General features: G+C 41.8%; 4 protein-coding genes, 1 long non-coding RNA gene and 1 pseudogene across 7 annotated transcripts; 4 read left to right on the top strand and 2 right to left on the bottom strand.

The window, feature by feature from the left end:
* Window positions 1–28,731: 28,731 nt before the first annotated feature.
* On the top strand, window positions 28,732–31,126 carry LOC122222122 (golgin-45-like). The gene has a single exon (XM_042942222.1). It carries the CDS (start codon window positions 28,787–28,789, stop codon window positions 29,990–29,992), a length of 1,206 nt encoding a protein of 401 aa, XP_042798156.1. The 5' UTR covers window positions 28,732–28,786; the 3' UTR covers window positions 29,993–31,126.
* A 112-nt stretch (window positions 31,127–31,238) lies between these two features.
* Window positions 31,239–32,953, bottom strand: SPZ1 (spermatogenic leucine zipper 1). The gene has a single exon (XM_042942236.1). It carries the CDS (start codon window positions 32,671–32,673, stop codon window positions 31,558–31,560), a length of 1,116 nt encoding a protein of 371 aa, XP_042798170.1. The 5' UTR covers window positions 32,674–32,953; the 3' UTR covers window positions 31,239–31,557.
* Window positions 32,954–79,282: 46,329 nt separating this feature from the next.
* Window positions 79,283–182,029, top strand: SERINC5 (serine incorporator 5). Its single transcript, XM_042942211.1, has 12 exons — window positions 79,283–79,474; window positions 121,478–121,645; window positions 148,845–149,023; window positions 149,941–150,023; window positions 151,698–151,791; window positions 157,635–157,846; window positions 160,077–160,172; window positions 163,706–163,832; window positions 171,011–171,077; window positions 173,987–174,026; window positions 174,646–174,790; window positions 177,450–182,029. Exons 1-12 carry the CDS (start codon window positions 79,448–79,450, stop codon window positions 177,595–177,597), a joined length of 1,386 nt encoding a protein of 461 aa, XP_042798145.1. The 5' UTR covers window positions 79,283–79,447; the 3' UTR covers window positions 177,598–182,029.
* Window positions 182,030–228,196: 46,167 nt separating this feature from the next.
* On the top strand, window positions 228,197–230,326 carry LOC122230202 (annotated as a pseudogene).
* A 12,044-nt stretch (window positions 230,327–242,370) lies between these two features.
* Window positions 242,371–287,567, bottom strand: THBS4 (thrombospondin 4). Its single transcript, XM_042942122.1, has 22 exons — window positions 287,358–287,567; window positions 281,251–281,454; window positions 269,888–270,135; window positions 265,046–265,154; window positions 264,581–264,663; window positions 264,201–264,252; window positions 263,775–263,986; window positions 262,151–262,288; window positions 259,655–259,723; window positions 257,563–257,715; window positions 254,542–254,646; window positions 253,875–253,982; window positions 253,462–253,621; window positions 251,995–252,113; window positions 251,060–251,112; window positions 248,360–248,553; window positions 247,269–247,447; window positions 246,588–246,636; window positions 246,294–246,490; window positions 245,520–245,692; window positions 243,126–243,265; window positions 242,371–242,593 (listed from the first exon to the last, which is right to left on the bottom strand). The coding sequence occupies exons 1-22, from the start codon at window positions 287,443–287,445 to the stop codon at window positions 242,532–242,534; spliced, it is 2,895 nt and encodes a 964-aa protein (XP_042798056.1). The 5' UTR covers window positions 287,446–287,567; the 3' UTR covers window positions 242,371–242,531.
* On the top strand, window positions 244,227–258,488 carry LOC122222106. 3 transcript variants are annotated; one of them, XR_006203604.1, is made up of 5 exons: window positions 244,227–244,332; window positions 244,829–244,909; window positions 244,995–246,047; window positions 254,615–254,795; window positions 257,789–258,488. It is a non-coding gene; the product is annotated as an uncharacterized LOC122222106 (long non-coding RNA). The 3 variants fall into 3 exon arrangements; XR_006203602.1 differs by lacking the exons at window positions 254,615–254,795; window positions 257,789–258,488 and having other exon boundaries at window positions 245,972–246,883; XR_006203603.1 differs by lacking the exons at window positions 254,615–254,795; window positions 257,789–258,488 and having other exon boundaries at window positions 245,969–246,883.
* Window positions 287,568–288,358: the final 791 nt, after the last annotated feature.

Genomic DNA, 288,358 nt, shown 5'->3' with positions numbered 1-288,358 from the left:
TTTTGGCTGGGGGATGGGCGAGGGAGATGGCGCTGGCGAGCGCCTTTGTTCCCCGCCAAGCTGAGCTCTGCCTTCCGGGGGCTCAGCAGCTCTCCCTCTCTTTGTCCTCCAGCCTTCCCGCTTTCTGAGCAGAGCTGTTAACTTATGACCTCCCAGACGCTAAGTCGCGCTTGCTGTCGGAACACAGTCCGTCCGGCCCCTCCGCTTTTGCCAGCCAGACTCGGGAGCTCTGCTTGGCTGGCAAGCCGCCCCTCCGCCCTGGCTCCCTCCCACCAGTCCGTGGAGCGCGCACCGCCTCGCCGCCCTTCCTACCCTCTTCCGTGGGCCTCTTGTCTGCACTTGGCCCCGGAGACTCCGTTCTGCTACTCCTCTGGCGGTTTTCTGGGTTCTTTAGGCAGGTGTAGGTGGAATCTAAGTGATCAGCAGGACGCGCGGTGAGCCCAGCGTCCTCCTACGCCGCCATCTTCCCTCCCGGTCTCCCTACTTCTTTTTCTTGATGAATTGTTGATCAAAGGCAATTTGGGGAATATCTGCCATTATATTAATTCCTCTTTCCTCTTCTGCAGAGTATTTTACTTTTCCCAATATTTTTTCTACCATCATAAGCATAACTAAGTGTTCAGTTCAATGGTACTAAGTACATTCACATTGTTGTGCAACCCACCGCTACCATCCATCACCAGAATTCTTTTCATCTTGTAAAACTGAAACTCCATATCTCAGAGGATCAGAAGGAGCCAGGGTTTAAGGGATATCCCAGCCCCTGGCAACCACCATTATGCTTTCTGTCTTTGCAAGTTTAACTATTCTGAGCACTTCATTTAGATAGAATCATACAGTATCTGTCTTCTTATGACTGGTTCATTTCACTTGGCATATTGTCCTCAAGTTTCATCTATATTGTAGTATATGTCAGCATTTCCTTCCTTTTTATGGTTGAATAATATTCCATTGTATATATGTACCACATTTTGCTTATCCATTCACCCATCAGTGGACACGGGGTTGCTTCCATGTTTTGGCTATTGTGAATACTGCTGCTGTGAACATGTTCATACTGCTTGCATGTGAACATCAAGTGTTTTTGAAGGAATGCTTATCAAGTGCCAGGGGCAATCCCAGAATAATTCTTGCCTAAATTCTAAGACTGAAGAGCAGATATGGTCTCCTGACCCCCAGTCCCTCTCAGGGCCTCACACTGTGCCTAGGGAAGTCTGTGATCTTTGTTCACACATATGTAATGTGTGAAATTAACAATATGATGGAAATGTACATCAGAGTTTTGGATTTATGAGTAATTACTTTGGAATAATTATGGACTCAGATATTTCTGTGGGAAATCTCTAATTATTTGTATCTGCCAAGATTTTCTTTTCATCTAGTCAAAGAGTAACATACACAAAGTAACTATCACAAAGAGTAACATACTAATTTAGGGGGGTTGGGGAGAAGGTTGGGGGAAAGGAAGTGGGTAAATCTCAGTTAAGAGCTTTCTCAGAATCAAAGAAGGGAAGAAAGATGGGGTTTCACTATTCGATGTGCAGACTTTCAGTTAGTAATTTTTCTGGTTTTCAGTCCTGAGCCTCCTGAATTATGTAAAAAGTTACAAAAAGAGTGGTTTTTTAAAAGGACCTTTGAAAACAAAAAGTTCTAAAATTCAGCACATTAAAAACCAAATTCTGGCTATCCTTCCCGAATCTTCTCTTCTCACAGTTTTCCCATTTTGATAAATGGTGACTTTATACTCTTGGTTGCTCAAAGTAAACTTGGGCATCATCGTTCACTTGTCTCTTTCTTTCCCTTTTCCCTCACATTTACATCTGTCAATCACTAAGTCCTGTTGGCTCCGCCCTCACAATATATCCACTTCTCACCATCTGCTGCAAACCACCACCATCTCTAGTCTATGGCAGATTGCTCTACTAACATTTATTCCTGCTCTGTCGCCAACAAAGAATCTATATGTTATTTACTTGGACTAATATGCTAATATGCTCCACTTGCCTGTGTTTTTTTTCATGCCATAGCTTTCTGCTCTGGACCTGACCACTGATGCTCTGATTTGTGGTACCTGTGAGACTCCTTCCAGTCAAATCGCAGTTTTGGAACCCACTACTTTAGGCCTCCCGTACACCAAATCTAGGGAGGGAGGGCTCTGCTGGTGAGGAAGAGAGAAGAGCAAAAGCAATAAACTATCTGCCCTGTAATTCTGTCCCAGGCCATGCCAACAGTTCCTCAGAAAATAACCATGACTGTCACTGTGCTGGTCATTTGTCTATTTGTCTTCAGATTTATTCCCTGTCCTTCCTCCATTCCACTGTGTATTGCAGCACCCTGACACCTGCCAAGTGCATTCCCCAGGCTCTTTGACAACTGGTTCCTAGTTAAGATGGACCACTGAGAAGACAGTGACTGGAGCTTGGAGGATGAGAAGTGGGAAAACCAAGGCATTTCTCCTTTCTCTCTTTGCTTTGTGTAACATCTCAGGCAGGGCTCCATCCCCACCATGGTTCCATCTCTCTCCAGGATTCCTAAGCCCTGGTTCCACCTCCTTCTCCCTCTGTCCCTCTGGCTGTTGGAGCAAGAGCAGTTTCCTGCTATTGGTAAACTCCAATGTGTTGCCTCGCTGACCTCTGATTGCTTTCTCAGCTCTCCCATCACTTTCATGACTTGTTCCCCACATTAAATTTTCTCTATTAAAATACCTTGGTTCTGGGGGCACCTGGGTGGCTGAGTCAATTCAGTGCCTGACTCCGGATTTCTGCTCAAGTCATGATCTCACGGTTCATAAGATTAAACCCCACGTTGGACTCTGTGCTGACAGAAGGGAGCCTGCTTGGGATTCTCTCTCTCCCTCTGCCAATCCCCCATTTGCACTCAATCTCTCTCTCTTAAAATAAGTAAAATTAAAAAAAGTAAAATACCCTGGTTCTATTTTCTGCCTCGACCTTAATACTGCCACCTTTCAAATTCTTGCCTTATTCTGCTAATACTGGCTCTAGTTTTATGCTTATAACCAGACTTTCCCCCAATACTAATATTTGTTTGCATTCATAGCTACCCTGAAGGTTTAAAACAAAATTGTCTACCTTCTATAAAAGTGGAGTTTGAGGGTGCCTTGGGGGTTTAATCAGTTAAGTGTCTGACTGTTAGTTTTGGCTCAGGTCATGATCTCACGTTCGTGGGATCGACCCCTCCATTGGGCTCTGTGCGGACAGTACAGAGCCTGCTTGGGATTCCCTCTCTTCTCTCTCTGCCCCTCCCTCCACTTGTGTGCATGCATTCTCGCACTCTCTCGCTCTCTCAAAGAAACATTAAAAATTAATAGTAATAAATGAAAGTGAAGTATGTTTAGAAGCATAGTCTATGTGTTCATTCTCAAGATTAGGGATAGCAGCTTCCATTTGGGCGAATCCCTATCACGGGTTGGATACTGAGCTAGACACTTTGCAAATGTTTTCTCAAATCTTCAAGATCACCTGTAAGGTAGTTACTACTCCCTGTTCATCAAAGGGGAAAACCGAGGCCCGGAGAAATGAAAGAACTTGACCAAGATTATGTAGCTTATACGTGGTGAGGCTTGGCTTCACACACATCTGCTTGATACAAGCAATTTCCTCTATCCCATTCCACTTTTCTAACATACGGCATGCCCACCTTCACATTAATCAGTGTTTGCTCATCCTTATGATTTTAACAAGCACAAATAGGTTTTATTATATATTATATATTTACATAGTAATTATAGGACCATGTGAAAGATATATGAATTTCGGACATATTAAGTCTAAGCATAGAAAACTGTTTGATTAGGTCAACAATTGTACATGACTTCAAACGTCATCTCAACTACTATTTGTCACTTGAACCATGGAAACAATATTGAATCAATGAGTTAATTCTATCATGTAAAACTAATCATATGTTTCAGTATCCATTGAGCTCCATTATGAAGTTAAACCGGAATAGTCACTTACATTTATTTCACAAAAAAATGCAGAAGCAAAACCGAAGCAGTTGCTTTATCTAATTACTGAACCCCTGTTTTGAACGGAGGAAGCTACTTCCTAAGAGAAACTGTCACATGCCTCTGAGAAACAGAAGATACATGGAGCCAGTTCTTAAGCACTGCAAAATTTAAACCCAAAAAGCATCCTACAATTATTTTATTTGCTCACAAAGTTGAGGGCATACACTCACAAGTTTGTACAATATTTTTTAAGAACCATGTCCAAAGAAACTAGAAAGGGGCACCTGGGTGGCTCAGTCGGTTGAGTGTCTGACTTTGGCTCAGGTCATGATCTGGGTTCATGGGTTTGAGCCCTGTGTCGAGCTCAGTGCTAACAGCTCAGAGCCTGGAGCCTACTTTGAATTCTGTCTCCCTTTCTCTCTGCCCCTCCCCCAGATGTGTGCTCTCTCTCTCTCTCTCTCTCTCTCTCCCTCTCTCTCTCAAAAATGAATAAACATTAAAAATATTTTTTTTAATTTGAAGAAACCAGAAAGGAAAGTGTGACCCAAAGAAGTGCTAAGGCCAGGATTTCAAGTGGGAATTAACAACAGATGAGGAAAGAGTAAATTTTACTTGAAATAGAAAGCAAAACACAGCCCTACCTTTCCTCTTTTTGCTGTCAAATCCTTGAGCCCTGACATTCACCTTCAATAGTTACAAATCCTCAGAAGGAATTTGACCTAATTTCACAAATAACACTTGGGTATAATCTGCATGTAGATTTGTACTTTGCAGGATCTTCTGTAAGAAATTAACATTCCATACTCTTTTTTTGCTGCTGCCTGGCACCCAACTGCTGCCAATCCCTTCCAGCACTGGCTGCTATAAGTTAAGAAATGACAAATGATTTACAATATATAATTGGGTAAAACACAAGCTTCCTATGATTTCATTCCCCTTGGTGGGGGGGGGAGTAAAACACCTCACAGTCTGCAGTCTTACCATATATAGTTTTTAATTTTTTATGTTTATTTATTTTTGAAAAAGAGAGAGAGAGAGAGAGAGAGAGAGAGAGAGAGAGAGAGAGAGCACAAGCGGAGGAGGGGCAAAGAGAGAGGGAGACACAGAACCTGAAGCAGGCTCTAGGCTCTGAGCTGTCATCATGGAGCCCGACGTAGGGCTAGAACTCACAAACTCTAAGATCATGACCTGAGTTGAAGTCAGACGCTTAACCAACTGAGCCACCCAGGTGCCTCTCATCATATATTTTTAAGGCAAAAAAAAAAAAAAAAGATTTCTTGGATGATGATGTTTTTAAAATACTTGTGCCCCTTATCCCTTATATTAGCACAAGTGATCAGAAGTTAATTCTATACCATTGTTTATCCCAATGCAAAGTAAAGGTACATGGAGTTTAGTTCTGATTAACTCACCAAAAATGTGATAAAAATAAAAAGGATCCTTCATTTGATACTCACTTAACAGCTGATAATACATTTTTACTTTCAAAAAAAAAATCTGATTTCTACCATTTATTGGGGACATTCTGTTCACCATTTTAGTCTATGCTTATAAGGTATAAGCATATAAGCATCAAATTCTTTCATGTGGGACTTATTATAGAATTATTTTCTAGACTTCTAGTGACTGTAAAGTATATTCATTACAAAATAGATTTATTTTATATCTTATTTTTAGAGACTTCTATGGAAGACTTTACCATAACTTCTTATGATTCAGTGTTGCCTCTAAGAATATAGCTACTAATCCTGTTTTACTTACTCTAAGACCTTTTTTGCTGAGATTTACTTTCTTTTCAGAAGGGCATGGTTTCAAGGCATTTAGCATTCCAGTCAGGAGTTAACAATGCATCCTTTAAACATCTAGCATTAGGTCAGGAGTCAGCAGACCTGGGTTTAAGATCTGGCTCTACCACTAACTAAGGTATATCATCTTGGGAAAGTGTTTTAACTTCTCCGGCCCTAAATTTCTACATCTCTACAGTGGAGTAATAATTACAGCCCCATGTCATTCAAAGGCTTCATGTGAAATAATGAAATGTATATAGAGTACTTAGGGAATCTACACATTCTCTCTCTAATGGTTGAAAACTTTATGCATGGCTGACATTGTGTTAGCAAAGCAGGAAGTACTCACCTATCTATGCCCTCAATCCCAAATTTCTAAGGTTTTCTACACTTCAATAATTTGGCAAGAGAGTCAAAAGAGGAAGGACAAGAAAATAATTTTTTTCTTGTATTTAACATTCAGATACTTCAAGATCTGTTACCTCTCCAAAGACAACCTTACAAAAATTGTATATTTCCTGAGCAATAAGCTTCTCTTTAACTGAATATTGCAAGGGAGTCCAATGCTCTTGATTCAAAACCAAGAAGTAAAAGGTCAGAAAGAATCAGTTAAGTAGTTTCTAAGTGGTGTTATTTAGTTGGTGTTAGTTGCTCTAACAAAGAATAATTTCTGTTAGACAATGCACATAACATTCATTATGAACAGGATCTGGCAGCCCAAAATTACATCTTAAAAGTTTTATGGTGACACCTGGGTGGCTCAGGTGGTTAAGTGTCTGACTCTTGATTTCAGCTCGGGTCATGACCTCATGGTTTGTGAGTTCAAGCCCCTTATCGGGCTCTGTGCTGACAGCACGGAGCCTGCTCTGGGTTCCCTCTCTCCCTCTCTCTCTCTCTCTCTGCCCCTCCCCAACTCGTGTGTGTGTGCGCACTCTCTCTCAAAATAAATAAACTTAAAAAAAGAAATATAAAAGTATCAAATGAGTGTACTAAGTAGGGTATAGAATTGTTGAATCACTGTATTGTTCACTTGAAACTAACATAACAGTGTGTATTCACTATGCTGGAATTAAAATTTTTTAAAGTTGTATTAAATGAAATAATGTGAAATCCTGGATTTTAAAACTAAAAGTGAAAATATTAAAAGGCAAGTTATCTAGAGAATTTCAGGATGATGGAAAACTAATAACAGAAATTTTACAGGGATTCCTCAATCCAAGTATTTAATTCTTAAGGCACATTTCTATCTTTTGGATTGCAAAAATCAGTCTCCTCCCCCTCCCCCCCTTTTATGGAGAGTAAAAAAGTAAAGAAAAGGAGAGAGGATTAATGTCCAAAGCTTCTGAAATGCAGTCCCAGGGACTGGATTTATTCTCTCATCTAAAACAACCGAAAAGTCAAGTAAAAATAGTTGTCAATGACAAGACAGTTTTCAAGACATTGGACATCAGGTGATAAAAGCCAGTGATCCCTGAGAGATGGCAAATAACAAAGTGAACCCTAGGTTTTTGAAGCTTTCTGACTTGAGAATTTCTAGGCCACAGTGTAGACAGGGAGCACCCAGGAAGAGCCTGGTGGACTCCCCAAATTACAGAGACAGGCAGCCAGAGTGTGTAGGTCAGAGTACCAGAGAGTACAGGGTTGCACAGAAAAGGAACCCCAGAAATTAGCACATGGGCCCCCTCAAAGATTCCGCTGAGGATTGATAAGGGTAGGTATTTGATGATACTACCTGCAGCTGGCAGGTAGTTAGGATTCAGCACAACAGAAGCCAGGGCTGACACAGGGCCAGGAGTGGTGCCTATTCCTACCAGCCAGACTGGAAAACCTCATAATTTACTGAGAATTAGAAAGAGTACTTAAAAGTGACTTGCCTCAGTGGAGAATAATTAGCCCTAGAAAAACGCTGCTTTCATCCATATTATTCTCAAACACCACTTCTTCTGCTGTTTAACTTTACATTTTATACAAAACAAAATGATGCATTTTAGTCTTCCATCATTTCTACGTTACTACAAAATTCTAGCACTGTCTCTATTTGTAAGTGTCCCTAACATCTAACAGATGTATTTACTTCATTGTGACAGCGCATATAAAACCAATTTTTAAAAATAACATTATTTTACAGGCTCCTGGGTAACTCAGTCATTTGAGCATCTGACTCTTGGTTTTGGCTCAGGTCATGATCCCAGGATCGTGGGAATGAGCCCCATGTTGGGTTCCATGCTGAGCATGGAGCCTGGTTAAGATTCTCTCTCTCTCTCTCTCTCTCTCTCTCTCTCCCTCTGCCCCTCTCCCCCACTCACACACTCTCTCTCTCTAAAATAAAAAATAAGATAAGATAAAACAAAATAAAATAAAACAGTCTCCTTGTTCTTGCGGATTGATTTGCTGAAAATATATGCTATAATTTGACATTATAAATTAAATTCACACTGTAAAACAGGTCATCATAAAATTTTGTTTGGAAAAAAGCAAACAGTTTCATGGCTTAAGTGTATGGAAAGTGCTTCTCCTAGATGACTTATAGAAATGTGTTTAGTATAACAAAAAAGGGAAGCCTATTACATTGGTGGAGATTTTTCACTGAGAAAATATGAGTTGATAAGATAGACAAAAATAAGAATGTAATAAATCTTATAGTTACATCATGGAAGACAAATGTCTACAGGTATATATTATATATATTTCATAGATCTACAAATAAAAAATGTGGAGGGACAGGTGGGTGGCTCAGTGGGTTGAGCGACTGGCTCTTGGTTCTGCTTGTGTCGTGATCACAGGGTCATGGAATTGGGCCTCTGTGTTCAATGTAGAGCCTGCTTGGGATTCTCTCTAGTCTCCCACTTGAGCTCTCTCTCCCACTTGTGCTCTCTTTCCCTCTAAAATAAATTTAAAAAAAATTTTTTTAATGTTTTAAAAATGAAAAAAACAATTTTTTTTTTAAACGTGGGATGCTAGGGGCGCCTGGATGGCACAGTTGGTTAAGTGTCCAGCTTTGGCTCAGCTCAGATCTTGTGGTTCAAGGCCTGAGTCAGGCTCCACACTGAACAGTTCAGAACCTGCTTGGGATTCTCTCTCTCTGTCTCTCTCTGCCCCTCCCTAACTAATGCACGCACTCTCTCTCAAAAAAATAAATAAATAAATAAATGAATAAAAGAAAGAGTGCATGTAAGAGTGAGTGGTATTCTCTCTCTGCTTCTCTCTCTGCCCCCCACCCCCCGCTCTTGCTCTCTCTCTTGCTCTCTCTCCCAAAACAAACATTAAAAAAAAATTAAGTCTTGACTAGGCAAATGATTTCCCCAGTGACATGAAATATTTTAAGTTTAAGATTATTCTTTACATATTTGTGGTCATGATGAGTTATTAAGTGAGTCAGAGGTACAGATTGTTCTTAAGACTAGCAAGCAGAGGAGGCAGGGAAATGAACCAGAATTCCTGGGCCATGAAACAAAACAGCTTTACCATGTGGTTTTAGCACACTAAGACCTGCCTGTTAAACGTATCCTAAGAATAGAAATGAACACTAAAAGAGGAAGTATGTAGCTTTAAATATGAATTATAGCTTCTTTTGCTTAACTACAGATAGGGACCTTGAGAATGATTTGGGCACCTAGCCTTATGATTTGAAATAAAACATCAAATATACAGTCATCAGAGTCAGCACACTATAACTTTCCATCCATAAATATAAAATTATCATGTTCTTTGAGGAGAATTCTACAGTGGATTAGAAACAAGTCATACATAGGGGCGCCTGGGTGGCTCAGTCAGTTGAGCGTCTGACTCTTGATTTCGGCTCAGGTCATGATCTCACAGTTTGTGAGTTCGAGCCCCATGTCAGGGTCTGTGCTGACAGCACGGGTCCTGCTTGGGATTCTCTCCCTCCATCTCTCTCTCTCTCTCTCTCTCTCTCTCTCTCTGTTCCTCGGCTTGCTTTCTCTCTCTCTTCCAATCTCAAAATAAATAAACTTAAAAAAAAAAAAAAGAAACAAGTCATACACTACCAACCTGTGCATATCCTTTCAGTCATAAGTCATTAGATATATGCAGTAAGCCCAGATGCCAAGGATCATATTGAAAATTGCTCAGAAGAAAGGCATGCACAATGGGACATTAATTAACACTAAAAAGAAGATTTTATAAGAAATAATATTTAAAGCTTATTTGCCTTAAACAAGATTACATACAAAACTCTGCTTTCAAATCTTTTCTCAGAGTTACGTATACTACTATAGAAAGAAATCTAAGATATATTGTCCATGATAAGGGCAAGATACAAAATGGACTGTTCATTTTTATAAAATATACAAACAAAATAATTAGTCCTCAATTAATGACTCCATTTAATTTCTGAAGATTCTGCCATTAAATGAAAAGATATTTCTATTCATTCTAATGGAGAAAAATGATGATATGGTCTATCCCATCTCAAGACACCCACCAGTTTTCACAAACAGGAAAATATACCAATAGATGATATAAGTAATAATAAAAAGTGTTTGAAAGTAAATAAATGCAATTTGCACATAATATCTAGGAAATGAAAGTGTATTTTAATCATTAAAGGAGGAAGATTCCTATTTTGATGGAAGAGGGATTTGAGGAAGTTTTTCTTTGTAGGTGGTGGAAGATAGATGACTGATTTTCAGGCAGACGATTCTTTGATGGCTAATGGTTATCTTGCACTGAAACTGCTCACAACCAACTGAAGAGTTGTCACATTTATTGCTATAAGTAATTTAAAACCTAGAGAAATATATATAATATACACAAAACGTAACAGTGGTTATCTCCAGAGATAGGAGCATAAGTTACATTTGCTTTCTATACTAAATATTCTATAATATTTAAAATTTACAAGAAGCATGAATTTTTATTCACAGAAAATAAAAGCTGAAGAGAAATTTGTTTAGTTTTCCTTAAAACAAATTGTTAACACATACCAAAGGTTGATCCCTTCTTGTATATAAAGCTAATACAAATTGACAGGACTGACTCTAATTTGCAGAGCCCAGTGCAAAATGAAAATGTGGAGCCTTTTGCCCAAAATTATTAAGAATTTCAGGGGTGTCTGGGTGGCTCCATCATTTGAGCATCTGACTCTTGATTTTGGCTTAGGTCATGATCCCAGAATTGTGAGATGGAGACCCACGCCCAGTGTGGAACCTGGTTAAGATTTTCTCTCTCTCTTTCTCTCTCTCTCTTTCTCTCTCCCCCCACCACCAAATAAATAAATAAACTTTAAAAAAGAGAATTACAGATTATATTTTATTTTTTAGGTCATTGAATTCGTTGTTTAAAAATGTTTATTATAGGGGTGCCTGACTGGCTCAGTCAGTAGAGCATACAACTGTTGATCTTGAGGTGGTGAGTTCAAGCCCCACACTGGGTATAGAGCTTACTTTAAAAACAAAAAGGTTTATTATGCTAAGGGGTGCCTGACTGGCTTGATGGGTAGACCATATGACTCTTGATCTTGGGGTAATGAGTTTGAGCCCAACATTGGATGTGGAAATTACATAAAATAAAATCTTAAAAAAAAAAAAAAGAATAAATGAGAGGAAAACTACAAATAATTCAATGTTACATGTTTCTGGTATTTTCTCCATGCAGTTTACATATGAATGAGAATCAGTTTGTTCACAAATAATATGGCATTCAGGGTAAAATCTTTGGAAATTTGGAAAAAACATACCACTATGTAATTCAAGCTTCTTAAAGTTTTACACCAATAAGACTTGATTACCATTCAAAATAATGAAGCTGTTGATGATTGAAGCAAAGACTAGTTTTGAGAAGCAATAGTTTTGAGAAGCAAATACTTTAGAGCTAGCAGAAATTCCTCAAGTGCTTCACATGCTCAGTTAGAAACATATGAGATCCTGCCTGGAATGATTTTTTTTAACGTTATTTCTCAAATCACACCAAGGAATTCCTTTTCATTAATATTTGATTTAGTACTGTATCTGATGTACAAATTTCATTTCAATCACCACATGAAATAATAGAAATTTTAATTTCTTCCAAAGAAGACTCTTCTAAATCTCTTCCAAAGAACCTAAAGTCATTTCTCAACCTTGTGTTGGTGAGAAAAGTAATCATTAATTCCAAACAATTGCCACAACATGGTAATTCACTGAATCCATCACTCCTCCAAGGCAAAAATACCTATTGTTTATTTTTTTGATTCTCACTGACTCAACCACAGTGCCTTTTACATAGCAAGTATTCATGAAGTAGTGAAATAATAAATGAATAATTTTAAGAGTAATTTCACGTTTTTATTGCTAAGTACATTTTAATTTCTGGTAGCCTAGTTACTTTCCTTATATTAAAACTATTTCTATTTCTTGGCAAATACTAATTAATGCTACAGGCTAAGATCATGGCTTGTTATAAAAGAAAAGCTATGTATGCACACTAAAAAAAAAAAAAAAGAAAGAAAAGCTAAACTGTGTTAAATTTTTTTTCTGTAGATAATCCATAAATTATACAAATCATACACAAGTACCCAAAAGTTGAATATATAGTATGATTATACTATGTAATCATAAAAATCATAAAAAGACTGAAAAAATATACTGTATTATTAACTATAACTGCCTTGAACCATGGATATATTGCTGTGCTTTTGTTCATAGAATCTGGAATGAGGGATAGCTATATTTCTAGGAGCTTTTCAGTACCTACTATTTCTACATCAGTATGCAAGTTCTGTGAGGCACCCATAAGGTATTTCAAGCGGCATGATGAACTAACATTTTTCCTCATTATCTTTCTCTAAAGGATGTTTTTCCTTCTTAAGTAAATTAAATTATTCCTATTACAGTTTTTCAGGTAAGTATACTTTACATAAATTTCCACCCACTTGTACAATTTTTCAGGGTCACTCTGAATTCTAATTCGGTTCTCCAGGGTATTAGATGTCTTACCTAATTTTGCATCTTTAAAATATCTATGCATTTTCACAAGTTTTTGCCCAAATGCCTGATGCATATAATAATTAAAAAGCATACCCATTGCCATAATCCCAATTCAAAGTTGTAATTACCATAAATAAATGAAGTCAATAAAATTCAAATCTGAATTGAGTCTAGTTATAAGTTTGTCAGGTTTTAATTTTTTTCCATTCACTAACACAAAGTGCTCAATACAAAAACTTTTTCAAAAATATAATTTTTTTTCTCATGTAAGGTTGGATGCAATACAGATGTATCTTCAAATATATTTGCACATATAAATACACATATTTAATAAATATACTATACTTTTTTGTTTTATTTGGGGAGGGGGAAGGGCACAGAGAGAAGGGGGGATATAGGATTCAAAGCAGGCAGCACCAAGCCTGACGCGGGACTCAAACTCATGAACCAAACTGTGAGATCATGACCTGAGCTGAAGTCAGACACTCAACCGACTGAGCCACACAGGCACCCATATATACTGTACTTAATACATATATAAATACATACACTATTAAGCAAATATGTACTGTTTTATGGAGTATCTAAACTGAATGCTTGAAAGCTGAGTCCCAAGAAACTCACACTAGGGCTCAAAAGGACACAGTTTCTACCAGTCTTAGAACAAATCTGCAGAAAGAACAGCCAAATGTTGGTGAACTAATTCTCTTGCCAGTCATCACTTAACTAGAACCAGGAAGACAAGTGAAAATCATATTTTTTCTCTTTTTCTTTTTTTTTGTAATCTCTACACCCAACGTGGGGTTCTAATTCACAACCCCGATATCAAGAGTTGCATGCTTTTCCCAGGCACTGCTCAGTTATTTTTATCTTCAAAAGATATTTTGTGAGAGAAAAGAATGAAACAAATGACTGATTTTTGAGTTACACAAATTATCCTGGACAGATTATTTTTTTTTCCAAATGTTTATTTATTTATGTATTTTGAGGGTGCGAGTTTGAAAGGGGCAGAGAGAGAGAGAGAGAATGAGAAGCAGACTCTGTGCTCTCAGCACAGAGCCCAATGCAGGAACCATGAGATCATGACCTGAGCTGAAATCAAGAGTCAGATGCTTAACAACTGAGCCACCGAGGTGCCCCTGGATGAGTTATCTTAAAAAATCCAGTGGATGGCACGCCTGCCTCTCTGGCTCAGTCAGTGGAGCGTGCAACTCTTAATCTTGAGGTTGTCAGTTCAAGCCCCACAATGGGTGTAGAGCTCACTAAAAAATAAAAAAATAAAAATAAAATCAACAGGAGTTAGCATATTGTTTGCTCACCTTCACAATTGCAAAGATCCATCATGTTTCTCAAAACTTTGAGAGAGTTTTTAAGCTTCTTTCAGGCCTGGAAGGCAACAAAATACTACAGAGTCCATCTGATGGCAAAGAACCAGAGAACACGGGCATGTTCTGAAGTCAGTACAGGAGGAATCAGACAAAACTCATGCCTGAAGCTGCCTTGGAACCTCTGTGACCAAAAGACAGCAACTGGAGCCAGGATCTGCAGGAGCAGTGTGAAGTCTTCAAAGCAATGGCAAAGATGCAACTGCCAGAGGCAAAGTGTCAGCCCCAACCTCTGTTTTCTGAGAGGTAGGAACCCAGAATTCTTGTGAAATTCCATGGAGGGAAAGAAGGAGCCCTCAAATAACTGAGGTTGGCTCCCCTCCATCAATGCAAAGCAGATTAAATTTAATCTAGGGAAATGAGGGTCTGTGACTTTTTGTACTACTATTAAGTACCCATTAAGTATGGTTTTTAACCTCTCGATAAAGAAGATTGGAATCAACTAGGAATACTACCCTCTTTAAGAGCATTACTGGGGTGCCTGGGTGGCTCAGTCCGTTAAGCATCTGACTCGTGATTTGGGCTCAGGTCATGATATTGTGGTTCATGGGATCAAGCCCCATGTTGGGCTCTAAACTGTCAGGGCAGAGAATTCTGCTTGGGATTCTCTCTCCCTCTCTCTCTGTCCCTCCCCCCATTCTCTCTCTCTCTCTCTCTGTCAAAAATACATAAACTTTAAAAAGAGAGAAAACTTCCAATAAACTCTAGTAGTATTTTTCGTTCCTGGGATGTGGTAGTCAGTAAAACTTTAATTTATTCTTTCAAGGATAGATTGTAAAGGATACAAGATGCATTTTTTCCTCCATATTGTATAATTTATCTTAATATTGATTTTACCATACCTTCATTGAATGAAAAAATATGAACAGAAACATATGGCTTTTCAGATCCTTACAATATAAACTGAACAAAAATATATAATAAACAAGTTAAAGAAAAGTATATACTAAATGGAAAAAAGGGAAACTTTCTGTCGCTACTTCTCCGTAAAATCTCTTTATAGGGTGATTGCAGCGGGGTTGCTCAGTTCACAAAGGGATTTGGCTCATTTGGGACTTCATTTCCTCCACAACATTTTCTCCTTTATGATCATCTCTTTATAGGTGTCCTATATTAAGGTTAAGAGTGCCTAAGCTCCTAAGCTCCTAAACTGGCCCTCTGGGCTTTAGTTATTTGGATGACAATAAATTTTATCATACATTTTTTTTCCCAAAATGGGACTTTCATTATTAGCTTTTTATTTGTTTTTATGGTTTTCTTGATGGCCTATGTCTCCTTTAAGCCTGTTTCTGAGTTTTTCTTATTGTTTCCACCTTTGACACTAAAAGCATCAGAAGATCTCTTGGCATAGGAGATTTTGATTTGGTACACATGGGCTCAACACTCTGTGCAGCTATTCATCCACAAACCAAAGGACTTTCTTTACACCAACAAGTTTCTGAAAGCAGAGAAAATATTTTCAGTCATCCCTGAAGAGCATTGACAGTGTTGTTTGCATAATCTCTGCCCATAAGGCTGAAAGCAAAGGCTTTTCCTTTACCCCTATTTCTCTTTCTTCCTCTTCTGTAGAAGAGAGCAGCTGGCTCTCCCTCATTGCCACCATTTCTTCACCACAACCCTCTCCAGTTAGGATTCTACCCAATTACTCCACTAAACTGCCCTTACTGCTCTTGCTAAGTCACAGTGACTTCCAAATTGCTAAAGTCAATAGACATGTTCAGTTGTCAGCTTGTATGGTGTCAGCATGGACACATTTGTCCATTCCCTACTCCTTGAAGCACTCTCTCCCTTTGGTTCTGTGACACCACACTGACCTGAAGGCTTCTTCAAGTCTCCCTTGAACTCCCGCTCTTTTAGAAGATTTTCAAATGTTGGAGTTCCTCAAAGCTCTGAATGAAGTCCTCCTTTCCAGATAACATGAGCCTAGATGATCGCATCCATTACCATGGTTTAATAACCACTTATGTGCCGATGACACCCAAAGCAATCTTTAGCCCAAACTCTCCTGCTGAACTCAAGATCATGTATCCAACTGTCTGCTGGCCATTATCAAGAACTATAAATGTTCTGAGGTTTTACCCTACTTCTAAGATAACTAGTTAACCTGCCAATTTTACAGGTGCTGACAGAAGATATGGGACTCCTAGGTCAGGAAAAAAAGGGCTTAATACTCATAGCATAGGCAACATGAGCTCCAGGTTTGCATCTGTTTTCTTGCCCCCCAAGATCCCATGGGAGTGACAAAGAGAAGGGCCCCAATAGATGCTATGCATGCAGTGGGTTTGTGTCCCTGTTGAGGAGCTCTGAATTTAGGAAATCCCAATCTTTAAGAGTTGCTGATAGCAAATCTACCCTATTCTTTATTATCCTAGACAGCAAATACATCTGCTCTCTGCCCTTAGTCTTCTAAGGCTGTTTGTCACAAATATCCTTGAAAAGGTGACTCACAAAAAGTTGCCATAAGACAAAAGTCCATATGGAATTGTCTCCCAAAAGATACCTTTCTCTGTTGTTTTAACATATACCTTACCTAAGGCCTGGTATAAAATAGACACTTAATAAACATTTGTTGAGTAATATGCCTACATATTTCTCTTATAAGGGTAGACACACAGAAGAAGCAATAGGTTTCTTTTTCTTTAGGAAATTTTTTTTAAGTAGGCCCCATGCCCAACATGGGGCTTGAACTCACAACCCTGAGATGAAGAGCCACATGCTCTACCTGCTGAGCCAGCCATTTATTCCACATTTATGAAATTATTTTGTTTTCAAATATATGTCTTCAGTAGTTTATGCATTGTGGGAAGCAATAAAGAAATAAAAATTCCATATCCAAAAGTTGACTTACTGTATTTCTTTCTAAACCATGTAACCTGTTTCATTTCCTGTCACAGTGAATGGAACTGAGTGCTGAAGTTGGAGCCTTAGGTCTTATCTTCAACTCCTCCTTTTTCCTTCTACTCACTCTTCCAGCTGCACACATTAACTCTCTCACCAAGTCACATTGAATAGACAGCCCATGAGATATGGGATTTCATATCCAACCCTATTTGTCAGTCCTATCTGTCTATTCTTTAGTCAGTTTTTAGGGGGGGAAGTACACTGAGGGTGTGTGGGTTACTGCAGACATGTACCAATGAGATCACCTAAGAAGAGCTGAGAATTAAGAACAGCCAGTGCTTAAGGAGCAGGGTCAAAAGTGTCAAACCACCACATAGAGATGAAATAAGAAAATGATTGCAAAATGCCAATGGATTCAAGTATAAGAAGGTCACACCCACAAGAATTCCAGTGTAAGGAAGAGAGATGACACTGGAAAATAGTAGATGAGGATTCCATGTAAGGTGGGGTGAACTGATGTTCTCATCTCACAAAGAACTATTGTTTACAACTAATGGAACAAAAGAGAGATGTGTGATGCTTACAGCTATAGGGGTTTATCAGAAAAAGAACTGAGAACAGCAATATAACTTCTTTTTTTCTTATGTTTTATTTATTTTTGAGAGAGTATGTGTGTGTGGGGCGGTGTGCATGCCTGTGCAGGAAGAACAGAGAGATGGGGAGGAGCAGAGAGAAGAAGGAAGGGCAGAGAGAGGCGGAGGGCAGGGAATGGGAGGAGGGGTAGAAAGAGAAATGAGAAGGGGCAGAGAGAGAAACACAGGATCCCAAGCAGGCTCCTTGCCGACATCAGCAAGCCCGATGCAGGGCCTGAACTTATGAACAATAAGATCATGACCTCAACTTAAGTTGGACTCTCAACAGACTGAGCCACCCAGGTGCCCTAGCAATGTAAGTTTCTTCAAGGGGAATATAATGAAGTTAAATCTTCATTTTTCACATGGGGAAGTCAATTTAAAAAAAAAACAAAACAAAACGGGGTGTGAGGAAGAACTATTAATTTTCCTCATAAACTCATTTCTACATTGGTTTCTTTATCTATAAAATGGAGACAATAATGTCTGCCTTACAGATTGTTGTCAGGATAAACTGAGATAATACATGTAAAGGGCTAAGAATAGCACTAGGCACAGAGTAAGCATTCAAAGTTACGCAATCATTTTTTAAAGCCTTTGTATATATTAGTTTATAAAGAAATTAAAAAGCTGAGGAATTCAAATTATGAATATTAATTGCTTTCTCTAGACTCCAGCAAAAATGGGAGATGGGACAGAGGAGCTGTAGTTCTGTTTTGCTTTAAGATTAGAGGCTATGGAATTTGCTTACGGATGGAAGGATAGGAACTAACAGCAAAAAAAAAAAAAAAAAGAGGATGAAGATACAAGAGCTAATTGACAAGGTCCCTGAGATTTTTGTCTGGAAGGGTAAGCCTGAGGGCTGAGGATAGAACTTGTAGGGCTATGAGATTATGAAATTAGGGACTATGGTTTATTCATCGCTCTAACTTCAGGGTTTAGCGTAATGGTGGAGTAGGAAGAGTATTATGCCATACATTCTTCTTGAATCTTCTTGAATTTTGCATAGATATAGAAACATTACCTATAAAATAAAAAGTAGGCCTTAAATTATCTAGCAAAGTACCATATACAAATGGGTTTTGTTTAAAATCCTCTAATTTACAATTCTCATTCCCTTCTTTTTTATCATGTGAATTTTGACTCTATCTCTATTTTTCCCAAAATACCTATTTTGTGTGGTTTTCCAGATTATGAAACCTTAAAAAGTTTCCCCAGCTTTATCCTCAGTGCAGTACAAGACTTGTAGCTTTCATATAAGGTTTATTTTTGTTATATTCTTGTACTCACAAGATCCTTCCATACAGATATTTGTATTGAACCATGCTGATGAAATTAGATCACAGGATAATAATCTCAAGTGGAATATGGAATATAATACAATTATAATTTAATTTTTCCTAAAATCCCTCAAATATTAGAAAATAATTTTGAAAAATAATATCCTTCAAAACTTAACAAAGAGAAAAGTTTACCAACTGCTGTATGACAATCATACATTTCAGTTATGATTTTGGTACTATGAGGAATTTTCAAAAGACTCAAATCAATAAACTCCCATTTCAAAAACTAGAAAAATAAGAACAAGAATAAAGCCGAAGCCAGCACAAGGAAGGAAATAATGGAAAGCTGAAGCCAATAAAATTGAAGAGAAAAACAATCAATGAAACAAAAAACTGGTTCTTTGACAACTCTACACATATAAATTTGACAATTTAGATGAAATGGATCACTTCTTCAAAAAAAATATGAACTACGACAACTCACCCAATATGAAATAGATCATTTGAATACCTTTATAACTATTAAGGAAATTGATTCATAGTTGAAAATCTGCCTCTGAAAAATTCCAGGCCCAAATAATTTCACTGAAGAATTCTGCCAAATGTTTAAAGTAGAATTAACATCAATTATACATAATCTTCTCAAACATTAAAAGAGAAAGGAACACTTCACAAATCATTTTACAAAGCCAGTAATTAAACAAAGATATTTCAGTAATACTGAAATGGAACAAAGACAGTGCAGAAAAGGAGCATCTGGCTGGGTCATTCCGTGGAGCATGGGACTCTTGATCTAAGGGTCATGAGTTCAAGCCCCACACTGGGCAAAGAGCTTACTTAAAAAAAAAAAGTGCAAAAAGGAAAACTATAGACCAATATCCTTTGTGAATATAGACACAAAAATTCTTATCAAAATATTAGCAAACATAGGTGCACATGGGTGGTTCAATCGGTTAAACGTCTGAGTTAGGCTCAGGTCATGATCTCACTGCTTGTGGGTTCAAGCCCCTCATCTGGCTCTGTGCTGATGGCTCAGAGCCTGGAGCCTGCTTTGTATTCTGCATTTCCCTTTCTCTTTGCCCCTCCCCTGCTCCTACTCTGTCTCTCTCTCAAAAACAAATAAACATTAAAAAAAATTTTTTTTAAATATTAGCAAATATAATTCAGCAATATAAAAATAATAATAATACCATGACCAAGTGAGTTTATTTCAGGGATGCAATATATGTTTAATATTAAAAAATTAATACATAGTCTTCCATATTAGTGGACTTATTTTGTTTATTTATTTTAGAGAGAGAGGGCAGAGTGGGAAAGAGGGGCAGAGGGAGAGAGAATCTTAAGCAGCCACCACGCTCAGCATGAAGCCCTACACATGGCTCAATCCCATGACACTGGGATGATGACCTGAGCAGAAACCAAGAGTTGGATGTTCAACCAAGGCACCCAGTCACCTCCCCTCCTTTTTTAAGAGAGAGAAAGAGCAATTAGGCTAATTTTTAAAAGATCACATGATCATATCAATTGATACATAAAGCATTTGACAAAATTTAACACTTATTACTGATAAGAAGTCTCAGAAACCTGGGAATAGAGGGAAATTTCCTTACTTGACAAAGAATATCTACAAAAATCTACAGCTAAGCTCTTTGTCGATGGAGGAAAACTGAATGTTTTTCCACTAAGTTTCTATCTTCCAAGACACAGCTTCTCAGTGGAAACCTCTAAGGAAGAGCCAAACCCAGCTTAACAAAATAAAGGCATATTTTAAAAAGCCTTATAATAAGGTAAAACTTCTATGTTGGTAATAAATACATGAACTCAGAAGACTTCAAGGCCCAAAATAAAACTAATCACTGAAGGTCAGCTAAGAAAATTATATTGTCTATTCGTTGCTTTTAATAAATAACAATTATACTAGGTAAACAGAAAATGCACCCTAATTAAAGAAGATTATGGGCACATTTGAGTGTATGCCTGTCAGAAGTGCTAATAATAGGTGCTAATATACACTTTTTAAAAATAAGTTTTGGGGCATCTGGGTGGTTCAGTCAATTGAGCATCTCACTCTAGATTTCAGCTCAGGTTGTGGGATTGAGCCCTGATTCTCTCTCAAACTTCCTCTGCCCCTCGCCCCTGCTTACTCTCTCTCTCTCTCTCTTTCTTTAAAATAAAAAAAAATTTTTTTAATTAAAAAAATAAAATAATTTTCATCAATAAAGCTGATGTTCAGAAAATACTACTGGAAAGTCTATAAATATTACTGTAAGTGATATCAACACATTGGGAATACAGTGACTACTGAAAGGTGCCATTCTCTTTTCTTCCTTGGAGGATTATCCCTGTAAAAAAACTGACTTAGCAGTCGGAGGAAGACAAATATCATACAATTTCACTCATATGAGGACTTTAAGACACAGAACAGATGAACACAAGGGAAAGGAAGCAAAATAATATAAAAACAGGCCAGGGAACAAAACATAAGAGACTCTTAAATATGGAGAACAGGTTACTGGAGGGATTGTGGGAAGGGGATGGGCTAAATGGATAAGGAATCTACCCCTGAAGTCTTTGTTGCACTATACACTAACTAACTTAGATGCAAATTTAAAAAATAATAATAATAAATAATAATAATAAAAATACTGACTTAGGGGTGCCTGGGTGGCTCAGTCGGTTAAGCCCGACTTTAGCTCAGGTCATGATCTCCCAGTTTGTGAGTTCAAGCCCTCTGTTGAGCTCTGTGCTGACAGAGCAGAGCCTGAAGCCTGCTTCAGATTCTGTGTCTTCCTCTCTCTCTTCCCCTCCCCCTGCTTAACTGACTGAGACACCCAGGCACCCCTAAAATAATAATGTTTAAATGGCACCTGGCTGGCTCAGTTGGTAGAGCATGTGGCTCTTGATCTTGAGGTTGTGAGTTCAAGCCCCATGTTGAATGTAGAGCTTACTTAAAAAAGAAAAAAAAATCTTACAATCAAAACAGAACACAAACCACAGCATTAAGTTCCTCATAAAATGAAGCTTTATAACACACCAGTGCCAACTAAAATGATGTATACCTCCCTGTGAGAGAAGATTTAATTAAATATGGATTAGTAGTTGGCAGTTTCCTCTGGAAAACGATGTAATTGTTAGAAAAAATAAAATAAAACCAAAGTCTCAACTGACTGTGACACTCTGATGATGAATCTTTGCCTGAGGCCTTTATTTATGGTAAGAAATATTTTAAAAATAATTTTGTAGGGGTGCCTGTCTGGCTCAGCATATAGAGCATGCTTGATCTCAGGGTGGTAGGTTCAAGCTCAATGTTGGGCGTGGAGCCTACTTATAATAATTGATAACAATAATAGCAATAATAATTTTCTACCTCAATCAGGTTTGTGGAAAAATATGAAAATAATAATAAAAATGCCAATGTGATGATGATGACGATAAATCCACTTTTTTTACTTCACTTTGATCTGGTTACTTTCTCCTTTGTGTAATATCTTTCTTTTACCTTGGAAAATATCAGTTACCTCTTTGAATCACTATATTGTATGTCTGAAACTAATATAACACTGTATGTTAACTAACTGGACTTAAAATACAATAAAAAAAATTGTCGATGACCTCAAATTCTGGACATCTTGTGTGCCTATTGTTTCTTTCCTTTTTGGCCATGCTTGCTTCTAATTAGTTTCTAATTCTTTCATCATATCTGTTTTTATACCCCAGAGAACAATAAGACCTTAGCTGAGAGAGAGACAGGGCATCATTGACCATTAGTCATTGGTCCAAAAGAAAGTTACTATCTTCATCTTGCAAAAGAAATAATTAGGATCCAGACAAGTTAGGACACAGAATCACCTCCTTCTTTGTGTAATTCTTCTCCCATTATACCATCCTTATTTTTTTTTTTAATATAAAGCTTCTCATATTTTTTCTTATTAGAAAGGTTAAGGGGCACCTGAGTGGCTCAGTCGGTTAAGGGTCCGACTCAGCTCAGGTCATGATTTCATGGTTGGTGGAATTTTAGCCCCACGTCAGGCTCTGTGCTGACAGCTCAGAGCCTGGAGCCTGCTTCAGATTCTGTGTTTCCCTCTGCCCCTCCTCTGCTTGTGCTCTGTCGCTCTCTCTCTCTCTCTCTCTCTCTCAAAAATAAATAAATAAATATTTTTTTAAAAAGTGAGCTGGGATGGATTAAGTAGAAGCCACTCTAGGGCACTTAAAAAAAAAAATAAAAAAAGAAAAGAAAGGTTAAAAAGTGCTCAGAAAGCACAGACATGCTAAAAGGACATGAAGGGGCGCCTGGGTGGCTCAGTTGGTTAAGCGTCCAACTTTGGCTCAGGTCATGATCTCGTGGTTTGTGAGTTTGAGCCCTGTGTTGGGCTTTGTGCTGGCAGCTCAGAGCCTGGAGCCTGCTTCAGATTCTGTGCCTCTCCATCTCTTGGCCCCTCTCCTGCTCTGTGTCTCTCTGTCTCTCAATAATAAATAAACTTTTAAAAAAATAGTAAAAAAAGGGACGCCTGGGTGGCTCAGTCGGTTAAGCGTCCGACTTCAGCTCAGGTCACGATCTCGCAGTCCGTGAGTTCGAGCCCCGTGTCGGGCTCTGGGCTGATGGCTCAGAGCCTGGAGCCTGCTTCCGATTCTGTGTTTCCCTCTCTCTCTGCTCCTCCCCCATTCATGCTGTCTCTCTCTGTCTCAAAAATAAATAAACATTAAAAAAAAATTTTTTTTTAAATAGTAAAAAAAAAAAAATAAAAGGACATGAAAACATCCATAATTGCAGAACCCTTGGAAAACCAACATAAATATCTTGATAAATCTCTCTGGATCCATTCCAGAAAGATTAAAAAAATAAGTATGAAAGACAAAAAATGAAAAGGACTTTTGAAGACTTTTATTCATGATCTAGGTAAGGGTTTCTTAAACAAACTATAATTAAAAGGGAAAAGTTTAATAAATTAGCCTACACTGAAACTAAACTTCTGTATACTAAAGGATACTATAGAGAACAACAACAACAAAAAAAAGACAAACCATAGAATGGGAGACAATGTTAGCAACTCATAACATCACAGGACTGGTGTTCAAAATATATAAAGAACTCCTATAATTGATAATTGGGAGGCACCTGCATGGCCCAGTCGGTTAAGGATGCAGCTCTGGATTTCAGCTCAGGCCAGGGTCTCATAGTTTGTGAGGTCAAGGCCCGAGTCAGGTTCTGTGTGACAGTGAGAAGCCTGCTTGGGATTCTCTCTCTCCTTCTCTCTCTCTGCCACTCCCGCATTTGTGCGTGTGTGTGTGCATACACATGCTCTTTCTCTCTCAAAATAAACTTAAAATGGCCCAAAAATATAAAAATTTGACTAAACTCCATAGTCAAGGAAATACAATTTAAAGCTACCATGAGGTACTATTACACAACCACCAAATTAAAAAGTCTGACCCCCACCTTGGGCATCTGGGTGATTCAGTCAGTTGAGCATCCAACTTTGGCTCAGGGCATGATCTCAAGGTTCTTGAGTTCAAGCCCCACATCAGGCTCACTGCTGTCAGGCTGTTAGCACAGGGCCCACTTCAATCCTCTGTCCCTATCTCTCTGCCCCTCCCCCACTTGCATTCTCCCAAAAATAAATAAATATTTTTTTAAAAGTCTGACCCCTCCCAAAAAGTGTGACCCCCTAGTACTATTAATAAAAAGTAAAATGACTTTTTTTTAACTAGGCTCTACATGCAACATGGGGCTTGAACCTCAAGATCAAGAAGAGTTGCCTGTTCTATGAACTGAGCCAGCCAGGAGCAATAAAAAAGATTCTGGGGGCACCTAGATGGCTCAGTCAGTTAAGCATCTGACTCGGGCTCAGATCATGATCTCAAAGTTTGAGAGTTCAAGCCCCGTATCAGGTTCTGTGCTGACAGCTCAGAGCCTGGATCCTGCTTGGTATTTGTGTCTCCCTTTCTCTCTGCCCCTCCCCTGGTCATGCTATGTCTCTCTCTCTCTCTCTCTCTCTCTCTCAAAAATGAATAAACATTAAAAAAAATTTTAAGATTTTTTTTAAAAGACAAAAAAAAGTCTGACAATACCAAATTTCAGAGAGAATTTAGGGCAATAGAAACACTTTTACAGGGACCGGGGTGGCTCAGTTGGTTGACTGTCGAACTCTTGATTTCAGCTCAGGTCATGATCCCGGGGTAGTGGGATGGAGCCCAACATCTGGCTCTGCAGTGAGCATGGAGCCTGCTTAAGATTTTCTCTCTCCCTCTGCCCCTCCTCCCCCACTCATGCTTTCTGACTCCAAAAAAAAAAAAAAAAAAAAAAAAAGAAAGAAAGAAAGAAAGAAAGAAAGAAAAAGAAAAAGAAAGAAAATTTTAAAGTTCCGTAGCTTGATATTTATTGCCATTTGATTCTCAGGTATGAGAAAATACAGTGTGAAACAACTCTGGACTAGATCAGTACCGATTCTTGTCCAAGATTTTAACTGATTTCACACGTTGGCTTTTCCCTGCCAACAAGTGATGCCCTAAAGTTCTTTCCACATATAAAATGCCATGAGATGTCTCCAAATAAATCTGACATTGATTGAAGGAATAGAATAGATCATTACCACTGGAACCCACATGAAACACCTATAAAAATGTCTTGCTTTTAGAAATTCTCACTTGCATGTTTTGGATTTGGACCAAAAAAATAAATACAACATTGTGATAAGAAAATAATTGCATTTACACATATAAAATGTTAAAGTTAATGCCAAATCTAGAAGGTCTGAAATAGCAGAAATTACTTGCTGTATTAGAAGCTTAATTAAAAAGCTATAATTTATTTTGGCAATAATTTCTTTCTTGGCAATATGAACCATATATCTGGTAAAGTATGGAAATGAACTGCATATTTTATTAATCAAGATGGTTGGAAAATAGAATAGTATAGATGGTAGTTTCCATTTGAAGGAAAGTCAAATGTAAGGAAATATGATTGTTTTAGTAACTACTGGTTTGATTGTAAATTTGTGAGTAGGAAGCAATATTTCAAATTGTATATTCGGTACTTCCAACATATGAACAATTCTTATTCCTTATGTTTCATTCATAATAGAATTTATGGTGGAGATTGTGATTGTCTTTGTGGACTTTTCACATTCATTTTTATAAAATCCTGAATATACACATGACATTTTTGGATGAGAGACAGATTATTATTACTTACATAATAATAATTGTGCTGGTTCCCTGCTTTAATTCTTATCCCTAGAGAGACACAATGAAAACCAGATGTCACCCCACAGGCAATAGGGTCTGTACTGTAAGGGAGAAAATGAATCTAGGCATTTATGTAGGAAAGAAGGCAACTGTCTTCCTACCCTTCTAGAAGAAGGGGGAAAAACACTTTGCTCCTTGAAGACAAGATGTAAAGAATCCTTGTACTCTCTCTAACCCTTTCATAATGTAAATAAATCTCTCCAGGGGCCAGAGAAGCCCAGTGTCTCCAGCTTTATAACTCAAGAGATATCTCTGGAGTCCCACGCTTCATCCCAACTTAAAAAGAAAACACACATTTCCCGAACTTACATCTTTTTAGTTCTAATTATCCATGTTTTCTGAATTATCTTCTAGAGCTGGCTTTTAGTCCAAGATCTCAAGGTTCCACAAAACTTTCCCAGAAATCCCTGTGTAGAAATACAAAAATATTTTCTCAATACTTCACATGGTTCCAAAATTAATTCTTCCTTCTGCCTGGGCAACATGGTTGCCCAGTTAAAAATCTCATTTTCAAATTGTTTTCAGACAGATGTGACCTTGTGACAAATTCTTTCAGTTACCCTCTGAGAATGTATTGATTCCATCCTCATTTCTGAAGGATATTTTCACTGGGTAAATAATTCTTGGGTCACATTTCTTTCAGTTCTTGAAACATGTTCATTTCCTTCTGGCCTCCATGGTTTCTGATGAGAAATTCACTGTCATTTGGGTCATTGTCCCCTAAGTTTAATGAATCTTTTCTAATTGCATTTAAGATTTTTACTTTGTCTTGGGGTGCTTGGGTGGCTCAGTTGGTTGAGTGGCCAACTTCAGCTCGGGTTATGATCACATGGATTCATGAGTTCGAGCCCCGAGTGGGCTCTGCACTGTCAGCAGATTCTCTGTCTCCTTCTCTCTCTGCCCCTTTCCCTACTCAGCTCTCTCTCTTTCTCTCAAAAATAAACATTTAAAAATTACAAAAAAAAAAAAAAAAGATTTTTACTTTGTCTTTAGGTTTCAGAAATTTGAGTGCCTCAAACTTCTTTGAGTTTATACTATTTGGAGTTCACTCAGTTTCTTGAATCTGTGGCTTGATGCCTTTTACTAAGTTTGGAGGATTTTTAGCCATATATTCACTGAATACTTTTTCATGTCACATTCTGCCCCTTTTGGGAGGTGTCTCTGATGACACCAATGTCAGATCTTTTGTTACTGTTCCACAGGTTCTTGAAACTCTTTTCTTTTCAGCCTGTTTTCTCCATTGTTCACAATGGGTAATTCCTACTGTTTTATCCTCAGTTTCATGGAATTTTTCCTCTGACATCAACTTCTACTATTAAGCCCATCCAGTGAGTTTATTTTACAACTATTCCCATTTGTTTCTTCTTTATTTTTTCTATTTGTTGAGACTTTCTATTTTTTCATTTGTTTCAAATGTGTTCATAATTGCTCAGTGATACATTTTTATAATGACTGCTTTAAGATCCTTATCTGATAATTCCAACATCTATGTCATCCCAATGTTGGCATCTGTTGTCTTTTTTCATTCAAATTGAGATTTTACTGGTTCTTGGTATAATTAATGATTTTTCTACGTATTCAGGACATTCTAGCATTTTATTATGACACCCTGGATCTTATTAAACCTTCTGTTTTAGCAGGCCTCTTCTGATGCTGTGCCAGCAGGGAAATTGCGTAAAAAAGCAGCATAAGGCCTCCATGACATTCTAATCCACTGGAGGAGGGGGTTGGGGAGGACCACGTTGTTACCATGAAGTGGAGATAGGACTTCAGAGTCCCCACTCTGCTTCTTCTGTACCATCCCAGAAGAAAAGGGGAGGAGTGCCTCATTACCACCAGGCAAAGGTGAAAGTCTAGGCTTGCCACCCAGTATTTACTGGTGGGGTGAGGGTGGAGACATGGCATTTTCCATGCAATTTGGCTAGAGTCCCCTTCCTCTCCTTTTCCTGTCCAAGACTGTCTCTCTCCTCATCCTTTGCCAAGGGAGAGCAGGCAAAGGGAACATTTTTTTGTGTGTAAGTACATTGGCATTTCTGGGTTGTGGCTCCTCCAACATTCTTTCCAGGATATACGAGATAGAAAGAAAACCCAGGAAATTCAATATCATGCTGTTCCTTAAGTCTCAGGGTCTCCGGATAGTCCATCTCATTCTTTCCATTTCAGAATCTTCATATGTTCATTTTATACATAACGTCCAGGGTTTTTAGCACACTTAATAGAAGAGGAAGAAATGCATGTGCTCTATTTTTCCGGGAATCAGAAGTCCAGCTCCCTTAATAAAAGATACAGCTTTTTCCCCTGGGTAACTCTACTGCCCCCACCTGGAGGAGTGGAAAGCATTTTGCCAGCACAGAACAAAATCCAGATATGTATCTATTCTTCTAAACCAACTGAAGTATCCTTCACCTAAGGCCTCTGCTGCTTGGTATGCCCACTGTTCACCGGTGGAGGATCAAGGGAGGAATATTAGAAAAAATAGTGCTAGGGAATGTGGAGATTTACGAGAAGAGAAAAACTGTTCTGCGGTGGTTTATCAGCATTTTTTTTTTTTTTTTTTTTTTTTTTTTGCTTCTTTACTTCACTACTTCCCACACTTCAATAGATAATAAGAAAAGGAAACATGCCTTTAAAAAGTGAGCTTTAAAGGTTCGCAATTAGGAAGGACCCTTGGCGGTTTTTCCATAGAAGGTTTGAGGTGCCTTTTCATTGGTTAAAAAATGACTACTCTTGAAAGTTTAGAAGCCAAAGTCACCCTCACTGCAGCCCCAGTCCGAGGAGCAGGAGATGGAATGGAAACCGAGGAGCCACCTAGAGCTGTTGAAATTACCTCTGGAATCCAGCCCGTGAAGCATCACATCCTTCAGAACCCACGGAAGAAAGCCGTTCCAGGAGACAGCCCAGGAGTTCTTCAGCTAGGGAAGATCCTCGCCGAAAAGGCAGTGGAAGTCGAAGCCGTAAGAATATTAGTTCCCAAAGCTGCTATAACCCATGATATCCCCAACAAAAATGCAAAGGTTAAGTCTCTGGGACATCACAGAGGAGAATTCCTTGGTCAGTCGGAGGGCGTTGGAGAACCCAGAAAGGAACTGTCAGAGGTAAAGAATGTACTGGCGAAGCTCAAGAACTCTGAAAGAAGGTTATTACAGGACAAAGAAGGTCTTTCAAGCCAGCTCAGAGTACAGACAGAGGTCAATCGTGAGTTAAAAAAGCTGCTAGTGGCTTCTGTCGGGGATGATCTTCAGTATCACTTTGAACGTCTAGCCCGTGAGAAAAATCAGCTTATTTTAGAAAACGAAGCCCTAGGTCAAAACACAGCTCAACTTTCTGAACAATTAGAACGTATGTCAATACAGTGTGATGTATGGCGAAGTAAATTCCTTGCGAGCAGGGTTATGGCAGATGAATTAACCAACTCCAGGGCAGGCTTACAGCGTCAAAACCGTGATGCACAGAGTGCCATTCAAGATCTCCTGAGTGAACGGGAACAGTTTCGTCAGGAAATGATAGCTACCCAGAAACTCTTGGAGGAGTTCTTAGTCTCTTTGCAGTGGGGAAGAGAGCAAACCTACTACCCAAGTACGCAACCTCACACCACGGCAGAACTAGCGTTAACAAATCACAAGTTGGCAAAAGCGGTCAATGCTCATCTTCTGGGAAATGTCGGTGCTAACGGCCAAAAAAAGGTTCCATCGCCAGTTGAATTCTGCAGCACCCCAGCAGAAAAAATGGCTGAAACGGTTCTACGCATTTTAGATCCAGTTACCTGTACAGAAGGCTCACCTGATAACCCATTTTCTGAGTCTTCACCAACCACCTTGCTTGCTACAAAGAAAAATATTGGACGATTTCATCCCTATACTAGATATGAAAACATAACTTTCAATTGCTGCAACCACTGCCAGGGAGAACTTATCGTCCTTTAACATTCAGTGTGTCGGAGGCACACCACAGGCACTTGCTTCTCTGGGAGCTGGAGTTCTTACAATGGTAGAAGTAATATCACTTTCTATTTAAGTAATCTATATCCCCAAAGATGTTTTATGTACTGGACCACAGATTACCCTTTCTTAATAAGTATCTCAGGGTAAGAAAAGAAGGAAACTGTGTAGCTATATTTAAAGGAGATGATAACTTTGCAGGCACTGTATGATGCTTTTCCTAAAGGACTCTGAAAGAAAAAGATTCCACCTTTATTTTAAGCCCTAAGTTATATCTTGCTGTGTATTTAATATGAGCAGACTTAACTTTTGGTACTCTTAATGCAAGGTGGGTCATATGCGGCCACACCACTCATTTACTGTTGTCTCCGGTTAGTTTCTGGTTTTTTGTTTTGTTTTTTTACACCACAGCAGTACAATCGAATAGATGCAACAGGGCTTGTATGGCCTGCAGAGCTTAAAATATTTCCTATCAGGTCCTTTACAGAAAGTTTTCTGGCCCCTACTCTCAAGGAATAATAGCCAGGGGGATGGGTGGAGGGAGTGTCCATTCCTTTTTTGGTGATTTTGTTGGGGCTACAAAGGAGGCTCATGGAAATACTATGGGTGAAGGGACTAATATTTTAAAACCAAATGCTACATGTTAGAAAAATTAAAAGTATTTTACCAGCATATTAGCAAGTGTTTCAGCAAAACATATTATGTTGGTTTTGTGTGGGGAATGCCATAGTTTGAATGGGTGCAACTTGACATATATAAAGAAAACAGATTCCACTGAGCTCATTTTGACAAATGCAACACAGTAGGAATATCCAATTTGATATAAAATGTGGCAGAGAAAGTGGAATCTTTTTGGAACATTGTACAAAATGAAAAATGAAATCCATCAATTAATTAATAATTGTTTATGATGCACCATCATAAAACACCCTTTTTATAGGTCTTTAAAAATATCCACAATATGTTTCCACCAGATTACACCATAGTAGGTGCAGAACTGTCTATCAAAAGAGAAATCTCCTGAAGACAAATCTGGTCAAATAACATATTTTAATGTCAACTTAATGGGGTTTTTTGTCTGACTCATCAGAGTTATACTTTGAAATGGCAATAAATTTCTCTACATTCTTTAAAAAAAAAAAAAATAAATAAAGGTTCGCAATTAAAGTGTTATATACTTCCTCCCAAGAAAACTCCCCTTACCCAGTAAATGATTAAAGAAAATAAAAACTTTTCATTGCTCATTCTTGTTTTTATTTAGATTAGATTGATAACTTCTCCTTCTTGGTTAACGGGTCATAGAATCTCTAATAACTACAACAAAACAAGCAAATTGTATGACAGGTTATGAACTTGTTGTTGACAATAAAGGTCACGAAAGACCAAACTTATGTAAGTACTAAGGTAATGAATAACGTGTTAATCCTCTTGTTCTACAGCTTGCTCTTGGTTGAACCAACAGATCTATCCTAGGTGTGCTGATTGGTTATGCCTGGAGTTGATGTATTACAGTTTTTGAAGAACTGTCTTTTCTTCTAATTTTGTATTTTCTAAGTTAGGCTGCTGGATGGCCTCTTTTTTCCCACAAGATCTCTTCTTGCAATATGGGTATTGAAGCGGTTATTAAGCGCTTTCTTACTACAAGCATCCAGGCTTTTGTAGACTTTGTGTTTTTTCTGAGATGTACCATCTCTTCCTTGCATTTTTTCCTTATACTCTGTTTCTGATAGTTTCTGTTTTTTCTTGTCTTGTTCACAATTTATCTGAATTGGACTTTCTCGCCAAGTTCCCTCTTTCTGATGATGGAGTTCCTTGAGAAGCTCTATTCTCTGCTGTAAGATTTGACATTCATTTTCCAGCAAAGCTGCAATCAAATGCAATGAATATGTGTCATGTTTCAGTTTCTTCACTTGTTCCTCCAGTTCATGCTTAGCTGACACCTCATTATTTGGTTGAATTTGGAAATGCACTCCATTATTTTCAAGAGTTTCTTGTATGTCTTTCTGAGATTTCTGATATGATCTTATTAGTTCACTAAGCTCAGTATGTTGCACATTCCAGTGTTCAGCTTCCTGTAGTAACTGCTCCATGTTGCTCCTAAGTTTGATGTTTTCTTCTTGAACATGATGGTGTCTGTAATTTGCTTTTTCCTTGCTTAATTGAGTTTCATTAAGGGGTCTGTTTTCTTCTGAATGACTTACCAAATCCTTTCCAAAAGTTTGTACCATGTCCTTGGAATTCTGGTTTTCCAATATCATCTCCTGTTTCTTTACATTCTGTTCTTTCTCTAGGTCTGAACTACCAAGCAAGTTTTTCAATAACACTTTATTTATCTTGTCAAGTTCTCTGATTTTTTCTTTAAGTTCTGACACATCCTCAGAAATACTGGTTTCCTCAAAAGAATCTTTTGTTTCTGTGATCTTCTCTCCACAACTTGTGACACTTTTAATGATGTCTTTAATTTCTTTTAAGAGATTTTCAAACTTTTGTGCAGTCTGTTGTTCAGTTACTTGATGAACACTACTATTTAGGGAAGGGAGAGAACCCCAGGAGACAGGGGGAAGGGATCCAATTTCGAATAAGGCAATGATAATCCAAGGATCCAAGGACTCTTGATTGAGATCAGGAGTAGGTTTAAGAGTTTTGGAGAGGGCGGACACTTCCATCTCAGCTGAGTTAGTAGGGCTGGTGATTACAGCATGTGGCAAACAGAAAACCTTAGAAATTCCAGGAAGGGAAGGGGGTGGTCCTCTGTGCAAATGGGTAGGGAATACAAAACCAACCAGAAGTCCAGAGACCAGAGCTAAGGTCTCAAACCAGGGAGATGATGTTTAAGCGGAAGGTGACATCTCAGATGACCTAGGGGAGAGGGAGGGTGAGTAAGGGGACCAGGAGCTAGGGTCCATCTCCCCTTCTCCAGGCTTCTAGTGTTCATTCCCTGACCCTAGCAACCAGGTCTTTATTCTGTCACTGCACTATTGTGGCCTATCTCCAGCTTCTGTTTCTTTTTGTCACAATAGAAACTTCTTAACCCCCATACCCAATGACTCACGAATCAAAATCTATCTTGAGTTACACCTACTCCTCATCCCAGAAAGACCTTTATGCCAGTCCTTTCCAAAATTCCCTACTTTTCTAGGTTTTTATTCAACTCATTCTAACTGTATTCTATGACCTCCCAACCTCATCTCTACTACCTATAACCCAAACTCAACTGCAACATGGTTTTTTGTTTGTTTGTTTTTTGTTTTTTGTTTTTTGTTTTTTTACCACCTAAGTGCATGGTGTGAAAACTTCTCCATGGACTTTCATAGCACCTTGGAACCTTATTGCTCCTAGGAGAGATACTACCATAAAACAAAGCTGTCCGTACAAAATAGAACCCAAAAAGTGCTGCATGTCTTCGTGAGTTTAGAGAAATCGAGAAATGGAATTGCTGCATTCAAAAATATTCCAGGGGTGCCCGGGTGGCTCAGTTGTTAAGCATCTGACATCGGCTCAGGCCATGATCTCATGTTTTTGTGAGTTCTGGTCTCACGATGAGTGAGCTTGAGCCCCCCCTTCAGGTGAGCTTGAGCCCTGCTTGCGGTGAGCACAAGCCCTGCATCAGGTGAGCAAGAGCCCTGCTTCAGGTAAACACAAGCCCTGCATCAAGTGAGCCCTGCTACCCGTCCCCCCACCTCCCCTGTCTCTCTCTTCCTCTGCCCCTTGCTCACTGGCATGCTCCCTCTCTCTAAAAAAAAAAAAAAAAGAAAAGAAAAGAAAAAAATCCACTGCAGTAAAAAGAGAATATCTGAGTGGTTCCTTAACATAATTACAAACTGGGACTTTTCTTAGCTTTAAAAATAGGCATCCTTTAAGACAGACTTATACACTTGTTCCTGATTCATTTACAGGTGATATAAAACTTTGATCATTACTTTTCACAAGAACTTGCTAAAAAATAGCATAATTTATCTAAAGCATTTGAAACAACTAGATCCTGTAGTGGGCTATAGAAAAGTAACTGAAATGGATTAAACCTAGTGCATTCTTGTCTTTTTGGTCCTAGGAATCAGAACCTTGAGAATATTAAATTCAAAAGAAACATTCCTTATGTGAGACTTTCTCTTTGCCTTCAAAATCTTTCTAGTAAGCACTTCACTAACTAGAAGTTTGCATCCAGTCTTAAGGGAAAATTCATGCTCTTGTAGATGGTTTTTATTTTATTAGAGAAAAGAAATTTATGTTTTTTTCTTTCATAGCTACCAGCTCACTCTATTTCCCCGAGCCTCATGCACATCTCTAGTCAGTTGGGCTCTGAGACACTGCCTCATGACCATCCACAGATGCAGCAGTGTTGGTCTTTCTTTTCTACTTGAAGAAGGAGCACCTTTTCTAATTCATACAATGATATCATACAGGGGGCACCTGGGTGGCTCAGTAGGTTAAGTGTCCAATTCCTGGTTTCGGCTGAGGTCATGATCTCATGGTTCGTGAGTTTGAGCCCTGCATCAGGCTCTGCGCTGACAGTGCAGAACCTGCTTGGGATTCTCTCTCTCTTTCCCTCTCTCTCTGCCTCTCTGCTGCTCCTGCTCTCTCTTTCAAAGTAAATAAACTGGAAACAAAATGATATTACAGAGGCTAGCAATTGCCCTTATGCCTTCATTCTCCCTCTTAAGATCCAACTTCTGTTGGTATTTCCCCTTTGACTCAAACTATCATTTAAGATAGTCTTTAAATCAGGGTGCCTGGGTGGCTTAGTCAATTAAGCATCTGACTCTGGCTCAGGTCATGATCTCATGGTTTGTGGGTTTGAGCCCTGTGTCAGGCTGTCTGCTAACAGCTCAAAGCCTGGAGCCTGCTTCGGATTCTGTGTTTTCCTCTCTCTCTTCCCCTCCACCCACTCATGTGCTCTGTCTCTCAAAATTTAATAAACATTTAAAAAAAATTTTTTTAAGACAATTTTTAAATCTTCAAAATAAAGGAATTTTTTTCTGATTTGGTCATTAATTTCTAGCTTTATTGCATTGTAATCAGAAAATAAAATATTTCTACCTTTTGAAATTGATATTTTTTCTTTGGCCTAATTATCAATGTTCATTTATGTTTTATGGATAATTGAAAAATATGTATTCTTTATTTTTGTTTTTGTGGCTTTTTGATGCTTTTGGACATAAACCTGATATTACTTTTGCCTTTAATTTTTATGGAAACTAGTTTGAAGGTGGCCTGTTCAAGATACTAAAGATCATTCTTTTTTCATCAAAATAGGATGTAGGGGCACCTGGGTGGCTCAGTTGGTTGAGCGTCTGACTTCGGCTCGGGTCATGATCTTACAGTTCGTGGGTTCGAGCCCCACATCAGGCTCTGTGCTGACAGCTGGGAGCCCGGAGCCTGCTTCCGATTCTATGTCTCCCTCTCTCTGCCCCTCCCCCACTCACACTCTGTCTCTCTCTCCTTCAAAAATAAATAAACATTAAAAAAATTTTTTTTTAAAAAGAGGATGTAAATATTTTGTTCCTTCTTACAAGTGTAATGAATTTCAAATAACATTTCTGTTAATTTTACTGAAATTTGAATTCACTGGAGATGGTGAAAGATTTCTAGAGTGGTTTCTTTTTTTTTTTTTATTGACCCATTTTCTCAGTGGGTGACTATGAAAATTAAACAGATTTAGACTATCTTACAATTGCTGTCCACTAAGTTCCCAATAACCTAAAGACTTTTAAAAAACAAATGCCAAAATAAGTCAGTCAGAGAAAGATAAATACCATATGGTTTCACTCATACGTGGAATTTAAGAAACAAAACAAACAAAGGGAAAAAAAAGACAAACCAAGAAACAGATTCTTAACTATACAGAACAAACTAATGTTTACTGGAGGGGATGTGGGTAGGGGAATAGGTGAAATAGGTGAAAGGTATTAAGAGTACCCTTATCCCGATGAGCACTGAGTAATGTACGAAATTGTTGAATCACTATATTGTACACCCGAAACTAATGCAACACCATGTTAACTCTACTGGAATTAAAATTTTAAAAAAATTTAAAAAGAAGAGCAGGAGCTATTTCTAAAATATTAGAAGAAAACTTGTATAAAATTTTCTCTCTCTTTAAAACCAGTTTGCCTTGGGGTGCCTGGGTGTCTCAGTTGGTTAAGTGTCCTTCGGCTCAGGTCATGATCTTGTGGTTCTTGGGTTTGAGACCTGTGTCAGGCTCTGTGCTGATGGCTCAGAGCCTGGAGCCTGCTTTGGATTCTATGTCTCCCTCTCTCTCTGTCCCTCCCCCGCTTGTGCTTTGTCTCAATCTCTCTTTCTCTCTCTTTCAAAAATAAATAAACATTAAAAAATATATATTTAAAACCAGTGTGCCTTAACAAAACATAAATCATATCAAAGTACACATGATGTCAATATGTCTTGCTGCTGGTGATGTTAACCCTAGTCACTTCATTAAGTGATATCTGCTGGATTTATTATAAAGTTACTCTTTCCCATTGTAATTAACAAACATCTTGGGAGAGATATTTTGACACGCTGAAAGTATTCTGTTTGTTTTCAAACTTTTACCTATTGGTATAATTTTAGAGCACAGAGTTTGGTTTTTCATGCAACAATTATTACTGTGGTGATTGATATACAGGTGATTTTCTATTTCTGTCATTCCTTTTATATTTGTTGATTGTAAAGAAGAGCTGTCTCTTTCCTGTATTTACTTTTCATTCATTCATTCACTCATTCATTCATTCATTCATATATGTATTTTTAGGGGCACCTAGGTGGCTCAGTCAGTTGAGCAACCAGCTCTTGGTTTCAGCTGGGGTCATAGTCTCACCATTTCTGCGTTTCAGTCCCATGTGGAGCTCTGCACTGACTGCTCGGATCCAGCTTGGAATTCTCTCTCTCTCCCGCTCTCTCTTCCCCTCCCCTTCTTGTTCTCTCTCTAAAAATGAATAGGGGCACCTGTGTGGCTCAGTCGGTTAAGCATCCAAGGTTAAGCATCCAACTTAGGCTCAGGTCATGATCTCATGGTCAGCTCAGACCCTGGAGTCGGCTTCATATTCTGTGTCTCTCTCTCTGATCCTTCCCCGCTTGAGCTTTGTCTCTTTCTCTCAAAAATAAAGGTTAAAACAATTTTTTTTAAAAAAAAGAATAAATAAACTTAAAATCCTCTACATGGAAAACAATCATTTAAAAAAAAAACAAAAAACAAGTATGTTTATAGAAGTATGGACTTACAGATATTTATTTTTGGGGGTTATAATTGAATACTATAATTTATTTTCTTGCTCAAATATGTAAGAATAATTTTAATTTGATGATTTTTTTGGTATATGGAAGTATATTTTTATTTTGGGTAATTGTTCTAATTGCTCAGTAGTTTTGTTGTTGTTGTTTCATTATTTACATCCAAATTAGTTAGCATATAGTGCAACAATGATTTCAGGAGTAGATTCTTTGATGCCCCTTACCCATTTAGCCCATTCCCCCCCCAAAACCCCTCCAGCAACCTTCTGTTTGCTCTCTACATTTAAGAGTTTCTTATGTTTTGTCCCCTTCCCTATTTTTATATTATTTTTGCTTCCCTTCCCTTAGGTTCATTTGTTTTGTCTCTTAAAGTTCTCATATGAGTGAACTCATATATTTGTCTTCCTCTGACTGACTAATTTCACTTAGCATAACACCCTCTAGTTCCATCCACGTAATTGCACATGGCAAGATTTCATTCTTTCTGATTGCCGAGTAATACTCCATTATATATATATATATATGTATATGTATATACATATATACGTATATATGTGTGTATGTGTGTGTGTATATATATATATATATATACACACACACACATACCACATCTTCTTTATCCATTCATCCATCGATGGACATTTGGGCTCTTTCCGTACTTTGGCTATTATTGATAGTGCTGCTCTAAACATTGGGGTGCATGTGCCCCTTCAAAACAGCACACCTGTACCTCTTGGATAGATACCTAGTAGTGCAATTGCTGGGTCGTAGGGTAGTTCTATTTTTAATTTTTTGAGGGACCTCCATACTGTTTTCCAGAGTGGCTGCACCAGCTTGCATTCCCACCAACAATGCAAAAGGGTTCCTCTTTCTCCGCATCCCTGTCAACATCTGTTGTTGCCTGAGTTGTTAATGTTAGCCATTCTGACAGGTGTGAGGTGGTATCTCAGTGTGGTTTTGATTTGTATTTCCCTGATGTTGAGTGATGTTGAGCATTTTTTCATGTGTTGGTTGGCCACTTTGGAAAAGTGTCTATTTATGTCTTTTGCCCATTTCTTCAGAGGATTATTTGTTTTGGGGGTGTCAAGAAACTCTTAAATATAGAGAACAAACAGAAGGTTCCTGGAGGGGTTGTGGGCTAAATGGGTAAGAGGCATCAAAGAATCTACTCCTGAAATCATTGTTGCACTATATGCTAACTAACTTGGATGTAAATAATAAAAAACAACAACAACAAAACTACTGAACAATTAGAACAATTACACAAAATAAGAGAATTAGTATTTTGGGGATGTTGTTTAATAAGTTCTTTATAGATTTTGGATACTAACTCTTTATCTGATATGTCATTTGCAAATATATTCTCTTATTCCGTCGGCTGCCTTTTGGTTTTGCTGATTGTTTCCTTTGCTGTGCAGAAGCTTTTTATTTTGATGAGGTCCCAATAATTCATTTTTGCTTTTGTTTCCCGTGCTTCTGGAGAGTGTTGAGTAAGAAGTTGCTGTGGCTGAGGTAAAGAGGTTTTTGCCTGCTTTCTCATTGAGGATTTTGATGCCTTCCTGTCTTACGTTTAGGTCTTTCATCCATTTTGAGTTTATTTTTGTGTAAGGTGTAAGAAAGTGGTCCAGGTTCATTTTTCTGCATGTCGCTGTCTAGTTTTCCCAGGACCATTTGTCTTTATTCCATTCGATATTCTTTCCTGCTTTGTCAAAGATTACTTGCTCATAAGTTGGTGGATCCATTTCTGGGTTCTCTATTCTGTTCCATTGATCTGAGTGCCTGTTTTTGTGCCAGTACCATACTGTCTTGATGATTACAGCTTTGTAATACAGCGTGAAGTCTGGGATTGTAATGATTCCAACTTTGGTTTAATAGTTGTTTTTTTTTTTTTAAACCAAAGCCATAGTTGATTATTGATGACTATTTAAGAGTCTTCTTTATATTCACAAGGGATTCTGTGCAGAGTCTGATTTTAAATATAAGGACTTTTATGGTTGCTTTAATATGTAGTAGTGTACTTGTATGTACCCATTTAGGGGAAAAATGATCTGAAAATTAAATTTTTGTTCAAACAAGCAAAATACAGATGTAACTGGACAGACCTGTTAGCTGTGATCCTCTGTGTGTTCTCTTAGACCACCAGGTGGTGCTGTTGGCTTTCAACATTACAGAAGTTGCCACTTTTTTTTTTTTTAATATTTAACTACAGAGTTAGTGATATTGCAAAGATAGTGTCGTCCAGAATCTTTTTTTTTTCTTTTTCCCACAGTTTGAGAGTGAAGGTGACTTGCCCAAGGGTACAGATAGTTACGATGAGAGCTGGGATTAGAGTTAAACTTGAAGGGATGCAGGTTCTGCACATCAGAAAGCTGTGAAGAATTTTTAAATATTTAAGTGTTATATGAGATAGGGGTTATGTGGAAAAGCAGGTTTTCAAAGCTGATGAGACTGGCTTGTTTTACAAGATGTTGGCAAACAAACCTATGTAAGACAAATGGCATTTCAACAGGCAAAGATGTGATTGGAGACTCAGAAGAATCTAACCTTTATTTCCCTCAGAGCAATACTTCTGTATTTGCTAATTCAATCTTGGCAGCAACTTTATAGAACATCACTGCAAAGAACAAGATTCAGCTGTATGTAGAAATAAAGACCCCCAAAAAATTACAAAACTTACATTCTGAAAACTACAAAGTATTGTTGAAAGAAATTAAAGAAGACCTAAATAAGTGGAAAAACACCTCACTATCATGGATTTGAAGACTTGATATTGTTAAGACAGCAATACCTCCCAAACTGATCTACAGAATCCATACAATCTCTATCAGTATATCAGCTGTCTGTTTGGCAGAAATTGACAAGCTGATCCTAAAATTCATTTGGAAATTCAAGGGATCCAGAATAGCCAAAACAATCATAAAAAAGAAAAACAAAGTGGGAAGTCTTACATGCCCTGATTTTAAGACTTACTCTACAGATGTAGTATCAAGGCAATGCGGTATTAGTGAAAGGGTACACATAGATCAATAGAACACAATAGAGAGCACTGATGTAGACCCACACGAATACAGCCAACTAATTTTTATCAAAGATACAAAGGCAGGGAGTGTGGGTGGCTCAGTCAGTTGAGCTTCCCCCTTTTGATTTCAGCTCAGGTCATGATCTCAGAGTTCATGAGTTCGAGCCCTACATTGGGCTCCACACTGACAGCGTGGAGCCTGTTCGCGATTCTCTTTCTCCCTCTCTCTCTCCCCGTCTCCTGCTTTGTACACACACCCTCTCTCTCTGTCTCAAAATAAACTTAAAAATAAATAAATACGTACATACATACATACATAAAAAGACACAAAGGCAATTCACCAAATAGTGCTGGACAGATTGGATATCTGTATGCAAAATAACAATAAACTTTGACACATACCAGACACCTTATAAAAAAGATTGAACTCTTTGGGGATTAAGGGGCACACTTGCTATGATGAGCACCGGGTATTGAATAGAAGTGTTGAGTCACTATATTGTACACCTGAAACTAATATTACTTGTATGTTAACTAACCGGAATTTAAATTAAAACTTTGGGGTGCCTGGTGGCTCAGTTGGTTAAGTGTCAGACTCTTGATTTCAGCTTAGGTCATGATCTCAGGGTCATGATCCCTGGGTCCTGAGATTGAGCCCTGCATTGAGCTATGCCCATGCTAGGTATGGAAGCTGCTTGAAGTTCTCTCTTTCTCCTCCCTTCTACTGCTCACTCTGTCTCTCTCTCTCTAAAAAAATTAATAATAATAATAAAATAATTAATGAAAACTTTAAAAATATTTAACTCTAAATGGATCATATTTAAATGTAATTTAATGTATTTTTTTACATTTTACTTAAACGTAAAATACAAAACTAGGGGTGCTTGGGTGGCTCAGTTGGTTAAGCTCCAGACCTCGTTCGATTCCTGCATTGGGCTCTGTGCTGACAGCTTGGAGCCTGGAGCCTGCTTCAGATTCTGTGTGTGTGTGTCTTTCTCTCTGCTCCTCCCCTGCTCTCACTCTGTCTCTCTCGCTCTCTCAAATAAATAATAAACATTAAAAAAAACTAAAAAAAATTTTTTTTAATACAAAACTAAAATTTCTAAGAGAAAACAGAGAATATGTATGATCCTGGATCTGGCGATGGCTTTTTAGATACAATACCAAAAGCATAATGCATGAAATAAAAGTTTGATGAATTGGAATTTCTGAAAATTAAACCTTCTCATTCAGTGAAAGACACTGTGAGGTGAATGAAATGACAAACCACAGACTGGGAGAAAATATTTGTAAATCATGTATGCAATGAGACGTATATCCAGAAAAATATTTTTTATATATACATATATATATATATATATATATATATATACACGATATATATACACGTGTATATATATATATATATATATATATATATATATATATATTTAACTCAGCAATAAGAAGACTTAAAAACTGGACAAATATCTGAACAGAACACTTTAGTGAAGCAGATAATGTGAACAGCAAATTAGACATGGATATAAAAAGATGCTCAATATCATTTACCACTAGGGAAGACAAATTGCAAAACAATGAGATACCATGACTTACCATTAGAATATTAAAACACACACACACACACACACACACACACACGTACAGCTTGACGGTACCGAACACTGTCAAGGCTTTTGAAAAAGGGTGCTATCTTTCAATCCTGGTGAGAATGCGAAAATCATACGGGCACTTCGGAAGACAATTTGGAAGACAATACAGACACGTTGGAAGATAACACTATAAAAACTGGGTGTTATATAGTGTTAGTGTAAACTTACCAAAATGACAGAGCATCATGCTCCTAGGTGTTTATCCAACTGATTTGAAAATGTATGTTTATAGAAAAACCCGCATATGAATATTTATAGCATCTTCATTCATAATCACCCCAAATTGGAGGCAACTAAAATGTCCTTCAGTAGATGAATGAATAAACAAACTGTGGTATACATGATGGAATATTATTCAGAAAAAAAAAGAAGCACAAAATCTGGAGAGACTATATATTGAATGATTCTGTTCATAACATATTATGGAAAAGGCAAAACTGTAGGAATGGAAAACAGATCAGTGGATTCCAGGCATTAGAAGAAGAAGGGGTTAACTAGGACCTGCATGGGAAGAAATTTATAACTCCATGCATTTGTCAAAACCTATAGAAACTACAGCAGAAAGAGTAAACTGTAATGTATGAAAAAGTGTTAAAAATCAACCAGGACTTTAAATGACAGAAGGGATGAAATGCAGATTGTGACAATGCTTAATGACTTGCCTCCCAAGAGTGGAGTATGGGAAAGGGGAATAAAGGTAACTTTACATTGGAGAAACCTGGCAAACACTACCTGGGCTGTTAAATCAGTGTTGAATCATGGTAATAGCATATATCCTTGATGTGATGAGAATGGACCTTCATCTCTATAGTCTTCCTCTCCCATCCCCATTATCCCTAGTCTAACCATGAGGAAAACATTAGACAAAAACAAATTAAGACACATTCACAAAATAGCTGACTTGTGTTTTTCAAAACTATCACAGTCATAAAGAGCAAGAGAAGTCTGAGAAGCTGTCATAGACCAGATTAGACTAAGGAAACATGATAACTAAATGTAATGTAGTATCCTGGATGCGATTCTGGAACAGAAGAAGGACATGGAGCGAAAAACGGTGAGATCCAAATGAAGTGGTAAGTTTAGTTAAGAGGAATGTACGATTGTTGGTTTCTCAGTCATGGCAAATGTGCCATAGTAGTGTAAGATGTTCACAATAAGGGAACCTGGAGGGATGTACAGGAACTCTCTGAACTATCTTTGCAACTCTTCTCTAAATCTGAAAGTTCATTCTAAAATAAAAACATTATTTTTTATGTTAGTCAAATTCCTTACTTGGCAACACAGAAACGACCAACAGAATAAAATAAGAACCCATGAGTGCATATGATTATAAACAGGTGGTAGATGAGTGGTAAAATAAATAGATAAGAATGAAGAGAAAACTCTTCCCTTTTTTTCTTATTAAAAAATTTTTTTTATTGTTTATTCATTTTGAAAGACAGAGACAGAGCACAAGCAGGGGTGAGGCAGAGAGAGAGGGTGACACAGAATCTGAAGCAGGCTCCAGGCTCTGAGCTGTCAGCACACAGCCCGACTCGGGGCTCAAACTCACACACCGCAAGATCATGACCTGAGCCGAAGTCGGACATTTAACTGACTGAACCACCACCACCCTGGTATTCCAAGAGAAAACTCTTCCTTATGACAGAATGCCAACTGTAAATGCAAAGGTAGTGCTGAGCTTAGAAAATCACCATTTAGTAGCCACCATAGTAGTCTGTTTCAAACATAGTCTGTTTCAACCAAAGATCATCAATGTATGATTAAAACTAATGGGTAAAAATTTGATAGGAACTCAATATTCACATCATCTCAAAGCATCTTTCCAAAAATAGTTATTAATAAAAGGAAGAAGAGTAACTTTACAGGGGAGAAGCCAAGCAGGCACCACCCTAACCAAGTAATTAAAGTTAGCATCACCAGTAAGGGGACAAATAAAATTTCTATGCCTCCAGGATGGACTGAGAAAGACCAGCATCACTTCTGTAGTATTTGTGCCCCCAAATCCATCATCTGAATCTAAACATGAGAAAACATCAGTAAAACAAAAATTGTGGGACATTTTATAAAATCACTGGGTTTACTCTTCAAAAATTTAAGAAGATAAAAGCAAAGAGAGGGGCACTTGGGTGGCTCCATTGGTTAACCATACAACTCTTGATTTTGGCTCAGATCATGATCCCAGGGTCATGGGATTAGCCTTTTATCAGACTCTGTGCTGATCAAGGATCCTATTTAAGATTCTCTCTCTCTCTCTCTCTCTCTCTCTCTCTCTCTCTCTCTCCCTCCCTCCCTCCCTCTGCCCCTCTCTCCCACTCACATGCTCTCTCTCTAAAAAAAAAAAAAAAGACCAAGGACCTGTTCAAAGGGCATCAAAACAGTATGACAACTAAATGCAATGTGTGATCTGGGCACCTGAGTGGCTCAGTTAGTTAAACATCTGACCCTTGATTTCAACTCAGATCATGATCTCATGGTTCATGAATTTGAGCCCTACATTGGGCTCTGAGCTGGCAGTGCAGAGCCTGCTTGGGGTTCTCTCTCTCTCCCTCTCTTTCTGCCCCTCCTGTGCTTTCTCTCTCTCTCTCTCTCTCTCTAGTGCTTGGGTGGCTTAGTCAGTTAGGCATCCCACTCTTGGTTTCTGCTCAGGTCACGATCTCAGTTTTGTGCTGCTGGCACAGAGCCTGCTTGAGATTCTCTTTCTCCCTCTCTCTCTGCCCCTCCCCCACTCACTCTGGCTCTGCTCTCTGCAAAATAAATAAACTTTAAAAAAAAGTAAAATAAACATAAATAAATAAGTAGATAAATAAATAAATAAAATTGTTGGGTTGATACTACCCAAAGCAATCTATACATTCAATACACTCCCTATCAAAATAACACCAGCATTCTTCACAGAGCTAGAACAAACAATTCTAAAACTTGTATGGAACCAGAAAAGACCCTGAATAGCCAAAGCAATCTTAAAAAAAGAAAACCAAAGCTGGAGGCATCACAATTCTGGACTTCAAGCTATATTATAGAGCTGTAATCATCAAGACAGTATGGTACTGGCACTAAGACACATAGATCAATGGAACAAAATAAAAACCCAGAAAGACACCTGCAAATGTATGGCTAACTAATCTTCAAGAAATCAGGAAACAATTAAATTTGGGACAATTAAATTTGAATATGGTCTGTAGATTAGAACCCAGACATCAGTACTTTTTAAAGCTCCCCAGTAGATTTCCCTGGACAGACAAATTTGAGAACCAGAAGAGTCCCTTCCCTGATTTTTTATTTTTTCTTAAAAAATAGATTTGTTTATTTTTCATTTGTTTATATATCTTTAAATAAAAATTGTATAAATTTAAGGTGTACAACATAATGATTATATATATATATATATATATATATATATATATATAAAATGAAATTATTACTAGTCAAGTTGGTTAATACTTATTTTCTCACATGGCATTTTGTGTGCCTGATTAGTATACCTGAAATCCATTCTCCCAACATGGTTTCAAGGTTCAATACAGTATTATTAAGTATAGTTATCAAACTGTTCACCGTTTGCTCAGTAAGACCAAGCAGTTTCCAAGTCCTGCATAGTGTCTGAGGATCGCTAGGATGCTCTGAAGACAGATTGTCATGATGACATCCTATAAACCTAACACTGGCATGCTTTTAAGGTAATTAATAAGACTAATGATTATGGAACTACATTAAAAGAATTGCAGAGCACTTGAATGATGTAAATAATTAATCTTCCTTCACTATGATGTTTTTAAGTTGTCAATTCTGCCTTGTTTCTTAATTTCTGAAGACAAGCTTCCATCTCTAAAGTAAAAAGGGCAAGCAATAAAACTGATTGGAGAATAAGGTTAAGAAGAATCCAAATAGCTTGTCTTTAGGTGTCGGGTTTCAGTTCTCTTGCCTATCAGGCCTAGCATTCCCACTCTCTTTTCTTCCTTATCTCCTCTGGGCCCAGGATGCCAAGACTTTTACCTTCTGAAAGATCAGGATTTTTACTGACTACATTGTACTACTTCCATATGCTGGAATCTCTAAGAAATATAAAAAGAACATTACATCCTCACCAATCTTCCACCTAAGGCCCTACCTCTCTTCTCTTTCCAAGCAAACAGCTAAATGCCATGTCCATTTCCTTACTTTTGCTCACTCTTCAAACCACTAGAATCGATCTGCCTTCTTGCCCCAGAACTTCAAGAAGTTCCTTGAAGACCTCCTTGCTGAGAAATCTGAAAGACAAGTTTACATCTTTACTGACTTGTCCCCTCAGCAACATTTTACACTCTTACCCATTCCAGACATCCAGACCCAGACTTTGAAATCAGACTTTGAAATCAGAGAGCCTGAGTTCAAAGCCTGGCTTAGCCACTTACTAGCCCTGCAACCTTGGCTATTTACCTAATCTCATAAAGCCCGAGTTTCTTCAACTGCTACATGGGAAATGTGATTATATGTGTCCATGAGACAGGATATTGTAAGCACTGAGCACAGCATCTAGCCAGCACTGAATAAGCATTCAATGAATTGTGACTTTATTTTCCCTTTTGTTTTTCCATGGCCCCAACTTTTCTGATTTTCTGTCTCATTCTTGTTCTTACTCAGCCCTTTCTTTGTGCATGGCTTTCTAGATTCCCAGGAATATGCCTTATCTTTTCAAAGCCCCCTTTAAATATCTCATTATCCAGTTTTTCCATTAAAATTTCTTTTTCTTTTGTTTAAGTAGGCTTCTTACACAGCATGGAGCCCAACACAGGGCCTGAACTCATGACCCTAAGATCAAGACCTGACCTGAGGCCAAGAGTTGGATGCTTATCCAACTGAACCACCTCCATTTAAGTTTTTTGGTCAGCTTCTCATTAGATTCAGTTGGTATAGCCACCTCAGGCAGTCACAATATTAAACAATTGCTGCTAATAGTTTTATGATAAATGCCTTGGGAGTAGAGCTGTTCTTGCAGTGTGAGCTCTTAGGTTAAGCAGAGACAGGTATTAAAAATGGAGCTTTTCAAGGAACTTCTAGATAATTCAAATAGTGACAATTCTATTGGGGCTGGGGCTGTTTTGGGAACTCCAAACCTATTCTGCCTACTATGGTGCCTGCTAGGTTGCTGGCTTTCATAGCTACTCAAGCTGTAAGGCTACTCCAGAGCTAGGGAGATGAGGATGGGAGTAGGGCAACTTAAAACACCACAAATCTCGTTTTTCTTACTAAGATTCAATTGTTTTTCTTGGAAACCCAGAAAATAAACCAACAGCTGTATGGTTAATTAATATTTGACAAAGAAGGAAAGAATATCCAATGGGGAAAAGAATGTTTCCTTAACAAAAGGTATCAGGAAAACTGGACAGCAACATGCAAAAGAAAGAAACTGGACCACTTCCTTTTTTTTTTTTTTTTTAAGTAATCTCTATGCCCAACATGGGGCTCAAATTCACAACCCTAAGATCGAGAATCCCTGTTCCACCAACTGAGCCAGTCAGGCACCCCCGGACCCCATTCTTACACAATACACAAAAATAAATTCCAAATGGTTTAAAACCTAAATGTGATACCTATAACCATAAAAATCCTAGAAGATGGGAATGCAAGCTGGTGCAGTGACTCTGGAAAACAGTATGGAGGTTCCTCAAAAAATTAAAAATAGAACTACCCTATGACCCAGCAATTGCACTACTAGGTATCTATCTAAGGGATACAGGTGTGCTGTTTCAAAGGGACATATGCACCCCAATGTTTATAGCAGCACTATCAACAATAGCCAAAGCATGGAAAGAGCCCAAATGTCCATCGATGGATGAATGGATAAAGAAGACGCGGTGTGTATATATATACAATGGAGTATTACTTGGCAATCAAAAAGAATGAAATCTTGCCATTTACAACTAATGGAATTAGAGGGTATTATGCTAAATGAAATTAGTCAGAGAAAGACAAGAATCATATGATTTCACTCATATGAGGACTTTAAGAGACAAAACAGATGAACATAAGGGAAGGGAAACAAAAATAATATAAAAACAGGGAGGGGGACAAAACAGAAGAGACTCTTAAATATGGAGAACAAACAGAGGGTTATGGGAGGGGTTGTAGGAGGGGGGATGGGCTAAATGGGTAAGGGGCACTAAGGAATCTACTCCTGAAATCATTGTTGCACTATATGCTAACTAATTTGAATGTAAATTAAAAAAAATTAAATTAAAAAAAATATACAGCAAGTTTGCAATATAAGAATTCTAAAATGAGGGCATAATTAAGAACACAATGTCACAATTATATTGTTTGAAACCAACTTTTGGGTAAAAAATTGTATTCCATTAAAAAATAATATTCCATTAAAAGTAATATTCCTCACATTAAAAAAAAAAATCCTAGAAGAGAACACAGGCAGTAACTTTTTTGACATAAGCCATAGCAACTTCTTTCTAGATATGTCTCCCAAGGCAAGGAAAACAAAAGCAAAAAGAAACTATAGGGACTACATCAAAATAATAATCTTGTGCAGTGAAGGAAACAATTAACAAAAGTTAAAAGGCAACCTACAGAATGGGAGAAGATATTTGCAACTGACATATTAGATAAAATCTATAAAGAACTAATCACACTCAACACCCAAAAAACAAATAATCCAATTTAAAAATGGACAGAAGAGGGGCACCTATGTGGCTCAGTCGGTTAAGCGTCCGACTTCAGCTCAAGTCATGATCTCATGGCTTGAGGGTTTGAGCCCCGCATCGGGGTCTGTGCTGACACCTCAGAGCCTGGAGCCTGCTTCAGATTATGTCTCGTCTCTCTCTGCCCCTCCCCCACTCTCACTCTGTGTCTCTGTCAAAAATAAAATAAAAACGTTAAAATAAATAAATAAATAATAAAAATGGATAGAAGACATGAGCAGACATTTATCCAAAGAAGACATACAGATAGCCAACAGACACATGAAAAGATGTTCATCATCACTTAACATCAGGGGAATGTAAATCAAAACCATAATGAGATATCACTGCACACCTGTTAGAATGGCTAAAATCAACAACACGAGAAACAACAGGGGTTAGTGAGGATGTGGAGAAAGGGGAGACCTCATGCATTATTGGTGGGAATGCAAAATGGTGCAGCCACTCTGGAAAATAGCATGGAGTTTCCTCAAAAAGTTAAAAATAAAGCTATCCTACAATTCAGTAACTGCACTTTTCAGCATTTACCAAAAGAATAAAAAAAACACTAATTCAAAGGGATACCTGCACCCCTAAGTTTATAGCAGCATTATTTACAATAGCCAAGATATGGAAGCAGCCGAAGTGTCCACTGATTAATGAATGGATAAAGAAGGTATGGTGTATATATACATAAAAATCAAATCCTGCCATTTACAACAATATAGGCAGAGCTAGAGATTATAATGATAAGCAAAATGAGTCAGAGAAAGATAAATACCATATGATTTTACTCACATGTGGAATTTAAGAAACAAACGAGCAAAGGGTGAAAAAGAAAGAGAGAAAGAGAGACAAAGAAACAGACTCTTAATTATAGAGAAACTGATGGTGAGGAAGGTGGAGGGATGAATTAAATAGATGATGGGGACTGAGGAGTGCACTTGTCATAATGAGCACTAGATAATATATGGAATTATTGAATCACTATATCATACACCTGAAACTAATATAACACTGTATGTTAACTAACTGGAATTAAAATAAAAACTTAAAAAAAAACTAATTCTGGTTAGTTTCCAGAGTTTGGCAATTTTTTTCAAGAAATATTTTTGCTTACATAAAGGAGTGGATTTTCAGAAGTCCTTATTCTGCCATTCTTAATCCATGAGCGCTCACTGTCTTCTCCTTAAGCCCCAAGCTGCTCTTCCTGTTTGGTTTCTTCTTAAATTGTACCCACAGAGCTTCATGAAGCAGAAATCTGGAAATAATCTTTGACTCCTCCCTCCCTCTTTGGATTCAATAAAATACCAAATCCCAACCATTCCACTTACTAAATCTCTCTCAAACTTCCAACTCTTTCTTCTCAATTCAACTCTGATTTACCAAGGCCCCATTACTATCATCTCTCCCTTTAACCTCTGCCTCTAATGGGATTTTTTCCCCCTCTATATCCTCCATTATACTCAGTCATAGAGATCATTAAAATATGCAGAATAGTGGAGGATAAGAGTTCAGCCTTGAGACTCAAGTTGAGGGGTGCCTGGGTGGCTCGGTCGGTTAAGCATCTGACTTCAAGTCAGGTCATGATCTCAAGGTGCGTGAGTTCTGTGCTGACCGCTCAGAGCCTGGAGCCTGTTTCAGACTCTGTGTCTCCCTCTCTCTCTGCCCCTCCCCTGTTCATGCTCTGTCTCTCTCTGTCTCAAAAATAAATAAACGTTAAAATTTAAAAAAAAAAAAGAGAGACTCAAGTTGACATGGGATCTTTACTATTTATTAGCTCTGGGTCCTTGGTCAAATTACTTATTCACTTTGTGACTCACTTTTCTCATCTATAAAATTGAAATAACATTGGTTCTTAGCTCATAGGATATTCAGGAGGATGAAGTGAGAAAATCCTAGTAAAGATTTTATTACGTTGTCTGACATGTAGTGAGGACTCAACATATGATAATAATATAAGACTAAAGTTCCAATTCTTTAACATGACTTAGAACACACAATAGCATCAACCAGGGGTTTAGCCTTCCAATAGCTTCTCCTGATCTTGGAGCCATTAGAAATTTCATTCCCTCGGGGCGTCTGGATGGCTCCATTGGTTGGGCATACAACTTCGGCTCAGGTCATGATCTCATGGTTTGTGGGTTTGAGCTCTGGGTCCGGCTCTGTGCTGATGGTCAGAGCCCGGAGCCTGCTTCAGATTCTCTGTCTCCTTCTGCCTCTGCCCCTCCCCTGCTTGTGCTCTCTCTCTCTCTCTCTAAAAAATAAATAAACTTTAAAAAATTTAAAAAAAAAAAGAAATTTTATTCCCTCATACATAGGAGAACGCAGTATGTTCATTCTCAGTTCTCACCTCTCAGCTCTCAGCCTTCAAACATACCATTCTCTGCCTGAAACATCTGCTGTTTCTCCAATATATCAAACATGATTCTGGCTCAAGGCCTTTGCACTGGCTATTCCCTCTGCCTGTAATGCCCGAGGTTGCGAAACCCCCCACAGGAGACCACCAGAGTCGTAAGTCAAAGCCAAGCGGCAAGGGTCGTTTATTGCAGGTTTGAACCTGGACCTCCGCGCACTCGTTGCCAGTGACGCTAAGAGGCCCCGATCAGGGTTGGTACAGCGTTTTTATAGACAGAGACAATTAGCATAGGGGAGGTTTCAGGTTATGAGGGGCCTGATTGGTTGATTTTAAAGTAAAGACATTTGTTGTTCTCTGATTGGGCGTCCTTTGTCTGTCCTTTGGCGGGAAGGCTTTGTCCGTTACTTGTGGCGGGAGAAAAAGGGGGAAGGGGGAAGGGGAAGAATGTGTTAAGCAAGCAAGATTACAGAAGCGAGAAAATGCTGGTTAGTAAGTATTTCCGTGATCTTAGGGTATAGTAAACTAAGTCTAGAAAAATTTAACGGTGCTCACATCGAACAATAGGCAAGACATACAAAATTTTAAATTCATTCTTTACAGCCTGGGAGGATCTTTCTAGGACCTTCACTCTCTTTCTCTACTCATGTCTCTCTGCCCAAATTTTATCTCCTTAGTGCAGCCTTCTCTGATCACCATATATAAAGTGGTGCTCCCAGGATTACCCCTTTACACTGTGTCGTTGTCTTTTGCAGCCCTTATCCCTGCCTGGCATTATATTATCATTTTATTACTTACCTGTTTTCTTTGTTAGAAGGTAAGGTCTACAAAGGCAAGAATTTTGTCTTGTTCCTTGTCTGTCTCTGACACTTGTAAATCCCTGACTCATGAAAGACACAATTGTTTGTGGAATATATGAGTAAATGTGAGATCTTGGTGAGTTTCCATGATAAGATATTTTGTTGACACTATACAGAGATGCAGATAAGAAACAGATCTTATTTGAGATACTCAAAATGACCTCCAAGGACCAGATATAGGACCACTGACAGACCCAGATTCACTTTAACACACCTATTCCATTGAGACAGGAGTAAGAGATTCCAGGTGGATATGGTATCAGTCACAATAGAGGCTTTCACTAGTTTCAAGGATGGACCAAAAGACCTATCTAGGAACACTAAATCTCTCTTTGAAGATTTCTATTATTATGGTCTTCCTGTTGTTGGTTGGACATTCCCTGGCTGTTGAAAAATTATAATCTTTTGATACACACATATTATTATGTGTTTTGGACTAGGTGCTTGTATCTTCTCCCTAGAGCTGATTCTGCAGTACAGGCAATCAGTCAACTGTCATGACCATTGTTATCATGAAGAGAAATCTGGGTTTCATAAGATCTTTGTTTTCTGTGCTTTACTCTCCATCTCTTGAATTTTCTGCTTGTAGAATTTTACTTACTTTCTAGCTGATATTTCTGTTTTGTCTCTTCCCATTCTTAATCCTCTTGAAAAACCTTCTTTGGAAGAATGCTGCCTTTCTGCTCAAGAGTTTATTAAGTATATCAGCTTTCTGATGCAAAGTTTTGTATTCATTTTCCAGCAGAGTTTTGGCTTAAAGCAGTGAATAAGATTTGTGTTCCAACTTCTCTGTTTTCCAGCCCTTGCCGAGCTAGCAATTCAGTGCTCAGTTTGGACTGGAAATGGCCTTTATCTTTTTCAACCAACGTTAACAAAAGTTCCTTTTGTGAGCCATCTATCATCTGTTTTTTAACTTCTCAGTCTGGTTACCTGCCAGCTATTTCAGCTGTGCAATGCCATTACTCAAAACTTGAAATTCATTTTCTTTGTGAGCAAGGGCACTTGCTATGTCTTTTGGAAGTTTCTGACAATGTTTCATGAGATCACGGAGCTCATTTCAGTTTTCTGTTTCCAGTTGCAAGTGTCTAAGTCTCTGAAGTCCAGTGTATTCTTTTTAACCCTCAGAATCCAGGTTTTGTCCCTTTACTTAGACTAACTTGGCATTGTTATATTTTATCCTGGCTATTTACATTCCTGTTTGGGGAGGCCTAAAATAACAAGTGGATTTACCACTGGCATCTGATTTGTTCCATCAATCCCTTTGATTGCATCTTGTTTTAAAATTTTTAAAAATGTTTTTATTTATTTTTGAGACAGAGAGAGACAGAGCATGAGCAGGGGAGGGGCAGAGAGAGAGGGAGACACAGAATCCGATGCAGGCTCCAGGCTCTGAGCTGTACACACAGAACTCGATGTGGGGCTCAAACTCACAGACTGTGAGACCATGACCTGAGCTGAAGTCAGACACTCAACAGACTGAGCCACCCAGGCGCCCCACTTTGATTGCATCTTTAAACCCACTTCTTCAAAGTGATTCTTATTTGTATCTTGGGTTCCTTCTTTGTAGCTCTGATGATCTATTGATAATCTGACAATTATTTGAGAATTTCTTTTTTCCCCCAAGAGGTTTTTAAATTTCTGCACAGTGTGCTGCTAGTCACTTCATATCTTTTTCTCATTATGTACAGAAACATTCCTCCTAAAGAAAATGCCAAGTAATTACTTCCTAGCAAGGCAGTTCTAGATTCCCAAGACACTTATTAAAAACCAGGGTATGGGGGGGGGGGGGCGCCTGGGTGGCTCAGTCGGTTGAGCGTCCGACTTCAGCTCAGGTCACGATCTCGCGATCTCGCGGTCCGTGAGTTCGAGCCTCGCATCAGGCTCTGGGCTGATGGCTCAGAGCCTGGAGCCTGCTTCCGATTCTGTGTCTCCCTCTCTCTCTGCTCCTCCCCCGTTCATGCTCTGTCTCTCTCTCTATCTCAAAAATAAACGTTTAAAAAAAATTAAAAAAAAAAAACAAAACCAGGGTATGGGGGTGCCTGAGTGGCTCAGTTGGTTAAGCATCTGACTTCAACTTAGGTCATGATCTCACAGTTTGTGAGTTTGAGCCCCGCATCAGGTTCTGTGCTGATAGCTCAGAGCCTGGAGCCTGGAGCCTGGAGCCTGTTGCAGAATCTGTGTGTCTCCCCCTCTCTCTGCCCTTCCCCACTCACACTATCTCTCTCAAAAATAAATAAACATTAACATAAAATTAAAACAAAAACAAAAACCAGGCTATGGAAAAGAAAGAAAGAAAGAAAGAAAGAAAGAAAGAAAGAAAGAAAAAGAGGGGCACCTGGGTGGCTCAGTCGGTTAAGGGTCCGACTTCGGCTCAGGTCATCATCTCGCGGTCTGTGAGTTCAAGCTCCGTGTCGGGCTCTGTGCTGACAGCTCGGAGCCTGGAGCCTGTTTCAGATTCTGTGTCTCTCTCTTTCTCTGACCCTCCCCTGTTCACGCTCTCTCTCTCTGTCTCAAAAATAAACGTTAAAAAAAAATTAAAACAAAAGAAAGAAAGAAAGAAAGAAAGAAAGAAAGAAAGAAAGAAAGAAAGACGAGAAAGAAAAACAGGGTAGAGAAGCGCTCCTGGCTGGCTCAGTTGGTTGAGTATGCAACTCTTGATCTCAGGGTCATGAGTTCAAGCCCCATGCTGGAGGTAGAGTTTACTTTAAAAAAATTGAGGGGCACCTGGGTGGCTCAGTTGGTTGAGCGACCAACTTTGGCTCAGGTCATGATCTCACGGTTTGTGAGTTTGAGCCCCGTGTTGGGCTCTGTGCTGACAGCTCAGAGCCTGGAGCCTGCTTCTGATTCTGTCTCCCTCTCTCTCTGCCCCTCCCCCACTCATGATCTGTGTCTCTCTGTCTCAGAAATAAATAAACATTAAAAACAATTTGAAAAGAAATTCAGGCTATGGAGACTATAGTGTGGGACAGCGATGTGTCAGAGAGAACAGAAGGCTGAAGCTAGCAGGCTCCAGGGACCAGGCAGGGGATATACTTGTTGAAGTTAATTCCTACCAGAGCCAGGTGAGAAGAAAAGTCCAGGAGAAGAAAGAGCTAGAACTCAGGATCTGTTGGTGTCCCAGAACTTCCTGTCGTATTGCATCTGGGACTGGCACCCAGATCTTTATTCCAGAATCAGGCATGGCTAGTCCTTCCCCAGATCTTATTCTAGCCCTGTTACAGTCAGACCCTCTCCTCAGCAGTACAGGTTACTCAGTAGCACCTGTGTGGGAATTAGAAACAAGCGCTCCTGGGGTGCATGGCTGGCTCAGCCATTAGAGCGTATGACTCTTGATCCTGGGGTGTGAGTTCAAGCCCATGTTGGGTGTAGAGCTTACTTAAAAATAAATTAAAAACATTTAAAAAGATGCAGTCGTCTCCTTCCATGATGCTTTCCTGCCCTCCGACCCAAGTTGGTTATAACACGTGATCAAATCTATGGTAAATATGATGTCACTGGTGTTTCCTAAAGATACACCATTTACAACGTGTACAATCAAACATAGTGGCCTATACCTCCTGCCCCCTGCAGTGTGAACTCCCCTTCCTAGAATGACCCAAAAAATAGAAATTGCCTTCCTCCTAGGAAACTTTTTAGTTTAATCCCAATCCCATTGGCCTTCCCCTTCCTCCAGCCTGTCCCATATTACTGTTCAAGATAAAAGGTAAACCCCCAACACCATGAGTATCCAGAGAATCCCAAAATAGATATACTTTTATTTTAAGCAGGCTCCAAGCCCAACATGGGGCTTGAACTCAAGACCCTGAGATCAAGAGTCACATGCTCTATGACTAAGCCAACCAGGTGCCCCTAGAGGCCCAAAATATTTAAAAGAGATGATGGATAAGGTACATAAGAAATTGAGAAGAGTTTATTTTTGCTCATGAGAGGGAAGTGTGAAGAGAATGGGATGAGGTGTCAGGCCTGGTCCCACCTCTTCGCATGCCAATAGCTGAGCAAGCTGATCTCTGGCATTTTACTTTGGGCATTCTACCCTGAGCTTCAGAGAGGTCACTGTAGGATAAGTAGACTGAGCTAGATGATCATAAGGGCTGCCTCCACATTTGGCATTTTGGGGCCATTCAGTGATCAGGGGTTAGTGTCCAGACTGAAGGAACAGGGAGAAACCTGAAAATAGTTTCACTGCTTTTCTGGGATGACATGACTTGGGAGAAATTGTTCACTTGGGAGGAATGAATCATGCCATGCTACCTAGATCTGGACAGGCAGCCTGACACTTTCCTGGTGCTTCTTTCATGCCAAAGTCAGAGCCACTTCTAGGGTGTCTAATTATGCTGATTTAAAAAAAAAAAAGAGAGAGAGAGTTTGTGCATACTCAAGCAGGGAAGGGACAGAGAGAGAGAGGTAGAGAGAATCCAAAGCAGGCTTCACATCATCAGTGCAGAGAAAGATGTGGGGCTCAAACTCAGTAACCATGAGATTGTGGCCTAAGCTGAAATCAAGAGTTGGAGACTTAGCCAACTGAGCCACCCAGGCGCCCCTGATTATGCAGATTTTAACACATTACAAATGAGCCCCAGGTAGTGTGCTTTTGTTGGTTAAGGAAGTTTTCTTCTATTTCTAATCTGTCATGAGTGTTGACTTTCATCAAATGTGTTTTCTGCATCAAGGGAAGGATCATGTAGTTTTCTCCTTAAAGTTGTTAATCTGGTAAATTATATAGATAGATTTTCTAATATTAAACCATGCTTGAATTATTTTGAAATCATGGTTTTTTTTAATACACCATTGAATTGGATTTGCTTGTATTTTATTCAGGACTTTTCCATCTATGTTTATAAACACTGTTTTATTTATTTTTATTTTTTTATATTTTAAATATTTTATTTTTAAGTAATCTCTACAGCCAGCATGGGGCTTGAACCCACATTGTGAGCTCAAGTGCACCCTCCACCAACTATGCCAGCCAGGCACCCTATAAACAATGTTTTAAGCACAAAAGAGAATTTATTGGCTCATTTGACTGAAAATTCCAGAGGCAATTCCATCACTGTTTACGAGTGACAGTGATTTTTAATTTTCTTTTTTCTGTGCTGACCTTGCCTGGTTTGGGTATCAGGGTTACACAAGTTTTGAAAATGAGTTGTGTAACTTTCCTTCTTTCCTATTGTTTGAAGTAATTTGTATAAAATGAAGATTAGCTGTCCTTTGAAGTTATATTTAATAAACTTCTAAAAATAACTTCCACTTGATTAGGATGCTGTCCAGACACCCCGGACAAACTTCCCAGTAAAACAATTATGCATGCTGGAGTAAACATTTAAAAAATTATGTAACTGTATTGCTGAACTGGTAAAACTAAAATTAATTCAAAAGAGAAAGGAAAGGGGTGCCTGGCTGACTCATTTGATGGAGCATGAAACTCTTAATCTCAGGGTTGTAAATTTGAGCCCCAAGTTGGGTGTAGAGATTACTTAAAAATAAAATCTTTTTTTATCATTAAAATTTTTTTTAAAACTTTGTTAATGTTTATTTTTGAGAGAGAAAGACAGAGTGTGAGTGGGGGAGGGGCAGAGAGAGAGGGAGACACAGAATCTGAAGCAGGCTCCAGGCTCTGTGCTGTCAGCACAGAGCCTGACACAAGGCTTGAACTCATGGACCACTAGATCATGACTTGAGCCAAAGTCAGATGCTTAACTGACTGAGCCACTCAGGTGCCTCTACTTAATTTTTTTTAATCTTTATTTATTCATTGAGAAAGAGAGAGTAGGAGAGGGACAGAGAGAGAGGGAAAGAGAGAATCCCAAGCAGGCTCGGCACCATCACTGCAGGGCCTGACAAAGGGCTGGATCTCATGAACTGTGAGATTATGACCTGAGCCAAAATTAAGAGTTGGACACTTAGCCGATTGAGCCACCCAAGGCCCCCAAAAATAAAATCTTAAAAAAGAGAAAAGAGACAGAAAGGAAAGTGAACACTCAAAGGAAGCAGGAAACCAGATTTTTCTCTCAGGGCATCTCCAAATCCAGGTAAATTTGAACTTCAGCTTTGGCTGTTGGGTATAATACAGGAGGATAAGTGACAAAACCCTCTCAGAGTCTAATAGAAGACTTCTCTATAAAGCCAGGTCTGCAAAATGGTAAGCTCTTTATATAAGGGTAAACCAGAAGTAAATTCACATCACAGATGGGCACAGTGAGGAACTTGCTTACCTTGATCTTGTTGCTGTCTGGAAGGAAAGGAGATGATTTTTTATTTGGGCACAAGACTTCCTGGAGTAAAGATTGTATTTCCCAGTGATCTCTGCTTCTAGATGTGGTCATGTGACTATATGTTCTGGCCAATGGAATTTAAGTGGAAGTGATGCTTGTATTTCATTATGGAATTCTCCATGTATGTTCATAAAGGAGATAGAATGTTAAAGTTCTTTTCTTGTGTTGATTTTGTCTGATTTGAGAGTTCTTAGAGAGGATGAAAGGTATTGGGATAGACAACTGGCAGTCTCTGCTGTCCTAGTGCAAGAAATGAAACAGGTGTTGCAGAAACAGAAGGTTCACATGAACAAGAGGGCTTCTTATTCTTTTTTTGTTGTTGTTTAATAATTTTTTTAATGTTTATTTATTTTGAGAGAGATAGAGGGAGACAGAGCATGAGCAGGGGAGGGGCAGAGAGAGGGACACACAGAATCTGAAGCAGGCTCCAGGCTCTGAGCTGTCAGCAAAGAGCCTGATGCGGGGCTCAAACCCACGAGCTGTGACATCATGACCTGAGCTGAAGTCGGACGCCTAACTGACTGAGCCACCCAGGCTCCCCTTATTCTTTCTTTTTTTTAAGATATTTTTTAAGGGGGACCTGGGTGACTCAGTCAGTTGGGCATCCAACTTAAGCTCAGGTCATGATCTCACGGTTGGTGGGTTCTATCCCCACATTGGGCTCTGTGCTGACAGCTTGGAGCCTGGAGCCTGCTTTGGATTCTGTCTCCCTCTCTCTCTGCCTCTTCCCTGCTCACACACACACACACACACACACACACACACACACAGACACACACACTCTCTCTCAAATAATTAATAAACATTAAAAACAGGATATTATTTTTAAGTAATCCTGCATCCAATATGGGACTCAAACTCACAACCCTGAGATCAAGAGCTGAATGCTCCACTGACTGAGCCAGCCAGGAACCCCAAGAGGGATTATTACTCTTAAAAGAAGATCCCAGCCCTAGGATCTTCTAAGCTTCAGCCAAGATTAAATGCCTTGAAAAGGAAGCCATAATTAATGACGGAAGTAGTGGAAGGACATGAAGTAAATTACTTTTGTCTTCATTCCAAAGTAATCCAGATGGGATGCCTGGGTGGCTTAGTCAGTTGAGCGTATGTCCGACTCTTGACTTTGGCTCAGGTCATGATCCCAGGGTCGTGCATGCATGTGCGTGCGCGCTCTCTCTCTCTCTGTCTCTCTCAAAATAAATAAATAAAAAAGAAAGAAGAAAAAAATTGTGTGTTTGTGTATGTGTTTATGAGAGAAGCCTGATACAATTTAAATATTTCTAGAATTATCTCTTTTCCTGGGTATGCTAGTCAGAGCTCTTATTTCAAATAGGCCTCAATTCAACCTCAATCCAGCCTTCAGCATTCCTCAATTCCTCTTCTCATTTATCCTAAAAGCAGTCTCATATTACTTGCTATTATCTGTGACTCAGGGCCTTGCCCTTGAGCAAGCTGGCCTTTCTGCCTTCCAGATTCGCAATCACCCTGGGCTCAAGGGCACAGGGCTGGTCTGAGTTGGAGTGGTTTAAAGAGTTACTTTATCAGGGATGTAACTGCTGATTTACGGACTCTATTCTAGTCCCAGTAAAAATTAAAAAATAAAATGTTCTTGGAGCCCTTCCAAACCTGCTGAATTCCACAGTTTCAGATGTATGCCCTTCTTTCCTATCACTGGGTTGAATCCTATGAACATTCCCATGTTTGTCCGTGTTTTGGATTAGCAATCTTCAAAACTTTTTGCTAGTATACTCCTCATAAAAGTTTTTTAAAAGTATGGGGGCACCTGGGTGGCTCAGTCGGACTTTGGCTCAAGTTATGATCTCACGGTTCATGAGTCCAAGCCCCGCTTGGGGCTCTGTGTTGACAGTTCGGAGCCTGGAGCCTGCTTCAGATTCTGTGTGTGTGTCTTTCTCTCTGTTCCTCCCCCACTCGTGCTCTGTCTCTCTCCATCTCTCAAAAATAAATTAAAATGTTAAAAAAAAATTTTTTTTAAGTTTTTTAAAAGTATGCACTACTTTACACATTTCTACTTTGACAAGCTTTCTCAGCAAATTTCATTTAGGTACATAGATTATAATTCCTGCATGTTGGCATGTTGACATAAATCTGTTACATCATTTTTAAAAAATGTATCCAATGGTATTTAAATACTGTAGTGATTTTGATATGCATCAACCTCCATTTAAAAAATACACAAACAAGCTCCTTTTTAACAATGGGAAATTTGTATTACTCCTTCTTTTCCTTGAACTGATGTTTTCAATACATTTCCCCCCACACCCAGAGTTTTATCCTAATGAAATACGTATTTATTCTTGAAAGTTTTTTATATCACTTGTCATAATTCTTTGCAACAAAAATGTGTATAACTTGAAATCTTCATTTTATTTAATTTCCTCTGAACCTAAGGCTTTAAGTCTTATAAATTACAATTATGAGTAATACAAAATTGAAATGTTTAATTATTAAAGGAGGTTTAAAAAACTTATTGGCACAGGTTTTTTTTTAGCCTTCTAAAATAAATAGGTTAGTATTTTTTAAACCGTCTTCATGTCAGGGTGGCTCATATGAATCACTGTTTCACTCAGAGTCAATATCTTTTGTTTGTTTGTTTGTTTTCTATACATTGTCTCAGGGGCATCATGAACATTGGTGAAGCATCATTTCCTAAAAACCTGCTTCATTCTGTTCTCAGGAGGGTTTTCCTGTAAGTTGCTGACATCTATTTAAGTTTTGATGCTGACACTTTCTTGTTTTGAACAGAAGGTACCAGGCAAAGACCACTATGGCAAGACTGCCATACAGATGGTAACATGCAACAATTCCAGAAATAGTATTAAGTTGTGGAGGGGGCAGAAAGAGTATCTTAGAACCAGTGAGGTATAGTATTGTGAATGGGAAGGCAGGAAAGGAGAACTATAGGAAGCTAGAACATAGGAAATAGACTCCTTTAAATCTATCTGTACCTTTTTCTCCCTGGACAGTGCACACAGTTTGAAGATCATGCCCAAAAGCATCAATTCTCAAACTTTTTGGTCTCAGGACCCTTTTGCACTCTTACAAATAATCGAGGGCACCACATAGCATTTGTTTTTGTGGGTTAAATCTATTTTCAGTGAGGGGTTCCACCCCGACCACCACCACCACGGAATGTGCCACTTTAGCACATGCATTATTTTGAGCTGAAGGCACTTGAAACCTTGTGGGCTCAAGAGAAAATTTTGTCCTCCCTTAACCACACAGAAGAATCTAAACTGGGGGGTCTTTCCCAGAATAAGGATTATTAACAGATAAATTTTTTCTGAGTGGCCCATCTGTATGGCAGAGCAAACATCTAATTACCAAGTTTTTGCTCTTCTTACTGTCCTGTGAAGTGCATTCCTTTCTTCTGAAGTCCCAGACCCATACACCCTTTTCTTTAGGTCAGAATGACATTTATGCCTCATTTTGCCTGTCTTTGGAGTTTCCGTGTCTATGTGGATTCCCCCATATTTTCTCCTGTTAATCTGTCTCATGTCAACTTGATTCTTAGTCCAGCTAGAAGGACCTTTGAGGGGAGAGGAATTCTTGGTCCCCCAAATAGTATTAGTAATTAAAACAGAAAAAAATTAGGGGTGCCTGGCTGGCTCAGTCGATGGAGCATGTGACTTAATCTGGAGGTCATGAGTTCAAGCCTCATGTGGGTGCACTGTTTACTTAAAAGTAACAAAATTGAAAAAAAAAAGAAAAAGAAAAAATTTAAATATCCAGGTAATCCAATTTTTAAAACAATAAACCTGAGGCTCCTGGTTGGCTCAGTCAGTTGAGCATCCCACTCTTGATTATGACTCAGGTCATGATCCTAGGGTCATGGGATTGAGCCCTGCCTGTGTCAGGCTCTGCACTGAGCATGGAACCTGATTAAGATGCTCTCTCTCCCTCTGCCCCTCTCCCCCACTCATGTGCTCTCTCTCTCTAACATAAATAAATAAATAAATAAATAAATAAATAAATAACAACAAACCTATTGCGTATTACCAAAAATGATGCATTAATTTTTTTTTACTTGAGTATCGTTGATACACAGTGTTACATTAGCTTCAGGAATACACATAGTGACTCAACTTCTTCATATGTTATGCTATGCTCACCATAAGTGTAGCTGTTAGTCACAGCTACAATGCTATAATACAGTACTATTATAGTACCATTGACTATTTTCTTTATGCTGTAACTTTTGTTCCTGTGACTTCTTCATTCCATGATTTGAATCCTGTATCTCCCACTTGCCTTCACCCATTTTGCCCATATCCCCACCCCTCTCTCCTCGGGCAACCATTAGTTTGTTCTCTGTACTTATGATATCTAATTCTGTTTTTTTGTTTGTTTATTCATTTGTTTTCTTAGCATTAACATATGAATGAAATTATATGGTATTTGTCTTTCTCAGACTGACTTGTTGCACTTAGTGTAATATCCTCTAGGCCCATCTGTGTTGTAATGGCATAATCTCATCCATTTCTAGGGTTGTGTAATATTCTACCATACTTATATACCACATCTTCCTTATCCATTCATCTATCAATAGACAGGTTACTGCCATATCTTGGCTATTGTTTAAAAAGACATATTTTTATTGGGGCACCTGGGTGGCTCAATCGGTTAAATGTCTGACTCTTGATTTTAGCTCAGGCCATCATCTCATGGTTTGTGAGATCAAGCCCCGTGTTGGGCTCTGTGCTGATGGTACTGAGCTTGCTTGGGATTCTCTCCTTCTCTCTCTACCCCTCCCATGGGTGCTCTCTCTCTCTCTCAAAATAAATAAATCAACATTAAAAAAAAATAGAAGACAGCTAGATCCTCATAACTCCTGCTTCCAATATGTTGTGATACACTCTTTTGGTTGAAGGATATGAAGGAAATTTGGACTCACACAGATGTGTGTTTGGAAAAGGGATGATCTCCCAAGAGGACTCCCAGGAGCCCTCAGACCACATTTTAAAACTGTTGACCTAGAAAAATATTTGTACACGTGTACCAGAAAATGTATACATATCTTATGAGCATGCATTTTTATAGCAACATTGTTTTAAATAACCAAAAACTAGAAGCAAGATACATACTGAAATACTGAAACCATGCCCCAGGGTTAATGAGGTCAAAACTATCACCAGGAAAACCTCCGCTGATCGCCCCCCCCCCCCCCCCCCCCCCCGCTTCCAGCCCCCTTTTCTTCACAGGAATGTTAACCTTATCTTTTAGAAGCAGACAACAGGAAAAGCTCCTGCTGGCCTGAACCAGTTTGAGCTGAACCAGTGACACACACCTGCACAGATGGAACCTTGGAATGTTCAATAATTACCGCTACCTCATTATAATGTTAAAATCTCTGCCCCAGGAGCAGCACAAACTTCATTAATATAACATAGGATACATGGATAGGCATGTTATCCAAGTAAGCCTGCACAACCCTACGCTTGCCTTTATATGTGATGATAAAACTCCCCTTCCTTTTTTTTTCGTTTTTTGTTTTTATATGTATATATTTATTTTTTATTTGAGGATAGTTGACACACAATGTTCCATTAGTTTCAAAAGTACAACTTAGTGATTGACAAGTTTACATATTATACTATGTTCACAAGTATAGCTGCCATCTGTCCCATTACCAACCCTTCAGCCATTTTTAAGTCAGGCTATCTTTTTATCTTTGAGTTGTTAAAAGTCCCCTTTCTGAAGATTCACTCCAACCCTAAATGAAAGAAACCCACTTACCCCATCTGGGGAGTCATGGCTTTGGAAATTGTTCCCTATGGTCTCCTTGTTTGCTGCAAATTAAGTTTTCTTTGTGTGACAACTCTGCCTGTAATCTCTCTATCTCTAACTTACCAAAGAGTGAACTTACATTAGTTCAGTTACAAGATAAGTGGAATATAGATAAGCAAATTGTAGTATATTCAAATAATGTAATACACATTGATGAAAAGGAATGAAAACAGCCAGCTGCAATAAAGTGGATGAATCTGGGGCTCCTGGGTTGCTCAGTTGGTTGAGCATCAAACTTCAGCTCAGGTCATGATCTCACAGTTCATGAGTTTGAGCCCTGCATCAGGCTCTGTGCTGACAGCTCAGAACCTGGAGCCTACTTCAGATTCTGTGTCTCCCTCTGTCTCTGCCCCTCCCCTACTTGTGCTCTTTCTTTCCCAAAAATAAACATTAAAAAAAAAAATGGATGAATCTTATAAAATGGCAATGACTAAGATAAGTCTATAACACAATCAATATGATACCGTTTGCACAAGCTTCAAAAATAGGCAAAACTAAACTAGTTGGATGTATGTACATTGGTAGTAAAACTATACAAAGACAGAGAATATAATTATCTTCAGGGTGGAGAAAGAAGGATGTGATAGAGAGGGGACACAACGGAGGCTTTTATACTACAAGCAGGGTTGTATTTATTCATCCAGATTGAATTTACATGAGTGATGGCTTTTAATTATTCCTTTTTAAAATAATTTTTTTAATGTTTATTTATTTTGAGAGAGAGAAAGAGAAAGCAGAGGAGGGGCAGAGGGAAAGAAAGAGAATCCCAAGTAGGCTCCATGCTGTCAGTGAAGAGCCAAGGTGGGTTTGATCGATGGTGAGATCACAACCTCATCCTCAATCAAGAGTCGGATGTTTAACTGACTGAGCCACCCAGGTGTCCTATTCTTTACAGTATACATATATGTTCATTTATTCGTTGTAGCTATTTTGTATCTCATAATTAAAAATAAAAATATAGAGGTGTCTGGGTGGCTCGGTTGAGCATCCTACTCTTCATTTCCACTCAGGTCATGTTTTCATGGTTCATGAGTTTGAGTCCCACATTGGACTCTGCCCTGAAAGTGCAGAGCCTGCTTGGGATTCTCTCTCTCCCTGTCTCTGCCCGCCCCCTGCTTGTGTGTTCTCTCTCCCTCTCAAAATAAGTAAATAAACTTTAAAATATATATGTATAAAAAACATAAAAATACATTGCTTGCAATAACACTAACAAATAAATGTTTAATATGTTTATATTAATGTTTAACAAAAATGTAAAATATGTTTAACAAAAACTGTGCAAGAATATTTTAAAAAAACTGCAAAACCTATGTAAAAATGATATAATTTTTAAGAATATGTTTACAAAAACTGTGTAAAACCTATGTAAAAATGATATCTTTTAGTTTTTTAATTAATTAATTTTTTGAAATTTTATTTAGTTTTTAAAATTTATATTCAAGTAGGTTAGCATATAGGGCAATAATGATTTCAGGGGTAGAATCTAGTGATTAATCCCCTACATATATCATCCAGTGCTCATCTCAACAAATGTCTTCCTCAATGCCCTTTGTCTGTTTAGCCCTTCCCCCCACTCTTAACCCCTCCAGCCACCTGGGTGGCTCAGTCACTTAAGCGTCCCACTTTGGCTCAGGTCATGACCTTGCAGTTCTTGAGTTCAAGACCCGCGTCAGGCTCTGTGCTAACAGCTCAGAGCCTGGAGCCTGCTTTGGATTCTATATCTCTCTCTCTCTTTCTGCCCCTTCCCCGCTTGCTCTCTGTCTCTGTCTCTCTCAAAAATAAACATTAAAAAAATTTTTTAAAAGAGTCTCTTATGTTTGGCCCCCTCCCTGTTTTTATATTATTTTTGCTTCCTTTACCTTATGTTCATCTGTTTTGTATCTTAAATTTCACATATGAGTGAAGTCATATGATATTTGTCTTTTTCTGATTGACTAGTTTCACTTAGGATGATACACTCTAGTTCCATCCATATTATTGCAAATGGCAAGATTTCATCTTCTTTTTTTTTTTTTTTTTTTTTTTGATTGCCGAGTAATACTGCATTGTATGTAGATACCACATCTTTATCCATTTGTCTGTCGATGGACAATTGGGCTTTTTCCATACTTTGGCTATTGTTGATAGTGTTGCTGTAAACATTGGGGTGCATGTGCCCCTTTGAAACAGCACACCTGTATCCTGTGGATAAATACCTAGTAGTGTAATTCCTGGGTCATAAGGTAGTTCTATTTTTAATTTGTTGAAGAACCTTCATACTGCATTCCTACCAGCAGTGCAAAAGGGTTCCTCTTTCTCCGCATCCTCGCCAACATCTGTTGTTGCTTGAGTTGTTCCTTTTAGCTATTCTGACAGGTGTGAGGTGGTATCTCATTGTGATTTTGGTTTGTATTTCCCTGATGATGAGTGATGTTGAGCAAAAAATGATATAATTTTAATGAAAGTTAATAAAAGAGACTCAAATAAATAGAGAAATATATATGGTGTCCTTGGATAGAAAAGTCACTCATGTAAAGATGTCAATTCTTCATAAGCATCTATAGATTCAATGAAATTCCAGTAAAAATTCCAACAGGCAGTTTGTGAAACTTTACAAAATGATTCTCAAATTTACATGGAAGAGCAAAAGGGCACAGATAGTTAAGATACTCCTTAACTTATGGTGGTAGGACTTAATTTTTCAGATATCAAGACTCATTCAGATTTATGCTATAAAATTTAAAAGAGTAAATATAGTGCAGGGATAGATAATTAGATAAATGGAATGTAACAAAGAGCCCAGGAAACAGATCCAGGCATATATAGAAACTTGATTCATGACTTGGTATTGAAGATGAGTGAGGAAAGAAAATTCACTAACAACAAAATATCTGAAAAAGAAATAAAGAAAACAACTCCATTTATAATAGCATCAGAAACAACAAAATACTTAGGAGTAAATTTAACAAAGGAGGTAAAAAAAATTTGTACACTGAAAGTTATAAAGCTTTGATGAAGAAAGTTGAAGACACAAATAAATGAAAAGATAATCCATGTTCAAGGACTGGAAGCATTAATGTTGTTAAAATGTCCATATTACCCAAAGCCATCTATAGAGTCAGTGCAAACTCTATCAAATTTCTAATGGTATTTTTCACAGTAATAGAAAAAACAATCCTAAATTTCATATGGAATTCTGAAAGACCTCAAATAGTCAAAGCAATCCTGAGAAAGAAAAATAAGACTGAAGAGACCACATTTCTTTTCAAACTATATTGCAAGCCTATAGTATTCAAAATAGTATGGTATTGGCATAAAAAACAAACAAACAAACAAAAACGTAGACCAATGGAACAGACTCAAGAGCCTTGAAATAAACCCTCACATATGTGATTGACTAATATTTGACAAGGGAGCCAAGGATTCTTGATGGGGAATGGATAGTCTCTTCAATCAATGGTGCTGGGAAAACTGGATAATCACATTCAGAAATATGAAATAAGATCTCTCCCTTATATCCCCCACAAATATTAAATCAGATTATAGGCTTAAACATAATAATACCAAAAGCCGTAAAACTTCTAGAAGAAAACAGGGAAAAATTCTCCTTGTCATTGGTTTTGTTGTTGATTTTTAGGATATGACACCAAAACCATAAGCAACACAAGCAAAAATAAACAAGTGGAATGACACTTGGGTGAAGGACGTGAGTAGACATTTTTCCAGAGAAGATCCTAAAATGGATAAAAGGTACATGAAAAGGTATTCAGCATCATTAATCATGAGGGAAATGCAAACCAAAACCATAATGAGTTAGTATGTCTATTGTGAAAAAGACAAGAGATAACAAGTGTTGGCAAGGATGCAGAGAAAAGACTGCCCTTGTGCACTTTTGGTAGAAATATAAATTGGTGCAGTCAAAATGGAAAACAATATGGAAGTTCCTCAGGATGGAAAAACCACTACCTGGAAGAGATATTTTCACCCCCATATTCATTGCACCCTTATTTACAATAGCCAAGACATGGAAACAAACTAAGTGTCTATTGATGGGAGAATACAGAAGACATGGTATACATAAAAAATGAAATATTATTCAGCCATAAAAAGAAGGAGATCCTACCATTTGTGACAATGCCACTGGACCTTGAAGTCATTATGCTAAGTGAAATAAGTCAGACAGAGAAAGACAAATATTGTATGATCTCACTTATATATGAAATCAAGTAAAACTAAAGTCATAGAAGGGCACCTGAGTAGCGCAGTTGGTTAAGCATCCAACTCTTCATATTGGCTCAGGTGGTGATCTTCAGATCTTGAGATCCAGACCTGAGTCAGGATCTGTGTTGAGTGTGGAGCCTGCTTGGGATTCTCTCACCCTCTCCTCTGCCCCTCCCTTGCTCATTCTCTCTCATTCGCTTTCAAAATAAATGAATAAACTTAAAAAAAAAAAAAACAAACAAAAAGCTAAACTCAGAGAAAAAATGTAGATATTGAGAAAGAGAGGAGATAAATGTAGTCACTCAGTCTGCCATTTTGAACCCCTAATCTCCTCCCCTTGTTTTAAAATTATTTCATCAGGGGGTACCTGGGTTGCTCAGTTAAGTGTCTGACTTTGGCTCAGGTCATGATCTTGAGGTTTGTGAACTTGATCCCCACATCGGGCAATGTGGTGTCAGCAGAGAGCCCATTTGGGATCTTCTGTCTGCCTCTCTCTCTCTGCCCCTCCTGCTCTCTCAAAAATAAATAAACATTAAAAAAAATTTTTTTTTTTTTTAAGTTTTTCATCAGAACAAAAATATAAGGCAACCTTCACTGTGTGAGCTGTCTCCATTTTGAAGTACTCTTATGAACCCTTGTCCTGCTTTGGGATTCAGCTGAAATAAGGCAATATATATATAAATTTGGAAATCAGTGGGACACAAAGTGGTTGGTTCCTTTCTTCCACCCTCCTGTTCTACAAAAGGTGGTAGTTTTTGACTCAGTCTTTTCCCTGAAATCCAGGGTCCTCAATATTGACTGTGGTTAAATAGAAGCCACAGGGGTTCACATCCTAAAATTTTCATCTTATCTGAACTAATAAATGTTCAAAGAACTGTTTGACTCCAAGCACTCCCTATGTGAAAGATTCCCAGAGTTAGAGAACTCCAATTAGATTAAGGTATTGTTTCCTCTCGGGATTCCCCTGGAGCAAGGCTTGAGGGAAGTCACAGGCCGACTTTGTACAGAAGATGAGGGCCCAAACTTCTCTGCCTGCATCTGGCTGCAGTGGGCATATAGTTAGAGGCACCGTTTGACATTCTTAAAACATAAAAGCAAAGAAGCCTTTTTTTTTTTTTTTTTTTAAATGTTTATTTATTTTGAAAGAAAGAGAGAGCACGGGAGGGGGAGAGAGAGAGAAAGAAGTAGAATCTCAAACAAGAATCCCAAGAATCTCTCCTATTAGCAGAATGAGGGGCAGGATCCCATGAACCCTGAGATCATGACCTGACTGAAATGAAGATGAACACTTAACCGACTGAGCCACCCAGGGGCCCCCAAAACTAAGAATGCTTTACACCTGTTGGTATTTCTTCCATCTAAGCACTAAGCCTCACTTACTTTTAAGGTAGAAGCTAAGACATTTTACTCTGTCTCCTACTTTTCCAAAGCCTCTGTGTTTAAAGGGAATTAAAAAGTAAGGGCACCAGGAAAACCTATATTTCTAAAAGAGAAACCTCCCAAAGTTATCTCCTTGATGAGGGTACGAAGTCATCACCATTAGCCTTTTAGGAACTAGATGGTAAATCTGGAGGTTGACAACAGCATGAGCCTTTCATAAATTGGTATCTAAGGTTTTCCTGGGGAGAGATTTCAGTTAAGCATTTTCCCCACTAAATGGCCAATCTTTTGCTTCCCTGCTACTTGCCTTGTCACTCTCCCTCCACCCTCAAGTCTATGACATTGCTTTAACTCTGAGTTTTCTATTAATTGAAACCATTTCTCAGAAAAAAAAAAAATTGTTGTCTGTTTCCTACCTCAGTTTACCGCAGCTCAAATCAAACATCCCCATTTCAGATATCCTACTTTGACTGGTGGGTGAGAAATGAATATTCCTAAGACTCAATTTGCTTCTTCAGAAAATGCAGTCGGGTTATGGAATAGAAGCCACTCCTTTTTATTTTTTTTTATTTTTTAATTTATTTTATTTTTTATTTTTTTTAAATTTTTTTAACGTTTATTTATTTATTTATTTTTTAATTTTTTTTTCAACGTTTTTTATTTATTTTTGGGACAGAGAGAGACAGAGCATGAACGGGGGAGGGGCAGAGAGAGAGGGAGACACAGAATCGGAAACAGGCTCCAGGCTCCAAGCCATCAGCCCAGAGCCTGACGCGGGGCTTGAACTGACGGACCGCGAGATCGTGACCTGGCTGAAGTCGGACGCTTAACCGACTGCGCCACCCAGGCGCCCCACGTTTATTTATTTTTGAGACAGAGAGAGACAGAGCATGAACGGGGGAGGGGCAGAGAGAGAGGGAGACACAGAATCGGAAGCAGGCTCCAGGCTCCGAGCCATCAGCCCAGAGCCCGATGCGGGGCTCGAACTCACGGACCTCGAGATCGTGACCTGAGCCGAAGTCGGACGCTTAACTGACTGAGCCACCCAGGCGCCCCGAAGCCACTCCTTTTTAAAAATAAAACAAAACAAAAAAAAGAATGTTTAATATTGCCTCCGATTTGTAGAAATGGCATGGGAAAAAACACAAAAAAAATCAAAATGATTGATGTCAGTTCAATAAAAGTGTACTTTTAAAAATGCATTCTTAAAAAAACCTTAAAGCAATCGTTCCTAAACTTGTCATGAGTTTCAGAGTCACTGATTTTCTTCATTGGGTGTTTTCCTCTTTTGCTTTAAAGAGGGAAACAAAAATGAAGTCGTTCTGAATATTTTCTTACCATCTTTTCTTAGCCATTTAAAATTCTATTGTCGAATCAAAAACATGTTTCTGTAACCGAAATACAATTACAAATAAAATAAACTGGATTGTCTTTCTGTGAAACTTCAGGAATCACCTTCCACTTTTCCATCCTTCACAGAACAATGTAAACATCTTTCAACTGAAACCCTCAATGAAAGCCTTTTATTGATTTTCAAGAAACGAGGTGGTTTCACAGGCATTTAACTCTCTGTGGGTCTTTTAAAACCAGTTACCTCCTAAGAGGCTACCTTCAAAGGAAGTATCCCATAAAGGGGATGTAAACGAAACCAACAGAAAAAAAAGAAATCAGCAGTAGTGTCTTTAGATACACATTAAAAAGATAATACTGCATAAAGTGTTTTTTTTTTAATTTAATTTTTAAGTAATCTCTACACCCAACTTGGGGCTCGAATTTACAACCCCAAGATCAAGAGTCCCAGGCTCGATTGAAAGAGCCAGCCAGGAGCTGCCCAAGTGTTCTTATTTGAAGAAGTGGGCTGACCTCTTGTTCTTCCCCTCAGGAAATTAATTACAACGGATTAACGTGGAAAACTGAAAAGGTTGCCTGATTTCTCTTTTGTCTTCCCCTCCCCCCTCAACCTCAAGCCTCTCTGAAAGTGTTTACTTGAAATCAGAATATGGAAAGTTTTTTGGGTTGAGTTTAAAAACCAAAGTCAGAATAATTTTCCTCGGTATGCAGAAGAACAGAAATGAGCTGTTTTCAGAAATGGTTTTTAAAGTTCATAATAAAGTTGAATATTGACTGTAATGTTGATTTGCCTGCTTTACACAAATATGTTTTTAAGAGAGGAAAATGGAGACTTAAAAAAATTTCTTCTGCCCTTCAAGTTCCTTCGAGCTGGACTAAAAATCAAAATGATGTGAGACAGATTAACAGAAGAAAATCAAATTTAGTTTCCTATGTACTATGTAGTTTCCTATGGGGAATCCACAGACGTGACATTCCCTTAACATGCAACTTGAGGCTTATTTGACTTCCAGAGCTAAGGAGAGGGGGAAGGGTCTGAAGATAGGAAGGGGGGGTGGGGGCGATTTCTAACCAGAAGGTGAGAGGAGATGTTTGGGAAACAAAGGTTGCCCTGTTATGGAGACAATTCCTTAGATAAAGAGATCTCTGTTAATAGCTCTCTCCCTGGCGGAGGCTCTCCTTTCCAATGTAAATTTAGGCAGTTGAGTGGGAGGTAAAGCGCTTTTCCTGAATCTCCTGGGTTTTAATTGCTTTTAACTCAAAATAATCTTCATGTCAAACAGTCCATCTTGGGGCAGTCTGTCCTTGGCCCCTTCTCACGATACAACTCAGAGATGGGTGGGGGAATATATATTCACATTATACATATATATGTTTCCTGTGGACTGATATTAAGTCTAGGCTATTAACCTGAGGATTTAGAAAAAAATGATTTGTTCCCAGAATGGTTGAGCAATACTGAAAAACCCATTGAAAAACACTCTCCCCTCTTCATTAATTTGGAATTTGGGCCCTGGGGTATTACAAGAAATATTTTCCTTTGCCTTATCTATACTCAAAGGACTTGTCAAGCAAATTAATAATAAGATAGGATAAAAGGAGAATCTTTAAAATACTGAGGCAAAACACTTTAATGATCTAAGTGCTGAAGAATCCTTAGCTTTCCATACTGACAAAATAACTGACCATTACAAAAGATTTCTCCAGTTCTCTAAAGCATCTATCCTTAGAAATTGCTACCTTATTACATTCATTACTTTAATTTGTAAAAAATAAAAGTATAAAAAAAAATCCTCCCAGAGGGGAAGTGTGTGGGGCATGTGTGAGTAGGTGATGGGGATTAAGGAGTGCACCAGTGAAGGGCACTGGGTGTTCTATGAGGGTTGAATCACTGCATTGAACACTTTAACAGAACACTTACGTTGACCATATTTGAATTAACATAAAAAACTAAACTAAAGAGAAAACCCTCCTCTCAATAGGAATTAATGGACTTACATTCGACCTTCTTTCTGCCTTTGGATTGTTTAATGAAATTCAACAGAGAGGTGCACTGAATGTACAAAATGGAAGGTTTTTCTAGAAGGAGGGTGGGGCAAGAGAGTTATTAGCAAAAGAAAAGGATTGTTTCAGATGAGCGTGCTTTTTGTGAGAGAAAAGTAAGGTTCCTTACCTTGCAGATTACTGCATCTTTCTTTGGCAGGTGAAGGAGACCCAGGTGGCTGACTCTTTAGTACCTATTGAAAAATTCCTGACTGACGGGTTAAGACCGTATTTCTTGGAGAGGTTGAAACCGCAATATGATTATGTATTAAGTACCAGTTTGGGAACTTGGTGTAAATGATACCTTTTGGGGCCTGTGTGTTTTTGTTTGTTTTTGTTTAACAGGGTAAAGAGATAAAAAGAAAAATATCTTAAGCAGGTATTATTTTTCCTGCCCAAAACAAGCAGGAGGCTGAAGAGCAGGAACAGTGGGCACCAGGGACCTCAGAAGGAGCAGCATGGGTGGCCTGGAGGGACAGAAGCCAGGCCTGAGAGGGTTCAGAAAGATGAAGCACCAATCTTTGTTTCCTAGAAATCTTAAGGCAAAAAGAGGAAAGGGTAGTAGCTGCATCAAAAAAGGTTTTCATTTGGGGCACCTGGGTAGCTCAGGTCATGGTCTCATGGTTCGTGAATTTCAGCCCCCCCATTGGGCTGTCTGCTGTCCGTGCAGTGCCCGTTTCAGATCCTCTGTCCCCTTCTCCCTCTGCCCCTGCCCAGCTCTTGCTCTCTCAAGGAAAAACAAAAACAAAAATGAAGACAAAACAAAACATTGAAAAAAAAGGTTTTCATTTGTTGTTTAATTTGGGAGAAATTTGACCATGTGTATAGCTTGAGAATGATTCAATAGAAAGGAAGGACTGAAAATGCTTGGAAGAGGGGCATCTGGGTGACTTAGCCGGTTAAGTGTCCAACTGTTGATTTCAGAGATTGAGCCTCACTTCAGACTTTATGCAGACAGTGAGGAGCCTGCTTAGGATTCTCTCCGCTCCCCCCTCCCCCCCACTTGCATGAGTGTGTGCTCTTTCGCTCTCTAAATAAATAAACTTAAAAACGGACACTAAGGTAGGATGTGATTTAACACATAAGAATTAGTGTTAATTTTCTTTTAATGTTTATTTTTATTTTTGAGACAGAGACAGAGCATGAACGGGGGAGGGTCAGAGAGGGAGGGAGACAGAGAATCTGAAGCAGGCTCCAGGCTCTGAGCTGTCAGCACAGAGCCTGACGCGGGGCTCGAACTCACGCACCGGGATCATGACCTGAGCCGGAGTCGGACGCCCAACCGACTGAGCCACCCAGGCGCCCCGAATTAGTGTTAAAAAGGAAGGTGAGTGATTTTTATTTTAAGTTGGGAAACTCAAGGAAGGTCCATATAGGGTTAAAAGCAGGAGTTTGGTGTCCCAAAGCTGCCGTGCTCACCAAAATGAGAGTTAACTAAGAAAGAACACTCCAGAAAGCCAGATATCCAACAGAAGAGAGTGGCAGGGGGTGGGGGGTGCCAGAAGGACAGTGGTACAGCAGCAGCCTGGAGGGATCCAGATTGGGGTCCTCTGGAAAGCTGTAGGAGAAAGAAAATTCTTGTGGAAAATGGAATCAATAGGTTATCTGATATGGTTGATATCTGGTAAAAAGAATTATGATAGTTCAGATGGACAAATGGAGAAAGATCAAGATTAGGTACACACAAATTCATGCAAGTAAAACATGACACTGAATACTTAATCCATGCAAGGTGCTGTTGTAAGTGGTTTAATGTGTATAGATTTTAATATTTTTTTGTTTAGATTTTATTTTTAAGTAATTTCTACACCCAACGTGGGGCTTGAACTTACAACCCCAAGAACAAGTCACATGTTCTATAACTGATGCAGCCGGGTGCCCCTCCAGAGTCTCTACTCTTTAAAAAAAAAAATTTTTTTTTTAAATCTTATTTATTTTTGAGAGAGAGAGACAGAGCGTGAGCAGGGGAGGAACAGAGAGAGGAGACACAGAATCCAAAGCAGGCTCCAGGCTGTCAGCACAGAGCCCGACTCAGGGCTTGAATCCACAAACTGTGAGATCATGACCTGAGCCGAAGTTGGACGCTTAACCGACTGAGCCACCCAGGAGACCCTAGTGTCTCTACTCTCAACCATGAGAATATACTGTCTCTCCAGGTAAGGTGGATGGGATTGAAAAAAAAATTGACGAGAAAAAATGTTATCATTATACAATTTTGTGGTTATGCAAAGAATATCTTTACCATTTATAATTACATAAACGTTGACTTTAATTTTATGAACACTGTGATATGATTAGGTCGGCAAGATGTCAGATGGAATGTTCAGTGGGTTAAGATTTCAGACTACATGGGGGTGCCTGGGTGGCTCAGTCGGTTAAGCGTCCGACTTCGGCTCAGGTCATGATCTCGCGGTTCGTGAGTTCAAGCCCCGCGTCGGGCTCTGTGCTGATGGCTCAGAGCCTGGAGCCTGTTTCGGATTCTGTGTCTCCCTCTCTCTCTGACCCTTCCCTGTTCATGCTCTGTCTCTCTCTGTCTCAAAAATAAATAAAGGTTAAGATTTCAGACTACATGAAACAAAAGATAATGTACAATAAATACAGTCAACAGATCGGTAAATAACAGCATAAGAATATTATTTGAAAATATGGAGGTAATAAGGGAAAACTGCTAAAATAATTGAAAGTGTTTGGCTCTGGAGAGGGGTGTGGAGAAGGGAGATGCTATTTTTCATTTTATGTTTTGTCATGTTTTTGACATTAAAAAAAAAAACAAAAAACAAAACCATTGTGCATATGTGAATTTAGCAGAAATAAAGGAGAATGCAATTACCAGGAAGAGTGGGGTAAGGGCAATACAGAGCTCTGATTATTTTTTGCTTGGGGTCCCAAATGTATAGCTCTTTGTTTCTAAATGAAGACTTTGTTATTTATTGTAATTGAAATCAATACAATTTCCGCTAGTAGTTTGAGGTCCCTAGAGAGTTTATAATGAAGATTAGAGAAATTTCTTCTTTTTTATTTAAAAACTAACAGAAGGGTTCCTGGGTGGCTCAGAGTGTCCCACTCTTGGTTTTGGCTCAGGTCATGATCTCACAGTTCCTGGGTTTGAACCCTACATTGTGCTCCTTGCTGACAGCTTGGGGGTCTGCTTGGGATTCTTTCTCCATCTCTCTTTGCCCCTCCCCTGCTCATGTTCTTTCTCTCTCTCTCTCTCTCTGTCTCTCTCTCACAATAAATAAATAAACTTAAAAAAATAAAATAAAAACTAACCAAATGCATCACTAGGTTGTTGTTTTTTTTTAAAGGTGAGAAAATTTTAGGGAGTTAGAGTAATTAATTTTATTTGCTTTTAAGCCATTATTGAACTGGACACTAAATTATAATGAAGGTTCATGGGTGTTTATGACTAGCTATTTTCTTTAATAATATGAGTATATACCACTGTTGTTTTTAGTTCAGTGAGTGTTTTTTTTTTTTTTAATGTCTATTTATTTTTGCGAAACAGAGAGAGAGAGAGCAGGGGAGGGGCAGGGAGAGAGAGAGAGATACAGAATCCGAAGCAGGCTCCAGGCTCTGAGCTGTCAGCACAGAGCCTCAGAACCTTGATATCATGACCAGAGCCAAAGTCAAGACACTTAACTGACTGAGCCACCCAGGCACCCTTAGTGAGTGGTGTTTCAAACTCAACATTGACTTCTACTTCCTAAAAAGGAAAAACCAAAAAGAGCACTTCAAATTAGGGAGGAGAAAAAAGCAAATTATAAGCTGGTTATTTATAATATTTCATATATACATATATAATTATATTGCATAAAAGGAGCTAATTCAGTTAATTTAAGAAAATTTTTGTGGGGGAAATATTTCACATGGTGTGCCAAGAGCTAGTCTTATTAAAGAAGGTCTATTACTGCATATTCCTGAAAAACCCAAATCAAAAGAGATGGACTGTAAAAGTATCTACATGTGAAGAACACCATGTACAACTGTCTTCCTTGAAAAAAGTCTTCAGAGTACTTAAAATAAAATTAAGGTGCCACTGTTTTATGTTATGTCTGCTGACATTACTTCTCTTCTTGTTAACTAACCACAGATGCAAAGGATGCTACCAACCAGCCCTTAAATAGTAACAGTACAGCCCTCAGAGCAAGGAAGGTGGTAAACCTCTACACAAGGCCACATGCCTTTGAAATCTTCCAGCAGGGATGGGGGAATCAGCTTGCACAGATTAGTTCTCAATATCCTTTAAACTTCTTTATTAATATCAGTCAGGGCTGCTATTCAGTCTGCTTAAGAAGGCCAGGCCCTGTTTGGCATGGTCTATAGGGGTGAGTTTATCTAATCCTTGGAGAGTGTATGTCATTCCTTCCTTCCTTCCTTCCTCCCTCCCTCCCTTCCTTCTTCCCTCCCTCCCTTCCTTCATGAGAGCAAGAGAGAGTGAGAGAGCAGAGTGATCTCGAGGGTGAGCGTGAGTTGGGGAAAGGCAGAGAGAGAGGAGAGAGAGAATCTTAAGCAGGCTCCATGCTCAACTCAGAACCTGCCACGGGGTTCAGGGCTCCATCCCATGACCCTGGGATACCTGAGCAAAAATCAAGAGACAGACACTCAATAAATTGAGCAACCCAGGCGCCCCTTGGAGGGGGCATTATTAGCCTTGTTTTGAAGATGATAAAACTGAGACTCACAGGTGGTCCAGCCAGTTCTGGGTAGAGTTAAAATTTGCAACTTCCTGACTCTGGAAGCTTGGGCTTCCACTATGCTTTTCTGTACCTTGTGGCAGGATTGACAAATCCCTGAGTTATTCTTTCATTAACTCCCCAGCAGGCTGGCAATGATAACAGTCACAGAACCCTCCCACATTAGAATTGATTTGGCAGAAAGGGCACAGGATTCAGGGTCAGGAGGCCTCATCCTGCTACCAGCTCCGCCTCTATCTATCCCAGCGGTCCCTGGTGAGGATCCTCTGCCTTCTTGAGCCTCAGCTACCCTAACTGGATAGGAGGCTTGTATCCCAGACAGCTCAAACGTACATAGATGTCACACCTCCCCTTTCCCAGAAGCTGTTTGGCTCTTCCCAGATGGACAAAAACTCTAGATGTCCAACTAATCTCCCCAGGTGAGAAATGGGGCCAAAGTGACCTCTGTTTGGGATGAGTTACAGGCCACCATGGAGCAGGTTGCTGCACTAGTCTGCTTCTATTTATGCTGTTTTAATTTTTTTTTCTGCTTTATTATTTCCAAATTTTAGTTAGAGCCACTTGTTGTTACTTTCCATGGCTCTGAGTAGGGCCTGCTCCATTATTTTTCTTCCTCTAAACTCAGGTATTTGAGATTCTAGGAGATCCTGTGCAGCTCATTAAAAACTCAGTTCCCATTAGACTTTGTATTCTCCAGCTTCTATTCTTCGAGAGAAGACACTCACTCCTTGGCCAAAGGCTCTGTCTTGAAAGCGAGCCCATTTAAGGGCAGGCTTTGCATCAAGTGCTAGGGGATCAGACAAGTGGATTCCAGTCCCAATTTTGCTTCTTCAGCTTTGCTGTGAAACTTTGGGCAAGTTGTTTAACGTGTCTGGGCTTTAGTTGCCTCATTTGTAAAATGGGTACAGTAATGTTTATTTTAAAGTAAAAGGGCATGGGGCAAAGTTCATAGTAACAAACTCCTCTTCTTGAAGTGGCTGCGAGGAGAGCAGATTTCGGTACGGAGAAAAACTAGGAGTGCTCTGTCTTCTGCATGTAAAAAGCGATTATTGGGGACCCGTTTTTAAAGTAGGTCGGGTGAAAGGAGGCAGGGATGCAAACCAAGTCCCTGGGCGGGGATGGAGGCTGGAAAATAGATCAATATCCAGGGAAGGGAGGAAAGGGCTCTCACTATATCGCCCCCAGAGTGCCTGGCAGAACAGCCAGGTGCCCATAGATTCAAGGAAACTTGGGCAGAGGGGCTTTTCCCAAAAGTAGTTCAGTTTTCTTGACAAAGGAGGGAGGTAAGGGATTTCAGAAACAGGAATCCAGGGGGTGTCTTCGTTGGCGCGAGGCAGTCAACCCGCACTCGGTGGTCCCTACTGCGTCGGTTCGGTTCGGTTCGGTGCAGGTCACTCAGCAACCGTTCAGTTAAGGATTTAAGCTTTACTGGAGCTAGCAACCAGCTCCTTGACTGGAGCTGGGGGTCAAAGGGGCGCTGCGCTCTCCTCAGGACCGAGCGCAGTCAGGCCGGCGCGGGAGCACGGGAGCGCCGGGCCCGCCCGACGGTGGGCGGACTTCGGAGCTCTCACTGCACCGGGAAGTGATGGCAGCCGCCCCGCCGCCTGACGCCAGCGGAAGTGCGAGCCCCGGGCGAGCCTGCTCCGCGGCGGACCGCCTGGGAGGGGGCGGGCACGGGGCGGAGCAAGGGCTGTCGTGGCTCGAGGGGGCGGGCGGGGTCTGCAGCGGCGGGGCGGGGTTTGGCGGCGGTTGTTTTCACCCTGGCGGCGGTGCCTGGCGCTTGGCTGGGGCAGATCGGCGTGGAGGCGTGAGCTGGTCCAGAAAGGGGTGATCGCGGCTGGAGGGAGCCAGGAGGGCCGGAGGGACGCGGGGAGCGGGCGAGCAAGCCCGTGGTCGTCAGCCGCCAGGATGTCAGCGCAGTGCTGTGCGGGCCAGGTGAGCTGGGGGAGCGTGCGGCGGGGTGGGGGGTGGGGGGAGGTGGATCGGGCTACGGGGTGGGGAGCCCAGGCACCTACGGCTTCCCTGGGTGCAAGTCCCAGATCCACATCTTCGGCTGAAAGTGAGGCGGGTGGTGGGTCGCCCGGGACTGACACTGCGCAGTCTAAGTGAGTGAGTGCCTCGGGCCCGAGCGCGGCGCTCAGCCGTCGGGGAAGCCCTGTGCCGTGCGCGAGCTGGAAGGCACTCGGGGAAGCCCAAGAGGAGACCCTGAGGTCTTCCCGTCCGGTCTTAGGGACTTCGCTTAGGGCGGGGCAGGCAGGGCTCGGGTGAAGGATCCCGACTGGTCCTGGAGAGTGTCGCCGACCCCTCAAGGCAAGGGTGTGTGGGGTTGAGCCCCGTAGCCCACCAGGTTCTGCTTACCTGATGAGTCCAGAAAAATACGTACGTTTGGGCAACGTCTCCTTTCTCATGCGGTGAACAAAACTCGGGTCATATGGCGCAGGCAGTTTGCCCTTGGCATCTTGCAAGCCTAGAGCATTGGCTCTGTGCCTTCCAGAACGTCTCGAAACCTTGTTTCCAAAGTATGGTTCTCAGGGCCGCGCGCAGGGAAGACTAACCCAGCCCTGCTTCCTGAGTTTCCCGACGCAACCCTCGCTGCACGCTACCTGCTGCCTGGGCAGAGCTCGAGCCTTCCCGTCCCTTCTTTCAACTGAACTTGCCAGTTACCCTCATATAATATCTTAAAATATATTTGTCTACTTTGGATAGGCGACTCCTACTGGTTAGTAGCGCATCTGGGCAGAATTAGTAGGTTTTAACTCTTTAATGCTAATTTCACGCCTTCCTGCCTAGTAAGAAAAAACGAAGTAAGCAAAGCCTTCCGGATGTCGAACTCCCTCTTGCCTATCCTCCCTATTCTGTACAGCATTTCTGCACATAATTTTAATGGGGTGTTTTTGTTTGTTTGTTTTCAAATGAATGTAACTCCGGGGGCATTCAGGTACGGGGATATTCTTGCTTCCGAATCCAGTCAACCTCATGGCAGTCAAAGCCTGCCGGTAAGTGATGCAGGGGTTAAACTGTGAGTTTTCGTTACTGGCCGATTATTCCGGCAGATAATACGCCCTCTTTCGAGTGGCCGTGTGACGCTGAGAGGTCTAATACTGTACCTGACATGCATTCGCGTTGTTCTTCTTGGAGATGAGGAAACTATTTTTAACTCGAGGTGTAATGCCTTGCCTTGAGTCCGGCAAGGAGAGAGAGGATGGTTACCCCCTTACCAGGGCTTCTGAGACCAATGTGGACTGGAAAAGCTATTTTCTGAATGTTCACAATCTCAAAACTTTGCACATCTTTCATTGTTTCCAGTTGCTTTCCAATTTGATGCCACACTTTCCATTATTTAGTAATTATAGATATTTAGGAGCATCTGTCCTCCCCTATTCCCTTGAAAGGCCCTTGAGGCCTTCTGTGACTCCAAACAGCTAATTTAGGGCTTTGAAAATGATTACCAGTACTGAAGTGGGTCTTGTAAAAGAATTATTGGTATGGTTGATATTTTGGCAGGATTGAAGGACTCGTTTCTAAAATCCCCCTCTCAGGACTTTGGAAAGAACCAAATCCTGGCCATTCATCACAGGAAAGTTAACTTCTGCTTTCTCTGGACTGCTTGAGGCAACACTGTGGTGGGTCTCAACACAGTGAGGGGGTGATGACACTGATTTCCTACGAATGAGGCTGTTAGGTGTCCATTAAAAGGACTCAGCATATCGTAATTAAGTCTACCTACCTATTTATTTAAATTAATTAATTAACTGTGTTATTTAGTTTATCTTTTATTCTACCAAGCTTTTGTTTAATTTGAGCACCTACAAACTTTTTACTCACAGCATTTCTGATACCAAATGTGTGGGGTTTTTCCCCCCTCATACCAACCAGTTTCCCAACTCCCTGGACACCAAGTGGACATAAAACAATTCAATTCAATTATGACACCACCTGGATTTAGTGTCCCACAAGTTAAGGGCTTAGTTGGGTAAGACTGCCCCTAGCCCTGAATTTCAGAAGCCAGTCACAGGTCTCCTTGGCCTCCCATACCAGGGAGAAAGAAATAATCATATTTCTGGCTATCTCACGATATCATAACATCTGTTTTGTTCCAGGAGCTAGAGATAGGGCAGTGAGCCAGACAAAATCATCTCTGCCCTCAGGGGTCCATTTATTTGTGGGTGGGGGTATTCCGCAAACCATGTAAACAATGAAACAGTAAGTGCTAGTGCTGGAACAAGACCTGGTGGCAGAGTGCCTTTGGGTGGGACCGAAGGGAGTCCAGGGGGGCTGGAGTATCATCAGTGAGGCCGGTGAGGTAGAGAGGCAGGCAGGTCCTGATGCGGCCAGGGACTGTCAGCTGCCTTTGGAGTTTGGGTTTTGTTCTTGTTTCAGTGAGAACTGTGGTTTGATTTACACTTTGATCACTTCGGGAGCTGTGAAGACTCAGCCATATTAGGGACTGGAGTGGAGGTAGGGAGAGCAGTCAGAGCTGTTCCTTCAGTGAGTATTTTTTAACTGCCCGTTCTGTGTGCAAGCAGGCTGCAGCAGTGAACAAACATGCCTCCTGATGGAGCTTAAATCTTGGCGATCTGCTGTTGCTATAGCCCGAGGAGGAGAGAGTGCGGTACCTTAATGTAGGCTGTTGTGCTTACAGTGGGATGTTGCTGGCTTCTGGGCAAATTTTAGAGGTAGAGCTGCACTTTTGTGTGGATTAGAAATAGGGTGTGGGAATAAGAACGATTCTGTATTTGGCTCCAGCAACTGGATTGATGATGGTGCCATTTATGAGGTGAGATAGGAGGCTTAAAGGGAGGAGGAGGACATTAGGGAAGGAAGAGCCATAGTTGTCTTTTGGCTTTGTTACATTTGAGATGCCTATTATAAATATTTGTTTGTTTATTTATTATTTATTTATTTATGTATTTATTTATTTATTTTGAGAGAGAGAGAGAGGGCAAGCATGTGCACATGTGCAGGGGAAGGGCAGAGAGAGACACACAGACAGACAGAATCCGAAGCAGTGTTTGCACTGTCAGCACAGAGCCTGATGTGGGGCTCGATCTCGTGAACCATGAGATCATGACGCCAGCCGAGGTTGGACACTTATATGACTGAGCCACCCAGGTGCCCTGAGAAGCCTATTATTATAAATTAAATGGAAAGGGTAAGTCACCAGTTGGATGTTTAAGTTGGGAGAAGTGTGAGGCTGGAGATAGAAATTTTGTGGGCTTTAACTGAGGACCATCAGGAACAATGTGTAACTCAGAAAAGAGCCTGGGCTATGGACTCACGTCTGGGTTTGAATTGGGAAATCTGAACAACAAGGGCGGTGTGAATGTGCACGTGTTACCTACCCTCTATTAACCTCAGTTTTCCTCAGCTGTAGAATGGGTGTAATAATACTTCCTGGGGTTATGAGGATTATATGTGATCTAGACATAAAGTCTCAAAGTACATGATTTAGCACACAGTAAGGAATCCCAAAACTCTTAGTTTGTTAGTGGCCCGTACCCACCTGCACCTCACCTCTAGTTCATCTTATTTTTGCCCTAACTCTGCTATACACTTAGATTTTGCTCATGCTGTTGCTAATGGATGCTAATGTAGGGAGAGATTACAAGAGAGAGTGGTCACTCAACACTTTCAGCCACTCAGCACTGTCGTGGTAGGTCCCTGAGGACTGGATGATGAACAAAGAAATTCCTTGCTCTCCTGGAACTTAAGGGCTAGTTAGGGGTGGAGGTGTGGGGGAAACTTGCTACAGAAAATGACACTATACACCGTCAGGTGAAATGAGATGTGTAAGTGAAAAATCCAGGGGTGTGTGGATGCCTCAGTTAAGCATCCGACTTTGGCTCAGGTCATGATCTCACGGTTCGTGAGTCTGAGCCCCACATCGGGCTCTCTGCTGTCAGTGCAGAGCCTGCTTCACATCCTATGTCTCCCCTTCCCCCACACGCGCGACACTCTCAAAGATAAAAATAAAACATTAACAAATTTTTTTTAATTTTTAAAAAATTTTAAAAAAGAAAAAAAAGTCCAGACAATGCTTTCGAGGCAATTTGAGAATAAAGCTTGGCAGGGTTTATGCCAGGCAAGTATAAACATTAATGATAGTAAAAGCAATAGCTGAAGTTTTAATTTCATGTCTACAATGTGCTACCTGTTTTTACCTACATTATGTCATATATTTTTCACAGCAACCTTCAGGGGCAATTAATGTTCTAATTGGACTTCTTTTGCAGGGGAGGGAGCTGAAATACAGAGAAATAAATAATTAACTTGACTGATGTTACCTGGTAGTGGAGCCAGGCCTTGAACACTGGCCCACCTGACTCAAGTTGGGGCTCTTAACTGCAAGACTGACATTCCTCATTATTCTTGCTCTGTATAAATAATGAGTAACTGTTACTTATTATGGTTGCCTATAAAGGACCAAAGGCAGTTGAATACACAGCTATTGGGCTGTTTTGATAGATATTGCTAGCTGCCAGTCGTGGGTGGATAAGGTCTAGCTTCTTCCAGACCAGATTTTGCTGTTCTAGCCAGCACCTGAAACAGGCCCCAACCTCCTTTTCTTAGAGCATTTACCAAAGAGGGCTTACAGTTGTGCATTCTTTCTGTCCCTTTGAGATGTGTAAGTATTCCCTACAGCTCAGAGCTTTTCCAGACTAGAACTGAAAGGCAAAAGACAGCTGGGTCATCCCAGGGATGCAGCCTTAGGCTGCCAGAGGCCATGTTAGAGTTTGGTCAAGTTCCTTCATGCAAGGGTTTGTGAAGAGTGGCTTTGTGTTGAGATTTCTTGTAATTTCCACCGTTTCTCACTATTAACAGTGGTTAACAAAACCTGGGTTCCTCAGAGTTAGAGGTAACCAAAGCCCACACAGGAGACTCTTAGACTGTGGCCTCTGAGGAAGTGTGAACTGGAATGGGTCTTCCTCATCAGGGCATCTGATCACCTCCAGATTGTAGCTGAAAACACACACAAACACGCACACACACACACACACACACACACAGAGTCCATGAAGACTTCCACAAAAAATAAATAAGCTCAAGAAGCATTTCCTTAGTAATGATCTTCCCTGAGCTTTGAGAGTTCTCTCTGAATGTGCACTTAGATTTGTCCACACCACCTAGTACTTGGTCATCTGATGCACAGGACTTGTTTCCTGGTTACTGCATGTATGAGTTTCCTCTCTCCCTCTAGACAGAGTACCTGTCATGAACTAGGTGATCCCCCTGTTGAGTGCTTTTGGATGGAAAACTCTCCCTATAGCTCTTTGTTAATAGTGATTGGAAATATTAGGTCCTCATTACATCACATGATGCTTCCTCCCTTTGGAAGACATCCAGGCACACATTCTGTTCATGACTGACGTGCTTTTGAATGAATTGGGGGTATTTGTGAGACTCAAAGGGAAAAACATCACACTTACCAACCAGAGAACCATATTCTGATATTTTATAGTCCAGTCACCCATATTTAGTATATGTGATTTTACTTAGCAAAATTAAGGTTATACTGTAGGTGCTGTGCTGTATTTGGTCCTACTCTTTGTGAAATATTGGGTGATTGAGTAAGTTTTGTTTCTGTTTGTTTATTTATTTGTTTATATTTGAAAAATACTTATTTATTTTGAGAGAGAGCATGCCTGAGCTGGGAAGGGGCCGATAGAGAGAATCCCAAAGCAGGCTCCTTGTTGTTGGTGCAGAGCCCTACACAGGGCTCATGAACTGTGAGATCATGAACTGAGCTGAAATCAAGTCAGATGCTTACCCAACTGAGCCACCCAGGCATCCCTTGTTTATTTTTTTAGAGTAATCTCTACTCCCAACGTGGGGCTCAAACTCAAAACCCTGATATCAAAAACCGCATGCTCTGCAGACTGAGCTAGCGAGATGCCCTCTGGTCGGGGAAGTTTTCAACAGGCACTGAGTACTGCTTTGCAGCCATCCATGTTTTCTGGGCTAACAGTCAGGTGTAGGTAGTCTTTTGTCTTCAAACATGATGAATTCTCCAGAGGTGTTAAATAAAGTTGGATGAGTGGAAGTTAATTCATAAGCATATGTGTTAATAGGTTTGTGTGTTTTTCTATTCCTAAAATACCAAAAACAATGAAGGAAATTTGAATTACCCTCTTTCAGTATCATCATTGAAGATTTATTTCAGTCATTTTTAACAATTTCTTTAAATTTGATCTTTATATGTATAGATTTATATAGATACTATCTACCTAGATGGTGTTTGAGTCATTTTTTTTCCTGCTGTACGAAGGTGCCCATCTCTGTTTCAGTTACATTAAGTTTGAGTCTTGTCATATCACTAGTATCAGCACTTTTATTTTTCTGTTCATTTTTGAAAAACACAGGCAGAATGCAATAAAGTGCCCACATAGTTGCTCTCCCACACTGACAAAGGGTGGGACAAGGGGACTGGCTGATGTTGAACTCTTGACTAATATAGCTCACTGGTGAGCTGAGACAGAAAGAACGTTCAGAGATGTGTAGTTAGCCAAGTTCAGGTTGTTATGAACACCAGTCTGTCACTTACTTTAAGCAGTAGAGAGTGAAGGTGGCCATGTTGGTTGGAGAGTTAGCTTGGGGGTGGATCACTCAGATTTGTTTTCTTGGGCTGCTTTATAGCTGACCTGGGCAAGCTGACAAATAGCTTTCGGCTGTGTGGGATGCTTGGCTGGGAGTCTGAGTGGGATGCCTTGGCTGGGAGGCCTGAAGAGGGCCGACCTGTAGGGAGTGGAAGGCAGCCTCTGACTGTAATGAGATAATCTCTTCTCCATTGTTTGCTTCTGCCTGGTTTTCTGTATAAATGTCACCTGTAGATTTGCCACAGCTATTCAAGATCTGGGAGTGAGTCAGCTATGACCCTTGGAATCTTACCTTTCCATGTCCCGGGTGTTTTAATGTGAACTGCAAGGGTAGAACAAGAAGCATGGCATCGTCTACTTACAATTCAGAGTACATTGTGGCCAGTTCATCCATGATAGATAATTTGACATTAAAAAGGAAGTCCTCATATAAGATGGGATGTCTGCAGAGGTAGCCATTGGATACAATTACATTTTATCTTTTGAGTTGTTTTCAGTACCTGTAATTATAACTATCGTTAAATTAAAAAATTTTGGGGCATCTTGGCGGCTCAGTTGGTTAAGCGTCCAACTTAGGCTTGGGTCATGATCTCAACGGTTCGAGAGTTGTTTGGACCCCCACATCAGGCTCTGTGCTGATAGTGTGGATCCTGATTTGGATCCTCTGTCCCCTCCACCCTTGTCCCTCCTCCCTCTCTCAAAAAATAAATAAGAAAAATCATTTAAAAAATTCAGTTGAGTAAATTCTAAAGATCTAATTGGCTTTATTAGTTGTTTCATGAATCAAGCTTATCCCATCTAGCAAGTAGAGGGGAGCATCACAGAAATACAAGAAAGGAAGGTTTTTTTAAAGAAGAGAGGGGTGGAAAAAAGGAATCTATTAGCAAAGAATCCATTGTGTTAGGCAAGGTCGCCCTCTTAAGGGGAGGGGAATGGATGTATCAGTAAATTTCCTAGTGCTGACCAGGAAATTCTCATGCCAGTGGTTAAGATTACATATTTGGAGGGTTGAAACTGCACTTAGATTAGATACGAGGTCTTGGTTTACTGACTTGGGGGTCTTTCTTTTTAACACTCTAAAGATCCTGTGTTCTGTGTGTCTAGTGAAATTTCCTTACATGTTGAGGTTGTCAGTTGAATTTGGGTTGAGATTGGATCTTCAGAGCAATATTAATCCAGTTACTAATCTAAACCACTGTGATTGTCTTAAATGATCAGGTTTTCCAAGTAGTCTAAAGTGAGCCTTTGCAAGATTTTAGAACATAATGTGGGAATCAGTGTAGTGTGTGTGTAAGGAAATTCAAATAGTGGATTGGTTTGGTTACATAAAACATCTGTTTGAATTTTAAAGGAAACAGGATTTTACTTTGGCTTTTCTGCTGTAGTTTGCCTTGTAAGATTAAAGTTGAGCTGATTGTTTAAGGAAAGCAGCTGCTATGGAAAAAGTTAGAGGAGGTTTTTATCACAGAATAGATTTTGAAACCACTTGCGGGTTTGGAGTAAGGTTGCAGTAGACAGTGATTAAACAACATTTTTTCCCCCTCATGAACCCTGTCCAGTTGAAGCAAAAGTGGGAAAAACACGTACACACAACCCCTTAAATCTTATTTATGCAAAGATAACTAGGAGAGCTGGAAAATCAGACTTCGGTTTGTTTATCATTTTTATAAACTGGTCAGCTACACTTTGAAATAAAGCCCACAAGGTCTTCATAGGATTTATTTTCCAGTTTTTTGTTCTTGCCTTGTATCTCCGTGATTTCACTGTGTCTCCTAACGCTGGGATCCTTGGTGTGTGTAGTTCACCAAAAGTAGGAAAGAATTCAGTCTTTTGGGGTTCACTCCATGCTCATTGAACTCCTCCAGTGGTGTTCTCAGAAACAATGGCAGTATTTTGTAACCATAGTAATGAAAATGTTCTCTGTAATAGGATTCTTTATCAGCACGAATTTTCTTCAGCTTTGGTAGCATTATTCCCGTTAAATAACAAAAGATTCAACTGACTAAATTTTAAAGACCTAATTGGCTTTACTAATCGATTCACAAATTGGGCAGCATTCCATCTAGTAAGTAGAGGGGAGCTCCAGAAGTCTACAGAAAAGGAAGCCTTTTTCAAAGGTTGGAGGGAGAGGGAAAAAGGAAATTATTGGTATAGAATCCATTGTTTTAGGCAAGGTTGCCTTCCTAAGGGGAGCAGAAGGGGGAGGGTTCTATCAGTAAACTTCTAGTGCTGACCAGGAAATTCCATGTTGACTGGTTAACAGTTACATTTTCAAGGATTGAAACTGCATTTAGGTTAACCTAAGTGACACCATTTTGGGCCTGTGGTTTTCTTTTTAACATTCCTAAGGACACTGTCAACTTTTTTACTGTTAAAAAAAAAAAACACAAAAACTTACAACTCTTAAAGCAATATGTCAGTTGATAAATATTCATTGGGTACCTAGCATAATATTCGTCCAAGGCTACTAAGCCTACTTTCATGCTTGAGAACAACTAGTGAATTGATGCTGGCTTTTCTTAGTATAAGATCTCTCCTGGGGCAGAACATCTTCAAAGACTTATTTGAGGTTTGTGTATCTCAGTTTTGGACCTTTTTTGCCTGTGAAAGGGTCCACTGGGGGAGACGCTTCCCTAGGAGTAAATGAACCAACCCATGGGGACATGTGGGGGAACTGGGGTCCTCAAGAATGTGTTCTAGTGGTTTCCTGCAGTTACACAGTTTTTCTGAATACTTTTCCTAGAAGAGAGTTCTTAGTATCTCTTAGCTTCTCAAAGGAATCTTACAACCTTGGAAAAACCTAATGTAGAATGAGAAGGGAAAGACCAGCAGTGGAGACCTCTCCATTTAAAAGGCAGGCAGGGGGCGCCTGGGTGGCTCAGTCAGTTAAGCATCCAACTTCTGCTCAGGTCATGATCTCGCAGTCCGTGGGTTCGAGCCCCCCGTCGGGCTCTGTGCTGACAGCTCAGAGCCTGGAGCCTGTTTCAGATTCTGTGTCTCCCTCTCTCTCTGCCCCTCCCCATTCATGCTCTGTCTCTCTCTGTCTCAAAAATAAATAAACGTTAAAAAATTAAAAAATAAATAAATAAATAAAAGGCAGGCAGGCTTTCTGAGGCACCTGGCTGGCTCGGTCAGTGCATCAAGTGACTCTTGATCTCCAGGGTGTGAGTTCTAGCTCCATGTTGGGTGTAGAGATTACTTAAAAAAAAATAAAATCTTAAAAAAAAAAAAAAAAAGAAACCCAAAACTTAAAAGGCAGACATTCCTGTAGCAAACATAGAAAGAAAATAAAGTAATAGAGGTTACAACCCGCTTGAAGAGGAAAGAATCTGGGGGTTTGGGGTGGGAGAAGCTTGGGTTTTGTCAGACAGCACCCTATACTCTAGAAGTTAGTAAGGGGGAGACCAGGATTCCTGGGGTTTTTGGCATCTTTGGTTTCCAGAGAGTAGAAGCTATGGCACTGGGGGTTGGAGAGTACTGGGGAACTAAGGAATTGAAGCCAGGGAGGGGAGGTTATGATCTTTTAAGACCTTTGGCAATGGAGGGGAGACGAGTAACTAGTGGGGGATGTGGCATTTCAGTGCAATGTGGTTTGGGGTGTTAAAAAACGTGTATCACCTGAGTAAATATGAAGATGTAATTGGCCTTACTAAACACTTCATGAATTGGGAACGCCTGGCTGGCTCAGTCAGTGGAGCATGTAACGCTTGATCTCCGGGTTGTGGGTTCGAGCCCCACATTGGGCGTAGAGATTACTTAAAAATAAAATAATTTGAAAAAAAAACCCAACAATTCATGAATCAGGCAACATCCCATCTAGCAAATAGAAAGGAACTTCAAGTTTTATAAAATGGAAGATTTTTATAGAAAGGAGAGTGGAGCAAGGAAGTTACTAGCAAAAGAAAAGAAAGAATTGTTTCAGGCACTGTCACTTTCCTTAGGAGGAATAACATGGGGTCTTAACTTGTAGATTTCCTCATATCCTTTGGGTGGTGGATAGAGAGGGCCATGCAGCAGATGACCTCATTGGTGCTGACTGCAAAATTCCTGACTAACTGGCTAAGACTATATTTCTTGAGGGGGGTGGGGGGGAGGGAAGACTACATTTTACAGAGGGGTTGAAACTGCAATTAGGTTAGGTATTAAGCCCTAGTTTGGTTACTTGCCTTGGTGTCAGTGACTCTGTCATGGGCCTGTGGTTGATTTTAGAGAGGGATGTGAACAGATTGCCATTGTGAAAGAGGAGCAGGTTACAACCTGAGTAGAGTTGGGGCTGGCCCTTGGTATGAGTAGTGAAGGGGTTTGGATACTTCCTGTCTCCAGATTGCAGGATGCTGAAGTTCATGTACTCTTAAGTTCTGTAACCTGTCAAAATTTAGTCTGGAGGTAGCCTCCATCCCCTCGATTTTTCTCTCCCCCTCTAACTTCCTTCCCCTTATTTTTCTGTTTAAATTTCTTTGATCCATTTGGATTTTATTCTTTAAAAAAATTTTTTTAATGCTTTATTTATCTTAGAGACAGAGCACAAGCAGGGGAGGGGTAGAGAGAGAGGGAGACACAGAATCCAAAGCAGGCTCCAGGCTCCGAGCTGTCGGCACAGAACCTGACACAGGGCTCGAACCCATGAACCAGGAGGTCATGACCTGAGCCAAAGTCGGCTGCTCAACCGACTGAACCACCCAGGCGCCCCTTTTTGGATTTTATTCTTAGGAAAATCCTGTTCAGTGTGGAGCCCAACGCAGAGCTCAAACCCACAGACTGAGATCATGCCCCGAGCTGAACTCAAGAGTTGGATGCTCAACTGAACTACCCAGTCTCCCTTGGAAGACATTAAAAGGCATCCCTTTTAATTCCCCATCTGAAGCTTAGATGTCTTTTTATTTTATTTATTTATTTTTTTAAGTTTATTGTTATTTATCTTGAGAGAGATGTTGAGAGAAAGTCACGGGAGGTTAGAGAGAGAGGGAAACTGTCAGTGCAGAGCCCAATGTGGGGCCCAAACTCACAAACCATGAGATCATGACCTGAGCCAAAATTAAGAGTCAGGTGCTTAACTGACTGAGCCACCCAGGCGCCCCCTAGATGTCTTTTTAAAATGCCCCTTCTAATTTTTTTAATTTTTAAAAGATTTTTTTATCTTTTTAAAGTTTGTTTATTTAGTTATTTAGAAGAGGGGTAGGTGTGGAGAGAAAGAATCCCAAGCAGGCTCTGTTGTGAGTGCAGAGCCCGCTGCAGGGCTTGATCTCATGAACTGTGAGATCATGAATTGAGGTGAAGTCAGTTGCTCAACAGACTTGAATCACCCAGACACCCCTCTAATTTACTTTTGTGGTAATCAAAGAACATATTCTGTACATATTAATTCCTTTTAAAGCCATTGTTTTATGTGAATGTTCCATGTGCTCTTAAAAAAAAATATGCTCAAAGAACATATTCTGTACATATTAATTCCTTTTAAAGCTATTGTTTTATGTGAATGTTCCATGTGCTCTTAAAAAGAACATATATTCTACAGTTATTGGGTACAGGGTTCAAGTTGATTGCTGGTATTGCTCAAATCTTCTCCATTACTGATTTTTTGGTGGTGGTGGTGGAAATCATCTAATTCTCTCAGTTACTGGGAGAAGGGTGTTTTCCAAACATGATTGTGTTTTTTGTCTCTCCCATTCTGTCATCTTTTATTTAATGTATTTTGAAATTCTATTAAGTGTACACACATTTATGATTGTTGTTTCCTTAATGAATTGATCCTCTTATAAAATGATCCATTTTATCTCTGGTAATATTCTTTATCTTCAAATGTTTGTCTGATGGTTATGCCATCCGTTTAACTTTCACCCTATTTTAGCCTTTTTTTAAAAAGTAAGCTCTATGCCCAATGTAGCCCTTGAACTCAGAGATCAAGAGTTGCATGCTCTACTGATCGAGCCAGCCAGGAGCCCCATCAACCGATTTGGGTCTTATACCGTAAAACCTTGGTTTGTGAGCATAATTCATTCTGGAAGTATGCTTATAATCCAAAGCACTTGTATATCAAAGCTCATTTCAAGAACCATTGGCTCAGTTGTGATCATGTGATATTTGGCGTCACATACTAATCGTATTGCAAGACATGGCTTGTCTCTCAAGTTAAAATTTATTAGAAATGTTTGGTAGTCTTGCGGAACACTCGCAGAACAAGTTACTCGCAATCCAAGGTTTTACTATATTCAAAAGTGTGTCTCTTATAAGCAACATGTAGTTAGGACTTGCTTTTTGATCCAGTCTGACAATCTTTGCCTTTTAACTGGATGTTTAGATCATTTACATTTAATGTAATTATTCATGTTTGAACTTGAGACTATGTATTATTGGCCATTTTCATTTTCCCTTCGGTTCTTAATTTTTTATCTTTTTTTTGAGGAGGGGAGCATTCATTGAATGTTTTTAAGTAGTCTGTCCTCCTCTATTGCCTTTTTATTTCTTAAAATGTTGTAAGCATTATGGTATTGTAGCATCTTGAAGAAGGGATATAAGTCAGAAATTCACCATTAGTAATGGAATCCATTATAGGTGCGTCAGTACTAGATACTGACCAAATCTTTATAGCAAATGATGAATTAACATTCATGATATTTTAAAACTGTATTTCTGCCTTATAAAAAATAATACATAGTTATCAGAGGAAATCTGGGAAATAACAGAAAAGTATAAAGAAGAAAGTAAATATCATTTGTAATCCCAGAGAGAACAAACCCTGTTAGTATTTTGTTTTATTTCATTCTAGTATTGAAGTACAGTAAATTAGGGGTGCTTGGGTGGCTCCGTCAGTTAAGTGTCCAACTCTTGATCTTGGCTCAGGTCATGAACTCACAGTTCATGAGATTGAGCTGTGTCAGGCTCCGTGCTGACAGTGTGGAGTCTGTTTGGGATTCTCTCTCTCCCTCTCTCTCTCTGCCCCTCCCCAGCATGTGCTCTCTCTTTAAATAAATAAATAAATAAGTAAACTTAAAATGCAATAAATTAGACCATACTGTATGCACTTTATGTATGTATGTATGTATGTCTGTATTGTGCATGAGTGGGGAGTGGGGGCAAAGGGAAGGAGAGAGAGAAAATCTCAAGCAGCCTCCAGGCCCAGCTCAGAGCTTGATGTGGGGCTTGATCTCATGACCCTGGGATCACTACCTGAGCTGAAATCAGGAGTCAGATGCTCAACCAATGGAGCCACCCATGTGCCATGGTGTGTACTATTTTATATCCTAACTTGTTATCACATGACATTGTGAGCATTTTTACATAAGACTTCTGTTTACATATATATTTGAGAGAGAGAGAGAGAGACAGACAGACAGAGGATCACAAGCCAGCTCTGCACTGACAGCAGAGAGCCCGATGTGGGGCTCGACCCCACAAACCACTAGACCATAACCTTAGCCGAAGACCAACAGTTAACTGAAAATTCTTAAAAGTAAACATTGTAATTGGTGTATCGCATTTAATCTATCATATCAAAATTTATTTCATATTTTCCTTTTATTAGATAGTGTATTTTTATTTTTAGTTTTGTTTATTCATTTTTTAAGACTTTAAAAGTAATCTCTGCCCCCAACATGGGGCATAAACTTACAACCTGAGATCAAGAGTCACATGTTCCACCAACTGAGCCTGCCAGGCACCCCTATTGTATTTCTTACAAACAAAAACAAAAACAACACCACACACACACACACACACACACACACACACACACACACACAATTATTATAAATAAGTCTTATGTACTCTTTCTCTATGTCCTGCCTCTTTAGGTTAGAGCTCTGGAAACATTCCTGTTGTCACACAATGTGAACATGCATTCCTAAAAAGTCACACTATGCAAAATTGCATAATAAAAACCACAGGCCTTAAGGGAAAATGGGGACGCTTAGTCGGTTGACCCTCTTTGACTCTTGATTTTGGCTCAGGTCATGATTTCAGAGTTACGGGATCAAGTCCTTTGTGGAGCTCTGCACTGAGTGTGGAGCCTGCTTGGGATTCTCTCTTCCACTCTCTCTCTCCCCTCTATCCTCATCTCACCCTACCTTGTACTCTTTCTAAAAACAAAACAAAACAAAACAAAAGGCAAACTATTTAAAATGGTATTACGGTTTTACAAATGTTAAGTGGTTAAGAAGAAATACGTAAATACTATGAAAAGTTTGGTACTTGATCTCAAAAAGATGGAAATTTGATTGTGAAAGTAGGTGTTGAAAGAGTTGTAGCTTATGAGTTACTGTGAAGTTGTGGAAGGAGGGTTATCTGAAATTGGATGTGTGTAACACCACATGTGCTTTGGAAGTTCCTAAGTGCTGTTTGAACTGAGGCATGCATTTCAAGTATTCCTGTGTAGCTCCATTCAGCTGAGTGCAGTTTTCTGCCTTCAGTGAGTGTCTCCCACAGACATAATTACACATCCTGCTGTGTTCAAATTGTTCTCTAACATGGCAGGGGAGGAAGAGGTTTTCTTTGACTTTCCTAGTATGTCTGGCTGACACAGACAGATTAACAGGAGAAAGCCATACACGTTTATTTAATATAAGTTTTATGTGATTTGGGAGCCCTCCGAATGAAATAAAGACCTAAAAAAATGGCATAACCTGCTTGCTTTTATATTAGGTTGAACAAAGAGAGGCAGGTGTGGAAAAGTGACTTAACTGTGTGGGGAGATCTAGAAAGAAAAGAATTATTTTAAAGCTTGTATATTTATTTTGAAAGAGAGAGAATCCCAAGCAGGCCCTGCACTGGTGCAGTGGGGCTCGGAACCCACAAACTGTGAGATCATGACCTGAGCCGAAATCAAGAGCTGGATGCTTAACCAACTGAGCCACCCAGGTGCTCCAAGAATTATTTTCACAAGGAATGTTTGTTTAGGATTTGCTCCATCTCAACTTCTGGTCCTTCATGGGTCCTTCATAAGAATGTCTTCCTTCTTCCTGGTAAAGGGAGGACACCTTACTGGAATTTATCCCCTGCTTTCAAGGAGAAAAAGGAAGGCCAGAGTGCCCTTCTTGTACCTGCTGTTTCTCGGGTGCCTTTAACTCAAAATAATCAATATAGCAAAGTATTGTATTTTGGGGTGACATGCTCTAAAGTCCTTTAGAATCAACCCTCTTGGAACAAATATAGCTCAGAAGCCCCGGGCATTGGAGACGTTCCTCACTAAGGCTGAGCGACCAATTCATGCTCCTGTTAGCCGTATGAGGGAGTTGGCCCCCCTGCCTCCCTTTGGACTAACTCCCAGAAAGTTGGTGCTGGAAGTGGCTGGAAGGGTCTTCTGCTCCTCCTCCCCAATTGTGCTCAGATTTCTTGTACTATAATAAGCAAATAACTCCAGAGACCGGAACTTCCTATCTTTGGAAGCAGCTCTCCTTCATTTTAGGGAGCTCTGGTTTAATTCTTCCTGTGGGCCTCCCAAGGCTGAAATGACCCAGTGGCTGGGATCTTGGAGGGGGAGGCAGTCATTTTGCATAGTAGTAAGAAGAGGCAGGCAGTGTTGAAGGTGGGCACAGGCCGTAAGAGGACCACAGTTGGGGGCACCTGGGTGGCTCAGTTGGTTAGGCGACTGACTTCGGCTCGGGTCATGATCTCACAGTTTGTGAGTTCGAGCCCCACGTCGGGCTCTGTGCTGACAGCTCAGAGCCTGGAGCCTGCTTTGGATTCTGTGTCTCCCCCTCTCTCTGTCCTCTTCCCTGCTCACATTCTGTGTCTCTCTGTCTCTCAATAATAAATAAACTTTAAAAAAATTTATAAAAAAAAAAAAAAAGAGGACCACAGTTGTGTTGATGCTGCTGCTTATGGGAATCCACAGCGTCCATCCAAACCATATACTGAAAATTGGGACATGCTGACAAAGGGGAATTGGGCCTCTGGGTATGAGAAATTTCAGTTGGAAGCCAAAATATTTGGAACTTTTAGTACACTTAAATAGTTTTTAAGGATAATGGTCAGGCAGTTTGAAATTAGAACCATTTTGGGAAATCTTTGGTTGGTGGCAAGCCACCTAAAGTCTCACTGCTGACTTTCTGATGGGAGCAATAGCTGTCACTCCTGGTCGTGGGTTACTGTTTTCACAAACAAAACACCCAGGTGTCCCATCCCCTCTCTTCTCTTAAACTCCCACGTAATTGTTTAAATTTTTTTCCCAGCGAGGCACCTGGGTGGCTCATTCGGTTGGACATCCAACTTCGGCTCAGGTCATGATCTCGTTGTGGTTTGTGGGTTCGAGTCCCATGTCAGGCTCTGTGCTGACAGCTAAGAGCCTGGATCCTGCTTGGAATTATGTCTCCCTCTCTCTCTGACCCTCCCCTGCTCATGCTTGCTCTCTCTCTCGAAAATAAGTAAATGTTTTTAAAATTTTTTTCCCTAGAAAATTCTACTCTGTCTGTGAGTCATGGGATTTAACAGAAAGCAGTTTTTAAGAATGTGCTTTCTTACCCAGTGATGTAGTTTGTGAAAGTTGCAGGTTGCTGAATACGGGATATTAGGCCATTTAGAAAGAGCTGGTTAACCAATGAGCCACTCTATGCAAATTATCATGCTCAGCAGTAGCTTCTGGTTGCAGGCTTTGAAAAGCATGAAGTAGTAAATTATTTCCTTATGATGGGGGGAAGAGAGCAATGAGGGTTGTCATGAGATTACATTTTCTTAGGAGCAAGAGGTCCAGCAGAGCTGAGTCTCTGACTTCTACACTTGATCTTAGCCAAAAGGCCAAGAAGCGATTCTCTGACTTCTTTTACCTGCTGTGGTGTGGCAGAAAGAAAGCAGGGCTTGGAGTGCTGGAGAAGAAGGCTAATTAATGCTCATTCCACTTGCCTCTCATTATGGAGAGTCTGAGGGTATTCCCAGATTACTTGGGAGATGCCCCTCCTCTCTTCCAAGTAGCATTATCCATCCATTACCTCTTTCTGATGTTTGTAAGACTTTGAGAATAGTAAGTATTAGTACTGTTAATAAAGTCTGGAGCTCCTGATCACATATTATCTATTCTATAAGGCTGTCATTAGAAGAAATAAAGAGAAAGCTGTAGACTGGTTAAATGAGCTATAGCATTTGGAAGGACGGATGTGAGCTAGTGTGTCCCAGGGCAGTGCTATTGGTATGTTGGGTATGTCAGTTCTTTCTTGTGAGGGACTCTTATGAAGAGCTGACATATAGCATTCTTAATAACCCTCAGATGTCAGTAGCACTCACCAGCCTTTGTGAAAACACTGTCCCCACCTTTATGACCTGTGACCCACAAAGCCCCAGGAGGATGGCCTGGTGCTGCCTAGATAAGAACTACTGAATGCTCTGGGCTTGATTTTTTTTTTTTTTTTTTTCATACAGGTTAGAGTTCTTGCAAAACAGACTGAATCCTCCCCAGTGTGGTACAGCTATAGAGGTGAAAAAGGACACAAGCAAAGTAGATTATTCTCTCCCACAGCACCACCTTGACATAAAGGAAATACAGTAAAAATTTGACACAATGATGGCACGTTGTACTTTGGATGTGGTTTACTTGATTATTATTATTTTTTATTTAAAAAAACTTGTTAAAGATTTTATTTTTGAGTAATCTCTACACCCAATGTGGGGCTCGAACTCACGACCCTGAGATCAAGTCGCATGTTCTACCCACTGAGTCAGCCGGGCACCCCTGGATGTGGTTTACTTAATTGTTTTATTTTTTAAAGTTTATGGGGCGCCTGGGTGGCTCAGTTGGTTAAGCGTCCGACTTCGGCTCAGGTCATGATCTCATGGTCCGTGAGTTCAAGCCCTGCATCGGGCTGTGTGCTGACAGCTCAGAGCCTGGAGCCTGCTTCAGATTCTGTGTCTCCCTGTCTCTCTGACCCTCCCCCATTCATGCTCTGTCTCTCTCTGTCTCAAAAATAAATAAACATAAAAAAAAATAAAGTTTATTTATTTATTTGGGGGGAGGGGAGACAGAGGGAGGGGGAGGGGCGGAGAGAGAGAATCCTAAGCAGGCTGGAACCCATGAACCGTGAGATCATGACTTGAGCTGCAATCAAGAGCAGGGCGCTTAACCGACTGAGCCACCCAGGCACCCGGATGTGGTTTGCTTTAAATGTTACTCAGAAGTATTATATTAAGATTTAGTGCTTTAGATATGCCAGTTAAATGAGCTTATGTTTGATAGGAAAAGGAAAAAGCATGCTTTATCGTGGGAGAGAGAATTCATTTAGACCTATTTCTGGTGTGCATTAAAAAAATTTTTTTTAATGTTTATTTATTTTTGAGACAGAGAGAGACAGAGCATGAATGGGGGAGGGTCAGAGAGAGTGGGAGACAGAATCTGAAGCAGGATGTCAGCACAGAGCCCAACGTGGAGCTCGAACTCACAGACTGTGAGATCATGACCTGTGCCAAAGTCAGAAGCTCAATGGACTGAGGCCACCCAGGTGCCCCTTTCTGGTGTGCATTTTAAAAAGGCTTTTTTTGTTGTTGTTGTTGATAGTCCAGAGGCAGTATAGTTGAGTAGCTGTGATGGGCAGCTTGAGTTTAGATGTAGTCTCTGCCCCTTACCATTGGTGTGCCTTTCATTGGTCCTTTAGTTTACCTACCTGTGAAATGTAGTCACTGATATCTTCATAGGATTTTGCACTTGGAACAGTAACAGACCCAGAATGTGGGTTCATAAATGTTCCCTGTTAGGGGTGGGCTGGCACACTTTGTTGGGATAACAGTACGCAAATTCTAAGTTGTGAATAAGCCTCTTTTGAGGTTTGATCCGTGCCCTTTACATCAGAATAGATAATGTATAGCTCTAATATTTAACCATATTAAAGTAGGTTAAAGGGATCCAAAAAAGTCTTAAGAGAAAAGATTAGTGAACTTCTAAAATAATGATCTTGGAATGCCTAAGGTTTTTCTAGTTGTGATGGAAGATACATAAAACAAATTGATGAATTTGACTATACAAAAGTTTAGGAACTTGTCCTGAGTAAAAGATAAATAAAGTTGAACAAAGTGATTTATAGGAAAAAGGTCTGTTTTCCTTAGTGTGCCAAAAGAGTTTTTATAAATCAGTGGAAAAGACACACAGTGGAAAAATGGACAAAGGGTAGGGATAGACACCTTAGGGGAAAAAAAAGTGGAAATAGTTGGTAAATATGTGAGAAGGTGCTCAGTCTTACTCATAACTAAAAGAAAAAAGTTTTTTAATATTTATTTATTTTTGAGAGACAGAGCATGAGCGGGAAAGGGGCAGAGAGAGAAGAAGACACAGAATTTGAAGCAGGCTCCAGGCTCTGAGCTGTTACCACAGAGCCCGACACGGGGCTTGAACCCATGAACTGTGAGATCATGACCTGAATTGAAGTTGGTTGCTTAACCGACTGAGCCACCCGGGTGCCCCAACAGTCTTACTCATAATTAAAAAATTCAATTAAAAATGGAGATATTTTTTCACTAATCAGATTGGTAGTTAAAAAGTATAATACCCTTGGGGTACATGGGTGGCCCAGTTGGTTAAGCATCCGACTCTTGATTTTGGCTCAGGTCATGATCTCACTGTTCCTGGGATTAAGCCCCGCACAGTGCAGAGCCTGCTTGGGATTCTCCCTCTCTAATAAATAAATAAACATTAAAAAAAAGAAGTATAATACCCAGAGTTGACAAGGTGATAAGAAACCAACCTTTGTGGGTTCATGGCTCATTCATTTCTGAAGGAATATTTAAATTAGCATAATCATTTTGAATCATCATTAAATTGGTCTGTGTTCGTGGATCTAGTAATTCTACTGTTTTTTTGTATTGGAAGTAAATGTGGAACATCTTAATTCATCATTAATCATGAAAACTGATTTAAAAAAATTTATTAGTCTTCCATCAATGGAATATTAGGTCGCCACTAAAAAAATGAGGTAAATTTGTGTGTGCAGACAGGGAGAGATGTCTAAGATGTGGTGTTTAATAGGGATTAAAGAAAAGTGTGTGTATAATGAACCCAATGTACAGGGGTTCAAAAGGAATAGGCACATATGTATGTAAGTATGTCAGCATTTGTATATGCATAAAAATTTCTGAGCGTTTTAAAGACCTATTGTCATGTGTAGAAACTGTTACATATGGAGGACTATATACTGTTATATATACAAGATATATATAGAAACTGTCAACCGTGGTTATTGCTTTGGAGTAAGAACAGGAGGTTGGGCGGTAGGGGATAATGTAGGGAGCATTTGTTTTTCATTTGATATCTTGATGTGCTGTTTGAATTTATTGTGAGCATGTGTTTGTTACTTTCAAAATTTTCAGTCTTAGATTGTAGCAAACTGAAACAAATGTGTGAATTTCAACATGTTGTATAATTGCGTTTTCTGGCACTGTTTTCATTCTTGATACTACCTCTGCCCCTCAAGGGAGATGGTGGTGGTAGTATATATGTTATATATATGAAATGGGTTTAGACGTAATAGATTTAACTCATTTTTACATTAAGACAGGAAACTGAGATGATTAATTTGGCTGCACAGTTGGTACAGATATGTAGTGTATCTGCATTATCCACAAGTTGCATATGTAAATATAGATTTTTCATAACTAAAGTATACTAAAGTGAATAGAGCTAGAAAAAAAAGAAGATTATAGTTAAACTGTCAAATCAGTTTTTGTAAGTGTCTCCAGCTGGCTGTGGATTATTAGGATGCATTGAGAGGGCTGCTTGATATGACAAGAAAATTGTTGGAGAAATGGGAGCTCCAATATCATCCATTGCCATTGTACAGTCTCTTAAGAAAGCTAAATGTTGAAAGGTCCATGAAATACTTTATGTAAACTTTACAAAGCATTTTATAGCTGACCAATAAGTTAAGCACATGAAACAATTTCAGCTTTTCCAAGCGCTAGGAATTTGTCCTTGGGGACACTATATTCCTGTTTAAATTAACAGGTGTTCAAAAAAAATCTCATAGTTTCATTTTTATTCTTAAAGTGGAGTTGGAGAAATGCCTAAGCTTTTACTTTTCTGTTGTGAAATATCCAACTTTAAAAAAAATCATGGGGATACTATCTGGGTGGCTCAGTCGGTTAAGCATCTGACTTCAGCCCGGGTCATGATCTTGGGGTCTGTGAGTTCAAGCCTCTCGTTGGCCCCTGTGCTGACAGCTCAGAGCCTGGAGCCTGCTTCAAATTCTGTGTCTTCCTCTCTCTGCCCCTCCCCTGCTCATACGTTGCCTCTCTTTCTCTCTCTCTCTCAAAAATAAAATAAACATTAAAAAAAATTGAAAAAGTCATGATTTGAGGTTGTCCCCCCCCACTTCCCTGTTTCTTTTTAAAAATAATACTTAATTTTTTTTTAACATTTATTTATTATTTATTTTTTAAGTTTATTTATTTATTTTGAGACAGAGAGAGCAGGGAAGCGGCAGAGAGAGAGAGAGAAAGAGAGAGAGAGAGAACACTCAGAGCCCGATGCGGGACTTGAACCCATGAACTCTGAGATCATGACCTGAGTGGAAATCAAGAGTCAGAGTCAGACACTTAACTGACTGAACCACCCACGCACCCCATAATGTTTATTAATTTTGAGAGAGAGAGAAAGAGCATGTGTGTGAGTTGGGGAGAGGTGCAGAGGGAGAGGGAGAGAGAGAGAATCTTAAACAGGCTTTGTACTGAGCTTGATCACACCACCCTGGGATCATGACCTGAGCCAAAATCAAAAGTCAGATGCTCAACTGACTAAGCCACCCAGGTGTCCCTGTATGTCCCCTCACATTCTCACCAACTGTCATTATTGTCCTTTTTTTTTTTAAATTAAAAAAAGTTAAAAAAAATTTTTTTAAATGTTTATTTATTTTTGAGACAGAGAGAGACAAAGCATGAATGGGAGAGGGTCAGAGAGAGAGGGAGACACAGAATCTGAAGCAGGCTCCAGGCTCTGAGCTGTCAGCACAGAGCCCGACGCGGGGCTTGAACTCACGGACTGTGAGATCATGACCTGAACCAAAGTCGGACGCTTAACCAACTGAGCCACCCAGGCGCCCCTAAAAAAAGTTTTTTTAAACTAGAGTCACCCTAGTGGGTATGAAGTAGCATCTCATTTTGATTTTGATTTGCATTTTCCTGATGAGCGATGATGTAGAACATCTTTTCAGGTGCTTACTAACCATTTGTATATCTTGGGAGAAATGTCTGTTCAGATCCTTTGCCCATTTCTAAACTGGGCTTTTTTTTTAAATTACTGAATTAAAAAAAATTTTTTTTTAAGTGTTCATTTCTTTTTGAGAAAGAGACAGAGTGCAGGGGAGGGTAGATAGAGGAGAGACAAACACAGAATCCAAAGCAGGCTTTAGGTTCTGAGTTGTCAGCACAAAGCCCAACATAGGGCTTAAACCCACAATACCTGAGCCAAAGTCAGACGCTTAACCGACTGAGCCACCCAGGTGCCCATTTTATTACTGAATTTTATAAGTTCTTCATATATTCTAGATACCAACTCCTTATAAGGTAGGTAATTTCAGATATTTTCTGTTACTCTGGGAGTTTCTTTTCACTTTCTTGATGATATCATTTGTAGTATAAAATATTTTAATCAATGTAGTTCAGTTTATCTATTTTTTCTCTCGTTGCTTGTGCTTTTGGTTTTGTACCTAAGAAATTTTTACCTAACTCAAGGTCATGAAGATTTAGTGCTGTGTTTTGTTCTAACAGGTTCATAGTTTTCACTAATACGTTTAGGTCTTGGGTACATTTTGAGTTAATTTTAGCATATGGCATAAGAAAGGGGTCCAACTTCATTCTTTTGCATTTGCATGCCCAGTTCCAACATCATTTTTTGAAAATACTCTTTTTTTCTCCATTGAATTATCTTGACCCACTTGTCAAAAATTCATTGGACCATAAATGTTAGGATTTATTTCTGGCCTCTCAATTCAATTAATTTCTAAAAATTGACTATACATTGGAGGAATTATTCATCTGGGATTTAGACACAGTGGGACTGTCAATTGGTGGGCTGGAAATGGCAGTTTGGTGACTGGTGACTAGTCACTCCTAGATGGTTGACTCATCTCTGTGTGATCATGAGATTAAATATTACTGTGGTTTAATTATAAGTAACAAAAGGCTGTTGTTAGAGGCGTGAGAAATGATTTTCTTTGTGCAAATCACAGAATATAAATACTGCAGCAGTAGAAACTGGAGCCATTCATATATCACAGTTAAACTGCTCCTGGGTAATGGAGTTGTCAGGATTAAAGTGCACTTCCTTGCCATATGGAGCAGTAGCTGGTTCTTTATTTGATATTTTCACTTATCAAAAAATAAGTTGGGGTGCCTGGGTGGCTCAGTCGGTTGAGTGTCCAACTTCGGCTCAGGTCCTGATCTCACCGTTCCTGAGTTTGAGCCCCGAGTCGGGCTCTGTGCTGATAGCTCAGAGCCTGGAGCCTGCTTCGGACCCGGTGTCTCCCTCTCTCTCTGCCCCTCCCCCGCTCGTGCTCTGTCTGTCTCTCTGTCTGAAACAAACAAAACATTAAAAAAATAAGTTAATTGGAAAATGAATTTTCATTCAGTTTTCCAAAATAATAATTTTTTAAAGCGCTATTACCTTTCTCCTTTTTAGCTTTTTTTTTTTTTTTTTTTAAGTAATCTCAACCCCCAGACATGGGTTTCAGGCTCACGACTCAGATCAAGAGTTGCATGCTCTACTGACTGCGCCAGCCAGGTGCCCCCCCTTTTATATTTTCTATATTCACCTGGTTAGGTGGTTAAGAATGCTGACTTTCTTTTTTAGTTGAAAAGGGCTGGCTTTGAAGTCACGTCTGGGTCTGGCCCTTGTTCTCACCCCTAATGAGCTGTGACCTTGGGTGACTTATTTTCTCAAGCCCAAGTATGTCATTACTACAGTGGAGATAATAATAAAAGTAACTGCCTCCTGAGTTGGGAGAGATTGTCCACATATAACAGAGCCATCAGAGCACTTGGAACTGAGTGCTGCACAAATGGGTGCAGTTGCCTTTGTTGTAATTTTTTAGATAGTTCTAACCTACCGCTCCCTGTGCTCCCACCATCCCCCAAGCCCTCTCTGGAAAACGTCGACAAACAGGAACACTGAGGGGATTCAATTTTTGGTCAGATGTGACGTTTGGGTGATGGGGCTAAGAGTGCTTGAGCTGCATGTTCCTGGAGCAGGTTGAGCTGCTGGGAGGAAGGGAACCGCCGGGAGTTTCCTTGAGCGTTGGGAAGCAAGCTGGCAACCAGGGAAGTCTTCCTAAGCGTCAGCTTCATGTTGAGTGCGAGGAAATGAGATGATAGATGCTTTGGAGTAGCTAGGTTCACATCCTAGTCCTGTAAATCTCCAAGCTTCTTCCTTTTTAAGAACACTAAGAATAATATCGGTCACTAACATTGTTGTAAGTGCTTTGAATACCTTTTCTATCCCAATAATCCCATGATGTGGGAAATACTATTATTTCTATTTTGTACATGAGGCAACCAAGGCGCAGAGTAGTTAAATAACCTTATAGTGAATGGAATGAGCGTTTATTTATTTTTTTAAGTTTATTTATTTTGAGAGAGAGTGTGTGTGACCTTGCAAGCGGGAGAGGGGCAGAGAGAGAGGGAGAGAGAGAATCTGCACTGTTAGTGTGGAGCCCAGCTCGGGGCTTGAACCCACAAACCATGAACTCATGACCTGAGCCAAAATCAAGAGTCAGTCGCTTAACCGATTGAACCACCCAGGCACCCCTGGAACGAGCATTTAATATAAGCTGCTGTAGAACACTGATTTATGTGCCAGGCACATGGGCTGATAAATAAGCACTTTAGAGGGCTGATCTCCTGTAATCCTTACAGATGTTCATCACCATAACTTTGATCATGGGGGAACTGTGTTTCGTATTGCCTCGCTGGCTAAGGGATTCTGCCTTACGTTAGGGAGCAAGTTTCTGTTGTTCACTTTTACTCTTTTATAGTGTTGACTTAAACTACAAATGTTTAATGCAGGGGAGTTCAAATTCTTATTTGTTTCTATTGATCATTTTTCAGTCTTTTTTTTTAACTTTATTTTTGAGAGACAGAGAGAGACAGAGACGGGGTGTGAACTGGGGAAGGGCAGAGAGAAGAGGGAGACACAGAATCCAAAGCAGGCTCCAGGCTCTGAGCGGTCAGCACAGAGCTGGACATGGGGCTCAGTCCCATGAACCATGAGATCATAACCTGAGCCAAAGTTGGATGCTTAGCTGACTGAGCCACCCAGGCGCCCCTATTGATCATTTTTCAGTTATTTGCTAACTTCAAGATTGGTCGCAAAACTATTTTATTTCATGCAGTCTGAAAAGAGATGATTCCAAGATGTTAAATTAGCAAAAATTTGTTTATATGTATGTAAAATCTTCAGGTGATATGTGTAAATAAAAATATATATATATGTATGGTAATTTTTATACGATCCATGATCTTGGAAGGTGGTATTTTGAGGGAAAGGGAATTTTCTGAACTTATCACTAAATTTGCTTTAAGCCTACGTATAATTTTTGTTTTCTGTCTTTTGCTTTTGAATCAAGTTGTAATAGTTAATTTCCTATGTATCTTAGAAGGAGTGGAAGGTATTCTAGTATTAGCAATGGGAAAAGTGAATCATGGGACATTTTAGAAATGGACGTTTTGTACAGAATCATAATGAATGAAAATGGAAGCACCTGTAAAATTCTGTACTTACTAGTTGAAAGAAGGCAGCTAATGGTACAGGAAACTTGGATTATGGGTTGGATTCTAGACTCCCTACAAGTGCCAAGCTTGGTTTCACTCTGTTTTATGCTTAGTGTCTGCATTAAAAAAAAGTTGTTTTTTTTTTTTTTAAATGTTTGTTTATTTTTGAGAGAGAGAGTGCGGGAGCAGAAGAGGGGTAGAGAGAGGGGGACAGAGAATCCAAAGTGGGCTCTGTGCTGACTGCCCAGAGGGTGATGCTGGGCTCAAACTCAAGAACCGTGAGATCACAAAGTCAAGGGTCAGACACTTACCGATCTGAATCACTCCAGGTGCCCTAGTGTCGGCATTTTTAACTGGGGCCCCAAATAATTGCTAGGAACTTTTTTTTCTTTTCTTTTCTTTTCTTTTTTTTTTTTTTAATGTTTATTCATTTTTGAGAGACAGAGAGAGACAGAGCATGAGTGGGGAAGGGGCAGAGAGAGAGGTAGACGCAGAATCCGAAGCAGGCTCCAGGCTCTGAGCTGTCAGCACAGAGCCCGACGTGGGGCTCGAACTCACGAACTGTGGTGAGATCATGACCTGAGCCAAAGTCGGGCACTCAACCGACTGAGCCACCCAGGCGCCCCTAGAAACTTTTGAACATCACCTCTCTCTGTAGAACATAATTTTATCACGAGCATGTATGTCTGCAGATCTTGATGGCTGCTCCATTTTAGAGATGGCACCGGAGAAGTCTGGGTAAGTTTTAGGGCCTTGCTGACTGAGTTCATATCTCAGGACCATAGGAAATTTCCTTCACTTCTATCTGCCTCAGCTTTCTCATGTGTGACAAGATGGAATCTACCTTCTTTTTCTGTGTCTTTTGTTAAATAACAGAAATTCAACCAAGTCAATTTTAAAGATTTGGCTTTATTCATCCATTCATGAAGGGCGACATCTGATCAAGCAAATAGAGGGGAGCTCAAATGGCTAGAGAAAAGGAAAGGTTTTTAAAAGTAGACAAGGAGTGGAAAAAAGGAAATTACTAGCAGAGAATACATTTATTTAGGCAAAGTCCCCTTCCTAAGGGGAGTGGAAGGGATCTGTCAGTAAATTTCCTGGTGCTGGTCAGGAAATTCTATGTTGATTGGTTAAAAGTTACATTTCCAGGGAGTTAACACTGCAGTTGGGTTAGGTATTAAGTCTTGGTTTACTGACCTGGGGTCTTAATCTAAGTGACACCATTTTGGGCCTGTGGTTTTATTTTTACCACATGGCTACTTTACTATTTTGTCTTTCCAATACCTTTTTAGAGTCCCTATAGCTTATATAAGTTTTCATGCCAAAAAATTAAGTAATACTTTCTCATTTGTGAAAAATGGCAAAAATGCCAATGAAAAAATGGTTAAATGAGTATCTATCTTGTGAGGTTGTGAGGATGAATTGAGTCTATGCTGGGGCGCCTGGCTGGCTCAGTTGGTGGAGCATATGATTCTGGGTCTCAGGGTTGTAAGTTCGAGCCCCACATTGGGTGTAGAGATCACTTAAAAATAAAAACATCTTTAGGAAAAAAAAATATGAATCTATGCCAAGAACTTAGGACCCTGCCTCGCACCTGGAAAATACATAACACAGTTTTTTATTATTTAAAGTATTAGTATTACTACCACTGCCAGAATTTATAAGAAGAGTGAAGAATGCCTTTCAGAAACACGGGGATGCCAGAGGCTGTGTCTGTGTTCTTACACCATTGGAGCGGTGGGGGCAGATCAGGAAGATGCGGGTCCAGCGGGCTCTGCCTCAGGCCTTACGTGCATGTATCCATCTGCTTTACCGTCTCTTGATTTTATGTACCTCTGTGGGGTCAGGAGAAGGAGGCTTCAAAACCCTGCACTCCACGTCTCCTGGAGATGTGACGATGTAGCAGAACTGTTTTTGGAATCCTTCTGGTCGTTGAAATCAGAAAGTCAGGTTTCCTCATGTGTAAGATGAGGATTGTGACACTTACAACATAGGGCTCTTTTGAAGATTAAATGGAGGAATGTCACGGAAGCACCTTACTGCAGTGCCTTGATACAGAGGAAGTGTTTAAGAAATGGTGGGTAAGTATTATTTATAATGAGTACAGGGTAGAAGGATCCGGTTGCCTGAGACAGTCTCATCTTTAATTATCAGTGTTTAATAGCAGCGCAGCATATAATTCTCTGCCTTAAGTTATGGAATTCTCTGCTTAAATTGTGGAACTTGCTGCAAAGTTTGTTTGCCCTTCTTGAATTCATGTGCTCCATGCACAAACATGCTTACATACGCAACTGCATATTATACCTGCACAGGAAATAACCCTATGCTCTCAAGGCAGTATTGAAGTTATTTCAACTGCCTTTTCTAGTGTTAGCGATCTCCACTCTCTCCTTGGTGCCATCTAGGTTTTGCTGCTCATTACCCTTATCCTTGCACTGTGCTATGTTAGAATAAGAATGAATTCCGAAAGGGATGTAACTTACCTAGGCTTTACATTCAAGTCTATAATGGGAATAATGCTACTCTGCCTGCCCATCATGTAGGGTGGTTAACAGGATAGAACAAGAGGAAGTTTGTGAAGGCATGATCCAAGTGTTACCCTTGAAAAAAAAATTTATATGTATACATACATATGTATATATTTAAATGTTTCTTTTTGAGCCAGAGGGAGGGAGAAGGCAGAGAGAGAGAGAGAGAGAGAGAGAGAGAGAGAATATCCCAAGCAGGCTTGCACTGTCAGCTCAGAGCCCAACACAGGGCTTGAACTCATGAATGGTGAGATCATGACCTGAGCCAAAACCAAGAGTCGGGACGCTCAACCAACTGAGTCACCCAGACATCCCCAAGTGTAACCCTTTGATGGGAGTGTAAGAATGGAGTGTTTAGCCTCATGCGGGAAGTAAGTACAGGCCTCAGCAAAGAGTTCAGCCCTTGCAAGTGAATGAAGTCAGGGTACAGCCCCCTGGAACATAGAATTCACACAGTTCTGATTCCATAATAGGCCTACCTGCTGTTATAATCTTTAAAATGAAAAGAGAGGAGCACCTGCCTGGCTCGGTAGGTAGAGCTTGTGACTCTTGATCTTGGGGCCATGAGTTCAAGCCGACCATGTTGGGCATAGAGCTTACTTGAAAAAAAAAAATGAAATGAAACAAAAAAAAAAAAAGAGGCAAATGCCTTCTCTTAGGTGGTAGAAATATTTTTATATTTGTCTTTGGTCTATGCCAGACATTTGGCGCTAATAAAAAAACAAATAAGCAGGCAAAATAAAACACGACCTGTCTCGCAAGCATCCTTGATGACCTCAGTTCGAAGTAGCATCTCCCTCTTGGGGGGCTGCACCATTCATTTAGCTCTCTGCCGGTCCATCTCATACCAGTTACTTCAATAAGAGTTCTGTCTCTCCTGGTAGACAATGACCTTCTGAAATATTCAACAGATATTTACAGAGCACCTGCTTTGTTGCAGGCCTCAGGCGAGGCACTGCAGACATTGCCTAGAATGAGATGGACAGTCTTTGCTTTGATGAAATATAGAGTCTAGTGAGGGAGGCAGATTTTAACTAAATCATTCCCAAGAGACCTAATTCCAGTGTGATTAGTTTTATGAAGTTAAGACAGTTTATAAAAGGAACTTAATCCAGCCAGTAGGATTAAGCAGGTCAGGCAGCAGCTTGGGGAAGCATTAGCCCTAGGGCTGCCATATAAGGTTGCGTAGTACTACGCAAAGGTAACCAGCTGAGAGGGAAGGTGGGAGCTGAGATGCTATGCCTGCTGGCTTGCTCATGCTGTGCCTTTTTCTAATTTCCAGAAATGCATCATGTAGAATACCAAGGGGCAGTTCCTGTTAACCGAGCCCCCCCATCTTTTCCCACCCTCCCAGCCCCCCGCAAAGGTATTACACTGATAATTAAACATTATAAAGCAGTGGGAAAAAATTGACTTAGAAGGCACCGAACTGAAGCAGAAACCCCAGTTCTTTCATTTACTGGGTGTGTCTTGGTTATTTGATCAACTTTCTCATGCATAATAGAGCTGGATAACACCATAGGGTTATGGTGAACATTAAATTCTATAACATATGTAAAGAGTTGAGTAAAGTATATGATGCACAGAATAGGTACTCACTAAATTGTGTTCGTAACAAACTTGTCAGTTGCTTATGTTAGCATTGTTTCTGTTACCCATTTTGTCCTAAGTTTTCTCAGTATTTCCCCAGTTTCTTCCTTGCCTTCTTTGGGAAGACTGGACATTGGCTAGAATTTCTGCATCACGCCTTCTTCCTTTCTAGTTGTTGAATGGGCAGTTGTATCATCAAAGGTTTAAATCTTCCGGGTTTCTCCATGTATGTCTGACAACTACTTTTTGTTTTGTTTTGTTTTTCCTGCTTTGGATTGCTTCATTTCAAGGTCTCCTGGATGCCTAAGGGTAACCTGGAATTTAGTCTGCAAAATGAGTTTTAATTTGATCAGAGCATTGACTCTCAGACTTGTTCTCGGAGTGGGGATCCTCTGTAAAGTCTGGTGTCCCTTATGGAGTATTCTGAAAAACTAGATAAGTTTTTACAGCAGAACATGATTATTATATATGGCCTATAAAATCCCAACATGTTTGTTCATGAAAAAGCAAGCTAAATATCACCTTCTGATTCCTGGTATTCCATTCCATGAATGGTTGTGATGTGTTCTTTCTGCTTGCCCTCTGCCTGTATACCTAATTAATTGAGAGTAGGTGAAGTTTCCCCAGGCCTCCTCCTGTTGCATCCACAGGACTCCTGAAACAGAATGCTACGGGCACCAGTGACTGTCACAGCAAAGTTTATTGCAACGAGAGGCAAGGCTGACGGATCAGGACTGACACTCTCGATCTTGATCAGAGTGCAGCCTCGAACAGCTGGGGTACAGTTTTTATAGTCGACCACATCGTCTTATCATCACCTGGGAACAGAAAAAAGAAATAGCTCCTAGATGGGGGTGGAAACAGTTCTGCCCTTAAGCCACAACCAGTTGACCTCCTTGACCCTGCCTCTGGCGCCCCTTTTAAAACAAGGCTGTTATCTCTTAGCCTACAGTGTCAACCAAAGCTGTTATTTTTCAAGGCTACAGGTTAGCCCTACACTACAATTTAACCCTTACACTCCCACCATCACCAGCAAGTCTGGGTCCAGAAAGGTTTCTCAGTTATTTCCTACTTTATTGCCATCCTCCCTCACCCCTCAGCTTCCCACCTGGGAACTCAGGCACAGTGCTGATTCCTTGGTCTCCATGGAGGGTGGGGGTACCCACTTCACTGGCAGCCCCGCCCCAACCTGTCCCACCCCCTGGGGCTCCCTGAACAACAAGACCTTGGATTTCTCTGGTGAAGGAAGGAGGGGCGAGACAGATCTAGAATCTTCAAAAGAGCCCTCTATTTGGTCCATCACCCACTCTGCCTAGATGAGAAATGCTAGGTTTGATTGAACAAATAACAGTAATTAAGGTCCATTTTCTGAACTGCCCACCCCTGGGGCCTGTTTACCTTGTAGCCGGATAACCATTCGTTTGGTGTGTATGTCAGCCTAGCCTTGTCGGCTATTGTGTTCCATTTGATGCTGGGTAACTTCAGTCTAGAGCTGATGGAAGAGCTCTGTCTTTATAGTTTTAAAAGCAGAGGGAACACCACTCCCAATATGAGTAAGTAACTTCCTGCATTAAAAAGAATGCCCCAGGGGAATCCTCTCTCTTAGGCTCCTCTGCTCCACCTTGCACTTGGTCACATAACCAGTGCTCCGATGAGTAGAAAATAAGAAGGCAAAAGCTGGGGTAGGGGTCCCCTCTATGAGAATATTTACACTTCTGTTGGTATTTTGATAGAAAAAATGTGACTCATAGGTTCCTTCATTTGGCCCTGGTTCCTTCTGCAAATTTTAGGAACAGCAACAGGACGCGTCTCAAATTGGGGGTTGGTTGCAGGGGAGGAGTTGCACGTGTATGACACTTCTCTGCTGGTTGGTACCATCGAGGCAGCTATACTTGAAGAAAAGCATCATCATAAATGCTGCCTCGGACTTTGTGCCAGCTGGCTTTGTCGTGAGGACCAGGCTGACAAGAGGGGGTAGTGATGAAATTCGCTGGGCATCTGCACAGCACTTCAAATGAAAAAGGCAATTAACTGCAGATATTTGCTTGTGGGGGAAAGGCATACACCCATTGATTCGTTCCTCTTTATGCTAGAAGTGGGAGACAGAGATAGATTTTGAAGATGAAAGGAGAGCAGAGTTGATAAGGCTTCCTGAAGTTTTGAAGGACTGAGGAAGGGTGGAATTAATGGCGAGAAAGTTTTTTCTCAGCTGTAGGAAAGCAGTACAGCTGTTACTTCAGCTCCAAGAAAAAGCTGTTAAACCAGGAGGCTTTCATCCTGAAAGATAGAGGCAGTTAGAGGGTGGAGGGCGGCCAGTGGGAAGGACGTGAGTTTACCCGTGAGAAATGAGGAGTCCAGGCCAGTGTGGGCCTTTCCTCTGTCCCCCTCCTCGCTCCTGCCCCCAAGTGCTGGAGCCTTCTGGGTCCGCCCACGGGTTTTCCAAACCAGAGGTCCCACGCCTGACATTTTTGTTTCCAATTTATGTATTCATTTACGTGCAAAGAGGTTCTAGATGTCACCTTCTATTGGGCTCTTTTGTGAATCTTAAAAAGTAGGATCGAATGAAATCCTGACTGCTGGAAAACCCGAGGTAGATGGCGCATACAGGTTTTTCCTTGCACAGAGCCACTGGAGCTAGACTAACCTTCACAGAGAGGCGTCTTGCCAGCGCGCGGAGGGTCAGAGGTGTCTCTTGAGCAGTGGCTTCTTTCTATGGCTTGGAAGAAGACTGGCCAGCACTTGACCCTGCACTTAGGTTGTGTGTGAGATTGGGGGTGGGGGAGGGACTTCCTGCTCTCTGTCTTCTCAGAATGGGGGGAGGGGAGAGGAAGGGAGGTACAACAGGGGACCGGGCACTTACCAGCCACAGCCTATGGCTGTTCAACAGCATTCAGTTTTGTGGCCACCCCAGGGTTAACTCATCGTGTGCCAGCCTTTCATTTTAACTGTTTTGTGATGGAAACTTTTCAAACTGTACTAGACACTTAGACCCTTACTGCCTTCTTACTGTGGTCAACAGTGTCATTTAAACCAATTTGTGGAGGGGCACCTGGGTGGCTCAGTCAGTTGAGCGAGCATCTGACTTCAGCTCAGGTCATGATCTCACAGTCCGTGAGTTCGAGCCCTGCGTCGGGCTCTGTGCTGACAGCTCAGAGCCTGGAGCCTGCTTCAGATTCTGTGTCTCCCTCTCTCTCTGTCCCTCCCCTGCTCATACTCTGTCTCTCTCTGTCTCAAAAATAAATAAAAACATTAAAAAAATTTTTTTAAAACCAATTTATGGAGACTTCATTTAGTTGTTTTGAATATCCGTTAGTCTTTGGCACTATAGATACAGAAGTGTGGGATCCAAAGGCTTGTCCCTCCTCCAGAAGTACTCAGTTGTCTCAAGTGGCGTGTGTTTCCTGGTCCACTGATGCTCATCACTGAATTTGTCCTTGAGCCAAATCACCTAACATTTCTGGGCCTCAGATTTCACATCAGCAACATGAGAGGACTGGACTGGACCAGAGGCTTTCACCCTAAGTGCTGGGTAGAATCTGGGGAATGCTGAATTTGACCTAAATCGACTAGAATGCAAGCTTCATGAGGAACTGTACCACCCGCCCCTGGTAGTGCCTGGTCGCCAGTAAGCATTAGGTAAATTTGGTGTATGAACACGTAAGCACATTTGTAGTATTATAGTGCATCCGTACCTTTTATACATTGGAGTTGCACAAAGGCTTCCATTTGTTGGGGAGAGGAGTGCCCTGCCAACCCACCTGAGCTCTGAGGTCACCCCCGCCCCAACTGTCTGATCCGCTGAGACAGGCCTGTTTCTGTTCTCCATCCCAGAACATCCTTGCATCAGGTTGGCTCTGTGGCCTCCATCCCCAGCCTGGGAAGTGCTCCGTGACTCGGTGGAGTTTGGGGATCAGGCTGCCAGGAGGCACCTCTTGGAAGGGGTTTGGCAGATTTTTCCCCTTGCAACATAACCCCCATGACAGAATTAGGCGAATTTTGGGGTTTGTGTTTCATTAATTGCTTGTGGATAAGTAGAACAAGCAGGATTTTTCCTCTCTTATTTTGATGAGAAGATTTTAAAAGTTTTAAAAAATGAACACCTCTCTTCCCATCCTACACTTACCATTTTGAATTTCAAGGTTTCATTTTCTTACACTTTTTTTTTCTTCTCCCTCCAGAACTTGCTTAACTCCTCCTTCTTAGATCTGTTCTGCTGCCGGTATTTGTGGCTTCAGTGGGTGCAAATGAATGTTCTGCCTGCCTTGTTTGTTCCTTACTGGAAGCAAAGTACAAAGATGGCTGTAGCTTTTGGCGGGTGGGAAGTGCTTCTATGTAAGTGGTCCAGCTTTTTCCCAGGTTGCTAGGATGCTCTCCTGGGTTTGGATCTCAGGAGCTTTATTCCCAAAAGTAGTTTCCTTCCAACCGATGGATTTATCAGCCATGTTAGAGCAGGAAATGAAAACATTGCTATAAAAGAGGTATTAATCATTTCGTCCCACCCCCCTCTCATCCTTACCTCTTTCTTTAGAACCTCAAGGACCAAGGAGAATGGGGATCTAGGGAGGAGGGACATGACAGATGGACTGATGATGTGTACACCTGGCTCTTTTTTTTTTTTTTTTTTTTTTTCCTATCACCTTGTGCCAGGCTCTGTGTTAACTTTATCTGAATTGTCTCATTTAATCTTACTAACGGTCCTTTGAAGTAGATGTTTTTATTCCCATTTTACAAATGAGGTCATTAATACTTAGGGGGTGGTAAAGAATTGGTGCACGGCCACATAAGCAGGCAGTATTCAAGCTTGGGTGTGAACCCAGATGGCCTGACCTCATAGCTCTTGATTTTAACCCTGAAAGCTGTGGTTTGCAGCAGAAGGGGGGAGGCAATTGTTCGAGACATTTCTGATTGTCACCACTTGTGAAGGAGACAGGGAGAGTGCTCCTGGCATCTAGTGGGTAGAGGCCCAGGAGGCTGCTTACCATCCTACCGTGCACAGGACAGCACCCCAACAAAGACTTACAGGGCCCCAAAATGCCCTAGTGCCGAGTTTGACCTGCCTCCTGGGAATGTTTGTTTTCTGTTGAACTGCCAGGAAGTGGAGTTAGTTAACCTTTTAACCTTAAACATAATAGATTCTGTCCTCTGACCTACAGAACTATATCAAATGTGGTGTTTTTTAGAAGAGATATAAGTGGAGGGTGGCGTGATGGAATGAGTCAAAGAATCCAGCTGCTATCTGAGGACCGAGAACTTGATCAACTTTTTTTTTTTAATTTTTTTTAATGTTTGTTTATTTTTGAGAGAGTGAGAGAGACAGAGCGTGAGTGGGGGAGGGGTGGAGAGAGAGACATACAGAATCTGAAGCAGGCTCCAGGCTCTAAGTGGTCAGCATAGAGCCCGATGTGGGGTTCGAACCCACGGATCACGAGATTATGACCTGAGCCAAAGTTGGAGCTCAACCGACTGAGCCACCAGGCCCCTCCCACTGTGTTTTTTGGGTGCTGAACGTAACCCTAACCTTGTGAGAAAAGAGACTCTCAGGGAGAACATTTTTGTCCAGGTACCACTGATCCCCAGAAGCCAGCACTGGCATCGTGTGTGTTCATAGCGTGCCTGTTTCAGACTCAGTCCCTGGGTACCCAGTGCCATTTAAGGAAGAACACTGACCCTTGACAGTGCTTTTCACTGAAATGATGTTAAGGGTAGAAACCAGTATATTCTGGTATGTCGAAACCTGCGTGAGAAACTACCTGTCAGAAACTCCTTTCTGGCAAACCCCCAGAATCTGGTTCCCACGGTCATGGCCAGGATTGTAAAAAACTCGGAGTTTTAAGGGATTCTTGAACTCAAAAGAGAAAAACTTAACAATTTTATTTATTTTTGATTATTGTTATTAATTTTTTAATGTTTATTTATTTTTGAGAGAGAGAGAGAGAGAGAGAGCGAGTGAGCAGGGGAGGGCCAGAGAGAGAGGAAGACACAGAACTCAAAGCAAGCTTCAGGCTCTGAGCTGTTAGCACAGAGCCCGACATGGGGCCCGAACTCACGAACTGTGAGATCATGGTCTTAGCTGAAGTCCTATGCCCAACCAACCAAACCACCCAGGCACCCCGAAGAACTTAAGAATTTTAGATGAAGGAAATATAAGAGCAGATTTTTGGGTTAGGCAAATGTATAGCTTCTTGTTCAACTCCTTGAACTTTTAGGTAGTTGTTTAATTTTTGTCGTTTCATTTTTATTTGCTTCAAATTCCACCAAGTAGAGGTTTCCTTATATGTATTAAATACTAACAAATATTACAAGGGTTAAGGAATTATCACTTTTCTATTGTGGTAAAAAATAGAAAATTTACCATCTTAACCAATTTTAAAGATAACAGTACAGTAGGAATTTTCTGGTTTTATCCCCCCAGTTACAGAGATGGTTCACTCTGGCTTTTCTCTCTCATATAGCTAAATTAGTAGTTTTCTTTTACTTATTGGCTGATTAAATTAATAAGTATTTGAATGTTTATTCACCTGTGAGAACAGAAACTTTGTTTTGTTTTCTTCCAAAATAGAAACGTGTTGTCATGTTTTTCTAATTAGAAGCTATGTGCTTGTTGCAAAGAGCTTAGAAAATACAGAAAAACATAGTTAACTCCTAATCCTACAGGTCTATTAATGACTGTTGCCATATTGGTATATCCTTTCAGATTTTTTTTTTTTGCTATTGTTACTGCCCTAGGTCTGGGTATGTTGTTACCTCAAATGCTATCATACTCTATATTGTTGTGTGTTATTTATTTTCAGTTAATACATTGTGTATATCTTTCCATGGCAATAAATTTTTCTGTATCTACTATATAATCATTGTGGTGGGTTCATTGAATTCAGTGATGTGAATGTACCATAATTTCAGTGGCTAGTACTCTTTCATTGAACATCCAGGTTTCCTTTATCTCTCCAAAATGGCACGTAGACGGTTGTTCTTAACACATATCTTTGTATTCTTGCTTAGCGAGGGAAGAAAAAGGTCTCTTGTTTTAATTGCTTCATTCCCAGGAACTAATGCTGTGCATAGTAGGTTTGTAGTATAATAAATATTAGTTGAGTGAATGAATGGCTTAGTTATTTCCATAGGATTGGGAATAGGGCTTTTAACGTGGGGTAGGACGCGGTGGTTCAGGGAGCTTGGTGATTGGGGGTGTTGAGCTGCTTGGGACAGGGCTGTATTTAAGCGGGATCATTCAGGTCCACTGAGGCCAGAGATTGCCTGCGAGAGCGAAAGGGGCAAAGAGAAGGAGATGCCTTCTTCAGATATTTGTTGAATGCTTACTGTACACCCAAGGGCAGGCAAGAAAAAGCGCTTCCTGTCTTGCTGCCTCCTTCCCACGCAGCCAGCTTCCCTTTTGTAGGGATCCAAAGTTTCAGGCCAGCGTTGTCTGTCCTGCTCACCCTCTCTTGCCAGCAGCAAGGAGAGACAACCAGATTCAAATTCAGGCTCCCCCACTCATCAGCCTTCTGACCTTAGGTTGCCTAACCCCTCTGAGCCCCTGTCTCGGCTCTGTAACTTTGGGGTGACAAAACAGCTAATAATACTATTTGTGCCTTGCAGCAAGTAAGAGATCAATAAGTGTTAGCTATTGTTAGCTAATATGATAAATTAAATAAGCTTTAGTAAATTGCCCTATGTTCTTTTGTATGGGAGAAATCCACTGTAAGCCCCAACCCAATTTACTAATGCAATTGTAGCATGGTTGAGTTTCCGACAGCAGGATCATTTTGTGTGTTAGGGACTACCTGCCAAGTGTATTTGTTCTTTGGGGAGCTCCTCCTTTATTGAGCAGAGGGAGCTGCATGTTCTTGACCTCCTAGTTTTCAAGTTTTACCATTCCCTTGCACAGCTACCACTAAAGGACAGCACGTGGCCCCATGCTGGCAGGAATTGAAATTTACCACTACCTCTGCCTTCTAGTAGTAGTGAGAGATGTGTACAAGTTTGGTGGGAAGCTGTTTTTGCACTTGGAGCCTGGAGAATGAGCGGCAAAATGTTGGTTGGGGGCTCTAAAACTTAAATAAATATTGCTTGTCAAAGTGGAATCAGTTGATTATCTCTCTGCTAACCCCCGGTGATTCATAGGGGGTTAAACCTAAAGCCTAAAACCTCCAAAGAGAAGGAAGGAAAGCAGGCTGTGACATTGTATGTGAAGTATTGTATATTACCAAAAGATGTGGAAATCCAAATTTAGTTAAAGGATAGAGAACGCTTTTTACCTGAATTAAAAAAAAAAGGGGGCGCCTGGGTGGCTCAGTCGGTTAAGCGTCCGACTTCGGCTCAGGTCATGATCTCACAGTTGGTGAGTTTGAGCCCCGCATCGGGCTCTGTGCTGACCGCTCAGAGCCTGGAGCCTGCTTCACATTCTGTGTCTCCCTCTCTCTCTGCCCCTTCCCTGCTCGTGCTGTGTCTCTCTCTGTCTCAAAAATAAATAAACATTAAAAAAAATTAAAAAAAAAAAAATGAACCTGGAGCGCCTGGGAGGCTCAGTCCTCCGACTTCGGCTTAGGTCACGATCTCACCAGTTGTGAGTTTGAGCCCGGTGTCAGGCTCTGCGCTGACAACTCAGAGCCTGGAGCCTGCTTCAGATTCTGTGTCTCCCTCTCTCTCTGCCCCTTCCCTGCTCACATTCTGTCTCTCTCTCAAAAATAAATAAACATAATAAAACCCAGTTTTATGCTTTAATGTTTTTCTTCTATTTCTTTGATGTTATAAGCCCTGCAGCATGCTTAGGAACACCTGGGTTCTGCTTTTCACAGCTTCAACAGCTTCAGTATTTGGGGAACTTCCCTACTGCTGCCCCCCCTCTCTCCACCGTTTATTAAGGGACAGTATTAGAATTATTGTAGTTAACAGAAGTCTCTGATGTCTTTCCTGCATTCTGCTAGGGCTCCCATATTTCCGAGTTGGGAAAACCAACTGAATGACAGTTGGTGTCAGGTCAAGATTTCTTTCTTTTTGCAGTTGGGACTTAGTTTAGACAAACCAAAGCCAACTTGGCTATCCAGAACTCTCAAGGAGTAAGTCCTTTTGAATGAAGGTTTTCCACATTGCTTAGGGATTTACATGCTCCTAAACTAAAGCAGTGGAAGTAAAACATGTGACCCTCTTTGGAATGGTTCTTGCGGCAGAAGTATCCTTCTTTGCCTTCCCAAGAGGAATGAAGGGGACGTGGTGAATGAGTTCTCACAGTGCCCTGTGAGCTATCCCCTGAATGCACAGGCCCCAAGCAAGTGCTGCTCACTTGCTCTAGTGGGAGGGCTCCAGTTGAAATGTTATGTGTGTGTATATATACACACAGATACACTCACACATGTATATGTATGTTTTAAAAAACATCATAGCACTATATAGAGTGAAAGTGAAATGAGAAAAGTTTGAAAAGTCAAATCCATACAATGATACATGACTTTAATGATAGGATAGGAGTATTCTAAGTAAGCAGTATGATTTTCATTTCACACTTTGCATGATCACATTTCTTTTGTTACTATTTGCCTTTGAATAATAACAAATAATATATAAAATAATTTATATAAATATGTATAATAAACATGATATAAATAGAATATATATATGTATATATATTTATATATACACATAAAATCCATTTATTTTCCCCCTTCTGTGGAGATAGTTTAAATGTTGATTGTACTATGGGAATGTTCTATCATGGGAAGGATTAACTGCTTTAAAAATATTTCTTTTGGGGCACCTGGGTGGCTCAGTCGGTTAAGTGGCCGACTTCGGCTCAGGTCATGATCTCACGGTCCATGAGTTCAAGCCCCGCGTCGGGCTCTGTGCTGACAGCTCAGAGCCTGGAGCCCGTTTCAAATTCTGTGTCTCCCTCTCTCTCTGACCCTCCCCTGCTCATGCTCTGTCTCTCTCTGTCTCAAAAATAAATAAACGTTAAAAAATAAAAATATTTCTTTTGGGGCACCTGGGTGGCTCAGTTGGTTAAGCGTCTGACTTCAGCTCAGGTCATGATCTTGCGATCTGTGGGTTCGAGCCTCGTGTCGGGTTCTGTGCTACAGCTCAGAGCCTGGAGCCTGCTTTGGATTCTGTGTCTCCCTCTTTCTGCTCCTCCCCTACTCGTGCTCTGTCTCTCTCTCAAAAATGAAACAAACATTAAAAAATTAAAAGAAAATAAAAGTATTTCCTTTCCCAAATAGAATAAATATCCTACTGCATTTGAATTTGAAATGCAGTCAGTAAGACTGGTTATTTAAGACCATAGAACTAAAAAAAGTTAGCAGGCAACGAAGGAGACAATTGGGAAAGAATTTGGGAGGCAAGGAGGAGGAAGGCAAGGCCCAGAGAAAAGGCAGCCCTGCCAGTGGGAGGACCCCATACAAGCAGTAGTGTTAGATTTCACCCGTGTGATCTGTTAGCGCCGCCTGAGTAGAGTAGCTTATCTTACAAAGCAGCCTAGTCTTAGGATGCCAGAAGAGTCTTGCGAGGAAGATGGTTTGGGAAGCAATGTAAGATGGAGAGAGCCCATTATAAGCGTGTGAAATGATGAAATACTACACAAAGTGCTCAAACAGTGGTGTTACTGGACAGAGAACCCGTTCTGAACTCTGGTTTGGCTGCTCGCCTCTCAAAAATCAATACTTGAGAGACAGGTGATGGTGGGAAAGGAGAGGTTGGCATTACTGAGGAAGCCAGCAGCCTCGGAAGATGGTGGACTAAGGTCCCAAAGATCATCTTCTCGTCCAGGCAAAGCCGGAGGGTTTTAAAGAGGAAAGTGTGAGACACTGGGGTTGGGGGTGGGCTACCTGGAGGAGAAGGTGGTGCCCAGGCATTTAGTCTGCATATGCCGACATGACCCTCATCAGGCTTGCGGGCACCAGCAGCAGCTATTTTCAGTCATCAGGACTTCTCTTCTGGGCAAGACTGGTCCTTCTCTCCTCAAGGCCAGTGGTCTGCAGATCTCAAGGAAAGTAAGTGAGTTTGGTTCACTCAGACCAAGGGAGTGCATAAGCTTAATGCTGGTTAAGCCCTAAGACCTATTGGAGTGGTGTTACAAAGGCAGTTTCCTGCAGTAAATGAAGTAAGATGTGATTATAGCCTCTTGTCTGATACCTATGATCTCTTCTCATTGGCAGATGAGATGTTTACAGTGTGATGCTTGTTTTCAAACCATTGCAGGGTCCTGAAGTGCCTTCCAAATCATCACCAAGAGATAGAATTTTTAGGTTTTAGACTTCTTCTCTTACTCCTTAGCTGATCCCTGAAATCTTTGTTTCCCCTCAGAGAATGATTATAGTGCTTCAGGTGAACTGTGACTTTTCTTTTTTAATGATTGGGCATCTCCCACGCCACAGTCCCTTCTTTTTATTAAAGACAATATCAGACCAATTCTGGTGAAAGCTTCATTTGCACACTAAACTGTTACTGCACGTTCTGTAGGCAAGATGGCTCAGAAGACTGATAGCCTGGGAGGTCGACCTGCAGCGGTCTGGGGTTAATGGGTCCGTAAATGAATGGCTCTAAGAGGATGTTTTGTGTTCCTTTCCTAGTTGGCCTGCTGCTGTGGGTCCGCTGGCTGCTCCCTCTGCTGTGACTGCTGCCCCAAGATCCGACAGTCCCGGAGCACCCGCTTCATGTATGCGTTGTACTTCATTCTGGTCGTCCTTCTCTGCTGCATCATGATGTCAAAAACTGTAGCTAATGAAATGAAGGAGCATGTAAGTCTGCCTCATCCTCCCTCCCTTCTTTTCTTTTCTTTTCTTTTCTTTTCTTTTCTTTTCTTTTCTTTTTCTTTTTCTTTTTCTTTTTCTTTTCTTTCTTTAATGCTTTGGATTTATTTATTTTGACAGAGAGATTTAGAGCATAAGCGGGGGAGGGGGGGGCAGAGAGAGAGGGAGAGAGAGAGAGAATCCCAAGCAGGCTCCATGCTGTCAGCACGGAGCCCGATGCCAGGCTCAAACCCACAAGCTGTGAGATCATGACCTGAACCGAAATCAAGAGTCGGACGCCTAACCGACTGAGCCACTCAGGCGCCGTGGCCTCTTTTGAACTCTTCTCATTTGATGATGATTGGTGAGGGTGTGTGGGAAAACTTTCCCTGTAAAGGATGGGGGCCCAGCCACGCTGGTGTGGGTAGAGGTATACTCATTATCTCCAGACCTTCCTGAAGCCTCTTCAGTGCTTTCCTGCCAAGCAAGGGAACCATTCAAAGTCTTGAACTTTAGCAGTAGAACAGATACAGTCTGTTCTTTGGTGTATTGTGTGTTCGGTCTATGCCTTGTTTATAACTGTTCCTCCTAGATGTACAGTCTTTTCTTGTAGACTTGGTACTTTTCCCTTGTTGTAAGGATGGCTTCCAGTGTCTCAAGTAGCAGCTGTTATAATAAACTCTATTTGGCCTACTTGGGAAGCCTGATAAAGCTTAGAAAATTCCACAGATGATGAGGAGTGGGCAGTAGGGCGATTTTTACTTTGCTGACATGTCATTTGTGGTTCGGGTGTCTCCAAGGGTGAGGAGTGGATTTTTAGACATTTCTTGGGCAATGTATGCAGAAGTAGGCCTGGTTTGTGATGCTGATGAAGCAGGGCGTTTTCCTGGACTTTCCCCATAGAAGGCATTTTAATCAGCCAGATGACAGGGGCACGTGTTGGGGTTTTTGAGGGAGCCCAGTAAATAACATTTCCCCTCTTAGTCTCTAAACAAATAGGCAAAAAAGACCGAAGTGTCAGTAGATAGATGCCAGACATCACCCTCTGTCCCTCATAAAGCTCATATGAGAGAGTATGGCTTGAATCTGCAGAGAAGTGGGCCTCTTAGTACTGAACCCTAAAACAAGTTAGACTTTTCCACTGAGGGAGCCTACCCAGGCGCCAGTCCCCCTAGGCTGGGCCATACTTCCCCTGCAGAGATACAATTTCCCGAGAAGAGTGGCAGGGGCACTCTTTGCCAGGGGCAGCTCTTGTCTAAGGGAAAGGGGGAGAGCAAAGGCTAGCTATCCAAATCCAATTTTCCTGGGGCCCAGCAGAATGAGGAGGGGGAGAAGGCTAGGGCCAGCACTCTGTTGGAACCCCACCACCGTGGAGACGCCATCACCAGGAACAACTCCCGAGCAAGTGTCTCTTTTCCCCAACCTCATGCTGAAGCTACAGGCTATCTTAACTATACTCTCAGTGTAATGCCCCCGATTTCGAATCCGAGAGACCACCAAGGAGCCGATACCGATGGAAACGCACGAGGGTTTATTTGCAAGCTCAGCTTGTGCCCAAGTATACCCGACACAGCGGAGCAGGGACTTGGACCCCTAGGTTAAGAGGTGTAGCAGTTTTATAGGGGCCAGTGGCCAATGAGATTGTAACACACACAGAAAGTTGCATAGTCATGTCGGTCCACACGCAGGTGGCCAATTGAATTACAATTTACCCTATAGTTTGAACTAGCCTATCACTCTGGTCGGAATTGGCACGCAAGTTTGGCGGGCAAAAGGTGGGGTTTAAGAATTGGTGTGCAAGTTTTGCGGGCAAAAGGTGGGGTTTACATTCTTTGGCGGTTAGGGGTTCCGCATTCCTATATGAGCCGGTTTCCAGTAAGGGTGTGCTCAGCGGCTTGACTAGGGTGGGGGAGTGTCTTAAGCAATAAGTAGGTCATGTGGGGGTTATACATGAGATGGTGGGTGTAGCACAAAATGGAGTTAGTCTTGCTCTGCTTGTCCAGGGGTAGGGGATTTTTGTTAAATTCCTTGGGTCCCACATCAAGAGATTCAGAACAACCATTTCCTTAGAAACACTCGACATATTCTTATCCATTAGGCTCTCTGAAGTTTTCTGTTGTGCATTACTTTTTTTTTTTAATTTTAATTTTTTATTTTTTAAAATTTACATCCAAATTAGTTAGCATATAGTGCAACAATGATTTCAGGAGTAGATTCCTTAATGCCCCTTGGCCATTTAGCCCATCCCTCCTCCCACAACCCCTCCAGTAACCCTCTGTTTGTTCTCCATATTTATGAGTCTCTTCTGTTTTGTCCCCCTCCCTGTTTTTATATTATTTTTGTTTCCCTTCCCTTATGTTCATCTGTTTTGTCTCTTAAAGTCCTCATATGAGTGAAATCATATGATTTTTGTCTTTCTCTGACTAATTTCATTTAGCATAATACCCTCTAATTCCATTAGTTGTAAATGGCAAGATTTCATTCTTTTTGATTGTCAAGTAATACTCCATTATATATATATATATATATATATATATATATATATATATACACACACACACACACACACACACACACATATATATATACATATACATATATATATACACACACACACCACGTCTTCTTTATCCATTCATCCATCGATGGACATTTGGGCTCTTTCCATACTTTGGCTATTGCTGATAGTGCTGCTATAAACATGGGGGTGCATGTGTCCCTTCGAAACAGCACACCTGTATCCCTTGGATAAATGCCTAGTAGTGCAATTGCTGGGTCATAGGGTTGTTCTATTTTTAGTTTTTTGAGGAACCTCCATACTGTGTTCCAGAGTGGCTGCACCAGCTTGCATTCCCATTGGGCATTGCTTTTATAATTGCGAATGTATGGTCTGGAATTTGGGGAAACTACTGTCAAAACCTGTGACACTGCACTTCTCCCCTGATTACTTTAATTTTTTTTTTAATGTTTATTTTTGAGAGAGAGAGAGAGAGAGAGAGCAAGGGAGGGTCAGGAGAGAGGGAAACACAGAATCCATAGCAGGTTCCAGGCTCGAGATGTCAGCACAGAGCCTGATGCGGGGCTCGAACTCATGAACCATGAGATCATGACCTGAGCCAAAGTCAGATGCTTAACCCCTGAGCCACCCAGCTGCTCCGTGCTTTAAACATTGGATGTCTCCTCAGTAAGGCACTGCAGTGGGAACTCTGGAACATTCAAACTTGTGAGAAATGGAGCTTATCATCCATCAGTCATCTGAGGCATAGAACAAGGGGGAAATTAGTCAGTGCCATATGAGAGGATGCATGAAGCACTTTGGAAATTTGGAGGTGGGGAGACCCAGAGCTAAGACTGCCTCGTTAGGCTACATCAGGCTGTACTGCACCTTAGTGGTAGTTAACCACCAATTGTCTTCCGCATACCATGGTTTGCTCTTGTATGTTTGTGGCAGGACGTTTGAGAGGAGGAAAACTGAAAGGGCATTTCATCTCCCTTTTATTACCTTTGTTTTTCAGGTAACTTCATATTCTCTTTGTAAATTCAGCAAGCATCGGTTTGAGGATCCATTGTGGTTGTGATAGGAATTCTCAGCGTGCGTCGGTTGTCTGTGGTGCATTTCCAGCCCTTAAGAAGTTTTCAGTCTTGGTAGAATTTAGCTTTGGATCCAAGAAACAAAACCTGAAAGTATACAAATGTGTAGTGGTGAACCCATGAGCAGCATTACTGGAGGTAGGGTTCATTTGGGAGCCACCGGTATACATTTTAGGACATGACTTTCTTTTTTTAAATTTAATTTTATTTTAGAGAGAGAGGGTACAAGTGGGTGAGAGGGGCAGAGAGAGAGAGAGAGAGAGAGAGAGAGAGAGAGAATCTTAAGCAGCTCCATGCTCATGAGATCATGACCTCAGCTGAAATCCAGAGTCAGATGCTCCACCAAGTGAGTCACTGAGGCCCCCCCTAGGATATAACTTTCATAATACTAATTTTAATATTTGATTGCCATCCAACTAACCTGCCCCATGAAATAGTCCCTGACAACTCCAGCTAGCATGTATGGTTTCTAAGTGTTGGTAGAACATTTAAGAAACAGAAAGCATTTCACTAAGGGAGTGGTATCACTAAGGGAGGCTTCATGGAAGTGACTTGTGTGAGAATAATGAGTACTTTAATTGCTAATATTTATTGGGTAATACCACGCATCAGGTTTTATTCTGAGCATTTTACCTGAATTATCTCGGTTCATCACTGCTGCACTCAGCTAAGCATTATTCCTGCCTTACATATGAGGAAACTGAGGCATTGCATCCTTTAAGTACCTTATCCGAGGTCTCCAGCTCTAAGGGGTACAGTTGGGATTTGAACCCAGGCTGAATGCGTTCTTAGTGATTGGCTGTGTAGGTTGACAGGAGGGAAGAGAACAAGGACGAGGCACGTGTAGAAGGACAGAGATGAGACATGGGGAGGTAAAATGACCTTGCGGGAATTTTATTGCCAAAGTTAGGCATTTGACCGTGGTCTGATGGCCAGTTGGAAGCTATTATCAATTCTTGAGTAAGAGTATGTCCTTGTCAAAACAGATGGATATTTAGGGAGGTGAGCCCAGCAGTTCTTTGTATGTACAGTGTGATTTGGGGTCATTGCAGAGGGAGGGACGGAGGAAGGGAGAGAGCGAGAGGGAGAAGGGGCCGCCCGGACACCTCACACTGGCTCTTGTAAATGTTTCTATGCCTGTCTCCTGAATGTACTTCTTTAAAAATGGTTTGGCTGGGCTTTCTGCATAAGGAATGAGGTCCCTGTGGGCGAAACCAATACTTTTCCATCTTTAGGGCTTCATAGTGGGCAGGCCAGCTGGTCACAAAGTCAGCTTGTTTGCAGCCTATAGAGTAGAGGCTGACCTCATCCTCAGGCGATGCTTGAGGGCGGGCGTTGAAAGGTCCCCTTGTGGGGACACACACTGGGCTTCTGCTGCAGTCCTTCCCCCGCTTTTGTTGGACTGTGGTAACGTTTGAGGATGTGACTGGAAGAGGAGAAAGCATGTGTGCTTGTAACTGCCCAGATGGGAGTGTATAATTGCCTCCCACCCGGTATTCTCACCTTTATGTGCAGGGGACGGGGGCTGCTGGGGTTAAGAACACGAGGGCAGCCTTCCTATTCAGTTGTTTTCAGTGTTTGCCTTGGTTTCAAAAGGTGGCCTGTGTTTAAAATTGAGCAAGAGGGAACTGCAGGGAGCCGCGGGGCCGCACTTATGCTGCCTTGTGTCACTAGGCAAACTCCTCTTTCCCGTGAGAACTTGGGCTCAGAGGAAACTGCTGTGCTGGTGGAGTGGGGCGTGACTTCTGTCTTCTCCTGGAGCATGGTTCCCATCTTAAATGGAGGAGCCATTTTACTGCAGGACATTCATGTCATTAGGCATGTAATTCAAGCAGGTATGGTCTTGAGATACTTGATGCCTAGGGGATTAAAAATCCATTTCAGAATGTAGGATGACCAAAAAAACCCCCACAAAACAACAACTCCCAAATGGGGAGGGTAGCTATTTTGAGAGAGATTTAAGTCTGCCGACCTGCACCACTAAATCAAGATGGAACTTCTCTGGAAGCAAATAATGACACTTTGAGGTTTTGACCCCCCTGTAATCTGCACTGGCTCCCCCCCCCCCATTTTTTTTTTTTTTTTTTTACATTTATTTATTTTTGAGAGACAGAGAGCACAAGCAGGGGAGGGGCAGAGAGAGAGGGAGACACAGAATCCAAAGCAGGCTCAAGGCTCTGAGCTGTCAGCATAGAGCCTGATGTGGGGCTCAAACCCATGAACCATGAGATCATGACCTGAGCCGAAGTCGGACGCTTAACCGACTAAGCCACCCAGGTGCCCCTCCCCCCACCTTCAATAAATGTTTATTCACTTTTGAGAAAGTGTGAGCAGAGGAGGGGCAGTGAATGGGGGACAGAGGATCTGAAGCAGGCTCTGTGATCATCACCTGAGCCGAAGTTGTACGCTTAACTAACTGAGCCAGCCTCCCAGGTGCCTAGGTGCCTCTGCTGTTTTTTTTCTTTCTTTCTTTCTTTCTTTCTTTCTTTCTTTCTTTCTTTCTTTCTTTCTTTCTTTTTTTTTTTTTTTTTAATTTTTAAAAGTTCTTTTTTTTCCCTTAATTTGAAAGAGAGAAAGAGAGAGAGCGCATGCAAGCAGGGGATGGGGCAGAGGCAGAGGGAGAGAGAGAATCTCAAGCAGGCTCTACATTCAGTATGGGGACCAATGTGGGGCTAGATCCCATGACCCTGGGATCATGACATGAGCTGAAATCAAGAGATGCTCGGTCTGCTAAGCCACCCAGGCGCCTCTGCACTGGCATTTTGAGAGGGACAAGAAAGAGAGGTTCTTGTTTCCTGTGGAGGAGGGGCCTCTGAAACCAAACGTACATTGGAGAAGGAAGGACAGGTGATTGATATGGCCCTCAGGCCTTCTTCCCTCTGAGCTCAGTGAGCCAGGCCAAGTAGGAAGAGCCCTAAATGCACCTGACCAGAAACTTCTTAGGTCCTTTCCTTCACTCCCATCTTATGTTATCACCACACTGCTCTAATCCTTGAGATGGGTGGTAGGTCAGTACCTGAGATGGCTGGACCTTTGCATTTTTTTTTCTTCACAACCAAAACACATCTTCCACATTGTGGAAGACTGGTTTTTGTGCTGTATGTTTGTTTTAAATTTAAATTTTGAAGAATTAGTTTGTGTATCGAGAGGAAAGGCTACTAAGATCTTTTGTTTTTGATAGCAGCCTTTTTTTTGTTCCTTCATTTGTTTTTTTATTTGTTAATTAAATAATTAATTAAAGTAAACTCCATGTTTAACATGGGGCTCAAATTCATGACCCCAAGTTCAAGAATCGTGTCCTCTTCCAACCGAGACAGCCAGGCGCCCCCCTTCATTTGTTTTCCAAGACATTCTGCTTTGTTTGTAATCTTACTTTTGGAAACATGTTTTACTTTTTGCGGTATTTTCTCCTCATGGGTTTAGGTCCATTTTCCTTTAAGGGAGTAATAATGCAGAAAACTGCAGTCCTCCTGTCATTGGTTATTCTTGCCCTGGATGAAAAGAGCTTTTTGTCTATTCAACACAGGGTAATAATGCTACAGGGTAGAGTGGGCTTTAAAAGAACTGTGGACCAGGTCTAATAGGATCGTGAGCAGGACTCTTGGCTGCAGTTTCCTCAGTGTCTTAAAAGCAATTCCTAAACTCCATTCTCTCCCTGAACTTGGTGAAAGTTAGCCAGTCTGACGTTAGAACCCTGCCCTCGCCATCAGCCAGTGCCACTCCCAGAGACTGCAAGTGAGTCTGGCCAGTGGTTATTATCGTTGTTGGTGTTGTTATTTTAAAATTTATATTTGGCTCCTTCAGAGAGGGCGAGCATGCCGTAGCTCATCGTAGGTCCCAACACAGGTTGTTTGCTTACAGTGTCTCACACATTTACCTTTACCCCTTGCCCCGAAGAAAGGCATTTGGATTTGCCACTCCTGAAACAGCTTAAACTCTTGAGAAAAAGCTGTAAGTATGAGAGTGGACACCAGGCTTCTCTTCACCCACCTCTGTTACGGTGAGCAATAGGGAAGTTGCTGAGTGGAGTGTGCTAGAGCGGTCTGTGCACGTCTACACCCGTAGCCCCGGGCTGAGATCCAAGGAACCCTTCTCCACCGGAACTAGTCTACCCCTTGCTTACTGCAATCAGGCATTTTTATCCAAGTAACTATTTAGAATTTTTCTTGATCCCTTTGGTCCACTGGGCTCAATGGACCACTCCATTTCTGGACTAATGTGTGGTGGAGGTGGGACACTGAGTTGGGTCTAAACCAGGCCCTTTCTTTCCCAACTAATAATCATCACTACCCGCCCCCCCCCCCCCCCCCGCACCCCACCACCACTTTTAAGATCTTAACTACATACTGTAATTACAATTTCTACATTTATTGTGAAGTCCAAAATGCACCAGGTAACAGGAAAGGAGGTGGATGTTAAGGCTGCTAACTGTGGATTTAGGCTCTTTGAACAAAGGTAACAAGATAGGCTTAAAGAATTTTTCTCTATTCAGAAAATTCTGTCTCACGACACATTCCCTAGTGTATGCTATATAATTTTTTTTGATCTGTATTTTTCAGTAATTTTCACTGTTCTTATTATCTTAGAAGGAGGAAGGAGAAGGAGATGTGGTAGCAGGAAATTTATGTATATTACCAGCATTAATATAAAATTATGTGGAAGTAGATGAAAGCAAAATAGTTAAAGAATTATTTTAAGCCAGGGGCGCCTGGGTGGCTCAGTCGATTAAGCGTCTGACTCTTGATCTTGGCTCAGGTCATGATCTTAGGGTTCATAAGTGTGAGCCTTGCATTGGGCTCTGGGCTGACAGCATGGAGCCTGCTTGGGATTCTCTCTCTCTCCCTCTTTGTCTGCCCTGCCCCCGCTCAGGTGCACAACATACATGTGTGCTGTTTTTCTCTCAAAATAAATGAACTTAAAAAAAAGAAACGATTATTTGTAGCCAGTTTAGTGCCAAGGCCACATCCAAATCTTGTAGTATCCATCATCCAGAACAAAGCGGTCAACTCCTCCTTGCCTAAGCCTGAGACACGGTCCTCTGCCCTTCTCATCTGCTGCCTTTCCCCTTTCCCTGGGGCAGCTCATTCATTTCTAGCTTTGGTTGTACCTGTATGGATTATCTGCTAGTTAGGGCATGCTCTTCTCAGGGCTGTGCTGGGGACCCTGGGAGTTGCCTTCCCCTTCTTTTTTCCAGATCTAGTGCTGACCACGTACTTAACCACAGACAGGTCATAAAAGTATTGGGTTTCCACTGTGCATTCCAGTCAGTTCTGATTCACCTCTACCATGCTCCTTGATGTCACATTCCAGTTGTGTTATTTGGATTTGGATTGTTCCTGAATGTCCCCAGCTTCACACGTTCACTTCCTTTTGACATCTTTCTCCAGGTGGCTAAATCCCATGAATGACTGCTTGCCATTTGTATTTCTCCCAGATGACACCCCATTTCCAAATCCTGTTCTCACCACAGTGTACAGATGAGCTTTCTAAGGAAAACTACTTTCCTTAGAAACAACTTTGAGTTCAGAAGGCTTTTTACAAGTACATGCTTTAGTCCATTGACATTTAACAATACTTCGGTAGTTCCTAGTGTTGACAGAGTTCTGATGCAATATGTTTGAGGCTCTGAAATTTGGTAGATGAGCACTTTACTTTTATTTTTTTTTTTTTTTTTTTTTTTTTTTTTTTTTAATTTTTTTTTTCAACGTTTTTTATTTATTATTTTTGGGACAGAGAGAGACAGAGCATGAACGGGGGAGGGGCAGAGAGAGAGGGAGACACAGAATCGGAAACAGGCTCCAGGCTCCGAGCCATCAGCCCAGAGCCTGACGCGGGGCTCGAACTCACGGACCGCGAGATCGTGACCTGGCTGAAGTCGGACGCTTAACCGACTGCGCCACCCAGGCGCCCCAATTTTTTTAACCTGTAGTATGAAGAGGAATGTGAAGGCATTAGAGTTGGTATTGTTGGTGGGAAAGCCCTCCCTGTGGTAGTCACAGGTGATTTAAAAAGAAAGAAAGAAAGAAAAAAAAAAAAAGAAACACTGAAACACAGTTTCTAGGCAAAGGATCTAGTTAAACAGATAAATGGAAAAAAGATCCAGCTTACATTTATGATGTGTTCTACTTTGTGAAGAGACAGCAAGTATCCTATGGTTATGATATGATAAGGGTTATGCAGGGAAAATTATTATCTCTTTTAGAATATGATTTAAATGATAAGTTAGAAGGTATTTTGGAGTTTTTGTTGTTGTTGCTTTTAAAGGTTTTTATTTTTGAGTAATCTCTCTCTACACCCAGTGTGAAGCTCCAACCCCCCAAACCCAAGATCCAGAGTCACATGCTCCACCAACAAAGCCAGCGAGGTGCCCCAAAGGTTAGAAGTTTTAAAATGGGAGAATCTTACATCTTAATCCTAACCAGACCCCTCTTTTGCCAGGTGAATGGGTGGGGCCCCGGGAAGTGGCTTGTCCAAAGCTGTGACCCCAGGTGGAGCTGAGACTAGAACCCAGGAGTGCTGGTCTCCTGCCTGCCTGGCCAGTGCCTTTTTCTGCACCGCTGGGTCTGGTCGTCACTTAGATGGTGACGGAAGTATAACAGGGAAGGCCTTCGCAAACTTCTTCCTCCTGACTGCTAATCTTTTTTCTGTAGCCAGTGGAGGAGGAGGATTCCTTCTGGAAACTACCATCTTTAGCAGCTTTCTTAGCTTATCTCCCCCACCTGCTTCCTTCCTGTTGTGAGGGCCAAAAGCTGGGCTCAAGAGACGACTTGTTGGTCTGAAGTAGAAAATAGGAGCAGTCACAAATCTAGTATTTATTTATCCAGTGGCTTTGCATGGAAAATAGAAACTGCCTTCAAGTTGTGTGTGCTGTAATTATATTTTAGAAGTAAGCAAACAGCAATGAAAAATATTCCAGTTTGATCCAAAACATTGAGTGGTTTGTCCCAGCATAGAATGGCAGGGATTCACACCGAAGCTGGAAAATCTGGCTCTTATTTTGATTTTGATGTTTACCAGCTGAATGTTAAGAAAACTGTGTACCTGAGACCTGGCAGGTGTTATTATGGAGCGTTAGAGCTCTGTAGAGTAGAACTCCCCATTCTTAGCTGGCATTTTATGTTTTTGTGTTAGAACAAGAGTCACATTAGCAGAAAAATAATAGTAATTGCTGACCTGACCCAGTTCTTTGATTCTGGAGTTTGTTCTTTTTGTTTTGTTTTTGTTTTTGTTTTTAAATTCAGCTGGGATAGACTGCTTCTCAGAAGTTGTCTTTCTGAACAGCAGCTGAGTTCATTGTACTGTTGTGCCTTGCATGTACCAAGTTTATGAATGAGTATGTTTCTCAGCTTAAAGGTGGATTTGGGTCATCAAACCCCAAGTCCTTTGTGAGGACACCGTGGGAAAATTCTCACTGTGCCCTAATGAAAATTTTCCTGTGGGGAGCTGGTAGTGAGGTTCCACCTCTTAAATGCTCTGGGTCCCTTCCCTTCCAAGGGGGAGGGACTTTGGGGACACATGTTTCCAAACAGTTTTATCCCATCCAGACCTAACAACATGTGGGAGAAAACAGAGTCCCTGCAACCCTCCCATCCCTCACCCCTCCCCTCCCTCAGGCCTCACCCTTCTGCACACAAGTGAATTCCGAATTCCAGGGGGAAAATGATGGTGGGAAATAGTTCTGTACTACAAGCAGTCATTTGAACTAATGGATACCCTGCTGAGAGTCTTTTTTTTTTTCCAGTCTGAACCAAGGGCAGAGAGGTTTGATCCTTGTCCAGTAATAATGAGCTTGCCCGGAGCCAGAGAAAAAGAAACAATAGTTATTGTCCTTAGACCTGCGGGTCTGTTACCTAGAAACTTTGGGGGAGGGGCATCAGGTGTTAAGAGGATCTCTGTTTCAGGGTGGATCTGGCTATGGGAAGTGAAGAATGATAGGATGTGAGAACTCAAGTTTTCCTGCCCCCTTTCTCTGTCATCCTCAAAAGCATCTCTTCAGCAGCTGTCTGCCAACGGGACCTTGGAGCGCTCCGCAGATAAATAGGGCAGACAAGAGCTTACAGTTGGAAATGAACAGTTCTGTCATTATAAAAATGGGCCCGAGGGAGCAGACAAATGGCACAACACAGAGGGAACTAGGAGTGGGTAGCCTCAAAATACTACATAAATATTGTGAATAGTTGAGTCTTGATGCTCTTCAGAATTTAACTGGGTGATCATGTTACTTGGTTACACCGTAATCTGAGTTCGTGCTTGAAAAAGTCTTTTAAGTCCTATAATTCCTTCTTTCCTCCTGTCTTTCCTTCTTTACTATGTAGATGCCAAGCACTGTGCAAAGTGCAGGAGATGTAAGTATGAGTAATAGGGTTGTTGTCCTTAGAGAACCAGACCTCAGGTCGGGGAGAAAGAGACCAGTTTGGTGAGTGTATGCAGAAGGAACCCCTTGATGTGAGAGAGGCCGTATGCACGTGGGTGTGTTTGAAAGCTCCAAGTACGAGAACTCCATTAGCGACTTGGAGACCTTGCTGTCAGCTTAGCCATCATTTCTATTGACCTTTGGGGTCACATTAGCACTCAGGAATGTTTTCTCTGCGTCTTTGGACACAGCGAAGCTAAGGTGAGGTGGGAGGTTTGTAATGGAATGGAGCGTGTTGACCTCTAAAGCAGCCTTGAGCTTAATCACTAGGGGGTCAGGCATTTTGGGGCTGTGGTTTTTACATTTCAGTGAGACTGTTTCTACAGTTTTAAAATAAGTCTAAAATTATCTTCTGAAATGTCGGCTTTCATCAGTGTGGGTTTTATTTTTGGTTGCACATGGCGTGTTTGCATAACAGATGTGAGGACTTTTTTCTGTTAGAGCTGTTGAGGGCTTCTGGCCTGCAGAGAGGAGCATTGGAACTCCCAGGCATGTCCTCCCCCCATCTCCTCCACCACCCAGCAGATAAATTAAAACACTTAATGTACTGCTCTAAAAATGGCATATAGGAGATGTACAGCTGAATTCATTTAAAGCACAAGTTCCATTTTGGGACAGCAGTGCTCTAAAGGAGGGAAAGAATCTCCGTGGAGGTGAGAAGGCAGGGCGGAGTCCTGGACACTCAGAAAATCCTCCAAATGGACCTCTCTGTTCTCTGCTGGTCCTTTGGCTTTTGATCTGTAGAGTAAGTCATCACCACTTGTCATTTGCCTTTGAGATGTTAATTTTATTCACCCTTGCTAACTCCTCAGCTGTTATTTCTCGTAGTCTAGGCTGTTAACTTTTCCTGTGGAGAGTCAGCTAGAAAACATTCTTTGCTCTGACGGCTTTTTGGCCTGTAGCAACTACTCAAACCCTGCCATTGTAGGGCAAAAGCACCCAAACAATGTACCAACAAAGGAGCATGGCTGTGTTCCAATAAAACTTTATTTGCACAAACAGAAGCTAGCTGAATTTGACCCATAGGCTGTGAGTGTTTGATTCTTGTGTTTGTGGCTCTATGCTTGTCATAGGCAGTTAATTCTCTCCTCTCTGGGGGGAGAACTTCAGTGGCTTAAACTTTGTGTTGAAGACACCAGAGTCCTGAAGTTGCAGATAACTGGGATGGGTCAACCACATGTTGTGTCAACGAGACAAGAATAATGTGCCAATAAATTTAGTGTGACACGTTTAACAGTCTGTCTTATTCTATGTGGCCTTTTGAAATAAATGGTAAATGATTAAAAAGAAAAGAAAACTTACATTTTTTTTTTTTATATAGCCAAACCAAGCATTTTGGTGGTCAGCAAGAAGTGGGGATGGAGAAAATGAGATTGTGGGTCCCCTGTTGCTGGGGACACCCCATTCCAGGTCCAATAAATGGCAAAATGGGAAAGATGCTGGGTCAGAAACCTGAGTGTCTGACATGTCCTGGTCCTCAGTACGAGGACTGGGGACCAGGATCTCTCAGAAACTTGAGGTCCTGTGTATGGTAGAGTCCGATCTTTTGGGGATTTAAGATTCTCATGTCCCACTTAAGGCAAAAATCATGCATGAGCAGTGAAAATTAACCATGAAAATGCTTGAAATACCCATAAAGGAGAGCACACGTGGTTCTGTGTGTACAGCATTTCACTAGAAAGTTAGCTTCTTGTCAGCATGGATTTTATTATTATTATTATTGTTGTTGTTGTTGTTGTTGTTTATTTATTTTGAGAGGACAGAGACAGCACAAGTGTGAGAGGAACAGAGAGAGAATCCCAAGTGTGCTCTGCACTGTTATTGCAGAGCCCAATGCCGGGCTTGAGCCCATGAAGCTGTGAGATCATGACCTGAGCCGAAACCAAGAGTTGGATGCTTAACTCACCGAGCTGCCCAGGCACCCCAGCATGGATTTTTTAAACCCATTTTTTTTTTTAACGTTTATTTATTTTTGAGACAGAGACAGAGCATGAACAGGGGAGGGGCAGAGAGAGAGGGAGACACAGAATCTGAAACAGGCTCCAGGCTCTGAGCTGTCAGCACAGAGCCCGACGCGGGGCTCGAACTCACAGACCGTGAGATCATGACCTGAGCCGAAGTCGGACACTTAACCGACCAAGCCACCCAGGCGCCCCTAAACCCATTTTATTCACTGCTTGTATCCCTATAACCTAGCACAATACCTGCACATAGATGTGAATGAGTGAGTGAACGATGATCTCTGTGCTATATTGTATATTGAATTGTACAATGTAATGTGTAGTATGGAAGAAAGATTTCACATGCAAGCTCTAGTTTCGCTGGTTTAAAGAACTTGGTTATAGAAGACAGTCACACACAGTTGAATTTGTGTATAACATGTCATCGCTGTATTGCAAGTCCACATATTCACAAAGAAAGCCTGTTTGGGGCTCACTTAGGCTATAAGCATGTCTTTTGTCTGATAAGTTATCCGAATAGAAAAGTTTTCCTGTTGAGATGTTTAGTCTTCTTGTTATAGAACCCCCAGCATCTCTGTGCTCACGAGTGATTCTTTATTGACCTTTTTCCTCCCAGGACAGCAGAAAGTCCTGCATCCAGACCCTGTGTTCTGTGGGAGGAGTAGGGGGGCAGTAACCACTAAAACAAAGTGCAAACCTCTGTAGTGAGTTTTAAGTTGTCTCTGGGGTGAAGTGTAGATTTTTTCCTTGATCTCAGAGGGTCCCATTCCCACCCCACTTGCCTTGATTATCGGGGCAGTGTGTAATGGGTGAAGACACTCAGGAAAGAGGATTGAGATGCTGACCCCCAGGGGGCCAGTGGAGGATTTCCTGGCTCCCAGGAGTATATATGTGGCTCTCCTGACATTTTCTTTCCTTTCTTCTACTCACCCTCTTACTCTAAGCCTAGAGTTCACAAAAACCCTCCCTGGGGAGAGTTTGGCAATATCTGTTAAAATTTAAAACATACTAAATTTATGACCCAAAGTTACCTTCTTGGTGTCTGCCCTCCTTAATGTTTTACACGTGTGTAGAAAGATATGTACAGTGGGGAAAATATCCATCATGCATTTTTTTTCAAGTTTTTTTAAAATTTGATTTTTTGGTTTTTTTTAAGTTTACATCCAAATTAGCATATAGTGCAACAATGATTTCAGGAGTAGATTCCTTAGTGCCCCTTACCCATTTAGCCCATCCCCCCTCCCACAACCCCTCCAGTAACACTCTGTTTGTTCTCCATATTTAAGAGTCTCTTCTGTTTTGTCCCCCTCCCTGTTTTTATATTATTTTTGTTTCCCTTCCCTTATCTTAAAGTCCTCATATGTGTGAAGTCATATGATATTTGTCTTTCTCTGACTTGTAAGGGTTAAATTGTAGTGTAGGGCTAATGCTTAGCTTGAAAAATAACAGCTTTTTGTTGACACTGAAGGTTAAGAGATAACAGCCTTGCTTTACTCTTGTAAACTAAGCCTCATCCTCTTGTAAATTAGGCTTCACCAATTAAGGAAACAAAAGTTCAAAGAAAAGAGCATCAGAGGCAGGGTCAAGGAGATCCACTGGTTGCAACTTAGAGGCAGAAAGTCTAAAATAAACACCTCATTAGGCAACTGTTTTTAACTCATCTGGCAATTGTTTCTAACTCATCTGGAAGCTGTTTCTTTGTTCTGTTCCCAGGTGATGATAAAACGATGTGATCGGCTATAAAAACTCTGTACCCCGGCTGTTCAGGGCTCTCTCTTATCAAGAGTGTTGGTCCCGATTGGTCGGCCTTGCCTCTCATTGTAATAAACTTTGTTGTGACTGTCACTGGTGCCTGTAGCATTCTGTTTCAGGAGTCGTGTGTATGCAACAGACTGACTAATTTCACTTAGCACAATATCCTTCAGTTCCATCTGTGTAGTTGCGAATGGCAAGATTTCATTCTTTTTGATGACTAATACTCCATTGTATAGATATACCACATCTTCTTTATCCATTCATCCATCGATGGGCATTTGGGCTCTTTCCATACTTTGGCTATAGTTGATAGTGCTATTATAAACATGGGGGTGCCTGTGCCCCTTTGAAAGAGCACACCTGTATCCTGTGGATAAATGCCTAGTAGTGCAATTGCTGGGTTGTAGGGGAGCTCTATTTTTAGTTTTTAGTTTTTTGAGGAACCTCTAGTTTTAGTTTTTTGAGGAACCTCCATACTGTTTTCCAGAGTAGCTGCACCATCTTGCATTCCCATGCATTATTTTTATAAGAGTGAAAAATCAGAAACAACCTAAATGTCTGGCAGTTGGGTAACAGAAACTAAATTAGGGTTGGTACAGACATGCAACCATCCCCAAGACATAGTGAGTGTAGAATAACACAGCAAAGTGTCCATAAGGGTATGCACGCAGCTGCAACAGTGCTTACCTCTGGGGAGCAATCAAGTTGGAGGTGGGGTGATAATGGTCAAGAGGGTTGTATTTTCTCTACCTTTATTGTAATTTACATTTTCCTTGGCAACAAGAATGTAATTGTTAAGTATTGCGTGAATAATCACAAATCAATAAAATTTAGGAATGATCCTTGGCCTTTGCCGCTTGATTTCTTGGAAGTATGGGCAAAAGACCTGCTGGGTTCGCTTCCTGACCCATACCCAGACCTGGGCTATCTCCTCAACCATCTGTAGTTCGGCTTCTGCTCCCACTGGCTCTAGAGAATATTTTGATTCAATGTCCCAAATGACTCTTCTTTGCCAGACCCAATGTTACTTCTCAGTCCCCTCACATTGGCATTATTTGACACTGCTGACCACACTCTGCTTCCTTTTTTTTTTTTTTTTTTTTAAATGTTTGTTTTCATTTTTGAGAGAGTGAGTTGGGGAGGGACAGAGGGAGAGGGGGGACAGAGGGATCTGAATGGACTCTGTGCTGACAGCAGGCAGTCTGACTCAGGGCTCAAACTCATGACCTCACAAGCCGTGAGACCATGACCTGAGCTGAAGTCAGATGCCAAAGAGACTGAGCCACCCAGACGGTCCACGTTCTGCTTCTTGAATGCCTCTCCTTCCACTTCTCTTCTTCAGTTTGTAGTTTTTCACTTTCTTTCTTGAGTTTTTTCCTTCTTCCCAGCCCCTGAATATTTGCATTCCCCAGCATTTGGGGCTGTGTCCACCCCTGTCCCCCCTCCCCTCCTTCACCACATTCCTCTCCCTGTGAGTTTACCTATGATTGCCTCTTTTACCACTTCTGCTGGTCTACCAAATCTTTATCTCTAGTCCAGCTATCTTCCTGGAGCACTGCACCTTGCTTAGTCACCGGCTCATGCTTCCCATTGATACAGACACCTCCAATGCAATCTGTTTTTTAAGTGAATTATTGCCCCACCACTGGTCTGCCATCAGATCAGCTCTCAAGCTAGAAACCAGGATTCCTGTACCTGAGTTCCTCTGCCTTAATTTGTAGGCTCACATCAAATCAGCAAATGGGACCTATCCATTCCATGGCCCCCATTCCCTGATGCTGTTGCCTTCTGAATTCAGAGCTATAAAAGCTTTCCCTGGGATTAACTCTTACTTCTGTTACTGGTGTGGTGTAGTTTGTACATTCTACCTTCGATCTTACCTAATTCTCTTCTAGAGACTGGCATTAGTTAATCCCTGTTCTCCCGTGGAAGATCCTTTCATTCCATCATAATTAGTCAGTCCTCGGGGAGTTGTTTTGTTTCTGTTGAAAGCTTTTTGTTGACAGTTTGAACAGAGTTGTTTTCTGTCTAATCATATTTGGGGCTGTGCCGATCCTGATGAAATGCTTGAGGTAGAGGAGCTGTGAGTGCTAATGCCAGCTCTGTATCATGCCTCTGTGATTCTGCAGAGTTACTGTTGGAGGCATTGAGTTCCTGATTTCAGAGGTGGCAGGGTCAGATAAAACTAGACTGTGGAATTTCGTTCCTCCTGTGGTTTTTAACAGTGACAAATGGAGACTTGCACCTTAAAAATATCTTTAAGAGAACACTCACTCAAAGAGAAGTGAGTGTTGGTTGTTGGTACTGATTTTAAATAGTCCCGCCCCTACCCCCAGGGGGCGCTTGGGTGGCTCAGTCCATTGAGCACCTGACTCTTGATTTGGGCTTACTTAGGTCATGGTCTCACGGTTCCGTTCGTGGGATTGAGCCCTGCATTGGGCTCTGCGCTGATTGTGGAGCCTGCTTGGGATTCTTTCTCTCCCTCACTCTGCCATTCTCCCCTTCTCATGCGTGTGCGCTCTTTCTAAAATAAAAAAATGAAAATAAAAACCTGTACCCCATCACAAAAATGGCCTCAGAGATAATCACTTATCAAGGAATGAGCCCAGAGGTGGTCTACATAGGAGGATGGAAGCTGACTTCGGTGTTCCCCATTTCACAGCTCCTGTCTGTTGGCGGGTGACAGATAGACATCACTGATACGGACCTGACATTATTCCACAGAGAAAAACAAATTGCCTTAGAAAGTTTGAAGATAAGTGGAATACCAGAAAGAGGAGAGGCAGACAGAAAGAGGCTCTGGTTATGAAATTCATTGTCAAGAGATATTAAACAGAACTTGCAGAGCTAGTTCTTCTGGTTTTCATGCTATTACTCATGCCAACCTGCCCAAAGCTTTCCTTGCAGCTTGTATATGGAAATTTTAAATGGAAATGCCCTGGAAATTTTATATAATGTAAGAATCTTTAGCTTTACTAATATGCCATTTTCTCATCTCTCCCAAATAACACTTTCATATTAGGAGGACACACCTCTCATCTTCCTCCTCTCTGCTTCTGTAAGAACCCTCCCAAAGTCCATACTTTTTTTCTAAGTTTGTAGCATCTGGGCCTTGGGCCAACCAGACCTGTGTATAGGCCTTTCCATAGCTCTTCTGTGGGTTCTTGATACTTACTCCTCTGAGCCTGAAGTTGTTTGGGGGGCGTAGCTGGCATCTCTCCTGTGTAGGAAAAATTGTGTGGATTTCCTTCCAGCTTCCATGTCTTTGAGCTTCATACTTGTGTTGATGTTTTGAAAATATCTTCCCTGATTTGGGAGTTCAGATATATTTTCTTTGACCAGTGGCTAGGTCTCTGAAAAACAGATAAATGAATGTTGTTTTTTGGAACTCAGTTCTTATATAAATATACCAGGGCAGGAGTCATCTTATTGGAAGTTAGCCTGTATCTTGCAACACCAATCCTTTGGTAAAGTGAGCAGAGCATCTCCTGATTTCTAAGATGCTTATTCCCCACTGTGTTTAAGTCAGAATGCAGCAACCCGTCAGTTGTTCATGTAATGTGCTGATTCCCTCCCTGGAAAGATCTTTCTCCCTCCCTCCCTCCCTCCCTCCCTCCCTCCTCCCTCCTCTCTTTCTTTCTTTCTTTCTTTCTTTCTTTCTTTCTTTCTCTTTAAAATGTTAATTTAATTATTTTGGGAGAAAGATCAAGAAAGCATGTGGGGGGGGGTGGGGGGGGTAAGGGGAGGGGCAGAGAGAGAGGGAGGGAGAATCCCAAGCAGGCTCCACACTGTAAGTGCAGAGCCCAATGTGGGACTCTATCTCATGAACTGTGAGATCATGACCTGAGCTGAAATCAAGAGTTGGATGCTTAACTGACTGAGGCATGCAGGCACCCTCCCCCTTTTTAATGTTTATTTATTTTGTGTGTGTGTGAAAGGGCGTGAACAGAGGAAGGGCAGAGAAAGAGAAAATCCCAGTCAGGCTCCGAGCTGTCAGCACAGAGCCCGACGTGGGCTCGATCCCAGGAACTGTGAGATCATGACCTGAGTCAAAATCAGGAGTTGGACACTCAACTGACTGAGCTACCCAGGCACCCCTCCTCCAAAAGGTCTTTTTATAAAGTAGATAGTACTTTAGAATTTAAGGCAGTTTATTTATTTAATTTTTTAAGTAGGTTCCGTGGCCAGTGTGGGGCTTGAACTCTTGACCCTGAGATTAAGAGGCTCATGCTCTGAGACTGAGCCAGCCAGGCACCCCAGGAAGTTTAGTTAATGGCTATTATGGATTAGGAACTGTGGCAGTCACTTTACAAGGACTGACTGATTTAATTCTCAGGACAACTTCATAAGGTAGATGGCAATTTTATTTCATTGTACAGATACGGAAATTGAAGCTCAGAGAGGGTGTGTAATTTGCTCAAGTTAGTAGGGGAGCTGGGGTTGGAAGTCCACTGAGTCCTTGTTTATTTTTTCTGATAATTTTATGGCTTTGAGTTTGGCTGCCTTGAGGGTTGAAAGGAAACCCTTTGCCCACAGGTCCCTACAGAACCAACATAGATGTAGTGTCCTTGGATGCCCAGGGCCCGACTTAAGGAGGCAACACCCTGAGCCAGCCCATTGCCTTCACCCCACAGTGTGGAGCCTGTGTATGATGTGTGTTTTCTTTTTTAAAAACTGGGATGGAGCTTGGAAGAGCAAATATTGAACCAGAGCAAATTCCCCCTTCGTGAATCATGCCAGCTTGTTCAACGTAGAGGTTCTTTGCCTAAAAATATTCACCACTTACTGAGGACTAACTGACTAAGTCACCCACAGAGCATAAAGCAGGTCTTAGTACTTGGAGCAGTGGGTAGTTTGGCTACTTTCATTTTGGATGAAACACATACTCACCTTTTGATGAGCTTGAGAGCCTCTGGGAGTAAATAAGGGAGGGGGGTGGTTAGAGTGGAAGTTTAGGCCTCCTGACATTAGTGTTCTCCTTGAAATGGGTTTGGGGAGGAGAGGAGAGAAGTGGATTTGTGGGGAGTTAGGCAGAGAAGCGCCTGAAGTTAAAAGATGGGCTGGTGTAGATGAAAGGGGTACTGACATGCTTGTGTCATAGTTGAGGGGGGAATGTCAGAAATTAGTTTTGCTGACTGAGTGGAAGAGAGAAGGGAAGGAGGGAGAGGTGGATGAGTATTGTAGAGCAATAAGTTCTGTATAAGTAAAACAGCCTAATGGGGTGTCTGGGTGGCTCAGTTGGTTAAGCATTGGACTCTTGTTCTCAGCTCAGGTCATGATCTCACAGTTTGTGAGATCGAGTACTGCGTTGGACTCTGGGCTGACAGTGCAGAGCCTGCTTGGGATTCTCTGTCTCTGTCTCTGCCCCTTTCCCACTTGTGTGCGTGCTCAGTCTCTCTCGCTCTCTCAAAATAAATAAATTAAAAACATTCTTTAAATTAAGCTTTTATCTTAATTCCGGTTAGTTAAGGGGCAGTGTTAATATATTAGTTTCAGGTGTATAATATAATGAATCAATTCCATACATCACCCGGTGCTCATTTTAAGACAAGTGCACTCCTTAATCCCTGTCACCTATCCCCCCACCCCTCTCCCCTCTGGTAACCATCAATTTGCTCCCTATAATTAAGAGTCTGTTTCTTGGTTTGTCTCTCTCCTTTTCCCCCCTTTGCTCATTGTTTTGTTTCTGAAATTCCACATAGGAGTAAAATGATATGGTATTTGTCTTTCTCTGACTTATTTTGCTTAGCATTGTACTGTATAGCTCTATCCATGTCATTGCAAATAGCAGGATTTCATTCTTTTTAACGGATGAATAATATTCTACTGTATGTGTGTATGAACACCACATCTTCTTTTTCCATTCATCTTTCTTTTTTAAAAAAAAATTTTTTTTTTAACGTTTATTTATTTTTGAGACAGAGAGAGACAGAGCATGAGCAGGGGAGGGTCAGAGAGAGAGGGAGACACAGAATCTGAAACGGGCTCCAGGCTCTGAGCTGTCAGCACAGAGCCCGACGCGGGGCTCGAACTCACAGACCGTGAGATCATGACCTGAGCCGAAGTCGGCCGCTTAAACGACTGAGCCACCCAGACACCCCTTTCCATTCATCTTTCGATGGACACTTGGGCTGCTTCCATAATTTGGCTGTTGTAAATAATGCTGCTATAAACATAGGGGTACATGTATCCCTTTGAATTGGTGTTCTTCTGTTCTTTAGGTAAATACCCAGTAGTGCATTTGCTGGACCATAGGGTAGTTTTATTTTTAACTTTTTGAGGAACCTCCGCACTGTTTTGCAAAGCGGTGCACCAGTTTGCATTCCCACCAACAGTGCGTGAGGTTCCCCTTTGTCCACATCCTCACCAACCCCTTTTGTGTCTTGTGTTGTTGATTGTAGCCATTCTGACAGGTGTGAGGTGATATCTTATTGTAGTTTTGATTTGTATTTCCCTGATGGTAAGTCATGATGAGCATCTTTTTTTGTGTCTGTTGGCCATCTGGATGTCAACTTTGGACAAATGTCTGTTCATGTCTTCTGACCATTTTTTAATTGGATCATTTGGTTTTTGGATGTTGACTATTTGAAGATTTTTAACCCTGTGAGTTTGCTCACTTATGGTAAAACACAAGCTAAAAATTGAGACTCCTTCGGAAAGCACTTGCTGACTTCTCTTATTACCTGCATGGTAGTGCTCCCTGTGTCCTTGGGCCTAGTCCGAATCGCTGTCCTAAAGCAATTTCCAGACTAGACATTTTCACTGGGATGCCCCAGGGTGCCTCCAACCCTGTATGTTAAAACAAACGCCTGATCTGTTCTAGTTCCCCTGTTTGTCCTATGCCAACCCCATTCCCCCACCACCCCAAACAGTACCCACCGCCCCCTCCTTCACTGCATTCTTGTCATTCATATAGTCCTACCAGTTAGGACTTTTACCTACAGAATTTCTAGTCTCCCTACCAGTGGCTTACCTTCTTCATCTGTTACCTGGACTTTTGAACCAGGGCCCTTCCACCTTACCCACCTACTGAAACCAGTCATCTTTTCATCTTTCTAGCATGGAGTATACCTGGCCCCTTCCAGAGAGAGCCTGACTTCTTTTGAGCTTTATTTTATGACAAGGAATGCTTTTTTTTTTTTTTTTTTTAGCATAAGTATGTCCCAAATATTGTATGGAGCATTGTTAGAAGGTAGAAGAGGAAGAGTAAATTATTTCTCCCAAACTGAGAAGGCAACTTTGAGACTGGAAAACGAAGCAGGCAACTCGATACAATTTATACAGAGTTTTATTTAGGGTAACTTACTGAGTGTGGGGGTGAGGGGTTGTGGGGGGTGGATCTGGCAGAGAAGGATCGGCAGCAAGTGCAGTTATTCTCTGCAAATTCTGGACCTTAGTTTGGATTTTACAGAGGGAGGGGACATGCGTGAGAGCACTGTAATGAGGTCAGAGGGTTCACATGTACCTAATTGACAGCTAACCTTTAATTAGATCTTTTGGCACCACCTGTGCCTCAGGAAGAGGGAAGACCATGTTCTATCTAACTGATTCACAGGGCCCAAACAAGCCTCCCCCAGCCTCCATCTGGGCTTGGCAGGCATTTCTAAGTATATTAATCTCCAGGGCGCCCTGAACACCCAGCCCCAAGAGAGGTCATCAAGTGAACACAAACTAGCAGCAGGGCCAAAGATGGAGTCCATACTGTCAGCACTCCTGCAGATGTACTTACACTAAAAAATCTGTCATTGTTTGTGCAAAATTTAACTATACATTTTGTATTTTATCTGGTAATCCTACACATGCTACTTTGTTTTATAGCCTGTTAAAAAATATAGTAGTGTCTCTATTCTTTTACATCTTGAACTGATCTAAAAAAAAGAAAATTGCGGTTGTAGAAACTTTCTGACTACAAAATATTTGACATTTCTTTATGAAATCTTGTGTATCTATCTGTTCAGAGACAAGGACCTATACTAATTGGTTCTCAGTAACAATGCATTTTTGCCTGAGGCATTTACTTGAAAAAACATGCTGTTTTGGAGAAACATGTTTCAGATTCAGGTATTATAATGACTGCAGACATTTTCTTTTAAAAAAAAATTTTTTTTAACGTTTATTTATTTTTGAGACAGAGAGAGACAGAGCATGAACAGGAGAGGGTCAGAGAGAGGGAGACACAGAATCTGAAACAGGCTCTAGGCTCCGAGCCATCAGCCCAGAGCCCGAGGCGGGGCTCGAACTCACGGACCGCGAGATTGTGACCTGAGCTGAAGTCGGACGCTCAACCGACTGAGCCACCCAGGCGCCCCACTGCAGACATTTTCTGAGTGGAGGGAATCTTCGTTCAGGAAAATGAACTCCAATTAAATTTAGTTTTCCTTTTGCTGATGGAAATCTGAGTAGCCTTTAAGATAATTTCTGGAGAGGGGCATCTGGGTGGCTCAGTTGGTTGAGCGTCCAGCTCTTGGTTTCGGCTCAGGTCATGATCTTGCAGTTTGTGAGTTCAAGCCCCGCGTTTGGAATTCTTGCTTTCTCTCGCTTTGCTACTTCTCTCTCTCTCTCTCTCTCTCTCTCTCAAAATAAATAAGCTTAAAAAAATCTTTTCTGAAGAAAAAACTAACTTGTCATGCTTCAATTTTACTTCCAGCTTTGTGTCATTTTTTTCCCCTCTGCGATATTTTTTTGTCTTGTGAATAACAGTTACAATGTGATTTTCAGCTTATTGTTTTGTTCTGAAGAATGTTCCACTTTGATGTTAATAAGAAGCAAGGTTTCTTTTCTTCTTTTTTTTAATAACCATTGACTAAATCTTTATTTTCCAACATTAGTTAGAAATATACTGCTTGTTTTTATTATGGAAAATTAAAAAAATTTTTATTTTATTTTATTTATTTTTGAGAGACAGAGAGACAGAGCACAAGTGGGGAGGGGCAGAGAGAGAAGGAGATAGAATCCGAAGCAGGCTCTAGGCTCTGAGCTGTCAGCACAAAGCCTGATGTGGGGCTCAAACTCACAAATCATGAGATCATGACCTGAGCTGAAGTTGGACGCTCAACCAACTGAGCCACCCAGGCAGGCGCCCACCCCTATTATGGAAGATTTTAATCATTCTGGTAATGCATATAGGTTTTATATTGAAACCTTATAGTTGGACTAGAAGAAACCATTGCCAACATTTATCAGAAGATTAAGACTCAAATAACAGTGTCAACAGATCAAGAAGAAAAAAAGCTCAATTAATAGCCAATTCACAGAGAAAAATGCAGATAGCCATAAATTTAACAAAAGATATGAATACTACTCATAATGAGGACATTGAAACAAGATAGTGTTTTTTATTTTGGGGGAGGAAAATTTTTCCTCACCCTTCAAGAATTTCCTGGCTGGTCTAAAAATTAAATTGATACAAGACAGATTAATAGGGGAAATCAAACTTAATTTCATACTTTCACAGAATCCACATAATCTCATAAACATGAGATTCCAAAGATAGACAAAATGAGGTATATATGTCATCCTGAACTAAGGAGAAGGGGGAAGGGGCTTGAGACTTCGAGACTCCGATGGGAAGGAAGACAATTTACTGGAAGATAAAGGGTAAATGTTTGGTAAACAAATTTGGTGGGCCATATGGAAGCAAGGGACAGAGGAATTTTCATAAACAGACCTTGCTGAATTCCTCCTTGTCTACTACCTAGTTCATAGTATGCTGTAGTTTGTTCGCTTGCCTGCCTTCCTTCCTCTCCTCTCCTCTCCTCTCCTCTCCTCTCCTCTCCTCTCCTCTCCTCTCCTCTCCTCTCCTCTCCTCCCCTCCCCTCCCCTCCCCTCCCCTCCCCTCCCCTCCCCTCCCCTCCCCTCCCCTCCCCTCCCCTCCCCTCCCCTCCCCTCCCCTCCCCTCCCCTCTCCTTTCCTTTCCAAGAGAGAAGCAGGGCGCACCTGAAGCAGGGCTCAAACTCAACGAATGGTGGGTGAGATCATGACCTGAAGTCAGATGCTTAACTGACAGCCACCCAGGTGCACTATGCTGTACTGGTCTATGGTGGTAGCTCCCTTCCTGGAACAAGTCCTCTATTAAATTCTCCCCTGCCCCCATCTAATTTTTTTTTAGGCAATTAGCAAGGAAGGCCAAAGTTTTTTAAGTCTTCTGGAACTTGATTGTTTTCAGATCAATGTAGTTCTTGCACCAAAGTGGCATATCTTGGGGCCATTTGTTACGAACCTTTACTTTATCTTTAAATTGCAGGTTCAGGTTGGAAATGTGAGCAGTCTCAGATATTACTGATGAGACATGAATTGCTACAGTCTTTGAAGTGTGGTTTGACTCTAACTCTTGAAACTAAAACTTGATTCCATTTCTAGGTCAGGAGTCTTTCCTGTATAAATAATGGCATGTGTGCAATGAGGAGGCATAGCAATGTTTATTGAGTCAGCATTTGTAATAGCAAGAAAACATATAACAGGAAACAAAAAATTGTCTCTAACAAGTTCAGTGTGTGAAGCTTACCAATTTTGATCTAGAATTCTTACTATAAAATATTAAATAGTGGTTAAGAAGTGGGTTGGGATTTTATGTATAATTAATAGGGAAAGATCTCCACGGCTTACTGTTAGTTGGAAAGAAACATATCACAGAACAATACGTATAATCTTTTATTTAATAAAGCTGTTTTTTGTATATACTATATACATGGTACCACACGTGTGTGTGTGTGTGTGTGTGTGTGTGTATTGTGACCAAGTATGGGGATGAGGACACACACACCTGAACTAATAAAAAATACCCACCAAATTGTTAACTCTCTTGAGGAGAGGAGTGACATTTTGGGTCAGGAGTGAAGGAAGTTTCTCACTTTTATTCTGTATGTTTATGCTTTTCAAGAAAAATGACAAGTATAATTTTTAAAAATTCCCATGCTAGATTTCAAAATTCATTAGGATAAGTAAAGGTGAAGTGGTATGCTATGAGCACTGTGTCTTTAAAAATGATTCAGAGAGGGGCGCCTGGGTGGCTCAGTCGGTTCAGCATCCAACTTCAGCTCAGGCCATGATCTCACAGTCCGTGGGTTCGAGCCCTGAGTCGGGCTCTGTTCTGACAGCTCAGAGCCTGGAGCCTGCTTCGGATTCTGTGTCTCCCTCTCTGTCTGCCCCTGCCCTGCCCATGCTGTCTCTGTCTCAAAAATAAGTAAAAACATTAAAAAATTAAAAAAAAATGATTCAGAGAAAATTGTTTGTTTCTCTATGCCCAAAGTACATTTCCACATTGGACTTTGATTTGCAGGCTCAGGGAACACTTCATGACAGCCCCTCTTTACCCAACTTTATTATTATTATTTTTTAGAAGTTTGTTTATAAAGTAATCTCTGCATTCAACATGGGGCTCAAACCCATAGTCCCAAGATCAAGAGTCAAATCTCTTCCGCCTGAGACAGCCAGGCACCCTTCTCTTTACCCAGTTTTAACAGATGACTTTTTTCTGTTTTTTCCTCAGATTCCTTTTTACGAAGATATTTGTAAAGGCATTAAAGCTGGTGACACCTGTGAGAAACTAGTAGGGTATTCTGCCGTGTATAGAGTCTGTTTTGGAATGGCCTGTTTCTTCTTCATCTTCTGCCTTCTGACCTTGAAAATTAACAGCAGCAAAGGTTGTAGAGCGCATATTCACAACGGGTGAGTCTTCAGTCTTGGGGGTTGGTTTCTCTCTTTTTATTTTGAATAGTAATTTATTTTGAGAGAGAGGGAGTGTGAGCAGGGGAGGGGTAGAGAGAGAAGGAGTAAATCCCAAGCAGGCTTGGCACTGTCAGTGTGCGGGGCTCGAACTCACAAAGCATCAATCCGATCGCGACCTGAGCCAAAATGAAGAATCAGACGCTTAACCGACCGAGCCACCCAGGCGCCCCTAGTTTCCCCTTTCCTGATATTCAGAATAGTGTTCCTTGACCTCTTCTAATCCGACCATCTGACTGCTCTTCCTGTAGTTGAAATTGTTGACACTCATTTTCGGGAAGGGGGGATTTGTCACCCCTCAGTGGCCCAAGAATTAGAATCCTATTGGTCACGCCAGTACCACAGTGAGAAATGCAGCAGAGGTAGGCGTTTTTATTTCTAGTACTAAGACCTACCCCTAGGTCATTTCCAGCCCCCTGCAACAAAGTGATGTTTTGCACAATCAGTGACCATGCTGAATTGGTCTTAATTATGGGACAAGGCAGTCTCCAGTCACTTAATTACTTCCTCTCGATTTGGAAGGAACAGTACCAATGGTAGAAACATGGACTGACATGCTTACCTTCTCTCTCTCTCTCTCTCTCTCTCTTTTTTGAGAGAGACAGAGCATGACTGGGGGAGGGGCAGAGAGCGAGGGACACAGAATCCAAAGCAGGCTCCAGGCCTGAGCTGTCAGCACAGAGCCCGATGCGGGGCTCGAACCCATGAACCGTGAGATCATGACCTGAGCCGAAGTCGGACGCCTAATCGACTGACCCACCCAGGCGCCCCCTGACATGCTTACCTTATAAAAGGTCTTTTGTGCTTCCATGAATATCATTTAAATACTTTTCCTCTTTTTTTCTTTTTTTTCTTTCCAGCTTTTGGTTCTTTAAACTTCTGCTGTTGGGGGCCATGTGCTCAGGAGCTTTCTTCATTCCAGATCAGGAGACCTTTCTGAATGGTACAAATGGGGTATTTGGGGTACCTATTTATTTTGTTCTTACCCATTTTGTAAAATTGTTCAAAAGTGTAGTCCAGGGTGCCTTTGATATTTCGAATTAGTGATTTTCTTGTGGTTTAATAAAAAAAAAATTCCTGCCTTACCTGCCCACACTGTATCCACCTTCCCCACTCCCTATCCCTTCCTGTTCACTCCTCTTTCTCCATCTAGATCTTTCCCCTGTTCCCTCCCTTTCTGGCCAGGTATTGCTCTACAGCCTGGAGAATTCAGTTGCTAATTTTAAGGTGATTGGCCTGAAGGGAAAATGGGGCCCTGCAAGTCTCTCTGAAAAACAGTTTAGCATGTTAGTATGAAACCATCACTGAAGGCGTTCTGGGACGCCTTGTTCTTTCTGAGCACTGCCCGGAAATCCGCCTACGCGGAACACGAGGCTACTGAGTTTTAAATGAGCTGCAGCTATAATGAGATAAGAAAGGCATCATCCAGCCTTATTTCTAAACTTACCTAGGTGAAACTGTATATAATATTGGATTACATTTCTTATTCCTAGAATTTCCCGAACTTAATTTAATTTGGAACCGTTAATCATAGGTGAAACAGGGGTCCTTCTACATGAAAACTAGGGAGATTCAAAACATTGTTTAACCCAAACGAATTCATTTTCCTAATTAAGGTAGTAAAAACATTTGCACTATGTCAGTCCCTAAGGAAAAGACTACGGCCCCTCAAATGGTCACTAGGGTCTGGCTAGTTTTTAGGGGCATAACTAGCTGCATGCACTCCTGAAGGAGGTCCTCTCCGAGTCTTATTTTTTCCTAAAATGCTGTTAACTAGTTTTCTGTTCCCCACAGATGTACTTTTATGTGTTAGGAAGATAGATTTAGAATGGGACGGGGCTAACAGTTCTTTTTATAGCCAACTGCAGTTCAGCCATTTTCATAGACAACCTGTAACCTAGAGACACGGAAGGTTAGAGCATCCTTGTAGCAGAGCAAAGAGTGGATCTGAGTCCGTGGCCCCCAGTCTGACCCTCATTTCCCTACTAATTTCTGGTGGCTCACTGCCTTTTTTCTTCTTAAGATATGTTTTTACTTACAAATCGTGGGTCGTTGTTGATTTTGTGAATAGCTGCGTCTTTTAGGGTAGCTGTCAGTTACAGTGTGTAGGTTCAGCTTAGATGCTCAAGAGCCACACACACTGCTTTGTGTTCACATCCCCGCTACGTCCTTTATTGGCCATGGAACATTTTTTTTTTTTTTAACGTTTTATTTCTCTTTTGAGAGACAGAAAGAGACAGAGTATAAGCTAGGGAGGGGCAGAGAGAGAGAGGGAGACACAGAATCCGAAGCAGCCTCCACGCTCTGAGCTGTCAGCACAGAGCCCCATGCGGGGCTCAAACCCACAAACTGTGAGATCATGACCTGAGCCGAAGTCGGACACTTAACTGACTGAGCCCCATGGTTGTGGGACTTTGTCGATTTGCATAGACTCTCAATTTTTCTCATCTGTAAAGTGCGTGTAACAATAGCACCCATCTTATACGGTTGCGTGGAAATTAAATGTGTTGCAGGTACAGTAAGAGTGTAGTAAAGATAAACTGTAGTCATTATTCTCCTTTAAGCTCAGCACTTGGAGTGGTCACCTCATCTCCTTTTGGATGGTCTTCTTTTGCAGCCTGGCGCTATGTGGGAGCCGTCGGGGGCTTCATCTTTATAGGCATCCAGCTCATCCTGCTCGTGGAGTTTGCACATAAATGGAACAAGAACTGGTATGTGCAATTTGGGAAGGTTTCCAAGTGAACTCAGTCGTTGCTCGGGGAAACTGCCTGCAATACGGTGTTGATAGAGGGTCTACCCCGAGCTGTGTTGGCAGGGGTGGGCAGCCTGCTCGTGCCAGAAACAGGTTGGCGCACTTTCCCTTCATTCCTCTCCTCTACCGGTCTTCCTCTCCTTTCTTCCTTTCCTTCTTCCATGTTATTTCTTTTTCACTTTTTGGCTTTTCCCTGTGTTCTCTCATTTGGGCTCTGAGTCAGCTGCTGTTGTGACTTAGCCACACTCAACATCCATTGCTGGCACCTCTTGGCCCTGGCTCCCCGGTTGTGACGCTAGGTGCCTGAAAACTTGGGCAGGTTTTATCTTATGCCTCCATCCTCAGGAGATTTAGAAAAAAGTACTTTGGGGGCACCTGGGCGGGTCAGTCAGTCTGACTCTTGGTTTCAGCTCAGGTCATGATCTTTCATGAGTTTGAGCCCCATCAGGCTCTGCACCAACAGTGTGGAGCCTGCTTGGGATTGTCTCCCTCTTTCCCTCCCTCTCCCCCACTCGTGCTGTCTCTGTCTCTCTCAAAGTAAATAAATATACTTAAAAAAATTTTTTTTTGGTTCTTTCTCAATCTGCCTAAGATTTTATATAAAGACCCTTCGTTAGGAAAGTCTGTTGTGCTACCTTAGAAAGCCATCCTGAATTTAAAAATGTAGATTCTTTCTAAGCGCCTTGACATGGAATTCACATCCTAGGATAAGTAGGAAATGCCAAATTATTAATAACTAGTTTTATTTCTCGCTGAGCCACACAATTCAGGAAATGGCAACTAGGTAAGTGTCAGTCCCTTGAGTGCTAAAGGCCAGGCTGACTCCCTTTGTGCCCCCAGGCAGGGCACTTTGCTGCTCTTGTTTGCTTAGCTTCCTTATAAAATAACAAATGAGAATAACTATCTGTTGTGCCTAGGAAGACTTCTTGTTGTTTTGTCATTTTTATTCGTATCATGTTATTTTAAACTGTTTTGGAAAAAAGAAATCAGTAAATAATGTATGAAAATGAAATTTATTTTTTCTCTTGGACAAAACAAAATATATGGTCCAGATTCCCTCAAAATAACTTTTCACTCTGATTGTATTCCTCAGCTTGGTGGTAGTTAGTGTTTCATTGGGTTTGGTTTTGTTTCTTTAGAGATCAAATCAAGAGATGCCTGAGTGAAAGGCTAGTGTTATCATTTTATAATTTAGTGAATACTAAATACCCAAATACTTAATAGTTTCTAAAATATTTACAGCACATAGAGGAGTCACATAAGTGATACTACAGAAATTTATTTTGTCTAATATAAAATCATTCTAAATGTTTCCTAAAATTCTTACCCATATAGGTCAAAATAGGGAACTTCATGGTGGAATAATACCATTTTTGATACTGGGTGCCTGATTTACCCAGTAAGCAGTATGTTCCCTTGACAATATTTGAGCTTCTTTACTCTGACTTGAATGTTTTGCTCAGTTCTGAAGCCATTTTCTGGGACTAATTATTCATGCTAAGTTTTAACAGGCATTTGGAAGAGTTTGGCTGCTGTAAAAACCTTCCCGAAACCACTCAGTAAGAACAACTTAAGCGCTTTGCAACCGATGATGTTGCTGTTGTCTACACATTGAGGCCAGTATCCCAACAAAATCCCTTAATGTCAGCATATTCATAGTTGATTTGTCTGCCTAAAATTAGGATTAAGCTAGGCAGCTCACTAATAATGTATTTTCAGATAAATTAATCTAATTTACTAGGTTTGTTTTTTAACAGAGACTATTGCTTACAAGGATAGTGTAGAAAATATAATACATCACTTTTCATGGAACAACCAAACTGCTTTTTCTTCCCTTTTCCTCTCTGTTTTCTCTCTCTCTCTCTCTTTTTTTTTAAGTTTACTTATTTATTTTAGAGAGACAGTGGGAGAGTGAGAGGAGAGAGACAATCCCAAGTAGGCTCCCTCCCGACTGTCAGTGCAGAGCCCCATGTGGGGCTTGATCTCACAAACCAGGAGATCATGACCTGAGCTGAAATTGAGAGTTGGCCGCTTAACCGACTGAACCACCCAAGTGCCCCTGTTTCCTCTTTTCAAGAAATATCTTGAGAAGAAGATCCCAAAGGCAGTAGGATGGAGGCCACGGGTCCGGAAACCAGGAGACTGCAGGTGTCTGTCCCTCTGCTCCTCTAGATCGCTGTTTCCCTTTGGGCATATTACTTGGCCTCTCTGACCGCTGTTTTCACACCTGTAAAATAATATGGTCACGTTAGAGGTTTAATTTTCTTTTTCCTTTCGACCTCAGATATTGTGATTTGAAATAACGCTTCTATATCAAAATTGAAATAGCAAAAAGTAGAAGGTACATTTAGGTGTTTCTAACAAAGACCCATTTTCTAAATGTGCTAGATTTGTCATTTCTGTTGTGGTTAGGTGTTATTTACTCCAGAACCCGAGCCCAGCCTGGTGCCAGCGTACTGCTGGGTTGGTGCACTCTGCCCCGTTGTCTGGTCCTTTTCTAATCTCCTTTGAAGCACTTCTTCTCATTTAGCATTTATTCACAGTTTTGGAGAGTATTAACTGTGTCCCAGACAATGTGGTAGGCACCGAGAGTATAAAGATAAGTAAGTCATGGCACTTGGGTTATCTGCAAAACAAAAGGTCATCAAGGAGGATGTCATGAATCTGGAGCAGCAGGAATAGCAGCCATTCTCCTAAAACACTGATGCACAAAGTTATTATTTTTTTAATGCTTGTTATTCCTAAGAGAGAGACAGAGAAAGAGACAGAGTACAAGTCAGGGGTGGGGGGCAGAGAGGGAGGGAGACACAGAATATGAAGCAGGCTCCAGGCTCTGAGCTGTCAGCACAGAGTCAGACACAGGGCTCAAACTCACAAACCTTGAGATCATGACCTGAGCTGAAGTCGGACGCTCAACCAACTGAACCACCCAGGCACCCCCACAAAGTTATTTTTTAACAGTTGACATTTCTTACGCTAATATTCAGTAGGCACCTGTTTGCCAGGCACTCGATAGCAGGAGAAGAGCAGTGAACACAGTGATGTCCTGCTCTATGAAGCTTACCTTCTCCTGTAGGGGAGGGCAGGAGGCATGGACAGCCAATTTATGATCAAGTAAATAAGTAACAGGTTCAATGGGAAAAGACTGGAGAAAAAGAAAGCGGGGTGTGGGGGTTGAGGAGAGCAGGGCAGGGAAAGGCTTCATGATCAGGTGTGAGGGAGACCACTGCAAACAGAAGGAAGTGTGGAGGCTGAGGCGGGACTGTGCCGGGCCCATGCCCGGCTTGTTTGGGGGCAAATGGGGGCCCACTGTGCTGCACCCCTGTGGTAAGGGATGGGCACCAGAGGTGAGGTAGGAGATGCCATTTGGCCAGATGCTGTCGGGCTTCTGGGGCATTTGTGTGAGGTAGGAAGGGCATTAGTGGGGTTTGAAACCAGAGGAATGTGATTCAAAGTCTATTTTAATTCCAGGAAAGGTTAGGGGGTGTCAGAGGTGCAAGTAAGGAGGCCCGTGGAAGATAATCCAGGTGAGAGATGGCTGTAGCTCAGACGATGGTAGCAGCAGTCAGATTCTAGTCTATTCCAAAATTGGAACTCATGGACTTTGCTGATGGTGATGAGGAGGTGGGGTTGGGTGGGGGGAGGGAAAAAAGACTGTAGTCACGAGTTCTTTTCTTTTTTAAAAAAAGTTTCCCTTCCCAAAAGGAAGGAATGGAACTGCCATCTTCTGAGTTTGGGAAGATGAAGAAAAGCAGGATTAGGGGGTAGAGATGTGCATTTGGGAAGTTGGTTTGGACCAGCCCCCTTCCCCCACCCCCTGCGCTGAACAGTTGGATAATATGAGTCTAAAGATGAAGGGAGAGGTTAGGGTTGGGAATTTAACTTTGGGAATGTAGACCTATATTGACTATAAGAAAGTCTTCATATGCTAGCGACAGCCCAAAAGACCAGTAAAGGAACAGTTGCACCCCACCCACACACTGGTCAGCAGTGTTTGCCTTTCTCTATACATTGCATTCTGTTCCTGTCATCGATTACCATTTGGCTTCTAGATCCACTCCCCCCCACCCCTTCTCAAGTCTTACTCTATTATTTCCTTCGTGTGCCTTTTATGTTAGACTAATTCTGTGGTCCCTGGCGTGGTTTCAGGAATATGATGGTCATTATGATTTTGGTCTTCCCTCCCTATTTGTCTCTGGCTGCAGTAACTTTTTCATCATTAAAACATTTTAGCTGAGTTGCCTGAATACTTTCCAGTTCTGTGAAAACATTAAGCAAGTTGCTTTCTCTGTGAAGGTTTGTGAGAACGTGGTTACAGTGCGGCAGTTTAATCATAAGGCAGATGACAGTGATTCACCCGTGCTCCCTATGGTTCTACCGTCTTGATTGAGCGGTTTTGAACTCTTGTTTTGTTATTGTCCTCAATGATTTCTATAGATTGTTAAACCACCGCTTAATTCTCTTATCCCTTTATTAATATTTACATAAACTAGAGAGAAAATTAATCTCTTCTTTAAGGGTTTTTATTGTAAATCCCATTACAGTTTTTTACTCCTTTCCTAGCTGATTTTATTCTTTTCAGACTCTCCCTTGGAGCATCTGGGTGGCTCAGTCAGTTGAGCGTCCGACTTCAGCTCAGGTCATGCTCTCATGATCTCATGAATATGAGCCCCTCGTCAGGCTCTATGCTGACAGTGCAGAACCTGCCTGGGATTCTCCCTCTCCCACTCTCTGCCCCTCCCAAAATAAATAAACACCCCTCTCAAAATAAATAAACTTAAAAAAAAAAACAACACAACTCTCTTTTAATCCTATGTGGCATCGCTTTGGAGAAGCAGTACCACTACAGACCCTTTGCAGCAGAGGGATGAAAGGGCCGAGGTCATCCAGTCTTTGAGTCAAGTTTGTCTCTCCCTAAAGAGAAGATGGACATTAGCAGAAGCTGCTACAGCAGCCCCTCCAGGCTCTGTGTTGAGAGGGAAATCACAAAGAGAACTTAACTAAGAGCTACTTTTTTTTTTTTTTTTAACGTTTATTTATTTTTGAGACAGAGACAGAGCATGAACGGGGGAGGGTCAGAGAGAGAGGGAGACACAGAATCTGAAACAGGCTCCAGGCTCTGAGCCATCAGCACGAAGCCCGGCACGGGGCTGGAACTTACAGACCGTGAGTTCATGACCTGAGCCGAAGTCAGATGCTCAACCGACCGAGCCACCCAGGCGCCCCAAGAGCTACTTTTTAATACTGCCGAAACCTATCCCAGGGCGATTCCTTTTCAGAATGGGGAGGTTACGGAGCGCCTGGGTGGCTCAGTTGGTTAAGTTTCCAACTTCAGCTCAGGCTGTGATCTCATGGTTTGTGTGTTTAAGCCCTGCATTAGGCTCCACACTTGGAATTCTCTCCCTCTCTCAGCCCCTTCCCCGCTTGCACCCATGTGTATGTGTGTGTGTGCACTCTCTCCCTCCTCTCTCTCTCACAGTAAATTAAAAAAAAAAAAAGAATGGGGAGGTTAGAGTCAAGTCTGTGCAAGTACATTTTAGTTGATGAATACATATTTAAAAACGGAATGTTGTAGTGTTTAGGAAATTCTAAGCCTGAACCAAAATTGTTTTGAGATGTTTACCTGTACCTTCTAGCTTTGATTGAGCCTAACTGTTGATAAAATGATAGTCTTCCGGACAACTGGGGTGATAGCAGCCTGGGGGCTGATAGCATTAGTTACCGCCTGAGAGACGGTCAGAGAACAGGGGCCTCATCACCTTGTCTTCTCTCCTCTCCCTCTTACCACTTCTGGAGAAACAGGACTGCCGGCACAGCTACCAACAAGCTGTGGTATGCCGCTCTGGCCCTGGTGACACTCATCATGTACTCCATCGCCACCGGAGGCTTGATTTTGATGGCAGTGTTTTATACCCAGAAGGACGGCTGCCTGGAAAACAAAATTCTCCTGGGGCTGAACGGAGGCCTGTGTCTGCTTATTTCAGTGGTAGCCATCTCGCCTTGTGTCCAAAATCGTAAGCACAAGTTTTTTCCATCCCTCCTGATTTATATATTTTTTGTGTGTCTTTGACCAAACCCAGTGTTTTTGTTTGTTTTGTTTTGTTTTGTTTTTAAATTCTGGCCACTCCATAATTTATCATGGATGGGTCAGCAGTAGGAAGGGTGGGATTGAAGTCTTCACTTGGGCTGAATGGGATAGTTGGCATGCTTCTTATCAAGAAAGATCTCAATGTAGTAAAGGCAATAAATAAGATAGCTATTACCATTATTATTTTTTTTAATGTTTATTTATTTTTGAGAGAGACAGAGACAGAGCGTGAGCAGGGGAGGGGCAGAGAGAGAGGGAGGCACAGGATCCGAAGCAGGCTCCAGGCTCTGAGCTGTCAGCATAGAGCCCGATGTGGGGCTTGAACCCACAAACCGTGAGATCATGACCTGAGTTGAAGTCAGACGCCCAACCAACTGAGCCACCCAGGCGCCCCAGCTATTAACCATTATTAATGAATGTACCACAAGGAGCGTTTAAATGGAAGATGCCCTGATTGTATATTAAGTTCTTCCCTATAATCTCTGTGTAAAACATGAATGAGAAGGCTGAGGAAGGAGTGCTTTCTGGGCTCATCTTTCACTCAAGGCCTATGGACCAAAAATCAGGGACCATGTGGTCTAGGAGTCAAGAAGCAGGAAATTTGATCTGGCTGAGCCAGCAGCTGGCCCACGAGCTAACCTTCCTCAGATCCAAGTCCTTTCTCAGTAAAGCCAACAGAAATCTGTAAACCTGACTTGACCTAAGGTTGTTTCAAAGGCAAATGGAAGAGGGGTGCCTGTCTGGGTCAGTCAGTTGAGCATGTAACTCTTAATCTCCTGTTGATGAGTTCAAGCCCCATGTTGAGCATAGAGCTTACTTAAAAACGAACAAACAAACAATCCACAAAGGCAAAGGGAAGAAATAATGGGATTTTGGAAGTGCTTTAGAAAGTACAGACTCGAGTTGTCTTTTATAAACAACTTCTGATGTCTTAAGCCAGACTGCCATCTTTGGTTATAGAAAGAAGTGTCCATGGTCTAATTTCCTTGTAGAAAACCAAATGACATTCAGGTTTCTAGATAGGAAAAGGGCAATGTGGCCAATAATTTATAGCTCTTCAAGTCATTTCTAAAATGGTGATTTAATAAGTTAACTAGTATTGGTGTACCTGGATGGTTTAGTCCCTACTGGGAGAATGATCTCCAGGTCGTGAGTTCAAATCCCACATTGGGTATAGAGATAACTTAAATAAATAAACTTTAAGGAAAAAAAAAATGAACTAGCATTGGATAATTTAAAGGTTTTCTGGCAGTGAAAATTTCAAGTACATTATTGAAATTGAGAGTACTAATCTCCCAGTCCCTTTAACTGATCAGTTAAGAATTCCCTAAAACATATTAGTGTTCAGATTAAAATACTGTTTGGGTTAAATCCTACCTTTTAAAATAGTTATAATATTTTGAAATATTTGGTTTAATGTCATTAGTTGCTAAGGTGAGTCTTACTCTCGTGCCAAAGAGCAACATTATAAAAGAGTCTATAACTCTTAATAACTACAACTCAAAACACATTTAATCAGAGGGAAGACTGGATGAAATAAATTTTTTCATGTAGACAGGTGGTAGAAAATTTCACCAAAATTTGATAAATTCCTTTTATCATATCTTGGTTATTCTGAATGATAAAAACACTTAGTTTAGCTTAAATATTATAACATATTAAAGCCCTTCCTCAATGAATGCCAAGCCCCAGTGCCTTCCTCTCTGACCTGAACTGCTATTCCCACAAGTTTTTTTTGTCTGTTAACAGATTGAGCTTTTTTCCGCTATGATATCTCTATCATTTACCTCACTAAGCTATGTGGTCTCACAAATAATAATGGTGAATTTTCTTCTGAGATCTTAAGATTTAAGAGCTAGTGTTAATGAACCTCAGGAAGACTAGGCAGAGCGTTTAAGTACAGTTGTAGTTATTATTAAAATAACGTGATGGTAGGTAGAGAACTCGGCAGAACGTTGGAGTTAGGTTTGGCCTAATCAACCTTTTTAATGTTATTTGGAAAACATGTTATACCTCTTCTTTCCTTTAAAGATGGGGGTCTCAGTTTGAAGAATATCATTTAGGGGTGGGGAGCTTTTTTTTTTTTTTTTTTTTTTGGCTTATTTATTGTTGAAATGTAAAATGCTGTGTTGAAATCTATCACTTTCACTTTCTAGGACAGCCACATTCCGGGCTACTGCAATCGGGGCTCATAAGCTGCTATGTGACCTATCTCACTTTCTCAGCTCTCTCCAGCAAACCTGTAGAAGTAGGTAAGCCAGCTGGCCTCTTAGGGAGCAGGTGTTTTTGGTATTAATGTTTTCATTGCGGAGGAAGGAATATGTCTACTGAGCTGTTGTTTAGAATGTCAAAGATGCAATAAATCAAAATAGAGAGATCTAGATTTTTCTCTAAATAAAGTCCTTAACGTGGGATGTGAAAATGAAAATTCCTTCTTCTGAGTCTTCCTGCTGTGTAGGAAAGACAGAAACAAAGATGGGCTGTTGAGTTTGCTTTTGGGCCTAATCTGTGTTTTCGAAGAACTTTTGTGTTTTGCTTATTTTTTTTTTTTTTAATTGATTATTAATTTTCTTCAAGTGGTGGTCATCTCTCTGTCAGAGAGACTGGGAAGAACATGGGAATGGGAAGCAGGAGACAGGATTTGACTTTCCTCTATCATATGCTGGCTGTGTGACTTCGAATCACTCATCTTAAATAATGTTTATTTTTAGAGACAACAAAACATATGTGAACTTTGGAGTCGGACCGCCTGGCTTTATAGCCTGGTTCTGCCCCTTCAGTAACTTGTAGAAAGTTATTTACCTCTCTCTGCCTAGATACCTTGTCTTTAAAATAAGGATTTTAATTATTATTTTAACAAGGTAATTAAATAAGATTCTTATTTCATAGGATTGTTTTTAAAGAATTCAGAGAGAGAGAGAGAGAGAGAGAGAGAGAGTGTGTGTGTGTGTGTGTGTGTGTGTGTGTGTTCCTGGCATGTAATAGGTGCTCTGTAAGGGTTAGCTGTTATTACAGAGTAGTTGAAATGATTACTGAAGAACTATAAGAGCCCTATTATATTATAAATTGTTATAATAATGAGCACCTGAAACTTGCCAGTAAAAGACCAAAAGATCATTCCATCTTTTGATTTCTGAGCTCATTTTATTTCATCATCTGTTTCACTTTTGTGGTATATAAATGTGGATATAAATGTATACACACATATATACACATAATTATATATAAATGTGTGTGGGGGTACATTTTGTCTTGTATAAATAAGGTTAAATAAATATACTGTCTTTAGGAAATTGAAGTTGTTTTCCTTTTTTAAATGTAGAAAAAAATGCAAAGATAATTTTGAAAGTTTTATATACACATACTGTGTGAGTCTTGTCTTTATGGCTACTTTTGGTGCAAAACGATACAGTCGTAGGTCTTATATTAATTATAGTCTATCCTGGGTTCAGTTTTTTTAATAGCTCTATCTTGACTCTACTTAAAAAAATTTTTTTTAATGTTTATTTATTTTTGAGAGAGAGGGGAGGGGTAGAGAAAGAAGGAGACGCAGAATCCAAAGGAGGCTCCAGGCTCTGAGCTGTCAGCACAGACACAGGGCTCGAATCCATGAACCCTGAGATCATGAACTGGGCTGAAGTCGGCCTCCCAACTGACTGAGCCACCCAGGCACCCCTAAGTCTAGTTTCTTTAAGACTTTCTTATATATGTATGTGTGTATTACACTTCAGCAGGGAAGGGGCAGAGAGAGAGGGAGAGAGAGAATCCCAAGCTGGTTTAGTGCTTTCAGTGCAAAGCCCAGGGGGCTTTTCCCAGGAACTGTGAGATCGTGACCTGAGCCGAAATCAAGAATTGGATGCTCAGTCAACTGAGCCACCCAGGTGCCCCAGCACTTTCTTTTATGACTATTAGTTTTTGGTTTTAATTTAATGAGGTTTTTGGTTACAGAATTTTTCTTCTAAATGGCAAGTATCACTTAAAAACAGAAAAAAAACTTATTTTTAATTTCAGGTGGTACTAGTTAAATAGAAAAGTTAGTATTTTGGTCAATTAAAAACATTTTATTGGGGTGCCTGGGAAATTTATTTTTTGTTGGCCTAAGAATAAAGATTCCTTAAACCACAGCATACACAGTTATTTTTACTGTTTCAAATGTGGGTACCGGTAATAATTCTGGTCTGACTTCAAATACTTAGAATGTACATGTGTGTAAGATGATTTTTAGACTGTTAATTTATGTTTATGTTTCTTATTGGCAATCAGATCTAACTTGGATATTTAAAATTGAAGTTCTGGGGGTGCCTGGCTGGCTCAGTCAGTAGAGCCTGCAATTCTCTATCTCAGGGCCATCAGTTCAAGTCCCATGTTGAGCGTAGAATTTACTTAAAGATAGATAGATAGATAGATAGATAGATAGATAGATAGATAGGAGATTCTGTGTTAAGTAAAAAGTACCACTGATGGTAATATGATAGAAATCTTTATTATGATGTAGGCTTTCAAAATTTTTAAGAAATCCTGAAAATCTCAGAATATTCCCAGATTAGACAATATTTTTTCCTCCATCTTTGCACAGGTAATTTTATTCTCTCCCGTGGGTATCGGCAGCACTCATAGATTGTAATTTGAAACATTCAGAAAGCATGTACCTGAATATTGTCACATTTCTTTTTTTTTAATGTTTTTATTTACTTTTGAGAGAGAGAGAGAGAGAGAGAGAGAGAGAATGAACACGAATGGGGGAGGGGAGAGAGAGAGAGAGAGAGAGAGGGAGACACAGAATCTGAAGCAGGCTCCAGGCTCTGAGCTGTCAGCACAGAGCCTGACGTGGGGCTCGAACTCATGAACTGCGAGATGGTGACCTAAGCAGAAGTCAGCTGCTTAATCGACTGAGCCACCCAGGCACCTCTCACATTTCTTTACATTATGATTTAGTAACTATTAGCCAGTTATGCCTATTAAATACAGTGAACAAAATGATGTTTATACCATCCCCTTGTAAGCAAGGTTTTTGTACATAATAGTAACAAATGGAATTAATGCACACCGCAGTATTGTTGAGGAAAGACCTTTTCTTTAAATAAGCTATTCTGTTTATAAATAAACTGATTTTTTTAGCACCATAAATGTAGATATCTGATCACTAAAAAGAAACACGACATATATATAAATTTTTTTAACAAAAGTGTAAAGAATTTAAACAAATGAACCGCTATGGGAGAACTTTCCTGGGAAAGTGGGTAACAAGCAAGCAAAGGATACTAGAGTCATGACCATCCTGTTACTGGCAATTAAGGGACTTCACATCTGGGTAGAGGCTGTTGGTCAGGTGGCTGTTGACCAGCTAGTCATGTCTGGTTGTTGATTAGCCTCACCACTCTTCCACAGAGGATAGACAACAGTGGAAACTTGCTAATGTCTGCATCCTACCTCTGTTCAGAGCCTGCTGAGTCAGCTGATAAATGGATCTAATGTTACTTTTTGCTACTGTTTGAATAGTACTGAGAAGAGCAAGACTCTTACTACATCATGGAACAGAAGAACCCTTTGGTGCTGGAGCTGGAATCTGAGGGTCTTGTGCTAAGAGGGTGCTTAGGTGGGAGGGAGTGCTTTGACATAGCAACAATCTAGTCTAGTCTGAGTCAAGTTGGGCTGTGGACTAGAAGTTTCCAATGATAAGTCTTCACTCTTCTAAAGATGCGCAGATTTTCCCAAAATGAATGCGTCTGTGAGTTACAAAAAGCTTTTCTGATTAACTGTGATTATTTTGTCTTTTCCTCGTAAGTTCTAGATGAGCATGGGAAGAACGTTACGATCTGTGTGCCAGAGTTCGGCCAAGACCTGTACAGAGACGAAAACTTGGTTACTGGACTAGGTACCACTCTCTTGTTCGTGTGCATCTTATATTCATGGTAAGTCTTAGGAGATAACTTGAGACCATCCTTGCAGACTTAAAAGTGCAGAGAAAAATTTAAGTAAGTTGTAGCAACTATGAGATAGCAAAACAAATCCCATCTGAGGAAGAGGAAAAAATAGCTTGAAGTTAAAAGTTTGTATTACAGCATGGAAGCACAGTGTTTGGACTTCACTTTCCTTACTTGCATTTATATGCATAAATAAATTAGATACATAGTGCATTGTAGCCATTCAGGAGACGGTTGGATATTAGTTGCTAAAGCATTATTGGAGGGCAAGGGAATACAAAGCAGGGAAGAGATAGTATGTGCCAGAATGTTTTGGCAGCTTTCTAATCCAAGGGAAGTATCGTTTGTTCTGCTGCTGATGGAAAGAATACAGAGCAGTACTTACACAGTCATTTTGTGTTTGGCCCGAGAAAGACAGGAAACGTCCCTTTTCTTTTATGCTAAAACCCACAGTGCTGTTAAAGCAGACTGTAGTTCACATGCTAGTCGTGGGGTGTGTTCCACCTTTATTTAGAATGTTTAAGAGTTTGCCCAAGGGAGAAAAGTAACAGGTAGAAATGCTTAGTTACTGATTCTGGTATGTATTTCGCTGATCACTAAGCTTCCTTTTGACAGTGACTTTTTCATGTTTAGGTTTTCCACTTTGTTTATTACGTTTCAGTGTATAAAAATTTCAACTTGGCATAGGTACATTATGATCATCCCTTGGCTAATAGAAATAAAATGTCTTTCTGAGAACGTTGGCACGTTCTCTTACAGCTTCTAACACTCCCTACTTTTAGAAAGGGACTGACAGACGTTTTGAAGATGCGGGAACTGGGTCTTGAGTACTTGTTCAGTCACGCATCAAGCCATGAAATGCTTGCTTGTGTTGCAGGTGGTTGTTCCAGGGACAGTTGTGTGATACTGGTTCTTATCCTGCCCCTGACATAGTGACAGATTCTCCTTCTTGCAGCAGAAAGGACCACGGTCACCATTTCGACCTTTCATTCTTATTAATTCCATAGTTGTTCACTGAGTACCTACTACGTCCAAAGTAGTGGATGGGATTCAGGCTCAAGTTCGTGAATGTTTTCAGGAAAACCATAAAGCCAGCCAAATGCTGACTGCCAATTCTCAGCTCTCCTTTTTCTGAGTAAGCTTTTCCTTCCTGAGTCTGTCATTATTGAGCTTTGGGGGAAATGGCAGTAGCGTGACTAATTTCATCATTTATCACTCAGTTTTTTCGGTATTAGTATGTAAAAAAATATTGGCAAATTATGTGGGAGGAAGTAGATTACTAAAATGTAATGACAGATGGTTCCATTTTAAAAATAAAATATAGGTGGGGTGTCTGGGTGGCTCAGTAGGTTAAGCGTCTGACTTAGGCTCAAGTACTGATCCCGCGGTCCACGGGTTTGAGCCCCATGTTGGGCTCTGTGCTAATAGTTCGGAGCCTGGAGCTTGCTTCGGATTCTGTGTTTCCCTCTCCCACCCCAGCCTGCCCCCCGCCTTGCCCCTCCCCCCCCCCTGCAGTCTGTCTCTCTTTCTCTCTTTCAAAAATAAATAAACATTAAAAATTTTTTTTGAATACAAATGAAATATGGTTATGTTTACTTATATAGAAAAAAATCACCAAACCTATAATAGCGGTGGTATTAGAGATAACTTATTTTTGTTGTTGGTTTTGTTTTATAGGGAGGTAGCATTTCTTTTGTTTTTGTATTATTTTAAAAAACCTAGAAAGATATTTGACAGAATAAAACTCTATGTTTGTGTGGGTTGCTGAATGCCTCATCACACATGAAAAAAGGTGTCTGCTGCTTAGATGAAACAGGGCCTAGATTTGCTATAAATCTGTCAGTGGAAAGATGGCAACAATTCTACTTAGTGTGCTGATAGAACTGCCACATGGTGTTGTTTTGCAGCATGGACTTTTCACCGTGTCAGATTTTCACTGCCACCCTTGCGTGAGAGGTGATAAATAAAACCTCACCCCTTTTGGTTGATATTCCCAAAAGATAACAATTTTCAAAGCTGACCACTGCTACTTAAAATCTGTCTGAATGCCGGTAACAAATACTCTGAATGCTAGTAATGAGACCTGATTTGGGGTGGGGGTGGGGGGCGTTAACAGCATCTCCATGAGCGGGGTGCAGAGTGACCAGGAGTGTTTGTGGGATGCAGGGCACGAACACACTCCCTGTGATGGGCAGCTACTTCTCCCAGGACTCAGTGAAGCGCCCCTCCGGAGGCTGGTGATTAGTGTTCGCTGCGAGGATCTGTGCAGCTCCAGGAGGAGTCAGCTTTGAGAACTCTCTAGTCAAGTGTCTTGGGCTCCCAGGGAAGTGAGATCAGGCCCAGTAGAGCCTCAAGTCAGGGAATGCTGCTGGGAAGGGGAGGCAGCCCAGTTTACGTTTTCGGATCTTGACTTTCTAGAGATTATGTCTCTTCCCAGACTCAGAGGAATGAGAGATTGGAAAATGTTACAAAATGAGGCTCCATTGCTTGCGTGGAAACTGTCATTTAAACATGATTGCAGAAAGGGCGCCTGGGTGGCTCAGTCCATTAAGCATACAACTCTTGATTTCAGCTCAGGTCATGATCTCACGGTTCATGGGATTGAGCCCCACAATGGGCTCTGTGCTGAAGGCGTAGATTCTCTCTTCCTCTCTCTTGTCTCTTGCTGCGCGTGTGCTCTCTCTCTCAAAAAAAAAAAAAAAAGAAAAAAGAAAAAAGATGATTGCAGGAATATCTAGAATTCCCCCCCCCCCCCTTTTTAAGGAATATTTAGAATTCTTGATAGACATTGTAGGAAAACTGAAGACTGTGTAGTTTGAATGTTACAAGGAGAAGAAGTCACACATTTTCTTTTCTTTTTTTTATTATGCTTTGAAATGTCTTTTTAAATTTTAATTCCAGTATAGTTAACATACAATGTTATATTAGTTTCAGGTGTACAATAGAGTGGTTGAACAATTCTATACTCACTGCTCATCGTGATAAGTGTTTTTTCTTTTACTTAATTTTTTTAAAAACTTATATCCAGGGGCGCCTGGGTGGCGCAGTCGGTTAAGCGTCCGACTTCAGCCAGGTCACGATCTCGCGGTCCGTGAGTTCGAGCCCCGCGTCAGGCTCTGGGCTGATGGCTCGGAGCCTGAAGCCTGTTTCCGATTCTGTGTCTCCCTCTCTCTCTGCCCCTCCCCTGTTCATGCTCTGTCTCTCTCTGTCCCAAAAATAAATAAAAATAAAAAAAAAAAATTATATCCAAGTTAGTTAGCATATAGTGCAACAATGATTTCAGGAGTAGATTCCTTGATGCCCCTTACCCATTTAGCCCATCCCCTCTCCCACAACCCCTCCAGTAACCCTCTGTTTGTTCTCCATATTTAAGAGTCTCTTATGTTTTGTCCCCCTCCCTGTTTTTATAATATTTTTGCTTTCCTTCCCTTGTGTTCATCTGTTTTGTCTCTTAAAGTCCTCATATCAGTGAAGTTACATGATATTTGTCTTTCTCTGGCTGACTAATTTTGCTTAGCATAATACCCTCTAGTTTCATCTATGTAGTTGCAAATGGCAAGAAGAAATCACACATTTTCACTGAAAGTCACATGATTGCTTGGGATTGGGGTTAACTTTTTTGTAAGGTCCTGGAAGGCTCACTGCACTGTGTCTTTCCCTATCTGGAGCCAGCCAGCTCCACTGTCCCTCCGTCAATGCACAGACATACATGCTTCTTTAGGGAGCTCTCATGACTCACTATGAGTATGTTTTATCTTTGCTGTCTTAGCTTGAAAGAGGGCTCAACCTAAACCTACTCCCTAGCTTTCCAACTGAAGTCAATTTTCCTCCAGATGCCCCTTCTACTGTACCCAGGCATCATTGCTGTGAAGAAGTGTCACAGCTTGGACCCCATGTAGGAGTTTCCCCAATGGCTCTTTCTATAGATCCACCCTCCTACCCCCCCTTAGGCCTGGATCTTTGCTGTAATGGGCCCCACCCTCCACTAACTATTCCTTAATCCCCTTCTTGGTCTCTAGATTTTAAAAAAATGTTTTATTTATTTATTTCGGAGAGAGAGAGAGTGTGAGCAGGGGAGGGGCAGAGAGAGGAAGGCAAACAGAGAGTCCCAAACAGGTTCCACACTGTCGGCACAGAGCCCGATGTGGGGCTTAAACTCACAAACTGTGAGATCATGACCTGAGCAGCAATCAAGAGTTGGACATTTAACCAGCTGAGCCACCTAGGCATCGCTAGGTGATTGAAATTACTATTTTGTTGGCTTCAAGTTGAGACTGTGCAGTCTGGCAGGATCCTGGGGCAATAGCGTCAATTCCCTTGTACATAAAAAGGAAACTGAGGGGCATAGAGCCTATTTCTGTGATTTTCTACCCCCGATCTCAGGAAACTTCTCCTTGAGTCTCCTTTGCTAGAGTACTGGGAGAGGCATGTTCATAATCACTTTTGCCCCTGGAATTGCTTGGAGTCAGGTGCTTCTCTGAGGTACAAGGATAAGCTGTATGATTTGTCTCATTTTGTTATCGGGGGAGGTATTTGTGCTGTAAAATGGTCCTGGCCATTTCAGTGTTAACTATGCCTATGAGAAAAAATTATTATTTAAATGTTAAGAAATTTGAATAGAAAATTAGAAAAACTACGGATCTTTATTAAATGTCAAACAACTTGCTAGGTCAAAATGAAACTTTCGTGGCAATGGAGTAGACTATGTAGAAGTAAGAATAAGGTTGGTAAGAGAATTGGAGAGAAGATTGGCTTAAACTGAGAATTGGCAAATCAAGGTGTCTATTCTTTTGGTGTGTTTTGTGTCTGCCACTTTTATTTAAGAAAGGCGGATCTATTAAAAAAAAAAAAAAAGGAGGAGCGGTGTACAGCCTTTATTTTAGGAATCCTGCCACTTCCTCACCTATCAGAAATCTTCCTGGCTCAGGGCACCTGGCTGGCTCAGTCAGAAGAGTATGCGACTCTTGATCTAAGGGTTAAGAGTTCCAGCCCAAGGTTGGGTGTAGAGATTAGTAAAAAATAAAGAAACTTAAAAAAATTTTTTCCTGGTTCTGCATCAGGGGCATGTTAAGGCATCCCCCCCCCCCCCGCCCAGTTCACATGGGATGGTGGTCTCCTTTGGGAGCTGTGAATCACCACTTATACTGTGTACCAGGAACATAATTGAACTTCCTCCCTTTAAGGGTGGGAATAGTCATGGGATCCCTCAAGGGCCCTGTAAGTTTGTCAGGGAGCAGAATCTATGGTCTCCAACAGGAAAGTCTGGACATGTTCTGTAGAGATTTTCTTTGATCTGGGGGAGTTTGGCCAGTTCCAAAAGCAGCTGAAGCAGGTGCGGAGGGCCACCTGCATTTTGAATCATTCTGCCGATATGGAAGAGGCCCTGGGCATGGCGGTGGGAGGGGGTGGGTGGCTGGAGGGGAGGTGTTTTTTTTTGGTTGTCACAATAACTGCAAGACAGTGCTGGCTTTTTGTGAGTGAAGACTAGAGACAGTGAATAGGCTATGACTTATCTGTATGGTGATACACTGTCCCAACCAAATGTTGTCAGTCTCCTTCCACCCCCCGACAGGAAGCACTGGGTGAAAGTTGCTCGTACCTTAGCCCTGGAAAGGAGGAGGTTATGCATAATCCAGGAGTTGCTGTTTAGCAACTCGTCTTGTGCTCACCAAACAGATGGCTCTGAGTAATAGAATGCAGACAATAAGAATTTCCTAGGCTTTTAAGGAGTTTGTAAAACAACGTTTCTAAGGTAATTCCAAGAAGAGTATTTTGTGGGTAAAGGCCATGACTGAATTATAATAATATTTTATAGTAGCATCTATTTACAGAAGTTCTGTGTCATTAATGATGAACTGAATGCAGGTATTTTTAGAAGAACAAAAGCTTAGTTTATTGCTCTCTGACAATGGAAGTAAAGTAACAGAGGTGCCAGAATCAAAACCTAACTTTTCCTTCACAGAAATGATATATTAAATCATAATTTACATGCAGAAAATACAGCATGCTCTTACATGCAGGAGCAAGGTGTGTGTGTTTCTTGGGTGCACAACCATCAGGAAGTATCTCTACAATTCCTCTGATTAGGCTCAAGGTTAGGAAGTGGGAATGGAGTGGGCCTCCATTAGCATCCATCTGTTCAGAGCAGAAACCAAAGTGACGCTATTGGGCTTGAGTGGCTCACAAAAGGAGTGCGCTTGGATCCCAGAAGACTTTTTTATGAGGAAGTCTTTTTATTGTTTATTTGCATCTCATTGATCTCTTCTCTCCTTGAGAAAGAGGATGAGAATGAACAGAGAAAGCAGTGTTGCCTCTTGGGGTTTATTTGGTTGAAATGAACCTGCTAATTCCTGCTTCTCCAGTGGCCACACTCCCTACCCGCCTCCAGGCTGGCACATAGGATATGTCCGTGCGTGCGTGGTTTCGTGCAAGGGGCTAGGGATTGTTGTCTTTTTCACTAAATTCCCCGGGGCTTAGAACAGGACCTGACACATGGCAGGCCTTCAGTAGATATTTGCTAAAGGAATTTATAGAGTTAGCTGGAAACTTAAGTATTTATACATTTCTGTTTGCTTAAAGTATTTCCTTTTCTTCGCCCCAGAAAATATACCTTTATTACCCTTGTAAGCCAGATTTTATAACATTTTACCTATCTGGGTGTAGGGAGAGTGGTAGGAAGAATTTTTTTTTTTTTTTTAAATCACACTCACAGCTACTCTATTGGATTTGCAAACAGAAAACCTTGTTCTGCCAAAGGTTGATTATCACAGTAAGTAACTGTGACCTTTGCTTTTCACGCCCTTGCTTTTTTTACTGCTGTATCTGGGTTCTTTTGTTGATTTCGATCCCTTCTAAGTGAGAGTAGTCAAAGAGAGGGGAAAGATAAAAGGGAAATCAGAAAATTATTTTGGGCAGCTTGAGAGAGAGAAGTGAAAACCAAGATAATAGGACCAAAAGATTTATTTCTTCATCTGCAGACCTCTCTTTGCTTAAAATGATCTAATGCAATCCGTGTAAAAAGACATGAACTATAAAAATGGTGCATCTGTTTTGGAATAAAGTGGGGTACTGAAAGATGAAATAGACTTAAGCAGCCCCAACAAGAGGGTGCAGGGACGCGGCTCTGCCCTTCCTTTGATGTGATATAACATGTGTTTGTTTCTTAGCTTGACGTCCACGACAAGGTCAAGTTCTGATGCTCTTCAAGGCCGATATGCAGCCCCTGAACTGGAAGTAAGTTCATTTCCTCCCCTTGTTCTGCTTCATCTCAGAAGACCTATTTTCCAGGAAGGCTCTTTACGTGTTTTTGCATCTTTATTGATTGGCATTCCACGATCCCATTTTTCTCCTCGAAGAAGAATACCATATTTTTGTATAGAACAAACAATGCCTTGTAGATACTATGGGGATTCAAATGCACCTTTGATTTTCCTCCAATGAAATTAGCCTCTGCTGGCCCTTGCTGCCCATCTCCACCAGAGGCCTGGGTAGCTTGGTCCGTCTGCTCTCTGCTCTTTTCCTCTGTCATAATGGAATGTGTGTGAGTTTTGTTTTGTTCTGTTTTAACTTCTAGTGCATTCCTCTGTTACATACCTGTCTTTGTCCTCCGTATATAGCATGACCATGAGGTTATATGTAATAGCTGTTTGAAGAAGGAGAAAAAGACGGAGAAGGGAAGGAACCAGCATCTGCTCCATGCCGTACTGCTGAGCAGTGTCGGTGCATGAGCTTATTTAACTGTGTCTGTTCCTTCACTGCGTAAAGAATTGTGAACAGTAGGCGTCTAGAGAATCAGGGTGGTGAACAGATGCCTATCAGTCAGCAGAATGCCTGTTATTTCCTTATTTGTGCAAAAGTCTTTTGCTGGGGCCCTCTGGAACATCCACTAAGGTCAGGAAAGTTCTAATCGCATGGAGGCAGCCAGGAAAAGACTCAACCCTGAGCCCAGGAATGGAACAGGAGGTTCCAATGATGGCTGAGACTTACAGCACTTGCTATATGCCAGGCACTATTCTAAGCACTACATTTGTGATTTCATTTAATCCTCATAAAAACCCAGTAAGGGTTTGATCTCTGTTTTACAGAGGAGAAAAAGCAGAAGTTATTTAAACTTTTGATTGGCTGGCATGTAAACCGTGCGCTCTGGCTCCAGAGTCTGTGTTCCTGAATGCCGCTGCCCGAGAGCTTGGCTCCTGGCTCCTGGCCCTGCTGCCAGCCCTGCCTGACACGGGCCCCAGACAGTATCCTGATAGCTTTCCCCGGATGGAAGAGCCCTGGTGTCTCTCCAGATACGGGCACTCTTCTCTGCAGCTGGGTCTCTGGGGAGGGTCTTTCCTGCACCTGACCTGGAGATAGTGAACATTATGAAGGGTTGTCAGTCTGCCAGCAGCATTCAGCAGCTCTCTCTGTCACTTGAAAAAGGAGAAATCTGTGCTGAGTCTGAATAGGTTACTGCTTATTACACAGAAAAGAATGGTCTCTAGAAGGCAGGCATTTGTTCTCACCACTGGCTGGGTGACCACCTGCTGCGGTTGTGCCACTGTGGCTTCAATGTCCCGATTGTGTAGAGTGTAAGCTCAAAGAACAGCAAGTCTCTAAGTTAGATTTAAGAGGATGTTTTCCTTCTCATTCTAAGGAAAGTGTCCCAGTGTTTCCTTCTGAACCGAAGAACGTGCAAAACAGAAGTTGGTTTGCTCTCCTTCTATCCCGTTTCACAGGATACACCTTTAAAAGAGAGAGTTGGTAGTTTCTTATGCTAAATGAAGCTTCAGAAGAACTAGGACCCCAGGGCACCATGTCTTGAGCCCACTGAATGATTAGACTGTGTAACTTGATCCAAGATTCTGTCAAGGCCAATCCCTTTATTAGAAGTTTCCCTGATGTAGTAGGGAAACAGGGGCTTGGCCTTGAAGTATATAAAAGAGACAAAGGCTCAAGCACCTATGTCCTTATCCCTGGCTCTCTGTTCTTTCTAGTAAAAACATGGTCAGCCAGGAAGTGCCAAGGACCCAGCATTTCCCACCTTGTCTTGGTACATGTAATGTTTTTTACCCCGTTTACCAGAATCCTTCTGCAGTCGTGTAGTAATTTTTCACAATCCAATTTTTTTTTACTAGTTTCTTGTTTTGAGTAGGTCATGAACATGGTACCACGTTTAAAAGGTGCCAAAGAGTCTTCAAAGGAAAGCATCCCATCCATCCCGGTCCCCGGCTCCCCTGCCTCCATAGAGGCAGACAGTTGAGCAGCCTGATTTCATAGGAAATGGAGGTGGGCCTCCTGCTTCCAGACCTCATAGCCTTAACCATTTCTGATTCTGCCAGCTCCACCGTCTCCTACATTTCACATGCTACCTGTTGCGTTTTGTGAATTGCGGGCCTTGGATTTCCCATCCTGCATTTATATCCCAGCTCTGTGACTAAACTAGTTTTGTAACTTCAGGCCAGTTACTCACCCTGCTTGACCTCAGTTTCCTTACCTGCAAACGGGATAATAATCCTAGCAAGGAGAGCAAATCATCACCAGGAGTGAGCTCCATGAGAGTGAGAATCTGTCTCATTCACCTTGTGATTCAGGTTGAGTTTTCCAGAAGCAGCTGCCAAGGCAGAGTTGATGTGCAGTGTGTCTGTTAGTGATCAACACATGTGGAAGGAAGGAAGAGGAAGGAGGCAGAATTGGGCAGAGTGTGAAGTCAAAGGGCACTGGAGGCCGGACAAAGCCACTGTTGACTGTTTTGGTGCTCCAGAGCCATCAGAGCTGTACCCAAGGGTCAATGGCTGTGCCTTTACACCCCTGCCATGTGCAGTCATTTAATGTAGCAAAAAAGCTTGCTGTAGGGCAGAGTAATGCTCTGTGGCTGAGCATTCTAAGTAGCTGAGCAATCACTAAGTGAACACCTTTGAGGGGGTGTGCGTGGCTCAACCCATGTGTGTTGTGTTTCCTATCACCAGCACAAGAGCACTTGGGAAGAACAGATGCTTAATCAAATCCTTTGGAAGGGAAAGAATGTGCGCAGTTCAGAGCCTGGGATACAGTTCCCACGGGAAGGCTTGGCACATCACACAGATGGCCATTAGTACTTTACTGATGCGGAGGTAGAAAAGTGGGATGCAAGCCACCTGACTCTGTTGGGTTTGTTCTTCCAGGTGGCACGCTGTTGTTTTTGCTTCGGCCCCGATGGAGAGGGTGAGTAGAGAACTTCCCCTTCCTTTCAGCCTTGTGGTGCTGCGGACCTGTGGCACTAGGCTGTAGGTGTAGGTATTTGGGATTCAAGCAAAATTACTTGAATGGTAAGAGGAGATTCTTACTCCAAAGCTGGTTTACTGTTGATATACTTTCCATATTCTTTCTGAATGGTTACTGGGTTTTATTTGTGTTCATATTCTAGCAGGCAGGAATCAGTTTATGTTTTGGTTCACATGTAAGTTAAATTATACAGAGAGACTTAGGGAAGGAGGAAGTACATTTTTCAAAGGAATGAACATTTGGATCGGAGCATCCCAGGGGCTTGAGAACCCCTGGTGTGCTCCCTCACTGTCATCTGAGCTTATCATAAGTTCACGTTTGGAAGGGCTCTCTTCTGCTCTGTTCAAGTGAATGTGATGTTAGATAACTCAGCCTGTGGAGGACAGTTCTAGAGTTGGGGCGGGGATTGTGTTTAGGGTGTGGATGTGGGTAAAGGTGGCTTTCGACATCTTCCCTACTCAACAGCCCCTGGGATTGAAGTTAGTGAGTGTGGCTTTGCTGAAGTGGCAGGCGTGCATGTGTTCACTCTATGAGCTTGCACTCGCTCTGTTGTTCACAGACACTGAAGAGCAGCAGAACGTGAAGGAGGGACCACGGGTCATTTATGATGAGAAGAGAGGCACCGTCTATAGCTATTCCTATTTCCACTTCGTGTTCTTTTTGGCTTCCCTCTATGTGATGATGACGGTCACCAGCTGGTTCAAGTGAGTGTGACCCCTTGTCTTAGACTGTTTAGAAGGGATGATCTTTAGAAAACCAAGTGAAGTCTTATTCTTTAAGTGCTGAGGCCCACTGAGTCACAGACCTGATCTCCTACAGTTGGCTTAACTCTTCTCCAAGTCCTGCTGTGCTCACCTACACAGAAACACTGCTGGGGTCTCAACAGTCTGTGGTTATGCTCTTAATTAACCCTTGGAATTGACGATGCTCCCTGCAGCTTTAAGAAAATGAAAGGTTGGGGCGCCTGGCTGGCTCAGTCAGTGGAGCATGTAACTCTTGATGTCAGGGTTGTAAATGCAAGCCCCATGTTGGGTGTGGGGATTACTTAAAAATAAAACCTTAAAAAAAAAAGAAAGAGAAGGAAATGTTAACCGCATATGGGCGGTCTTGAGGAACACAGTAATAGTAATGGAGGAAGAACTTGGAATTCTATTTCTTGTGTTTTTAAAAATTTTTAAGTGTTTATTTATTTTTGAGAGAAAGAGAGAGACAGAGCATGAGCAGGGGAAGGGCAGAGGGAGAGGGAGACACAGAATCTGAAGCAGGCTCCAGGCTCTGAGCTATCAGCACAGAGCCTGATGCAGGGCTTGAACCCATGAGCCATGGGATCATGACCTGAGCCGAAGTCGATGCTTAACTGACTGAGCCACCTAGGTGCCCCAGAACTTGGAATTCTTAAGCAGTCATCTGCTTTTTTTTTTTTTTTTTTTTTAACATTTATTTATTTTTTGAGAGACAGAGACAGAACATGAGTTGGGGAAGGGACAGAGAGAGAGGGGGAGTCACAGGGGGAGTCCGAAGCAGGTTCCGTGCTCCAAGCTGTCAGCACAGAACCCAATGCGGGGCTCGAAGTCATGAACCATGAGATCATGACCTGAACCAAAGTCGGCCGCCTAACCAATTGAGCCACCCAGGTGCCTCAGTCATCTGCTTTTAAGGAAGAGAAAATACCTGTTTTTTCTACTTTGTATTTTGTGTTTTTAAATTTTACACTTTTATTATGAAAGTTTTAAACATCTTTTTTAAAAAGACTGACATAGAAGCATGGGAAGTGACAGTGTCCTCTCCCTGACCCCCCGCCATGCCCCACGACTACTGCTAACGTGGTGCATACTCTTTCACTCCTTTTCCATGCATTTACAAGCCTGTGTCATCTTGAAATATTTATTTATTTATTTATTTATTTATTTATTTATTTATTTATGTCTTTAAATGTTTGAAAATTTTTAAGTGTTGAGAGGGAGAGAGCCCACGAGCTGGGGAAGGGGCAGAGAGAGAGGGAAAGAGAGAATCTCCAGCAGGCTCCACACTGTCCACGCAGAGCCCGACGTGGGGCTCGATCTCATAAATGTGACATCATGACCTAAGCCGAGATCAAGAGTCAAATGCTTAACTGGCTGAGCCACCCAGGTGCCTCAAGCCTGTGTCATTTTTTTAAATATAAGTATGATTATACATGTTTCCCCTTGAGATTTTTTTTGTTTCATTTTGTTTTTAAAGCTAACAGTACGTGATGGGTCTGACTTTCCCTATCACTACATGGAAGTTCTTTTTAATTCTTTTTTAATCACTTTTCACTGATCCAAAGTTTTTGTTGGATAATAATTTGTTATAACTCAGAATAAACATGGGATAGACATTTAGGCTCATTGTGCTTTCTTTTATCCATTCTTTCAGCAACTGTGTGAGTGGCTCCCATGTGCCATGCTGTTACAAATGGCAGGGCTTATAATTGAATGGAGGACACAGACCATGATCCAAATTAAACACAGTGTGCCAGGTAGTGCTAATAACTATTAGGGAGAAAACTGAGGAAGAGAAATGAGGAGTAACAGGTGAAGTTTGGGGATGGTGGAGATAGCAAAATGCTTCACTGGGGAGATTTTTCCAGAACATCTTGAGGGAGATGAGAGGAGGGAGCTTCTAATATGTCCCTAATGCTTCTAATGCTTTGATAATCCCTAGAAAGTTTTGGTGTGGAAAGCTTAAAGGAGGGAGCTTTAATCAATAAGGCAGAAAGGAACAGATGTTGAGAATGTGGGAAAAATTGGAAGCTCTTACACTCCTGGTAGGATTGTAAAATGGTGCTGCCACTTTGGAACACAGTTTGGCAGTTCTTTGAGATGTTAAACATAGAGTTATGACACAATCTGGCAGTTCTAATCCTAAGTATCTACCCAATAGGGAAAAAAAAAGTACGTCCACACAAAAACTTTGACATACATGTTTATAGCAGCCTCATTTATAATAGGGAAAAGGAGAAACCACCCAAATGCCTATTGGCCGATGAATGGATGAACAAAATGTGCCATATGCGTGCAATGGAATGTTACTCAGCCATAAAAAGGAATACATGGTTAAACCTTGAAAAACAGTGTGCTTGGTGAAAACCAAGAGGCCACATGATTCCATCTCTGTGAAATGTCCCGAGTAGGCAGATACATAGAGATAGAAAGTAGGTGGAAAAATGGTGTAAGTTGTATCTGAATTGAGCTGTTAGGAAAACAAAACAAAAAAACAGAAAGGCTGGAGGGGATGGCATCGGGGAGACACCTGCTGGAAGATACTCCCCCCCCCCCCCCCCCCCCCCCCCACCTCGTTCTGTTCCTGCTCTGACCACAGCTGGGTCTCTTGTTTCCACAGCTATGAAAGTGCCAACATCGAAACCTTCTTCAGCGGAAGCTGGTCCATCTTCTGGGTCAAGATGGCCTCCTGCTGGATGTGTGTCCTGTTATACCTGGGGACCCTGGTTGCTCCCCTCTGTTGCCCCTCTCGGCAGTTCTCCGTGTGAGGGGCATCTGACCAGGCCCGCAGGCTGGAAGTGACATCCTTTGAACAAGGGTCTGAGTAGTGACTGGTGCTTTGTGAAAAGCTAACATCTTCAGGCTGGTTGAAGTGGGTCTGAAAAGGCCTTCAGAAAAAAAAAAATCACCTGATTAGCTTTTTAATTCTGAAAATCAAAAAGAAATTACCAGTTTATCCCAAAAGAACTGAAATTTTCAGCCAGGCTGATCCCGAGTGATCATGTATTTTGTGTGTGTCATAACCCTAAAAACTGGAATAGGCTAGTATTTTGCTTCCGTATGTTTTTACCAAAATAGGGTTTGGGGCACGACATCTTATCACAGGGATACAGCTTCCTTTGTGTGGCCTGTCATTCTTATCCTTGGAATAGAAAAACATGCCAAAATCTTGAGCCCTCAGCCCCTGATAGAATGCAGACCCCTCTCACACACCTCAGCTCGGAGTCTCATCCCCAGCGGGCTCTGCAGACAGAACTCAGCCTGCAGGCCCCTTGCTCACAGCTACTTGGTATTTATAGGGTCCAAGAGGAAGCACCTGCTTGCAACTCCACCCTTGTGCTGTTTCCTCCTGGCCCCCCAGCGTTTCCCTTTGAAACTGTGATGCTGGGAATCACAGCTTCACTCTGTACCCTTGCCCTTCCCAGAGGTCCCCTCTTCTTTCTGGGCTGAGTATCTTTGCTTAATAATGTGAAAAAGCACAATTTTGCCATCACTACCGTGTGGTCCCCACTGTATTCTTACTACCTGATCTGAGTTACTGCAATAATTATGACTCCCATTTGTGGTGTTTTTCACATGATTATAGAACAGTATTCGGGTTGTTTTCTTCGCTTGAACAATGGAGGGCTATAGTTCTTATAGTTCTCACATGTTTGTACTTATTAATAGTAATAATATTCTAGGACCTTACCTGAAAAGTTGCTTCTTGACTGAAGCCTGCTGCACCCCTCTTTCATTTATGAAAGTCAACCAGTTTCTCTTCCACCTTGAGGCCTTTGAAATTCTAACAGCAAAAGGGCTTTTGTTTCCAGGATCTGTGATGTGACCATGGCATTAATATCCACTGTGGTTTTTTAGAGTAGATTTGCTGAGGTAAGGATCCCAGGCAGCCCCTCAAACTGGGCTGACCAGATAAAAGCCTATTATACAAGTTGTAGAAATGGCCAAATATACCTAGAAGAAATGGTGAGGGGTGGGCCGTGGGGAGGGGTATTTAATTAAGCCATAAACAGCGTCCGTGGAGAGTTCCAAAAATACATACTTGGAACACTCCTAGGAGGTGTGACTTTACGCAGCTGCCCAAGAAGATTTCCATGTTCAGTGTTGCTCTCCTCAGTCACGGAAGAGTTTTCTCAGTGGAAAGGCCGTTAGAGACCCCAGTGGAGACACGGTGGGGGTGCTTCTGTTAGTGTCTCACACAGGGTGGAAAGAGTCCTCTCGAGCTCCCTGGCCATAGAGGGTCTGAAAATGGAGAGACTCGGCCTGTATTTTGTGTGCCCTACTGTACGAGTTGGGCAGAATTGGGTCCCAGTGTGCCAAAGTGCTGGTGTGGGGAATTAGTCAAATTCTTCATTTCTACTCCTTTGCCCTCCTCCCAGGAAAATCAGAGGGGAAACAAATTCAGTGGATGAATTCCTGTAGACTCTTGCCTTGTTTATAATGTTTAAGGTTCCATTTATAAAGGCACTTGTGTGTGTGTGAGGGCCTTGTTTTGTAAACTTTATCCATTTGATTTTTTTAGGCCAGAGTCTTCTTGGAGCTTGGCAGTTGACAGGTCCTCTGGAGTCACAAAATGGATAGCCGCTGTGTGCAGCCCCTATTAAGCCGATGGGACTGGGAGCTCTGTGGGTCGGGGACAGATTGAGGGAGCGGGCTGTGGGTATGTGTGACAGCCCCCCGGGAGAAGCCGCCACAGTGCGGTAGTGCCACGGGGCTCTGGGTAAGCTGAGGTTGGCTTTGGGAACTCAAGAGCTGGGATGCCAGTTTCAATGTGGGTTTCTTCCTGGTAGGGTCTAGCTGGCTTGAGCAGCCAGCTGTGTGACTTTAGAACTGGTCCTCGGCAGCTCACAGTCCCTCTGACAAGGCTGCTGTTACTTGGCTGTCCTTCGTTGGCCGACTTCCCGTACAGAAGGAAGCTCAGGGAAACACAAAGGAAAAGGACATCCACTGCCAGTGGCCGAGCCCTCAGAGCTTCCTTCTTTAGCTGGCCCAGCCAATCCCATGGTTGCCAGCTGCTTAAAACTTGGTTTGTGGCCCAAAGTTCTTGAAGTTTAGTCTGACGCGAGAGGAACGGTTGCAGCCACTGATTTTTATGCTCAGCTGGGTATTTAAGCAAGTTTATCTGAATGGTGCGCGCGATGTGGATATACTCTAAGGATTGAGGGCATACAAATAAGTTGACTTTAATGATTATTAATTGTAATAAACAATACTCAGGTGATGAGTCAACGTTTGTGGGTTTAAAGAACCTACATTTTTATGCTACCGTGATTTAAGAAACTGGAAAAATTGTGCCAATTGCTTTGAGTTGCTGTCATGGTGTTCATTTGAGAAATTTGCTGATCTTTTATGAATATAATTTTGCTTCCTACAACTTTTTGTATGTGATTTAAAAAAGTACATTCCCTGTAGCTGCTGGTCAGACTCCTTTAGTGATAAAAGTGGAAGAAGTTTTTTTTTAAAAAACTATGTGTATGATTCCCCTGTGCTATTCCTTTGATGTGGAGACTTTTTCCCTTCTCATTTTCATGAGTAAAAACACTAAATGGGGGAAGGGATTCTTCTGGGAATGTTGCTGTGTACCTAGATGTGTCACCTCACTGAAGGCCAGAGATGTTTCTGTCCAAGGCTTTTGGCAACCCGACTTCATCCAGACTGGGTTGAGTTTTTTAATACTGGTTAGTTGGTTTTGCTTTTGTCCTCTTGGTTTCTTGGAAATGGCTTGAAAGAATTGTTCATCAGAGATACTTGGGGCTCTTTTGTGAATAGATGGACTGTGTGCATGTGAGCTGTTGGAGGGTGGGGTTACTGGAGATTTGGGGAACCGCCTCCCATTGCACCCCCACACCTCATTGTTTATTTCCAGTTCCTCAGAGGATCCTTTGTTCTGGATGACCTTCATGCAGTGCTAATCCCACTTCCACCCCCATATTGTCCCCCTCTGTCTATTTAAGATTATGTACTTATTTAATTTTAGCCAGAAGTTTACCACCATTGGTGCTGGTGCTTCATGTTACCCTGCAAAGGGAATTCGAGAGCCTGTGTTTAAGCTGCCTTGGCTTTTTCCTCCTCTGACTGCCTTTCTAAATAGCATTTCGTTTTGGCATACATTTGTATTCTACTCCTCTTGGAAGTGAAAGTGATTTGGGCTAAGGCCCTACATGTTCAGAGAGAACGCTGGGTCCTCCTTAAGGACAGTGCAGTAGCCAGTCTGCTCATAGAATTCTGCTCATATCCAGTTCTATCAGGATATTCTCCTGTTAGAACGAGCTCCCTCTGCTTTGTTCTTAAGGCAGCCACCATGTGTCCCACCATCTTTAAGATGCTTGTAAAGCCTCAGACACTTTAATCTAGTGTTGCATTTCAGGCAGAGGTATGTTGGACCTGTTGGACCTACCTTACAGGACTAGAGAGCTGTTCACACAGATCTTTCAGACTAATGCTGGTCATTCTAAAGATCTTTCTCTTTTTAAAATTTTCTTCACCAATAGATCATTTGCAGAGGCGTTCGTTTTGAAAGGAAGAAATATTTGGCTTTTACCAAAGAGGGTTTTTTGTTTTTGTTTGTTTTTAGGCAAAATTCCTTCAGAAAAAATTAATTGGGTAAGGATACATTAAAAATGCCTATGTCCAAATCTACTTCTGTAGGGGTTTGATCATATTTATGTGAGTAAAATGATGAAGCATTCTTTAAGGTAATCCTCTGGGTGAAGGATCCTGGGAAGTTCTCTCAGGTAAAGAAAGCTTGCAACAGATGTGTAATATATGTCTTGAGAGTTATTTATGAGAAATTTAAGAGGATTATTTTGCTTTCCTATATTAAAGATTTAAGTTCTTTTTTTACTTTGCAAAAAAAATTCTACGAAAGTTTTATAATCATAACTTTGTTCATTTTTTAAACTTTTGTGAAATAATTAGCTGTAGCCAAATTATTGGTTATGTTTTGCTATATTAGAATTTGAAATGTATAATGTGTGGTAAATTTACTGTTTGAAATTTATAATAGTCTTGGATATGGTTATAGTTTTGGTAACTTTTTAAGAAGTTATTTTCTACCCTCTAGACACAAAGGCAACTGTGGGTTTGTATTTGTTTTTTGAATGCTAATTTTTCTATGAAGCATCTGAAGTTGACCAGTCTTTTCCTAGGTAGAAAACTCAAAACTTGTTAACTCTGTACTTTAATAAAATTTAAAATGGAGAACTATGTTGTTGTTTTGTGTGTGTGTGTGTGTGTGTGTGTGTGTGTGTGTGTTTGTAACTGAAGTCTTCTAGGTGGTGTTTTCCAAAGTGTTGAAGTGTTAATCAGCTTTCTCTCAAGCTTCGTAGAGTCTGTTCCAATTCTTGAGAACGAAAATAAACACAAAAACCCAAGTTTTTTGTTTCCTTCACCCCTGAAAACTTCTGTGGTCTTGCTTTCTTTTTCCCATTCTTGGGCTGGTGCTATACTTCCTTAAATATGAGAATTAGAGTAAGTCTTCTGATCTAGGATAGTGTTTCACTTATGTAAGTTTTTAAATTTTTTCCTTTTTTTTTAAGTGTTTATTTTTGAGAGAGAGTATGGGTGGGGGGAGGGGCAGAGAGAGAAAGAGACGGAGGATCTGAAGCAGGCTCTGCGCTGACAGCAGAGAGCCCAATGTGGGGCTCGAACCCACCAAGTGTGGGATCGTGACCTGAGCCAAAGTTGGTTCTTCTAGTCTTTTTTTTTAATTTTTTTTTTTTAATCTTTATTTATTTTTGAGAGACAGAGTGTGAGCAGGGGAGGAGTGGAGAGAGAAGGAGACACAATCCAAAGCAGGCTCCAGGCCCTGAGCTGTCAGTACAGAGCCTGACACGGGGCTCAAACTCATGAACCTTGAGATCATGACCTGAGCCGAAGTCGGACTCTCAACCGACTGAGCCACCCAGACGCCCCTCTAGTCCTTTTTTAAATGTGAGGTTAGTTTCCTGAGTTTTTAAATTGTGCATATCACATAATATAAAATTGACCATCTTAACCATTCCAAAGTGTACAGTCAGTAGTGTTGAGGACATCTATACTGTTGTGCAGCAAATCTCCAGAACTCTTCTCATCCTGCAAAGTGAAGCTCTACACCCATGAAACAGCAATTTCCCACCAGCCGCTGGACAGCACTATTCTACTGTCTCTGTGACTTTGTCATTAGCTTCATTTCCTCCCCACATCTGCTTCTTCCCACATAGAAGCGGATACTGTTCAGGTCTTCTGGCCCATTTGCACTTCGGGGTTCACTACTTCGTGTTGCAAATGTTGGCCGTGTGTTTTTGGTTGCGCTAATTCCTCTTTTTATGTGGGAATTCAGGAATATCCAAAATCTCTGCTTCTTCCTTTCACTCGAATTGAACCCTTTGCAACAAGGCTTTACACACACCTTTTCCCTGAAACTGCTTTTTCGGGTCATTGGTAACCTCTGTGTGGCTGACTCCAATGTCCTTATCTTACGTGGCCTATCAGATGCACTTGACGGTACTAACTAAATTACCTTATTGAGATTCTCATCTCCATGGTTTGAAACGGATTGTCTATTATAGTTATCTTGTTCCTGTTGACATCGTACTTAAGATCAGAAGAGACAGATAACTTTTCTTAGCTCCCAGTCTCCAACTCACAGAATCACAGCCAAGGAACCACCTTCTGGATCATCCTCTCTTTTCCATAAGGCCTGATTTCTAGCCAACTAGTTTGCTCATCCTGAGTCCTGCCCATAATGATTTGGGAGTCGGTGGCTTCAGGTTGAATGGTTCTTGTCTTGTAGCTTAAGCTGGTGGTGCTTTTGTTCGGTTCTCTTAAAAACATTGTGTTCTCTGTGAATCTTAATGGGATTCACTAGGTCAGATAGAAACCATCTCTGCCAATCTTTTCCAGATACACGTCCGCTACTTCGGACTGCAGGTCAGAGTGCTGTGTGACAATACCCTTAATCTTGCAGGCGCCCTTTTGTCTAGCCTTGAGGATCTGGAAATCACTCCCTTAAGTCTTTCTGAGGTCTTAGCAGAGAGGGCTTTTGTCTTGACCCTGAGGCCGCATTTTGCTTGTGGCATCTTAGAAATGATAAGTAACTAATAAATCAATGCTGTTGAAAGTATTTCATTGAGGGGCCCCCGGGTGGCTCAGTCGGTTAAGCGGCCGACTTAGGCTCAGGTCACGATCTCGTGGTCCGTGAGTTCAAGCCCCGCGTCGGGCTCTGTGCTGACAGCTCAGAGCCTGGAGCCTGTTTCAGATTCTGTGTCTCCCTCTTTCTGACCCTCCCCTGTTCATGCTCTGTCTCTCCCTGTCTCAAAAATAAATAAAACGTTAAAAAAATTAAAAAAAAAAAAAAAAAAGAAAGTATTTCATTGAATGTGTTCGGGTGTGTTAGTAAATGAAAAATAATTTAGGAAACTGTATTGCAGGGCAATCCACATCGTGTGTGTGTGTGTGTGTGTGTGTGTGTGTGTGTGAACTGTTAAAGATACTCTGATGCTTGTTACAACTGTAAGGAAGATTTTATTTGGGACTATTGCAGTTGGAGTTTTGCAATAGGGCGGAGATCAAGCAGTTAAAAACAAGACGGCAGGGACACCTGGGTAGTTCATTTGGTTGAGGTTGAACATTAGACTTTGGCACTGGTCATGATCTGACAGTTGTGGGTTCAAGCCCCACATTCAGCTTTGTGCTGACAACACAAATACTGGTTTGTGTTTACTGGTTGTAATAACCAGTCCATTTTTTGGCCGGTATAACCTCATTCCTACTCCCTTCTGTCTTTGTCTTCCATTTCGTGCTGCTCATAGAGCTCCTTTCTATCTGCTAGATTGGATGCTGCCCAATTTTAATCCAATTTTACTCAAACTCTTAAATTTTTAAATATGTCTCAGTTTACCTTTTAATATGCTCAACTCTGAACGCAACAAGGATCAGTGGGGATGTGTAGCCAAGAGCAGAGGGAGAGGATAAGTGGATGGAGATTATGAGAGGAGACATCAAGTGTAGGGGGATTCTTGTTCAACTGACAAAACCAAGACTCTTACTAAAGCCAGGCCAAGGATTTATACATCGAAGGTGAGGAATGAAGAACATGAACGGATATCAAGGGTGGGGGATTCTTGCTAAGATGGGGCTGTGCAGGCCCAGCAACGAGAGGATGGACACAGAAGGCCCAGACCTAGTCAAGAAGAGGGCCCAGAGGAGCCTGACTACAGTTTGGTCGAGAAGAGAGGGTCTTTATCAGAACACATGCACAAGCATGCACATCCAGAAAATGCACCCACATGTTCATCTCTTGTCTTCATGGCAGCACCCCTCTGGAAATTTGGGCTTAGGACTGAAATTAGAGCTTTAGAGTGGCTGCTGTCTTGAACCAAAGAGGTGGGAAACTAAACGATGTTGTTAGTGACTTAGGGAAGAAGCCAAATTACAGGAAAGCTACAGGATTGAAGCAGACATGCAGAGAAATAGTTGTGAAAGAGAAAGGGGAGGCGGAGGGAGCGAGGACGGGCTTCTGCATGTCCTATGGCATCCAGTCCCCCCAGCTCTAATCCATTCTGGAATTCCATTTTATTTATTTTTTTCATTTTTTAAAAATGTTTATTTATTTTTGAGAGAGACAGAGACAGGATGTGAGTGGGTTAGGGGCAGAGAGAGAGGAAGACTTAGAATCTGAAGCAGGCTCCAGGCTCTGAGCTGTCAGCACAGAGCCTGACGTGGTCGAACTCACGAACCATGAGATCATGGCCTGAGCTGAAGTCGGACACTCAACCGACTGAGCCACCCAGGTGCCCCTCTGGAGTTCCGTTTTAAAACCATAATGGTAAATTCAGGTTTATGGAGTCCTTGATGTTGTGCCTGGCATAATTCTCACAAAGATCCTATGGGCCTTAGTGTTTTAACCCTCATTTTACACATGAGGAAAAAGGGCAAATTTTCTTAAGATTCTTACGAAATGCATTTGTTTTTACAGAGGTGGCCAAATCTCCCCTCTCCCCACCCCTTTTCCCTTCTTTACTCTCTATGCCTCCTACCCCCGTCACCCCTTTAGATCAGTTTTTCCATTTTACGTGTATAGCTTTCTCTTGGTTTTCTATTTGTATCACAATTATATTGGTGAGAAATTGCATTTGTGTGACCTACTGGACCTCAGGGTCTTAAACACCTGAGATTTTGGTTTAGCATCTCAGGGATGTCAGGCAAAAGGTTACTGTGAATTTCTGACTTTTCCTTTGTGGCCCTCAGGGGCTACTTTGCAAATCCATCTTCTGTACATTCCAGGCAAAAGACCAAGGTAGGGTTCAGGGCTCCCTGGTGAGGAGAACATTGCACATTTGAGGGCAGGAAATCTAAGGGTCTGGAATATTCCGTTATTGTCAGTAAATAAGAATACTTTCAAAGACTCTGATGACAAGCTAAGTTATGTCTAGTTATGAATTTTACCTAGAAATAAGTTTTGTAATCATTATAATATGTAGTGTGTTTTTCTGCTTTTTAGGGTGAGAAGGTGAGTAAAGAGACTGATTTTAGAATTATTTCAATAATTCATAAGAAGATATAGGTAATTAAGTTTGAAGTCAATGTTTAAATGTTTAAGTTTTAATGTATTAAATTTATATGGTTAAACTTTTTACATTTAGTGTGTGTGTTTTTTAGGGTTATTTATTTTTGAAAGAGAGAGGGAGAACAAGCAGGGGAGAGGCAGGCGGGGGGTGGGGGCGGGGGGTGGGGTGGACAGAGTATTCGAAACAGGCTCTGTGCTGACAGCAGAAATCCCAATGAGGAGCTCGAACTCACAAACTGCAAGATCATGACCGGAGCCGAAGTTGAGTGCTTAACTAACTGAGCCTCCCAGGTGCCCCAATTTAGTGTGTTTTAAATATTTAGAAAGATTTAGTCTATAGGAATGTGAATGTACTTTTTTTTTGAATTTGAAGAAATTTGACAAGATCAAATTTATTAGATTGTAATTTGAACTTTGTAAAAATTTTAAAAAGCTGATAAATATTGGGGTGTACTTTATCAAATTTATAAGCCTAATTACCTAATTAGGCTTATAAATTTATTAGTCAAAAACAAATGAAATTGGACAATTAAGTATTAACACAAAATTCATCAATTTGAAAATAAAATTACCTGAGTTTAAACGCTTAGAAATTAAGTTTTAAAATACATTACTTAAATATATAAAATGTAAGTTGAAACTCCACTTATTTATTGCAGTGCATGAAAGCTCTCTTCAGACATAAAAACTCCTATTGACAGTGGGTGTATCAGTCAGCATAGGCTTAGTTATGCTGTGGTAAGGAGCAACTCCAGAAGTCTCAGTGATTCACAGTGACCAAAATTCTGTTCTTACTCATGTTACTTGTCAACTGCGGGCCATCTGCTTAGTTCTCTTCACTCTGGGAGCCAGGTTGATATAACAGCTTCTATTTGGGAATAGCTTCATTCTCTAATGAAGGGTGACAGAATGTGTCACACCAAAATAGGCCACTTTGGCATAAGGATTATTGCGAGCTGAAGGTAAGTGAGAAGAAACAGAAGAAAAGCTCTGCTCTCTCCCTATTTACCTAAAAGCAGGGCATAAAATACAAAGTTATCCCCCAACCTCTCTGTACCAGGAAGGAGAAATGTTAATCCCAGAAGTCAACAATGGAGGAGACACTGACTTAATTTTTAAACCTTACTCTGGTTTGCTGTTCTCTTTCTGGTTACCTGTCCGTAAATGACCTCCCCTCCACTTTTCTCTCTTTTGTCTTAGCTGAAGATGTTATTTAAGCCTGAGTGGTAAGCCATTTCTGAGAGTTACTTATTTTATCCTGGGTATCTCTCATGTTTACATGGGGTATAGAATGATGGGTAGCAGACATGCCACTTGGGCATATTGATTATTTTGAGCTGTATGAACTTTAAAAACAGCAAATGCAGGGAGAAATTTTTTTTCAAATCTCCTTGTCTGTGTAAAGATAGATCCTCCAAAAGGAACTCAGTTATTATAAATCCCTCCCTGGGATTTTCATCAACCAGGGAGGATTGACTTTCATCACAGGAGAGACTAGAAGTTGACACCACACCCAGATGAACCATCCCAAACTATCATACCTCCCATCCATTCTCCTAAGGGCCCATTCATCTTTCCTAAAAATCCTTTACTCTCCCTATGAGGCCTACATCCCATCCCACTGCCTCATCCCTTTTCCTATTGAGATTGTAGTTAAGCCTGAATTCTAAGCCATGTCAGGGAGTTACTCATTTTCTCCTGGATATCTCCCATGTGTACATGAAATATACACATTAATAAACTTATGTTTGTTTTTGTCTTGCTAATCTAGCATTAATATAAGAATCTCAGCCAAGAACTCAAGGGTAAAGTGAAAATTATTTTCTCTTTCCTATGAGATGTCAATAAACTTCTGTTTGTTCTGTTTTTAAACTCTTGTTATAGGGTCCCCAGTCTAGAAGTTAGAAGTGTAGAGGGAAATTATTTTTTTGCCCCTACACTGGTCTTTTGGAAGAAAGAGAGAAGATGGCAGAAACACATGGTGATTCCTAAATCTTCTGTTCAGAGGTGGTACACATTTTCTGTTACCATTACATTGCTCAAAACAAGTACTATGGCTACTCTTGAGGTCAGCAGGGAGGGGATATATAATCCTCCCACGTGGAGGGCCACACAAGTCACATACCCAGGGCTGATGTAATGAGACAGGGAAGTAATATATCCCCCCAAGGGTGGGGGAGCAAATATTTAGAATAATCATATAATCTCTAATAGGGGAATAAGGAGATTTTACATTTCTTTAAATATTTATTTTGAGAGAGAGAGAGTTTGGGGTGGGGAGGAAGGGGAGAGAGACAGAGACAGAGACAGAGAATCCCAAGCAGGCTCCACACTCAGCACAGAGCCCAATGGAGAGCTTGATTCCATGACCATGAGACCATGACCTGAGCCAAAATCAAGAGTTGGATGCTCAACCAATTGAGCCACCCAGGTGCCCCAAGAATCAGGAAATTTCAAAAAATTTCTTACATTTTCCTTTTTTTCTGTCACACATGTTGTCAATATGTCCTAATTTACAGAATTGATTGCTGCCAACTGTTAGAATTATATGATTTTAATTTTCTTATTTGGAATTTCTACAATGAAAATGGCCAGATACTGTGGCCAGATTAAACACTTTGAAGTTTTTAAAAAAAATTCTTAACGTTTATTTGTTATTTTTGAGAGAGAGAGAGAGAGAAAGAGGGAGAGAATGAACAGGGGAGTAGCAGAGAGGGAGACACAGAATCCGAAGAAGGCTCCAGACTCTGAGCTGTCAGCACAGAGCCTGACGTGGTGCTCAAACTCATGAACTGCAAGATCATGACTTGAGCTGAAGTCGGACACTTAACCAACTGAGCCACCCAGGTGCCCCTTAAATTAAAGTTTTTAATTAAAAATTTATTTGGTAGCCAGATTAAAATTTATAAATTTTATTTGGGCAAAAAGGCAGTGGATAACATTGTTTCTAATAACAGCGGGTGGTATGTGTGCAACTTCTAAAAAGATAAATGTCACAACATTGAAGGAAAAATGATTGTTGGCAAGCTTACATTTTAGGTATATCTCTATTCAACCTGTCAGCATAATAAGAACATGGCTACGAAATGGAATGTGTTTTTTAAATATATCAGTCAGTAAATGATGAATGTTAGTTAATTAGTGGGGAGAGCATAGTCTCATGATGGCTTACGGACATCTTGTATTACAAGATACATTCTTTTGTGGTTATCTGGCTAATGTTATGAAATTCTGACTTTTGCCACCAGGGAAGATTATATTTCTCCTTGGCAGGAAGTTTCATATTTAGTATAGTTTGGATCTTACTGCATAACATCACAGCAAAACTTTTGTGCTTAATTGACTCTTCATTTGCTTCTGATTTTATAGTCAGTACTGATCTTACTGATGAACTAGCTTTTTATAATCCAAATTGGATCTCTGCTTAGTTGGTCATTTTTGTCCCAGTTCTACTTGATTGAGACTCAATCAAATTTTCAGTTCTCCTCCCACCCCCACTATTTTGACTTTGCATTGTATTTAACTGAATTTTCATAACAATGACGCTGAAGTGTTCTCTTCCTCTTTGTCCCATGGAGACAGAACCAAGACCACATTGATAGATGACCCTTAAACTCCTCACTCAGATAGTCTCTGAACTGCACAAATTTTAGACTAAATTTACAGAAGATTCATGATTCAGCCTTGTGTGTCTGCTCAATAAATGCTGATAGAATCCATCTCTTAATCTTTTTTCCACTATTTCAAGTAATAACTTTATTTATGTATCTTTCTCTCACCACCCCACCCACTGCATGGCCTTTTCTTGCCCCATGCAATGACATCTCTTTGCTCTTCTCCATCTTCAAAGCGACTATCTTAGTTCGCCTTGGTCATCCCAAGGTCACTGCAACAACTGCCCACCTGCATGTTTCCATCTTCGGATACTCCCAATCCATTACAAGCCACGCTGACCTTTCAAGAAGGTAACTCAAGTTACCTACATCATGCCTATATAGGAAGCCCATTGCCTTCATTATATGCTTATGTTTTTCATGTCCCTTCAGATCTAGTCTCTGTCCCCTTTTCTAGTGTACCTCCCAGTACTCTCACCCCGACATACCTCATGTCAACCTTTCTGTACTACTTTTGGTTTCCCCAAATGCTCTTCCTTGGCAATGAACCTTACTGCTGCCTGGTACACTTTTCCTTCCCCTATTTCTAACAACCATGCTAATTTTCAAGATTCCCTTAAGGTATCCTGTTCTTTAGGAAGCATTTCTTGACAGCCTTCTCCTCAGCCCCACCCCTGATCTGACTTGGGTTTTAGACTATAATATTTTGTACAGTATTGTGATTTTCCACTTATGTGGTGGTATGGCCCTCTCCAAGAGGGCATAGAATGTAGTTTTACCAAGTACCTAGCGTAATGTTGGGTTTGCAATTTCTATTTGTTAAATGAATGAATGGGTGATTGGCTGCATAAGGAAATCTGACTATACCACGTTGGTTAGTGATACTGAGATACTGGGAAGCACAGAGTCTAGCACCACATAAATACTATCTCACTGTGCTATCAGGAATGGGGTAAACCCCTTTGGCTTGTCTGCCCCTCTACATTTTCTCTGGGAACTGTCCTCGCCCCAGCCTTTCCTCCGAAACGTTATAGGGGTGGGATGATTGCCACATTCATAAACAAGACTGCCCACAGCCACTCACCGCCTGCGTTAGGGGGTTGGGGACTTAGTGAATTATTCTAGAATGGTTCTTGACCCAAGGTGGTCTGGTTTGTGTCCCTTCCCCTAGAATTTGTAATCAAGATGGGGTGTGGAGTGGGGAGGGAGAGTCGTCTCTCTACAGGTGGCCAATCTCCATTAAACACAGGCCATTCCCATAGTCACATTTTTTGTCATGTGGACCAGAGTACAGAGAATGAAGCCTGTTTTCAATTAGACAAGGAAAAGAAAGATTTTTAAGAGAAGATGCAAGACAGTGAGAGATCTGTGGTGGGTTTTCCAGACTCTGGTTCTAGTGTCTTCCTGTGGCTCAGATGCTTTCCTGACCTTGAGGTTCCACAAAACACTCTTGTAGCCTCCTTATATAAAAATTCCCTTTTTATTATTGGAATTAGTGTGAATAATTCACATTACTAAAAACAACTAGTATGTTACTTTATCTCAGAGCCCTCAACCTACTTGAAAAAGAAGTCTGGTGTAAATAGATAAAGACCTCCTACGTGGGAACAAGCAACGCCTATCCAGAGCTTGCTACAGAGCAGGAGACTCAGCCCCATTACTTGAAAGGAAGTACATTGGCCTTTGAAATCACTTTGCTCAACGTTTTTTCTTGACAGCAGTGCCACTTCTAAGTTTTGGATGTGGGGGCTGGTGAAGTGGGGGGTAGATTGTCACTGCTATAAAGCTGAAGCTAACATCCAGCCCCTGCTGTGCTCCCACCGCAAGGAGCAAGGAGCTCCTGAATATACAACTGGGCACTAGGAACTGAGCAAATGGTATTCTCCACACATTTATTTATTTATTAAAAAAAATTATTTAAGTTTATTTATTTATTTTGAGAGCTTGTTTGGAGGTTCTAGCAGGGGAGTGCAGCTACTCATATACCCTTGACTGAAGAGCGGTCCTCCTCTATCTGGGAAAGTCATCCTCTTTGACCAAGCACACAGCTCCTGGAGGGACACACATGGAGAGGTGAGGGAGGAAGGGGACGCCCACCTAGCCAGCCAGATCAGCCGAATCAACCCTGGCGATCTTGAGAGAGAGTGAGTGAGAAGAGAGAATGGCAGAGAGAGAGGGAGAGAGAGAGAGAGGGAGAGAGAGAGAGAGAGAGAGAGAGAGAGAGAGAGAGAATCCCAAGCAGGCTCTACACTGTCAGCACAGAGCCTGACACGGGGCTCAAACTCATGCACCATGAGCTTGTGACCTGAGCCGAAACCAAGAGTCAGACACTGAACTGACTGAGCCACCCAGGCACTCCCATACCAATATTTTTTTTTTTAAGTTTTTTTTAAATGTTTATTTTTGAGAGAGAGAGAGAGAGAGAGTGAGAGCCACATGAATGGGGAAGGGGCAGAGAGGGAGACAGGGGATCCAAAGCATGCTTTGCACTGACAGTGGAAACCCGACATGGGTGTCTACTAACTGCAAGATCATGACCTGAGCCAAAGTCGGAGGCTTAACTGACTGAGCCACCCAGGCACCCATCCCACACCATATTTTTTACAAAATAAGTGAAAAAAAGGTTTAGGGAACGTATTACTCTTCTATTGTTGTTATAACAAATTACCACAAACTTGGTGGGTTAAAACACAAATTAATTAGTTCACGGTTCTGAAGGTCGGAAGTCTGGGTGGGCTTGGCTAAGTTCTATGCTCAGGGTATCACAAAGCTGTAAATTAGGATGTTGGCTAGACAGAGCTCTTATCTGCAGGCTCTAGGAAGAATCTTCTTTCAAATTATTGGCAGAATCCAATTACTTGTGGCTGTATGTCTGAGGTCCTTGTTTCCTTGCTGGCTGGTAGCCAGGGGCCGACCTCCCATTCCTTCTCACAAAGCCCTCCATCTTCAAAGCACCAAGGACATGTGGATTCTTAGCACACTTGAATATCTCTGACTTCCCCTTCTGTCTTTTAAAGGGTTCAGGGGTGCCTGGGTGGCTCAGCCGGCTAGGTGGCCGACTTCAGCTCAGGTCATGACCTCACAGTCTGTGGGTTCGATCCCCACGTCGGGCTGTGTGCTGGCACCTCAGAGCCTGGAGCCTGCTTCCGATTCTGTGTCTCCCTCTCTCTCTGCCCCTCCCCTGCTTGCTCTCCATCTCTTTCTCAAATAATAGCCATTAAAAAAAATTAAAGGGCTTATGTGATTGAATCAGTCCCATTGGGATAATCTCCTTACTTTGAGGTCAGTTGTCTTGGACCTTTAATTACATGTGAAGAATTCTTTTACAAAAGTACCTAGATTTGTGTTCAGTTGATTGAATAACCAGTGGACAGGAATCTCAGAGAGGCCATTTTTAGAGTTCGGTCTATCACAGAGAGATCATGTTTTATCCTATAAAGACATTTTGAGTAGAGGGGTGCCTCAGTGGCTCAGTTGTTTAAGCATCCGACTCTTGATTTCAGCTCAGGTCATGATCTCATGGTTCATGAGATCGAGGCCTGTGTTGGGCTCTTTGCTGTCTGGAACCTGTTTAGGATTCTCTCTGTCTCTGTCTCTGTCTCTCTCTCAAAATAAATAATTAAATATCTAAAAGAAAAAGACATTTTGAGTAGAATAAAATTTGCACCAGTTCTGGGTAATGTGTAATGATTATTTGGAGGTGCAGAAAGAAGATAAACATTTCCTGACCACTTATATATTAGTGGGAAAAAATAGATTCCAAAAATATACAGGCTTAGTTCTCATTTGCAAAAAAAAATTCCAAGGCAAGTATTCTTGGTGGTGGTGGCTCTCCTCTGTCGAGTGATTCAGAGACCCAGGGTTCTTTCATTCTTTCATAATTGTAGCTTGCCTTTTCACTAGGACTAATCACCTATATCCAATTGGTTCAAAATGGAAGAGAACATGGAGGAGGCACATCTGTTCCTGAAACCTTGGTCTAGCACAAGCACACAACACTTACACTCATTTCCTTGGTGAGCACTAGTCACAGAGTCATACCTAACCATCAGGAGTTTGGAAATATCGCCCAGGTGTGTAGCAGTGAAGAGGAGGAAATGAATTGGTGAACGGTGGCAGTCTCTGCTTCAACCTACTGCTGGCATTCTACATAATTGTCATTTAATCAACCCTGCAACCCTGAGTGATATATTACTCCCACTTTACAGAACTGGAAGCTGAGATCCAGAGAAGTCAAGTAATTTGCCCAGGGTCCCACAACTTTCATGTGGAGGACCTCAGTTTGTAATCTTTATTTATTTTTGAGAGAGAGAGCGAGACAGAGACAGAGCATGAGCAGGGGAGGGGCAGAGAGAGAGGGAGATAGAGTCTGAGGTAGGCTCCAGGCTCTGAGCTGTCAGCACAGAGCCTGACATGGGGCTTGAACTCACAAACCATAAGATCATGACCTGAGCTGAAGTCGGATGCTTACCCGACTGAGCCACCCAGGTGCCCTGAAGACCTCAGTTTGGATCTCAATCCTGTTTGACTCCCAAATTCTTACTCTTTCCAGTTTGACATATTGGCTCTCAGGTAGAGGGTTTGGAGACTGAACCCATGGCTCTGGATGGGTTGGTTGGGTTATAATTTCCTTATCATGGCTGGTTTTCTTCAAGTGAATCAGAATTACCCAGGGCACTTGTTTAAAACGGTTAGTTCCTGGGGCACTTGGGTGGCTCCGTTGATTAATCATCTGACTCTTGATTTCTACTCAGGTCATCATCTCAGGGTTTTTTAGTTCAAGCCCCATGTCAGGCTCTGTGAGCACAGAGCCTGCTTGGGATTCTTTCTCTTCGTCCCTCCCTCCCTCTCTCACCTGGGTGCTCTATCTTTCCCTCAAAACAAATAAATAAACATTTAAAAAAAATAATAAAATGGTCAGTTCCTAGCCCCACTTCACTAAAGCTTCATTCTGCCAGTCTGGGGGGCGTGGGCAGGAATATGCATCAGCAAGCTCCCTGGGTTATTCGGATATGTTGTAATGTTTGTAAAATGCCAGTGCAGCTGGCTCTTTCAGAACAGGAGAAATGATTAGGTGAATTCCCAATGGAGGTCTGGAAAAGTGCCCCACTCTGGGAATTGGGGTTCATGAAATTCTGGGGCTTCTCCAGAGTAGCTTCCCCTGCCCCACTCCAAGGAATGAGGTCACCAGGAAGGGAGTCCAGAGAATGGTAACAACGGGGCCAAATGAACACAGTTCTGTGCCTGCCCTGGTTGCCCTATTCTCTGCTCACAGCCCGTGCAGCTGGGCCCTCTAGCAGCCTCTTTCAGAACTCTGGAGAACTTGAACCCAAGTTTGCTGTTCACCTGTGGGGTCTCATGAACTTAGTGATGCTTGGTGTCTAGGTCACTGTTAAGGCAAGTTTTCCGCCCATCTTCACTGAGCGTGGCCACATGCACTGTGCAGACCCGTGAAGGAAGCAGAGGGCTGGCAGCCTAGTAGGGTAAACCTACCATTAACGTGAGCTAGCGTTTGCTCAGGACTTTTTTACCTGTTGGCTTCTTGAATTCTCACAAACAATCCTGAAGAATTGGCATTGTTGGCCCTTTCCCAAAAATGGAGGCTCAAAGATGTGAAGTAATTTAATCAAAGTGATGTAACTAGTTAGTGGTGGTGGAATTGGTAGGAGTCCAGGTCAATATGATTCTAGAGTCTGTGTTCTTAGTTACCCTGAGTGGTGGATTAAAAGGTGGCTTCCCTCAGATGTGTCCACATCCTAATCCCCAGAACCCATGAGTGTCACCTTTGCAGATGTGATGAAGTTAGGGAACTGGAGATAAGAGCATCCTGGATTAATAAGGTGGGTGACAAGTTTCTTTATAGGAGACACCATAGCAGAAAACAGACACAGAAAAGAAGGTGTTGTGCCCACTAGGCAGAGATTGGAGTGAAGCAGCTACAAGCCACGGAATGCCAATAGTCATCAGAAGCTAGCAGAGGCAATGGATGGACACAGAGGGACACAGAGGGAGTGCGACATCTTGATTTCAGACTTCTGGTTTCCAGAACTGTTAGAGAATAATTTCTGTGTTTTAAGACACCAATTTGTGGTAATTTTTTCCAGCAACCACAGGAAACTAATACAATCTGTTTGTTTGGGGTTTTTTTTTGGGGGGGGGGGTAATTTATTTTTGAGAGACAGAGAGAGAAAGTGTGAGTGGATGAGGGGCAGAGAGAGGGAGGCACAGAATACGAATCAGGCTCTAGACTCTGAGCTGTCAGCACAGAGCCCAATGCAGTGCTCGAACTCACAGACCATGAAGTCATGACCAGAGCAGAAGTTAGATGCTCAACCACTGAGCCACCCAGGTGTCCCTAACCATTTATTTTAAGCAAAAACATCAGGGAGCATTCAGGGCTGATGGAATGGCATGTGCTGACAGATTGGAAAAAAAAAAATCAGAGAAAGAGATTGCTGGAACTGGGGAGTCAGTGTGCCCATGTAATTATCGGTCAGCATCTGCCGCCTTCCTCTTGGTTGTGGCAAACTAACGTCATCATCAACATCACCTTTGTCATTTCTAATATTGAGCACCTAATGCGTGCTAGGCACCAGGCACAGTGCAGACCAGCACACCTCAGTTAAACCTCCCACCAGTTCCCAGGTAGGTACCGGTATTAGGCTGTTTTACAAATGAGGAAAAGGAGGCTCAGAGAGGTCATATTCCCTCTGTGGTTGGATGGCGTTAAGTGGCAGAGCGAGAAATGGAACTCAGGTCTGTCTTACCTCCAAGTGTTGGATTAAGCCATTCCCTGCACCACTTTCCTTCTGAGTTATTTCTCTAGCGCGTGCTTAGGTTAGTCATTGCAGTTCAGGGCTCCACAACTTTAGATGGCCAGAGCAGGGATGTGGAATGAACAATGGTCTCCATGAGGCTGAGCCCTCCAGGCAGGTCTGGCTCCGCAGAGGTGTGCTAATGAGTCAGATGCATGGGGCTAGATGCCAGCTGAGCTCTGGCTGCTTCCGGGCCACTGGAGGGGTGTATGACATCCTCTTGGAGGTAAGCCACCAGTTTCTGAGTTCTGCCACTGAGCTTCTGCCCACAGTGGGGGAGAGGGTCTGTGAGCGCTCCCTATCACTCCTCACCTCAGCCACAGGGCATGGAGAGAGAGCACGCAAGTCCCATAGAAGGAAATGGGGACTATGGACTGAAGTTTCCTATAAGGTTCGTGGTGACCTGGACCGATTCGGCCTGTCCCACCCTTTTTTCAGTTAGAGGAGGCATAGCAAGGCTGGATTTTCATTTCTGTTTTTTTCCCAGAAACTATCGACGTTACAGAACTTGAGGCCCAGGTAAAATATCCTCAGTTCAAGAGGCAATGGAAAGTGTCTGGCCCTGACTCTTGACAGGAAAGCCTGGTTTTAGAGTTTGTAAAGGAGATTGAATATAGCCTGCCTCTCCAAGGAGAGGAAAGACAAGACAGAATGCCAGCCGCACCAGAGGTAAGGGGCCTGATTTTGCATTGCAGCAGCCAAGACGAGGCTTTCAGCCCTGCCCCATACTCATCTACCACCCCCAGCCTTCCTCAGCATGGCTTTCCCAGATGAGGCCAGATTGTTGATTTCTTTCACATTTGTTGGAATTGATGTCTTCTATCCATTTCAATGTTGAATTGACTTTGTGACCAATCTATTAAGCACCCCAATCAAGGATATCCTTCCTTTCTACAATTTTCTCCATTTGTTAGCAGAGGTGGGAATCCCCACTGATCCATAGGAGAGTTCTAGATGGCCTTGCTTGCAGAGGGTAACTGCACTTGACCTCTATTTGTATTTTTTGTAATACTCTTACCTAGCCTTCCAAGATTCACCTGGTATCGAAATGAGCAAAACCATATAATCTTTCATGCAGTAAGCAATACAGTCAGGAAATTTTCATTTATTCAACAGAAGTTTGGTGAATACCTACTATTTGTCAAATTCTAGGAATATTAAAGGGAACAAGTCCTGCCCTCAAGTTTCTCAGAGTTCATTTGGGGAAAGTATTATGTAGCTATTGAAAATCATGCTTTCAGGGAATCTGGGGAGCCCAGTGTGGAACTGTATACTGATGGCACTTAAGTACATACAAGATGGGAAGGACATTTTTCAAAATGTTAAAATGGATTATTTTTTGACTTCTAGAATTGCAGGATTATTTCCTTCTTTATACTTTTCAATGTTTTCTAAATTTGCTAAAGTGAGTTGCATGATTTTGATAATCAGGGGGAAGAAAGATGCCATTAAAAAAGGATTGCACCTGATTAGCTGCAGTCCGCGCTCTCGGTTGCCAGCTGATACTCTGCCTTTGGCAAGAGACAAAATTCATAAGCCTGGAAACCCTGCCAGGAAAAGTGCAATTAACCAGAACGAATCCTCCCTGGGGCCTGGGCCAGCCCTCACTGGAAGGAGGGAAGGTGCAGAGAAGTCCATCTGGAGAGGGGCTGCGTTGTCCCTGAGAAACAGTTCAAAACTGAACTGTGCCCACCTATGGATTCCAGGGCCCTAATTTACAGATTAATTGCTGGCGCCGGACCGAAAGCCAGCTAAACGCCGCCCTAACTCTGGGGCCGTGTGCCCACCTTGAAGTGTGTGCAAATGTGTCTGGGCAAAAGCTCAGGCGGATCTGCATCCCCCTCTGAGCCACCGGGGAGAGCGGCACACTTTCCTCCAAACAACCATCAAGCCGCTTGACTGAGAGTCCAGGTTTCTGCCACAGTGCATGTGAGACTCCAATTCCCTCCTGCTGTATTGTCTAGCACTTTCCCACCCTGACCAGTAACATCTGTATCACCAGGGGGAAATGCAGAAGCTAGAGTCTGCAGGCTAACAAATCCCCAGGTGCACTAAGTTTGCATAACACTGCAGGGAGCAGGAGGAGAGGGGCCCGGCTGAGGAGCTGGAGCCTCTGGGAAGCCTCGCCTTCAATCCTGTGGGCTAGAGGCAGCAGGGGCTCCTGAGGCCAGGGCAGCTGGAGAGAGCAATGATGCACATCTTCTGCTATTTAGGGTAAAGGAGGCTGGACAATAGCCTATTCCAGGGCAACCTTCTCTAGGAATGTGGGGGCTTAGTGGATAATCTTTCCCTGTCCCTCACAGGGTCCTTGGGGCTTGGTAGGAAGCAGAAGGTATTATTTTCATTTTCCAGATGGTTGTGTGGGGGTTGGGAGGAGGGGGGCTGGGATGTTGCCAGCCTGCTGAGAAAGCTCAGAGCCCTCTCTTCAGTTCAAGGGTGCCAGCTGGCTGTCGGGCCAGATATGAAGGCTGCGTTTAGGCACACTATCATTTCGGATCTCCAGAGAGTTGACAGCAGGCTGCTGGATTCTCTTCTCACAGCAGAGACACGGCATCCGGGCTGCTCAGAGGTACAGAGAGACCCGAGCCGCTTTCATTTTTGAGGGGTGGTAGTGGTTTCCAATATATTGAAAAGGCAGAAATGCCCAGATTAAAATGTTATAGTCTTTTAATATTTTCATTTAAAAATTAATGTGGAAAGGGGCACCTGGATGGCTCAGTTGGTTGAACAACTGACTCTTGGTTTTGGCTCGGCCGTGATCTCACGGGTTTGTGAGTTCGAGCCCTATGTTGGGCTCCGTGGTTGGCAGCACGGAGCCTGTTTGGGATTCTCTCTCTCCCTTTCTCTCTGCCCATCCCCTGCTTGTGCTGTCTCTATCTCTCTCAAAGTACATAAATACACTTAAAAAAATGTGTAATAACACACACGATAGGAATATTGATAGGAATATTGATTTGCTAGGACTGTAAGTACCACAGATTTGGTGGCTTCAACAGCAGAAATTGTCTCAGTTCTGGAAGCCGGAAGTCTATAATCAAGCTGTCTGCAGGGTTGGCTTCTTATGAGGTCTCTCGTCTTGGCTTGTAGATTTCCATCTGTTCCCATGTTTTTTTCTGTGTTCTGTGTCCAGTTGTCTTCTTATAAGGACACCAGTCATGTTGGATCAGGGCTCACGCTAATGACCTCACTTTAACTTAATTACTTCTTTATAAACCCTATCTCTAAATCAAGTTACATTCTGAAGTCATGGGGGTTAGGAACTTCAACATTAGAATTTTGGGAGTGTTATGCCCAGAATTTGTGATCCCCAAAGACCACCAGGGAGCTGAGTCCGATGCAAAAGCAAAGAGCCTTTATTTGAGGTAGCTGGAGCTCAATCTCCTACCTGCACCCACGCAGCAGTGAGATGCTGGGGAGAGAGAGCGAGTTTCAAAAGCACAAAGGTTTTATTGGGGTCTAGGGGCAGTTGGTGAGGTAATGGCTGTGGCCTCAGCCGATTGGCTGGGGAAGGGTCGGAGTCCTGTTAAGCAGGTCGCCGGGCGTGTTTTGATCGGGAAGTTTGAATGAGTGAGCGGGAGGTTACTCAAGGGGTGGAGGCCTGGTCTGAGGTTTCACTCAAGGTGGAGGACACAGAACAAGATGGAGTTGGCCGGCGTAGGCCCGCCCTTTCTGGAGCACACAACTCAGCTCATAACAAACACATTTGGAAATAACATCAGAAGTAAAATGTAGATCACAAATGTAAGGCAGAGGCCCCGTGGCTCTCCTTCCTCTACCCTGTCCGGTCCTGGACCCATAAGCCATTCAAGAGGGCAGGGGGAGGGGCTTGATTTTTCCGGTTTTTGTGTGTGTGGTGGTGGTCCTCCCTCCCCCTTAGGCAACTCTGGCTGCTTGCTGTCCTCTGAATCAGTCTCCACGATGGTCCTCATGGGGATCCCAGCAGATTTCCCTTTGGTGGAAAAACTGGGGGACTTGGTTTTAGCCAATGCCTATGGCTGGGCACAGTCTCCTCAGAGGCCAGGATTCTGTTTTACCCATATGTGGGGCATATGCACAGGCATAACGAAGGCCTCTGCAACATGGTATCTTTTGGCCTTGAAGATGTTCCTACAGTTCCAAATCCTACAATTAATTCAGTAATCACAAAGTGCAAGACTACCCAATACCTATCTGTGCTTGGGGACCTCCCCCTTCAAATGGCCAAATTTCAAGTCTTTCAAGTCCCCCTCCCGGAAGCCACCCATTACGAGTTAAATTGTGTCCCCTAGAAAAGATATATTGGAGTCCTAACCCCCAGTACATCAGAATGTGACCCTATTGGAAAAAAGGGTTTTTACAGAGGTCATCAAGTTAAAACAAGGTCATGAGACTGGGCTCTGATCCAATATAACTGGTGTCCTGGTAAAAATAGGACATTTGGACACAGATATGCAGAGAGGGACAGCGATGTGAAGAGAAACAGGGAGAAGATGGCCATCAAGAAGTTGAGGAGAGAGGCCTGGACAGATCCTTCCCTCTGGGCCCTCAGAACAAACTTTGATTTCCAAGACGAATCTCTGGAACCGTGAGATAATAAATATCTGTGGTTTAAGCCACTCAGTTTACACAACTTTTTTACAGCAGCCCCAGCAAATTAACAGAATGCCTGTGGTAACTTCTGCCTCCCCGCCTCCCCGCCCCCCCACTCCTTTACAGTTTGCATAGCTCACTCTTCATTACACAGACTTGTCTTGGAGAGAACTTGCTCCTTCCCGATGGTGTCTGGTCTCATTCACTTATGTGAGAATCTTGGTTCTCTTCAATGATCATAATAAGCTGCCTGAGGACAAGGATCAAGGCTATGTTCCTTTTAGAAGTTCCGCTGGCCCTTTGCCCAGTACTGGCTAGAAGATCAGTGAAACTATGTTGATCTGAAGAATTTTCCTCCCTGGCTCTGTTCCTCTTATGCTCTTAGACCTGCTTGCATGGTTAGGGTGGGGGGCTGAGCGTAATGTGATCCTTCCAGGTGGGCCGGGGCACAAGAGTAAATTCATCCATGGGACAGGTTCTTGTGACTTGCTCTCACTTTGACCTTTCAGTTTGATCCTGAGAACAAGCCCTCTTAGTAGTGGAGAGTGTCATTATCTCCTTGAAAGGACATTGGAGAGCAAGCGTGAGAATCCCCAAGAAGGGAAGGAGAGGCCACACAGAGAGGGGAGCTCCGAAGTGGGTCCTGTAAAGGGAACAAAATAGACTCACAAGTAGGGTGCAGGCCTCAAAGCTGCACACAGCCCCTCCTTGCCCAGTGCTTAAAGAGGGAGATGTCGGCTCCAACTTAGTAACCAAGGACGGGAGCCTGGGAGGCACCAAGTGCCAAGGGCATTTTAAAGAAGAGACCACATCAGGAGAGTGGCAGGAAAACATGTTTGCTTTGCTTTGCTTCTCCCAACCCCCACCCCAACACACACAAACTTGGACCTGAAAGCCGCTGATTTTCCAGGCCCTTTGCTTCAGGTAAGGAATGTGCCAGAGAGGAGAACAGGACCAGGCTTCAGATTCTGAAAGCCTAAAGCCACTCCAGGACAGAAAGGACTCTGGATCTAAGCAAAGTATTTGGGATGTAGTATTTGTTGTATTTGAAGAGAGGGTGATTTCCTCTGTGTATGACAAAAGATCCCTCTGGGGTGGTGGAAGGGAGGAAGAGGAAAAAACAATGACAGGACAGAAATGGTGGTTCCTAGATGGAGAATAGGGGGTGTCCTCCACCCTGCAAACTAGAAAGAACCTTGGGAGATCCCAGATAGGAAATAGCTTATGTGGTGTGTTCAGGCAGAGGTGATACCTTGGCCTCTAGAGGTCCCATCCTGGTGTGGTTCAGAGCAGAGCAAGTGCCTTCCCATGACAGCCAGAGTAATAACAGTGAGGCTTCAGCATTAAGAGGACCATGACCTTGGGGCACCTGGGTGGCTCAGTCAGTTAAGTGTCTGACTTGGGCTCTGATCATGATCTTGCAGTTCACAAGCACAGAACCCCATGTTGGGCTTTGTGTGACAGCTCAGGGCCTGAAGCCCACTTCTGATTCTGTGTCTCTCTCTCTCTCTCTGCCCCTCCCCTGCTTGCATTCTCTCTCTCTCTCTCAAAAATAAATAAAAACATTAAAAAAAGGACCATGACCTTGAAAGATTGGCTCATGTTCCAGTGACCGTGGGCTGAAGCGGCAAGCGATGTCTCAGTAGCTCCCATGGCAGCTGCAGGCACACCTCTGGAAAGCCTTCACACAGGGGTCTCCATGGTAGTTGGAATTTCAGAGATCCCTCCCTGATCCCTGAACCGTTCTCCCACCCTTGTTATTCAGATCAAACACCAATTTAGTACAGCTGGGAAGGGACTTTACAGGTGGAATTAAGGTTACTAATCAGCTGACCTACAATAGGGATGCTAGGGATTAACCAGGTGGGCCTGATGGAATCAAGCAGAGGAGGAAAGCGGAAGAGTCCCTCAGAGAGCTGCAGCAGGAGTCTAAGTCAGAGGCTTAAGCATGAGAGGGATTTGCTTCTTCTTTGTTGGTGCCCACGAGTACCATGAGCTACCCATGAGTAAGGCCAGGGAGGAGACCTCTAGGAGCTGGGGGTGACCCTGGCCTACAGCCAGCTGGAAAATGAAGACTTCAGTCCCTCAAATACAAAGAACTGAATTGTGGGGTGCTTGGCTGGCTCACCCAGAAGAGCATGTGACTCTTGATCTCGGGGTCATGTGTTCAAGCCCCACATCGGGCCTAGAGATTACTTACTTAAGCAAACACACTTAAAAACAAACAAACAAACATCACAGAACTGAAGTGGGCCAAAAACCTGAACAGGCTTGGAAGATGACTTTTCCCTATGGCCTCCAATAGAAGCCCTGCTCAGCCAACACCTGAGTAAAACCTGTGTTGGACTTCGGACCTACGGAAGCCTTAAGATCATATATTTATGTCGTTTTAAGCCACTACATTTGTGGTGATTTGTTACAGCAGCAATAGAAGAGTTTTGGATGGTGCGTCTGCAGTTGGCAGGGCACAAGGTAAGTGACCGTATGTGACACCCTCCAGACACCGAAGACCCCATCCCTCAAACCCCAGAACTGTGACAAGATCTGGGGTTCAGGGGGTAAATTCCAATTTGAGATTACATCCCTGCCATGTTGGTGAGACAGGGATCAAAACAAACTGAAGGATAGGAAAAGTTTGTTTTTCACACACCTGAATTTGTGGCCTGAGATTGGGACCCCCTTCAAGAACTTTAAAGATCTCACATTCGATGGACTTGGAATGTTTCCTATGGAACTAGAGTGTATTATGCTAAGTGAAATTGTCAGAGAAAGACAAATGCCCTATGATTTCACTCAAATGTGGCATTTAAGAAACACAACAGATTAAAACAGAGGAAGGGAAGGAAAAATAAGATAAAAAACAGAGGAGACAAACCTTAAGAGACTCTTAAATACAGAGAACAAACTGAGGGTTGCTGGAGGGGTGTTGGGTGGGGGATGGGCTAAATGGGTGATGGGCATTAAGGAGGACACTTGTTGGGATGAGCACTGGGTGTTATATGTCAGTGATGAATCACTAAGTTGTATTCCTGAAGTAAAAAAAAAATAAAAAATAGAATAAGAAAAAAGAATTAATGTTTCCTAAAGGCTGAGAGCTTCTCTGTCCAGGTCAGCATTTTTTAAAGAAATGAGCAAGGGAGAGAGAGGCAGAAAAAGATAGAGGTAGGGGCTCCAAGGTGCGTCTCCACCGAACCCATAGCCTGTGCCCACTGAACCTTCCAGTGCCAGATGCTCTTGGCATAGTTGCTCTTGTGCTGGTGAAGGACTGGAGGCCTTGTCTGTTGTTGCCTGGGAGAAGGTGTCACCTGCATGGGGCGGTCTCAAAACCACCCGAGCTTCTGCTTTGGCAGCCCCTGAGTGAGATGAGGGAGGAGAGGTGAGGCTGGTGGTTCCTGGGTGTGGGAAGGCAGACAAAATGTGTAAGAGGGTCTAAAGGTACACACTTCCAGTTATAAAGTAAGTCCTGGGGGGGGGACATAATGTACAACCTGGTGACTGTAGTTAACAATACTGTATTGTTTATTTCAAAGTTACTAAGAGAGTGTTAAAAATTTTCATCATAAAAAATTTGTAATTGGTGACAGATGGTAACTAGAGTTACTATGGTGATCATTTTGCAACATACACAAAAATCAAATCATTGTGTCGTACACCTGAAATTAATGTTACATGTCACTTTAAAAAAAACTGAAAGGTGAAATCTGTTGGACCTCCTCTGGGTGGCCTGGGTGCCAGAGGCTCCCTAAGCTGAGGTGTTGAGCTCCGTGCTCCTGGTGCATTGCTCTGCTCAGGTTATCATAACCGTTTAATGACCCACCTGCCATCCTCTTTGGGGATCTTAAGGGCAGTGGGGCAACTGGGTCTCGGAGAGAGAGCACTGGTAAGAGGAATATAAAGTCTTGGGGATGGATAAGAGGGCAAGCTTCATGGTCAGATGAACTTGGTCCAAATCCTGGCTTTCATCATTAGCTGGTGAACTTGCTTCTCTTTTTTTTCCTTTTTAATTAATTTTTTTTTTTTTTTTTTAAAGTAGGCTGCTTGCCAGATGTGGGGCCAGGACCCTGAGATCAAGAGTTGCATGTTCCACCGACTGAGCCAGTCCTACGCCCCAAGGGTGAGCTTGCTTCTTGACCTTTCTGGGCAGTAGTTCCCTCATTTGCAAAATGCGTCTGTTGCTCTGTTTTAAGGCTTTCTCGAGAGAACCCATGTGAAGCAACTGGCACGTAGGACATGGAAGAGCGACCTTACCTATCTGTGATGATGCACAAAACGTCTGGAGGGGGAGATTACACATTTGATAGGATTCTCAGATTCTATTAAAGGTATTCCATCAGAAGTTAGAGAAGAATGTTTGCCTACTAGGAGGCAGCATGCATTCCTGATTAGTGGCATTTGTAGTTTCTGGGTGTCCATTGATGAGGTTTTTTTGGGGGAGAGTGGGGTTTGCGGGGTCCAGAGCCAACAGCCCAGAAATAATTCTTGAAGACATCTTTGGTGCAAGAAGGTGATTTTATTAAAGCACAGGGATGGGACCCGTGGGCAGGAAGAGCTGCCCCGGGACCATGAAGAGACACAAGTGATATACTATGGAGCTGGGGGAGGCAAAGTCCAGGGGAAGTTTCCAATGAGATTTTCATGTGCTAAAGAAGACTCACAGGATACTGGGAGCCCAGCTATTGTCAAGCTAAAGTTGTTTTTCCCTCTAGCAAAACATCAGCATTAAGGCAGTAGGGAGTTTCTGGAGAAACCACCCTCACTGGGCTGCAGATTGTAAGGAAATTTTATTTTATCTGCCATTTCCTTCTGCCTTTGTTTCCCACAGCATCCAGCAGCTCACCCTCTCTTGCCAACAGCACCTATTACTTTACGTTTGCGGAAGTGTTCTTGTTTGTGGTCAACTTTGAGAAAATGCCTAGTCTTGTAGAACTCAATGGGGCCAGATCCTCCCCGCCCCCCCCTCTAGCTGTGGGTTGTGCAAATGTCTTTGGCTTAGCCAATTAAACTTTTAAAATTTCCTGGAAATTGTCTCTGATTTTTTTTTCTGGACTCTATTATGTAGATACTGAACCTTCTCCGTTGGTCATCTTTTCTCTTTCAGTTTCTACCTATTTACTTTGTTCTCTTGACTGGATAGTCCCCTCCTTTTATCTTTCAGAGTTTCTGTTGAATTTACTATTTTAGCTATCATAATTATAACTCACAAGAGCTCTTTTCTGTTTCGTGATTATTCCTTTTCTTTCCTACATATAGTATTCTGTTCTTGTTTCATGGATGCATATTGCCTTAGTTCTTTCAGGCTGTTCTAGCAAAATACCACTGACTGGGAAACTTATAAAGAACAGAAATAGATTGGCATGGTTGCCTTCAGGTGAGGCCTCCTTCCTGATTCATAGCCAGCACCTTGTCACTGTGTCCTCTATCGGTTCAGTGCAAGAGGGTGGGCTCTCTCTAGAGCCTTTTTTTTTTTTTTTAAATAAGGCACTAATCACATTCATGAGGGCTCTACTCTCTTGACCTAAACACCTTCCAAAGGCATACCACATGATACCATCACCTTTGGAGATAAAGATTTTAACATTTGTAAATTTGGGGGAGACACAAACATTCAGTTCATGGAGAGTATTATTTAGTTTTTTGTTTTTTTTTTTAAGTTTATTTATTTTTTGAGAGAGAGAAAATGAGTGGGGAGGGGCAGAGAGAGCAACAGAGAGAAAATCCCAAGCAGGCTCTGCACTGTCAGCTTGGAGCCCACTGGGGGGCTTGAACTCACAAACTGTGAGATTGTGACCTGAGCTGAAACCAAGAGTCGGAAGCTTAACAGACTGAGCCACCCAGGAACCCCTATAGTATTTTTTCTTTTAAGTTTTCTTCTTTTTATGGTCCTTTTCTCTCCCCTCTGAGTTGCTTTTTTTTTTTTTTTTTTTTTTTTTTTTTTTTTAAATTTTTTTTTTTTTCAACGTTTTTTATTTATTTTTGGGACAGAGAGAGACAGAGCATGAACGGGGGAGGGGCAGAGAGAGAGGGAGACACAGAATCGGAAACAGGCTCCAGGCTCCGAGCCATCAGCCCAGAGCCTGACGCGGGGCTCGAACTCACGGACCGCAAGATCGTGACCTGGCTGAAGTCGGACGCTTAACCGACTGCGCCACCCAGGCGCCCCCCCTCTGAGTTGCTTTTATTCTCTCTCTCTCTCTCTCTCTCTCTCTCTCTCTCTCTCTCTCTCTATATATATATATATATATATATATATAATTTTTTAAAAAGTTTTATTTATTTATTTTTGAGAGACACAGAGACTATGTGAGCAGGGGAGGGGTAGAGACAAGGAGAGGGAGAAAGAATCCCAAGAGGCTCCACACTGTCAGTGCAGAGCCCAACATGGGGCTTGAACCCAAGAAATGGCAAGATCATGACCTGAGCTGAAAACAAGAGTCAGACACTTACCTGACTGAGGACTGAACCACCCAGGTGCCCCTGAGCTGCTTTTATTCTGATTGCTTGGTGTCTTGCCTTTTAGAGGAAGACACTAAAAAGCAAATCAAAAGTTCTCTGGGCATTCCCACCCTATCTCCCCATAATTAACAGCAGTCATGATTTTGCTTCTCTGTTCCACTTCTTTTCTCTGAATGTTAACACTTTCCATTGTTTGATGTATTGCACTACATTAATGACTTTATATACTATAATTCCCAATTGTTTTGTAGGGTATTAAGGTTTTTTTTTTTCCTTTTACAGGTACCTTGCCAGACATAGTTTTCCACATATGGCTTTTTTTTTTTTTTTTTTCATCTAAATCACTGTCTTGGAATAAATTCTGGGAGTGGGGTTACCAGGTCAGAATCTTGTGGGCATTTCCATTACTTTTTCCTGTGTGTTGCCAAATTTCTTCCTAAAGGTAGTAGATACAGGTCCAATGTCAACAGCAACAAATGAGTACAACCTTTCAAGCATATGATTTCTGAGTCTTTCTTGTTAATTTCAAAAGTACAAATTAGCACTGTTTAAATCTCATTATTTAGATTTCTCTTTTCTTTGGTTACTAATGAGGTTGAATAGTCTTTCACATGGATCTGCAAAAACAGCCTGGAAAAACACAAGGAACCCCACTGGACATAGAAAAGCTCCTCAAAGAACTTTCAAACAGTTGCGAAAGCAAAATATTTTGTGTTGGTGTGTTGGCAGTGGTTGTGTGTGTGTGTGTGTGTGTGTGTGTGTGTGTGTAATTGACATACATCACCATATACATTTAAGCAGTATAGCACGTTTCATATGTATTGTGAAATGATTACACAGTTGGTTCAGCTCACATCCATCATCTCATATAGATACAATAAAAAGAAAATTTTCTTTTTGTGATGAGAATGCTTGGGATTTGCTCTGTTAACAACTTTCCTACATTTCATACACCGCTGTTAGCTATAGTCATCATGTTTATGTTATATCCCTAGTACTTATTATCTTAGTTATCTTATTTGTCTTTTAACTGGAAGTTTGTACCTTTTTGTTTAAGATTCTATTTTTAAGTTATGTCTACACGCAATGTGGGGCTTGAACTCATAATCCTGAGACCAAGAGGTACATGCTCCACTGACTGAGCCAGCCAGGTGCCCTGGAATTGTGTACTTTTTGTCCACCTTTCTCTAATCCCCCTTCCTCTGACACTTTACCTCTTGTAACTACAAGTCTGAGCTTGATTTTCCTATAAGTTTGATTTTTTTTTTTTTTTAGATTCCACATGTTAATGAAATCATAGAGTATTGTCTTTCTCTGACTTATTTCACTCTGCATAATGCTTTCAAGGTCTATCCATGTTGCAAATATTAGGATTTCCTTATTTTTTTTTAATGATGAATAATATTCTGTGTATGTGTGTGCGTGTGTGTGTGTGTATACCACACACATACACCACAACTTGTTCTGTTTTAATATTTACTTTGAGAGAGAGAGAGAGAGAGCGAGTGTGCAAGTGGGGGAGGGACAGAGAGAGAAGGAGAGAGAAAATCTTAAGCAGGCTCTGCAATATCACCACAAAGCCCGACATGGAACATGATCTTAGAACCATGAGATCACTACCTGAGCTGAAATCAAGAGTTGGATGTTTAACCAGAGAAGCCACCCAGATGCCCCCACAACTGCTTTATCCATTTATCCACTGATGGACACTAGGTTCCATGTCTTGGCTATTGTAAATAATGCTGCAATGAATTTGGGGGTGCAGCTTTCTGAATTAGTGTTTTCATTTCTTTTGGATATATTCCTAGAAGTGGAATTGCTGGATATAATAATATAATTTTTGAGGAGCTTCCATATTGTTTTCCACAGTGGCTGTAGCAATTGACAATCCCATAAAGGTTCTTTTTTCTCCACTTCCACACCAACCCTTGTTATCTCTTGTCTTTTTTGGTGATGGCCATTATAACAGGCATCAGGCAAGACCTTACTGTTTTTAATTTGCATTTCTTTCATGACTAATGATGCTAAAAGCATCTTTTCATGTACGTGTTGTCCTTTCATATCTGGACATTTCATTGGAGAAATAGCTATTCAGGTGCTCTGCCCATTTGTAATTTTTTTTCTTTTGCTGTTGCATTGTATGGGTTCTTTATATTTTTTAAAAATATTTTCCCCTTATCAGTTTTATTATTTGCAAGTGTTTTGTACCATCCTGTAAGGTGTTCTTTTCACTTGGTTGATGGTTTCTTTTGCTCTGCAGGAGTTCTAGTTTAATCTATTCCCACTTCTTTATTTTTTATTTTGTTGTTTGTGTTTTAGTCGTCCCATCCGAAAAATCATTATGAAGACCCATGTCAAAGACATTTATTGCTATATTTTATTCTAGGAGTTTCATGGCTACAGGTCTTACATTTAAGGCTTTTTATGTCTATGTATTTATTTTGAGAGAGAGAGAGAGAGAACAGGGGAGGGGCAGAGAGAGAGGAGAGAGAATATCCCAAACAGGCTCCATGCTGTCAGCGCAGAACCAGGCTCCGGGCTTGATCCCACTGTGAGATCATGACCTGAACCAAAATCAAGAGTTGGTTGCTTAACAGACTGAGCCACCCAGGTGCCCCAAGGCTTTAACCCATTATGAGTTAATTTTTGTGAATGACGTTAAGGTATGGATCCAGTTTCGTTCTCTTACATGTGACTATCCAATTATCCCGGCACCATTCATTGTAGAGACCACCTTTACTCCACTGAGTATTCTTGGCTCCCTTGTCAAATATTAGTTGACTGTACATACTTGGGTTTATTTTTCAGCTATAGGTTTTGTTCCATTGGTCTATTTTTCTATCATTATTGCCAATACCACACTTTTGATGACTATAGCTTGAAATTAGGAAATGTGATGCCTCCTATATTGTTCTTTTTCAGGATTTCTTTGGCCATTCGGGGTCTTTAGTGGTGTTACATTAACTTTAGGAGTGTTTTTTTTTTTTCTTTTTTTACTTATGTAAAAAGTGTCATTGGAATTTTGATAGGGATTTTGCAGAAGTTTTTAACCTGGGTGTCATGGGCTGCAGTGGGTTGACTTCCTGAAATGATATGCAAAATTTTGTGTATATATGCACATTAGCAAGAGGGGAGGGTCCTTGACTTTCATCACAACCTCACAGGGATCTGGACCTAAAAGGCTAAGTTATATGATGAAATGTTTCTGCCCCAAGTAACAAAAAGGTAATACAGGAAGGCTCTGGAGTGAGACTTCCTTGGTTTGGAATCTCATTCTGCCACTTATCAGCTCTATAATCTTGGGAAAGCTACTACTGTCTCTGTGTTGTGAGATGGGATGATGGTGATAAAGAATTTGCACATAAAGTACTTTTAATAGTATCAGGCACAGAAAAAACAAAGAAAAAGAAAGGGGTTCCTAGGTGGCTCAGTCCGTTAAGTGTCTGATTCTTGGTTTTGTCTCAGGTCATGATCTCACCGTTCGTGGGTTCAAGCCCACGTTGGTCTCTGCACTGACAGCCTGGAACCTGCTTGGGATCCTTTCCTTCTTCTCTCTCTGCCCCTCCTCTGCTTTCTCTCTCTCTCTCTGTCTTGAAATAAGTAAGTAAACTTTAAAAAAATAGTACCTGGCACATAGTAAATGTTTAATATATAATACATATATATTATAATACATAATATATGTAATACATATAATACATATATAATATGTATTATAAATAAAAAATAATAAATATTTAGGGGCACCTGGGTGAATCAGTCAATTAAGCATCCGACTTCGGCTCAGGTCATGATCTCATGGTCTGTGGGTTCAAGCCCCGTGTCAGGCTCTGTGCTGACAGCTCAGATTCTGTGTCTTTCTCACTCTCTCTGCCCCTCCCCTGCTCATGCTCTCTCTCTCTCTCTCTCTCTCAATCTCTCAAAAATAAAATAAACATTAAAAAATTTTTGAAAATAGAATTTGTCTAAAAACTTAATAATTAGAACCTTCTAACCATAGGATTGGCTATGGCATGTAGCAATGAGTTCCCTGTTGTTTGAAGTGTTCATGAAATAGATGACAAACATCAGGGAGGCTTTTGAGAGGATCTCTGAATTAGAAGAGGGGTTGAATTAGGCCCTCTTAAGTTTCTATGAATTAAATTTTCCTTTTGGGCAGGTGGCAAGGGTGAGACCAGCAGGCCTCCAGCAGGAGTGACAGCTGCTCTTGCTAAAATGGAAATGTATTTGTGAACAAGCAGGCTGTTTCAAGAGCATATTTTTGGCACACTCTTCAAGACCAAGTGAGATTCTGCACCATTATGAGCAGAGAGAGTACGAGTGGGGGAATCGTCCTGGGTGCCCTGGGAGATCACATAGTAGGGGATTAGGAGTGGAGCCTTGTGGAGCAGAGGCTGCCTGCTCCAACTGCTCCTCTGATTAACATATTTAATGAGGACTTACCAGGCCTGAGGGCTGGGTGTCATGGTGGGTGGTGGGTGGGGTTAAAAGATGAATGAGATCCAATACCACTGTTCCTTCACTGTGCTAGTTTTCATTCCACTTATTGGACTTATGGGCTATTCATGGAGGGTTAATAAAGTCCAGCCAAGTGACTGAGTAATATGGATGTCTTTGGAATGGTTGGTTCAGAGAGAAGTTCTCTGTGTGGATGTATTTTTGCTCATGAGCATAGGGTATCCATGCAAATCTCAGATTCCTGAACTCTGGATTAAGTAAAATTTGAGTGGGCTTGTGCTGAGCGAAATTTTCTTCTGGTTGGTTTATCCAGAAACAGACTCTGAGAGAAGGATTGCGGTACACCCTGTTTATTTGGGAGGTGAAGGAACCCTAGGAAGGGGAGGAGAGAATAAGGCAGGGATGGGGAGGTGAGTATCACTTAATTCCCCTGCACTTGTAGCCTGCCAAGGGAGGGGGGGGCGGTTGCAGAGAAGGCCTGAGTGCCAGAGAATGCTCTGAAATAAAGAACTGCAGGTATTGGCAGTTGGACTTCAATGGGTGACAAGTGGTAAGAGAGATGGACAGGCCACCAAAAGCATCTGTTACAGTGTTTTTGAGTACAACACTGATGTAAGCAAGGCCCAGTGTGCATTGAGAAGCAAGTCCCAGTGAGTTATTTCTCAAGCCTGAGGTTGACCAGGGGCCCTGTATAAAGTTGTTGGGTCTTTGTGCTTCGTAAAGGCAGCTGGCCATGGAGGCACAGGTGGGGCTGAAAGAGCCAGCTTCTGCTCAGTATATGGCACCTGAGTAAGAGATACTCCCAGTAAACCCAGGTTTGAACTCTGAGGGAAGATGAAAGCATGAAGTCTCAGAAGGGTGAGAGGAAGGTGTAGAGAAGGAAAGTGGGGGCTTCGGAAGTCCCAGGATGTGCCTACCTTCTGCTACGTCTTCACCAAGACCAGCAGTGGGGATGGCCTCCCATGAGATCCCTGGAACTTTGTCACATATGCTCTGTCAATACTTTCTGTTTGAGTACTCTGAAGCCTTTCATAGTTAGTGGAGGAGGATGAGCCTACAAGTCCCCAAACCTGGGATCTAGTCCCTGCCCTGTTGCTAACAGCCATGTGACTTTGGCAAACCAGACATGACCAAAATTCAAGTTCTCAGACACCAGTCGAGGGCCAACTTTGCAAACAGGCTTTTAAAAGGATAACAGTCTCAGGGGCGCCTGGGTGGCGCAGTCGGTTGAGCGTCCGACTTCAGCCAGGTCACGATCTCGCGGTCCGTGAGTTCGAGCCCCGCGTCGGGCTCTGGGCTGATGGCTCGGAGCCTGGAGCCTGTTTCCGATTCTTTGTCTCCCTCTCTCACTGCCCCTCCCCCGTTCATGCTCTGTCTCTCTCTGTCCCAAAAATAAATAAAAAACGTTGAAAAAAAAATTTAAAAAAAAAAAAATAAAATAAAAGGATAACAGTCTCAGGCCTGCTATGTTACCTGTTTCTGGCACAAACTGATGAATATTTTCTGTAACTATATAATAACTTCAGGTTTGGAGCTAGTGACACTGAGTTTGAACCTTGCCTCCAACATTTATAAAGTAGGTGTCCTTTGCCAAGTCCTTACCATCCTGTGCCTCAATTTCTTCACCTACAGAAAGAAATTCCTTCCCCTGCAAGATTAGAGGGAATGTGTGCAAAGTGTTTGGAAGGTAAGCTGAGCTATTCCTGTTGGTGTCCATCTTTTCTCCTCCCTGTCTGTTGGCAGTATGATGTTTTGGTCCGATGCCTGGGGCACAGGGCAGTGTGGTGGAACTTCACAGAACTTCGAGATCAATTCAGGTGGAGGAGGAGTTTGTTGGGGTGTTCTCTGGGGCAAAAGTAAGGCCCACTTCCTGCCTGCTTCCACCCTGCTTTCCGTCTCACGGGGCTGGATGAACATTTTGCATTAATGGACCCCCTTGTACACCTGAGTGCTGAGTTTGAATAACTGGAGGGAAGGAGGACATGGGGTTGGGCTACTTATTTCCTTGGTTCCTTCTCCCTACGGTTTTGCGGGATTGCTGTGCCCATCTATCCAAGGCCACAGCTGTTGTCCACCGACACTCACTGCACTCCTGTCCTCTCCAGGAATGATGATTATTCTTTCCACTTGCTCTGTCAAGGCTGGTGGGAAGGGGTGGGAGGAGCTCCCCCCTCTTGTTTGGCCAGTGGAGGGGAACGTGGGGAGGGATACTGTACTCTCCACTTTGGTTTCCTGAAACCTGCCCCAACCTCATAAATGGCCCTTTTATTAAAAATCCAAATTACCTAATTGAGTGTGCCATCTGTTTCTAGTAGAGCCCCGCTGGTAGGAGGAGTTAGGACTCCTGGCTTGGAGCCCAGGCCTTGCCATTCGGTAGCTGTGGAAGTAGGAACAGGTCACCTAACAGGTGTCGACCAGAGGGGTGGAGTCTAACCCTCCTCTGTCTGTGCCTTCAACATCACAAGTTGAGGGTTTCAGACTGTCACTTCTAGGGGCTAGACAAGAGCTCCATGAGTGAAGAGGGTTGAATGAAGAGGGAATGTGGAGAATGCAGCTCTCTCTAAGATTCTTGTGCAGGAATGTAGATAGTGTGGCCAGAGCTTTTCATTTTTATTACTGTTACTCTGCAATACATTTTAAAATTCTACAGTAAGGGCAAACACAAGTGTGTTTCTGCCCAGGATTGAACTGGGGACCTTTACACTTGTGAGGTGAATGTGATAACCACTACACTATGGACAGCAGTCAGAACTTTTGATTTCTTAAGAGAAGCTGAACATCCAGATTTTAATGTGAGTTCTTATAATTTTTTTGCTTCTTTATTTTGAACTTAAAAAATTTTTGTTTATTTTGAGAGAGAGTACAAGCAGGGGAAGGGCAGAGAGAGAGAGAGAGAGAGAATCCCAAGCAGGCTCTTTACTATCAACACAGAGCCCAATGCGTGGCTTGAACCCTTGAACTTCGAGATCATGATCTGAGCCAAGATCAAGAGTCAGATGCTTAACTGACTGAGCCACCCAGGCATCCCTCAAGTATTTTTTTAAATTAAAGTATAGTTGATACACAATGGTAATTAGTTTCAGGTGTGCAGCAGAGTGATTCAATGACTCTGTCACAACAAGTGTAGTTGCCATCTGTCCCCACACATCACTATTATAGCACCACTGGCCATATTCCCTATGTTGTACCTTTCATTACCCTGAGTCATTTGTTCCATAAGTGGAAGCCATACCTCCCATTCCCCTTTGCCCCTTTTGCCCATCCCTCTACCTTTCTCCCCTCTGGCAACCACCAGTTTGTTCTCTGTATTTATGGGTCTGTTTCTGCTTTTGTTCCTTTGTTTAGTTTTGTTTTTTTTAGACTTCACATGTAAGTGAAATCATATGGTATTTGTCTTTCTTTGTCTGACTTGTTTCACCTCACCTAATACCCTACACTATAGGTCCATCCATGTTGTTGGAAACGGCAAGATCTCTCTTTTTTAGGCATTAAAAAAAATTCATTTATTTTTGCAAGAGTGTAAGTGGGGGAGGGGCACAGAGGGGGACAGAGGATCCCAAGCAGCCTCTGTGCTGGCTGGCTGATAGCAGAGAGCCTGATGTGGGACTCAAATTCATAAACCGTGAAATCATGACCTGAGCAGAAGTCAGATGCTCAACCAACTGAGCCACCCAGATGCCCCTCTTTTTTTTTTTTTATGGCTTAATAATATTCCAGTGTGTGTGTGTGTGTGTGTGTGTGTGTGTGCGTGCCACTCTTCTTCATCCATTCACCTATCACTGGACACTTGGGTTGCTTTCATACCTTGGCTATTGTAAATAATGCTACAGTAAACATAGGGGTGCATATCTTTTCAAATTAGTGGGTTTTTTTCCTATTGGGTAAATACACAGTAGTGGGATTACTGAATTGTATGATATTTCTAATTTTTTAAACATTTTTTGTTTTGTTTTTAAGTAATCTCTACACCCAATCTAGGGCCTGAACTTACCACCCTTGAGATCGAGTGTCACATTCCATTGACAGAGCCAACCAGGTGCCCCATATTTCTAATTTTTGAGACACCGCCGTACTGTTTTCCACAGTGGCTATACCAATTGACATTGTCACCAACACTTAAGGAGCATTTGTTTTTCTCCATATCCTTGCCAATACTTGTTATTTCTTGTATTGTAAAAAAAAATTTTTTTGTTTAAAAAAAATTTCTTATTTAAAAAAAATTTTTTTAATGTTTTTATTTATTTTTGAGACAGAGAGAGACAGAGCATGAGCCCGGAAGGGGACAGAGAGAGAGGGAGACACAGAATCTGAAACAGGCTCCAGGCTCCGAGCTGTCAGCACAGAGCCTGATGTGGGGCTCGAACTCAGGGACTGTGAGATCATGACCTGAGCTGAAGTCAGACGATTAACCAACTGAGCCACCCAGGTGTCCCCCCACCCCTGCCAAATTTTTTTAATGTTTATTTATTTTTGAGAGAGAGAGAAACAGAGTGTGTGTGTGTGTGTGGGGGGGGTGGCGCAGAGAGAGAGGAAGACATACAGAATCCAAAGCTGTCTCCAGGCTCCGGGCTGTCAGCACAGAGCCTGATGCGGGGCTTGAACCCATGAGCAGCGAAATCATGACTTGAACAGAAGTTGGACGCTCAACTGACTGAGGCACCCAGGTGCCCCATTTCTTGCCTTTTTAATACCTGACAGGTATAAGGTGATATCTCATGGTGGTTTTGATTTGCATTTCCCTGATGATTAGTGATGTTGAATATCTTTTCATGTATCTGTTGGCCATCTGAATGTCTTTTTTGGAAAGATGTCCATTCAGTTTCTCTGTCCACTTTTTAATTGGAATTTTTTTAGTGTTGTAATAATTTATATATTTTGGATATTAACTGCTTATTGGATAGATTTGAAAATATTTCCCCCCATTTAGTAGGTTCCCTTCTTGTTTTGTTGATGGTTTCCTTTGCTGTTCAAAGCTTTTTATTTTGGTGTAGACTCAACAGTTTAATTTTGCTTTTTGTTTCCCTTGCCAGAGGAGACATATCTAGAAAAATATCGCTAAGACTGATGTCTAAGAAGTTACTGCCTATGTTTTCTTATAGGAGTTTTATGGTTTCAGGTCTCATATTTAGGTCCTTAATCCATTCTGAGTTTCTTTTTGTGTATGGTGTAAGACAGTGGTCCAGTTTCATTCTTTTGCATGTAGCTGTCCAGTTTTCCCAGCACCATTTATTGAAGAGACTGTCTTTTCCCCATTGTATATTGTTGTCTCCTTTGTCATAGACTAATTGGCCACAGAAGTGTAGGTATATTTCTGGGCTCTCTATTCTATTGATCTATGTGTCTCTTTTTGTGCCAGTACAATACTGTTTTGATTACTACAGCATTTTAGTATATCTTGAAATCTGGATGGTGATACGTCCAGTTTTGTTCTTCTTTCTCAAGATTACTTTGGCTATTTGGGGTCTTTTGTGGTTCCATACCAATTTTAGTATTATTTTCTCTAGTTCTGTGACACATGCTATTCATATTTTAATAAGAATTGCACTGAATCTGTAGATTGCCTTGGATAGTATGAATATTTTAATAATATTAATTCTTCTAATCCATGAGTGTGGAATATTTTTTCATTTGTGTCATCTTTAATTCTTTTCATCAACATTTTATAGTCTTCAGACTATGTATTTTAATTCCTTCGTTCAGTTTATTCCTAGGTATTTTATTCTTTTTGGTGCAGTTGTAAATGGAATTTTCTTAATTTCTCTTTCTGCTGCTTTGTTATTAGTGTAGAGAAACACAACAGATTTCTGTATATCAATTTTGTATCCTGTATCTTTACTGAATTATTACTTCTGATAGGTTTTTTTTTTTTTGCAAAATCCTAAGGGTTTTCTATGTATAGTATCATATCATCTGCAATTAGTGACAGTTTTATTTCTTTCTTACTAATATGGATGTCCTTTTTTTCCCTTGTCTGATTGCTGCGGCTAGGACTTCTAGTACTATGTTGAATAAAATTGGAAATCCTTATCTTGTTCCTGATCTTAGATGAAAAAGTCTCAATTTTTTACCATTGAAATGATGTTAGCTGTGGGTTTGTCATATAGGGCCTTTGTTATGTTAAGGTATGTTTCCTCTACACTTGATCTTAACTGTAAGGCTGAGAAGTGATGGGTATGTTTCCTCTAAAGCCACTTTGTTACCAGTTTTTATCACGAATGGATATTAAATTTCCTCAAATGCTTTTTCTGCATCTATGGAGATGAATGTATGTTCTTTATCCTTAATTTTGTTAATGTTGGGTATCATGTTAATTGATTTGCAGGTAGTGAATCATTCTTGCATCTCTGGAATAAATCCCCTTTGAGTATGGTGAATGATCCTTTTAATGTGTTATTGAATGTGGTTTGTTAACACTTTGTTGAGGATTTTTGCATCCATGTTCATCAGGAATATTGGCCTGTGGTTTTCTTTTTCTGTAGTGTCTTTGTCTAGTTTTGGCATCAGGGCAATGCTGGCCTCATAGAATGTATTTGGAAGCTTTCTTATCCTATTTTTTGGAATAATTTGAGGAGAATAGGTATTAACTCTTCTTTAAATGTTTGGTAGAATTCACCAGTCAATCCCTGTGGTCCTGGACTTTAGCTCATCAGGAGTTTTTTGATAACTGATTCAGTTTTATTACTAGTATTCATTCTATTCAGATTTTTTTTATTTTTTCCTGATTCAGTTTTGGCAGATTATATGTTTCTAGGAATTTATCCATTTTTTCTAGGTTGTCCAATTTTTGGTTATCATTTTTGATAGTAGTCTCTTATAATCCTTTGTACTTTTAAAAAAATATTTATTTTTGAGAGAGACAGAGTGTGAGTTGGGGAGAGGCAGAGAGAGAGAGACAAGAACCTGAAGCAGACTCCAGGCTCTGAGCTGTCAGCACAGAACCCAACATGGGACTCGAACCCACTAGCTGTGAGATTATGACCTGAGCCAAAGATGGATGCTTAACTGACTGATCCACCCATGTGCCCCTAATCCTTTGTATTTTTGTGGTGTCTTTTGTTACTTCTCTTTCATTTCATTTCTTTTCTTTTTTTAAGGTTTTATTTTTAAGTAATTTCTACACCCAACATGGGGCTCTAACTTACAACCCCATGATCAAGAGTCACATGCTCTTCTGACTGAGCCAGCTAGGCACCCCTCCTCTTGAATTTCTGATTTCGTTTATTTGGGTCCTTTCTCTTTTTTTCTTAATGCGCCTGGCTAAAGGATATTAATTTTATTTATCTTTTCAAAGAACCAACTCTTGATTTCATTAATCTTTTCTCTCTCTCTCTCTCTCTTTTTTTTGTCTCTATTTTATTTGTTTCTGTTCTGATCTTTATTATTTCCTTCATTCTACTAATTTTGGGCTTTGTTCTTCTTTTTCTAGTATCTTTAGGTATAAAGTTAGATTGAGATTTTCCTTGTTTGTTGAGGTAGGTTTGTATCACTATAAATCTCCCTCTTAGAACTGCTTCTGCTGAGACCCAAAATTTTTGAATTGTTGTGTGTTATTTTCACTTGTTTCCATGTATTTTTTAATTTCCTTTTTGATTTCCTCATTGACCCATTTGTTGTTTAGTAGCATGGTGTTTAGTCTTTATGTGTTCATTTTTTTTCCCAATTTTTTTTTTCTTGTAATTGATTTCTACCTTAATACTGTTGTGGTCGGAAAAGATGTTTGATGTGATTTCCTTCTTAAATTTGTTGAGATTGTTTTGGGACCTAATATGTGATCCATCTTAGGGACTGTTCCATGTGCACTTGAAAAACAACAACAACAACAACAAGAAAACCCTGTGTATTCTGTTGTTTTTAGATGGAATGTTCTGTATATATCTCTTAAACCCATCTGGTCTAATGTGTCATTCAAACACATTTCCAAGGGAGGGAGGGAGAAAAAAAAATTTCCTTATTGATTTTCTGCTTGAATGTTCTATCTATTGATGTAAGTAGGGGTGAAGTCTCCTATTAGTATTGTACTCTTGTCAATTTTCCCCTTTATGTCGGTTGATATTTGCTTTATGTATTTAGGTGTCCAATGTCGAGCATATAGTTATTAAAATTGTTACATCCTCTTGTTGGATTTATCCTTTTATTATCGTGCAATGCCCTTCTTTGTTGCTTGTTACAGTCTTTGTTTTAAGGTATATTTTGTCCCATAGAGGTATTGCTACCCTGGCTTTTTTCCCCCCACCTTTATATGGAGTATCTTTTCCATATCTTCACTTTCAATTTGTATGTGTCTTTAGTTCTGAAGTCAGTCTCTTGTAGGCAATATCTAAATGGGATTTGGGTTTTTTTTAGTCTATTCCATCTCTCTATATTTTTTGATTGAAGCATTTAGACCATTTGCAATTAAAGTCATTATTAATAGATATGTACATATTGCCATTTTATTCATTGTTTTCTGGTTGTTTCTGTATTTCTTCTCTGTTGCTTCTTCCTCTCTTTATGATTGATGACTTTTTTTTTTAAACATTTATTTATTTTTGAGAGACAGAGCATGAGCTGGGGAGGGGCAGAGAGAGAGAAGGAGACACAGAATTTGAAGCAGGCTGCAGGCTCTGAGCAAGCTGTTAGCACAGAGCCTGATGCGGGGCACGAACCCACAAACTGTAAGATCATGACCTGAGCCGAAGTCGGATGCTCAACCGACTGAGCCACCCAGGAGCCCCTGATTGATGACTTTTTTTATTGTTATGCTTGGCTTTCTTTCCTTTATTTTTTGTGTATCTCTTACAGGTTTTTGGCTTGTGGTTACCATGAGGTTTATGTATAACATTCTAAATATATAGCAGTCTATATTAACTTGAGGGTCACTTAAGTTCGAACACATTTTATGTATGTGTTGTCATATTTTACATCTTTTTATTTTGTAAATCCTCTTAATTAATTTTTTAGATGTAATTGATTTTACTACTTCTGTCTTTCAACCTTCATACTAGCTTTATAAGTGATTGCTGTGCTACCTTTATGTTTGATTTTACTCAAGAAATTTTTCCTTTTGTTTTCTTAAGATTTTATTTTTTGGTAATCTTTACACCCAACGTGGGGCTCAAACTTAAAACTCCAATATCAAGAGTTACCTGCTGTACCAACTGAGTCAGCCAGGTGCCCTGAAAATTTTTCCTTTTATAATTTTTTTTTCTAATTATGGACATTTCTTCTCTTCTTACAGAAGTCCCCTTAACATTTATTTTAAGACTGGCTTCATGGTAATGAATTCTTTGATTTTGTTTGGGAAACTATCTTTCCTTCAAATCTGAGTGATGTTCTTGCTGGGTATTCTTGGTTATAGGTTTTTTTTTTTTTCTTTCAACACTTTGAATATATCATGCCTCTCCATTCTAGCCTATAAAATTTCTGCTGAAAAAAAAGCTGATAGCCTTATGGGATTTCCTTTGTATATGACTCGTTGCTTCTCTCTTGCTGTTTTTAAAATTCTTTCTCTTTCATCTTTGACATTTTAATTATTATGTGTCATGGTGTGAACCTCCTGGGATTCATGATGTGGAACTCTCTGTGTTTCTGAACCTGGGTATCTGTTTCCTTCCCCGGGTTAGGGAATTTTTTAGCTATTATTTACTCAAGTAAGTTTTCTGCCCTCTTCTCTCTCTCTTCTCCTTCTGGGACCCCTATAATGCAAATGTCAGTTTGCTTGATGTTACCTAAGAGATCCTGTACTCTGTCCTCATTTTATTTTATTTTTGTTGTGTTTTGTTAAGTGTTAATTTTAATTCCAGTAGAGTTAACATACAATGTTACATTAGTTTCAGGTATACAATATAGTGATTCATCAATTCCATATATCACACAGTGCTCATCATGACAGGTACACTCCTTAGTCCCAGTTTCCCCCTCCCCCCAGCCACCTCCCATCTGGTAACCATCAATTCGTTGTCTATAGTAAAGGATCTGTTTCTTGGCTTCCCTCTCTCTCCCCACCCCCCTTCTCTCTCTCTCTTTTTCCCTTTGCTCATTAGTTTTGTTTCTTAAATTCCACATATGTATGAAATCATATGGTATTTGTCTCTGACTTATTTCACTTAGCATTTGACTCTCTAGCTCCATCCATACTCTAATCCTTATTATTTCCTTTCTTCTGTTAGGTTTGGGTTCTGTTTGTTCTTCTTTTTCTAGCACCTTTAGGTGTAAGGTTAGGTTGTTGCTTTGATTTTTTTTTGCCTCTTGAGGAAGGCCCGTATTGTTTTAAACTTCCTTCCTAGAACCAGTTTTGCTGCACCCCCCAAATTTTGGACTGTTGTGTTTTCATTTTCATTTGTTTTTATGTATGTTTTAAATGTTTATTTATTTATTTTGAGAGAGAAAGCAGGGAAGGGGAAGAGAGAGAGTGGGGGAGAGAGAAAACCCGAAGCAGGCTCCATGCTGCCAGCACAGAGTTTGATGTGGGCCTCAAACCCACGAACCATGAGATCAAGACCTGAGTCAAAACCAAGAGTCAGACACTTAACTGAGCCACCCAGATGCCCCATTTTGCCATGTATGTTTTGATTTCTTCTTTGATTTCCTGGTTGACCCATTCATTGTTTAGTAGCATGTTATGTAATTTTTTTTTTTTTTTTTTTTTCCTCTTTCCAGACTTTTTCTTGTTGTTGATTTCTAGTTTCAGTGTTGTGGTCACAAAAGATGCATGGAATGATATTGATCTTTTTGAATTTCTTGAGACTTGTGGCCTAATATGTGATCTGTTCTGGAAAATGTTCTATGTGCACTTGAAAAAATTTGTATTGTGCTGTTTTAGGATGGGATGTTCTGAATATATCTGTTAAATCCATCTGGTCCAGTGTGTCATTCAAAGCCAATTTCCTTGTTGATATTCTGTTTGGATGATGTGTGCTTGGATATAAGTGGGGTCTTAAAGTCCCCTGCTATTGTATTACTATTGGTTATTTCTTTATGTTTGTTATTAACTTGTTATGTATTTGGGTGCTTTCATGTTCGGTGTATAAGTTTTTACAATTGTTATATCCTCTTGTTGGACTGTCCCCTTTATTATTAAATAATGTCCATCTTTGTCTCTTGTTGTGGTCTTTGTTTTAAAGTCTATTTTGTCCATTTTAAGTATGGCTACTGTGGCTTTCTTTACATTTCATTTGCATGATACCTGTTTTTCTATTCCCTCACTCTGAGTCTTCAGGTATGTTTAGGTATGAAGTAAGTCTCTTGTAGGCAGCGTATAGATGGGTCTCTTTTTTCCAATGTTTGTTTTTTTGAGAGAGAGAGAGACAGAGAGACCAGCATGAGGGGGGAGGGGCAGAGAGAGAGGGGGACAGAATCTGAAGCAGGCCCAGGTGCTGAGTTGTCAGCACGGAACCTGACATAGGGCTTGAAATCATGAACCCCAAGATCATGACTTGAGCTGAAGTCAGCCACTTTACCCACTGAGCCACCCAGGCAACCCCACCATTTTTATTTTAAAACACCCTATGTCTTTTTTTTTTTTAACGTTTTTATTTATTTTTGAGACAGAGAGAGACAGAGCATGAATGGGGGAGGGTCACAGAGAGAGGGAGACACAGAATCTGAAACAGGCTCCAGGCTCTGAGCTGACAGACGCGGGGCTTGAACCCACGGACCGTGAGATCATGACCTGAGCCGAAGTCGGACACTTAACCGACCGAGCCACCCAGGCGGCCCAACACCCTATGTCTTTTGATTGGAGCATTGACCCATTTATTTATTTGAGTCCAATTTGAAGTTATTATTGATAGATATATATTTATTGCCATTTTGTTACCAATTTTGTGGCTGTTTTAGTAGTTGTTATGTGATTCTTCTCTTGCTCTCTTTCATGGTTCATTGGCTTTCCTTGAATTCCTTTCTGTTTATTCTTTGCCTGTCTATTACTGAGTTTTGATTTGTGGTTACCATTAGGTTTGTGTATAACATCTTCTGTGTATAGCAATCTATATTAAGTTGATATTCACTTAAGTTTGAACCCATTCTCTACCCCTTCCCCCTGTCCCCCACATTTTAGATATATGGTATTGTGTTTTACATCCTCTTATTTATTTAGTGAATCCTTTGACTTATTTTTACAGAAATACTTACTTTTACTGCTTTTATGGTTTTTTTTTACTTTTCATACTCTCACTTGTGTTCTTTCCTTTCCATTCAAAGAGTACCCTTTAATATTTTTTGTAGGGTAGGCTGAGTGGTCACAAATTCCTTTATTTTTTGTTTCAGAAACTCTTTATCTCTCCTTGTATTCTGAATGATAGCTTTGCTGGATAGAGTATTCTTAGCTGCAGGTTTTTCCCTTTCAGGACTTTGAATATATCATGCCACCCTCTTCTGGCCTGTAAAGCTTCTGCTGAAAAATCTGCTGATAGTTACATACAGGGAGAATCTAATGATGTTATCTTCTTTTCTGTTGCTGCTTTAAAGTTTTTTTCTTTATCACTACTTTTTGCCATTTTCAGTACTATGTGTCTTGGTGTGGACCTCCTTGAGTTGATTTTCTAGGGGGATCTCTGTGCCTCCTGGATGTGGATATCTGTTTCCAGATTGGGGAAGTTTTCAGCTATTATTTCTTCAAATAAATTTTCTGCAGCCTTTGCTCTCCTCTTCTTCTATGATTCCTATAATGCAAATATTATTACGTTTGATGTAGAGACTGAGTTCCCTAAGACTTTTCTTAATTTGCATATTTTTTCTTCTCATTTGGTCAGCTTCATTACTTTCTGTTACTTTGTCTTCCACTTCATTAATTCATTCCTCTACTTCATCTAGACTGCTGTTTATTCCGTCAAGTGTATTTTTAATTTCATTTATGGTATTCTTCATCTCTGATTCGTTCTTTTTTTCCCCAGAATCTTAAATATTCTGTATTTCATTTCATTACATTGTTATTGAAGTGTAGTTGACACAGAATGTTATGTTAGTTTCAGGGCTACAGCACAGTGATAAAACAACTCTGTATGAAAGGAACTTGATAGATATTTTCCCAAAAGAGACAACATTCTGACAAATGTACCTGACTATCAATAATGAGTTGTGAAAGTAAAAGAAGCTTTTTAAAAATTATCAGTGATAGAAACATGCTCGTCAGGTATTCTAGATATTGACATAAACTATCTTTTTAATCTCTATAGAAAATGAACTTACACATTTTTGTCATAAGAGGCAAAGATTTGAATCTGAAAAGTGTATTCTAGAGATGTGTCGGGCAGTAAAAAAAGTACAAATACATTATTTATATATAGAAAAAATTCAGGCATGAGCAACACCATCTGATGGGTTCTTTTTTAAAAAAAATCTCTGTTAAAGATCTCATTGATGTCCTCCACTCTTTTCTCAAGTCTAGTGAATATCTTTATGATCATTATTTTAAATTCTCTTTAAGTCATATTATTTACATCTGTTTTCCTTGGGTCTCTTGGTCTGGTTTGGTCCTGGTCTTTCATTTGGGACATAGTTCTCTGTCTCCACATTTTGTCTAACTCTCTGTGTCCATTTCTATGTATTAGAAAAGTCAGCTATGTGTCTTACTCTTGATGCTAGTGGCCTTAAGAAGAAGAGGTCCTTAGTGCATGGCAGTGCAGTGTCCCCTAATCCCCAGGACCTGGTGCTTCAGGGAGTGCCTCTTATGTGTATATCATGAGCTGTGCTGTTGCATCCTGACCTCTTTTCCCTTCAGTCCATGTCTCTTTGCCTGTTGTGGGCAATATTTTTTCCTCAGAAGGGGTGGGGTGTGTTTTTACAAGGTGTGTGCTCATCTGCTTGTGAAATGAGACCTGCTGCTACTGCTGGCACTGAAACTGAAATCCTGCAAACCTTGTTGGTCAGGAGATGTGGTGTTGGCAGGGTTTGTGCCAGTCTTCTGGGGGAGGGGGACTGTAGCACCAGGACTGAGGCCAGTGTGACTGGAAAGGGCAGGTCTACTGATGTGGGGGGTGGGTGGGCATGGCTTGGTGTAAACAAGTTAGGTAATGAGTGTCAGAGGTACACTTGTTACTGTAGGTGGCCGCTGTTTATGCTGCTGGGAGCAGGAGGTAAATGGAATGTGCCAGTTTGTTTGTTCCTGGAGGGGGCTTCTGTGATCTCTGTCTCTCTGAGTCACACTCTGAGATGAGTAAATCACTCTCCCTCCCATCTGCCCCAGTGTATTTCAACTGCTGATTCTGGGCTGTTTTTGCATGGGCTGTTGTGCTCTTTAAGGGTGGCGACTTGGCTTCCTAACACCCTCTGGGCTCTTTCAGAGCTGAGACCTCTGATTTTTTAAAAAAATCCCAGGTTTCAAGTTCTGCTGGTTGTACAAACTCACTAAATTTGGCCCCTCTCACTTTCAAAGCCAAATGTTATGGGGATTTGTCTTGCCTGTGTGGGCTCCCTTGTGTGAAATTTTGTTTTTCACCCTTCTCTGTGCTACCAGTTCCCTCCCCACCATGGGTGGCCATGGTCTGTTTTGTTTCCAAACTGTGTCTTCACCCTTCCTACCTTCCTCAGTGTGGCTTCTTCCCAGCCTTTAGTTGTGGACTTTGTTCTGCCTGTCTTAGGGTTATTTCCTAGTTATATATGCTGATATGAGTGTTACTTAGTTGTATCCATGGGATAGAAGGAGCTTACGGGTCCTTTTACTCTGCCATTTTCTCAGTCTCTCCTATCCTCATTTTTGGACATTGTTTTTTTGTGGGGTGCCTGGTAGCTCTGTCAGTTGTGTCTCACTCTTGATTTCGGCTCAGGTCATGAGCTCACAGCCATGGGATCAAGCCCCATGTTGGGACCCCATGGAACCTGTTTGGGATTCTCTCTCTCCTTTTGCCCCTCCCCTGCTTGTACTCTCTTTATCTCTATCTCTATCTCTCTCTCAAAAAAAATCTTTTTTGGGGGTGCTGAGGTGGCATTTGGTTGAGCATCCAAATCTTGGATTGGCTCAGGTCGTGATCAACCAAATGCCACCTCATGATCAACCAAATGCACTGTACATGGAGTCTGCTTGAGATTCTCTCATCCTCTTCCCCTTTGCCCTCTCCCCTGCTCCCTGCTTGTGCTTAAAAAATATAAAATAAAAATAAAATAAAAAAAATCTTTTTTATTTTCATCTTGGGTGCTTTCCCTTATCCTGCCTTCCAGATCACTGATTTTTCCTTTTTCATCCTCTAATCTACTGTTAATTCCCTCTTGGGTATTTTTCATTTCAGTTATTATATTCTTCAAGTCCTTCTGAGATTTTTGTCTTATTCTTCTGTGTGGAACATATTGCTCTGTCTCCTCATTTTGCTTGACTTACTATGTTTCTGTGAATTAGGTGAAACATCTACTTATCCTAACCTTGATGGAATGGTTTTGTTTATCACAGGCCATCCCCTGTGAATACTGTGTGTTCCTGGTGACTTTGGTTGGTTGGCTGGAGATGTGGCTGTCATGGGCTGGGGGTCCCAGGCTGCCCTGTTGGGATTGTTGGGACTGAAGTAGGTGTGGGCCAGAGTGGTCCTGGGACCCTCTCTGCAGAAGGTACCTTGGCAGGACAGCTGAAGCTGAAATTACAAGCCAGGGTATTCCAGGGTACCCTGTGCATGGCTGGAGCTGAGGTGTGCACAGGCCAGGGGATTCTGGGATCCTTTGTATAGATGGTTTGTGCCAGAATGCTTAGAGCCAAGGTCAGTGTACCCCCAGTTGCTCTGCACTGGAGGGGTTCCCTGGCAAGTTGTCTGGAGCCAAAGTGATGTGGGTCTGGAGAGTTGCAGGGTGCTTTGTCCCTGTGTCGCCTTGGTGAAACTGCCATTAGCTGTAGTAAGCATCGATCAGGGATGTCCTGGTGTGTGCACCATGGTGGGGTGGCCTTGGTGGTATGGCTGTGACTGCTGTGAGCTAGGGGCCTGGGGCTCACTGAGGCAGCAGGCCAGCTATGGCACTGGGCCCTGCTCCTGTCCATACTGTCAAGGTGGAGGGGGAATGTAAACTGTGCTGCTCACTAGTCCCTCTAACCTCGAGAGTGTTCCCGCAACTCTCCTACCATCTGGCAGGATTTTAGGGTTGGTTTGTTTATATTCTAGTTGCCCTTTTAAACTTGAGCTTTTTTTTTTTTTTTTTTTGTGCTCCAGGGAAGAGGGATCTCCCAGCCTGTGGGTAGCATCCCTCCCCAGTGCAGTTGGCAGCGTTGGGGATGGGGATTCCCCTTGTCGCTCAGTCTCCGTCTCTTGCCATTCTCTCTGGGTTGTTTATATCATTTGTTGTGCAGAAGCTGTTCAGACAGCCCTCGGTCCTTCTCCAGGAGGAATTGATCTACAAATGGGGGTAGATTTGGTATACCTGTGGAGGAGGTGAGTTCAGGGTCTTTGTGCATTGTCATCTTAGACTAGAGCTCCAAATTTGTCTCAGTTTTTAAAGTTTGCATTAGTTAACAAAACAAACAAAAAAGCCCCAAGAATAGTGAAAACACTGTGCAGACCAAACAGTTTTTGACTGAATTAACTTCTGTCAAGCCACCTGTCCCTGCCTGGTAAGCTATGTTGTGTTCCCTGGAAAGTCATTCTTTCTGGTGAGACATTTAGGACAAGTCTTTTTTTTTTTTACTTAGCTAAAAACTCTCAGGATTAAGTAAATGGGGGTTCTTTCAGTGGACAAATGCTTTACAAATAGAGTCAGAGAGCAAGCGTATCCAGCAAGTTGCTTTAATAAAGTTTCATCCAGTCCTAAAACAAATTATTCTTTTGCAATTAACAGTGTTGGAGTGAAAATGGCTCTCACTCAAATAGAGACCTGGACTAATGCCAACTGGATTCACGTACTTTTTTGCGTTCCTCCCAGTGCCTAGCACAGCGCCTAGCACACAGCAGTTGCTCAGTAGGTGTTGGTTTGATGTGTGAGTGAATGAATGATGAATGGATGGATGAATGGCTCTTTGCTTGGCTCACAGAGAAGACCCACATGTGAATTTAGGCTGAGGGACAAGGAAGGTCTTCTCTAGGCAATTCCAGAAAAAGAGAAAAAAAAAAATGAGGCTTCTGTGTTCATTCACAGCCTCATCTGTAATAATTGAAATATCATTTGTTTCATGTGTGGTTGTTGGTTTTTGTTTAATTTAATGTTTTGGTAATGAGTTCTTAAGCACTGAACTATTAGCAATGTTGTTACTAAGAGTAAAATAAGTAATAAATGGTAGTTGTTTGATTTTTAATGAACTTCAGGTGTTTTTTAGCTAGAAAAGGGCAGCCTCCTCAGAATAGTCATGTTTTTGGAGGATTGCCGCCCCCTCGTGGATTCAGTGGAGAAAGACAAGAGTTTGAAGCCTCCTGCTCTTGGCTTAATGGAGGCAACTGGCTTTTCCAGTTCAACAAATACTTTATTCAGGGGCTGAGGGTAGGGTATAGATAAGAATATTGCATACTACTCATCCTCCAGCAGCTCACAGAAACCACAGAGCTCAAAGGGACTTTTGAGACGTTCGTTTTCAACCCCTGGTCCTCAGAAGTCTGGTGGGAGCGATCCTCTCTTGGGTGGCTGTTGAGAGCGGACAGTGCGCCATGATGGCACACTTTAGGGTACAAGGTAGTGGAGTGCTGCCTGCCCACCCCGAAATGCCGCACTCCACTGTTGTATCTCCTGCGAGTATTTGCACTTAATCATGTCATCGTCAAGTCCCGCTTCTGGTACTTTGTGTCTGAAGATGAAGGCTTCAGGGGAAATTGTCTACTGTGGACAGGTGTTTGAGAAATTCCCCTTGTGGGTGAAGAACTTCGGCATCTGGCTGCTCTATGACTCCCGCAGTGGCACCCACAACATGTACGGGGCATATAGGGACCTGACGACGAGGGCGCCGTCACCCACTGCGACCGAGACATGGGCACCCCACACCCCTCCCTGGGCTGCTGGATCCAGATCATGAAGGTGGAGGAGATTGCAGCCAGCACGTGCCACCCAGCAGCAGTCAGACAGTTCCATGACTCCAAGAATCAAGTTCCCACTGCCCCACCGGGTCCTGCGTCGCCAGCACAACCCGCATTTCATCACCAAGAGGCCGAACACCCTCTTTTAGATGCAGAGCCTCCCTGGCTCCCGTTCTGCCCAAATGAATTCAATGGGAAAACAAAACAAAACAAAAATCAAACAACAAAAAAAGGGCTTCTTGTGAAGATAACAGAACACCTTTTTCTCTTTTCTTTTCTTTTCTTTTTTATGTTTGTTTTGAGAGAGAGAGAGTACACAAGCAGTGGAAGGGGCAGAGAGAGGGAGAGAGAGAATCCCAATCAGGCTCCCTACTGTCAGCGCAGAGCCCAGGATGGAGGGGGCTCCATCTCAGGAACCATGAGATCCTGACCTGCGCTGAAATCAAGAGTCCCACGCTTAACCCACTGAGCCACCCAGGTGCCCCTAATGGAGAACACTTTCAATGAAAAACTTACTTCCATAAGTTTTTCTTAGACTTGAGATATCTGCTACTGTTTTTTTCTAGTGGGTGCTATAAAATAAGCAATTAATGAACAGCTATTTAGAAGAACCAACCCCCCCTCCAAATATGGCAAGAGATGTTCATATAGTTGGACAACTCTTCTTTGCAGAGATGTATGTGCCTCACAGTGATTACTTATTGTGTTTTATAATGTATAAACCTGATATTACTTAGTAAGGTAACCTTAGTGAAGGGAAGACATGTGTGCTAGATCATAGCTTGAATAAGGGTTTGAAGTGAATCCTTTCTTCAGGGTACTTTGAACCAAAGCTGTGACTTCAGGAGCTGCCCCTTGAGGGTGCTCCACCCACGTGGAGCACTTCTCAGGGCTGTTTGTAGAATTTCTAGGTGGAGGACGTGGCCTGGCCTAAACATAGGCATCTTTTCATTTTAGGAACAAATCCAAACAGTAGGAACTGAATAATCCAGGTCCAGCAAATAGTGGCTGAAGAAACTGCATTGGGGTCCAGCCTTGGTGATATGAGTTGGGAGGTAAGGTCAAGTTGTTTGTTTGATTTTCATTTTATTTTTTTCCCTTTATGTCATTTAATCACCCATACTTCTCTTAGGTAATATTCTGCTGAATCTATTTATCTATTTATTTAAAACAATGTTTGTTTTTGAGAGAGAGAGAGAGAGAGAGAGAGAGCACAAGCAGGAGAGGGGCAGAGAGAGAGGGAGATACAGAATCTGAAGCACACTCCTCCACACTGTCAGCACAGAGATGGATGCAGGGCTTAAACCCACAAGCCGTGAGATCATAACCTGAGCTGAATGAAGTCAGACGCTTAGCCAGCTGAGCCACCCAGGCGCCCCATGCTGCTGAATCAGTTTTAACGGCTCATTGGTTTCTTTGGTACTTTCTTAATGTTTATTCCATTTCTTCTTATAGAAACAACACATGTGCAGGAGTTTTAGAATAGTGAATATGCTTGGCGGGCTCCCCATTTCTGCATGTGGGTCCAAGGCTGCCTGTTTCTGCCTCTGGTGACTGGAGGTTGGATGGAGAGTGTCACCAGAAACACCTTCTGGAGTTGGGAGTATAGGGCCTGGAGGTTGTCTGGCTCTCTGTATGACCCTCTTCTTTTCCCTGAGCATAGGTCCCTGTGGCCTCTGTTCCTCAACTTTTCTTTGGTCAGCTCCCCTCTGTTAGAGCTGAGCAGAGCCCTGCTCCTGTTATGCCCAGAATTTGTGATCCCCAAAGACCACTAGGGAGCCGAGTCCAATGTAAAAGCAAAAGAGCCTTTATTCAAGCTAGCTCGAGCTCAATCCCCTACCTGCACCTACGCAGAGGTGAGATACCAGGGAGAGAGAGCGAGTTTCAAAAGGACAAAGGTTTTATTGGGGCCTAGGGGCAGTTGGTGAGGTAATGGCTATGGCCTCAGCCGATTGGCTGGGGAAGGGTCCGAGTCCTGTTAGGCAGGAGAGGGGGGGGTGTTACTCAAGGGGAGGAGGTGTGGTCAAGGTGAAGGACACAGAACAAGATGGTGTCCGCTGGTGTAGGCCCGCCCTTTCACTCCCTGCTCTCACTTTGTCCCCCTGCCCTCTCACCTAGCCAGCCTGCAATGTCAGTCCTTACTGGGGCTCCTTCCTTAGCCCCATTCTACAGGTTCTCTGTGTGTATTGGGGGGAGGAGGTGGTGCTTCCTTTAGGAGGGCTGCATTGGTGCTCCTCGAGATCAGCCTGCCTGCTGCTGTAAGCTTGGCCATCTAGAGCCCTCATCTCTGCTCCAGGATGCAGGCTAAGTGTCCAGTCCACAGTCATGACCAGGTACTCCCATCAGAGGCTCCTCTCCATTTCTCAAACCATTTAGGAGTGGAGCAGACAAGTCCACTCCAAACTCCACCATGCCTCTGCTCCCCCAGCCTTGGGGAATCCCTTTCTCTTCTTTCTCTGCCACCACACCCCTCTGCCTCTTGAGCACCTGCAATTTCAATCTGTAAGTATGGCTTTTCCAAACAATATTCCTGGTGACTTTTTTTTTTTTTTTTTTTGTAGGCTCCAGAAACCCAAAGAGAATCCTATACTACACCTTAGGTCATCATCATTTGGGCTCATTCAGAATGTGGTGGGGTAGCACCAGAAGACACTGAGCCCATCTCCCTTTGATATTTCCCTATTCCCCAATTCTCCATTCAGAGGGTGGACTCTGAGCTTATTACCTCAGAGGGGATGTGGCATGTGTGAGTCAGAGCTGGCCTGCAAGCTAAGCCTTTAGGGGAACTTAGGGGCCATAAGTAAAGGAAGACTGGGAACAGACAGAATTTCTTTGCCAAAAGCAAGGAGGGCGGGCGGACATAAGGCTTTCCTTCTCAGATTAGGGACAGATTGTCCCATGCTAGAGAGAGAGGGAGAAGAGGGGCTTCCTGCAGCCCTCCAGGTGAGGGCCAGTAAAGAAATGGCTCCAGGGGTTCATTCAGATTTGGGGGCCCTTTTGTGGTTTTATGGCCTCTGAGAATGGGGGTGGTGGTGAGTGCTGACCATGGTCGTGTTAGGAGGAATCTGTGTGGACAGCCATTCCCCAGTCCCTAACACTTTGGTACTGAGAAGTCACCCTAGGGTGATTCTGAGAGAAGAGTGGAAACCCCAAGCAAGACTCAAGTAGTACTTGTCTGGAGTCTGGGAGAATGAGTTTTCAAAATGAAAACAAGTTGGAATTTGGGAATTAAAGTGGTTTTTCTCACAAACCTGAGTTCAAGGGCTGATTCATGTCTACTACATGGCTGAGGAGGCAGGTGATATGCGGAAAATAATTGTCATTGTTTCACAACAGGCTCAGGAAGAGGCCACTGTTACTTCTGGGGCATCTAGCCAGAGAAGGAAGCTTTAATTCTGCAGGTCTCATTCACCCCCAACCCTCCAGGTAAGTAGGTGCATTTACACTTCTTTTTAAGGTTTAACATTGGGGGGGTGGCAGGTAGGAGGACGAGAACAGAGGGGTGCTTCTTGCCACATCCCTACCTGAGGCCCCGAGTCCAGCATGAAATGTTCTTTGGACCAAATGGTCAACAAATGAGGGTCTGATTGCTGAAAGCAACATCACCCAGGCCATTGAGATGCTGTAGCAGCTGCCTGGTGATGCCCGGGGAGCCATAGGGAGCGGTACCAAGGCTCTTTTCTCCTCTGTGCGGTGACGGTCCCCATTGTAGAAATGCGCTGTGCTCTAGAACAACTGTCACTCCTTATTTGGAGTTGACGATGTATTTCCCCAGACTAGCACTGGACTGTATTTTGTTGGTTTTATTTTTTGCTTATGAGGGCAGTTTTTGTACATAGAAAGCTATTAATGGCTTTTATGTTTTTTAAAAAAATTTATTTACTTATTTTGAAAGAGAGAGAGAGGGAGGGGGAAGGACAGAGAGGGAGAGAGAGAATCCCAAGTAGGTTCTGCGCTGTCAGATCCTACTGTCACCATGTGCTGTCACCATGGGGCTCCCTCTCACAAACTGAGAGGTCATGACCTGAGCCAAAGTCAAGAGTCAGATGCTCAATCCAATAAGCCAGCCAGGTGCCTGAGGTTTTTAAAATTAGTATTTGATTAATTAAAGATACAAATTGCAAAACCTTAAGTTTATAAGTTCAACTTAAAAATTTGCTTACTCTTCTATACTCCATAAATATACAAATGTACTTATAAATGTATTATAAATGCACTATAAATGTACTTATAAATGTACTCTAGAACAATTTATCATCACTTTTAAGCTTTTGATTAATGTTTAGTCTCATTTGCAAACTTAAATTTTAAATTGCATTTATAAGTTGAATATATTAATTCATAGCATCTAAAATACTATATTAATGTATAATACACTATGAACTTAATATGTTTATTTTTAAATGTTTATTTATTTACTTAGAGAGAGATAGACTCCCAAGCAGGCTTTATGCTGTCACTACAGAGCTCGATGTGAGACTTGATCCCACGAACAATGAAATCATGACCTGAGCTGAAATCGAGTCAGATGCTTAACTGACTGAGCCATCTAGATTCCCCCAAACTTAGTATGTTTAAATTTCATTTATAAAATTAATTTTCGTATCATTTGTCTGGCAAAAACTACCTAGGTACTCAAGTAACTCTTGTAAATATAACAAACTTATAAATATTGTGGATTTAATTTATCTTAATCACCTCACTCTTATTTATATAGTCAGCCAAATTCTTCCATACCTTTTAACTTAAAATCAGAAGTCTAAAGTCAAATACACAACTATATGTACAGACGTATATATAATATGTAATACATATTATATATATATATTATATATAAATAAAAATGTTTATATTTTTATTTTGAGAGAGTGCAAGCAGGGGGGAGGGGCAGAGAGAGAAGGAGAGAGATCCTAAGCAGGCTCTGCACTGCTGGTATGGAGCCCCACACAGTGCTCTGTTCCAGGAACCCACAAGACCATGACCTGAGCCTAGATCAAGAGTTGGATACTTAACCGACTGAGCCCCCCAGGTGCCCCAACCCTGAAAGATTTTTTAAAAATAATGGATGTAGGGGCACCTGGGGGGCTTGGTCGGTTAAGCATCCGACTTCGGCTCAGGTCATGATCTCATGGTCCGTGAGTTCGAGCCCCGCGTCGGGCTCTGTGCTGACAGCTCAGAGCCTGGAGCCTGTTTCAGATTCTGTGTCTCCCTCTCTCTCTGCCCCTCCCCTGTTCATGCTCTGTCTCTTTCTGTCTCAAAAATAAATAAACGTTAAAAAAAAAATAATGGATGCTGTGGTCAAATCCACAGATATTCTAATTTAATTGGTTGGGGGCAGGGCATAGATTTATTTTTTAAGTTTCTCCAGCTGATTTTTTTTTTTTTTTTTTAAGAGAGAGAGAGGGCACAAGTGAGCAAGGGGCAGAGAGAGAGAGGGAGAGAATATCCCATGAGGGGCAGAGAGAGAGAGAGAAGCCGGGTTCACCGGGGTTTGAGCTCACCTGAAACAAGGCTTGAACTCATGAAACTGTGAGATCATGACCTGAGCCAAAGTCAAACGCTTAACTGACTGAGCCACCCAGGCACCCCTCCCCAACTGATTTTTATCTGCAATTTTAATGAGAACCACCTTTCTGAGACTGGGAATATGCTTTACCTTTACCATTTTATATTATTTTATTTTATTTTATTTTATTTTATTTTATTTTATTTTATTTTATTTTATTTTATTTTATTTTATTTTATTTATGTTGCATTGTGTTGCATTGTGGTCCATTCAATTCCATCTCATTGCATTGTATCCCATCCCATCCCATTCCTTTATTTTAGAGAGTGAGAGCCAGGGAGAGGGACAGAGAGAATCTTAATCAGGCTCCACACTCAGCATGGAGCCCAATGTGGGGCTCAATCTCATGGCCCAGGGATCTTAACCTGAGCCAAAATCAAGAGGTGGGCACTCAATGGACTGAATCACCCAGTTCCCCAAAATGCTCTTTTTCTAAAATGAGCAGGTGTTTGTTGTCAAGAGAATTAACTGGGCAAAGTAAGAAATCAGCAATCCTTTATCATCCCCTGAAATTTATTTTGAAATCTCAAAAGAAAGCCAAAGGTTTGGGAGCGACTACATTAGAGGGTAGTAAATTATTAGGACTCTGGAGTTCTTAGCCCTTTAGGGAATAGGAGTCTGATATCTTTGCATCCCAGGTCTAGTAGAGTGCAGAGAACATAGGAAGCTCAATTTTGCTTTCAAATGAACAAATAAGTTAGGAAAAAAGACTTGAATTTCAGAAAATGAGTTTCTAAGCATGGAAACTCTAGTTGTAAGTGGGAACTTAAAAACATGCCTAAATGAGGAAGCTTCAAATGTGTGTTTTTTTTAAAGTCTCTTTATTTTAATAGATAGCACATGTGCACATGCTCAAGTGCAAAAGTGGGGGAGTGGCTCAGAGAGAGAGAATCCTAAGCAGGCTTAGTGCTTTCAGTGTGGGACCCTACAAGTGGAGCTCGACATGGGGCTTGAACCTACAAACTGGGAGATCATGACCTGAGCTGAAACCAAGAGTTGGATGCTTAACCGACTGAGCCACTAAGATACCCCAGAATGATATATTTTTAATTGAATCACAAGTTCAATTTATTAGGTTCTCTAATATGCCAAATTATTTAAAATATTTCAAGTAATTTATTTGTATTTTATTTTTTAAAGTTTATTTAACTAATCTCTACACTCGTGGGGCTTAAACTCACCTTGAGATCAAGAGTCACATGCTCTTCTAACTGAGCCAGCCAGGCACCCTTCAAGTACTTTAAATACCACATATTCAAAAATAATTCCTAAACACTACACAAAAATATTAGGACAGTAGGTTTAGTATCTCTATACTTAATTCTAAGTGTTTTTAGGAATTAAAAATCCTTACCCATTAAGGAAACTACACTGTCTCAAGAAATTTAGGGTAAACTTCTCAGTGGACTGTGTGCCCTCAAACAAGGGAACCTCATATCCCACTTTTGTAGGTTCATATAAATGATTTAGTTCTCAAGTTTTTTTCAGACCAGATTCTTTTCTGTCCCTTGAATATACTCTGAGTTATCTTCCTAGTCTGGGTCATTAAAAAAATGCTTTACAGATACTTCAATAATGGGTGACTAGATGTTGCATCTTTCTCATTTTCTTTGACTCTATAGCCCAGAATTAAAATTAAGCTAAGGATAACCTCCCATGATAATTCTGAGATATGGGAATAATAACCTGGAAGGAGAGAAGCAAGAGCTTCCTTTTTTGGGGGTGCTCTACTTCCCTCTCAGCCCCTCCTCCCATGCCCCTGGGGCTTCTCTTCATGGCCCAGGGCCCTCCTCCTGCCCCCCAAACTCTTCCCTCATCTTGTGGGTGTCTACCCTGGAATGGTCTTTCCCCACAGTGACATTCTCATTTTTCCATCACTCCTCCCATTTCCTCAGAACCCTTGATCTCAGTGAACAGTCAGGAGGAAGACAGATAATAGTATGAAATCATGAGTGAGTGAGGGCTGCTCACACTCTTAGAGGTATTAATAAGATTATTCTTCTTTTATATTTATTTCTATAAGGCAATTATTCTATGTTTTAAAAAATTTTTTATTTATTTTAGTTACATATTTTTTTTAAGTTTATTTATTTATTTATTTATTTAGAGAGAGATGGGGTGCCTGGGTGGCTCAGTCGGGTTTCCGACTTCGGCTCAGGTCACGGTGTCTCAGTTGGTGGGTTCAAGCCCCGCGGCAGGCTCTGTGCTGACAGCTCGGAGTCTGGAGCCTGCTTCGGATTCTGTGTCTTCTCCTCTCTCTGCCCTTCCCATGCTCATGCTCTGTTGTGCTCTCTCAATAATAAATAAACATTTAAAAAAAAAAAAGAAAGAATGTGACTGGGGAGGAGCAGAGAGAAGGAGAGAGAGAGAATCCCAAGCAGACTCTGAACTGTCAGTATGGAGCCTGATGTGGGGCTTAAACCCACAAACTGTGAGATCATGACCTGAGCCGAAATCAAGAGTTGGATGCTCATTTGAGCCACCGAGGTGCCCCTATGTTTGTTTATTTTTGAGAGAAAGGGAGAGCAAGGAGGGGAAAGGGCCGTTAATAAGATTCAAATGAAGACCTTGCTAACATGGATGGAACTCTCATAGAAATTTGAGTTTCTGCACTAGAGTTGAATATAAATATTAAAAACTCCCAGGTTGGGGGAGAGGGCACCACACCAGCTAGGCCATTGCTATAGTTTGTCGCAGGCATCTTGCTAGCCTTTTTCAAGTGTTTCCTGATTCTCACAACTTTCTCCACTTCTCCACATTTAAAATATTGAATATATTTGACATGTAATGTGCAAATTTAATGCATACAACTTATTAGTTTGATACATCTATATATTGTAATATAATTGCCATTGTAGCAATATTTAACCCCTCTATCATGTTATATAATTATTCTTTCTTTTTAGCAGTTGGGATAATTAAGTTTTAGTCTCATAGTAAGTTTGATTGTAGTACAATATTGTACAATATCATCTACATTCATTATACTGTATAGACTTTAGATCTCTATGACTTATTTACTACTTATTGCAAGCTTGTGCCCTTAAACACCATCAATCTTTTTTATTTATTTTTTAAACGTTTGTTTATTTTTGAGAGAGACAGAGCATGAGCTGGAGAGGGGAAGAGAGAGAGGGAGACACAGAATCTGAAGCAGGCTCCAGTCTCTGAACTGTCAACACAGAGCCTGATGCGGGGCTCGAACTCATGGACCACAAGATCATGACGTGAGCTGAAGTCGAATGCTCAACCAACTGAGCCAGTCAGGTGCCCCAATCTTTTTTTTTTTTTTTAAGTTTATTTATTTTTGAGAGAGAGGAAAGAGTACGTGCATAGGGAGGGGCAGAAAGAGAGGGAGACCGAGAATCCCAAGCAGGCTCTTTGCCAATGTGGGGCTGGAACTCATGAACCATGAGATCATTACCTGAGCAAAAGCCAAGAGTCAGATGTTTAAATGTGCCACCCAGTGGCACTTACTGTTCCACATGTAAGTGATATCATACAGTACTTCTCGTTCTCTGACTTACCTTGCTTAGAATATTGTGCCCAAGGACCATGATGTTGTCACAAATGGCTGGATATCCTTCTTTCTCATGACTGAATAATTTTCCACCATGTATATTTACCACATATTCTTTATCCTTTACTTCACTGATGGACATTCACGTTTCCATATCTTGGCTATTGTGAATAATGCTGTGATAAATGGGAGTGCAGATATGTGGTTGAACTCCTGTTTTCCTTTCCTTGGGTATATGGTAGCTCTTTTTAATTTTTTTGAGGAGCCTCCATATTGTTTTTCATAGTGGTTGGACCAATTTACATTCATATGAATAGTGTAAAAGGGTTCCCTTTTCACCACATTCTCACCGGCACTTGTCTCGTCTTGATGATAGCCATTCTAACAGGTGTGAGTTGATAACTCATTATGGTATTGATTTGCATTTTTCTGATGGTTGGTCACGTGGCATATTTTTACATATGCCTATTGGCCGATTTGATGTCCTCTTTGGAAAAATGTCTGTTTAGTTCTGTCCATTTAAAATCAGGGTTTGTTGTTATTGAGTTGTATGAATTCTTTACATGTATTGAATATTAACCCCTTATCTGATGTACATTTAGTTTCTTTTGCTGTGCAGACGTTTTTGAGGTTGATGTAGTTCCATTTGCTGACTTCTGCTTTTGCTGAATGCTTTTGGCATCATATTCAAATCACTGCCAAGACCAGTGTCCAGAAGTTTCTTCTCTACATTTTTTCCTGTTGCTTCTCCATTTAAAGAAGAAGTTTTCTGAAAGTTTCAAGCTTTCTACAGCATTTCCCAAGATACTGAGGAGGGACAACCAGAAATAAGACAGGATAGTATACCCCACCCAGTTGTGTGCTGGTAAATGTTTGACCATCAGCTCTCTGGAGCCTTGCTTTGTAGTGTTTGCCAATTTCTGTGGTGTAAATATTCTCATGATGGCTAATATCAAACCATCAACAGCTTGACTGGATATCCTGTCTTCAAAACATAATAGTTGGCTCTCCTGAGCTGGTAAGCACTGGCTTCAGCACATCACTGGGTCTGTTGCTCTCTGTATATAATGACCTTTGTCTTCCCAATGGTCTAATAAGCTCCCTAAGGGATACAATTATATTCTTGATCTCTTATAGGCCAATGGTACTAGCATGGTTATAGACACAAAAGTATCAAAGAAACTTTCCTAAGGGTATATTGCTTTCCTAGAGCAGCTGTATTGCTAACAGCAGGGAGACTTGGGGGTGGGGAGGGGACAGAAAGGCTGCCTCCTCTTTCCACCAGCATCAGGGAGGCAGTAAAGGAGAGAATATGGGAGCCAGAGATGGTTTTGATAAGGAAATCAGGCTCACTGAAAGTCCGATCAAAATACTGTAAGAATTCAGCTCAGCTTCACAACCAGATCTGATTAACACACTCTCTTTAACTTACAGAGTAGTTTATTTCCTGTCCAGGATCTGGTATATACTTCGGTGATGAGAATGAGATCTCTGAAGAAACAGATTTGTGGTTTTCATCACAGACTGCCTAGTAAAGTGCCAAAGACTCAGCAGAAGGGCATGAAAATAGCTATAAAGGTATAACCTAACTGTATTGTTGACAGTGTGTGGAAGACCAAATGGGCCAGAGAGCTCCAAGAGGCCCTAAGGGCTCAGTAAATAATAACCTTTCAGTGAGATTAAAAAAAAAAAAAAAAAAAAGGAAAAGGACTAAGATTGAAAGAGGATGATCTCTAATGAAATGAACTTGTTCTTAGTTTTTTTTTGGAACTGGGAAAGAATTATAGGTGTGAAACCACAAACTGAAAAAAGCCCATGACAGCAGTATGGTCCAGAAATCCTTGAACAGTATCTCCTGTAACATAGTCCCCCTGGGAGACTAGACAGTGTCAGCGGAGGGAAAAATTGGTAGACAGGCCTGAATTCTGTCCACTCACTGAAGACCTTGATGTGGGAGATCTAGTGTCCTGAATTAGGAGGCAACAGACACCTCTAGGCTTTACATGTGTAGCGGGCTGTCTTGAAATCCTGCATATCTCCTATTGTTTACGCATATGCGTCGTACTTTAGGACTATTGAAATCATGATAAAACTGTGGTGATAGTGTTTATCCTCTATCTATGACTTAAGATACCTCCAGGAGTATTGGAATAGGAGGATATATTACTACCCAGCAATATTCTTTAAAACAGAATTCTTAGGGAGTTTATAAAAATGGGCCTGGATCTTTGCCTTATAAATGGAATGGTATGTATAAATTAGGCACTGAAATTAGGTTACTGATATAATCATAGAGCATATGTTGTGAGGGTTTTTTTTTTTAATTTATTACAGAGCAAGAGAGCACGCATTAGTGGGGGAGGAGCAGAGGGAGAGGGAGAGAGAAAATCCCATGCAGGCTCTACCCTGTCAGTGCAGAGCCCAACATGGGCCTCAATCTCACAAACCTGTGAGATCATGACCTGAGCTGAAACTAAGGGCTGGGTGCTTAACCGAGCCACCCAGGCGCCCCTGTGAAGAGCTTTTTGAGTTGTGGAAGGGCTTATATGATGCATCTACACTTTTGTCCTTGTTACTTAAGAGGCATTCAGCCAGCAAGCCAGCAAACATTTACTGGATATCTACTATATTTCAGGTAACTATGTTGGGTACTGGGAATACTGATTTTAGTTAAGACATGGTCTTTGATGTCAGTAAGCTTACATTCCACTGGGGGGAGCCAAATATATAAATAAGCACAATGACTGCTGAATGTGCGGGTGTGGAAAGGTGTGTGTGGAGTGGGGGAGGGTGTCAGAAGGAATTAGACAGATTGGCTCCAGGACTGGTCAGGAAAAATCTTCTTGGGGAAGGTTCCCCTGAGCATGTGTTTTTGAGGCTGCTGAGGTGAGCAATGGCACTGTTAGGCTTTTATGTGAAGATAACCTGAGGGACCAGTGATCAGACCTTCGGCCTGAGTCTCCTGATTCACGCACTTGCTCAATCTCACTGATTCACCCAGTCTAAGCAAAAATTCACCCTACAAGTTCAAGATGTATACCTCAGAGAAGCACATACACACCATCAAAGCCTGAGCCACATGTAAGCAATGTCTGAGTAGCCCAGGCTTTAGAAATTATCTCTTCTTTATTGCCACATCCATATAAAAAGTTTGATATTATTTGGATTGGTAAAAGGCAGGCACAGTGTATATAAAAAAAAGGTGTAGTAAGTTAAAAAATATATGGCTTTAGTGCTTGGAAAAACAATTATGGATTGCTTCTTTGGTTTAATTATCCAGGCGATCGAAATTCTGGGTTTGAAACTCTTGGAAGTCCTCTGGGATGGTGTCTGCAAACCAGAACAGGCACAGCAGGGTTAGTAAAGTTCCTTCCACCTGGAATCCGGGACCATCTCGTGCTGCGCAAGCATCCTGTAGGGGTCACTGTCAGCCTAAGCAACAGGCCCCTGAAGCCTCCACAGCCATTTTCTACTTCAGGCTGCTTTGCAAATTGTTGGCTTAAAGCCCGGGAGTGCTCATTCATAGGCCTAGAGGAAATTAGCAGGCAGAATGGATTTTGAGTGTGATTATGTCTGAGCCATGAGAAAATAAAGGCTGCCGTAAATTAAATCTGACTGAATTTCTCACTGAACCCCAAATCCTAAGCCAAGCAGTTAAATTCTGTGGGTCTCAATGTCCTCATCTACCAAGTAGGAAAAATGAGATCTACCATTTACTTTGGTTACACAGAGACTGTTACATTTTAACGAATATGCCGCATGAGCTTGGAGCTCCTGAGAAGAAAATGTGCTGTAAAAATAAGGCGGCGTTTTCTGATTAATGATAGTAATAATATTGTATAGTAACAAGAATGCACATTACCATTGCAGCGATATTTGAGGTTGGACCAAATGATGTTTTCTTGGGAGAAGCAGAACACGCCAAGCCGGCCTCCACGCATGGTGGTGTCTATGGTGACCCCGGAGTCAGCTACCAACTCAGAGCCTTCATAAAAGCGCACTCTGCGGACAACACAGCCCAAGCCGGTCTTCATGAACCTCAAACCCAAGTCAAGGTGAAGCACCCACTGTGGGACCCAGGGGCCCCACTTAAAAAAATTTTTTTTTTTTTTAAATTTTTGAGAGAGAGAGCATGAGCTGGGAAGGGTCAGAGAGAGAGGGAGACACAGAATCCAAAGCAAGCTCCGGGCTCCGAGCTGTCAGCACAGAGCCTGACAGGGAGCTCAAACCCAGGGACCACAAAATCGTGACCTGAGCCAACCAGCTAACTGACTGAGCCACCCAGGTGCTCCTGAGGGGCCTCACTTCTTAAATACCCACATCTTTGCTGTTTCATACTCCATTTTTCACAGCCCTGGGTTGTGCTCCAGCTGTGACCCCTTCCCTCTTGGACTGGAAGTTCCATGAGGTCAAGGACTGTATGTTCCTGTCCTCCCATATTCTTTCTCTCCAAAAGCCTAACACAATGCTGGGCACAGAGTCATATTCGATGGGTACTTGCTGATGAGTTAAAGAGAAACCACAGTGTGAACCATGGCCAAGAGGCTTTGTGACCTCATTGTCCTGTGAGTTACCTTGTCCAGACAACATACTGAAAAATCACTGCTTTTCCTGAGGTCTGACTGGTAGCACCTGGTTCAATCTCAGAATAGTGATCCTCCACGGGAGCAACAGCCCTCCCCTAAACAAGGGCTTTAGAAATTTGTGGCTCTTTGTCTGGCATTTTAATTTTTTTTTTTTTTTTTTCAACGTTTTTTATTTATTTTTGGGACAGAGAGAGACAGAGCATGAACGGGGGAGGGGCAGAGAGAGAGGGAGACACAGAATCGGAAACAAGCTCCAGGCTCCGAGCCATCAGCCCAGAGCCTGACGCGGGGCTCGAACTCACAGACCGCGAGATCGTGACCTGGCTGAAGTCGGACGCTTAACCGACTGCGCCACCCAGGCGCCCCTGTCTGGCATTTTATGACAGAAGCCAGGGAAGCTGAATGGCTTACAAAGCCCTGGAGAGAACAGTCACAACTTGTCCTGCATCCTATACTCCTTTGGAGTGTTCCTTCGTCACTTGGGTAGGTGAAAACCCTGCTTATAATTATCAGGGCGGGCCTAGACCCTAACTTCCGTTTACTTGAGAACATCAAGTATTTTTTGCACTGTTTTAATATATACTGAACTTGGGGGGGGTAAATTGAGAAACAACTACTTTGTTTTGCTTAAAAAGAGTTGTTCACCTTGTTAGAAGTTAACTCACCAGCAGAAAAACCTGCATTAGAATGTCACTGCTTCTATTTCATTTTGTGTTGTGGTGTAGTGGTGTTTAAGCATTTACATGATTTTGTCATAAATTATTATTTTTCTCTTACAGTGTTAGGGAATTAGTTTTGCAAATTATGTGCAGGCAGATTGTATATTCTATGACTGCATTTTGGGACAGAAAAGAAGGCATTAGGCTTCATAAGGCTCAGAACATGAATGTCTTACTGTGCGACAAACAGTACATTTGACTAAATGCTCAAAGAAGAACAAAACGTGAATTAGCCACCATGATTTTCTTTTTTCCACCAGGCTGGTTTCCTGGTCAGGAGACTGCAACTGGTCTACATAAGCTGTCGTTGGTGTTGATCTGCACGTTTGAGGAATGAGCAAGTAAGTACATGGTCTAAATTTCAAAGATGTAGCCTAAGCCATCCTCATTTCTGAGAAGAGTTTTTAGTGCTTGTTTTTTAAATAGTCCTATAGGGAAATGAGGCAGATGGTGTTGGCTCACGTGAAGATCCGTTCCTGCCGCATGTGGTACAGGCCCGAGAGTGGGGAGACCAAGGTAAAAGGAGATACAGGCACTGTCTTCAGGGAGTTGATAGTCCAGAGGGGAAGAGACCAAAAAAGGGACCCACCGCAGTGCAGCATGAATATTCGTGAACAAGCCACCATACAGGGCAGGTGTGGATAGGAGGCTTACCCAGGCCTTGCCTCACAGTGGTCAGCATGGCAGAAAGGGGGTCACCACTCAAGCACCTCCTTCCCCAACGCTGACACCTCCCGTGCAGAAAGTCCCTCTACCCCCAGTTGGGCCGTAATGTCCAGCTGGTTAGTTTGAGCTTGGGTGTCTTTCTCCTACTACTTTTCTGGGAGCCATGGCCTGAGTCTTGGAAGCATGCCCTTGGAGGGCCATCCAGGGTCAGGGCGGTGAAGGCTCTGTGACGTACAATGAGGATGTGCTTTGCTTCAAGTGCAAGGTGAGATGTCTTCCACGTACCTTATGTAGCCCACCTGGGGCCTGTGCTGCAGGAACCAGCGGTAGGACACCTTGTCCTTCCAGCCCACGTTCCTCGAGTCCTTCCACAGCAGCCGGACCTGGTCACTCGTGTCCCCGGTGTGCCACAGGGAGTTGCGGAGATGCTCCCCTGGGCCTGTCTTAGACTTAACAGCCTGGAAAGGACACGAGCACGGTAGAACCAAATACACAGACCACCCTTCCTGCTTCCTGGGTCCCTGGGGTGGTGACTTCATGGTTACAATCTGGCTGTCTTGGATTTGGACAAAAGCGTAAACACTTAAATGCCCTTTCTCCTGAGGTGACCTTCAACCCTTTAATAACCACCTCTGGCTGATACCCCACTAACCCATTCCACTTTTTTTCCTGCTGTAAATCCATTGCTCCCCACATGTGTTTCTGAGAGCTCTAAAGTGTGCCTTTTCTCCAAGCAGGAGTGAGGGAGGCAGCGGCTCAGCCCTCCTGTACACAGCTGGCCCCATCAAGGGAACAGATTAGCCAGTTAAACTGGTATGTTGTGCCTGGTGACATACCCCCAAATCTCTCCCAACTCTTGAGCCCTACTCAGACTGACATTTTCACCATCAGTCACCCAGAGGTTAGGACACAGCTTGTACCCAAGAATGAAGGCCAAGCCCTGGGTGTACTGTAGCACAAACACCTCGATTTCACAGATGAACTAAATGCTACATGGGACAACAGAGGATTTAAAAAGAGGGCTCCGAAGAGAGATGAGTATCTTAGAGCTGTTGGTACCTTAAGCTGGATGCCAGGTTCCGCCACAGCGCGGAATGGCGTGGCTTGCCAATATGTCTGCTCTGTCTGCTTCCACATGACTACGTAGAAGCTGGAGCTGTCTTGGTAACCAAAGATGAAGCCAGCGTAGTCATCGTCTGTCTGGGTGTTTACGTGGAAGGTCCCTTCAAAGTCAACTCCGTTGAATGCCGTGTACCCTGCAGGGATCAGAAGAAGATCAGAGAGGCAGACCAGCCACATGAGGAGCTGCAACGAGTGGATTCTATACACGTGCTCCTGATGCCCTGGACATACCCACTGCCAGGCCAGGATCGCTGTTCATAGTCTGCACAATCTCCATGCCCTGCAGAGAGAGTTGAAGGCCATCTTAGAGGGTGGAGAAAGCTCAAGGAAGCCCAGAGCCTCTGGCACCATTGGTGAGTGGTCAGCAAGGTCTGACCTCCACACAAAGATTTAATTACCTGAGGAACTGTTCTACCTCGTTATGTCCTCAAAGAAAGCACATACTTGTGAGGGGGGAAAGAGAAGCTGAATAGAGATTATTTTGCTAAAACTGTAATTAAGGGTTTATTGAATCAGCTTAATTGAGAGAATATAGACTTCTAATGAATGTGACTTCCTGGGTGACACTAAAAAACCCAAGCCTCTCTGTGCCTGCTCTTTGTAGCTACACAATAAGGAAGACATGCAGGAGGCAGTCCCCTGGAGAGATCAGTAGCATGGCTCTGGGGTCAGATTGCCTGGGTCCCAGTTCCAGCATTCTTAGCCATCACCTGCATTGCTACCCGGAGCAATCATTTCGGATTGATGGGACTTGATGTGTAAAACAGGGCTAATGAAAGTGCTCTGTCATAGGGTGATTATGAGGAGTAAGTGCAGTCCGAAACAGTGCCCCCTGTCACTGTTACCCACTTCTCCCAGGACGACCTGTGCTGAGAGGCAGAGCTGAGCTGCTGTTGACCACGTGACGCTTACCTGGTTCAGGACCACCCAATTGGGATCAATCTGGGCATCCCCTTCAGGGTCCAGGACTACTGTCTGGTAGGCCCTGAAGTCGGTCAATGTGACCTCCGCATTCTCTGGGCAGACATCGATCCGATCGATGACCTGGTCCTGGTCAAAGTCAGTCTCACAGATGTCTCCCACGCCATCTCCTGGGTGGGGCGGGGGAGGAGGAGAGGAGCTGGCTACCGCCCACTCTGTGCTTGACGGAGACAGGGCTGGGCAAGGAGCTGGAGGGAGCCCACACCCCACCTCCAGGGCTATGACACCCCACCTCCAGGGCTATGACTCTCCACCCATGTGGGCAGAGGAGCCCAGCAGCAGCCATGTCTGAGATGGCCCCGAGCCCCATCCTGGAGTCATCATGGTTGGTTGCTGAACCCCACTGTAGGTGACCAAAAGAATTTTCTGGGGGTAGAGTGGTGTGGTAGGCAACTCTATAAAACTGATCTTGTCAGAAACCTTGGGTCAGGATGCTGGGGTTCACCAAGTGGTGAATCTTAAGGCTGATCTTACATAAGCAAACATCTATAGTACTTTCTCTAGAACATATGAAAAACAGGGAAATTATCATCACCAGACAGTCTCTAAGACCAGCTGGTGATCCTTAGGCTCTCTGGCTCCTCTGGCTCATGGTTTGTTTTGTTCAGCTGACCTGGTATTAAGATATTTGAACTGAACTGCTGAGCTGTGGATGGGCGTACCCTCCCCCACTCGCCAAAGTCCTCACTACTCTGTGTCATTTCTGGCTTTGTGCACACTCTTCCTTACTGGCCTCACCTCTGTAGCCATCTGAGCTTGGGACTCCTGTGAGACGAGCAGCTCCCCAAGCCCTTTGAGGGGAATCGTGTGGCTGCTTCCCTGGCCCACGTGACCTCATCCCAGGGCTACTCAGGCTGCAGGGCAGTGCTTCTCTGACGGAGCTCGCCAGTGGTGTCTACCAGCTGTCTGCTGACCACCCAAACTGTGGCTCCTCAGAGAGGCCCTAGGAGAAGCGTGCCACCGTGTGCCTGACAGAACGGAGCCTGGGGGCCCCCGTGCAACCCGAGGCTGAGCCCGCCTACTGTTGCTATCCTCCTGGGCTGGGTTGGGGACCAGCCGGCAGTTGTCTGGTCCCGGGGGCACCACGTCTGGGATGCCATCGTTGTCATCATCATCATCACACTCGTCACCGATGCCATCCTTATCAGTGTCCAGCTGGGCGCTGTTAATGACGGTGGGGCAGTTGTCTGTGCTGTCCTGGTGTCCATCTCCATCACTGTGGGAGGAGGAAGAGGTGGTTTGTGGCACAGGTGACCGGAGAGCAGGGAGGAAGTGAGAGTTGGGTGTGGGGGCTTGGTCTCTGTTGACCCACATGTCCTTAGACAGGGCTGCCCTGTGGGCCTCCGAGACCATTTTCTCCACTTCCTCATCTTGTTGAAACAAGCACATCATATCCTACTCAAGATAAAGGTTGATTTTTGGTTTTGTGACCAGATGTTCCTATCAGTCCCTGGGGACTGTGATCACCTCCCCACACCCCGCCACCTCCAGCTGAGACTGTGCAAAGGGAACAAAGTGAGGGGCAGTGAAGCCAGGCTGCTCAGTGAATCCTGGCTCAGCCACTTACTAGCATGCAGCCCCAGGCGTGATACTTGACCCCTCTGTGGCTCAGTGTCTACATCTGTAAAATGGGAGTAACAGAGCCTACCTCATTGCGTTGTTATGAAGATTAAATGCTTCTGTGATTAGAATTTTGCATATTGCAATTTAATCTATGACAGAGTACTTGTATGTGCTGGCTCCTAGGAAGCCCTCCAGTGTTTTCCATTCCTCTTCACAATCCCTGGCCAGCAGACCCAAGAAGGATCATATGTGCATGCCTCAGGAAGAATGGCAGAGAGGAGGGGGCGGCCCCTGCCTGAGAAGCAAGCATGGAGGCTGGGCTCAGTCCTGCTCTAAAGCACTTCTCAGAACCCTCATTCTCCACCTGACATTTCTTTTTTCCAGGCCTTAGAGCCACTCGAGGAGGAGACTGCCCTGTCCCCAGAGTTTTTTTCCCCGTGTTGATGGAGGCCCTCTTTGGCTACTCTGTATCAGAGCAGATGTCCCTTTCACCTCATTCTACCCATGGCCTATCCCAGACAGGGGAGGGAAGCCAGACACCAGCCCATGCCCTCCAGGCCACATGTCCCAGATGGGTCCCAGAGAAAACGAGGCCAATCTGGGCAAGTAGAAGATGACATGGCTCAAACAGCGGAATTCCTGTGCCTGTAGCAGGGCTGACTTTTAAATCCTAAGATCGAGCCGTTTCCATCAGCAGCCATTCTATACGGCCTTGCACATTTTTATGCAAAAACAAGCAGTTCCTGTCCTCCTCCCGAAGGTTCAAGTTTATGGGAATTAGAATGTAGCAGAATGAGTCATTTATTTTAGGCAAATATCTACAGGGTGACAGGATAGGATATTTTAGAGATTCCGTAGATGGCAGTCGGTGCAAGACCACCTGCACCAAGGAACATTCTTGATGTCCATCCCTTAGGGAAGGTTCCACTTAGAAATGGAGACCTCCTAGGGCAGACTCTGTGGCCCTCTCCTCGTGTGGTGGTAACAATAACACAGCCACTGTTTGGTGCAGGTCACCTGTGGACCAGCACTCTGCCAGCAGCGTTACCTACTTTAGCTTTTATTCTTACAGAACCTGCAAGGTGCATTTAATTCTCTCTACTTTGCAGATGAAGAAACTGAGACTGCATTGAGAAGTAGGATTAAGTGCACTTGGCTGACACATACTTTGCAGCAAGGACACTGAGCACAAGGACAGAAATGGGACTTTATGGCAGCTGTCCTTGCACAAGGTTGGGCTCAAGAACCACTGGGGATAGGGCCACCTCCCAGGGGTTGAGAAGGGAGGCCCTGCTTTGCCTTTCAGGGTCCTTTCCCTCTCTCATCCCTGTCCTGCCGCCCCGACAAGCATCCCTGATGGAGATGAAAGGGGACAGAGCCTGGGACCACAGGCGCCTCCAGGGCAGAGATACACTTGTCTGTGTTCTTGCTAATGTTGCTACAGCATCTGATCCAGCCCTGTGTCTTAATATAGGACTACATGGTGTGGGGCTAGACGGGTTGACAAAACTCATTTGCACAGGACAATACCACCAATAAAGGGACACAACACGAAAAAATTCCAAGGACAATGAAATAACAGTGATCTCTCAGCAAACTGACAGTTTCCTATTTTGGGATGATGGTGAAGCTTCCCTGAGCTGAAAGACTATAATAATAAAAGAGCTCATACCTACTGAGTGCTAGCTATGTAAGGGAAGCTGTGATGTGCACTCTTCGTAAATTAACTCCATCTTCACAACAGACCTGGCTACGTGCCATTGTCGTCCCCATTTTTCAGATGAGAAAACTGAGGCACAGAGATTTGATGACCTGGTTAAGGTTAGGTAGTTTGTAAGTGAAGGGGTTGGGATTTATCTAGCTGTGTATCATCCAGAGCCCGGGTCTGAAGCATGATGCTCTACTGCCTCTCCTGTGCTAGAATCTCACTTGCTGGAGTGCCTCGTGGCCCCTCCTGACACCGTCACCTGGCTATAGAGAACTTTCAAGGAAGTGCGGTGACCCTGGCCAGAGGCAGGGCTATTTTCCCACCAGTAGCTCAATCTCTCTCAATGTATTCAGAGAGATCCCAAAGCAAGGTGGCAGCAGAAAGCTCCGAAAGCTAAAATTCCCTCTAAATTTTTCATCGGGCCTTCATGCAGCTGAGAAATGTGCCCTACCTGTCCTGATTGGTGTCACAGGAGTCCCCAACCAGGTCGTTATCCACATCAGACTGCAAAGAGAACAGAGCATGTAATTATTTATCCCTGGGCCTTCATGCACAGAACGTTCCAGAGAAGGCAGATCTGGCCCCTCACCACTGCATCTCAGGAAGTCTCTCTGGAATTGGGTTGGTGCAGAACTGCAAAAGGACAGCACCATATTGGTGTAGGCACAATGCTGAATTGTCAAAAAAGCCTTCCAAAATATCAAGCCACATGGCTGGGCTGCCTACACACCAGATGAGCTGATTGGAAAGGGCGCCGGGGCAGGATGGTGGCAGGTGGAGACGTGGAACTCTGGCACGGGTCTGAGGAGAGCCAGCCAAAGGCATGGGGACAAGGCAAACTGATTTGGCTTTGCTTCTGCATGTTGGAATTAAGCCAGAATGGGAGTGAGTCACAGAGGGCAACAATGACGCCCCTCTCTCAGGGCTTTAAAAATACATGACACATCATACCCAATTATCCAGACAGGAAGCGAGAAGGGAAACAACACGGCGCTAACTGAACTTCATCTGAAATGTCCAGACATAGGCTGTATAGGGGCTTGGGGACTAAAAGGGCACAGGCTCCCAAAGGTTAGTTTCCATGCTACATTTTCCTTCCAGCAAAAAGACTTGTTTTGGGCATCATTAAATTCCTACTACTAAGGCACTCTACATAGGCACTCTACAGCCCATGAGATTAGCCCAGAGGGCCTTAGGTCTCATGAAGCGTTCTTCCTACCACCTCCAGACCTAAGGTGTGCAATTCTACCATGTCTGCTCTGGTAGGTAAGTGCAACAGCAAGGAGCTGAGCCAGTGTGCTCTGCTGTTTTTCTAGGCACCCGTCTTAAAGAATCTTCACATAGGGGAGCTCAGCCTAGAGTATGAGGCCCTCAAACGCTCCTCACCTGGTTAGGGTTACTGACATCAGGACAACTGTCACAGGCATCCCCCACGCCATCACCATCCCTGTCCCGTTGGTCACGATTGGGAACTTTTGGGCAGTTGTCCAGAATGTTTTTTATTCCTACAAGAAAGGAATGGTTCCCTGAGTCAGGTGAACACACAGATCTAGAAGACAGGCTTCAGGGTGCTAAGAGATCAAGCCTCTACCCAGGCCTGGGGTGAGTGACTTCTGTTGAGCTGTGCTCCAAGAGCCACTACCTTTCTCAGCACTTATCTGGATGTACCCTCAAAGGATGGATTCTGGGAGACTTAAAAATGAACAGCGATCTGAGGCATTTCTCCATGCAGTTAGAAGTTGTGCAAGATGTCAAGGACTATCATGTAACCAGATGAAAAGGTCATGAGGGCTAGGTGGGCCAGCCCTGGAGAGGGAGGACCTTGTGGCGATGTGAATAAAGACTGGGACCCAAGGGCTGGGCCCACCGTGCCCCCCCTCTTCCCAACTGTTGTCTATGTCCTGTCATGCAAGCAGCCTGTAATCAGTCATGGTGGGAGTGGTATTTATAGCATAGAAACTGGCAAATGCTACATCTTGGAGCTTTTTTTGGTTTGTTGAACTGGTTTACCAGCATACCACTGGATCTGATCATCAGTAGGGCTTGCAGAGGATGAGGTCATGTTTTAGGGAGGTGTGGATATTCTGGAGCGGTGTGTGTGTGTGTGTGTGTGTGTGTGTGTGTGTGTGGTGGGTGAGTAGGTGGAGGGCCGGGAGTGTATTTCTAAAGATTTTCCTTCAAGGCCCTTGTGATGTGAAATATTTTTCAAAAACTATCACATCCAGCCTATACTTTGATGATAGTCATCTATATGCTATGGAAGCTACACAGAAACAAATGTTCTGCCTCCCATCCTGAGAGGCTCCAGAGCTCAAACTGTGCTCTGGGGGTTGCCATTCACACAGCCCACACTAGAAGGCCTCTTGAGTGGAGCCTAGAGCTGGCCCACTCCTGCCTCCACACTCTTCCCAGAATAGGCAGGGGAAGGGCCCGTCTTCCGGGAGATGCCTGATTCTCCGCAGGAGGAGCCAGACCCAGAATCTGTAGTTTGTGACCCTGCTCAAGGCCCTCTCATGCAATTCTCTGCTCCCAGGAATCTCACAGGTGGGAAGTGGGGGTGGGGGAGATCTACTCTTTCTAGGAAGACACATGGCCTGCAAATACGCTGCTCGAAGTAATCCCCACAAAGTTTCTGGCAAAGATGTAGAATTCCAGAAACACCCAGGGTTATTAAATAGAGGAGTGGGCTATGGAGTCTCCTTCCATAGAAAGAGGCGGGCCAGACACAAGCTGCAGGAAACCACTCCATGTGGGAGGCCCTCTGAGTTAGCAATGCTATTTCTGCTCCTAACAGAGAACAAGGGCAAAAGGACACATGAGTCCCACATAAAAGACAAAGCAAGACAAGCCCACCATCTCCATCCATGTCATCATCACAGGCGTCTCCTTTTCCATCTCCATCAGTGTCTTTCTGGTCATTATTCAGGACATTCCGGCAGTTGTCACAGGCGTCCCCAAAGATATCTTTGTCACTGTTCCTTTGGTCCACATTGTGAGTCAGGACACAGTTATCCTAACGGATCAGAAGACCATTTAATCAGACTTTACTGAATCCCTCCAAGGTCTCCGGTCCTGCAGTGGATGCCAGCCAGCCCCACCCCATTGTCATGTGCTGTCAGAACTCAGGAGAGAGAGCCACGATGCCAGGGGATCACAGGCACGGCAACTACCATGGGGAATGACTAATACAAATAGGGGACTTCGCAGGCTTTCTTCTGCATCCCTGGTATGTGGCAATTCATGCGCCCGGCTGGCAGAGCAAGTACCTGCTCATTCAGGATCCCGTCTCCGTCAGCGTCGTCGTCACAAGCATCTCCTATGCCATCTCTGTCTGCATCTTCTTGGCCAGAATTTGGCACATACTTGCAATTATCCTAAGGAGAAGAAACAAGAGCTCAGAGAAACATCTGCATCTGACTTTTTTTTCAGCTTTATTGATGTATACCTGGCAAAATTCTAATATATTTGAAGTGTACACTGTGATTATTTAATATACCTTTATGTTGTGAAAGGATTCCCACCATTGAGTTAACACATCCAACATCTCACTGGCTCTTTGTGTGTGGGTGAGAACATTTAAGTTCTATCCTTTTAGCCAACTGCAGTTAGACAATACAGGGTTAACAACTATAGTCACCATGTTATACATTAGATCCTCAGGTTTATTCTTCTTATCCCTTCGTATCCCGTCTGTACCCTTTTATCAACCTCTCCGTATTTCCCCACCCCCATCTACATCTGTCTTAGGTCAGAAATGATTTCTAACCTCAAGACTGACTGTAGCCGCCTGACTTTCCTGTTGATGGCTGTTTGGCTACGTTTGATATGCAGCTACTTTCAAAATGCAGTTTTAAATGGAACCCTCCCCCATATAAGCTCTGGCTCTGGACAGCCCACAGCGAATGTGGTGTTTTTCTTGTGTGCCCTCCTTACCTTCTTGCAGTTCCTGGCAGAGCACGGCAGTTCTTCATCGGGGTAACTGTCAATGTCCACATCCTTTCCGCAGATATAGCCATCGCCAGCCCAACCAATGCCACACTGTGAAGGGAAAGCGCAGGAGAAGTTCGGGAAACCAAGCCTGGGAGGAGGCAGGTGGCAGACAAGGGCCTCAGCTCTGACCCTGTGAATCCCTGCTAATCATATGTGCTTCCCCAGAGGGAGGGCCCAGAGCTACACCGCCTTGTTGGGTAGGATTTTAAAACTATTATTTTTTGAATAGTCTTATGAATCAAAAGGTACAAAGGGAGATAGAACCAAGACTCCTCCCCATTCCTATTTTTTTGGCTCAGGCCATCCATTATTATGTATACTTCCACAGATACAACATGCACAGACAAGCAAATACACGCATTCTTTTTCTTTTGACTTTTAACACAAATGACAGCACCTATATCCATTGTTCTGTACTTTATTTGGAGCTCTTTCCATATCACTCCAAGTAGATCATGTCACTCTTTTTAGTGGTCACAGATATATCATACCCAAAGTGGTAGGCATGTGCCTTAATGAATTCAACCAGTCCTCTACTGATGGGTGTCTGGTTTTTAAAACATTTTTCTATTGCAAACAAGGCTACAACAAGTTACTCTAGTACATAGGTCATTCTGCACATGTACTGGTGTACTTAGTGTGGAATTCCTGGTTCAAAGGGTATTTGTAATTTAGAGTTACTGTTAACCTGTTCTCCACATGATTATTCAATTTCCTCTCCCAGCAGAAACGAATGCATGTGGCTTTTGTGCCACTTCCCTTATCATTCTTGAACCGCAGTCATATCTCTGATTTTAACAGTCTTCTAAATCAATTTCCATCAAAAGAGTAACCTTCCAAGGTGCTTTACCTTTATTCATGCCCTTTAGCAGAAGAAGATTCCCACAGGTCCAGGGCTGGGCCTGTGTGTTCTCTCCACCCCTGGAAAAGTCTACCCAAGTACCCTGTTGTCACCAGCCCTCACTTCATTGCCAGCACAAGAGGCATCAATAGTTATTCTGTATCAGACCCTACACCCATTGTCTCCAATCCTTACAATGACACTGCAAGGTCATTGTTACCCCATTGTAGGTGAGACAACTAGGCTATCGAGCAAGGATCGCTGGCAAACCGAAGACAAAAGAAGTTATTCAGTAAGTAGTGCCCTAGGCATGAGGTAGGACCTGGGGGCCCAGCCCAGGAACAGGACAGGCACCTGCAGAGGGGGAAGGCAGAACAGAGGAACGAACAGTGAGGAAGAGGACCTGGAAAAGGACAGGGAACCAGAAAGTCAGGGAGAGGACAGAGAGCCTGAGGAACAGAAGCAGGGTTTAGGGAAAAAGAACTTGACATGAATAAACATTAAATTTCCTGGCCTTGCTAATCAAAAGAAGGTGATTGAAGACCAGTGACTTCCTAAGCGGCAGCCTGCCTGTTCTCAATCATCCATGCTTTCCTTCTGCAACCGGGAATTTAGAAGGCAGGAGGCCAAAGACACCCCTCCCGTAAGTGCCCCTATTTCCGTGCAGTTGCTTCAGCGGGCCTTCAGAAGGCCTGGAAAGCTTGGCCATGGGGTATGGTCCTTGACTCATTTTAATGAAAGAAAAAATTTCCTCTAGGAACAAATACATTTTTAATGAGCCATTTTCTGGCAGATTAAATTATTTTAGTAGTCACACCAAGTGTATTAATCCTTTACCATCTGTTGTCGTGCCTTATTACAAATTCAAAAACATATTAAGAGCTCCATCACCCACCATCCCAGGGAAGTCATTAATTTGTTCACAGAAAATTAGGATTTAAACACAGATTTACACTCGCCTCTCAATGGTAATAAACATGCCCAGGCAACAGGAATTAGGCAAGTTGTGGGGTTTTTCCCTCTGACCCAGCCTGCTCCTTTGTCAGGACCTTGTTACAGACTATCTGTGCTGCCAGAGAGAATGCATGTTATTACATTTCTTCAACTTCATTCTAATTCTTCTCATTTCCAATATTTGAAAAGCGATATGCTCCCAGTAGAAAATTTTGTGAGCATAATGATAAAGAAGCCTAAGTTCAAGGTATAGACAAGAGAGAAAGCGTCTCCCAGAATCCATCCTGCAGCTCAGGAGTGACCGTCGTGAACCTGGGAGTCCCACAGTCTGAAGGGCCACCTGCCATGGGCCTGACTTACTGGGAAGCAGCTGAAGTGGCTGACTTCTCAGTGTCTAGAAGCCCTGAGGACTCTGGAGCCTGGGATTTAGGAGTGGGTGTCAGAAAGGGCCCTCTTCTTCACCAAGGGCCCAGCATGCACCCACCTGGCCCGAGACCCACGTCAATTCTCTTGCCAGCCAGCTCCTCCCCAGATGGGCTCCAGGGTTGGGTAATACATAGGGAGAAGAGTGGCCATCCGCTGAGCTATTCCTGAATCTGGGTGCAGGTGGAGACAGAAAAGTGCCCTCTGTCCCCTCGCGTTCACTGGCAGGAGACAGGAGGGTTCTCTGAGAGTTGCAACAGCCTACCGCTTCCCTCCAACCTGCTTCCTGGAGCATCAGGCCAGGTTCTAAGGACAGCTAGAAAGGATGGCAGTATGCTAATACATTCCCCGAATAAATAGGGCGGTGGATGGGAGGGAGGGAGGGAAGGCGGCCCCTTCGCTTCTTGCCGCCCACTTCTTGGCCCTCCACAGAGGGTATCTACCACTCTGTGGGTAGATATCTACTCTGTGCTAGAGTGGAGGGAGGGCTCTACCACTGATGTGCCTGAGGGAATGGTGTTGACCCATGACTGACAGGGAGAGAAAAGGCAGCTGATGTTCGATGGACTTCACATTGCTCTCCGCGAACTCAGCTGACCCTGTTACTATAAAATTCTGTGTGTGTCTCAATTGAAATGTTTTCACTTCTGAGTACTTTTTACCTGGAAGCAAGGAGAAACTGGGGAGGGCTTGGTGTTTGAAATGGAAGAGGAAAAAAATCATTGAGCAGGTGACAGACAACTTACCACACATGTCACATCCCCTTGCCTCTCTTCAATGCACTGTGCATTCACACTGCAAGGATTCAGCTCAGGATTTCTGCAGCTCCTTTCGGTTTTGCATCCCCTTGTCTGATCACCAGTGTACCCCGGTTTGCAAGGCCCGCAGCGGTAAGATCCCTGCAAAGATCAGATGATGAGCTGGGGCTCAGAACTGTGAGCGAGGCGACTGCAGTTGTGTTTATTTTTGTAGGTACTCAGTGATGCCAAGATTTAGGGACACCCATGCCTGCCTCTCCGCCCATGTGTACATCTTGGAAGACTGTGTGAATGTTGAGGAAGACACCGCCAGCCTGGAAGCTGCAGCGAGCCACACGGACGTGAGGGAAGAGCAGGGAGGGCAGAAGAAGGCTAGAGTGAACCACCGTCACCAGGACTTGCCAGCTCTGCCGTGGAAGACAAAAGGGGAAGGGGCTGATGGCGCCAGTGAGGCCCTGGGAGGCAGAGAGCATTTATTCTCAGGACAAAGGAGACGGTTTGATTGAAAAGCATGTTAGGAAAAAACAAGGTTTTTTTTTTTAACTGTTCCTTTGGCTTTTTAAAAATGGAATGACAAAGAACAGTTGTACAGAGAAATGTCAATGGCTTTGCACGGAGAATTCTTGATGAGGTAGGCTCCGTGGAGAAGCCTGGCAAATGAGCTGTCAGCCCTGCTACAGCAGCCCTTCTACCGGCCGTGACTTTTTTTTAACAGCTTTACTGAGATGAAATTACATTTCATGAAAGACACCCATGTCACCTGTAGGGTTCAATGATTTCGGTCATTAACAACCTCTTACTGCCAACTCCAAAGGATGCTCTTCAGTGGTCTTCCTCGATCTACTGGCCTTACCGGATTGCTCCATTTGGTCGGTTCTCTCCTTTTCTTGGCTCTTGTTCTTTTTCCTTGGCCCATTTTTGAGGTTCTCCAGAGTTCTACTTTCTAGATGGTTCCAGCATCTAGTTTTCTTCCCCCAGGGTGACTTTAGTTATTACCTTTATGTCAGTGTCTCCCAAATCTCTATCTGCAGACTCACTGATAAGGGCCTGGTGAAAAGCTAAGAAGCAACAATCCCTATATATCCCTAGGTAGCCAAGTATGTGGATAGGAACACAGGCTGAAGCTGGAAGTCTTAGGAGAGGTGTGGTCTTGGCCCAGTTACTTTTCTGGAGTTGTTTCTTCAACTGTCAAACGGGAATAATAGTGCCTAGTGACATGGTTGTTGTGAGGACTAAAATAAGGGGCTTGATATTTATAAGATGTTTTTAAATTAAAAAAAAATGTTTATTTTTCAGAGAGAGAGAGAGAGAGTGCAACAGAGCACAAGTGGAGGAGGGAGAGAGAGAGAGACACCCACAGAAATCCGAAACAGGCTCCGGGCTCTGAGCTGTCAGCACAGAGCCTGATGGCAGGGCTTGAACTCACAAGCTGTGAGGTCATGACCTGAGCCGAAGTCGGACCCTTAACCAACTGAGCCACCCAGGCGCCCCTATAAAATGTTTTTACATACAAGCAAACTAGAGTAATTTTCCTAGGGACAAAGTTTGAAGCAGTCACAAATGGAATCAGCAGGTCTCTTGATGGATACTGGGCCACACCTCTATCTCGGAATCAGTTGACAAGAACTTTCAGAAATAAAACCATATCTAAATATATACACTTTAGACCTCTTAAGAGCTAAGCATTTTAATACGAATGACTTTTGGAGAGATTTATAAAAATAATGAATACTACTTGGGGATTGTGTCATCACCAATAAAATGTATATTCTGAACTGTATAAACTAAGAAGTTCTTCATATTTTTAAAATAAAAGAATATTTTAAAAATATATTCTAAAAGCCCAACATTGCAACTATGATTAAAATACAGCAGCTAGAAAATTATTCTCATATAAAAATTACTTATAAAATTACTCTCACATGAAAGACTATTTTTCAACATAAACTTTTATCTTCATTTGCCAACCAAATATGTTGTACCCACCTGTTCTATGTGTGTTTGGGGTTATGATTTATAAACATATGATTGTATCAATAACTGGTCTGCTTTGATAACATCATCCATGAAAAATACTTACCAGAGTGTTAATACAGATAGAGTTGAGAACACATGCTCCGTTTTGACACTCATCAATGTCAGTGCAGACCTAGTACAGGAAAGTTTAAAGACATACTCCATTTAAGCAGAAGTGCAAATAAATTTTGCTTTGATATCTTTGGGTGAAGACATGGGATTTCAGGTAAAATGGTAATAGGAGCGTCGCTTTAGCCACCTCCCTGTGTTTGTACCAATCTGAACTTGACCTAATTTCAAGTGATAGTTGCCGCCTTGGGATTTAAGGTTGTTCAGAAAACACAACTGGTATGATTCATCTGTTCCTGCAACCTTTTTACTCAGGAAAGGACTTCTATATCCTGTTTGGTACTAGATGTACTTCTGTATGAGGATTCCTAGCTTTCTTCAATTCTGGAAAATTCTCAGCTTCCCTCTGCTCCTACTCTTTCAATTCTTTCTTTGGAACTACCAATATAAGCCAATATTGGACTTTCTCATTAATTTCTCCTTTTGACTCTTAACCTCTTGTTCATATTTTCACATATCTTTATTTTTCTGTGCTGCATCCTGGATGATTTCCTTAGATGCACCTTCCATTCTATATATTCTCTGCTAGCTGTCTTGCCCACCTATTGAGTTTTTAATGTCAATGATTACATTTTTCACTGAGTAAGTTTAACCTGTTTTTCAAGGTTGCCTTTTATTTTTCACACTGCCCTATTTTTTTTTTTTAATTTTTTTTTAACATTTATTTATTTTTGAGACAGAAAGAGACAGAGCATGAACAGGGGAGGGGCAGAGTGAGAGGGAGACACAGAATCTGAAATGGGCTCCAGGTTCTGAGCTGTCAGCATAGAGCCCGACGCGGGGCTCGAACCCACGGACCGTGAGATCATGACCTGAGCCGAAGTCGGACGCTTAACCGACTGAGCCACCCAGGCGCCCCAACACTGCCCTATTTTTAAATTATGATATCTATTCCTTCCTTGGCCTCTTTATCCTTTTGAACTGTTTTATATTCATCATGTATCCTCAGGGTAGCTTAAATCACCATTCACATAAATCACCATTTTTGTTTATGAACAAAATGTTTATGAACAACATACCTTTAGCGCCCTGTTTTTGCATGTTCTACTGGCACTGGGTTTCAGAGTCTCTGTTATGACTTTGACATTAGCCAGGGCCCTAGGGATTTTACTGCACCAGGGCTAATTTTTATGTTAATTTTCTGGCTTGTATTTCCATGTGGTATTAGTAACATAGATTTGAAGCTCATAACGGTATATGGCACAAACCTGGAGCTCTGACTTGTTGTGGGAAATATTCCTTTTTGTCAACCATGTCCCAAAGATGACATGAAGTTTCCTTGTTGATTTTGGGGGCTAGTAGTTTTCTCATCTCCTCGTAATGCATGGGTAGGGTTCATGGCTTTATGAAGGCATGGTAGGTCTTTCTAAAGGTCCAGGACTACATCTGCTATACCTACACAGGTGCTAAAACCCCTGATTCCCACTCCTAGGACTGATACCCAGCTCCTACCTCCCATAAGCATTAATTTGTTAAGTTTTAGCAAGGTGGCTCCTTCTACTTCAGTTGAGTCTACCATATTACTGGAAATCCACTGGGCACTGCTTCTTGCTCTCTTACACAAAGCACTGTCTATTTCATTTCGTCTATTTTCCTTGGTTTAGTCTTGGAGATTTTTGTCTTTAGAGGAGAGGATGAAAAACTTTGGGTCATTACTCTAATGGTTTCTTGTCACTCGTATATGTCCAGCTTGCCTCCTTTTTCTAGTCTTAAAAAATGATGCCCTCTAGAATCCTTTGATAGGCAGCTAGGAAATAATGAACCCTTGCCCTTCTTCAAACCTAATAATTTCCCTAAGGTAGTAAAATATATTTATAGACCAACCACTTTTAAGGGCTGAAGACATCAAAAAGAATTTCACAGTCAGTCAGTTAAATAATGGCCAGGATATAGTAGAACATTTGGAAATAAATGGAGACTGTCACAAAGTGCTCAAGTGCTTTATGGCAGTTTATAGCTTATATAAGAAGAAGGGGGGTTTCCTCAGGGGATTATTTCTACTCTTGAAATCCTCTCATCTCTAAAACAGCTTCTTATCAGCAACAATGACTCTATAAAAGTGACCTAATTTTTCAAAGCTTTTATTTGCTTCCTTGATTCTCAAGTTATTCTGCAGGACAAAACGTTCAATGGCTAACAGAAGAAGTCTGACATCATACCACATATTTAGTATTACCCCACTCATTGTTTTCCTAGTTATACTCTATTATCCTGATTTGATAGTTTCCTCCCTACTAGATATTATGAACATCTATACTCAGAAATGAGTTGGAAAACTTCCCTATTTGTCCTTTGTGCACCATGACATTCCACATGGCATTGGCTGTTCAAGGAGGTAAAGGGTTATAATGAAAGAGGTGAGAACAAACCCAAGGTTTTCTGTTGGTAATTAAGATAAAAAATGAGTAGAAAGACCGTAACTTCAGCCCACCTGCTTGTTTGACTTGGCAAAACTGATCCCAACACCCTGCACCATGGGCCCTGTGAAGCCCATGGGGCACGCATCACATCTGAAGCCGGGAGCCAAGTTCACACAGCGCACACCTGGGTAGCAGGGATGGTATTTGCACTGCAAACAAAAAAACCCAAAGTCTTTAGCCACATGGAGAAAACACACACTCTCATTCATCTATTTGTACATGCTTATCTACTTAACTGTCCATTTCTTGGTGACCAAGATGGTAAAAGGATATAAAGGCTTCGAATTTCATAGTTATAGACGGAATCTCAGACACACACAGTATAAGGCTGACTTCTAGTGGGCTTTGCTGTATTACAAATAATGGCATGGCCAAGTGGAAAAGGTCCTTAACGATAATCAGTCTACCTCCCAGTGTAAATTCTCTGATATTCTACCTTGTAATTTAAAATCACCATGGAAGGACAGTGTTCCTGGACTGCCTGTCAGGTGGCTGTTAGGTGAATCCAAATGCATTACTAAACCAAATTCTCAAATGAAAAAATCTCAAGAAGACAAGGCCAGGGTAGCTGTTGCTTTTTTCAACAAGATGTGATCTATTAGGGTCTGTGCCTGCCTTCATGCCCTATAGAGTCCACGGATGTTCCAAGGCTCTTGGTAGTCTAGGAGATTGGTTCTGATTTTTTTTTTAACCGCTTCAACTAATGTAAAAAACATGACCACTTCCTGCCCTTTCAAAAGGAGGAAAATTCCAGCTCACAGATAAAAACCAGATGCAGTTCTGTGAAACATGTACAGACGTCTCTCCAAGTGAGGGATTACTACAGACCATCTTAATTGCTTACTACCTGGGAAAGTAATCAGCTGAGTGCTACCATGAGCCTGAAGGAGCTGTGTGTGTGTGTGTGTGTGTGTGTGCGCGCACACACACACCTAACCTCTTTGCAGGCACCGTTCTTTCTCCTTCTAGTCCTCCTCTGGCTTGGTGGGAGGGGAAAGGCATATTCTGGTGGCGGCCTTGCTACCTACTGTGAACACTGCTTTGGGACTGGACTAAAGACTGGCTAACCACAGTCTTGAAACAATCTCCTTTAGAGGCTTTTGCAAGCCGGCCAAACAGCCTGTGTTTGCTGTATGTCCTTCTGGCTCCATCCCTCAGCACTTTTGGTTACTCACAGGTTATAGGATCTCCTCAACAGGCTTTGCTGGTCTGAGATTCCCCTCTGCACATCTAACCTGAAGAAATTAGTTGCAACCCCTGAAATATACCCTCACACAGATATTCCCCCTCCCGTGTTTGCAGAAGTGTAGAAAAATCCAAACTGTAACAATGACTACATGAGAGAAATAATCGATGCTGGGGTACAAATCTCAGCATTATAGTGACATGGCCCAGCAGAACAGCCGGGAACACAGAGAGGAGATATTACAAACAGAGCCACAATCAGGTGTCATGCCTCCTTCATCCTGCTGCTCATGGTCTTGTGCTCGCTAAGGATTCACGAGGGAGAGTATTTATGTCACCTGAGAACAGCCCATGTCATCCCAGCATCATCAACCTGGCTTCCTTTTCCATAAGCTGTAGGGTGTACAAGATACTTAGGGAGCCCCTGTCCCGGGGAAGCTGAACTTTTACCTCATCAATATCAGAACAGGTGATCCCATTTCCTGTGTAGCCCTCGGGGCAGGGCCCACACTGAAAGCCATCTCTGGTGTCAGTACATCGGACACCGCGGAAACAGGAGTTAGAATCACAGCGGCGCACTGGGGGTGTCGAGGATGTCATGGGCGCTGGGGATGCAGGGGGCACCAGCGTGTTTGGGGTTGGAGACTGAAAGCTCAGTGGACCTAGAGGAAAACCAATAATCCGCAGACTTTTTGACCACCAGAAAAACGTAGCTGATTCAAAATGCTATTTGATTTTCCAATGAACTTCCCTTCCCTCCAACTCTGTGCCAAACCTCCAGAAACCATAGTCGGTGTAGCCTCACTCCATGGCCCTTCATCAATCCTCACCTGCTCGTCCAACTCAGGATGAAGCAGTTACTAGAACAGCACTTACCGCAAGCCTGGCACTCAGCTATGGTATTTCGCAAAAATGATGTTTCCTTGACCTTTAGAAATGGGAAGGGAAAAACAGGATGGAAAAGGAGTATCTGATATAGAATCCAGGAATGAAAGAATCCATGTGTAGCAATCTAGTAAACACTTCTTAAGGTAGTGCTAATGTAGCCTTTGATGGCTCCAAGGAGAGCCATCACATACCTGTCCCCCACTTCCAGAGCCCTTCGAACAGACCTCTGGGGTAGTGGGCCACATGGGGCCACCTGAGGTCTGCCTCCAGGTCCATCTCCCTGCCCCTGCTGCCTCAGCAGCTCCACTAGCTCGTATGATGAGCTTCTTTGACAGGACTAGGGATTTTCCATGCTGTGGCCTTGTTACCTGCTGTCTCAGAAGATCCTTCACCTCTCCCAGGAGCTGGTTGAGTTGGGTCATTTGCCCCAAGAACTGCCGATTAAAGTCTCCTGTAGCAATAACAAAAGGCAAGGAGCATTCAGCCACTAACAGACATTTCTACCATGGCTCAAAAGCAAATGGTTTCCCAGAGAATCATCATGACAAAAACCCGAGGAGAGGAATTTAACTTGGGGTAATTCATCTAATTCACCTAAAAAAAAATGATAATGATGCCATTGGCTGTTAGCCCAAATTCATGAGTTATAAAAATAAAAGCACAATGGAAATATTTCTTGTCCCGCTCTTTGGCACAAGAGCCTGATTTCTGTAGACACATCCTGTACCTGTGCTCTACTGAAATTCACCTTTCAGTGATGGGAGCCAGCCCACTTGGGGGCTCAGGGTTTATCTGTACTGATGAAGGTGTGCAAATTGCCCAAGAGCCCATACCTGTGCTTGTGGTGGCCAGTGGCTCACTCTGCTGTAGGAAGCAGTCTTGCAGGCTGGCCACCTGGAACAGTGAGCCCCTCACCACCAGCTTCAGCTCTTCCAAGGAATCCTGGAAGAAATCACATTCATACCACACATTGCTGACACTGTTAAAAAACCAATGTGCTTGCATACTCACATAATTTTCATAACAGAGTTAGTAGCCCTGTATACTTAGACTCTGACAGCTTGCATAATTTTGTGGGTTTGATTTTTCCTAAAACCTGCCAGCCCTATCCTTCTGACTGAAGCAAATATGGAAGTAGCCAATAACCTAGGAAAATGCTGGCATCCAACTTGGCCTGAGGGTTCATCAAGGTGTCTCTGAGAAGAGGAAAGGCTTTTGCTTTCATGGTAAACAAGCTATTTTGTGGCAGACACCTCTTAAGAATTGTCTGGAATTTAGTTATGGAGTTTAGACTGTAATAAATAAGACACTGATCTCAATTTTAAACGCTATTGTTTTTAGGATGTCTCGGCTCCAGGTTTTAGCAAAGACCCTGATTTCCTTGGGCTAGGAGAATGAATAAACAGTATAGTCTCTGATTATCAGGTAGCTGGAATCATACTTTCACATTATTGGTTGATATCAATCATTCTAGTCACAAAGTCAATTTCCTCACCTCTTTATAATTTTTAATCTACTCATTATTGTATACTTGTGACAGAAAAAGTTTATGTTAACTGCCAGTGTAAAGTTATCATCCTTATTTTATTATTATTTTTTAAATTTACATCCAAATTACTTAGCATATAGTGCAACAATGATTTCAGGAGTAGATTCCTTAATGCCCCTTGGCCATTTAGCCCACCCCCCTCCTACAACCCCTCCTGTAACCCTCAGTTTGTTCTCCATATTTATGAGTCTCTTCTGTTTTGTCCCCCTCCCTGTTTTTATATTATTTTTGTTTCCCTTCCCTTATGTTCATCTGTTTTGTCTCTTCAAGTCCTCATATGAGTGAAGTCATATGATATTTGTCTTTCTCTAATTTCACGTAGCATAATACCCTCCAGTTCCATCCACGTAGTTGCAAATGGCAAGATTTCATTCTTTTTGATTGCTGAGTAATACTCTATTGTATATATATATATCACATCTTCTTTATCCATTCATCCATCGATGGACATTTGGGCTCTTTCCATACTTTGGCTATTGCTGATAGTGCTGCTATAAACATGGGGGTGTATGTGTCCCTTCGAAACAGCACACCTGTATCCCGTGGATAAATGCCTAGTAGTGCAATTGCTGGGTCGTAGGGTAGTTCTATTTTTAGTCTTTTGAGGAACCTCCATACTGTTTTCCAGAGTGGCTGTACAAGCTTGCATTCCCATATCATCCTTATTTTAAAAATGAGGATGTTCTTCCAATGGAAAAAAGACAGTCTCTTTAACAAATGGTGCTGGGAGAACTGGACAGCAACATGCAGAAGGTTGAAACTAGACCACTTTCTCACACCATTCACAAAAATAAACTCAAAATGGATAAAGGACCTGAATGTGAGCCAGGAAACCATCAAAACCCTAGAGGAGAAAGCAGGAAAAGACCTCTCCGACCTCAGCCGTAGCAATTTCTTACTCGACACATCCCCAAAGGCAAGGGAATTAAAAGCAAAAGTGAATTACTGGGACCTTATGAAGATAAAAAGCTTCTGCACAGCAAAGGAAACAACCAACAAAACTAAAAGGCAACCAGCGGAATGGGAAAAGATATTTGCAAATGACATATCGGACAAAGGGCTAGTATCCAAAATCTATAAAAAGAGCTCACCAAACTCCACACTCGAAAAACAAATAACCCAGTGAAGAAATGGGCAGAAAACATGAATAGACACTTCTCTAAAGAAGACATCTGGATGGGCAACAGGCACATGAAAAGATGTTCAACGTCGCTCCTTATCAGGGAAATACAAATCAAAACCACACTCAGATATCACCTCACGCCAGTCAGAGTGGCCAAAATGAACAAATCGGGAGACTATAGATGCTGGAGAGGATGTGGAGAAACGGGAACCCTCTTGCACTGTTGGTGGGAATGCAAATTGGTGCAGCCACTCTGGAAAGCAGTGTGGAGGTTCCTCAGAAAATTAAAAATAGACCTACCCTATGACCCAGCAACAGCACTGCTAGGAATTTATCCAAGGGATACAGGAGTACTGATGCATAGGGGCACTTGTACCCCAATGTTTATAGCAGCACTCTCAACAATAGCCAAATTATGGAAAGAGCCTAAATGTCCATCAACTGATGAATGGATAAAGAAATTGTGGTTTATATACACAATGGAATACTACGTGGCAATGAGAAAGAATGAAATATGGCCTTTTGTAGCAACGTGGATGGAACTGGAGAGTGTGATGCTAAGTGAAATAAGCCATACAGAGAAAGACAGATACCATATGGTTTCACTCTTATGTGGATCCTGAGAAACGTAACAGAAACCCATGGGGGAGGGGAAGGAAAAAAAAAAAAAAAAAAAAAAAGAGGTTAGAGTGGGAGAGAGCCAAAGCATAAGAGACTGTTAAAAACTGAGAACAAACTGAGGGTTGATGGGGGGTGGGAGGGAGGGGAGGGTGGGTGATGGGTATTGAGGAGGGCACCTTTTGGGATGAGCACTGGGTGTTGTATGGAAACCAGTTTGACAATAAATTTCATATATTAAAAAAAAAAATGAGGATGTTCATATGTGAAATTTAAGACACAAAACAGATGAACATATAGGACGGTGGGAGAGAGCAGAGAGGAAAGCAAATCACAAGAGACTCTTAACAACAGAGAACTGAGGGTTGATGGAGGGAGGTGGGTGGGGATGGGCTAGATGGACGATGGGTATTGAGGAGGGCACTTGCGATAATGAGCACTGGGTGATGTATGTAAGGGATGAATCACTGAATTCTACTCCTGAAACCAATACTGCACTGTATGTTGATTAAAATTTAAATTAAAAAATATGTAAGTAATAAAGAAATAAAACAAGGACACTAAGTATTTTCAGAGTAGTTCTGTTTTCTAATTTTGCTAAGTTAATACGCAACACATGCTATATAACAGATATTGTTTTGGACATCAGGCTATAAGCTCTATGGAGGCAGGGCCATGACTGTTTTGCCCACAATGCTTTCCTTAACGCCTAGAATATGCCTATTTGTTAGCTGACTGAATAAATAAGAAGGTGACTATGAAGACAGAATACTGTAGTCTTTGATAGTCTAAGGATTTAGAACTTTTGGAAAAATTCCAATGAGTTTAGTTTCTGATGACCTTGACATGGCTGACTCCTGGCTTTTAGAAATTGACTTATTTAGTGGTACACACTAAATTCTGAAATGGTCAGTGACACAATCTGTGACTGTCATTCTGATTATTTGGGCTACTTTGGGGATTCAGAAATAAAGTTTTGCATATCTCTCTATTCACTATTTTTTTCTCTATATAAAAATCTATACTAAGTCTATTTGTGTTTTTCTTTTTCTGCAAAAACAAAAGAACCCTTGCATTTTAGCTTTCTTGAAGTTTCTGCTTGAAAATGCTTCCTATTCTCCAAACACAAAATTCCAGTATCAGATTCATTGTTTTTATATTATTATGTAAAACTTCTCAGCATTCTTAGTTGTAATGGAAATTATTGCTTATACCCAGTCTCTTTGTACAAAGGGATCAGAGCAGCTTGTAACTAAAGCACATACAATAAAATAAAGTAGAAATGGAAATGAAGATTGAGACACAGAAGATAACATTATGGGCCGTAACAGATGAACACAGTTACTGATTTTGGCATTGACTTCTACATCAATGGAAGGTAAAATTCAAGAACTATGACCAGTTATAATACATGGGAAGGACAAAGAATGCTAGCTCTTTATAGGAAACACATTATTTCCTGGCACAAAAATTTAAAAGCAATATATGTGGCAATTTCTAGGGGAGGTGCCATGATATAATAAAAAATACCATCAACATATCATAAAACAGAAAAGGGGTGAAGAGACTTTTAAGGCCTCATGGAGCTAAGTTGGCAGTAAGGTCTTTTTTGCTAGGATTGCTCTAATAAGACACATGAAAAATGTTGTTCCTAGTGCTTGGAGTTTCCAATCATTCTTTTTCGCTTTCATTAAAAACAGTAAAATTATAGAAAAATTTAAAATAGATCATCCTATTGCTCTAAGATTTTGTTTTTGTTTTACGTAATCTCTAGGCCCAATGTGGAGGTCAAACTCAGGAACCCACAATCAAGAGCCGCAGGTTCTACCAACTGAGCCAGTCAGGGGCCCCTCTAAGATTGTTCTTTAAATTTTTGCTTTTCCTTTCCAACTTCAGAGGCTCTCAATTTTAGCTTCTGATTAGAATCAGTATTATTATTATTATTTAAAAAAAATTTTTTTTAAGGTTTATTTATTTTTGAGACAGAGAGAGACAGAGCATGAACAGGGAAGAGCAGAGAGAGAGGGAGACACAGAATCTGAAATGGGCTCCAGGCTCTGAGCTGTCAGCACAGAGCCCGACGCAGAGCTCGAACTCACGGACCGTGAGATCATGACCTGAGCCGAAGTTGGATGCTTAACCGACCAAGCCACCCAGGCACCCCTAGAATCAGTATTATTAAAAATACTTAGGCCTAGGCACCACCTCTACAGAATTTAATTCAGTTTGCCTTGAGCCTAGGCCCTCTTTCAATAGGTTTTTAAGTTCTACAGGTAATGCTAATTATGCATCCAGAATGAGACCCACACATGACCTCAGCATACTCCTCTGCATTCCCTGAGCCTGGGCTCTTTCCACTTTGGAGAATGGCTTATGGGTTTCTACCTGTGCCTTCCTCTGGAAGGTCCTTAATTCAATGGACTCAGGACTCTGGGAAGAGCCGGAAAAGGCTCTGGGGAGATTGTGAACAGAATCCACTTGGGTGCAATCCATGTAGAGCTCTACAGAGCCAGTCCCTCGCCGCAAGTTGGTGAGTCTCAGGAGGACCCTGTGCCGCCTGCCATCAGCCAGATGCAGGTTGTTGAAAACCACCAAATGAATCCTCCCATCGTTCTTCAGGTAACGGAGTACAGCTGGAACCAAGCACATATCAACCAAGGATGAGAAAAGGATGAGAAAGGGCAAGTCTCTGGTAAACAGCCTGTAGGTCACAAGGCTGGGTTACTAGAAAGAATGCAAGCAAGTTGGAACCATAAATATTCAACACATTGTGTGCCAGGCATTATTCTAGACACTTGTAACCCACTCTGTTGTTGAGGATGCTTTGTGCTCATGGAAAGACAGACACTAAGTAGCACATCTGAAAACAAACAATTTCAGACAGTGATAAGTACAATAAACAAGCAGAATCCATCAAAAGTCAATTGAAATCCAAATAAGCTCCTGAACGCATAAATCCATTAATTCACCAATTCATTTATTAAGCACTACAATGGAGCTGGGTGCCGCCCTTAGTTGCTTTCAACACTTAATTTCTATTCACTGCAACCCTATCAAAGTGGAATAACTCCAGATGACAAAAGTGAACGTCAGGTAAGTGAAGGAACTTACACAAGGACACCTAAGTGGCAAGACTAGAATTTGAAACTGAGAGGAGGGCACCTGTTGGGATGAGCACTGGGTGTTGTATGGAAGCCAATTTGACAATAAATTTCATATATTGAAAAAAAAAAAGTAAAAAAAAAAAAAGAAACTGAGTGGTTTATTTCATGACTAAAGGAATGTGAACTATGGCTAGGCCTTTGTAAACATATATTGAATGGAGTATTATCTGTCATACTGTCCCTCTGCAACCCATCTTCAATTTAACAATGCTCAGAAAACCTAAGGTATCCATGGTTGCAAAAGAAGGACTAAGAAGAAGATCTACTATCTTATTTTCTGTTTGATTTTTTCTTTTTTTATGTAGGTAGCTATCTATTCACATATATCCTTAAGCTCAAGCATTTCCACTTCTTGTTAAATAAAAATTCTTACAAACTTTAAGATTCTGGTTTTCTGTCTTGCTTTTTACTCCATTACTTTCTTGAATTTATTGAGCCCTGAGCTGAAATCTGTTCAGCTGAGCCTTTGGGAGTTAAAGCCCATCGGGTGAGGTTTGCTCTAAGGACCCAAGTTTGGTCTTGGGAGCAAACCGATTTGCTTCTAAGGGCTTAGTGAGTCGACCCAAGAACACCTCCAAATTCATCCATAGGTACCATTGCCAAACTACAGTTCGTTGCCAGAAATAATCATTTCAGGAATATGTAAGAAACATTTGGTACAACATATATGCATAAAAAGAGAGGGTGCACTAGCTACTTTAATTTTAGTGTAATCATGAAATGGAATACTATGGAATAGGCACACATTAAAAACACAGACAGAGTCCTGGTATTTTGTGGAGTGAGAAACGCGTTGAGTCACAGTATAATTTCGTTCAGAAAAAAATATACAGAAATTTAGAAGGAAATATGTCAACTTTAATACGGTCATTGGTGGGTGCTTGGATGATGTTTTCCTCTTGCTCATCCTCATTGTCTAATTTTTTTCACAAGAAACATGCGTTATAGTATACAAAAAAAAATTAAGAAGAAGTGAATTACGTACATATACCCAGACTGTGCTGCTGTCAAGCTGTATGATTTGTAGCAAGTAACTTGGACTATTTTTCCACAGGTACCTTTTCTGAAGAGTGTAAATGCCAACTTGGTGCCTCCCCGTGGAGTAACCAGCCTGTTGATGTTGTAGTACTGCCAGAAAAAATAGTCACCACTATGAAACTTTCAGGATTTATTTGAAGACTTCCTCCAAATGTATAAGGCTGTCTAGGTGGATATTCCCACTGCTTCTAAAATCTGCCCAGATCTGTTTTTCCATTTGACCATGACTGGAGAGGGCCAGATAGCCTTAGGTTCTGTGATATGCAGAGATGCCAGGAGGAGTAAGGAGATCTTCTCTTAGGCCTATGTGCTCACCACCACTCGCTTACCAAGAGAAAACAATTGGTAAGACCTGGCAGGACAGACTGGCTAAAAGACCTTTCTCTGACTCTAATACAAAACATAGTATTTTATATATGGTGGTATGAAGAGAAAGAGTGGGAAGGAAGAAAGTAGACATGAGTAGACATTCTCGAGGCATTATAAATATGGGATACGCCAGAATTTTTACCTATTTAATGTTGTTCAGAATTTAAACAATAACTGCACAGCTGGAAATTGAAGGCATATATGGTAACCAAAAGAGGGAGAAAATTGATCAAAACCTATAGACTAATTCAACTTTTCAGAGCTCATTTCTTTACTGTTTTGAGCAGTTTTACAAACACCTGGAGTTTTACAGGCCAGTGAGAATACCACTTGGGCCACCAAACTTCAATTAGGTCATAGACATGTATACTCAACATCTCCTTATTCTCTTCACACCACAACCTCAGTGCCTCAAATTAACAGTTGAAGAGGATACACACAGTGGCTTAAAACAGATAGCCTTGGTTTTCTTCCTCAAACTGAGATTTCTGTGGAATTCAAAGGAAACATATTTTCATGGGCATCTTGCCTGCTTTTAACAGGCTTTCCAGGGCATGTGGGCCATGATTTATTTTCATAACTGAATCACTAAGTTTAATTTTATAAATAGTACCCAGTGGAGCACTTTACACATAGCAGGTGCACATTAAATGTTGTGAACATGAACTTTCAATGAATAATAAAATGATTGCATGGAAAGCGTTCCATATATAAATTATGAAGTTTAGAGAGGGGCAATTCAATATCTACTGCAGAGAGCAAAACCTACTGTTGTGCTCATGCTGTTATTTAAGGGGATTCTATACTTCTGCCTGGCTTTGTGTTGCAGTGCAGTGCTGAAATGACAAATTCCTCATGCTCCTAGATCTTGTGACAATGGCAAGAGGAAACAAAAGGAAAAGAAGAATCACGGAAATTTCCATCTTCAAAACGTCCGTTAGCAGAAAAATTATCAAGTGCTTTGACATTTACCATTCTTCATATTTGATCCAGTGATTCTCATTTCTCTTATGGCTTCCATTTTTCATTTTTCTTTTTTATTGCAAAGTAAGGAGTTTCAATGCTTCAGTGCTTCAATACTTATTTTATCTTCAGAGCAGTAAGACTACCCCAGAGGGCAGACAGGCACCTGCTCAGGAAACTCACTGTTGTCACATCAGTCACACTGAGTTGAGACACGTTCTAAAGCTCTGGCTCTAGGAGCTTGCAGCCTGCGGGGTGGAAGTTTCTCCGACCTTCTCCAGAGACAGCACCGCTGGAGCAGGAGAGGGCAGACATAGTTGCCTCCCTCTCTCCGGCCCCCTTTTCCAGTGTTCACCTTGCCCTATCTTAATGCAACACACATACACACAGTAGAGAGAGCAAAATGGAGCAGAGATACTACAGAGGTAATAACATAATCAGGTTCCCCCCTCCAGGAGGGGTGCAAAGCCAGTCCCCTGAAGCTGCTAAGAGTGGTCTTCTCCTGGGTCAACCACACCTCTGTCCATCACCACCTCCAGGAACACCACACTCAGGAAAACAGTCATCGGTACAGCTTTGTTTCTTCAGCTGCGGCACACTGCGTTCTCTTATTCCCTCTTCACTCACCACTAGCTGAAACCAGTTTGGTGATAACTGCCTGAAAACCGCACGTCTTCAAACGGTGTTGCTGTCTCCACTCTGTTCTGTCGCTGGCTTTGTCCACCACATTCCTGCCTCACGTTCCCACCAAAAGCTTCTCTCTGCACAATTTATCTAGACCGACAGCTTGAGCTCCTTAAAGGACTCTTCTGACCAAGTTATTGCCTTCTCAAAGCCGCACACAGGCAAGCAACTGAAATCTTTTAATAGCTCCCTAGTGGTTCCTAAATAACATCTAACCTCCTGATCCCAGGACTAGCTGCAACCTTCCCCCTGCCTTCATTACCCAGCCAAGCTGAACAACCCGTATTAGGTTTTCCCTCTGTGTGGAGTGCCCTCTGCTCCATCGCTTTCTTTCCTGATCCATCACGGCTACTCATCTGAAACCAAGATCCAGCTCAAATGCACCTGACTTCCCGAAGTCTTCCTTCTTCCCAATGGCTGGCAGCTGTCTTCATTCCTAGTCCTGTAACACTTTGTCGGGACTTTTCCAGCTGTACTTTTCCAGGACTCAGAGTCCAGTTTTGGCTCAGATACCTAATAGCTATGTGACCCTGGGCCTGTTAATTTTGCTAGGTGTCCATTTCTTAAACTATTAAATGCAGCTAAGATGAGTTTTCCTTTCTATCTCTTTTGGTTTTCAGTGGTGGTCAAATAAGAAAATACAAAAACTACCAACTGCTATGCAAATGTAGGTATTAGTGTTATCTATTTGTATTTATTTCTTATCTTCACTACTAGAGCATAAAGTCTGGGGCCAGGATTCTAATTTTTATCAATTTTCTCACATACCATAGCATCTGAAAACACAAAATACAGCTATTTATTGGATGAAAAATAGATAGAGTATTCATGTATCCACTCTGATTTTTTTTTTAACCCACAATCTCTTAAACAACATGAGGGGCAGTTTCTACTGGTTTATTTATTTATTTTTTTGTTTACAAATCCTTTCCTTCTAAACTTAGCATCTTTGTATCCCAGACAATTTGGGGCTTGATTTTATAGCTCCATTTACATGCCTGGCTACCCTCTTGACACAGAAACCACGTAACTTAGCCTGATTAAATACCATCTCCGCGACTGGCAAAAGATGAAAAAGCAAACCCAAGCAATGACGATGTGAAATACTGCTTTCTTGGAAAAGAATTTTCAAAGGGTGCTTTTCGGAACAGTGGACTTGGTAGTCAAAAATATTATGATGTACTGAATGTCAGAGCAATGAAGTAGGGCGCCAGCTTTAAAGAACTGGAAATGATAATATTTTGTCTGCCTGGGCAAAAGAGTTCAGAGTGACCTGGCCCGCAGGCAGCAAACTCGTGAAGCCGTAGTCCGGGGCTTTCTGCTTTGCTTGGCAAATGGCTTTGCTCTTTGGCACTTTTCAATATTTGATGAAAGCCATTGCTGTCAACCTTTCCTCTTCTTTTAAAATAATTGCACATTAAAAAAAAAGTCTTCTTGCCATTAATGTCTCTTGTGATGGATATTCTTGTTTGCCTTTGCTTATTTATCTTCATGCCCTATACACTGAGTCTTTGTAACTTTAGTGCTTTGGAAATACATATAAAAGGTAAGCCATCAAATTGCTTTTCCTGAAAGTACCCTGGGTGACTCCCAAGTGGGATGAATGCCGTGTGGAGGTTTTGAAATTTTCTTATAGCAGTTTGAACAAATGTAAAGTACACAGAGTACATGTATATATACACACACACACACACACACACACACCCTGCAAAGAAACCATCCAGTGAAAGGAAGCGCAGTAATTATATTAAACATCTGCAGAGGGCTTGATATTTTGAGAAGTTATGAGATTCCTCAAGTGTGCAACTGTCTGGTAAGTGACAAAAGCTGTTGAGTGCACACGAAGTCCCAAGGTCATCTTATAGGAGGGAGTTCCAAAGCAATTCCTTAAGCACCCATGGAATCTTCTGGTCTTAGCAGAGCCACAGAATATGAACACTGTAAGTTATCTAGCTCTATTTCCCATTTCACAAATCCCTTCAATAAAAGTTTAGCTTCTACCAGCACATTTCCAGGAACAAGGAACTAATTACTTTGTAGGGAAACCCATTTCACTTTTGGATTGCTCTCCAAGATTTTCCTAATACAGAACCAATATCTGTTGTTCCCTCTGACTTCCACCAATGAGTCCTAACTGTGCTCTTCAGAACTATAGACAGATTTAGTCTTATCCTTAATTCAAATGATATTCTTCAAATATTTTAAGGCAACTTTCATCTCTCTCATGTCTTCTATTTGGCTCCTTTATTTCTCCAGATCCTTTAACATTTTTATTTGTGATGTCATAAAAAATGAGGTCCAAAGGGCTGTTGTTTTGGGGACTCTCCTCAAGGTAATCTCTGACTTGAGAGTGTCCTTGTGTCATGTGTCCTGAATGAGTACGGTGGGACTATTAGCTCCTTTAATCCAGCCACATGAATGCATTAATGAAGTCTAAAATTTAAGGAGATTTTTTTTAAATGATGACAGGTGATATGTATTTTTTTTTAATTTTTATTTTTAGAGAAAGCATGCAAGTGAGGGAGAAGGGTAGAGGAGGAGAATCCCAAGTAGGCTCCTTGCTCAGGGCAGAGCCTGAGATGGGGTTAGATCCCACAACCCTGGTATCATGACCTGAACTGAAATCAAGAGTCAGACACTCAACCAACTCACCCAGGCACCCCTTAAGAAGATTTAAAAAACTGTTGCATTAATGCATCTGCTAATTCATTCATTCATTCATTCAGCAAACATTTCTAAACAACTACTAAGTGTCAGGCACTGTGCTCAACACTAGTTGGTTCTTAATGTTGACTAGGCCTCTGAGGATAGTTCTCCCACAGCCTGTACTTGGGCAATTTACTTTTCACCCCTAGGTGATGGATTTACATTTGTTATTGTTAAATTTCCTATGATTGTGGCATATGTGGCAGACTGGTAGGACCTTGTTAAACTTGATGATGGCATCCAACATGTTCAATGGTCTTCTCTAGCTATGTGCCATTTTCAGACATGATAAAATACTATTTATGCCTTCACCTAAGTCACTGATATGCTGAACAGTTCAATGCCCAAGACAGAGCCTTGTCAAAAACCACTAGATTTGCTGTAAAACAACTTACTAACCCCTAATAGTACTATTTATCTAGCTTATTCTTTTTTATACTCTCCAGAAATGTATAATGAGTGGCTTCAAAAAATTCTTTTCAGATATCAAGATACATTATGCTCACAGCATCTTTTTGATCTCTCAGCTTAGAAACTACTTTAAAAAAAGTTTGGCATGACTTATTTTTAGTGAACTCATTTTCTTTTAAATAATCCCAGCTCTTTCTTTTCCAGGTAATCCCAAGATACAAGAGTAGTAATATAATCCTCCAGGAGTTCGTCCTAAAGCTCACTACTATTCTTTCCATTTTCTATACATGACCATTTTAAAACCAAGCAATTCAAAGGCACCTCATAGGAATACAGTGAAGATCACAAGAGATAATGAGGTTTGAGCCTTTAGAACACTCTTGGGACACTGGATGGGCACATAAATATTATTATTAATGTTTGAGGCACCTCATTGTCCCCCTTCATTACTGGGTTCAAAATTCTAATTTTTTTAGTGGGGGGAGGGGCAGTGGAAGAGGGAGAATCTTAAGCAGACTCCATGGCCAGTGGAGAGCCTGATATGGGGCTCGATTTCAAAAACCATGAGATCACGACCTGAGCTGAAATCAAGAGTTGGACACCTAACCGACTAAGCCACCCAGGTGCCCCCAGAATTCTAGTTTTGAAACTCATCTAGCTCTCTTATACTGTGTTTCTCTTTAGCCCACAGACTTCTCTGTGAACCATTACTCTGAACTATTTGACATGTCCTATCTTAATGCTAAGGAGCTTGACTGCAGTTATTACTGCAAATTCTTGGGGTTCCCTTCATTTCCACAGCACCAAGTTGTTCTTTTAAAAAAAAATTTTAATGTTTATTTATCTTTGAGAGACAGATTGTGAGCAGGAGGAGGGCAGAGAGACAGGGAGACACAAAATCCTAAGCAGGCTCCAGGCTCTGAGCTGTCAGCACAGAGCCCAACATGGGACTTGAACCTATGAACCGTGAGATCATGACCTGAGCCAAAGTCGGACATTAAACCGACCGAGCCACCCAGGCACCCCCTAAGTTGTTCTTCTGTGGCAAACAAACTAAGACTAAAGAAGCAGTTCTTATTGTTTTTTTCTGAAAGGTGAAGGTCTCATCAAGGCAAGCCAAGAGTTCACCAAATCCTCTCTGGAAGACAGTCCCCTAAAAAAACAGAGATCTTTCTCTTCCTCTTCTTTCTACCTATCTTATAGAAGCATATGGAAGAACCTGAAATTTTTATTGAGCTTCACAGTCTATAAAAAGTATACTTATATAATTCAGCTCTTGCAATCAATCAACCCCACTGTAGAGACAGTAAACCAAGGCTAAGCACTTCAGAGACATATTCATGGGGACAGAGCTGTTAAGAGATTTAACTGTGACTCAAACTCAAAATCCTAACTGGAAGGTTGCTTCTATGCCAGATACAAGAAAAATATCAACCAGATCTTCTGTACAGCCAGGTGATTTCTGTAGAACGCTTATTTCTACCAAGATTGCACCACCTGTATTACTAACAATCTGATAGATCATTTATATCAGAAATAGTCCATTTCCCTTATGTCCTCCTCCAAATGGTCTTCAAAACTCATTAATGCATTTGAGCCAGAACTATTATGCGCCAGACATTGTATAGTTCCAGAATTTTCACAACAGTATATATCTTCTTTAATAAACAAGGCTACTCTTCACAGCCTCCATTTATTCTATTCACTTTGCTCATGAGCTACTTTATGTACAAGGCACTGTGCTAGAGGCTACAAAAGACACAAAGGTGAGTTCAGGGATGCTCAGTTCCTGCTTTGAGGGAGCTTACAACCTACTGGAGAGAAGAATTCAAGAACAAGGCAAACTAAGATTAGTACCTTCTGTAGAAATCGTAATAAAAGATGTCAGAAAGAATTTGAGAACGGTCTTGCATCTTTAGGATTTTGGTATCTGTATATGATGCAGGAAAGGTACCAGTGGGGAGCAAAGGACAAGAGTAAAAGGATAGAAAAGGACAGACAGCATGAGTGGGCCCAGGAAATGGTAACTAGTCCATCTAGCTCAAGCACAGGCTGCATGGAGGGTTGGAATAAGGGATAAATTGCAAACGCTGGTTGCGAGATCATGCCACAGAAAGTTCTGACAGCTCAGCAGGGACATCTGTATCTTATTCAGTTTGGAATGGGAAGCTACTAAAGGTTTCTGCCATCCAGCCTAACTCCATCCAAGTTATGCTTATGAACGATAATGAGGCAGCCATGCAAAGGCTGACTTGTAGAAGCAGGGAGCTCATTGGCCAACTTGTGCTTCACATTCTTCACGCAATACACTTCACTTTACTGTAGGAGCTCATCTAGATCCCTAGACAGTGACTGGGGTTCACCTTCAAGGTAGATGATTCTCCTCGACCCTCCAGGTCAGGCCTGCACGGCCACTATCAAATACCTCGACAGGGAGTCACAATCACAACCCCGTCTCTTCCATGGAGCTGATGGACCCAGTCACTTCTCCTTCTTGTTCCAGTCTGAAGGCTACTGCTCCTTCACAGAACCTTCAGATTCACCGTGTTGGCAACTCTCTATACTTTTTTCTATTGCTCCAGTGAAAATTCTCTATGTCAAGTTCGTCCACTCTCCAAACTCTGGTATAAATTCCTCTTTGTTTTCCTTTAATTTTCATTTTCTAACAAAATCCAGAAAGGTGGAGAGGTGTTCATCCAACCTTGGGGTCTTCTCCTCTAACATGGAGATCAGCTGGTGTTTACAGCTGAATCACATGACTGCTGGTTGTTCAAAGGAAGCACTAAAAACACCCTTACCTCTCCATCTTGCTATCTGGTGTTACCTCTGCCCATATAGAATCAACAAAAAGAATCCGTTCTGGGGAATGTGCTGCCTTGTGTTTCCAGGCAACACAGATTTTCCACAATGGGCTCACGCATACTGGACAATTGTGAAATGGAGGGGGGAGATTCAGTGAGGCTGAAAAGCTAGGAGCAGAGTTTTTCACTCCACAGAAGGCCCTTCTGTCACCAAGCTGAGACATGTCACCATGTCCCCAGACTCCCTTCGCTATTTGGGACCTCAACACAGCCCCTGACAGGCCCAAGGTACAGACAGAGAGAACACATATGAGTGGGGAGGGAAGGGGCAGGGGGGTGGTTGGGACTTGACATAAAAGGAATTAAAAACCCATTCCTTCCTGCTTTTAACTCTGTAGTCCTATGAAAGTTAAGAATTAGGAATTTCTGTCAGCTCCTAATATCTGAAAATTAAATGTTCAATCACAATTAGAATCTGATAGAGAGTCTGAAGCACTTGAAGTAAAGCAAAGTGAAATAAATATAACATCTAGCCAGAAGGACCAGTCCCCCCCTTTTTTTATTAAAATCATGAGGCAGCAGGAACACGTATCTGTCACATTCCTCAATAAGCAGGAACAGGTGTTGTCCCCAGGGCATGGGTGGAGGGGAAGGAGATGAAAAAATAGTGACCTGTTTCTTTGAGAATCATTTCTTAGTATTTGTAGTAACTCACTGTGACAATGAAACATTTGACAGCAAAGCAACCAAACAGATGACAGACCTGTGTAAACTGGGATGAAACAGGTGGAAAAGAACGATGTTCATTTAGTTCTAGTGACTGAGGTATGTTCTCTGCATCAAGTCCAGGGAAGTTCTTGCAGAGCTTGGAGTTAGGTCTGCTAAGCCACATACTTCCGAGGGAACAGAAGAATGGTGTGGGTGGCTGTTAGAGGCTGAATGTTTGTGTCCCTTCTCCCCCCCCGCCCCCAAATTCAGATGTTGAAGCTCTAACCCCTCAGTGTGGTGGTATTAGGCAGTGGGACTTTGGGAAGTAATTAGGTTTAAATTAGGTCATGAGGGTGGGACCCTCACGATGACATTAGTTTCCTTTTAAGGAAGTCAAGACAGAGAGCTTGCTCTCTTCACTGGCACACACTGAGGAGAGGCCATGGAAGGACATGGCAAGAAGGTGGCAGGACCCAGGCTTTCTCCATGAACAAGAGCTGCTGGCACCTTGATCTTGGACTTCTCAGCCTCCAGTACTGTCAGAAATAAATGTCTCTTGTTTGACCACCTCGTCTATGGTATTTGTTCTAACAGCTTGAACTAAGTCAGTGGCCTAATGGTCCTGGGTCCTGTCCCTTCCCAAACTGGACTCAGAATAACAGGAGGTGGGACAATGTCAAAGGGCATTTTGGCCACAAACAATTCTTCATCCTCTCTCCAAATTATCAACTCATCCTCCCCAGACAGGTCAATGAACAATCAGAAGAATTTTGTATTGAAAACTGACATGAATGTTGGATCAGTATAAAATTGGAGGAGGGAACCATCTCAAGGCAAGAAGATCCCAAAGGTTCAAATAGGAAAAGAAGATTCTTAGGAAAATGATTTCTGCAAATGTGCTTACCTTTGTTTAAGCGTCCCATCACAGTGAATTCAAAATATTTGCTGCCATCAATGGAAGAGTAAAGGCCCAAGATGGTGGATGAACTTTTAGAATGCAGCTTGAAGGTGGAGATCACATAGACCTCATTCAAGGTGGGATCTGTCAGGATTGGCTGCAGAACAGCTGGGTTCAGCCTCTGGCTGGAAGATGGGAGAAGGTCAAAGACTAGGGAGAATGGAGAGAAAGGGATAATCAGTGAAAGAAGTTTGGGACAAACATTTTTTTGAGGGGACACAATTTGACAGTAAGATATAACGTACATGAACACTGTTACCATTTACATTGCTAAACTCACCAGTTCTTCCTTATCATTCTTACAGTGGCTGGACATTTGAACCAGAAAAAATACAGCACAATCATCATCACTAGGTCATGAACTCCCAAGAGAAGACTAAATTTGCAAACCGTAAATCACATTTGGCCCAAGAAGTGGCTCTGAAAAAGCCCACTAGGAAAAGCACTAAAGGCTACAAGGGAGACAGGTGAGAGCATGCAAGTCATTGTTTCTCTTATGTCTCTAAGTAGTAAATGCCTGCCCTAGGGTTCTCATGCATGCCCTGGACCAGAGCTGACTGTAGTTTTCTGGTCAGTGATAAATGATACCAGGCATGCAGCAGAAAGAATGGATGTGGTGGGACACAGTGTGTCAGCAAACAATTTGCTGTCTCTGTGAGACCCAAGTGTTCCCTTTGTGCATATATAGTTCTCCCATATTTCTCTGTTAAAAATCCTGATACATGGGTGCCTGGATGGCTCAGCCAGTAGAGTAGGAGACTCTTGGTGTCAGGGTTGTAAGTTCTAGCCCCAGGTTGGATGCATCTATCTTTTCTTTCTTTCTTTCTTTCTTTCTTTCTTTCTCTCTTTCTTTTTCTTTCTTTCTCTTTCTTGCTTTCTTTTTCTTTCTATCTATCTATCTATCTATCTAGAGATATAGATACATATACATATTTGTAATATTTTTGAGAGCTTTAAGAGTATACATCCAGAATTATTCAAAAGGCAAAGGCCAAATGGGTAATACTCACTAGAAGTTATTCAGTATTTTTGTTGGTTTATACTAATATTGTTTGAACAATTCCAAAGCCTACAGGAACTTCAGCCTCTAAAGCTGTTTTCTAGATACAATAATCTGGTTATGAAAAGGGTAATAGAATCCATAATTTATAAAAAGCTCTTACAAATTAATAAAATAAGCAATAGAAAAATGGACACAGCAGTCAGAGAAAGATAAGTATCATATGACTTCACTCATATGAGGACTTTAAGACACAGAACAGATGAACATAAGGGAAGGGAAGCCAAAATAATATAAAAACAGGGAGGGGGACAAAACAGAAGAGACACTTAAATATGGAGAACAAACAGAGGGTTACTGGAGGGGTTGTGGGAGGGGGGATGGGCTAAGTGGGTAAGGGACACTAAGGAATCTACTCCTGAAATCATCGTTGCACTATATGCTAACTAACTTAGATGTAATTAAAAAAAATAAAAAGAAAAAAATTTTTAAAAACAAGGAAAATGGGCACAGAACATGAAAAAGCAATTTACAGACAATTTACAGAAAAAGAGTTACAATGGCAAATAAGTATTTTGTGTGTGTGTGTGTGTGTGTGTATACACATTACTGTATCTAGAAAAAAAGGTTTAGAGGCTGAAGTTCCTGCAGGATGTGGTATGTACACACACACACACACACACACACACACACACACACACACACACTGTTCATATGCTTAACTAATGATGAAGGAATTGCTAACTTGAACAATAAGGTATTTTTCTCACCATCTGACTGTAAAAACAATTAATACAATGATACCCAAAGATATCCAAAGAAAATGGGAGAAAATCTAACTGGAAGAGGTGGAAAACCAAAGCCTTGTTAGCATAGCACTTTTTAATGAAAACATCAACTGTCCTTAGCAGAGAAAGAAGGGCTTGACAGAGACCAAAGAGATTTTAGCCATCCAAGCCATCCTGTAGCACTACAACTGTTCAACAAATTATTGTTTATAATATCAAAACACTGGATGCAACTTAAGGGTCCTTTATTAGAGCGCTTGATAAATAAACTTTAGTCCCTCCCGAAAGTGGATTATTATCTATAAAAAATAGTAATGCAGCTGAATACTTACAGATATGGAAGATGTTCATGATATAAAGAATTGAAAAAATCATAAAACTATACATGTAACATGACCCCACTTGAAATATATATTTCCAAATGAAAACATTTGAAAGACAACACAACAGAACCTAACATGAATAGTACCTATCTCTGGGTCATATAATTATACATTTATTTCCTTTTTTTTGCTTATGCAATTTTTTATTTTTATTTTTACAATGAACAGGTGTTACTTTTGTAATAAGAAAAAAATAAATAAAAGTTATAAAACAAACAGGCAAAACCCTAAGTACTCAAGAATTTCTACTCTTTAAGAAACTATCTGTCTTTATACTGGATATGTATTCTTTCCCATGTACTTAAGGACCTTACAAAATAATGTGTTTAATATTAGAAATACTGGAAAGCAAAACATCTATTATGTTCCTTCTAGGACTTCGCTTCCCCCCACCTCCACCCAAACATGAAGACTATTGCCTACTGTACTTCAAAAAGGAAACAGAATTTTTTAATTTCCAGAGAATTGCAAGCTTTACATTTCCATCAGTAAGAACAAGGGAAAATGAGACAATATGTCTAAAAGTTCCATTCAGGACAAGCCATCTGCCAATGTGTGTTCAAGGTATGGGAACTGCATTCAACACTAAACTCTTGCTATTCTGGAGTCTTGCTTTCACTAGGATTATGCACATGATTTAGCTCAAGCTAAATTTACCCTATTTCAATCTTCAAGGCTCATCTAACCCATTGGCTTCTCTCTCAAGAGGCAGAGTTGGGATTAGTTGGTAATGAGTTTGGAGAGTGTTTTGAAAAGGAAATGAGACACAATTTTCTATTAATGTTATTACATTTCATTAATAGTGCCACGATCTAAGCACAACCTTCTACTGTTAGAGGTGAAATTACTACTACGAATCAGTCCAACTACCACGGTATGACAATTGAATACATACCAATAAGACTAGCAAGGCAGCTCACAGGAGAAAGGATACAAATTATTATTCAGTTGAGCTGATGATGGTAAGACTAATTAATTCAATAAAACAATCTATCAGAAACTTAACTTAATCTGATAATCTACAGCAACTAAGTTAACCAGATAATTTAGGTAGTACAGCCTTATTCGGAGTCCTATGAAACAGGCAGCTCCAAGAAGCAGCAAAATCCAAACCTGCAGCACACCATGAGGCTGTGTGTTCACATGTCAGGAATTCATACAACACAAAATATTAACCCCTAAGTTTAAAACTGCCAAATCCTATGTACAATCAGAAAACTTTTGAATTGTTTTGAAAAGCTTCCTCTTTTTTTTTAATGTTCATTTATTTTTGAGTGGAGAAGGGACAGAGAGAATGAGAGAGACCGAGAATCAGAAGTGGGCTCCACGATGACAGCAGAGACCTGATGTGGGGCTTGAACTCACAAAGTTGAGATCATAACCTGAGCCAAAGTCGGACACTTAGCCAACTGAGCCACCCAGGCACCCCGAAAAGCTTCCTTTCTAACATCAAAAAGCAAAGGCAGCAGAAGCAAAAGCAAACAAGTGGGACTCCATCAAACTAAAAAGCTTCTGAATAGCAAAAGAAACCATCAACAAAATGAAATGACAACCTACTGAATGACAGAAAATATTGACAAATCATATCTGATAAGGGGTTATTATACAAACTATATAAAGAACTCCTAGAACTCAATAGCAAAAAAAGAATCTGATTTTTAAGTGGGCGGAAGATCTGAACAGATATTTTTTTCCAAAGAAAACATAGAGATGAGCACTGGGTGTTGTAGGTAAGCGATGAATCATGGGAATCTACTCCTGAAACCAAGGGCACACCGTATACACTGTATGTTAGCTAACTTGACAATAAATTATATTAAAAAGACATACAAGTGGCCAACAGGCACATGAGAAGATGTTCAACATCAGTAATCATCAGGGAAATTAAAACCACAATGAGTTATCACCTCACACCGGTTGGAATGGTTATTATCAAAGAGAAATACCAAGTGTTGGCAAGGATGTGGAGAAAAGGAAACTCTTGTGTACTGTTTGTGGGAATGTAAATTGGTGCAACCACTATGGAAAACAGTACGGAGGATCCTCAAAAAAACTAAAAATAGAACTACTTATGATCCAGCAATTCCACTTCTGGGTATTCATCCAAAAACCCTAAAAACACTACTTCAAAAAGATATATACAGGTTCATGTTCACTGAACCATTACGTACAATAGTCAAGATATGGAAACCATCAAGTGTCCATTAATAGATGAATAAAGAAGATGTGGTATATGTATATCATGGAAAATTATTTAACCTAGGAAAGGAATGAAATCTTGCCATTTGTGACAACATGGAGGGACCTTGAGGGCATTATGCTCAGTGAAATAAGTCAGACACAGAAAGACAGATACTGTATGATCTCATTTTCTATGCGGCAACTAAAACAACAAGCAGCCAAGCTCATATACAGTGAGCATACTGGTGGTGGGGGGGGGGGGGTAGGGGTGGAGGCAAGGGTGAAAAGTGTCAAAGGGTACCAACTTCCAGTTATAAAACCAATAGGTCATGGGATTTCAAGTATAGCATGCTGATTATAGTTAATAATACAGTATTGCATATTTGAAAGTTGCTAAGAGAGAAAACCCCAAAAGTTTCCATTGCAGAAAATCATTTTTTTTTGTAATGGCATATGGTGACAGATGTTAACTGGCTTTATTGTGGTGATCATTTCACAATGTATGCAATTTTGGAATCGTTATGTTTCATGTTCACCTGAAACTGATATATCCTTCTGTGCCAATTACACTTCAATTTTTAAAAAAAACTTTCTTACCTTCCTTGAAGAGAGGTCACAATGAATAAATACACACTATAGTATTTCAAATATTTCAAGGCAAACTAAATGCAGTGTATTATTACCTACCCCCTGAAACCACTATTCTGGTTGCCTGGTCTGAAATCAAAAGGAGTTATTTGGTGACATGCAAAGTTTAAATGGGTTATTACTGCAGTAGGAGAGGGAGGAATTGGAGACTTCCCTCAGAGGCATGCTTCACCCTGGGTTTGTGAGGAAGAACAACTTTCACTTCAACCTGTTGACTCCTTCCAGCTTTATTTCATGCCGCAGTAATAAGTCAACAGGTGAAGGTCATCACTGGATGGCCAGTCAGAGCCCTAACATCTTTTCTTGCTTAAGTAATTTCTTCCTTTTGACCTTTACAAAAAAAAAAAAAAAAAAAAAAAAAAAAATCAGTTTAAACTTAAGTGCATTCTGCCCAATGGTCATTTTCACCCCATTTCACACAGAGGTTTGAAGATTATTCAGCTGTCTTTTCAAAGTATTTATCGAATTTTTACCTCTAGAAGAGAAACACCGACTTCTTGGTCCTTCCTGCTCTATTCATCTCAGGAATCAAGAGATGATGCCGACTCCCAAAGATGGTTTTGGGGGCCAAAGAGCAGCAAAGAGCCAGTAGCCGGGCAAAGAGAGTAAAGCTGCGTGTGCCTTTCTCGGGAACTTCGCTCCTGCCGGGTCGGAGTTTAGGGGGCAAAGGCTTAGGGGATGGCCGGCCAGAGAGAACCGCAGGGGATACAACCTGGATTTCAGGATGTGTTAGAGGTCTAGCGAAGGGTGAGCTCTGAAATGAACTCCACTTCTTTGCATGGACTGAAAATAAGTTTCGAATCCCCTAAGATGTTGTTTAGGGAAGTGGTCTCATGGCCGGATAATGGTCTCTCAGAAAATGCTGTACTCTAATCGCCACTTCCAATCACAAAATGCTGGGACTCGGACCCCAGAGGGTCAGAGAAGTACCGACGGAGGCCCCGGGAGCCAAGGGCCAAGCAGCGCGCGGAGCTGGTCCCTCCTGTCGTCCAAGCGGAGCGTGAAGGAGGAACCCGGGGCTCGTCGCCCCCGCCCCGGCGCGAGCCCACTTACCCTGGGGGGTGGCCTGGGCGCCAGCCCCTAGCCACGGCTGCAGGGCCAGGTGCAGCAGGAGGAAGGCGGCTCCGCGCGGGGCCAGCATATTGGCTCTTCCTGCAGCCGCGGACGCCCGCGAGCGAGGCGGCTTGGCCGTGCCTCGGTGTCCCCAGCTGCGCGCTGACCCTCCGTCGGGCCCCGCGGGCGGCGCAGGTGCAGGGTGCGCGGGGCGCGGCCTCCGGGGCTGCCGTCGGGGGCGGTGCAGAGCTGAGCGCACTAGGAGCTGCCTCCGCCGAGGGCGCCGGGCTCTTTATGGTCTGGCCGGCCGGAGCCGGGGGAGGGCCGAGGCCGGGGCGGCCCCCTTGGCGGGGAAGCCGGTTCGCCGGGAAGAGAGGGGGCGGCCGAGCGGGGAGCGTGGGCGGCGGAGGGGACGGACTGCGTGTGGCGAGGGGAAGGAGACGCGGTCTAGCGGGACCTGGGCGGGCGAGGGTTCTTGGGAGAGAGCGGGGCAGCCAGGGCTGCTCTAGGCACACAGGACCGGGGAGAGATGAAGTGACCCTGTCCCCCCCCCCCCCCCCCCCTTTCCTCCTTCTGTTTTCTAAAAAGAATCGCGCTTGGAGAGGCTTTGTAACGCCCGTAGCCCGTCGTAGGTTCCCTTGAGAATGAACCCTGAAGACTCTCCTGCCTCCTAAAGCGGTCCAGACAGCAATTGGTTTCTTTTATTTCAAGCTTTTCTTGAGTGCCTCGGATGTTGAATATTTTTCCCATCAAGTTTTAAGACACGAACAGTGAACGTTGGAAAGTTTTGAGTTTTTAACGGAAATAAAACACATCTCAAGGAATCAATCCGGACAGAACCATTTATAGGAGGGCGGTTTATTTTCAGTCTGGTTTCCAAACACTCTTGCATGCCCACTTCTGTTGCGTCCTCCCAAAAGATTCCATGTGACAGTTTGAAGGTCTGGGAGCAGGGAGCATACCGAAAGAGAGGGAAGGAACATAAGGAATTCATCTCTCTC

This window comes from Panthera leo, chromosome A1 (genome assembly GCF_018350215.1).
Source record: "Panthera leo isolate Ple1 chromosome A1, P.leo_Ple1_pat1.1, whole genome shotgun sequence".
Classification (NCBI taxonomy): Eukaryota; Metazoa; Chordata; class Mammalia; order Carnivora; family Felidae; genus Panthera; species Panthera leo.
The sequence above is the reverse complement of the archived record's forward strand: the minus strand, read 5'-3'. Positions and strand labels throughout refer to the sequence as shown.

Excerpts from the sequence above, each read along its gene's own strand:
- LOC122222122 (XM_042942222.1), top strand. The coding sequence starts at position 28,787 with ATGACTACTCTTGAAAGTTTAGAAGCCAAAGTCACCCTCACTGCAGCC.
- SPZ1 (XM_042942236.1), bottom strand. The coding sequence starts at position 32,673 with ATGGAAGTGTCCGCCCTCTCCAAAACTCTTAAACCTACTCCTGATCTC.
- SERINC5 (XM_042942211.1), top strand. The coding sequence starts at position 79,448 with ATGTCAGCGCAGTGCTGTGCGGGCCAG. Across the intron at positions 149,024-149,940 it reads AGAGCGCATATTCACAACGG|CTTTTGGTTCTTTAAACTTC; the intron begins GTGAGTCTTCAG and ends TTTTCTTTCCAG. Across the intron at positions 174,791-177,449 it reads ACGGTCACCAGCTGGTTCAA|CTATGAAAGTGCCAACATCG; the intron begins GTGAGTGTGACC and ends TTGTTTCCACAG.
- THBS4 (XM_042942122.1), bottom strand. The coding sequence starts at position 287,445 with ATGCTGGCCCCGCGCGGAGCCGCCTTCCTCCTGCTGCACCTGGCCCTG. Across the intron at positions 257,716-259,654 it reads CTATCTGTATTAACACTCTG|GGATCTTACCGCTGCGGGCC; the intron begins GTAAGTATTTTT and ends TGATCTTTGCAG. Across the intron at positions 242,594-243,125 it reads CCTCAAATATCGCTGCAATG|ACACCATCCCAGAGGACTTC; the intron begins GTAATGTGCATT and ends TCTGGTTTGCAG.